Source organism: Lissotriton vulgaris, chromosome 7 (genome assembly GCF_964263255.1).
Source record: "Lissotriton vulgaris chromosome 7, aLisVul1.2, whole genome shotgun sequence".
Taxonomy (NCBI): Eukaryota; Metazoa; Chordata; class Amphibia; order Caudata; family Salamandridae; genus Lissotriton; species Lissotriton vulgaris.
Window position 1 is genome coordinate 884,474,872 of NC_141695.1, and position 288,358 is coordinate 884,763,229.

At 45.2% G+C, this 288,358-nt stretch overlaps 1 protein-coding gene across 1 annotated transcript; it reads right to left on the reverse strand.

Moving 5' to 3' along the window:
- Positions 1–42,185: 42,185 nt before the first annotated feature.
- LOC147702618 (cationic amino acid transporter 2-like) lies at positions 42,186–210,707 on the reverse strand. The gene is made up of 12 exons (XM_086928813.1): positions 210,582–210,707; positions 197,345–197,720; positions 186,597–186,752; positions 146,544–146,709; positions 144,977–145,113; positions 103,648–103,870; positions 101,697–101,833; positions 55,798–55,900; positions 55,056–55,192; positions 50,110–50,276; positions 42,886–42,994; positions 42,186–42,796 (listed from the first exon to the last, which is right to left on the reverse strand). Exons 2-12 carry the CDS (start codon positions 197,718–197,720, stop codon positions 42,645–42,647), a joined length of 1,863 nt encoding a protein of 620 aa, XP_086784939.1. The 5' UTR covers positions 210,582–210,707; the 3' UTR covers positions 42,186–42,644.
- Between the last annotated feature and the right edge of the window lie 77,651 nt (positions 210,708–288,358).

Sequence of the window (288,358 nt, forward strand, 5' to 3'; positions counted from 1 at the left end):
GCTTTGGCCGTGGCGGGGTTGTTGGTGAGGGAGAGGATCAGCTGGGTGTCGTCGGCGTAGGAGATGATGTTGAGGTTGTGTTGGCAAGTGATGGCTGTGAGAGGGCTCATAGACGTTGAAAAGGGTGGGGCTGAGAGAGGATCCTTGCGGAACGCCGCAGATGACTTTGGTGGCTGCGGATCTGAACGGGGGGAGGTGGACTCTCTGGGAACGAGATGATCCACTCCAGTGCCGCTCCTTGGATTCTGATGTTGCTGAGGCGCTGTATCAGGGTGCGGTGGCATACGGTGTCGAAGGCTGCTGAGAGGTCCAGGAGGATGAGGGCAGCAGTTTCCCCGTTGTCGAGCAGGGACCTGATGTAGTCTGTGGCTACGATGAGGGCAGTCTCGGTGCTGGGATTGCTCGGAAACTGGACTGTAAGGGGTTGAGGGATTTGTTGGTCTCGAGAAAGGCGGAGAGTTGCCTGTTGACGGTCTTCTCGATGACTTTGGCTGGAAAGGGGAGGAGCGAGATGAGGCGGAAGTTCTTGAGGTCCAAGGGGTCAGCGGTGGGTTTCTTCAGGAGGGCGCTCAGCTCGGCATGTTTCCAGCTCTCCGGGAAGGTGGCGGATGCAAATGAGCTGTTGATGATGCTCCGGAGTTGGGGTGCGATGTCGGAGACGGCTTTGTTGAAGATGTGGTGTGGGCAGGGGTCGGTGGGGAGCCGGAGTGGATGGTGTTCATCAGGCGGGTGGTGTCTTCGGTGCTGACGGGGGTCCAGGTGCAGAGGGTGGTGGTGGTGCTGGTTCGGTGGTTGGGTGCGTGGTCGGGTGCGTGGTCTGTGCGCCGAAGCTGTTGTGTATGTCGGCGATCTTGTCTTGCGGTGGAAGAACAAGGTGAGTGAGTCGCAGAGGTCCTGCGAGGGTGTGATGTCATTGTTGCAGGCGCTGGGGTTGGAGAGCTCTTTAACGATGCTGAAGAGTTCCTTGCTGTTGTGGGTGTTGTTGTCCAGTCGTTCTTTAAATGTTGTCGTCTTGGTGGTGCGGATCAGCTGGTGGTGTTTGTGGGTGGCGCTCTTGAGGGCTGTCATGTGTTCTGCTGTCTGGTCATGGCGCCAGGCTTTCTCGAGGGTGCGGCAGGTTTTCTTGGAGTGTTTGAGGTCGTTGGTGAACCACGAGACTTTCCTGCTGCCGGGTCTGCTGGGAGGGTTCTTCAGTAGTGCAAGTTCGTCGGCGCAGTTGGTGAGCCACTGTGTGAGGTTGCGGGCTGCTTCGTTGGGGTCTGTCGTGTTGGTGGGCGGGTTGTGGCTGAGGGTGGCGGTGAGTTGGTCGGCGGTGATCTTGCTCCAGCTTCTGCGGGGAACCTGTTGAGGGTGGTGGTGGGTCATGGTTCTTCTGAAGTTGAAGTGGACGCAGCTGTGATCTGTCCAGTGTAGTCCGGTAGAGTGGCTGAAGGAGATGTGCTTGCTGGAGGGGAAGATTGGGTCAAGCGTGTGGCCGGCGTAGTGGGTGGGGGTGTTTACCAGTTGCTTGAGTCCGAGATTGTCCAGCAGTGCGGCGGTGTTGCCATCCTTGTTGTTCTCCAGGTGGAAGTTGAGGTCCCCTAGGAGGATGTAGCCTGTGGAGGGGAGGGCGTGCGGACTGACGAAGTCCGCGATGGCTTCTCTGAATTGTGTGCATGGTCCCGGGGGTCTGTAAATGAGGGTGCCTCTGAGAGTAGTCTTGGGGTCGGTGTGTATCTGGAAGTGAAGGTGCTTGGCGGAGGTGAGGGTGTCGTCGGAGCTGGTTGTGATGCGGATGGTGTTTCTGTGGACGATGGCGATGCCTCCTCCGGTTTGGTTGATGCGGTCCCTCCGGGTGATCTTGTAGCCATCCAGGATGGCTATGGCGATGTCGGGGGTTGAGGAGGCGTTCATCCAAGTTTCTGTGAGGAAGACGACGTCTGGTGATGGTGTCGAGGAGGTTCCAGAGTTCGACGCGTACCTGTGGACGGAGCGGGTGTTTAGCAGGATGCACTTGAGGTGGTTGTTATTGGTGCTGGGCTTGGTGGATGCGGTGCAGGTTAGGAGGCAGGTGAATCCGCAGGCTTTGCAGGCGAAGGGTCTGTGGGAGTGTTTCGGGGTGGCTCGGTAGCAGGCGGGGTTCCGGCCGGCGTTGAGTGCGTGGAGGGTGGCGTCATTGTAAGTTCGTCGGGTGCGCTGGCATCGTCTAGGACCAGTGGTCCTGGCACTGGGCGTGGTCCAGGCATGGACGGGCGTAGACGGGCTTGCCTTTGGTGCACCTTCGGCGGACAATCGGTGCTGAATACGCTGGGCATATTCTGGTATATAGGTACGCCCGAAATTCAAAAATCCCAGTAAGGACTGTAATTTTTTCAGAGTTGTGGGAGCGCGCAGTTGTGCAATTGTGCGCATTTCTCCAAGAAATGAGGGGCCAATCCTCGACCTTCATTGTTGAGCTCATAGCCCAGGAACAACACTGTCTACTCTGCAATGTGGGACTTAGCAAAGTTGAACTTGTAACCAAAGTCCGCAAAGTTACAAATTATACGGTCAACGCGACACAGATGCTCCCAAAGGCAATCGCTTGTGAGATCCACATATGAACACGCATCAGTGTCGACTCTCTCCAAGAGAGAGACTATAGGGGCAGCAAACATGCCTGGACTATTCTTATAGCCCATTGCTAGGCGTTTAAATTGGCGTTATTGCCGCTATAGGTAAAACTGGTACATTGGGAACTTAGACCATCCAAATTGTGGGCAAAAATAACGTTGGAAATGTCAAGTGTGGTTTTAAACCGTTTTCGCACAAGACAATCCAGTAAAGCAGAACCACCATGGGTATTCTGTACTGCACAGGTACGGCAATGCGAGTTCAAATGCCGGTAATCCAATACCAAGTGGTATGAGCTGTCTGGCTTGGTCACAGTAAAAAGTGGGTTATTCATTGGTGACACAAGTTTCAATTACGCCCTGATATTCCAATTGTTCAAGAATTTCCGCAACGGAAGCCTTAGCTTCACGTCGGATGGGATATTGAGGTTGAGGCTGTGGCAGAGACTGCAAGGGAATCTCGTGGTTTGGGGAAAATTTGTCCCAACCACCATGTGTACGGTACAGAGCCGGCGCAAGGGCCTTAGCCCACTCTTCTGCAAAATTCAGCGCATGCTCCTTCGAGACTGTGTGCGCGAAACTAGGGAGGATCACCTCCTTCCCTCTCGGAGCCACAAGAATAAAAGGTGGGGGCCAGTCAGCCTCCGCTAACAAAATGTCATTGGTAGTTTTGACATTTTCCCAAAATACCCCTTTTATGGTCCGTTGTATGTCACCTTCAATTAAAAGGACTATTTATAAAGTCCACCTTGGGAGCTACTCTGGCACCAGCTGTCCCCACAACAACATATTGGTCAGTCGCTGTCACCTTCAGTAGTGGGCGCAGGGCCTCTCGCACTATGGTAATCTCTGCCTCGCTGTCCAGCAAGGTCAGACCTCATGTCTGATTCCGAAGCTGTGTTCTCACTATCTGTGGCAGATCTCGCTGTTAAAGCGGCAACTTTCTTCTTCTGAAACTGGGGTCTTTTCGGTGTTGAAGCGTCCTGCTTGCCTTTACTGTCTTTCGGGCGGGGCTGGTAGCATCCCTGCTGGCCACCCTGACATCTGCCGCCTCCTCCACCACCGGTCGATGAGGCCGATGAGTCTTGAAAAGAACGAGGAGAGCGTTGTTCAGAAACCTGAAAACCATCAGGTGATTTTTTTTTTATCATTGCGCAAGTCATAAACACGTTCTGAAAATGCAGGCACTGGAGATGCAGGACGTGACTCCTGTTTCTGCTGTTGTTGTTGACCCTGTTTTTTATTTTTTGGCCAATTTTGTTTTTTTAGCCTTGGGCTGTTCGTCAGTTTCTGACTTCGGCCCTTGGGGTTGCTTTTTCTCTTGAACAGAGAAAGGCTTGACACCTGAACTATTGCGGCCCACGGTTTTTATAAGGCGCCACAAGAATTCTTGGTAACTGTCTGGGTTTATCGGCATCTGTAACCGCCAGCAAAGCATTAGACACCTGAAAGCTCACCGCATCTACCTTGACATTAGCAAATACGAGATCAGAAACTACTTCAAAACTGTCGCATCGGCGCATACCCAATTCAACCTCTGCCTCTGGTCCGTGCTCATCTTGAACACACTTAATGACCGAGGGAAGGACAATCGTTGATGGAGTGTGGCAGCACCTCGTATATACTGCCGCAAAAGTCTTACCCCAACATTCACAGTCACCAGCTTCTAGGATCAATTCTTTTGGCATACTAATTGTCAGAATCCTGTGTTTTTCACCAGGAGTCGTGTTAGGAAATACTGCTTCCAGCTGGTCAAACTTCTTGGCAAGCCAGAAAGGAAAGTCCTCCTTATTCAGGGGGCGCTTGCCCAGCACTGCGTTTACCATCACAGGGCTAAGCTTCATTCTGCCCTGTCTGGCTGGAAGCGCTGCAACACCTGGGGCCCTGCCTGGGAGTTTGTGGGTAATGTACTGTACTAACGACCTAATAACGCTAACTGCGACTGTATGTAGTCATCTTATATCTACAAAGGGAAATGCTCCCGCTTGAGGATGCAGAGTAAATCCAGGCAAAACAGGCCAAGTTGTGCCTGGAATGGACAAAGGACCTAATGTCGGAGTCAACAAAGTGTGGGGTAGGGCACCATTAAACCAAACTCGGTGCTGCCAAGCATTAATGGGAACTTCCTGTGTCCTATACAGAACATATTCCTGCAGCACGGCAGTGGGAGTGTACGCGTCAAAACATTAGTATTTGCGTTCACTGCTGGGAAGGTCACCCATGGGTAGAAAATCTCAAAAGGGTAAGCTACTTCCGTACTCACAACCAAGATTACTGCCATGCCATCCACGGGGACGTTAGAAGTCTGCAAATGATTGCTTACCGCAATGCGACTATGCTGCAGTATGTCAACGCCAGCCATAACGACACAGAAAGAAAGCGGTACAATAAGAACCTACGTAGCACAACTGGGTAGTAATTCAAAAGGAAACTGTTTGAATAGACTCCAGCTTGAAAAGACCTATGTAACTATAGGTAGGTTTAACCAACACCACTTTAATCTGGAAACAATTAAGCATGGGCGGAAAATCCGCTCCGCTCGCGGATTTTCAGTAAATTCGCAGTCCGCGAGATTCGCGAATTTCCCGCAAAATCCGCGAGCAGCGGATTTTATGGCTTGCTCGCACTGTTCGCGTGAGTTCGCGGCTTCCCAGTTCAACTTCGCGCCCCGCGAATAAGCGCTAAATTGCAGAAATACGATCTTAGCAAAACTGAAACTACTTACCAGGTTCAAAAGTTCAAGCTCATCATTAGTAGCCATTTCCTGTAGTGCTTCCTGAGGGGCCCCTCCAGAGTTCAGTTGCCTACTTGCAACTATTAAGTGACCCTGCTCTGACCCTCAGAATAGTTACACAAAGGTCCTGAATTACAGCTAAGGCAGACAAGCAGGAGCCAGGCTGGAAGTTCAAATCCAGTGACACATTAATCAGCCCCTAATTCATTATTGTCAGTTGGGGCAGGGCAGGTGTTGTAACTAATTTTGCAACAATGAAAGTACTCAGCAAGTGCAAAAGATCACTAATCAGGAAGCACTAAGGAAGCAGGTGCCAGCTAAAAAAATATTCTGTGACACATTAATCAGCCCCAAATTAATTCAGGTCACTTGAGGCAGGGAAGGTGTGCTTTGCTTTGCCACAATAATGTACACCAGAGGGTGCTGTGATGAAACAGAGGGTGGCATGGGTGGGCCAGAGGGTGGCATGAGTAGTCAGAGAGTGGCAGTGATGAAGAAGAGTGTCCCAAACAGGCTGGACACGTAGAAACAACAAGTTCGCAAAACTTGCGACCCGACAGGTAAGTTCACGTTTGCGAAATTGTACAAAACCCTCGCGAACTGGCAGAAACCCGCGCGAACACAAAAAAAAAACATCTGCAAATTCGCGAGAATTCGTGGATTTTGCGGATTGCGAGTTCGCAAATCCGCGAACGCGAGATTCGCAAAATTCGCCCATGCTTAGAAACAATAGCGAAGGGTGTTAAGGACTGATATAAGCACTACTCAAGTGTCCTGTAATAAGACCACCAACGATTGGGCGCCATGTTGCAGGGATTCTGCTCCTACACAGAACTGGAACATCAGTGAATTAGTGTGTGCCAAAACTCACCTTAGTATCCAAAATCCCCTACCAGACTAGTAATCGGTGTCTCAATGGTTCTTACACACCCCCAATGATTAGACCACCCAGAACATGAACTTAGAACACCTCCGGTCACGTGGAACACATGAACACTCTTTCGTTATACTAACATACCAGTCCAGAACGAGGACTAAAGGAAGACATGTGCAAGTTTGAAATATTTATTTCTAATGCAGTGTTCTCAGGCACAGTATCTTAGCTAATACAAGCAAACATATTATGAGCAACAAGGTTATCCGCATAATTACTATTCCATAAAATAAAAATTGGCTTTGATAAAGATGAGACGAACCAGCGCTTGGATACTCAAAAGATGTGAGACTCCTCTGCTGAACCCTGTGTGAAGTCTTGCCAGAAACTTAACGTGTTTTGTATAGTTAACAAAATATTTGTTTTTACATAAGGAAGAGGTTGTCCCCACAATGGGTTTTGTGGGACACAAACCGAGCATGTTACCTTTAATTACAGCTCAGACCTTCCATTATAGTGAATCCTTTTCTCCATGACCTTGGAAGTGCCTTCCCAGTGTGTTCTGCCATTTATTCTAGTATTATCCTTCTGCCTGTGTTTGGTACTCTGGTTGTATTGAGCTGTTATGTTTGTTCTGATTCAATGCCCTTTAGATTCCCAATGTTAGACTAATGTTCTGATTTGTTACCTTTGCCTCAAAATGTAAAGCGCTCTGATATCCTTTGGGATCAAGTTTGCGCTATATAAAACTTTATAAATAAAATAAATAATAAATACAAAGGGAGAAAGCATGTTAAAATGCTAAAGGGAAGAAGGCTAAATTACACTTAAATCTTACCCTTCCTTGCTAGTATATTATATCCTAAACTAAAGAAGGTCTCTTTGGGTTTGAGCAGGGCGGCCCCATACCTCTGGTCTTAATAGAAAGGGATCACATCATCTTCTACACCAGCTCTCTGCATGTGAATAGTCATCAAGTGTGTGTGTGCATGCTCTGCGTTATTAAACGCGCCAAAAGCCAGAGTTGGCCACAACTGCATATCTGTTATGTCGAGGACGTGCGCTGATCAGACCGAACAACCACTGTGTTGAAATAACCTTGAAGGCCTCGGCACTCACTGTACAGACATAGCTTAACAAGCAAAGCTGATACTATAGGAAAAACATATTATTCTCGTGTGAAGCAAAGTAGTCTACAAGGCTCAAAGCACTAATAACAATATGTGCTGTGTGCAGAAGCAGCAGAAAGGAAAGATGACGTTTAAACTTCTAATAAGCTAATGCTAACTTAGCACAGTGTGAAGGTAAAGCCTATCTCCATGACACCCTCCCTTGATCCGAGCACGGATAAGATAAGATAGGGGGCAAATTTAGGAATGCAGAGTTCAAGGACAATAGTCCGAACACAAGTCTCCAATTTGTTCTTAGAAGGATAGAGATAAAAAATCTAGAAGCAAAAATCTCATATTTTGTCAACAGTTCAATCCGTCAAAAAATTAAACGTAACCTTCGGACATAGTAAAAACCAATAGGTCTGGGCCCCAAAAAATTTATGAAAAATTAAAAAAAAAATCTGATGTCCAATAAGTGGCTTCGGTCATGGAAAAGAGGCAAAAGATATATATGATCCCAACAATGAATATGCAAAATATGTAGCAACAGCCTCTAACAGGAACTGTTCTCATCTGAAAATAACTTGGCCATCCAATTTAACAAAAGGAAAGAACATACATGTTCCTCAATTACCGGAGCCTCTAGCACCATCTCCATGACATGCCATAGGTGGCGAGTCAAAGCTGTGATACTAGCCAAGATTGATACCCTGAAGTGCAAGGGTGAGACACAAAGTGCATGGTGAGTTGTAGATCTGACAATTTCTGTGATATTATCAGTAGATCCAGGGGGGGGGGGGGGGGGGGAATGGGGTGAGTGGCCTGTGTAATTCTGGAAAATTCACATAAACGGGAACCATGCAAATGACCGGAACACAAACAGATATTGTTTGCAGAACTTCAATTTTTTCACTTCTAATAAGCAAAAGAAGTGTCCTTGTGTCCAAAATCAAGATCTAGCATGAAGTGCATATCTGCATTTACCCCGTATTTTTGTGTACATTTATCAGAAAATGTGTGTAATCGTACAAAAGCAAATTATGCTACTTTCGCACACTTCTAGGGTTGATGACATTTCAACTACCATAATGATTTTAATGAAATGAAGCTTGTGCTTTTGTGACCTGGGTCTCGTCATCTTTATCAATAACTCACTTAGAAGTCTCAGCTGCATTCTTTTCTTTATTCACTTACACTGTTATGTCCAATCAAAATCTTGTTCATCTGTCTATCCAGCACCACCAGTGTATCTATTTTATGTCTTGATGAGGGCTGCAAAACTCTGTGCCACTTTAGGACCACTTAAAATCTCTGGATAGTATCTAGGGTGGGTGATTTTTTAGCTTTTAAACCCAGGACCAGTTTTGATAATCCATCCGAATGTAAGGATAGTCTCCTACCCAGTATTTCTCCACTGTAACCTCTGCACTTCCTGCGTACGCAGGGCAGCAGTGGGAAGTCTCGTATGAACTGGCCCTTTAAGAGTTTCCAGAAATGCAGGTGGTTGCAGTGGCGGCTCATCCACTAATGACTCTGCTATAAAAAATAAATCAAGATCCTCAGCTGATCTGTTGAAACACGATCAGCTTATACAATTCCTAACCCAACTCCTACCCACGCTAGGCGAACTGAAAAACGTATCCCTAGCAACAGCCTCATAGAAGAATGCCAAGGTTATTAGTTTGCTTAAAATCCTACCTTGGATACCTCCAAACCAGAAAGCTTCTGCCCGATCTCACTCCTTCCTTTTGTGGCTAAAGTCAGAGTCTCACATCAACCCAATTCTGATCAGATTTATAGAATCCAACAATATTCTGAACCCTGCACAAAATTGTTTTCAACACGGCCGCAGCACTGAATCTGCTCTGCTGGCAGTGACTGAACATCTGCAGAGTTCATTAGATGAGGGCCATACCACTGCCTTGATTCTTCTCGACCTTAGTGCCATATTTGACACTTTCTCTTAAAATCCTTGTCCAACGTTTATAAGAGATTGGCTTAGATGGCACCGCTCTCAACTGGTTTGTATCCTTTATATCGGGCAGATCCTTTCAAGTGATCTCACCTCCTTATTGCTCCCAGAAGCAGCTCGTACAGCATGTGATTCCACAGGGCTCAGCCCTGAGCCCAACATTATTTAATATCTACGCTCAACCCCTGGCGGGAGTTGCAAAAACCAGGGGCCTCTCCATGGTCACACACGCTGATGATACTCGGCTAGTGATTTCTTTATCCAACTCCTCTGACCAACGCATTGCCAAGTTCCGAAACTACATGATGGCCATTGTGGAATGGATGGCAGCCAACTGTCTTCAGCTGAATGCAAGAAAATTTGAGATTGTTCTCATAGGATGGGACACGCATCTTTGGAGGGGTCAATGGTGGCCTGCCGTGATGGGAGCTACCCCACACCCAAGTAAACCGTAAAAAGCCTGTGCGTTTGGTTAGACTGTGCACTTACTTTTCAGGCCCAGACAAAATCAGTGGCTGGCAGCTGCTTTGGACTCCTACGCGGACTGAAGCTTCTTCGATGATCAAACATGCCAGACCATTATCCAGACTACTATCCTTTCTAGAATGCATTATTACAAATCTCTGTACCTGGGTGCTAATAAAGCAGACATCAATAGTCTTCAGGGGGTGCAGGACTTCACGGCACGTACCCTCTTCACCCTTCCTATTCTTCCCTTCCTTTCCTATCCTATTCCTATTCTTGCCATACTTCCAAAATCATATGTAGGCTGCACTGGCTTCTGGTAGAAAGGTGAATTCAATTCAAGTCCTTGTGTATCTCAGAATTTTCTATGCCCAAGCTCCTCTCTCGTTTTCGGCAATCTTCTCATCCCCAATGGACTAGTACGTACCCTCGGCAACTCTAATTAACATCTGCTATGTGTTTCCCCTTTTAGATGAGCTCGAGCAGGAGGCTGGTTATTCTGGGTTTTAGGTTCCTCACTCTGGAATGCTCTCCCAAGCACTATCAGAAGCATATGGGATCGTGGGGTTTTCAGTAGGGCATGGCTCTTCCCTGAATAATCCTCTGCTTCACTCCCTTTCTTTGTTTGGTGTCTGCAGATCTAGTGCAGGGACGCCCAGCCGATGGGGGAGCCATTCGCTCTGCTAATCTGATAACATAATGCGGAGGAGCGTTTCCCCACTGCTCAGCAAGCAGCTAAAAAAAAAAAAAAGGAAAGTTATTATCATTGTCTTTTTCTTTGTGGGTCTCGGAGCCGGGTGGGACTAGGCTCCCTGCTGTCGGAGCAGAGTGAGGAGTGGTTTGCACTCTTAAGTCTGCATGATGGTTTGGCCAGTCCTCTTGGGCAGGGCAGACCATCATGTGCACTTAGCATGTTCTCCTCTGGGCTGTGTTGCACAGCCCAGTGGTGAACATGCCCAGGCTACTAGGCACTGCCTGAGTGGCCAGTTTGGCCACTTGGACCAATCACGACGCTGCTGATGCAGTGTTTTGATTGGCTGGGAGAGGCAGGGAGCCTGGGTGATTCAAGGCTGTGATTATTTCATCCCCTGCCTCACCAACCCCGTTCCAAGGCAGCCACCACTTGGTAGTCCGCGTTTTACCCGCATGGTTTGGGTTTGAATTCCTAAGTCTCAGACATTGATTCCCTAATGCACCGGCCTACATAAAGGCAAAATGACACATCATAGAGTTTATCTGGGCAGAAGGCTTCTCAAATCTTTTCGTTTTTTCTAATAAGTCTTAAGAAGGGATCCGATTTTTTTTTTTTTGTGACTGTACCTGAAGGCAGCTGCATTTCTAAACACAAACTCTGCGCATAGGAGTTTTTAGTAAAAAAAATTGACAATATTCTTGAATTACACAAATTTATATATTCTAAAAACAAAAGCCCATTCTGCTAAACCAGGTAGAGAACCCAAAAACACACACACTCACAACATACATTCTAAACATGCATCACTTCAAAGCATCCACTAAACATCCTGTCGCACTACATCTGTCGTCCAGTATACAACCATGGGTCAATGGGCTTTTGTTTTTAGAATATGTAAATTTGTGTAATTAATGTATGAAATGTATATTTATGGTCTGAATTCAAAAAGTTTTGTATAATGCATATGAAATTTCTTTCTGTATTTAGTAAAATAGGTTTAAAGAAATATGAAAGAATTTTTTTTTCAAAAACACAATAAATGAGTGAATCCAAAAAAAGTGAAGATATGTTTTGTGTATGCCAATGTCATTAGAGGCATCTCCTGTGGTAAAAGTACATATGGTTCATGAGGGAGTTTCTTGGCTGTTTTGGTTTATATCTGGTTTTCCAAGTTAGATGGGTGGGAGGGTCAGCCAGTGTCAATCATTTCTTCAGGATACAACATAATCTAGTTAGTGAGGCGTCGTGCTTCAAGAGCCTGGTGGGGGGCGGGGGACCCAGCGAGTGGGAGGGAGGGAAGGAGCATATAGGGATGGGGTGTGAGTGAGGGGGAGCAGAAGCCTTTGATATCGTGTGCGAGGCCAAGCGCGCGCTGGAGAAGCGTCACGCTTCAAGAGTTAACATGTGAACCCAAGAGTTAACCCAAGTGAGCAGCACATCACTGATCTAGTTCTGTCAACCTTTGAAAAACGCCTGTCTGAGGCCCGTCAGAAGTGTAAGAAACTGAAGGCATGTACGAGAGTAAACACACAATGTAGATCACTCTGAGGACGATTGTTTAAACCTCAGAGGTCATATAAATGCCAACATGGTTGACATGGAAAGAGGAGTTGAAAGGATCGGCCGTCAATAGTGGCCATATTGTGATTTGCTGCAAGTATACATGTATAGGGATATGGCTCGTGCTGCCTACTTTGGGCGTAGGAAACAGTGTTTGAGTCCCGCCGGCTCTATTTTAAAAATGCAGAAGTAATAATTAAATTTAAAGGCATCCAGGATCCGGTAAACATATATTCTGGAGCAAAATAAAATAAGGGTTGGGGGCAATGCACTGAGCAGGCGCCCTCAAACCGCCCTGATCAAAGACATTCAAATGCTTCTCGAAAGCCAAAGCTGGAGGGGGAAGTGCAGGAATGCATGGATAAAAGCCCTGGAACAACGTTAGATTAGAAATGCCCTCTGACTGAGTCGGGTTAGCAGGAAACCTAGAAATGCAAATGCTGTGTGTGAGCTCCAAAAGCGAAGAGTCAACCAAAACAAGCTGGGCCTGAAGAGCAGAGAAGGGCAGAAGTGAGCTGCCGACTTTGGGCGTAGGAAACAGTGTTCGAGTCCCAAAAACAAGTCGGATGGGAGTGGGGGGCGGGGGAGTAGACGAGTGAGCGAGTGGGAGGGAAGCGCTGGTGAAGCATTGCGCTTCAAGAGCCTGGTTTGGGGGGGGGGGGGGGGGGAACCAGTGAGTGGGAGGGAACAAAGGAGCATATGGGGATAAGATGTGAGTGAGGGGGAGCAGAAGCCTTTGGTGGGGTGCAAGGCCACGCGTGCGCTAGAGAAGCGTCACGCTTCAAGAGTTAACCTGCATTGTGAGAAATCCGCATGGAATCTGCTTGGTCAGAGAGTTTGTTTCAACTACATTACTCTCGTCTATTTATCCCTGCGGGATATAATAGTCGAGACCTAAAAATGGTCTCCGTCCTACAGGCAGTTGAGAAACTGGCAGCCTCATTAGCACTGATGCACACCTCCCTCGAGGGGTGCAAAGACAAGATCACCTCAGATTTTATGCTACTGCATGCGGACCACCAGAGGTTAGTGGAGAGGGTGCAGGAAACAAACTTGAAGCAGTTGAAATTTGCCCCGCCACTAAAACTGCAGTAAAAGAAATGCAAACATTAACAGTACACATGGAAGAAATAGAGTGTAGAGTGGAAGATGCAGAGGGGCATTCCTGCCGCAACAACTTCTATGTTTTGGGCTTGCCTGAGGACACAGAAGGGTCTGATGCAGTGTCCTACACTGAGCATTGTCTGAAATCTCTTTCCTACTAAAACACTCTCCTTTCTTGGTTGAGAGAGCCCACCGAGTACCAGCGGGCTGACATCTTCCGGGAGCTCAACCTTGTCCCATCCTCTTCAGTCTCCTCAACTTCAAGGACCGAGACGCTGTGCTCTGCAAGACTCAAAAATTGGGGGAGATAAAGGTAGACAAGATCCAAAGTGCTCTTCTTCCCAGATTATGCCCTGGTAGTACAAAACAGAAGGGGAAAATTCCTGATGGTCAAACAGTTACGTAAACTCTGTATGCAATACTCCCTCCTAATCCTGGACCGCCTCAGGATGATCTCTGGAGGATCCACTCACTTTATCAAATCACTGGAGAAGGCCTGGACCTGGCAGGGCACAAATACAATATTGTCACGCTCAATAGAACACACGCAGGCCATTACTGGTCACCCGGGGCCCGCAGGGGGAAGCATAAACTAAACGAGCATCAGCCTCCATGCCTGCGGGCAGGCCCCTACCTAAAACAGGTCCTACAGGAGAGGCGAGAGGTCACACAGCTGCTATGTATTTGTTAGGGGTTGTCTTGATGAGAAACCGTTGTTTCTGGGAAAAATGTATACCCTTAATACAGATCAATCAATTTATTGGCACACACTTTCCAGGGTGTTGCAGAATCCCATGGTTGACGGGGAGACTTCGATGCAGTGCTAGACAACACGCTGGATAGGTTGTTCCAGCTGCTCCTGCAAACAGCAGCCACAACTAATGCCAGGGCATTGAGGGGATGGCTACACCACTGGCGTTTGGCTGATATTTGGAGGGCAAAGCATCCACAGGATCAGATCAACTCCCCTCCGCGCAAACTAGATGTACGCTTTGTGGGGTCAGCGGACATGATCTCGTAGTGTCACCAGATGGATTACTTTGGAAGGACACATTCTGATCACAATCCCCATCTGTTGCATTGAGTAGGCAAGAGACAGGGCAAACCACATAACTCTGGCACCTACAACCAACAGTGCTCCAAGAGCCACCATTTCGCACATCATTGGGCACGGCCATCGCCACCTACATCAAGACCAATAACGGCTTGGTTGCTGAAAAGAGAACAGAATGGGAGGCGATCAAGGTGGAGATGAGAGGGTAATGTCTGGGCACAGAGTTGTGCATCCATAAACAATTAGACCAAGAGGTGACGCATCTTAAACTCACTCCTACAATTGGAATCAAATGCAACTCAGGACCCAGAGAATGTTCATAAACTTTCTGAAACTTGTCGTGAACATGTGGTGGTAAATGGGGCTGTTACGATGCCTGAACTATGCTGCGTACTTAGTTCATACCCATGCCACGACGGACAAGGCAGGATGCCTACTGGCATGGCTCATTTGGCAAGAGCAGGTGCAGCACCATGTCTAGGTGCTGTGCTCGATGACATGCGATCTATTGACCACTCAACAAGACATACATTGGGAGTTTGTCGCACATTATATTATGCTGTATGAATATATAATGCACAGGGATTAGGAGGTGATTAAAAGTCTTCTTTACCCCTCTGTAACTACCACCACTATCCCTGTCACAGCGAGCAGAACTAGAAGAACCAATCACTCTCTTAGATGTCCAAGCAACCATTAAGACATTAGCCTAAGGTATAGCACCTGGCCCAGATGGCCTACCAGCTGAGTATTATAAAGCATATACACCGCTGCTGGCCCCACATCTATTAGCAGCATATGACAAGTCCCTAGAGATGTCTGCCCTACCGGCAACGCTCCCGGAATCCTTATTCGTGTTGCTTCCCAAACCAGACAGAAACCCTGACGTGTTGGGCTCATACCGCACTAGTGCTCCTAAATAAGGATTACAAGATCCTGGCTAAAATATTTTTGGAGTGCTTGACTCCACTGATGCTCCACTTAGTGCATGTCAACCAAAACTGTTTCATACTGGCCTGCAACACATCCCTAAACATAAGTCATCTCTTACGAGTAGTGGAGTACTCTAGGACGTGCTGTCCGCACTCTGGATTCTTAGTGTTGGTTCTAGAAAAGGCGTTCCACACCCTAGAATAGGAATATCTATTTACCGTTCTCTCCAGATTTGGTCTGGGAGCCCACTTCATTAGCCTAATCAAACTACTCTACGCTCTCCTCACAGCCAGTGTAAAAACCGGGCCTTATGTATCAGACCCTATACCTATTGGTCGCGGCACTAGACAAGGGGGCCCGCTGTGAGAAGTTGGCCTGGCATATGCTGTCCACTAGTTATAGTGGGCACCCTGTACCAGTCCAAACAACCCTTATTGATGATAGGTTTACAGACAACCTTTAGTGAAAGCTATCCTAGTGGTAGCTATGGAGAGCAGCCTTCAGGCAAAGTCCTGAAGGAGATAAAGCAGCTTGGTTTACCATATTATAACCTCTTGAATTACTAAATGAAAGGAGAACCACACAAGGTATATATAAAATATATGTATTTATTTCTAAACACACCACTAATCTCTTTATGAGATTAGTGTCCAAGATGCACAGTAACACAGTTCTCAAACAGTAAATACCACAATATACAATGGGCCCCAGGGGGGACCAAACCATATATTAAGAAAGTGGTATAAGAACCACAACTTGACTAGACACAGGGCCAAGAGCCTGTAGAATAGCTGGGACGCCAAGGAACCACCCAAGGTAGTGACACAGGGGACCCACGGGGAATGTGTGCAGTGTGAGAACACAGCTCTGAGCTCTGTTGACTTTTATGGGGGGAAGTCGCGGTTGGAATTTTAGAAGTTAAGGGACACTTAGGAGAGGACTTTGAACAAACCCCTTTAGACTTCAGGGGTTGTAGGGCCAACACCCACAGGAGCAGCGTAGTACTAGTTACCTCACCCAGGGAAGCCGGGTGCGTAGGTGTCAAATAGTGTCGGGAATCGTTGTTGATTTCAATGGCGATCTGCTGCAAAGTGCTGCTACCGTGAAGAAGGGAAGTGTCCGGTGTGATCCAAGCCTGGATCAAAGATCAGAAGAACCTGAAAGCAGAGGGGAGAGAGTCTGGGTCACTTTCAAGTGACCTGGGGCAAGATAGACAAATGCCCACCGATGTCGGGTGCTCAAGGTTCAAAGAGGTGAAGCTTGACTCTGCAGCCACGAGGACCAGGAGGCATCAACGATGACCAAGAGCTGGATATGAGCTGTACCACAAAGCATGTTGAGTGCTGCGTGTCGGTGCTCGGATTAAACACAACAAGTCTTGAAAACAGCAATCCATCCAGGAAGAGAAAAGATGCTTCGGTGCGGACCAGCAAGGTCCGAAGGACTCCCCAAGTGGTGGAGAGTCAGGGCACGTCTGGAGCATCCAGGGAAGCCCAATCAGAGTTAAAGTTTCCTTCACAGGGACCCACCAGTCGACGGACTAGGGATCGTGAAGGGACCTCAAGAGAAAACACAAAGGGCCAGCTCACGGAACGCTTGTGGTGTGTAGGCTGGCAATCTTCTGCGCAAATGCAGCTCGGGGTCAGGGCTACAAGTAACCCAAACTTCAACTTCAGAGGTTGCCTCAAAGCTGATGCTTCTGCAAATGGTTGTGGTGTCCAGGGGTTTGGGTTGCACGGTCTTCCACGAGGGATATGGGCCTCAGAATTGCTGCGTGCACAGACCAACCTTAGGGACCACGGAAACCCACCTCTTGTGTTGCAGAATTCTTCACAGTCTGGGGGGCGCTTCGGAGATGCAAACAAGTCAGATGCATCTTGGGTGCCTGCCTTGCAATGGAGTAACTCTTTTAGTCCGAGGGATATTCTTCAGTCATCATGCGCCTTGTAGAGCGTCGAAGTTCAAGGATTCTGTATCAGAGTTTCGTCCAGGTAAATCTAGAGTCCTATCTTCTACCCAAGGAAGGGGTGGGACAAACTCTGGGAACCCAGATATGGGAGGGTCAGGAAAGAGGGGTGGCTACACCCATTTCCTTTGTCCAGTTTCACACCAGAGCAGGGGATAATAGCCCCTGCAACCGCTTTGAGCTGGACTATTCACAGGGACATCAAATGTGCCCCCAGTGCACACTTCAAAGCACTCTTGGAGTGCACCCACCCAGCCCCAATGCACTTAAGCCTGTCTGGGAGGTGGTTACACCTCCCTGTAACAGGAAACCTATTGTCCCGGCCTCCCCTGCTGGAGATTTATCCAGCAGCAGGAGGGAAGAAGCGTGTCTGTGGCTGGCAACATCCATTTTGTAATGCCAGGGCTCTGTTAGCTGGTGCCGGGTATACCGGTGCTGTCATGTCTCTCCCTCTAGAAGGGTAGGATCATACTCCCACACCAGTTACTGCTGTTGGGGTATGATTCCAAAGTGTTTGACAGCAAACACAACATGTTTCCATGCAGCCATCCCAAAGTTAGCATTTACCGCGAGGTAATAATGCACTTAAGAGTATATGGTTTGGCTGCATCACAAACAACGCCGGAATAAAGGTTTCTGAAAGATGCAGAGGGGCACTGCTCGTGCATGGTCACCCTCTCATATGAAACACAGCACCCTGCCTTCAGGATTGTTAAGGTATGCCATAGGGGTGACTTCTAGGTTTACATGTGCAGTGATATAGGGCGATATAGTGAAGCTATATGTCAGTAAGGGATGCTTACACCACCTTACCCAGGCTGCAGTAGCAGACCTGTGGTGTCATTTTGGAAGGCTTCCCAGGGGTGGCACAATACTTGCTTCAGCCCCTGGTAGGCCTCTGGGGTACCTACAACCTAGGTGCATAGTATACCATATACTTGGGACTAACTGGGGTTCCCCAGAATCCAATCGGGAGTGTACCTAAAGTACTGGTAATACATTTAGAGAGGAAGCAGCTAGGCTGGGCTCCTGGTTAGCAGGGCCCCAGCCAGACTAAAGTCGAAAAACAGTGAAACATCAGCAAAAAGTTGGGGTAACTTTAAGAAGCAGATCCTACTCTCCTACACCTGCTGTCCCCATTACTATTCTCCCTGGCCAATGAACCATTGGCAGAAGCGCTTTGCTGTGGAGGTGAGGACTGGGGAATTCCACTGGTTGATACAACACATGTGGTTTCATTATATGCATACAACCTACTACTCCATCTACGAGATATGAGGCCCCTGTGATAAAATAGCGAAGTCACTATCTGACTGAAAGTGGAGGTAACTATACGAAGCAGATCCTACTCTCCTACACCCCCCTCCCCCAAACGTAAGGACATTAAACTAACCTTGACAAGTTGAGTCTTCATATTCTAAGTGGAAATATCTGGAGAGTCCATCTGCATCGGCATGGTTACCCCAGGTCTATGTTCTACAGTATAGCCCATCCCCTGTAGGGAAATGGACCACCTCAAAAGTTTGAGGTTTTCACCCTTCATCTGTTTTAGCCATTAGAGGGGCTTATGGTCTGCCTGAACAGTGAAGTGAGTGCCAAACAAGAATGGCCTCAGCTTCTTCAGAGCCCAAACCACAGCAAAGGCCTCCCTTTCCATAGCTGACCAATGTTTCTCCCTGGGGGTCAGCCTTCTGATAATAAAAGCTACTGGCTGATCCTGACCTTCATCATTCAATTGTGATAACACAGCTCCAACCCCCATCTCAGATGCATCTATTTGGACAATGAATTGCTTGGAGTAGTCATGACTTTGCAGAATGGGAGCAGTGCACATGGCCTGCCCTAAGTCATCAAATGCCTTTTGACATCTCACTGTCCACTGAACTTTCTTTGCCATTCTTTTAGAAGTTGTCATTCAAAGGGGTCACTATGGATCCATAACCTTTGACAAGTCTTCTATAGTACCCAGTCAGGCCCAAGAAAGCTCTGACTTGAGTCTGAGTGGTTGGAGCAACCCATTCCATTATGGTCTGGATTTTGCTCTGCAATGGTTGAACCTGGCCTCCACCCACAAGGTGGCCCAGGTACACATATCTGGCACTTAGTGGCCTTGATAGGCCTGCTCTCTGAGGGGCCTCCAAAACATTTCTCAGGTGAACCAGGTGATCTTCCCCGGTGGAGCTAAAGACAGCAGTATCCTCTAGATATGCTGCACTATAGGCTTTCAAGCCTGTAAGGGCTTTGTTCACCAACCTTTGATAAGTGGCAGGTGCATTCTTCAAACCAAAGAACATCACCACAAATTGGTAGTGCCCACTAGGGGTAGAAAATGCTGTCTTGATGCAAGCGTTGGATGCTGCCGACCGCCGAGTCCAGGGGGATCAAACATGGAGCTTGGCGGATTGATCGCCGCCTCACAATCACTTTGAGCAGAGCCCATTACTACAATTTCCTTGAATCTAATGGGACAAGCCGTAAATAGTGAAATTTGTCCATGCAGAGACAGTAAGCCTACTTCCTGAGGATAACATTGTTCTACATCTTCAGCCGCCCGATTAAGGACAAGCTGTCAAATACCGAAAATTACCTATGCAGCAATTGCAAGCCTGCCACATGAAGATGATATAGTTCTACATCTTCGTCCCCTGGACAAAGGTATCACTCGATTACCTTGGGACTCCGAGTAAAGAATCCCACTTGGTTCTCCATCTCTATTGGGGCTCACACTACTCTCCGGGTTGCCCAATGTTATAGTCCTGATGAAGACTCGCATAGCCACGGTTCAACTTACCTCTAGGCTCTAAGACGAGTCGAAATGTCGACGCTCTTTTCTGATTACCTGGATTGTGTCACATAATTTTCTGGTGCAATATGATTTTTGGAAACAATGTCTCCATTTAAAGAAAATTGTGTATAGAACGTATTATACAGACCAGGCCACACAAACAAAATTATATTGTGACAACTGATGTATTTTGCAAAAGAATTTGTAAATAGATTTGTATATCTCTCCATTTTCTATCCTCTTCACTAAGCACTTCACACTCTTTATTCTATGCACGCTCGCCTTGGGCAACCTATACACTTTTTTTTATAGAGATAGTGATGTAGTCAATGAATTAAAATTGCTCCTGAATTGGTAATTATTGCTGTTGCTTTTCTTCTTCTTTGATGTGAATTAATACATTGATTGTATAGGGTTGATCTATGAGACATATCCCATAATTGAAGGAACTTTGTGATGTTTTGATTTAATCGTTTTTTGTGAAAATATTAGTTGAAGACCATTGTATTTGAATATTGTTGAAAACCCAGGTCTTTCGATCCTTTGGGTCACCCCATTTTTGATAATGGTTGTCTTGGGATTTGCATCATCAGCTAGTCTGATCTGCCAGTAGACAGCTGTCAAGTCAAATGTGCTCAGAAACTTGGCTGAGGCCAAAGTACCTATAAACTAACCTGCCCTGGGAATTGGATGAGTCAACACAAAACCTAATTTCTCTCTTACCACCATGAGTGTGAGGTTTGGTGAATAAGAATACTGGACTAGCCCAAGGGCTGTCTGAGAGTTCAATAACTCCCAATTCTAACATCTTCTGGACTGCAGTCCTGATACAGTCCCTGACCTGATCAGGTTGCCTGTATATTTTACTTTTTAACAGGCAGACTGTCCCCAGTGTCCACTTCATGAGTGCACCAGGTAGTCTGACTTGGAGTCAGTGAGAACATATGTTTGAACTGGTTGAGAACTATTCTGCAGTCAGTTTGTTGCTGGACAGTGAGGCTATTTGCCAAGGCTACACCATCTATTGATCCATCATCGGGGTTCTGAGAGAGCAGGCCAGGGAGTAGGTCACTCTCTTCCTCCTGTCCCTCATCAGTAGCCATGAGCAAGCCCATGTCAGCCCGGTCAAATTATGGTTATAGTCTATTGACATGGAGCACCATGTGGGGGCTCCTGGGAGTTCCAATGTCCACCAAGTAGGTAGCCTCTCTCTTTTGTTCAATTATGGTATGGGGGCCACTCCACTTATCTTGGAGGGCTGCTGGGGCCACAGGCTCCAACACCCATACTTTCTGCCCTGGCTAGTAAACAGTCAGCACAGCCTTTTGGTCAAGCCAGGCCTTTTACAATTCCTGGCTAGCCTCAAGGTTTTTAGTTTCCTTCTTCATGTACTCCGCCATCCTGGAGCGGAGACCAAGCACAACGTCCACAATATCCTGTTTAGGGGGTTTGAGAAGTAACTCCCATCCCTCCTTCACCAGACACAATGGACCCCTAACTGGATGTCCAAACAGAAGCTCAAATGGGCTGTAACCAACCCCCTTCTGTGGAACCTCTCTGTAGGCAAAGAGAAGGCAGGGCAAAAGTATGTACCATCTGTGCCTAAGCATTTCTGAGCGACCTTTAATCATGCCCTTTAGGGTTTTGTTGAATCTTTCAACTAACCCATTGCATTGTGGGTGATAAGGGGTGGAAACTTTGTAATTTACTCCACACTCCTGCCCATAACAGTTAAGTAACTAGACATAAAGTTGCATCTCTGTCTGATATACTACCTCCTATAGGAAACCCACTCTGGAAAAAAAAGCGAAGTAGGGCCCTTGCCAAAACAGGCGCTGTAGTGGTCCTAAGGGGAATGGCTTCCGGGTACCTAGTGGCATGATCCACCACCACCAGTATAAATCTGTTCCCAGATGCTGTCGGAGGATCCATGGGACCAACTATGTCAATCCCAACCGACTCAAAGGGAACCCCCACCACAGTTAGTGGTATCAGGGGGGCCTTTGTTGTACCACCTGACTTACCACTGGCTTGACAGGTGACACAGGAGCGACAAAACTCCTTGGTGTCTTCAGACATATGTGCCAATGAAAGTGAGGGACAATTCTGTCCCAAGTCTTGTTTTGGCCTAGGTGTCCTGCTAAGGAAATATCATGGGCCAGTGTTAATAAGAAGCCCCTGAACTTCAGAGGTATAACCAACCTCCTGGAGGCACCAGGTTTGGGGTCTTTACTCTCCGAGTACAGGAGTTCATCATCCCAATATATCTTATGGGCTCCACTAGCATTCCCAGCAGACTCATCAGCATCTTACTTTCTGAGGCTTCAAGAGAAGGGCAGGTCAGCTGCTCCTGGCTCGGATCTGCCCTGGAAGGGCCCCCTGTCCGCAAGATCTCAACCTGATCAGGTTCAAGCTCATCTGGGACAGTTCCTTCTTCAGGCCTGAGATCATCTCCCTCAAGAGACTGATCTGCTTTCTGAGTCAGGGGAGAAGACACTGCCTTACCCCTGCTGCTCCTTTTCTTGGGAGGCACCTGGTCCATTCTTCCAGGATCCAGGGCCTGTTCAGTTTTTGACATTTTTGACTGTGACCTGGTCACAGCAAACACATGTACAGGGATGCCCAGCATTTCAGCATGAGTCCTGAACTCCACTCCAGCCCAAGCTGAAGTTTCCAAATCATTAAGCAAGCATTCAACAGGAAGGTCTGCACTTAGCACAACCTTCTTAAGGCCAGTTACCCCTCCCCAGGAGAAATTAGCAATGTCAGGACAGACCATTCCTTGGCAGTTGTTAACATTGGTCACTTGGTACATTTGCATTTTCCCAAGTATGATCTGCTCAGGAGCCACAAGATCTGTTGTCACCATTGTGACACTTGCTCCTGTGTGCCTGAATGCCAAAGCCTATTTTCCATTAATTAAAGGCTGCTGTCTGTATTTGCCCAGATTACTGGGGCTCACAAAGGAGGTCATATCCATGCCTCCATCACCAATCAGTACAGCCCGAGTTGGAACTCTGACTAGGCCAGAGTTCACCTCAGAACCCATGGTTAACCCTACTACACCCTTATTCTGAGTACCACTACTTGGAGCTGAACTAGGGGGAACAGTTGCCTTAGAGGCAATGGTGGTTGGAGTTGAGTCTTTGGACTTGGTACAATCACTAGTCAAATGGGTTTTCTGTTTACAGATTTTACACCATAGTTTATTTTGGCCTTTTCCTTTATTAGATTGGGACTCCCCACCAGATGCAGATTGTTGGAGGCCTTGAGAAGACTTTTGGTCTTTACCCTTGTCCCCATCCTTATCAGAGTTCTTAGAATCTTGCTTCTTGGAGTCACCTTGGTTCTGAACCTTCTGCCTCACCTTTGTTCTGATTGAACAGCTGATTTTAACAATTATTAAGGATCTGCTCCCTCATAATTAAGCTGTACAATCCTTTAAAATCACACATCTTACTGCCAAGTAACCAGCCCTCCAGAGCCTTAGTAGCACAATCTACAAAGTCATCCCAGTCTTGAGTCTGTGCCTTTTGGCACAGAACCTCATCCTGTATTATATTTGGCACTGAACCTCATCCTGTATTGCTCAGTGGTTAAGCCAAACCCATCAATCAGGGCACTCTTCAAGACTTTGTAATAATCAGCATCCTCTTCTCTTAGAGTGAGGAGTGTGTCTCTGCCTTAGTCTGAAAAGGAGAGCCACAAGATTGCTGCCCACTGCTCCTGAGGGACCCTCTGTACTTTACAGGCCCTCTCAAGTTCAGTTATCCATTTGTGGATGTCATCCCTACTCTGGTAGGGAGGGACAACCTTGTTCAGGCTCCTATGGTCATGAGTATGATCTTTACCTCTAGGGACACTGTAGCTGTCACCATGGGGCTCTAGTCCCTCTCTTCTAGAAGCTCTCTTGAACCCCAGGGATTCCCTGTCTAAGGCCAGCTGCTCTCTTTTGATCCTAAGCTTCGCTTCTTCAAATCAGAGCAGTTTGCGCTTTCTATCATAGGAGGTCTCTTTCCTGTAGGAAGCCGAGGACATAGGAGAGACAGATGTCCCTGTAGATGTACCAGAATGATTAGACTCCTGAGAAGGAGATCTAAACCTTCTAGGTACAGTGTTAACTCATCCCTGAGGGGTGAAGAGAGGGCCACTTGGGTTCTCTTCTTCATCCACAGGGAGAATTTGATTGTCCAGGTTACAATAATTCTGATTCTCCTGGTCAGCATCAAGGTCTAGGTCTTGGACGTTTTCACCTCCTTACCTTTCCTCTTCTGCTGCCCCACCCATCTTGCCGGTCTCATCAGACTCTGGGATCTTTCTGAGGTCATCTGCCAGCAACAACTGTATATGATGTTGTGTGGTTGAGCTTTTCTCTGTCTTCAATTTCCTAGAGGAACACATGGTCCTCAATTCTTGGTATGATACATGGTTATACTTAGATGGGAGAGCCCCACTGGCTTCTGTCCTTGAAGACATAACTAGTGTGGTGTGTGCACCTACCTACTCTAGTGGGACTACTAAACTCTCCTAAGTTGTAGAAAGGGTGTGCTAAGCCCTTTACACACAACTCTAAGTTCAGTAGAACTTACTGTAGTCGAAACTTGATTTATATGTACCAATAGTGGTTTTGAGTTAGTAACTTGGAGATTTGGTAAAGCAATAGCAAGCTTGAATCCAACCGCTGCACACCAATGTGAGAAGTTGGCCTGGTATATGCTGTCAACTAGTTATAGTGGGCACCCTGTACCAATCCAAACAACCCTTATTGATGCTAGGTTTAAAGACAACCTTTATTGAAAACTATCCTAGTGGTGGCAATGGAGCACAGCCTTCAGGCTAAGTCGTGAAGGAATATAAAGCAGCTTGGTTTACCAGATTATAACCTCTTGAATTACTAAATGAAAGGAGAACCACACAAGGTGTGTGTGTGTGTGTGTGTGTATATATATATATTATGTATTTATTTCTAAACACTCACTACTAATCTTTTTATGAGATTAGGGTCTAATATGCTCAAAAACACAGTTCTAAACCGACAGTAAATAGCACAATATACAATGGGCCCGGGGTGGGGGGGTGGGGCAAACCCTATATTAAGAAAGTGGTATAAGAACCACAAATAGACTAGACACAGGGCCTAGAGCACTTAGAATTGCTGGGACTCCAAGGTAGTGACACACGAGACCCACTGGCGACGTGTGCAGTGTGAGAACACAGTCGTGAGCTCCGTTAGCTTCTATGGGGGAAGTCGCGGTTGGAATTTTAGAAGTTAAGGACACTTAGGAGGGGGACTTTGAGCAAACCCCTTTAGACTTAAGGGGTTCTAGGGCCAACACCCACGGGAGCACCGTAGTACTCGAATTACCTCACCCAGGGAAGCCTGGTGCATAGGTGTCAAATGGTGTTAGGAATCGTCGTTGATTTCAATGGCGATCTGCTGCAAAGTGAGGCTGCTGTGAAGAAGGAAAGTGTCTGGTGTGATCCAAGCCTGGAACGAAGATCCGAAGAACCTGAAAGCAGAGGGGACAGAGTATGAGTCACTTGCCAGTGACCAGGGGCATGATAGACGAATGCCCACTGATATCAGGTGCTTCAGGTGCGAAGAGGTGAAGTTTGACTCTTCAGCCACGAGGACTAGGAGGTGTCCATGACAACCAGTAGCTGGATTTGAGCTGTCCCACAATGGATGTCAAGTGCAGCCGTATCAGTGCTTAAATTGAACACAACAACCCTTGGCAAGAGCAACCCAAGCAGGAAGAGAAAAGATGCTTCGGTGCGGACTAGCAAGGTCCGGGGGACTCCCTAAGTGGTGGAGAGTCAGGGCATGTCTGGAGCAACCAGGGAAGCCCAATCAGAGTTAAAGTTGCCCTCACAGGGACCCACCAGTTGACGGACTAGGGATCGCGAAGGAACCTCGATAGAAAACACAAAGGACCAGCTCACGGAACACCTGTGGAGTGTAGGCTGGCAATCTTTGGTGCAAATGCTGCTCGGGGTCAGGGCTACAAATAACCCAAAGCTCAGCTTGAGGTTGCCTCAATGCTGATGCTTCTGCAAATGGTCACAGTGTCCAGGGGTTCAGGTTGCATGGTCTTTCCACAAGGGATACGGGCCTCAGAATTGCTGAGTGCACAGATCAACCTCAGAAACTCACCTCCTTAGTTGCAGAATTCTTTGGAGTCCGGTGGGAGCTTCGGAGATGCAAACCGGTCAAATGAGTCTTAGGTGCCTGCCTTGCAGAGGAGTAACGCCTTTACTCCAAGGGAGATTCTTCAGTCATCTAGCTCCTTGTAGAACCTTGAATTTCCAGGATTCTGTATCAGAGTTTCGTCCAGGTAAATCTAAAGTCCTGTAGCCAGGGGTTCTTATCTTATCCCCAAGGAAGGGGTGGGACAAACTCTATGGACCCACCTATGGGCTGGTAGCCCCTGTAACCGGTTAGAGCTGGACTATGCACAGGGACACCAAATGTTCCCCCAGTGCAGACTTCAAAGCACTCTTGGAGTGCACCCACCCAGCCCCAATACACTTAAGCCTGTCTGGGAGATGGTTACACCTCCCTATAACAGGAAACCTATTGTCTAGGCCTCCCCTGCTGGAGTTTTATCCAGCAGCAGGAGAGCAGACGAGTGTCTGTGGCTGGCAGCATCCATTTTGTGATGCCAGTGCTCCGTTAGCTGGTACCGGGTATGCCAGTGTGGTCATGTCTCTCCCTCTAGAAGGGTGGGATCAAACTCCCACACCAGTTACTGGTGTGGAGGTATGATTCCAAAGTTTTTGACAGCAAACACGACATGTTTCCATACAGCCATCCCAAAGTTAGCATTTACAGCGAGGTTATAATGCACTTAAGAGTATATGGTTTGGCTGCATCACAAACTACCCCGGAATAAAGGTTTCTGAAAGCTGCAGAGGGGCTCTGATTATGCATGGCAACCCTCCCACATGAAACCCAGCAGCCAGCCTTCAGAATTGTTAAGCCTGCCATAGGGGTGACTACTAGGTTTACATGTGCAGTCCTCTAGGGAGATATAGTGAACCTATATCTCAGTAATGGGTGTATACACCACCTTACCCAGACAGCAGTAGCAGACCTGTGGTGTCATTTTGGAAAGCTTCCCAGGGGTTGCACAATACATGCTTCAGCCACTGGTAGTCCTCTGGTGTACCTATGCCTTGGGTACATAGTATACCATATACTAGGGACTCACAAGGGTACCCCAGAATCCAATCTTAAGGGTACCCCAGAATCCAATCTGGAGGGTACCGAATGTACTGGTAATCAATTTCGAGAGGAAGTATCCAGGCTGGGATCCTGGTTCGCAGGGCCCCAGCCAGACTAAAGTAGAAAAACAGTGAAACATCAGCAAAATGTTGGGATAACTTTAAGAAGCAGATCCTACTCTTCTACACCTGCTGTCCCCATTACTATTCTCCCTGGCCAATGAGCCATTGGCAGAAGCGCTTTGCAGTGGAGGTGAGGACTGGGGAATTCCACTGGTTGATACAACACATGTGGTTTCATTATATGCAGACAACCTACTACTCCATCTACGAGATATGAGGCCCCTGTGATAAAATAGCGAAGTCACTATCTGACTTTGCGTCGCACTCTGGCCTACAAGTAAATTGGACGAAGTCCTTCTTATGCCCTTTCTATGAAACCATTGACAACCAACATTGGTGGTCAATGACATACAGGTGCACTGGCAACCGACTGTGTTCCGATACTTAGGGGTCCGGATTTATCACCAGCCAGGCAACCTTACTGGATGGTAACCTCATGCGCGCTATCCGCACAAAATCGAAAATGCCTTTCTATGGCACTCCCCTTCCTCCCCCTAACTGTAATGGGTTGTATAGCACTCCTTAAGATGTCGGTGCTCCCACACCTTTTATATTATTTAACCAATATGACACTTTATGTTGGACTTCTAGTCTTCCGTTTGCTTGAGCGTGCCATGTGAGACTTTATCTAGCAGGGAACGCGCTGCAGAGTAGCACGATCTTAGCTGTATTTGTGCCCAGAACAGGGGACTGGCTGTGCCCAACATGGAGCATTACCTGGCAGCGCAACTCCAATGGGTCGGAGGAACATGCCTGACATGCCTCGTCCGCCATATGACTGTTCCACCCAGGACAGAAGGGGACAATCTTTACTCAATTGCTGCTAGGAGTGGCTTACAGATGCTTCTGCCTATTTTTAAATAAATAAATGATAATTACGCACTTTTATAGTGCACCACTACCCGGAGGCATCTTGGCGCTTGTACAAATACCGCCGAGGAACCCTTCCTTGCCTTTCCCTGTGAGGAGCCCACTCCTGGACACCCCCAAGGTGAAGTCCGGCATCCTCAACGTTGTTGGGGCCGTTGTAGAGATTAAGCAAGCTATTGCCCAGAGGTGCAGAGTGGGGCTCATGATAGAATAGGCACTGAGGCGAGAATTATCAGGTCCAAGGAAATTGAGCCCAAGACCCGCCGTGGCGGGAATTGAACCCTGGTCCCGGCCAGACTACTGCATCAGGGTCTTCTGCTCTAACCATTGAGCCACACTTCTCTACACTTGAGCATCACGCGACACACAATTCAGGGCATGCCTAAAGGAGCGTGGGCCGTCACTGCGGGAGAGTTAGCTACCTGGGGGGAGGCAAGAATACAAATTATGGGAGACTTGTACTGTGATGGTCAACACATTAGCCGACGAGGATGGTCTGCCGAGGGGCCAATTCCTACTGTAAAGCTCGCTAACCTTAGTGATGAGGTCGCTATGGGAAGACATAGCATATGAGCATACAACACGCCTCCGCATCCAAAAGCTGCACGAACTAGGAATGGGGAGACATCTCACCAAATGGTTTGCAGACTAATTAAGGGCACATACAACACAACCACTAACATCTCTTAGACAATGTTGGGACATTGATCTACTAGGACCATGCTATGATCAGTCATATTGGAGAGACCTATGTGCATCCCTATAAATGCTAGGTTTCCTTCTTGTGCAATACTATAAGTCCAAAGAGCGTACCTGACACCAGCCAAAATTAATAAATACTTTCGGGTGCAGACTTTGGTTGCCCCAGATGTACTCATGTAGACGCAGACCTGTTGCACATGCTGTGGAACTAAAGGACTCTCACCACCTACTGGGACATTTTAATTAACTACCTGTTGAACTGCACTGAACGAGAGTTGGATGCTTCCTGGAAGGTATGCCTCCTAGGCCTCTACCGCAGATCTAAGAAACATAAAACAGCGTCTAGGGCGATAGACTTTGGGTTAATCACGGCTATACGCCTGCTCACCAAACGCTGGAAAAACCCCGACCCCCCTGCCCCCGATAGCCTGGTTTCACTCACTCACTACCTGGGTGCAGGTGGAGAGAGTGGCTCTCCGAGGGGACACCTTGGTGATCCGTAAGAACCTGATGGTGGCTGCATAGGATGCAATTCTCTTAGACTTCCGAAAGGCTGGACAGGCAGTAATTGAGCCCCAGGCATCTTCCATAAGCGATGCTGACACATCCGCTAATCGCAATCAGGAAGCACATGCGCGACTCCATACATAGCCCATCACAGTGCGCAGCACATTGGCATTACCCTCATGCACAAAGGAGACATATCATAAGAGGTAATGAGCTGGGACAAATGACTGATCTAATCACCAAAGTGCCCTGTAAGTGCTGGGGAGCGACAGAATAGTAAAGTTGGGCAAAAGTTAATAGAGGTTACCCCACTTACCCCCCCCCCCCCCCCCACCACCACCACCACCACACAGCATACAGCAAACACAACACTATTAACACCCTAAAATAATGTCAAACAGGATGGATTTGTCAAGCAAATATATTTGTCGAGGTGGAAATAGTGTGTGGCCAAATGCCACAAATAACGCTTATGATGCTTTTGATTTTTCATGACAGTCCAATTTATTATGCAAATGTGATGGAACTATGTAATCTGTCGGAATGTAAACATGCGTGTTGCTCAACTCCGCTTCATTGTTTAAGTCAACATTCAATAAACAAATTTAAACAAAAAAAAATGTGATGCTGGACTTGCAGGGGATATGCTGTGCCAGTGATGCTTATTGAGGTGTGGATATGTGCCGTGAGTGCTCGCACTGTCACTCAGTACTGTTACTTGAGTGGCTGCAGAAAATATGGGGCATTCGACATTCCGCTGTGAGGCTTGAGTGCAACAAGCTGTCTCTTTAAAAACGATGGCTTTGAGTGACCACGTGAGATAGTGTTTTTGTTGTCAGCCTGGATTTGTGACTGCTTCAATGACCTGTCCGTTTCCTTGGAAGAACTGCACTGGTGTGTGTAGTGTTATCTAATTGAGCGGCCGTGAGGTGGGGGATATAAGAGGATGCGATATGGATGTGTTTTTTTGCTTTCCCAAACCACGCGTGAGACGCCATGCTGTATTATCGGCATGCATTTGACACCGATTCAGGGGAGGCTGTAGACGCAATGCGGGAAGCTAGACTGAATTGGAACATGTGTGGTAGTGTATGTGGGAATTATTAACTTTCAGCGGAGTGTTTTAGTGAGTTCAATAGTTGTAAAGCTAGATGTGGGATTGGCACATATGGGGTGTTTTTCTTGCGTACCCATCAGTGGCAGAATGACGTTTTAAGGCTCGCAATCTTGATATCTAGCGGAATCACAATGGATTGGAGCATGCATTGTATGCGTTTGGCACATTATGAAGGAAATACGCTGAGTTGCTTTATAGTGGAACATGCGGGAGAGGTACCCATCACCGTGGCTATATAAAGGTAGCCTGACTTTATTGTATGATGCACCAATTTTCAAAAACAAGTCCCTAGTGTGGCATGATATAACATGCTTTTCATCAAAGTGCTCTGACATGTTCCCTTACTTTGTATGAAAAGACAACTGTCCCGGGACACTAGTTAATTCCAGCAGTGGAAGTGTTTCGGCTGAAGAGTCGGGCAGGGAGTCTCCTGTGCTCTGATACTGAGGGAGGCTCAGACAGCTAAACACGCCTTCTTTCCAGGGTGCCTGCTTCCGTAAAAGAAATGTAAACGTGCACTACTGGTCAACCTGCAGCAGGTCTAAGGGGTACTCTGAAGCCGGTATTCGCTTCAATTGATGGAATCACTTCCTGATCACACGTTTATACTTTTTAGGTCTCGTCCTATTAATCGCGCAAGCGATAATAGGACGAGAGTATAGAGGCTTAACCAAGCTCTGAAACCATCGCGGATTACGTCGAGTGCATGTGCTCGTGCACGCGCTTTTTACCAATTGCTCCCCGAGCCGCCTGCCTCCGAGAGCTTCACTTCAAAGGAATCCGCTCCCCCGCCCACTGCTTCACACTTTTCACGGCCGCCAGGCCGTGTCTCGCATTTCTCCTCCCCACAGCAATGCCAAGAGCATGTTTTAAACTTGTTTCTCTTGTTACACATGAGAACCAGCAACAATATCAACCGGAGCTTTAAGTGGTAGTCGTTACTGCTTTTTCAGTTTCTGCAACGTACAGCCATTTATAAGTCCATAGTGCTGACTTGTTGTAGGTACGATGTTACGTGTAGCATATATCTGGATGCAATGACAGAAACTGCATTATACATGTCGGCCTGCTCACCATGCTAGGCACAGTCCCGAGCTTAGGGCCAAATTGGGTATTTGAGGCGCTACCATTATCAGTACATCCCGCAGCCACTTGTGATGTGAAGTGCTGTTGCTGCTCGAACCTTTGGCGACTCTAAGGCCATTTGAACTCCTTGAGACTTGTGCTTTTGCCCACCCGCCTCCCGCCGCCGGACTCCTATTTCATCTCGGGGTCGGGCCGCTGAGCGGAGCGCGGTGCGGGGTGAAAAAACTACAGTTCCCAGCAGCCTCTGCGGCGCTAGCCGCGTCATTCGCGTGCCAGGAGGCGCTTAAGTCTGCAGTCACCCCGGTCGAGGGGGGGAGCCACTTGTGATGTGAAGTGCTGTTGCTGCTCGAACCTTTGGCGACTCTAAGGCCATTTGAACTCCTTGAGACTTGTGCTTTTGCCCACCCGCCGCCGGACTCCTATTTCATCTCGGGGTCGGGCCGCTGAGCGGAGCGCGGTGCGGGGTGAAAAAACTACAGTTCCCAGCAGCCTCTGCGGCGCTAGCTGCGTCATTCGCGCGCCAGGAGGCGCTTAAGTCTGCAGTCACCCCCGTCTCGCGGGACGCCGGGCGAAGCCCGGGCAAAGGGCGGGCCGTCTGAGGTTGGACAAGGTTGGGTTGGGCCAGGGACCCTGCCCGACAATTCCCTTGCATACTTCTGGATACAGCCCTTCCTGGTCTACCATACATCAGGTAAACAAACTTTTTGCTGACCCTTGTGAGTAAACATCTTGCACCGAGTTTATTAGCTATCTCAATAATGCCCGGAAAAAAGCAAACTCCAGTTCATAACACCATGGAGAATTATCTTGTTCAAGTCGTGGCTAAAATAAATAGCGACAGGAGGTCCTCATTGGGTCTTGATTCATCCACTCAATCTCCTCCGGCAGATAAAGTGACAGAGGACTCTTTTGCACTACTAAATAGCAGCATCTCTGGTGTGGTACATGACTCTCTCCAGGATACAACTACCATCCAGCCTAGTGGCATAGTTGCTAATACTGAAGCTAATAGTGATAGCGAAGTAGTGGCTGAGACATCTACTAATAATGAGTCCACTATCCCTACTGCCGTCCCTATTCCAGCCCCGAGGGTTACCTGGGGTAAAAGAAAGGCCATACAGAAACGGGGGGGTTTAAGGTCTGCTAGAAACAAAGTTGCAACACCACCAAGGAAAACATTTGAAGATGAAGAGGATGATCTGATTGGGGAAGCATATGTGACCCTTTCCAACGCCCAATTTAATAAACTTTGGAGCATGATGGACACAAAAATTAAAGGTATAGTTAAACCCCTGATCAGTAAAATAGACAAACTAACTGCTGAGGTCAGCAAACTGGAAGGTTTACTTGAAAAAACCCTGGGGGAGGTAGGAAACCTCCCTGAAGTCATCGTGTCCAGTGTACAGCCATTGGTGAGTGAAATACAATCATGTAAAATCAATGGATCTATTCCTATTGCTGTACCAACTCCTCCAATAGCACCACTGATTAATCCACTTGGAGGTACCTCTGGTGTTGCACCCACCGTTTCTTCAATTGATGACCCCAATACTTTGAAAGGGTCTTTCGAGCTAGTAGTGGAAGCCTCGCCACTAGTTCTCGTACTTGCAAATGTACCTCCACTAGCATCTGGCGAGGTTGAATCAACATCATCACTACTAAATAAATCTTTATTATGGCTCACTAACAATATGGCAATTTCTCCCTGGGGGAAGCAGCAATTATCCGAAGAACTTGTAAATGCCAGAAGGGTAGAGTGGATTGGGAACAGGGTAAAAAAATTCAAGGGGGATTGTGTTGTGCTCAACTTTTCCGACCCTGAGGTCTTGTCAAACATCTTGCCTCATATCTTCCCTCCACAGCGAAGATCCACTTCAATTGTTCCACTGACTTTGGACTTTTTCTATCCTCGGAAAGGTAGAGGCCCGAATTCAAGTACCTTAAGAACTAAATGGAACGTTGTGACCAAAAGGGGCAGTAAGAATGTTGGTTTCACTGAGTGGGGTCCAGGTTTGGAAAACAGATTCTCTGCCCTCTCAAACTTAGTTGCATGTGATTGACAACCATTTAACCCCACGCCCATGTTGCTAATTCTTTTCGACGCATGTACAATTATGGAGTCCAGCCACTTAACAGGTGCTCAAAATGTGACACACAACCCTGAGGCCACAGCAGGACCAACTATTGTAAATATAAATGATAATGGTACTGACGTTACGATGTTGAACGGGTTAGATCCCAGTTCTAAACCAACCATGATAAATTTCACGGGGAATCTATTGTCTTGGAATGTGGCAGGTCTATGCTCCAAACTGGATTGTGGAGAATGGTTTGGGTTTGTCAGCCAGTACGACGTTTGTATTTTCCAAGAGACATGGGCTTGTGATCCTGTTTTTGCTCTGGGGTATTTGAATTTCAACGTTCCGGCCATTAAGGGCCCCAAAGGGCGTCCGATGGGGGGACTCACCATATGGGTCAGTCAGTCTCTAAAGGTTGTAGTGAAAAACGTGGAGCTCCATCAAAAAGACATACAGCTCATCAGACTTACGAGTGTTTCATCCATCTCCATTGACATTTATAATATATATGCCAGAGGTGGAAGTGCAGGAAAATCAGAGGTCCTCTTGAATTTGTATAATCTTCTAGAGACACATTCTTCTGGGAAGAACATAATAATTGCAGGCGACTTAAACCGCACATTTGAACCGCTAGATACTGGTGAGGCTTTCTTGGGTGCGGAGGAAGATAAGCATTTGGATATTCCCGCACTTGATATAACTCCAGTAACTCGCTGGACTGAGGATATTTTAGGTTTAAATGCAATGTGCCTTGAACAAGGTTTAAGAGCTCTGAACGGTCGGACAAAGTCAGATAGAGTACCAGCTATGACTTTCAACAATGGGAGAAACAAAAGCCGCATTGATTATGTCATTTGTAGCATGTCTCTTTGATCATTTGTTATTGATATGGTTGTAAAGGAAAGGCTTGAGAGTGATCATAACCCTTTATGTGTTCTCCACAAATGGTGGCTGTCTGATGATATTGTTCCTAGTCTCTGTGTCGAACCCTCACCTCCGATGGATGATCGTACCATCTAATGACATGCGCAGGCTGAGGTGGACAAGTGTTAGGACAGATCAGCTGGTTTTAGAAAAAATAGGAGTGGCGACTGATAAGGCTATTATGGCCCTAGAGGGAGTGGCTGGCTATTCCCCGAGCCAAGATAATACTACTAAGGTTCATGAGGATCTCTTTTATGAAATCAAATGCCATTTCTTAAAACCGGTAAACAGAAAGAGGGTTTGTGCTTATAGAGCTGCTAAATGGTATAATCATGACTGCAAGGTGGCACGAACCTCTCTGGGAGCCGCAATCAAGAATAAAAATCTGGGGGTTATTAGATCAGCCAGGAAACATTACAAAAACTGTATTTCCAAAGCGAAAAGAGACTGGGATGAAGCCCATTGGAACAAGTTGAAATGTGCAAGTGACCGAAAACACTCTAGATTATTTTGGCACATAGTTAAATGGGGTCAAGAAAGGATTGAAGAGGCAAGTACTAACAATGTCCCCCAGGATGCCTGGGTTCAATTCTTTAGTGAACAGTATGCTTCCAGGGACCAGACTGCAAATAGTAGGTGCCTGACCATTTTATTGGCAGAAGACAATATTATCACGCAGAGTGAAATACTGTCTGCCCTTAAAACTGTTCAAAGTGGCCGTGCTCCTGGCATTGACGGAGTTCCAGCGGACGTTTTTCTAAACGACACTGGAAGGTGGTGCAAATACATTTACCTGCTAATAAACAATATTGCCAGAGGTGCAGATATCCCGGTAACATGGAGGGGTGCTGTTATTATTCCGGTATATAAAAAGGGAGATCGCGCCCAGCCTTGTAACTACCGCCCAATCAGTTTAATAGATACTATTAAAAAAATTGTGGGGCGTGTGATTGTCAACAGGTTGCTCGATTGGGCGGAGGACCACAACATTTTATCTCCCTTCCAGGCTGGATTTCGCAGGGCAACCAGGACTGTGGATCAAGTCTTTCATTTTCAAGTGATCCAGTGGAGGACCGTGGTGCTAGGCGGAGGCAGCCTTTACGCGGCATTTGTTGATCTGCGGGCTGCCTTCGACCTGGTACCAAGGGCAAAACTGTGGGAAGTGCTTGCGACTTTAGGGGTCCCAGGGGACTTGTTGTCTTTGATCATGCAATTGCACGAAGGTAACTATGCCAAAATCCGATGGGGTGGATACGGTAATGACACAGCCGAATTTCCTGTTGAGCGCGGGGTACGGCAAGGGTGCTCAATGGCCCCAACTCTACTCACCCTTTTTATCAATGGTATTGTTTCCCGCATGCAATCTAAGGTAGTGGATGCTCCCTTTCTTGCAGGTGTAAAAGTTCCTATTTTAATGTTCGCCGATGATACGTTAATTTTATCTAAAACCCCAAGTGGTCTGCAAAAAGCTTTGGCAATATTTGACGAGTTCTGCGTAGATCACGGCCTGGAGGTGAATGCTTCCAAAACAAAACTCATGGTTTTTAATCCGCATAGAAATTTTAAACCCAAAATTTTCATGAGTGGACGCATTCTTGAGGTCGTAAAATCATTTACCTACCTGGGGATCCTCATCTCAAATGATAATAGGTGGCACCAACAACTTAACATTGCTACATTAAGGCACAAGCAACTAGCTGGCACTATTATAAAGGAACATCGGACATCGCTGACTAAACCGATTAAACCACCTTTGATAATATACGAGGCTAAAGCAATTGGGTCAGCTTTGTATGGTGCTGAGCTATGGGGGCATGAAAATCTGCAGGAACTACAAATTTCAGAGAATAAATTTTTAAGGACACTCACAGGTACCCCTCAGAGCAGTCCGTTATTGCCCCTGCGTTATGAGCTTGGCAGGAGAGAAATTTCGGAAATGGCCAAACTACGGCCGATTCTATACTGGCGTAGGCTCTGGACCACGCCAGAGCTCTCCCACTACGCGGATGGGTTCATTGACGTTATTAAAGCTGACCGCTTTAATAAAATCAAATGGTTCAAAGCACTAAAGATTGCATTGTTCGAACTAGGACTAAATGCTCTATGGTCCGATCCAGCTGGGGCATCATTTCCCTCCAAGTCTATCCTAAAAAACATTTTCTGGGAACAGGTTGCTCAAAGGAGTTTGCTTAGTACCAACAGTGGGTCCATGACCACTAGTTTTCTTGAAGTTAAAATGTACCCTATTTATGAAATGTATTGGGACTGTATATTGAAGCCCATGGACAGGAAACTGCTTTTTCAACTAAGGGTTGGTTCCCTCCCTCTCCGTAATTTAACATCTAAGTGGAAATCAGGAGGTGTAGCTACATGCCCGGTTTGTGGGGAAGGAAATGAAACCCTTGGTCACTTTTTGTTTTCCTGCCCAGTATATTCTGCCCCAAGGCGAGCCTGGTTGGCACCTATGTGCAGGAACTTAGGTACAAAAAGTAGCATGGTAGCGCTCCGTATTGTTAGATCTACTTCTGTGACTTGGATCACAATTGCCACCGCAAAGTACTTGGGGTGGGCGTGGGTAATAAGGCAGAGATTGCTAGTAGGGTAACTACTCTCTGCCTAGTTGTCCAGAGGTTGCTAGGCTAATGTCTATTCTCTGTAACTGTTTATTTAGTTGTTCAGAGACTGCTGGGCTACTGTCTATTCTCTGTAACTGTTTATTTTGTCGTTCAGAGACTGCTAGACTATCGTCTATTCTCAGTAACGGTTTATCTAATGTATCATTCGGAATGAAATTTTAATGATTTTAGCTCAATGTTACCGTAATCATTTTTGTATTTTTAAATAGTAATGAACTTTACACCTGTGATTATGATGTGCAATAACTTTTTATATGTGATACGTGCTTATGTCTAAATGACTTTTGTAATTTAATTGACTTTTTAGTATATGTTTGTTTGTCTGCTTTTATGAGTAATACTCGAATAAAGCACTTTTGAATTGAATTGCATGTGCTCGTGCACGCGCTTTTTACCAATTGCTCCCCGAGCCGCCTGCCTCCGAGAGCTTCACTTCAAAGGAATCCGCTCCCCCGCCCACTGCTTCACACTTTTCACGGCCGCCAGGCCGTGTCTCGCATTTCTCCTCCCCCCCCCTCCCCACAGCAATGCCAAGAGCATGTTTTAAACTTGTTTCTCTTGTTACACATGAGAACCAGCAACAATATCAACCGGAGCTTTAAGTGGTAGCTTCTCTATCTATATACAAGCCATCGTTACTGCTTTTTCAGTTTCTGCAACGTACAGCCATTTATAAGTCAATAGTGCTGACTTGTTGTAGGTACGATGTTATGTGTAGCATATATCTGGATGCAATGACAGAAACTGCATTATACATGTCGGCCTGCTCACCATGCTAGGCACAGTCCCGAGCTTAGGGCCAAATTGGGTATTTGAGGCGCTACCATTATCAGTACGTCCCCGCAGCCTCCAATCCCTTAAAAAGCTTCTAGAATGGGGGCGAGCACGACAAAAAAAAAAATATTGGGGCTCGTAACACCTCAAAGCTTCCCTTTCTATATACAAGCCATAGTTACTGCATTTTCAGCTTCTGCAACGTACAGCCATTTATAAGTCAATAGTGCTGACTTGTTGTAGGTACGATGTTACGTGTAGCATATATCTGGATGCAATGACAGAAACAGCATTATACATGTCGGCCTGCTCACCATGCTAGGCACAGTCCCGAGCTTAGGGCCAAATTGGGTATTTGAGGCGCTACCATTATCAGTAAGTCCCCGCCGCCTCCAATCCCTTAATAAGGTTCTAGAATGCGGGTGAGCATGACAAAAAAAAAATATCGAGGCTCGTAACACCTCAAAGCTTCTCTATCTATATACAAGCCATCGTTACTGCTTTTTCAGCTTCGGCAACGTACAGCCATTTATAAGTCAATAGTGCTGACTTGTTGTAGGTACGATGTTACGTGTCGCATATATCTGGATGCAATGACAGAAACGGCATTATACATGTCGGCCTGCTCACCATGCTAGGCACAGTCCCGAGCTTAGGGCCAAATTGGGTATTTGAGGCGCTACCATTATCAGTACGTCCCCGCCGCCTCCAATCCCTTAACAAGCTTCTAGAATGCGGGTGAGCACGACAAAAAAAATATATCGTGGCTCGTAACTCCTCAAAGCTTCTCTATCTATATGCAAGCCATTGTTACTGTTTTTTCAGCTTCTGCAACGTACAGCCATTTATAAGTCAATAGTGCTGACTTGTTGTAGGTACGATGTTACGTGTAGCATATATCTGGATGCAATGACAGAAACGGCATTATACATGTCAGCCTGCTCACCATGCTAGGCACAGTCCCGAGCTTAGGGCCAAATTGGGTATTTGAGGCGCTACCATTATCAGTACGTCCCCGCAGCCTCCAATCCCTTAAAAAGCTTCTAGAATGGGGGCGAGCACGACAAAAAAAAAATATTGGGGCTCGTAACACCTCAAAGCTTCCCTTTCTATATACAAGCCATAGTTACTGCTTTTTCAGCTTCTGCAACGTACAGCCATTTATAAGTCAATAGTGCTGACTTGTTGTAGGTACGATGTTACGTGTAGCATATATCTGGATGCAATGACAGAAACAGCATTATACATGTCGGCCTGCTCACCATGCTAGGCACAGTCCCGAGCTTAGGGCCAAATTGGGTATTTGAGGCGCTACCATTATCAGTAAGTCCCCGCCGCCTCCAATCCCTTAATAAGGTTCTAGAATGCGGGTGAGCATGACAAAAAAAAAATATCGAGGCTCGTAACACCTCAAAGCTTCTCTATCTATATACAAGCCATCGTTACTGCTTTTTCAGCTTCGGCAACGTACAGCCATTTATAAGTCAATAGTGCTGACTTGTTGTAGGTACGATGTTACGTGTCGCATATATCTGGATGCAATGACAGAAACGGCATTATACATGTCGGCCTGCTCACCATGCTAGGCACAGTCCCGAGCTTAGGGCCAAATTGGGTATTTGAGGCGCTACCATTATCAGTACGTCCCCGCCGCCTCCAATCCCTTAACAAGCTTCTAGAATGCGGGTGAGCACGACAAAAAAAATATATCGTGGCTCGTAACTCCTCAAAGCTTCTCTATCTATATGCAAGCCATTGTTACTGTTTTTTCAGCTTCTGCAACGTACAGCCATTTATAAGTCAATAGTGCTGACTTGTAGGTACGATGTTACGTGTAGCATATATCTGGATGCAATGACAGAAACGGCATTATACATGTCAGCCTGCTCACCATGCTAGGCACAGTCCCGAGCTTAGGGCCAAATTGGGTATTTGAGGCGCTACCATTATCAGTACGTCCCCGCCGCCTCCAATCTCTTAACAAGCTTGTAGAATGCGGGCGAGCACGACAAAAAAAACAAGCATTTGCAATGCAATAGGTCTCGCATTTGCGAGAGTTTGAGCTATTGGCATTGTAAATGACAATGCCTTTTATTTATACGTTTGAAAACCTGCAAGCTGTGCCTAAACAAGCACTTTGTACTTGTAGTCCTTGCTTATGAGAAGCAAGGCTGGTAGTCTCCTTTACTGCAAGCCTTGCTTCTCGTAAGCAAGTAGTATACGTACAAAGTGTGTGTTTATGCACCACTTGTACGTTTTCAAAACAAATTAATAAAAGGCAGTGTCATTTACAATGCCAATAGCTCCAACTCTCGCAAATGCGAGACATATTGCATTGCAAATGCTTGTTTTTAGAGCTATTGTAAGGAGCTACCAGCTAAGGTGTGAAGAGTGTGCTTTTCAAATACAGTAAAAAAAATTGTCAAACTATACACAATCTGTGTATTACTAAATATTTTGAATTTTTTTTTTTAATCCTAAATCAGTTTGTGTATTTTGCAGCAGTCTATTTTATATTGTGAGTAATGTAAGTTCAAAATGACGACTTGCATGTTACCAGTTCTTTCTGTCACAGGCAACACTGGGACGTTGTAGCACTAAACCTACTCAAGTCACTATTCTCCACGAACTAGGCTTTAATTTGGTGACTCTTGTGCAGTGCATTAACTCCTTTGCTGCGGTGGCTATTCTGCCGCAGAGCTAGTGGGGAGAGGGAGCTGCGCGGCGCTCCCATACTGGTGACGGAACCGCTCCGTCACGAGCCTCGGGCGCGCTGTGCTTGTGACGGAGCGGTTCCGTCACGGCCCCACCCGCTCAATAGAACGCGCCGCGCAGGCGCGAAATCAGCGCCGCGCAGGCGGGCCGAGCGGGCTGTGATGGAACCGCTCCGTCACCAGCACAGCGCGACCGAGGCTGGTGACGGAGCGGTTCCGTCTCCAGCGCCGAAGGGGTTAACTAACAATGTCTGATGGTGCAATTCCTAGTGACTAATAGGACTTTCATTTAATTTTCATTAAAGCTGTGTGTTATATATGTAGTTACCTAAAGATGAAGGACCGCAGAAAATTACTGCATATTTAGTTTTTTTAGCTACTCCTTTGACCCCTACCTTCATAGATTTTCTTTAAGAATGCATGGCCCTTGCCTGCTGCATTTTTGTATACATATATTTGAAGTAGTCTAACTCGTGGTAAATTTTGGAGCAACCCTTTCAGCTCATTTGTCAGAAGTGTTGCTTCTTACATATTGAGATATCGAAAGTCCACTTGAGGAAGAGAAAATCCTTCATTTCTCCTACGTCAGATCCTGCCCTTGGACTCAAAGAGCTGCCATCTTCCCTCTCCAGAGTCCACGTCCATTACAGCAGGTTCACACAGAGTTCTTAGTAAAATATGTGGCTGTTTTGTACACCATAGAGCAGAACTCTTGTGAGGCTTCGCATTGAAAGGTGCCTAATTTAAGATCTGGGTGAGTAAAATAAAACCTGCGAAAAGTGACATTGCTTGCTTTTAACTCGTCACTAGTTCCCTTTTGAACAGTCACTCTGCGTTGATCAGCCGATTCGAAGGGGACACGCTGCCACATTGTTTAGGCTCAGAGTGGAAAGAGCGCCCTTTACTTTTATATCTTCCTCGTTAGTGATGCGCTCACTGTCTTCCTTTAAAAAAAATATAATCATTTATTACAGAAGGACCATAAAGGTTTAGTAAAAAAGTGGCACCAGCCCTGTCGAAGGACTTTAATGAATGCCTGGGAGCAATAGGGCAGTACATTCTGGATGATTTTCCACAAACTTTGTCTTTAATATGTAATGGATAACGTGCTGCATGGCTAAACACCTAGTAGGTCCCATGGGCGAGACCTATTGGCTATACCAATGCTTGTTAACTATTTTATTGATCCTACTTGCTGTGTGTACGTGTAAAAATTTAAATCACAAGATTGAGCACAACAACCTAGATTGAAATCCTCTCTGTGCTTGGCGGCCTTTGAAACAGTCATGCATACCCTATAAAGCATAACTGGAACAGATGAGGACCGCTGTTCACAATGCACAATAGTCCAGTGATGCAGGGTTGTGTGTGCGCTCCTATGCAATGACTAACTCTGCTGGCTCGTTGGAGTAATGCCTGCACACCAGGGGGTCTGCATTTGACACATGGTGCTGGTTAAAAAAACAGCAGGCTCACACTGATGTTTCTCCTTCCAAAGTCGACAAAATGAGTACCTTTGTGTTTGGTAACAATAAACGTCATCTGTCATCGAGTGCCGAGATGCCCCCAAATGCGGCTGCGCGCTTTACAAATGCACATGTTGTATTTATTAGGAGAAAGAAACTTGCCTCAGGCTCAAAGTGGAATGCAGCTATGCTGTCTTAGAAGACATAAGATATCGATCTGCCTCCCAGGACCAAGGTGCTTCAGCTGGGAAGTGTGTGGACGATGCACAAGGCTTTTTGATCAACCTACTCATATGAAACCACTGGAATCCATGTGGTACACATAGGTGGAGGGGACCTCTCTTGGCATTCTTTAGAATGCGGAGTCATGGCTTAGGCAGCCCTGTTGCTGCTTCCCAGGCAATAAGTGCTGCTAAACGAGTCTCTCTCTTGTACTTTGATGTGGAAGGTGAATTATGCCGGGTTTGTCGCTCTTCTATACAGGTTAGGCAGAATTCGCGCATCACTGTAGCCTGGGTTGGGTGAAATATATGGGTTGGTGCTGTGCGTTGATCTGGTTAAAGAGTTCTCACAGCTCTTCTACGGTTTTATCTTTTTTTCCAGTAGTTCGGCATTGGTTGTCTTTCCATTGGTTTCTTCTGTTGTCTTGTCCATTTTTTCTAAGGGATTTTCTAGAAGGCAGTGCCCCTCTGAGCTGTGATGGATGCCGTAGCCAAAGTAAATAAGGAAACCTGGAAAAAAAATAGTATTTTATAATGGCATTTTTAATGTGTCTTTAGACATGCAATGATGTGGTTATACATTTTTGCATTAAACTCACCAATGACCATCCAGACAGCATAGCGGACCCATGTGTCAGCGCTGAGCTGTACCATCAAATAGATGTTGACGAGAATGCTCAAGATTGGCAACACGGGCAGGCAGGGTACCTGTGGTGGCAAGATATAAAGAACATTCTTGTATTAATAATCATTCTTCAGCAGGTTGCTTAAGAATTCACAAAATCTCATGAGAGTTCAGAGACGCTTGCAAGAAACTACAACGAGGTTGATGTCACATCCTCAACAGCCTACCACTGCAAGACTTCAGAGCTGGTGTGTTGTCTCGGAGATTCATATGCTCACCATCATTCAATACTGTGTTCTGACTAGCACAGAAGAAATTGCGAGAAAATCTCTTCTTTTCATCCACAGTTCTATCTACCTTGTTTCTTATATGGCTAGTTAGCAGATCTTCTGACCGTCTTGGCCCATATGGTTTGCTTGCGTTTGTAAAACATCTTCTATGATGATCTCTGGTAGCTGCCTACTAGGGCTATATGTATTCATTAACCAGGAGTTTTCAATGTCAGGTTCCTCACTGAAGGCCTTGTAGCTACCTTGGAGTTGCACTATGGTTCTATTATGCTTATTAATGAGCACACCTGGCTATCATTGCAGTCCCTAACCTCATGATCCACTTACCCACGGGAGTATCATTAGGACCTGATCAACCAATTGACACTAAATTATATTCACCCTGCTGGGTGACATGAAAATTGATAATCTAAACGGAGTGGGTTTTTATTTGTTGGACCTTAAAGGTTTTCAGTACTGCAATTTGTTTTGAGTAGCTATGTGGTGGGAGCTTCACTGCACGCCCCAGGAGCAGCACAGACTGTACAGGGAAACATTTGCTACCCTGCTGGAGTTTCAACCTACCCCTTGCTGGTCTTAAAATGCTTTGATTTCAGAAAAAAAGTCACATACACAGGCCTACTTCATAGAATAAACTTGAGAATTACAGAGAATGGAAAACCAGGTGGCCAAGAGTTTCTTAATCACTCCACCTGCCACCCACCTCCAGCCACTGACCAAGCCCTTAAATTATGGCGCATTGGCAGGGCAAAGGAACAGCTCACTGGTATGTGTGCCACTGAAGACTATTTCAGGCAGCTATCCGTGCAAGCACCAGAGGAAAGATTATCACTTTCATCAACCATCAATGGCGACGTCCACAATTCTGCATCAAATTTAAGACTCCTCTTCAAGGGAATTGATACCAATAAACCAAACTACCTAGCGAAGAAACTCTCCCCATTGGCTGACTCCAGACCACGTGGATTATCACCCCTGCCAGACAATAGATCCAGAAAATAAAAATGTAAAAATCCAGAGACATTTTCTGCTATGTCCAGAGGATCTGGAACAAGCTCTCCTGACTCTGAGCTTCTTTTAACCTGAATCTCCCTAGATGACTCTGGCCTCCATCTTTTTGCTATCTGTACCCTAGTGGGCTTTGAGCTGTGGATGACAGTCGTTCCTCTTTGACCTAAGTAAGTGACCCCGCCTCCCTTCTGTTACAGCCCCGCTCAGCCAGTCACTGTATTTATTAAAAAAAAGTGCTGGCCTTTTATCCCTCATAAAGCTATTTACATTGCAAACCCCCAGAATATGCTCTTTCCACCCATCCTTTTTGAAAGTCCAACTTTTAATCCTGAAATGACTTGCTGAACCTTAGAGTTTTCTGGAGATCGTGCTTTCGCAGTCTTTTCAGTCTCTCTATGGAACCACTCTGGGATCTAGAGCTGGGATTTTGGACATTTTTCTAGCCTAGGATACCTAACCTTACAGCATCTCAACCTACCTACCACTATAATCTCGAAAAATGGTTGGAGGTAGCCCAATGCTCCTGCCTCAGACAACTGTTCAACCTTCCTTCTAGTACTATTTGTCCAGAAGCTAGGTTGGAATGTGGCCTAGTCATACAGGAGATGACTAGAGGGTTATTTTACTAATCTACGGCAGAATATGCATTACCCTCCGGTGTGCTCATTAAGCACATTATTATAGGTTCAACTCGTAGATATGGCTGCCACGTGCCCCCCAAGCTCACCCGTTCTTGGTGGCTTTGGCTTGCAGTGCAACCGTGAGAGACGGGTAGTGTTACCAAGTTGTTTAACATGTACATAGAAAGGTTATTGGTTCCACCCCGAGGACTATTATGCTCTCACTTACTCCTTAGGCTATTTGGTGTTTCATTTGTTTACCATATTCATTTTCTACCTTCCCCGGGATTGGCAAGCCCTTAGAACAGGCTTTAATGTGATGAAACACATGTGTGCGTGCAAACAGCTGAGCGTCTGTGCCATCGATTTATATGCATATGTAGTCTTTTTTTTCTAATCAGCACTGCTGTTTCATGTTGTAATGTTCTTCAGCGTTTTGCTATTTGAATATTTTTATTACAAGTAAATAAAAACATTTAAACATTCATGGAGCGTGGTGCACAGACATAAGGGTTCCATCATTTCCTGAGACTGCACCCTCCGGTATCAGAGAATGGCCACTTTTTATCAATAACTTTACTATGTGTTGTACAAAAGAGACAAAAACAGCTGCAGCCTCTTCTGTAATACAGCATTGCTCTGGGACATTCGTAAACGAGCACAAAGAGCAGTTGCACTCCCGGGACACCTTTGGTAATCTGGCGGCAGCGTGTTGGCTTTAAAGTCCAGGCAAACGGTAACTCTTACCGAGGGCTTTCAGTGCGCCGGGTCCTGCGCAGCTCGGCACCGACAGTTCTTGAAAGAAGGTGCCGAGACGGGTCCCTATCAGGCTCCTCATTTTCACCCTCACTTTCTGAATGGAAACAAAAATCTTAACTGCAGCAGTTCACTGTTTTTAATGTAACCGTCGCCCCCCCTCCCCCCCAGTTCCATATTGCAAAACTTGAAGTGTATTATATGAGCACCAACAAGGACATCTCAATTTATTTTTTGATAGGCAGGGACGGTTAAGTGAAACACAGGATGTGGAGGACGCTGTGACTCAAACCAACTTCCTCAGCTCCAAATGTGGCAGCTCCAGCCATTACGCCACAACCTCTCGCACAAGAACTTTATCTTATGCAACTAACAACCTTTGACAAAGCCAATAATCCTGGTTATGGAAGGTATAATGTTACTCGATGTATTATGTATGTGGAGCTAAGAACAAAAGCAGCAAAATACCAGTTGGGCGGCACATTATGCAGAGCACAGATTTTTAGCATAAATGTTTTAAACCACGCCATTAATTAATATCGGCTTTGCCCCTATGAGACACCCCCTTCCCCCCAAGTTTTTCCATCCCCCTTAAAGCCCTGCTCTTAGTCTTACGCCCTATTTCGAATACAGCTATGGGGGCCGGGGAAGGTTGTTTCCAGACAGCACATTTCCAAATGTGCTACATTCAGCCTTTTGTTTTATTAAGTGACCGAGTTGGCAATAGGCACAACCGAGAACTCCACATTAGGCAATGCCAGTGCCCTGGGCGTAGCTTACCGCTGGTTCTGTTAATACATCTGCGGGAACTGCACACCACGATTGTCTCTGAAAACAACGCCATATATATTGAGGTACTAGAAGCCGACCTTCTCTCACTGTGGAAGGACACCTATCCTTAAGATTGCCTCCTTTGCTCCCATGTGCTTCTTGGTTGTGACCCTTAACCTGCTAAAGATTCCACCTGGCTGCAACCCTCTGTTTAGACGAGGACTACATGTAGGTGGCCCCCACCTCACTTGTTGGCGCCCTTATTACTTGGACACGAGAATCTCTGCCAGACTGTTTACAAGCTCAGTTTTGTCATCTGCCATTCAGATAACACTTTAAGATGAACAAACTTCAGTCTTCCTTTTTAGGTCAGGCCTAGCGTAGCGCACATGCGCTGCTCTGCGAAGCTTCTTGTAATTACTCTGTGTGGGTCTGACTCCTCCCACGCATTGGGTTGGCTTTTGCGTGCGTCTTTTTGGAATCAAAGCCTGCAAATGGCTAAAGATGTCCATGTCCCAACTCTTCTGAAAGGTTCACTCCCACAGCGTTTTGCTGCGGGAGAGAGCAGCGGCGCGCAGGGCAGAAGCTGCAGTGCCTCCTTGTCTCTCCTGAACCACTCCCCCTTGTCTGTGTGTGCCCGCCCCCACCACTCCTCTTGAGCTGCTTGTTTTTATTTAATGAATGTGTTCAGGCACCGCGCTGCCTCGCACGGCTCCTGGTGTCATGTATTTATTTTATTTTTTTACTAATGTGTATTGGCGCCTAGTTTCATAACCCAATCGTTGTGCTTACGTGGATCTTCTCACGCCGTGACAACATGCCTGCTGCCATGTAGCATTTAGGTTTTCTTTTACATAATCAGACGCTACTTGTTCTTTTTTTTTTACAAGCGCCTTGTTCCGCGCTTTCAGGTAATGGCGGCTGCACAACTTTCTTTGGAGCCGGGTCGTCGAAAGAAAGGTGGGTGGGTGGGCGCTATTAAAATGAAAGAGCAGAAGGAGGTGCTTGTAAAAATAAATATATACATGTTTTTAATTTCCACCTGGTCTGCACATGTGCAACAAACTCTGACCCCTCAAAGAGTTCCTGCTCTCTGCTGGAGCATGATCCGTCCAGCGCCTTGTAGCGCCTGTGGAATGTGAGTCTTCCTCAGAATATGTATATTCACTTTAGCATAAGGCTCATACATTTATGCAGGTATGTAAATGCATCCCACACAGAGGAAGGCACTTCAGCTCTAGGAAAGCTGGCACAGGTGCACGGAGGCCGGTAGAGCCAAAGAAGAGTCAGTTGCATGTCTGTGCCTCTGCGAGAACAGAAGGGCTGAGGAATCCAGAAGCATGTCCGGACCTTGGCTGGTCGGTCAGTCAGTTACATGTTGTGGCAGGTTGGTGGCTCTTTGAAGCCGGCAGGGCTGGGACATCCAGTGCCAATACAGCACTTGGTCGGAGAGTCAGTCCCATGTTGTGTCATGTCAGGCCTCTGTAAGGCTCGCATGCCTCGTATGTCCAGGACGGTGAATACGCTGCTATGCCTGTACATACCTGGAAAGGGGGCTATGAAGATCTGGGAGGGCTGAGACAAAGTCAATCTGTGACAGATCGATATGGCTGGAGTAGATTCATTAACCTGACCTGCCTCCTGGCTGATAACACCTGGAAGGGCTGGAAGACAGTGATATGTTAAGTTGCTGGTCTGTGATAGGTCAATAGGGCTGGGTAAGAATCAGGCACTTGACCTGCCTCCTGTCTGATCAGATCTGTGAGAGTGAGGGTCACCGGTGTAGTATACAGTATGGGTGAGAGAACTTTGCACATTAATGGAAATGAATATCTGCCTGCTGGACCCACCCCCTGATTTTAGAGACAATAATATGGCCTTTAGCAGTGTGCCCTCCCTCACCTCCAGGAAGTGTCAGGTCAGTATGCATTACTCTGTCCCTGCTCTGACCGTTCACAGTGTGACCTCCTTCTGTACAAGATCGCGTGGAATGTTGCTGTAGAGAGGAACGCTTTGAGGCTTATTTTCATATTCCACTGCTGAAGGTTGACAAGTCTCCTACAGTAATGGTATTTTCTTTTTTTTTTTTTATATATTTCCTTGTTTTATATCGCGCCTGTAGTCGGCTTACACCAGCCTCATGGTGCTATAGAGCTGGGCACGGTGGAGGCTGAAACCCACTTTCCTGGTTGAATAGGCCGGGAGGTTCCGATGTTGCATTAAGTGATCTGTGGTATGTGCTGGGATCTGGACAGGTTCACTGGCAAAGGTCACTGTTAAACTACAGGGGCAGGTAGGTTGCAAAGGGTTTCCGAAGCTGGGGCCCAGGCGTCTGGTTACTCAGCGCTCCTGTTGTTCCAGCGCACTGTGTGCACAGTGCAGTGCACTTCCAGCGTGATCCTAGACCGCGTGTAGTTTCTGCATGTGCCCTCTTGTACCAGCATGCTGTGTGCACGGTACAGTGCAATTCCAGTGTGCATCTTTCTGCACATGTCATGCAGTGTGCATGTGTAGTATTTGCAGGAATCCTCATGTTCCAGTATGCTGTGTGCACGGTGCAGTGCACTTCCAGTGTGCCTCTTTCTGCACATGTCATGCAGTGTGCATGTGTAGTGTTTGCTGGAATCCTGATGTTCCAGCACACAGTGTGCACAGTGCAGGGTAGTTTCTGAATCTGCCCATGGCTGCTCCAGTTACCAGTGTACTACCCTTCTCGTTACCCTCAAATAACTCTGTATAGCGCCTTATGGATAATAGTTGTAGGGTTACTTACACCCTGTTGTTGGCATCTTTAGTTGTGTGTGTTTTTGGTTAGTTTTTCTCTATTTTAGTACTGAAAAATAGAACATTGTTTACCTATTCTGGAGCTTCTTTGCTAAAAGTGACATTAGGTTTTAGTTCTGCAATGCTTCTTAGGATGAGTGAATGTGTTTTGCACACTGCATCTCTGGATAAAACGCACAAGTCTTAAAGTACAGATGTACTAATAATATATGTGCCACTTGTGTGCCTTTTATTGTTCAGTCAAGTTCTTCATTATCGGGGACGGAAGCACTTCCAGATACGTGAGTTCAGACTACCAGTTATACAAAATAACACTTTAAATAAGTACTTCTGAATGCCGTGTTATAATGTGTCTATTAGTGTCAAAGCTTACACGATAAAGAACAGTAAATGTTCTGACACCCAGGGTAATGTGCTGCATGGCTAAATACTTATAAGGTCCCAAAGGCGAGACCTATTGGCTATGCCAATGCTTGATTGTCCTGTCTTTGAATTGACTACCAACCAAGAGGAAGTTTCGTTTTTGTTGAGATCCCGTATAAATGTGCATCTCATTGCCTAGAAGAGAGAAACCGCGCTGTGTCAATGCCCCCACACGTGCACACCGCTGCACTTAGGAAAGCTGATGCAGACCTGTCATACATGTTCACATCTGGTCCAACATCTCCCCAAAGGAGGTATCTTTTAGGTGTGACTTCCATACATAAATCAAATTGGCTAGAGTTTCTATCATCCATTATAGGTGCTCACTAACCACTGCCACTTGCTCCGACCAACATAGTGCATCACACGCTCCATGGCAATCACTCCTATGTTCCCAGGTACTGCAATTGACCTAATCCATAAATGTGACTCAAGTTTGTAAAGAAGTTAAACAGAATTCCTGTGATGCTAGTTATCCACGGTTGAAACACTGTGACCAACACTCACCAATTGTGATGGAACATGCTTGGGTTTTACACTGACCATGAAAGATGCTTTGCTCTGATTCTGTGGCTGCCTCCAGATGATGAGTGTTGACCCCAGGATACCCAGGAGCAGCAGGATAATGATGGTGATGCACCAGGCTCCAGCAGAGATCAAGCAATCCAGTCCCACTGTGGCCACCACACTTGTGACGCATACCAGGATAGCTAGGAATGAAACGACGGGCAGACAATGAGGGGAGTGCCTTTACGCTGAGTGAAAGTAACTGGCAACAAGCATTTACAATGCAATGGTCTCAGCATTATTAAAGGTAGAGCTATTGGCATTGCTCATGACTTTTGTTTTTGTTTTTTAGATCATAAATAAATGGCATTGTCATTTACATTGCCAATAGCTTAATCGTTATTGCTTAATAGCTCGCAAATGCATGACCTATTGCACTTACACCCACACAGAGCCACACCACATACAGAGCCACCCACACAGAGCCACAGACACACACACAGAGCCACAGACACACACACATACAGAGCCACAGCCAAACACACAGCCCCACACACACACAGCCCCACACACACACAAAGCCCCACACACAGAGCCCCCCCCCACACACAGAGCCCCCCCACACACACAGAGCCCCCCCCCACACACACAGATCCCCCCACACACACACAGATCCCCCCCCCACACACACAGATCCCCCCCCACACACACAGGGACCCCACACACACACACACAGAGCCCCCCCCCACACACAGCCACACACACACATACACAGCCACACACACATACACAGCCACACACACACCCAGAGCCACACACACCCCCAGAGCCACATACACACACAGGAGAGCCAGCACGGCCAGGGGGCAGGGAAGCAAGTACATAGGTAAAGGAAAGAGAGAAGACCCCACTAGTTCCAGGGAACAGGGTGCTGTAGACAATCAAAGTCAAAGAAATATCCCTGGACTCCCTCCTAGGTATATACATTCACTCTACTCTAACGTGATCACACTTCATTCACTCAGCGTGTCCCATGGGGTACTCATTAGATATAGTTTGGGAACTATATACCTAGGAGGGAGTCCAGGGATATTTCTTTGACTTTGATTGGCAGGGAAGCAAGCACAGCCAGGGGGCAGGGAAGCAAGCACAGCCAGGGGGCAGGGAAGCAAGCACAGCCAGGGGGCAGGGAAGCAAGCACAGCCAGCCATAATATTTTGAAATAGCTGGAGTGCAGAAGTTCCTTTATTTGCAGTCACGGGTATTCCGCAGTCCATGAGTCAACGTCGACAAAATGAAACACGCCAGAGTGTTACATAAACTGAAGGATCGAAGGTTGGGAGACCAGATGTCGTTTCTAAGAGGGATTTCAGGGCAGGACACGCCTGAATCATCCCCATGTCTACTGAGACTCCATAGTGATGGAAAAAAAACAATCCTATCTCCAAGAGCAACACTTGATTCACAAATACATCCGTAGATCTGCTCAGCACTTGCCTATAAATGTCCCAACTATGGATTTAAAACAAACGGGGCACCACGGACTCCTAAGGTGACAGACGGTCCCTGAAAATGTTATCACAGACACCATTTGCTTCCCCTCGACTTCCGCATGCTGCAGTCGCGACCGTGCGCATGACAAGCCTCGGATCCATTATTTCTTTTATCTCTAATAATAAACACACGGAATGGATAAGGATAGCAAGCGTGGAAAATAAACTCCTCCCCGGAAAACGAATACTGAAGACGGAGAGACTGACATGCAGGGAGAAGAAACTAAACATCATCTTTTTTTCCTACCTGCAAAAGTTGCCGTTTGCTGCAGAGATAAAGAACTCCCCCACCCCCTCCCCCAAATGTATATGTCAGCTTTCAGAGAGGGCTATAGGCAAATCTGTTTACAGTCTGGAGCACAATATTCCTAATCTCTGGATTTATTCCAAAAAGAGAAAAATCATGTTTTTCTGCGCTTTGGCTCAGGTGAACATGTTTACGTGCAGGGGGAAGTTCAGGCTCACATCTCACATGCATACTGTCAGCAGCAGGAAAAGCCTCCTTTTCTCCGACACTCAACATTTGGAATACAGAAGCTGACTTGTATATTAAACAACTTACCTTTCACAAAACTGAACAAAACCTCAACGCGATATCTACCGATGGCAATTCAAAACGCCTTGTTGTAAGATCCCTTGCAGCGCGGGCTGAAGTTTCTAAATGCACAGGAGTGCATTCCAAATGTATGTAGAAAATCTGCATTAGGGGCGAGAGCGGGACGAAGGAGAGCTGCGGGCGGAGGGAATGGGGGGCGAGAGCGGGACGAAGGAGAGCTGCGGGCGGAGGGAAGGGGGGCGAGAGCGGGAAGGAGGAGAGCTGCGGGCAGAGGGAAGGGGGGGACGCCAGAGGAGCCGAGCAGCTCCGTAAACCCTCACCATGTTTCTCCGAGGCAAAGCAGAAATGCCTCGGAGAAAACACGGTCATTTTCGCATTCGGGGCGTGTTTTTAGGTTTGAGTGACGGATGACGTCACAGATAGAAACAACCTAGTTGTGTGCACGTGCACTCTAGCCTTCCTGCAGAGTCCGGTGTAAATAAACATCAGTGTGTGTTTCTCTAACCCGCGCACACTGGGATGTGACCACTGTGACAAAGAATGCCCCGCTGCCCCTTGGTGGTAGATTTGCACCATAGATACCCCCAGTAATAAGGTGTCTGTAAACCCCGACGGCCTAAACACGGGCGGTAGTCATGTTTGCAGAGCCACGCCGACGCAAGAAATCAGTATGGGGATGCCCTTCGACTATGGCATACCCCGACCCAGGGGCACTGCCACGCATATCAGTACCAGATACAAAATGTAGAAGGCATGGCCAGCCTTTAAATGGATGCCTCGGATCGGGCGCGCCCAGATGTGCGGTGCCATGGCGACACACCCAACCTTGGGGTGCCACTCAGCCAGGCAGGTGCTGACTTCTCCCGAGCGAGCGCACGCAGTCTGCGAGTGTAGGTGGGCACCCCTCCCCCACGCCCCATCCAGAAGCATCACATCAGCATGCTCTTTTGGCCTCTTCCAAGAGCGAGGAAGGATGCGCAGAGTGACACCAGCCGCCCTACCATCCCCCTGCACAGCCTATGGACATGTGTACGGACATAAACAGGATATACATAATAAGCATATAACACATAAAATACTAATATATACATACACAAACGAATGCAACCTTAGTGCTGTGGACCTCGGGTTGTATAATGGAATATTTAAGCTGAACATAAGCTCCCAAACTGAAGAGACGTGCACACAGCGACCCTTCCCTGCGCCCCTGTGAAATCACGGCTAAGAAGACGAGCCAGCGATGCACCACGCCCCCTCCCTTTGGCCCGCTCCGGTTTTATATATCAGTCCCCCTCTAGCACCCACAACATGGCGCCCTCTACAAGGGCGCATAAATGTTGCCAGTCCAACATTGCGCGTGTCACGGATGCAGCCTCATTCCACCCACCATGAAGGACATGTCAGGGATGTGTACCTGGTGCCGGGCTCGCTCCCAGCCAGCCGCCGCCTCCTTCCGTGCCTCCTTCGCTACTACAGCTGCCGGGAAGCCCAGCCGTAGCATTGGAGCACACGTCACTGGGCCCGCCTCCTGCCGCCGATGTAACCAATGGGGGACGCCGAGGGGTCGGCAGACCCCACCTGCAGGAAAATGATGCCCAATCCCAGCACAGAGAGCGGCACGATAGAGGTGGTGACCTTTCCACCGCTTGGATATGCTCAGAGTACCCGGGGTCGCCTCTTGCCCACATACATATCTGGCACATCATACACCCCGGGTAGGATATACAAGTGCCTTAAACATCACCTCCTGCACAAACATATACCTGTCTAAGAATAAGTCGCCGGTTACGACATTCCAGCGCATCAAATGTCAACCCAGTCCTATTTAGGGTCATGCCAGCATCAAACGCGTCTACCATGATCCATGATCAGAGAGACAGATTTCAATTGGCCATTAAGGAGCCTTGTAGTTTGGCAGAGGCAAGTAAAACATATAACGTTATTTGGCTCAGTCTAGGTTTTAATAATCCCTCAAGAAAAATAAACACATATAAACATTAAGAGGAGCATTTGGGGCTTTGTGTAGTTTTTCCAACTTATGCACTGCAGTGCATAGAATAAAAACGAGAGGGAGGGTCCGGGGGCAGGACTTAAAAAAAGAGACAGAAACGCCCACGGATCGCAACAAGCCGGGGGAAAAAAGAGTAATTGGCACACATCTCTTCCAATGGCTAGCCTCCATTTACGAAGCTAGCCAATGGAAGAGAGAGGCGGGTTAAAGCCCCACACTGTTGAAGTCATGAAATCTTCGGCTCCTCGACCTAAAAAGCTGTTTAGACCTGGTTTCATAAGGGAGCAGTGATGGCATCAGTCTGTCTACAGAAAAGCTTTCCAAGCCTGAGAAATGGATTGGGTGGGATGAAGATGTTTTGGGACCCAATTTTTTTTTAATTGTTCAGGTTTCTGGTTCACTAACCACAACTTGTTTCTTTGCTGTTCCTAATTGGCCCCTATCTAAAGAAAGGTGCAATGGAAGAGGACATGGAAGGTTTAAGGGGATTGGGGTGCTGTCTCCACCTCGCCACTTGATGCCACCCATAGCTCTCTTCAGATAAGCTCTCTTCTGGCATACTGAACTACATCTCGATCTGTTCTCCTAGCACGTTCAGAATTGTGTCAAAACATGTCTACACCTAACAAAACAAGTTATCATTCTGATGGAACCATGTTCATAAAGAGAAAATTGTTTTACAACTATACAGGGTATTAGAGATTTGGTCTGCTTCAGTGATGGGTTAGTAGACTAACTCAGTCTGAAATGGTTCTATACATCGAGAAACCCCTATAAGTGACATTTTCGTTTGTGCCTTGACTACTTCAGAGACATAATAACAGTGTTAATTTTCCGTGTTACAGATACTTTGCTAACTTACCTATGAGGGTGACAAAGTAGGTCACCAAAGTGGATGTGTGCATCGTTGGAACCAGGGCTGGATGGAGGAACGAGTCCAGACGTATTCTCTTGTCTGAGACCGCTATGCTGGGGCTGTTTTCTGCATCTGGCTGGTACCTACAGAAAAAAAGGTTCCTGAGTTGAGGCAGGCAATCTACACTCGTTGGGTGGCAAGGCCACAGCAGGTCCAGGAACATGGCATAGACCTTCGGTGATATACTCTGCCTCTTCTTAGAGCCAAGAGGTGACTGTGGGTGGGCCGAGGCTTCAGGGAAAATGTCTGGAAACAGATCACATAATTTTATAAAAGAGTCCCTGGAGGAGCGGCAGGAGTGGGCAAGTGTCGTTCCCATCAAATATCATATCACACAGAACCGATTCCCATGTTGCTGCATCTTGTTTGACCAACGGTACGTAATGTTTATTCTGGAGTTAGTTGAAAGTTAGTTTTTTCCACGGTACACACAGCAGATTTGCTACAATATGTTAGGAATTATTCCTTTGCTACACACACTCCATTTTGTAGATTCCTTCAAGGCAATTGATGGGTTTGAGAAGCGGAATACCTGCCTCTCTTTAAGGTCACCGCGTCATCATTCCATTGATGATCTGCATTATACACTCTTGCGTAGATTAATTGAAACAGCAGCTTCCCACAAACCCCGGATACCCCATGTAACTATCCCCCATTCATCCTTATGGGGATTCCCCGTCTAGCTTACCTGAGCAGGAGAATGCAGGCAGCTACCAAGGTGTAAGCTAGGAGTGTGCCGATGGACATCATGTCAACAAGGGCCTTGAGGTCAAACAGAAAGGCCATCAGTGCTGCAGAGGAGATAAAATGATTCTTTTCAGATGACCTCTTCTTGCTTTTCTATAATAACATTGTTGCATAATTAATCTTTGAAGTAGATGTAAAATCCACTGGTTGAAAAACCTGGAGATGTGATTCTGTCTTAGGAGCTGAAGATAAGATTCCCGCATGCTTAGGGTGTTGTTGTGACTTTGTTGGATGCTTGTTATGTTTTTAGTTTTTATTTGAAACAAACTACTCTGTTGGGCGGAAAGCAGATGGAGTGAGAGGAAGAGAAAGAGTGGCCATGTGCGGTTGTGAAGGGGCAGAACAGGCATTGCTGGGCATGGATGATTGTGTCCTGCAGGCCAGGAGAACCGCACGTTGGTTGGAATTGGGCCGGCACGTTATCACGTTTCTCACTGAGTAGGTCTGAATTGTGGTTCTTTCATCATATTTACAATGTTCAGTTGTAATTTGCTGCCAAGTACACCTAGTGCTTCTGAATTGGATACTTGGGTTGTTAGTCATAATATCGATTGGAAGGATGAAAGTTAAGGAAGCCTCGGTTGGAATGCCCAAGCTGCATACATTCTGTTAATGGAAGAGCACAACTCCATGGTTGCCGGGGGTCAAAAGGGATGGTGAAACGTTTTTCTGGGCTCTTGGATGTGATCTGGGGTTTTGCAGTATTTTGGCAGACCCATCAGTGGCACATCCAACATCACCCCCAAAATACAGTTAGTGGTTTGAACTTTTGTCTCCTTTACCAGTTTTTGGTAGATCTGGTGGTCACTGCACACACTTCATAGGCAGCCAACACTTGTCTAAGATTCTCGCAGGTTCAGTGAGGGAGGAATGACTCATGATTGGAGACATGGCTGAGTATGGTGGCACTCCTCAATAGATCACTCCACATGCTAAGGAGGTCCGTTTGGCCTGGCGAGTGCAAATAGCAAGAAAAGATGCCATCTGCTGTATCCATTTCCAAGTGATGTGGGAGAATATTATGGTTGATGCTCTCAAAGACTGAAGAGGTCGATTAGGATCAGGGCTCCTTTATGACCTTAAGGACCTTAATGATGGGCAGTTCTTTTCTGATCTTTCAAGTCATTGATTAGATTATTGAGCTCAACTAGGGAAGTCAGTAGAGTAGTAACTACCATGCAGATATTTTTACAGGGGAGGGTTCTGGATAAAAGTGCCTCCATCTCCAGTGTTCCTCTTACTACAGGGATGTGTGATGTAAAGTATTTTAAGCAGAAGGTAGTGTATAATTGTTTGTAATGTAGGGTTACAGAGTATAGTAGGTTCATGAATGGTGTTTTGGTCAACCTAGAGTTGGTGTCTAGGCACTGGTCGGTTTAGGTTTGGTTGACACAGTGTGAATTACAACAGGTCTTTCCTGGATTTGCATAACAGATGCATAATTAGACATAACTGCTAACTGAAGTTTTTGTAAATTGGTTTGATATTGATGATCTTGATCTTGATCTTGAAGAGTGGACGTGTGTTACTGCCTGGTGGCTAAGACCTCTTCAAAGGATTGTGTTTTGGACCAAGTGTGGTTGGTTAAATGTGTGTTTTTGTTTCGAGAGAGCATCTTATTTTCACCAGAAAGATGTTGGATTTGAGGCAGAGCATGATAGTGGACGGTTGTGCACATGGCTATTTTCCTGATGGGCAAGAATTTTTACAATGTATCAACAAATTGCCTTTCGTTGGGTAGTAGCGCCTGATTGGGTTCTCAGATTTTATTTTTAATGTTCTTGAGTTCATAAGTAACTCATTAGTTGTCATAGCTTTGCCAACTTTACTCTTGGTATCTCTTTGTGTATGTTCTTAATTTTAGTCTTTTATTACTAATAAAAGACAAACATAAACAAATAAACATTGATTATTAGGCGAGTAAATTCATTTGCTTAGTGCCAGTGGATATTATTGGGCATTGGAGTCTCAAGAAGGGTAGGGGGATAATAGGATTTAGGGTGGGCACGCTGTTCGACAACAGTGCTTGCTTTATATAGCCCCAAGTCCTTACCAGCTAACAAAGTACTGAATCTTTCATATGAAATAGTTCTCAATAGACACATTAGTCTGTAGCCTAGTGATGTAATTCTTGTAGAATCCTGCATTTAGACTCCTCCATGCAAGTTCATGGTGTTTATAGAGCCACCCACCACGGAACCTGCTGTGGAATGTAGAATAGTCTTGCTCAAAGCAGGGCACACATTCTGGGACTTTTGTTGCCTTCAGGTGTGAGCCCTCTTTCACAATGGGAAACAGTCTCACAGTTGGCACTTGTCCTAACCGAACTGATCACCTCCCTTCTGGCCCCTTTGGAAACTAGACTAAAAGGCATTGAAGACCAATTGAAGGCCTTCAATCTAGAACTAAAAGGCAAACCAAAATCCATCGCTAAAAAGACAAACGGTGGGCTAGCACCGGTTGGTGATACACCATCACTGTCTAACACACAAATAGTAGGGAAAAACTCTGCCCCAAATGTACGTTCTTCCAAAACACCCTCATCCGAGGTTACTAAAAATAGCTGTAACACACCGCCCCCCACTGTGACTAGCTCTCTTCAAAACCTGAATGGACCCATCATTGTTGCTCCCAATCCTCCCACCACCACTGATCCCAAACCGCCTCCAGCCCATCCAGCAAGCATTAAAACACGCCGGAATATTAACCTGCCCCCGTTCCAGAGCTCCACCCTTCATCATCAGAACCATTTTGGGCTCTTAAAAACACAGTATGTTATTGGCTAGATAGAAACTATCCACTTCCACCAAACATTCGTAGTAATATGCTTATGCTGGAGAGAGCACCTTGGGTGGGTGAGAAGCCAAAAAACCTTCAGGGTGATTGTATTGTTGTGACATTTGAGGATCCATGCACAGCGGAGTATATCTGTGCCGGATCCCCATGTGACAACAGCTCCTCTATTCTAGTCAAACCCCTCTCCTATTTTTACATGCTATCAGATCTTCGCAGTAATAGATGGAATTGGTTAAGGGCTCCAAACAACCCAAGAAGGGGGATGAGAGAAGAGTTTTTCCATGATCACAAAGTTAACCATTGGGATGGGGCGAAGATAGAGGGTGGAGTACAGTGCGAAGGAGAGTAGGCAGGCACCCATTTGGGGTTACTCAGTTTCAGGGGGATTGGATGGGTCATCAGTATTACCCCCCCTTTACCTTGTTTCAATCGCTTTAGTACTCTAGAGGCAGTTGATAGACATCCAACCTATATTTCCGGATATAAGGTTTCTAAAGAGGAGGTTGGGTTATTACAGACAATCCCCACATGTGGAGAAAATAATGAGGAGTTTGTGGACAATGTGGTTACTAGAACGATAGAATTGGTCTGCACTCCCTCGTCGTCAACCTTTGTAACAGCCACAGTTTCTTCTTCCATTAATATTATTTCTTGGAATATTGCTAGATTAAGGAAAAATCTTGAAAATCCAGAATGGAATGATTTTGTGGATACTTTCCATATTTGTATGTTTCAGGAAACGTGGTGCCTGACTCTTCAATATAAAAATGGGTACTCCTCATACTTTGTCCCAGCAGTTTCCATAGGAAAAGGCCGCCCCTCTGGCGGCCTGCTCATCTGGGTAAAGGTGAATTTGAATTATACTGTTACCATACATAATACACAGTCAAATGATATCCTGCATATTTCCTTGAAAAGCCCAAATGGGAGTACTGTTCATTTGTTTTGGTATATGTAAGAGGGTCCCCGGGCGGTTCAACCTCTCAAACGATTGAGCTACTAGATGCTAAATTGACTGAGCTGCCACCTAAATCTAAAATTCTGCTTGGGGGTGATTTCAATTGTACGTTCGAACCCTTAGATGATGAGGACGTTTTGGGTTTAAATTCTGAAGATTGGAGACAGGCCATTCCACCTTTAACGCTGCCCCCTATTAAGAAGTGGACCGCCAGAGCATTACAGCTGAATGCATTAGCCCTGGACCACAATTTACGGGCACTAAACGGTCGGACTACCTCTGATCGTGAAGGGGTAATGACCTATAATAGGATAAGTTGCCCATCACGTATTGATTATATTTTTTTAGATGTTCACTCTTGGGCTAGTTTAAAAGATATGGAAGTCAAGCAGTCCTCCGATAGTGATCATAATCCACTATGTATGGAAATCAACTGGGGACATGGGCACAGCAACAAGGGGGGTCCTGTGATGGTCACAAAGGATGTCCTCCCTTCAAATTGTAATCGGAAATTGAGGTGGGACGTGGTAAAACTCGAAGAGGGAAAAATAGACAATATTAGGGAATTAGTTAAAGCAGAAACCTCCAGCCTTGCAGCGGTGGAAAGGGGAGAGATTCTCTCTATGGGGCAAAAACTATTGGGTCAGTATAAAACCTTTACTGATAAAATAGGAGCAAATTTCCTTAAAACCCCCAAAAGGAACATCGCAGGGGCTAATAGATTGCCAAAAGAGAATCCGTGGTTCACAGCTGAGTGTAGAGCCAAGAGAAAAGCCATTGGCCTAGCAATAAAATTAAAGGATCCAGCGGCAGTAAAATTAGCTAGAAAAGAATATCGTGGCTCCATTGCCTTAGCAAAGAAAAATTGGGAGGAAGAGCATTGGCAGCAGCTTAAAATTGCTGCCAAGGGAAAAAACTCCATTACATTTTGGAAACTGATCAACATGCGAAACCGGAGGGGTGTTGATCCTATTTTAAATCATATAACTGATCAGCAATGGTATGCGCATTTTTTAAAATTATATTGTAATGCTGATGTTTTAACTTCCATCCCTCCACTAATAGAGAGTAGTAAAATTATTTCTGGCCAGGAATTGATCGATGATGGAATGATATTCTCCCAGCAATCATAAAGATACTGCCAGGCAAAGCGGCCGGTCCGGACGGCTTGCCCGGAGATCTTTCATTACGTGACCCCTTAATCTGGGCAAAGTATATAGCTAGTTTAATGACTCTTATTCAGCTAGGCCACCCCGTTCCGGAATCATGGAAAGGGGCAGAGGTGATTACAATCTTCAAGACAGGAGACAGAGAGGACCCTGCCAACTACAGACCAATTAGTTTGATCGACACCATCCAAAAGGTAGTTGGCAGGGTCATTATAAACAGAGTGGAGAATTGGCTAATGGACAACGACATTCTTACCCATTTCCAGGCTGGTTTTAGGCGGAATGTTGGTGCTATGGATCAAGTCTTCCGGTTTTGTGCCATTTATTGGAAGTCAGTATCGATCATTAAGGGCTGTTTGTATCTGGCTTTCATAGATTTGAAAACGGCATTTGATGTCATCCCTCGTGCCAAGCTTTGTGAGATTTTGCAAGCCATGGGGTTCCCTTGTCTCCTACTTCAATTTGTTATTAAATTACATGAGGACGATTATGCAAGAATACGTTGGGGTGGACAGGGTCAACTGACATAGAGGGTACCAGTCAGCAGGGGGGTACGGCAAAGATGTGTGATGGGGCCGACACTGTTCTCCCTCTTTATAAATGGGGTGGTGGACCATTTGAGGGAGGACCCGGCAGATGCCCCCGTCCTTGCCGGGGAGAAAACTCCAACACTCCTTTTTGCTGACGATACCCTCTTGATGTCCAAAACCCCCAAGGGTCTTCAAAAGTTGCTTGACCGTTTTACCCTATTTTGTGATGACCGTGGGTTAACGGTCAACACTTTGAAGACAAAGCTAATGGTCCTAACCTCCAGCAGAAAGATCAGGAAGGTTCATGTTACTTTACGTGGATCCCCCCTTGAGGTTGTGTATGAGTTTGACTACCTCGGGGTGAGATTGTCCAATCGTATGACCTGGGATTCCCACATTTCCAAAATGGTATTAAATTTAAAAAGGGTGTCTGGTGCAATAATAAAGAACCAGCGTCTGTCTCTAAGTAGACCGGTAGCTCCAGCCTTAATAGTTTATGAGGGGAAGGCTTTATCTTCGGCAGTTTATGGCGCCGAATTATGGGGTGCAGAAAATACTAGGCCACTGGTAACTGCTGAAAATAAGTTTATCAGAGATTTAGTCTCACTTCCTGTTTCTACCCCCCTGATACCCCTATTTTTCGATATGGGCAAAAAATCAATCTCGGATAAAGTTCGACTAAGGCCGCTGTTATTTTGGGTGCGCCTTAGAAGAACCAAGGAACTAGCTGGGTACGCTCGAGTGCTGGATGAGCTAATAACTCTAAATGTCTCTAGTCAAATAAAATGGCTTAACAACCTCTAGAATTTAGTAGTGTCAATAGGTCTGGGGGAGTTGTGGGCGACACAAGACCCTCCCCCAAAACAAACTGTAAAGAAATTATATTGGGACTGGGTTGAGGCCAAGATTAATAACAGCTCAAACTTGGGTACTTTAACGATGAATTTCCTTGCTCACAAACCATCCATGAAGATGGAACCGTTTTTGGATTTTATCCAAGTAGCCAGTCACAGATCTCTATTCCTGAAATTAAGGTATGGCACCCTGCCCCTTAAAAGTTTTTTGGAACGATGGAAATCCAAGGGGGGGATTGAATTAAAATGCCCAGGTTGTCAATGTCCTGAGGAAACTCTTCCCCATTTTTTATTTGCCTGCTCAGCTTACAAATCTATTAGGGCTAAATGGCTAAAACCTGTATGTAGGGAGTTGGGTGTAAAAGATCATAGGTCAGCCCTACGTATTATTACAACTAATACGGTCTCTATGTGCATTGTTTGTGGGGTGGCCAAATACCTGGAGGGTGCTTGGTTAATACGCTCTAGACTGTTGGGCGATGTATAAATTCGGGAAGGGGGAAGACATTGTTTTAAACATTGCTTTTACTTTCTTGTTCCATGAGATGTAACTGTAGTACTTTGGATTAATTGTGTTTTATATATTTGTACGTTTGTACTTTTATGATGAATTTCCATCGAATAAAGTTTTAGAATACCTAAGGGGAAACACAAAAATGTTCTTAAACATTTGAACCAGCAGAGTAAGAGTAGTGCACATTCAGCATGAAAGGTCAAGAATCTTAAAGTAAAGGGATTTATGACCAAAACCCACTATCCTTTAAGCAGCCACTAGTGGGGGTGCTCCCGTCATTCTACCAACCTGCCCGCCACAGTCTGAATCCACAGGAAAACATAGCTGCAAACCAGCAGAGCTGCAGCCACCGGGAAAAATGTGGGGTGAAATGCAGTGGCATATCGTTAAATGATGCCCCAAGACGTGGGCCAGGGGGGCAAAGCCAGACCTAATAGGGACCCGCAGGAAACCCCCACAGCAGAGGGAACACTGGAACTACTGCGGGTAAAAGCCCCACGAAAAAAGATGCCCCAAGATTGGGTACACCTTTTGAAATCATGAACCACCCAATAGAGGAAGGAGGGCGTGGAGGCCAAGGAGGTCAAAAGAGGGCTGAGGCAGGTGACAGCATACAATGACAGTCAGAATAGATGAGGAGTTTAGACATTGTCCTTGGGATGCCACAGGTCAGGGACATGGGGAGCAGTGAGGTTTTGTAATTCTCGAGCCTGACTCCATTTTGTTCTGTGCCACCATTTTGTGTTGCTCTCACGTAGGCCTGTGAAGGTAGCCTGGCGAACTAAGTGGCCTGGCCTTCTTAGTTCATGTATACATTAACTAGGTTTCTTTTTGACTCTGAAATGAACTGTAAGAAACTGACCTCTTCACCTGAAACTGACCTCGCAAAGCCAATTTCCTGGATCGATCTTTGTCTGAGATTGCCAATCAATGTTCAGGACATCGTTAACTTTTAGTTTCCTTGCACATGCCTTATCTTGTTCAGCATCTGTTACTGTTTCTTTTTTATGTTTCTTCATTACATGGGTTATGCTCTCAAATATAGATTTGTCAGGCTTGTGGAGATTGAATTTGGGACATTCCTAATAATTAACTTTTGGGTTGGGATACTGTAAATTGAGTTTTTGTTATGTGATACTTTGTTTGAAAATGTACCTTAATGGCTAGAATTTTGTGCAGTGGGTGTACATTTATAATGTGAATATTGGGTATAAAAGGAGACGTCTTGCCTTAGTAAAATGAGCAGTCTTCTGAGAATTTACACTGTGATGTATTTCTAGGATCACTGTTACTAGCTGCAGCTAATAAACTTGGTCTCTGATGCCATCGAGAAGTATTCCGTGTCTCTGTATACCAAGACAGGTGAACTCGAAGATCTTAGGCGTGCCCCTGACGCCGCTGGGTTAAACCCCGGTTCTTCAACTGGCACCCAACGTGGGGCGACTTCAGCGGTACTGGTCCAAGCCCGAAGATTGTGAGGAGCCCCGTGAGGAAATTCTGGAGGACGGCCGCCACTTTATCGAACCCTGCATGGCGATGTGGACCGAAGGTTTTTTCTGCGAGGCTTCCCCTTTCCGACGGCTGCGAAGGACTGCTGCCCTGACTGTCGCCCTGTCTTGGACCCTCTAGTGATGATTTGTAAGGCAAGACGTTAGACGGTCTTCTGGTGGCGTGACAGACATTTTGGTTAAGTATAAGTGGGTCGCTCCCACAACTTTGTTTTGTTTCTTGGTTTTGATTCGGCCATTGCAATAGTCGAAGCCGAGGGGTTCGTATATTTGCGAGTGTATCATTTTTGATAACCCCTTGAAGTTTGAAGCAAGACTAGTGAGCTAAAAGATGCCTGGTTTTAGCAAATTTAGGAAATGGTTTTGTTGTAGTTGTAATAGGGATTCCCGATTGGAGGACTCGTGTCCGATACCTCCGGTTGGAACTCCAACTTATGAGCTCTATTCAAAGCATGGTGTAGGTCCCATTACCTTTAATGAAGTATGGGTCCGTTATACAAGGAAAGATGGTGTTTTACGATGGCCCCAACATGGTAGTTTTGAATCAGAAGTTTTAGATAACCTAGAAGTTGTGCTATTTAAGAAGAAAGCCCGGCCGGCGATGTTTGACTCTTTCCGCCTTTGGCGTAAGGAAGCCAAACAGCGAGAAATTAAGCAAGCTAAGAGAGATAGGAAGGAAAGGAATATATCGGTAATGCAAGCTGCTAGGCAGTTTAAGGAAGATGAATAAGATCGTGCTATTGAAGTGTCAGATAGAGAACATTGCATGGCCATTGACAAATGTTACCCGGCTTTGCCACCCCCCCTTTCAAATGCGACTGAAGACCCTGAAAAGGATCCTTTGATGTCACATTTACTGAGATTACCACCCCCTTATCTGCAGGGTGCTACTGCACCTCCGTTACCTCCAGTTGTTGCACCCCTTGTTGTCGTTCAACCCCCTGTTGTTCAGCCACCCGTTGCTTCACAGGTGGTTCTTCCTCCCCCAGCGCAGCCCCCTCCAGGGCCGCCAGCCTTGCCTCAAACTCCTTTGCCTTACACTCCTTTATCTTCGACTTCTCTTATTTCTGTCCCTACGTCTCTGTCGCCTCAAAACACTTTGTCTCCTGTCCTCAAGTCAACTTCTTCTCCTTCTGCTCGGCAACAAATGACTGAGACTGTCACTAGTCTTTTGTCTCCTTTCTTTGGGTCACTGAATATGACAACACACAACGGATGCTAAGGGTCTCTGGAAAGACTATGAAAATACTAACCACTTAGTTATAGTGTGTAGAAAAAGTTATTCAAAGGAGAGAAACATGAGTAAAGAGTACCCATCAGCCCACCCGTTGGCGGAACTTCATCATCTGGGTTATAGTTAGAAACTGGTATCCACTAGACACCTCTTCAGGTCTCTTCCGAGGAGTACTAGTATTGGATCCGCCAGTGAGATGGACAGCCAGCAGGTAGTATTGATAGGTTGAAGGGAAAAGATAGTTGCAGTGCTCAAATAAGTGTGAAAAGTGAATGTGATAATGTTAAAAATGCCTGTTATGATGCCAAGGAACTACTTTATTGGGAGTGATCAACATAACGGCATGATTAAAAGCAGAGTGAAGATAGTATGGAAAATTATTACTATCAATTATAGATATTAGTTGGTCAACATCTTTCAGCCTCACAGGGCTTTCATCAGGACCTATAATGTACACTACTGCAACAAAGAAAAAAAAGTGGTAGTGATGTAGACCTACCAGTAAATTGTTACTCTATGGTGTTCTCATATCATTGTGACAAGAACTCTCGTAAGGGAAAAGAAAAAGAAAAATACACACAAAACAAAGCAGACGTAAACATTTTAGGAGACATCAATGCATGTGTAAATCAATATACCACACTTTGGCAGAAATAACTCACCCATAATTGTTATGGAGACGGCCTCACCTCGCCTGGCGCTCGCTCAGGTCAAAGAGGCCCCGCTCTAAACATGGGGAGAAAAAGAATAAATTGTATGTATAAATCTAGCCATAACGTGCGTAGTGAGATTCCTTTGGTCATAATATTTGGATCTTAAAAACCAAATGGATTCAATAGGTCATGACTTTAGGCAAAATTGCAAGGGAAAACACGTGGATGGAGTCAAGGACAGAGCGCCTCTAGAATAAAGTTTAGCGCTTAGATTTAGTGAGAAAATTCTTATATAACTCTCTTCACGAATGTGGGTATCTATAGCTAAACTCGTGTAAAAGAGAGGAACACATATGCAGCCATCCTAAGCATGTGTCTAAGAATGCATGTCCCGTGAGGTGGAAGTTAAATGTAATCGGTATTAGCACTCTTTAGAGATGACAAAAAGTGATTCCATAGCTGTTAATGCAGGAAATCCAGAGTGGCACGGCTCAACGGAAGGCAATCCTAAGCCGAGAAATATGGCGGCAAAGAGGGTGGAAGAGCCCGGATTGTGTTCACCAACCTGTCCGTCGTTGCCTCGGTCTATCATCTGAGCCGAGGGGAAGGTGGCGATCGTATCTGCTTGATCGGAACAAAAACGCCATATGCGGACCAGAAAGGAGCCGCTATTTTGAGCATCACCGGATATACTTAGTGATGATTGGTTCAATGTAAGAGCCCACAGTACCGGAAACACAAGGGCAGACATTTCAATCACGTCTATTCAGAGTGGAACGGTGGCAGACCGGAGTGAAAACCCATAACAACACCTGGCCCTGTATACTTCATATTGATTGGTCCATAATGGAGACCGGAAACCAGAAGAGAAACTATGGCAACCGATCTGTATATGCTTACGAACATACAGGTTTGTAGAGATGAGGCGGCGAAGCCTAGAGCAACGGTCGGCCATATCTCGATGGTAAGAAATAGAAATTTTGAGCTTCTAAGCTTTGAGTGAACCCAAGGTCCAGCGTAATAATTATCACGCGGTCCATGAAAAGAAGGACGGCCCGGGATCTCGTCATGCTTAAAGGTTAGGTCCAACAATAAGGCTGGCCATGAAAAAACTCGTCCTAAGGTTTAAAAAGGGTAGACGTTTTTTTAAAACAGAATTACTAACCACATACAGATCTGTTCAGATTGGTCAGAATCTGTAGAGTATTAGAAAGTTAGTTTTCAAGAAGTGATGAAATAGTTCCACCAGGCTATGGCATCCCTGTTTGGAATATCAGTCTGCCTTACGTGGGGGCATTCGTTGTTGAAAGTAGGGGGATGTATAGGGCATATAAAGAGCATATAAAGATCCGCCCTAACACTAAGAGTCCAGAAAGTAAATTTAAACTCTGTGTGGGCCCCGATTTTTTAAGGTGTATGTTGTTATTGGTGTATGTTGTTATTCATCGATCAACACCTAGATGTCTAGTATGAGACTGAATCGTATGTGTTGAGTGACATCAGAGCTGGATCCATGATATTTCATCATTCAACCCCTCGGTGTCGCACGTAAGCTTAAAAATCAATTTCTGTTCTTTAACGAACAGGAAATGAGAGATGTCACGGACATGTAAGCGTCAGCAGAGTGTTTCATCGTGAGGAAGTGGTTAGTCATGCGGGTGCCTGTTTGTTGCGCCTGATAGTGCTTTTATGTTCTTGTATTCTTAGTTTGACCTTCCTGGTCGTCATGTCTATATAGCGAAGGGCACATGGGCAGGTGATTTGATAGATGACCCTTTCACTATTGCAATTCGTGTGCCGTTTCAACACCCATGGGCGTGGTGTGCCAATATTCACTGTTAGCGTTTTTTTTGGTTTGTGTGCATACAGAACAATTTCCACATGGGTGGTGGCCTTGCACAGGAGGAAGGTTCCACAATGTCACTGTGGATTCATTTGAGATAGAACGTGGTCTAGTGTGCACTAGTTCATCTCTCAGGTTCGAACTTCTCTTAAAGGAAAAAAGTCGCAGTGGAATGTTCTCTCCCGCTGTGTTCAATATTCGCCAGTTGTGCCGGATGATTTTTTGGACCGATGATGGGGCCGTACTGAAAGTGGTAACACAGGTAAGTCTCTCAAGAGACGGTTTTTCCACAGGAATTGTTAGCAAGGCTTCACGATGATTGTTAGAAGCCCTTTTACATGATTTTCTAATCAGCGCATTTGGGTATAGTCGTTGTTTCAACTTGGTGGATAGATCACCGGCTTGTTCTTGGAAGTCAGATTTCTCAGAGCAGTTTCTTCGGACCCTGAGAAATTGTCCGAAAGGCAAGTTCTCTCTGAGGGAGCGTGGGTGGTGACTGTCAAACCTAAGCAAAGAGTTCCTAGACATTGGCTTCCGGTATAGACTGCTAGTTAGGTGACCTTCCCTGGGAATGATCAGTAAATCCAGGAATGGGAGTTCTGTGTTGCTATATTCCACTGTGAATCTTAAATATTGGTTCTGATTGTTGAGCCAATTCTGGAATGCAAGTACAGACTGACTATCTCCACGCCACACTACAAGAACGTCATCAATGTACCTCTTCCACAACACCGTTTGGTGGTAGTACGGATTGTTGTGGTTGAGGACATGCTGAGTTTCAAAAAGATGGACGTATAAATTTGCCAAGCTCGGGGCAAATGTACTGCCCATAAAAGTCCCCGATATCTGAAGATAAATTGAGTCTTCGAATTGAAAAAAGTTCTCCGTCATTGCGAGCCTTGCCAATTCCATGATAAAATGGATAGGAGTAATACTTTCATGATTGCTAGTTTCTAGGAGCCCTTGCATGGCCTGCAAAGTTTCTTCTTGCGGTATGCAAGTATATAAAGATTCTCCATCGAAACTGACAAGGATGTCAGTCTCGGTGTTGAACTCAACTTCAGGTAAAAGACGAAAAATGTATTTTGTGTCTTGGAGGTAAGTGGGCATGGTCTTCACTAGAGGTCTTAGGAAAACGTCCACAAAGGATGAAAGAGGCTCAAGGAGTGATCCAATCCCAGAAATGATGGGTCGTCCTGGGGGTGGCCTGGCTGCTTTGTGGATTTTAGGCAGTGCATAAAAGTATGGAGTGACTGGATGTAATGTAACCAAGAACTTGGCTTCTTGAGATGTTATCCAGCCCTCCGCACTCGCCTCTTCCACCAGATTCTTAATTTCAGTCAGAAGCCTTGGGGTAGGATCAACAGACAGCAATGTGTAGGAGTTGGTGTCACCTAACTGTCTCAGACATTCGGCCCGATAGGTGGTGGTGTCCTGAATGACTATTGCACCACCTTTGTCGGCCGGCTTGATGATAATGTTTGTATCTTTAGATAAAGTTTCCAGTGCTAGTCTCTCTGCTCTAGACAGATTATGGAAAGTGTCTGTTTTGGACAGGCTTAGAGAGTTAATCTCATGTACCACCGCTTTTTCAAATGTGCCCACCTTAGATGGCACCTGTTGAAGAAGGGGAACAAAGGTTGACTTTGTCTTGAGGCCTGTATTAATTTCTGTGACAGGTTGTTCCTGTTCCCTTTTGCTGTCGGCAAAAAATAAATAAAGCCGAACCTTGCGAAATAATTTTTCAACTTCACTCCGAAGCTTGAAGGCATCGCCGTTATTAGTTGGTACAAACCCAAGACCTTTGTTTAGCACTTGGTGTTCAATGGAGGTCAGAGTGCGTGAACTCAAATTGACTACAAGGTCTTCGTTGCTTCCTGGGGTGATAGTTATTGGCCTCGCTTGCTGCGGGTTTTTGGAGGATCTTGTTCATCTGCCCATTGCACTTGGGGTTGACCCCTCCGTCTGCCCCTGTTCCAGCCACGGCCTTGTCCTAAAAAAGCTTGGCTATCGTAAAATTGGGGCTGTGGATGATAAAGTTCTCCCATGAGAGAATTTATCCCTACACTGGTGAAAACTATACACCCTCAGATACTAATAAACAAGGAAAAGGTTATGGGTCTAACTTCTCAACCACCTCCTCCGATCCTGACTCTAGTGATTCAGACACCTGTGGAACATCACAATGGAGAGGAAGAGGTTGATATAATCGTCCAAATCATAGGCGCACTGGACAAGGTAACATGTACCAACAAGGCCCCTGGTGGCCACCAGCCCCATGGGGATATCCACAATGTCCACCGCCCATGTCCCATTACCATCCACAACCCCAATTTTACGATAGCCAAGCTTTATTAAGACAAGGCCGTGGCTGGAACAGGGGCAGACGGAGGGGTCAACCCCAAGTGCAATGGGCAGACGAGCAAGATCCTTTGTGGACGTTTTCCTAAGACCTCTAGTGAAAACCATAAACCCACTTACCTCCAAGACACAAAAGACGTTCTTCGTCTTTTACCTGAAGTTGAGTTCAACACCGAGACTGACATCCTTGTCAGTTTCGATGTAGAATCTTTATATACTTGGATATGCAATAAGAATCTTTGCAGGCCGTGCGAGGGCTCCTAGAAACTAGCAATCATGAAAGTATTACTCCTATCCATTTTATCATGGAATTGGCAAGGCTCGCAATGACGGAGAACTTTTTTCAATTCGAAGACTCGATTTATCTTCAGATATCGTTGACTTCCATGGGCAGTACATTTGCCCCGAGCTTGGCAAATTTATACGTCCATCTTGCATGTCCTCAACCACAACAATCCGTACTACCACCAAACGGTGTTGTGGAAGAAGTACATTGATGACGTTCTTGTAGTGTGGCGTGGAGATAGTCAGTCTGTACTTGCATTCCAGAATTGGCTCAACAATCAGAACCAATATTTAAGATTCACAGTGAAATATAGCAACACAGAACTCCCATTCCTGGATTTACTGATCATTCCCAAGGAAGGTCACCTAACTAGCAGTCTATACCGGAAGCCAATGTCTAGAAACTCTTTGCTTAGGTTTGACAGTCACCAGCAACGCTCCCTCAGAGAGAACTTGCCTTTCGGACAATTTCTCAGGGTCTGAAGAAACTGCTCTGAGAAATCTGACTTCCAAGAACAAGCCGGTGATCTATCCACCAAGTTGAAACAACGACTATATCCAAGTGCGCTGATTAGAAAATCATGTAAAAGGGCTTCTAACAATCATGGTGAAGCCTTGCTAACAATTCCTGTGGAAAAACAGTCTCTTGAGAGACTTACCTGTGTTACCACTTTCAGTAAGGCCTCATCATCGGTCCAAAAAATCATCCTGCACAACTGGCGAATATTGAACACAGCGGGAGATAACATTCCACTGCGACTTTTTTCCTTTAAGAGAACTTCGAACCTGAGAGATGAACTAGTGCACACTAGACCACGGTCTATCTCGAATGAACCCACAGTGACATAGTGGAACCTTCCTGCTGTGCAAGGCCACAACCCATGTGGAAATTGTTCTGTATGCCCACAAACCAAAAAAACGCTAACAGTGAATATTGGCACACCACGCCCATGGGTGTTGAAACGGCACACGAATTGCAATAGTGAAAGGGTCATCTATCAAATCACCTGCCCATGTGCCCTTCGCTATATAGCCATGACGACCAGGAAGGTCAAACTAAGAATACAAGAACATAAAAGCACTATCAGGCGCAACAAACAGGCCACCCGCATGACTAACCACTTCCTCAGGATGAAACACTCTGCTGACGATATGGAATGGCTAGTACTTGAACAGCCGTTCATACCCTTACATGTCAGCGACATCTCGCATTTCCTGTTCGTTAAAGAACAGAAATGGATTTTTAAGCTTAAGTGCGACACCGAGGGGTTGAATGATGAAATATCATGGATCCAGCTCTGATGTCACTCAACACATACGATTCAGTCTCATATTAGACATCTAGGTGTTGATCGATGAATAACAACATACACCAATAACAACATACACCTTAAAAAATCGGGGCCCACACAGAGTTTAAATTTACTTTCTGGACTCTTAGTGTTAGGGCGGATCTTTATATGCTCTTTATATGCCCTATACATCCCCCTAACGAATGCCCCCACGTAAGGCAGACTGATATTCCAAACAGGGATGCCATAGCCTGGTGGAACTATTTCATCACTTCTTGAAAACTAACTTTCTAATACTCTACAGATTCTGACCAATCTGAACAGATCTGTGTGTTGTTAGTAATTCTGTTTTTAAAAAAACGTCTACCCTTTTTAAACCTTAGGACGATTTTTTCATGGCCAGCCTTATTGTTGGACTTAACCTTTAAGCATGACGAGATCCCGGGCCGTCCTTCTTTTCCTGGACCGCGTGATCATTATTACGCTGGACCTTAGGTTCACTCAAAGCTTAGAAGCTCAAAATTTCTATTTCTTACTATCGAGATATGGCCGACCGTTGGTCTAGGCTTCGCCGCCTCATCTCTACAAACCTGTATGTTCATAAGCATATACAGATCGGTTGAGATAGTTTCTCTTCCGGTTTCCGGTCTCCATTATGGACCAATCAATATGAAGTATAAAGGGCCAGGTGTTGTTATGGGTTTCCACTCCGGTCCGCCACCGTTCCACTCTGAATAGACTTGGTTGAGATGTCTGCCCTTGTGTTTCCGGTACTGTGGGCTCTTACATTGAACCAATCATCACTAAGTATATCCGGTGATGCTCAAAATAGCGGCTCCTTTCTGGTCCGCATATGGCATTTTTGTTCCGATCAAGCAGATATGATCGCCACCTTCCCCTCGGCTCAGATGATAGACCGAAGCAACGACGGACAGGTTGGTGAACACAATCCGGGCTCTTCCACCCTCTTTGCCGCCATATTTCTCGGCTTAGGATTGCCTCCCGTTGAGCTGTAACACTCTGGATTTCCTGCATTAACAGCTATGGAATCACTTTTTGTCATCTCTAAAGAGTGCTAATACCGATTACATTTAACCTCCACCTCACGGGACATGCATTCTTAGACACATGCTTAGGATGGCTGCATATGTGTTCCTCTTTTACACGAGTTTGGCTATAGATACCCACATTTGTGAAGAGAGTTATATAAGAATTTTCTCACTAAATCTGAGCGCTAAACTTTATTCTAGAGGCGCTCTGTTCTTGACTCCATCCACGTGTTTTCCCTCGCAATTTTGCCTAAAGTCATGACCTATTGAACCCATTTGGTTTTTAAGATCCAAATATTATGACTAAAGGAATCTCACTACGCACTTTATGGCTAGATTTATACATACAATTTATTTCTTTCTCCCCATGTTTAGAGCGGGCCTCTTTGACCTGAGTGAGCGCGAGGTGAGGCAGTCTCCATAACAATTATGGGTGAGTTATTTCTACCAAAGTGTGGTATATTGATTTACACATGCATTGATGTCTCCTAAAATGTTTACATCTGCTTTGTTTTGTGTGTATTTTTCTTTTTTTTTTCCCTTAGGAGAGTTCTTGTCGCAATGATATGAGACCACCATAGAGTAACAATTTACTGGTAGGTCTACATCACTACCACTGTTTTTTCTTTGTTGCAGTAGTGTACATTATAGGTCCTGACGAAAACCCTGTGAGGCTGAAACATGTTGACCAACTAATATCTATAATTGATAGTAATAATTTTCCACACTATCTTCACTCTGCTTTTAATCATGCCGTTATGTTGATCACTCCCAATAAAGTAGTTCCAACATAACAGGCATTTTTAACATTATCACATTCACTTTTCACACTTATTTGAGCACTGCAACTATCTTTTCCCTTCAACCTACCAATACTACATGCTGGCTGTTCATCTCACTGGCGGATCCAATACTAGTACTCCTCGAAAGAGACCTGAAGAGGTGTCTAGTGGATACCAGTTTCTAACTATAACCCAGATGATGAAGTTCCACCATCGGGTGGGCTGATGGGTACTCTTTACTCATGTTTCTCTCCTTTGAATAACTTTTTCTACACACTATAACTAAATGTTTACTATTTTCATAGTCTTTCCAGAGACCCTTAGCATCCTTTGTGTGTTGTTAAACTGTTAAGTTTGGGGGACAGGATGTAAGCTGGTCTTTAAATATATTTTCCCCTCAGACCCCCCTCATATATTTTGTTTTTTGTTCACTGAATATGACCCCTGTTTCTGAACGTAAGCAGAGACGTAGTCAGCGCACTGGTCACGAAGAGCGGGCAGTGTTAGATCTCCTTGCTCGTAGATGGGTTTCGAATACCTCCAAGTACAGTCCACAAGTGGTTATGGATATCTTCCTACAGTGGGAGGCACCAAAACAAAGGTATGTTTTTGAAGTCATGTGACCTTCCTTCGCCAGGAGTGGGAAGATAATAAGTTGGGTTCAATTTCACTGGAATTGCTTAATGTTCAGTCTGAATTTGCTAAAGGGACGATAGTGGGTTCCGATGTTGAGGAAGCAGTAGAGACACTACTCACTTTTAGGTCTAGACTTCCACCTCAGTCATTAATCGAACCAGACCCTTCTGTTAGGAGAAAAGTGAAGCAGTATCCTATGAGAGAGGTTCCCCTGTATGAAGAGAGGCAGTTGTGGCTGATGCCGCTCATGGTATTGCGGCTGCACCGGCTCATTTTCAGAGAGTGTAGGTGCATGTCCCTTCGAAGAGAGCTGAGGTCCTGGCTCTTAAGCAGACCTTGCCTGACCCCCGTAAAGATCCTGCTGGTTATTACAAGGATTTGTATCAGACAGTTGATGCGTGTGTTATGAATTTAGCTGACAAAGATATGTTGATGGGTAATGTAGTTCCTCAACCCTTGTGGGCGAAGATCCGTCACGAGGATCACGTGCCAGAGTTAGGAGATAAGTTGGTTAATATTACTGCTGCAGATGGTCAGCAGGTAGGAGGTGCCAAACCTGATTCCTTAGTTGCAGAACTACCTGGTAGGATTATTAATTTAATGAGAACTATGATGCCTCCTCTGCGGATGAATTGGGACAAGTTAGCAGCATGCAAACAAAAGAAAGACGAGAGTGTGTCTGATTTCTTCACTAGGTTTGAGGAAACATTCACTGATCATAGTGGTCAGGACATGAGTACAGAAAGTGGTCAGAGGTTGTTTGTAGATAAGTTTGTTTTTAATTTACTTCCTGAACTTTCTAATAAGTTAAAGGACTCTGAGAGTTCATGGGCTGTTTCTTCTTTGGCCCAGATATTGGCTACTGCACAATACTATGAGAATAGAGATAAAGATGAGAAGGATAAAGTAGAGAAGAAGACTAGAGAATTTAAAACGAAAGTTCTTCTGCAGCAGGCTTATCCGCTTCGCCCTAATCAGCGTCAGTTTCAGCAACCTTCCCAGTTTGAGCAACCCCCACAGTTTCAGAAACTGTTGCAGAAGTATGAGTCTTTTACTTTGCGACTCCCGCTAGGCCCTAATCAGTGTGCTTATTGTAAAGAAGAAGGTCACTTCAAGAATAGTTGCCCGATCTTGCTACAGAGTGCAAATGGTATGTCTGGTCTGAGAGGTCGTGATGGTTTCCAACAAGTACCTAGGGGTAGGGGACGTGGTAAGTTTCCCTAGAATGAACGTTCCTTTTCCCCTCAGAATTCTATTAATTATTTTGACCAACAGAATGTTCCGACCGTCCAGTCTGCTCAGTCCTACACTGATGATTATTATGTTGGAAGTGAGAGTGCTGGTTTTAATGATAGTTAGGACAGCCATGGACAAAGGGAGGGAGTAGTGTCAGTTCCAGTAGACCAGAGTGGACCTTATGTTGAAGTGATTACATCAGGTGTGGCAGAACCTTTTCTTTTGGATACTGGTGCAGCAAAGAGTTCTATCATGCACTCTAAACTCCCTGGCGCACCTTTGTCTGGCTTGACCAATGACTTAGTAGGATTTTCTGGTGCCCCAGTTCGTAACCCGGTTTCTTGTCCTTTGCCCCTTTCTATTGGTCCCTGTGAATTGTAGGCTTCCCTTATTCTAAAGACTGGCTGTGGCGAGAATCTGTTGGGTTTGGACTTGTTGAAAAGATTGCATGCGACATTACATTGTTCTCCTTCGGGAGTACATCTTACGGTGGGTAAGAAAGTGATTTCCCCGATGTATCTGTCTAAGGATCGCCTTCCACTGGAACTGCGTTCTATCCCTGATACACTTTGGGCTACAGGTCCCAATGATGTTGGTCTCTTGCAGATTCCACCCTACGTTGTTACCCTTAAGTCGAATGCTAAATTACCTCGCATTCCTCAGTACAAAATTTCCAGTGATGGCGAAAGAGCTCTTTTAGCGATTATCTATGATTTGGTTGAGAAAGGTGTGGTTGAAGAAACGAGAGGTAATGTGTGTAACAGTCCTGTTCTGCCTGTCCTTAAGCGTACTGACTCTTCTCAGCCACCTGCGTATCGGTTTGTGATCGACCTTCGAGAGGTCAATAAGATCGGTGTGCCACAGTTTCCGGTTGTCCCGGACATTACTGCTTTATTGACTATGATCCCTGCCTCAGCTGCTTGGTTTTCTGTTATTGATCAGAAGAACACTTTCTTCAGTATTCCGATTGCTGAGGAAAGTAGGGATATTTTTGGCTTCTCTTTAGGAGGCCGCAGCTTGCGGTTTAAGCGCGCTCCTCAAGGTTATTGTGAGAGTCCCTCCATTTATAGTCAGGCTTTGAAAACTCAGCTTGATACTCTTGCATTGCCTTCTGGTGCTACTCTTATCCAGTATGTTGATGGTCTGTTGGTTGCTGCTGATGATGAATAGATTTGTAAAGAAGTTACTCTTTCTTTGTTGCAACACCTGTCTGACCTTCATCATAAAGTGTCACCTTCGAAGTTGCAGTATTGCCGCCAAGAAGTGACCTACTTAGGTCATCTCTTGTCGAAGGAGGGAAGACGATTGACCGCAGAGCGTATTCAAGCGATTGCCCAAATGACTGTGCCATGCACACAGAGAGAGGTGCGTGCCTTCTTAGGTATCACCTCGTATTGTAGACAGTGGATTCTGAATTTTTCTTTGCTAGCAAAACCTCTGTTGGCACTTACTCTTAAGAACACACCACACCCTCTTCCTTGGTCTGACGAATGTCAGAAGAGTTTTTCTGAATTGCGTGATGCATTGTGTTCTGCTCCGGTGTTGGGTACCCCTGACTACAGTAAACCTTTTACACTTTATGTACACGAGAGAGAAGGTTGTGCGTTGTCAGTGTTGACGCAACAATTTGGAGACAAGCAGCGCCCATGTGCGTATTTTTCAGCTACTTTAGATCCGGTAGCTAGGGCGTTGTCTAAGAGCTACAGCGGCAGTGGCTGTTTCTATCCGACAGTCTGCTGGTTTGGTATTGGATAATACATTGATTGTGATGGTCCCACATGCAGTGGATACCCTATTGAATAGAACGAAGACTCAACATCTTACCAGTGTGCGTTTGTCAGGTTATGAGTTGACACTTTTGGCTAGCCATGTGCACATCAAGAGGTGCAACACATTGAATCCAGCTACATTGTTGCCGATTTTTGTAGAGACAGAGGCTCAGGAACTGCATGATTGTTTTCTCCGGACAGAGGAGGAAATGAAGGGTAGAGTTGATCTGAAAGATACTCCTCTTTTGAATCCTGATGGTACCCTATGGGTAGATGGTTCCTGCTTTAAGCTTCCGAATGGAGAGACGACTGCAGCATATGCTGTCACAACTTTGCACACGATTGTTGAAACAGCACGTATTGCACAGAATTCAGCGCAAGCAGCGGAGTTGATAGCATTGACTAGAGTGTGTTGTCAAAAGGAAAGAGAGTGAATGTTTATACTGATAGCCAATACGCATTTGGCGTGGCTCACAGTTTTGGTCGCTTGTGGAAAGAGAGAGGATTTCTTACTTCCCATGGTACGAAAATTCAGCATGGACAATTAGTGAATGAACTTCTTGAATCACTTACTTTGCCAACACAAATTGCGATAGTGAAGTGTAGTGCGCATAAGAAGGTTACGGATGATGTGGGTCGAGGGAATGCGTTTGCAGATGAAGTAGCGAGAGAAAAGGCGAAAGATGTGACGAGTCGGATGTATGTTGCAGGTCCTGCCAGATGGGTTGTGGAAGGAGGAATGTGTGAAGATACAACAGAAAGTGTGAAGATGATTTAGGCAGAAGCTACTGAGAAAGAATTGAGTATGTGGAGAGAGAGTACTGGAATCTTGGATTCAACAGGCTGTTGGGTTGAGTTGTCAGAGCACCAGCGATTGTTGTTGCCCGATGCATATGTGCTTCCGGTGGTTACTATGGCTCATGGGTTAGCTCACATTAGTTCAAAAGGGATTTGTAAGTTGTTGGCTCAGTTATGGCAAAATGGTGGAATTCCTGGGTGTGCTGGGAATTTGGTTATACACTGCATGATTTGCTTGATGCATAATCCTGGAAAGGGAACCCCAAATCCAGCGGGTCATTTTGCTCCTCCAACGAATCCGTTTGAGGTGCTGCAGATAGACTACATTCATATGGAAAGATGCAATAACTTGAAGTATGTCCTTGTGGTAGTTTGTGCCTTTTCCAGATGGATAGAGGCCTGCCCCCTAAAGGATAATACTGCCTTGTCTACAGCCAAGGTTTTGCTCAAAGAATTCTTTCTTTCCCAGATATGGCTTGCCAAGGATGGTATGGAGTGATAATGGAAGTGAATTTGTGGGTCAGATTATGAAGAAAGTATGTGCGGGTCTGGGTATCAAACAGAAATTTCACGCTGCGAATCACCCCCAGTCAGCAGGCCTGGTCGAGTGCTATAATGGCACTCTGAAGCTGAAGTTGGCCAAGGTGCAACGAGCTCTGGTCTTACACGGCCCGATGCCTTACCTTTGGCACTTTTGTCCACGAGAACGACAGTACATTCTTGCGTGGGACTTAGCCCATACGAGATTGTTTTTGGACGTCCGGCGAATGTCTGGGGTGCGCCGAGGCCTAAGAAGTACAGTGATATCGAGTACCCTATGTTGGTTGACTACTTACATGATTTGACTGCTAAATTGCGTGCTCTTGACCAACAGGTCCATGACACTTTGCCTTGAGTTTCTGTAGACGCAGGCCACACGATTCAACCTGGCGACTGGATTCTAACCAGGAATTTCCAGAGGTCAAAGAACTTGGAACCAAGATGGACCGGTCCACACCAAGTCCTGTTATCAACTCGGACTGCTATTAAGGAGTTTGGCAAGAAAAACTGGGTACATGGTACCCATTGCAAGAGGATACCTTTGCCCTTACCGTACGATAAGTGGGTCCGGGAAGGTGTTGCCGATTCCGAGAGTGAAAGGGTTCCGAGATTTGTACCTTTTAGCGATGCACATCTGGAATGGACTCAGTCAGAACGTGCGGATGATGAAGTCCTGCAAGAAGCTGTGCCGCCGTGTTTGAGACTTGATACTACGCACCCAGACACACTCTTTCAGGATCAAACTGTGCCTGGTAAAGAACGTTACAACTTAAGGTCTAAAAAGGACAAATAAAATCTGATTTTTTTTGTGAATTACACTCTTTCAGACAAGAGACTATTTTTCTTTTTTTGAACCACCATCCGGGTTCAGCTGCAGGGTCGCGGTATAAGACTTAAGGGGTGGCCCGCGTATTGACAAAAGGTCTGGGGTTCTAGAGATGTCTAGGATGCCTGGCCGCACACTTGAGTGAAGAAGGAAAATTGCCGTGAGCAGCATGTTAGAGGATGGAGTCTGTTGTAACTGAAAGAGATGTTGAGAGAATAGATCTTAAGACAAGATTTTGTACATTGATACATAGCAAATGTTTTATAATATTGTGCTTTTTGACGTTTTTAAGTATCACGTTAGCTTGTGTGGGTTGGACTGTCCATGCTACACAATAGACATCTGCACCCACCTCCCAACCTATGCTTTCTTTCACTACTGTTTCTTTGCACCAGTTTTATACGTTGCCTGAACATTAACAGACAAGGAGATCAGAATTTGTCAACAACTCGTTCATACAGTTGTTGCATCAGAATCAGTTAGTAGTACATACCACTAATTGTTGGGTTTGTGGTCTTAAGCCTCATACGACAGATAAAGGTATGCCATATTTGGTTTTGCCTTTTTCTTTTAATGGGTCTGTGTGGGCTTTTCAGACCATGTTTATCTATGCAAATGAGGTACGCCCCTTACGTTCATTTAAAGATAACTCGAGGAATAGTGCCTTGATCAGCGGAATAGTAGCTATGATCCGAGATATTGATGAATATAATGCTATCCGTAAGGATGAGGTGCAGGCTTACGTTGGTTGGAACGTGACTGGATATAGTACCAGCTTGACAGAGAAGGGGAGACGAAAAAGGTCTCCCCCTATTTGGTTTGTACCCTACTGAGGCCATTTTTGTTTGCACGGTAATGGTCGGAATCCGAAAGCTCAGGTAGGTAAGAGTGTGTGTGCTCAAACCTATGTCTATTCATCTCGGACTTCTCCACCGTTTGTGCCAGCAAAAGACACATCTTTTTTTTGTCATGACAGAGCCTACACATGGTTGCCACCTGATTTTTCAGGAACGTGTTATGTGGCGTTTCTGCTTCCCTCTACATACACTACTGCTTCAGACTATCATAGAATGAGATATGGTAGAGGTGTCTTCAATCAGGAAGATACTGCAGCACACAAAGTAGGAGATTTCTTCAAGGGCTTCCTGCCCTTTTGGGGTCCTATGATCAATAGTAGGCATATTCGACAGCTTGTCCGCGTTGTTGAAGCTACTATTAATGAGACAGCAGGTGCTCTTAGTAATGTACAACTAAACAACAAAATAACTGTGGGTCAACAAAGTTGTGTCTATTATACACAACTTTGTATACTTATACGCTAGGTTGTGGTGTTTTTTGACACCTACATAACAATGGGTACTACTCCCAATAAGTACTTTATCTTTTCTACAGTGCTTTATTTTGCCTAACTGTGTCTTGGTTAATATAGATTGACAGGTATATCTCGTTTAGTCTAGCTGTTGCGCCCATATGTAAGGCTCTTGCAGCGGTCCATTAGCTTTACATCTCATTTCCTCTACATTTTTTAGAGCGGTGCACTATCTTCCTGAGCTGTGGCCAGGTGAGGAGAGGCACGTTCCTCTTACCCTATAGGTGAGCAAGAGGATAAAGTTTTGATTAGTAACAGGCAACTGACTTATTAGTGATGCCACATCATGAGTCGTGAAAGCACTTTGACTTATGCTAATCATGTGAATGTCATTTTTATCTTTGTATGTGTCTATCTTTGTGTTGTCTGTGTCTTGATGACGCCTACCCTGGACTTCCCACAATTTCCCAGGAGGATTACCAGGTTTGATCAGGTGACATCTCTATCGAATACCTTTTTATCGCACATTGAGCAGTAGCAAACACTATAGGTCCTGATGAAGCGGATGATACTTTTTTGATCTAAAAACCGCAGAAACATGTCGAACACCATTACAGACCAGTGACTATTAGGGTTACTCACTGGTTGTTTTGCACTAATCTACTACTATTTTTTAACCTTGGAAGTAAACGGCACCAGAATAAAGCTCTTTAGCGTTTACTATCCAATTTTAATATAGAGCACCTCTTTCTCTTTTTTTCACTCACTCTTTCTTGAACTGCTCCTCAGTTATCAAAAAAATCCACTTCACCGCGCATCTCCCTTTCCTTGTTGAAGTGGCAACAACTCAGCTTCCTTGTTATGGGAAAGGTTTCAAATGATGACAGGTCGGAAAAGAATGATCAACTGATGGACATCTTCCCATCTAGTGCGATACTCTGTTGTGTGCTGCTTTAACAACTTGCTTAACACTCACGCAGCCACTAAGACACACTCTATGCTAGACACAACTTTGTTGACCCACAGTTATTTTGTTGTTTAGTTGTACTTGTGTTAAGGAGACTATAACTGTGTGGTCTTTAAATATTCCCTGGGATCCTCTACTCACTAGTTTGTTGTTTTTGCTTTAGAGCAGCCTTGGCTGCGGGTCCGATCTATAGTGAGTTCCATTGGGACTTCACCTTCATAGAGGCATTTTCTCTGTGAATCAGTGAGATCCATGTCAGGCCTTTGGAGCCTCGCTTGAGGGCCTGCCTCTGTTGGCGCTACTCGAGATATACCTTATCTTAATTGTTCCACCAGCTCAGGAGTTGGGCATTACTTTACACAATCTTACCATGGCAACAAAGCTAGGACTAGCCTATGATGAGGTGGAGATACAGTCAATTCTAGATGATAATCCTAGCATGTTAGATCTGATGCCGAAACCACAGGAGACGGGTGATGAAGGATGGTCTAAAATCCTTATCTTAAAAAAGAGTCACTCCCGTATCTGTATCCATGGCATTACGATGGCTGAATATCTAAGGGGCAATGGTGCCCCGACGGGCTTAATAGTCAACAATGCCCCAAGATTATTTCTAGACGATAAAGACTTCATCAGGGATTGGTATCTAATTGCTTGGAAGTGTACACGAGACTGGCTTGTTTTAATCATCAAAACTGCCAAAAAAGGTGCTGACAAAATTATGATTGAGATCCAGATCCTAGAAGGCCAAATTAAAACGACGCTTTCATCAAAAAAATTTACAAAACAACAGGATGAGAATAACAAGGCTAATAAAGGCTTTAAAGATTCTGTCCTGTTCTCTAAACTAGAGAAGTGTAAAAAAGACTTAGCCAAATTTTCAAAAGAAAAAATGTATCCCTACACCAGTGCAACATACATACCAGCACCATATAACAAAAATGGGAGAAGAGGAGGTTCAACCTATGGAACTTCCACATCAGAGGACATCTCGAGTGACTCTGATTCTTCTAACCATGGCCCTCACATGAATGCGAATCGTGGGAGAGGAAATAGGAGACAGAGAAGGGGAAACAACTTCAACCAAGGACAATTCAATCCTTGGTGGACCCCCAATCCATGGGCACCAGGCCAATTCCCTTTTGCACACCAATTAGGGCCCTTTGGCCCAGCCCAATTCCAACAGGGACAAAACATGGCTCCTTTTTTAGGTTTTGGCCAAGGGAGACCCCGAGGGAGGAGACGAGCCGCGCAGAATCAAGTACAGTGGAATCTGCCCCCACAGTCGATGGATCTACGGAGTGGGAAGAAAGTCCCACAGGAACAGGCGAGCACGAGCATGGAGAAGGGCTCGTAGTTAACCTGAGCTCACGAACATTGACACCCATAGAAGAAAAATTGCTCAACCGTGGGCTTGGATTTGTAGCAACCACTCCTGGAGATGCCTTTCAAACCCAGGTAGAAATGTCAAAAAATTTTCGGAAAATACGGCTCCACTTTTTCTTTGAAAAGAATACGATGGAAGACCACGCAGAGAACATTGCTAATGTACAGAATACAGGCCTGAGGAATGCATCCACGTTTACTCCTCTAAGTTCTACGGTCCCAGCGAAAGTTATAACTTTCGAAGAAGCAGTAACACATGATGTACAAAACCTGTTCAGAGAAAGACAGAAACCATTTGTCAATATCACCAAAGTAGAGCAGCAGGCATTACAAGAACTTTCGAAAGACCCCCTTGTCACCATAAAACCAGCTGACAAGGGTGGAGCGACAGTCCTTCTGGATACGACTACCTATAGAGCAGAGTGTTCTAAACACTTAAGCGTAGATCGGTCTTACCGCCTTCTATCGGAAGATCCAACACCTAGATTGACAACTATGATAAGTCACCTGGTAGAAGAAGCTCTCTCAGAGGGATGGATAACCCCTAATGAGGGTAGTTATCTGCGCAAATCACATCCTATTATGCCATACTTTTATATCTTACCAAAGATACATAAGCAACAGAGACCTCCGCCCGGCCGGCCTATAATATCTGGTATCGGCTCATTGATGGAACCACTGTCATCTTTTGTGGATTTTTTCTTGAGGCCACTGGTGCGAAGTATGCCGACTTACTTACAAGATACTAAAGACGTGCTGAGGCTTTTGCCCGACATCCACTTTGATTCCAGCTCAGACATACTGGTGTCTTTCGATGTGGAATCGCTGTACACCTCGATACCACAGGACGAGACCTTGGAGGTGATAGAACAGCTTCTGAATACGAGTGATCACGACTCATCACACCAGTTTCTTTCATCATGGATCTCGCTTCAATAGCAATGAAAGAAAATTTCTTTCAATATGAGGATAACTATTACCTACAGACGTCAGGTACAAGTATGGGCAGCATTTTTGCGCCGAGCCTGGCGAACCTATACATGCACAAATTTGAACAGGACTATGCCCTTAGTACCACAAACCCGTATCTACCATCAGTACGGGTTTGGAAAAGATATATAGATGACATCCTAATGGTATGGCGTGGCAGTGTGCATGAACTGAAGGATTTCCACAACTGGTTGAATAATTGTAACAACTTCTTGAAGTTCACTATGGAGTATGATCACCATTCATTGGCCTTCCTGGACTCATTAATAACTGCATGTCCAGAGGGACTAAGATCAGAGTATATAAGAAACCCATGGCTCGGAACTCCCTCCTAGAGTACGGTAGTTGCCATCCTAAATCCCTTCGGGATAACCTCCCATTTGGACAATTTTTACGGATCCAACGCAACTGCTCTACCAAGGAGACTTTTAACAAGCATGCCAAGGAACTTGAAGTTAAGCTGCTTGAAAGAAAATATCCTAAGAAGATGATCCGCACTTCAAAAAAGAGGGCTGCCAACAACAACCAGGAGGCCTTGTTGGAACTGGCTCCCCCAAAAGAACAGGTTGACAGGATAACATGTGTGAACACATTCAGTACAAGATCTAATGCCATCCAACAGATCATCCGTAAATATTGGAAGATCCTGAATACAGGCCGCGACAAACTCGAACAGCCGTTGTTTGCATTTAAGAGAGGCACCAGCATTAGAGATCAGCTGGTCCACACTAGGCCGAGGACAGACAACATCCGGCAAATTGGGACACTTTGGGATATGCCTGCAGTGACAGGACACCACCCGTGTGGTAATTGTGCTGCATGCCCCAAAACAAAAAAGTCCACGAGTATTGACATTGGAACAAGCAGAGCGTGGGAACAGAGGCGTTTCACGAACTGCAATAGCAGTAATCTAATATATCTTATCACCTGCCCCTGTTCCCTGCGATAAGTAGGTATGACTACGAGGAAGATAAGAACGAGGATTTCTGAACACAAAAGCACCATCCGTTGCAGAAAACAGGCAACTCGCCTCACCAATCACTTCCTGGAAGTCAACCACAAACCTACTGATTTTCAATGGACAGTAGTGGAGCAACCGCAGATCCCGTCTCATATCACAGATGTCTCCAAATACCTCTTTAAGATCGAACAGAAATGGGTGTATAAACTTAACACAGACAAGGCCGGCCTGAACGAAGACATCCCTTGGATGTCCCTTTAATATCGTTCACTTAGATATACTGAATGAATAAGGATGCCCCTGTAATACCGTTCATTTTCATATATCTTATGAGTAAGGTACAACCTTTAACATCTCCGGCTCTCTGATGAATAACACGTCATTATAACCCCATTATAACCCCGTCTGAGTATAAGTCCTTCGATACCCTGTTTGCCAGGTTATATTGTTTTTGTCTCAATTTCATTACAGCTAGCCTAACTATATACTCACATGGTGTTTTAGGAGTCATAACATGCCTAAGTCCCTACCCATCGACACCCTGTTTGTAATGGGAATTCAGGAGTTTTAACTGCCCTTCTCAGTGCACATTCCTAAAATCTACATAGCAGGTGATATTGCACATACACGCTGGCAACTGCCTTACATACCTTACAAACTCCAGCTCACGTCGTTGCAAAGAGTAGTGACATGTTTGGAATCCTATATAAATTAATTATTTTGTCCATTATCAATCTATCATTCGATATGTGCTTATAACTATTACTCGCGGTAAGACAACTACATTTCCCGACCTACCCAGTCGCCGAGATGTGTCATCACTGTTTGACGCGTGTTACCTTCGTGAGGGATTTTACTCAATCTAATCGAAATCCTCCACATACATACATTTCCGTTGATGCACTATAGATATATACACTACATTTTAGATCAGTGGGTTTAGAGCTCTACAATATCGTTCGCCTACACTTTTTAAGATTTTACATCTTTTTGCCATGATCGGCGAGCAACCGGAACTACATATACCGGCATGCTCCGCCGCCGATTGATGACGTGTCCTATGTCGATTACCAAAACAAACAAGTAATGGTATCTCACTGTCCTTCGGCACCTCCCCGAGCAGCACAGATGGCTGCCGAGTGTACCGACGGGCAGGTAAGCCCTCAATCGCCAGTTTGCACATGTTGGTAATGAGTCGCGCTGGATATGCGCGGTGAGAGCGAGCTCTTTGCCCTGATGCAATGTTTGTTACGAGTCGAGCTGGTGATGCGGGGTACGTGGGGGCTGGCATTGTTTTCTGGCATAGCGAGTTGAGGCTTCCTTTTACGCGTGGTAACAATACAGGCTACTCCCTTATTGTGTATAATCTTACAAGGTAGCATATCTCTAATATGGGATCGCGTCTATTTTTCATGTTACTTAGATCGCGAAAAGCATAGGAATCCTACTGAGCTTGCAGAGTCCTTACTCGTGAGAGGAGACGATAGCATTACCACAGTGCTGTTAGAAGGTGCATAGCTTGCCAGTTGTTATTTACATGGTTTTTACAAGTATTAATTGTTAGATATCATAATGTCAAGTCAAGTCAGATAATTTATATAGCGCACTACATACCCAGAGGGTCTCAAGGCGCTTGAGGTTGTGGTGTTTTTTGACACATACATAACAATGGGTACTACTTCCAATAAGTACTTTATCTTTTCTACAGTGCTTTATTTTGCCTAACTGTGTCTTGGTTAATATAGATTGACAGGTATATCTCGTTTAGTCTAGCTGTTGCGCCCATATGTAAGGCTCTCGCAGAGGTCCATTGGCTTTACAGCTCATTTCCTCTACATTTTTTAGAGCGGTGCACTATCTTCCTGAGCTGTGGCCAGGTGAGGAGAGGCACGTTCCTCTTACCCTACAGGTGAGCAAGAGGATAAAGTTTTGATAGTAACAGGCAACTGACTTATTAGTGATGCCACATCATGAGTCGTGAAGGCACTTTGACTTATGCTAATCATGTGAATGTCGTTTTTATCTTTGTATGTGTCTATCTTTGTGTTGTCTGTGTCTTGATGACGCCTACCCTGGACTTCCCACAATTTTCCAGGAGGATTACCAGGTTTGATCAGGTGACATCTGTATCAAATACCTTTTTATCGCACATTGAGCAGTAGCAAACACTATAGGTCCTGATAAAGCGGATGATACTTTTTTGATCTAAAAACCGCAGAAACATTTCGACCACCATTACAGACCAGTGACTATTAGGGTTACTCACTGGTTGTTTTGCACTAATCTACTACTATTTTTTAACCTTGGAAGTAAACGGCACCAGAATAAAGCTCTTTAGCGTTTACTATCCAATTTTAATATAGAGCACCTCTTTCTCTTTTTTTCACTCACTCTTTCTTGCACTGCTCCTCAGTTATCAAAAAAATCCACTTCACCGCGCATCTCCCTTTCCTTGTTGAAGTGGCAACAACTCAGCTTCCTTCTTATGGGAAAGGTTTCAAATGATGACAGGGCGGAAAAGAATGATCAACTGATGGACATCTTCCCATCTAGTGCGATACTCTGTTGTGTGCTGCTTTAACAACTTGCTTAACACTCACGCAGCCACTCAGACACACTCTATGCTAGACACAACTTTGTTGACCCACAGGTATTTTGTTGTTTAGTTGTACTTGTGTTAAGGGGACTATAACTGTGTGGTCTTTAAATATTCCCTGGGATCCTCTACTCACTAGTTTGTTGTTTTTGCTCTTAGTAATGTTACAGCTGAGCTTCAAGCGGACCGCCTCATGACTTCTCAGAACTGTATGGTATTAGACATTATACTTGCAGATCGAGGAGGAGTATGTAAATTGATTGGATCCAGTTGCTGTGTTTACATGTCAGATAATGCCCCTACAGTGTACCAAGCCATCTCTAGGTTGTATAAAATCTCTGAGTCTATCCATGTAGACGAAGGAGACATTGACGGGATGGTTTTGGGGACTGCTGTCCAAATGGGGATGGAAGACTCTGACATTCCTTGGTATGGTTTTAACCATCCTTTTCTCTTGTTGTCTTTGCATCCGGTGTGGTCCCGCCATTTGAAGTCTTTGTGCTACTGTGTGTGTTCGGAGACCTGTCCCGAGAGAAGTAGAGAATAATAAGATGATGCTACAGCAACACCTTGATGACCTAATGAATATCGACATAGACCTAGATTCAGATTAACATGAGTCTTAGGTTATTGCCTACGTAATGGTAAAAGGAGGGTCTGAGGTTTTGTAATGCTCGAGTCTGACTCCATTTTGTTCTGTGCCACCATTTTGTGTTGCCCTCACGTAGGCCTGTGAAGGTAGCCTGGCGAACAAAGTGTCCTGGCCTTCTTAGTTCATGTATACATTAACTAGGTTTCTTTTTGACTCTGAAATGAACTGTAAGAAACTGACCTCTTCACCTGAAACTGACCTCGCAAAGCCAATTTCCCTGATCGATCTTTGTCTGAGATTGCCAATCAATGTTCAGGACATTGTTAACTTTTAGTTTCCTTGCACATGCCTTATCTTGTTCAGCATCTGTTACTGTTTCTTTTTATGTTTCTTCATTACATGGGTTATGCTTTCAATTCTAGATTTGTCCGGCTTGTGGAGATTGAATTTGGGACATTCCTAATAATTAACTTTTGGGTTGGGATACTGTAAATTGAGTTTTTGTTATATGATACTTTGTTTGAAAATGTACCTTATTGGCTAGAATTTGTGTGCAGTGGGTGTACATTTATAATGTGAATATTGGGTATAAAAGGAGACGTCTCGCCTTAGTAAAATGAGCAGTCTCCTGAGAATTTACACTGTTACTAGCTGCAGCTAATAAACTTGGTCTCTGATGCCATCCAGAAGTATTCCGTGTCTCTGTATACCAAGACAGGCGTGCCCCTGACGCCGCTGGGTTAAACCCTGGTTCTTCAGCAGGCGAGTGGTCAGCAAGGGTCCAGGGAATCGGAACGGCACCTGGAGCCCGGGCCGGCTCTGACAGCCGCCCCAAAAGGTCAGTAGCAAGGGAAGCCAAGAACCAGCAGAATCCTGCAAAAGGGGCCATCGCGCAAGATCAGTGCTGTCCGCCAGAAATGGAGATAGAGTCATTGGAACAATGTTTGGACAGATAAGTGTGAGATGTAACACACAAACATGGGTCTGGAATGACCACCCCTCAAGTTGCCAAATGTATGATCCATGTTTCGAAAAAAACTGCAGCCTTATATGCACCGCAAACTGTTGTCCCTGAATGATTGGAAGCGGGGATGGGGGGCATGGCAAGGTCATGGAGAAAGGGGTGAACTCTAATGCCTAGGAGGGGTTATGTGGAACGTGCAGAGAGACCTTAACCACCCATAACTCACAGCTGCTCATTGGTCTTGGGCGAAACGGGGTCCCTCGGAAGGGGTTGGTCCCACTCTGCTCCATGTCCTGGAGAAAAGATCATACTGACTCTGGTGACCCCATCAAATAAACAAACAGCAGTCACAACATGGCACAGATTTTTGAGGTGAAAAACATCTGCTGGCCACTAAAATAATCTGAGTGGCGCAAAATAGCTGCAGATTGACAACAGAACCTGGGCCCTATCTTCCTCGGCAGATGAAACGCACCCATGGCGATGAGCCACAAACCCGCACCGCAGTGACGGGTCTCCTCCGTAGAACCATTTGTGTGGTGTTGCAGATGAGAAGTTTGTACTGCTTAGGCCCTTGTTCACACCATAAGCTCATGGTTACTAGGCATATGCATTATTACCATGTTGTCATGTTTTACACTTGTACTAAAAGCACGTGTTTAGGTGTACACAAACAAGAGGTGTTTGCACTTCATCTATATGGGGGCAGCCCTTAAAACAGGCACAAGGACCTTTGCTCTGACTGGTAGCAGGTGTGAGATGTTGCTTTTAACTTGACAACATCAGCCGGCCTCTCAAACATGCGAACTACTTGAACGAATCTGTAGACCCTTGAGAGGTGCTTATTAGGTCTACATTCAGTTGTGTGTTGTTTGCGAAGATTTAATTAATCTTGTCTGACAAAGGGTTACGATTTAACATACTTTTTCTGCCTCCATTGAACGTCACTCTCAAAACATTACATGTAACAGAAAATCCAATAACTTTCCCCATCACTTCCTGAATTGAATTAAGGGATTTCTTTAATAATGTTTCCAGAGATCACTTTACAAAGAATAACAGGTATAGAATATTATAGGAAGCAACTGTGAATCCATAAGCAAGACCGGGCGATGATATCTCCTTCACTTCCTTCCAAAGCATTGCATTTTATGGAGCAGGGGAAGTATTTCACACAGCTTTCACCAGCTTGATGCAACACTGACTTTTATATTCAGAAATGTACTACTGTTTTTTAAATGTTTTTACTATGTTTGAACTTAAAAGAGAAACCAGTCTCCGTAGAATTTAGATATATTATTCCCTTTTCATAGAACAAAGAGAAGTTAGATAAGGATTCGTTGTAAACTGAGCGAGGACCCCACATACTTATTTTTTGCTTGAATGTTTTTAGGGCTCGGCCTACGTCACCACTGCGTCAGCAGTGGGGCGGAGCTCCGAGCCATATTGTTAAGGGGCTCAGAATAGTGTAGCAAAAATTCCTCAGTGCGCGAGATTTTCAGTAGTTATTTTTGCCATCTGCGTGGTATTTGGTCCTCACGGTGCCGTGTTTGTAGTAGCCTTGACGCAATAGGCCATATATATTTTATGTTTGGCACTTCCTGCATTTTCTGTGCGGTTATGCGCAAGGGAGTCAATAAATTTCAATTAGGAGCTGTCAGGGTGCAGCGGTAATGGAATCCAGATGGTCGGGGCGCGTTCACCATTCTGCAGTGAGTTTGGCCTGATGCAAGAATCCATTCCTTGTTTTTTCAGCCGTGTGCGCGCGCTTGCTGGCCCCCTGCCAAAGCTTGTGGGCCTGTGGTAATTGAAGCCAGATGCCGGTTCGCAGAGGCCTCTGACATCGCCCCCACCACTGGAAACGACAGGCTGGGAGCTCACAGAAGCCTCTGACATCGCCTCTCCCAGCCTGCTCGTCCTTTCATCCCCCACCGCTGGAATTCATATTAAAAGCATGCTTTGATATACATAGATATGCTCACACATCAATGACCATTATTGTGAAGAGACGTACTTAATAGACCCATTTCACTCCTCGATTGGAGACGAAAGTATATGTGGGCCACTGGTGCCCATGGTCCTTATATAATCACAAGCAATACTGCACTGTAGATACCAAATACATCATAACAGTGTATAGGAATTGGTTTGATTTATGGTGGATGATCCGTCCAGCCAGCAGAGCCTCACTAGGTGGTGGCCATCTTGCACCTAGTGACAAGATGCCCCCAACCCCGCCCCTCCGTCAATGACATCCTTAATGACATCACTAATGACATATCAACATATCAAGTGACATCCTTGATGATATCAATGATGGCATCATCCGGAGAATGTGAGTGCAGAGTTCAGAGTGCAGAGTTCAGAGTGCGGAGTGCAGATTGTGAGTGCGGAGTGCAGATTGAGAGTGCAGAGTGCAGAGTGCAGAGTGCAGAGTGAGAGTGCAGATTGAGAGTGCAGAGTGCAGATTGAGAATGCAGAGTGCAGATTCAGAGTGCAGATTGTGAGTGCAGAGTGCAGATTGTGAGTGCAGATTGGTAATGCAGAGTGCAGATTGTGAGTTCAGATTGGTAGTGCAGATTGTGAGTGCAGAGTGCAGATTGTGAGTGCAGAGTGCAGATTGTGAGTGCTGTTTGTGAGTTCAGAGTGCAGAGTGCAGAGTGTGAGTGCAGAGTGCAGATTCAGAGTGCAGAGTGTGAGTGAAGAGTGCATTTGTGAGTGCAGAGTGCAGGGTGCAGATTCAGAGTGACTGAGTGCAGAGTGAGTGTAAAGTGACAGTGAGTGCAGAGTGACTGCAGAGACAGTGTGTAAGGGTGCAGGGTGCACATTGTGTTAGTGTGCAGAATGAGTGTGCAGGATAAACCGTGTGTGACTATGCAGGGTGACATTGGGAGTGTGCGGGTGAGCAGTGTGTGAATGTGTAGGGGCAGTGTGTGAGAGTGCAGAAAACACCACATACACCACACACACATACCACACACACACACACACACACCATACACACACCACACACACACATACACCACACACACAAACCACACACCTCACTCTCTCAACACCACACACTCGTCACCACAACACACTCACCACCACACACTCACCCCCTCCAGGCTCACCCCCACAGACTCACCACCACACACTCACCACTACACAGAAAACAACACACACAACAACACACCCCCAGCCGTCAATGAATGCTTTCACCAGGCACAAACACCAATAACCATCAATGTACGCTTTCACCAAAAACAAACACGACCATGCATCAGTGCCGCTAAACACTCACGCACACAACAAACAATGTCAGTGCAACTTTCACTAAACACACACACACACCAACAGCTGACAGTGCACCAGCCACTCTTTCAATTGGCAATATCATCAACAGCTGTCAGTGCACCCTTTCACCAACCACACGCATTACCATCCAGCTCTGTACGCTTGACAGCCACACTCACTAACAGCTCTTACTGCACGCTACCACCAGTCATACACACCTCAAGCCACCACTACACGCTTCCACCAAACACACACACCAACAGCCATCACTGCACAATTCCTACAGGCACACACATCAATGCACACACCACTTGATAATGCATCCACCAATTAATATTGTACCTATCGCACTATGCTGCACTTTACCTTTTAAAGATATTGCGTTAAAGTGCAGCATGCCACCATTGATAACATTCCAATCCAACACACATATCTCCAACACACACCACATGTTTCCACTCCAAAACACATGCCTAAAACACATTGCCATTTACAATGCCATTATCTCTATCTCAAACAAACCCGAGCCCTAATGCATTCCTAATGCTTGTTATCTATGGTTGTGCTCACCCACACAGGCCCCCCTAATTTAAATCAAGTGGAGATTGAAGTAGTCACCCACATTTTGCCTCAAAGGTCTTCTAAGCTATTGCTTGTCACTGCTGGATGACATGCTCAGGAATGGAAACGGCCAAAACAAGCTTTGGCAAAGCCAATAGGTCTCGTCTACTAGAGAGCTATTGGCTTTGTCAATGTCTTTTAGTAATGTTGTATAGCAGCGTGGCTACTGTGCAGCGTGGCTGAAAGTAAAAAAGCAAAAAAACGAATTCTTGTTGATGGGATGGAAGGCAACATGAAGGAAAGGAGGGCCAGTCAGGGCCAAAAATGAATAACAGTGGGTGGGAGCAAGCATATGGAGCACTGATGGACATGGAGGGTGAAACGGCTGAGGGCAAGCAATAACACAGACAACAATGGAAGGAGGTAAGGTGGGTGGGGGCAAGCAACAATATAGACCACAACAGACGGCAGGCGGGTGGGACAAACACAGATGATGGAAGGTAAGTGGGGGCAAGCAACATACAGGAGGGATGGTGGACTGGTGGGGGCAAGAAACGCAGATGAGGGAAATTAGGAGGACATGGATGGAGGAGAAGTACAGAAGGCAGCCAGCTGAAAAAGATACACTTTTGTAAATTGCTTAAATACAAAGAAAAATGTAGTGTTGTTAAATGAGATGTCGAAGGGCACACGTAATGCCTTCATGCTCCTGGGGACAGACAAAGAGGAATGAAGATTACGGCAGCTGACCAATAAGAAGCAAGCAAATTAGAGTTACAATGACGCCAACCAATAATAAGCAATTTGCTATCTCTATGCCTATTTTTAGAAAACAAAAGGTCTAGAAGAGACAGCACATGAGCTATTGAGGTGTGACTTAAAAATGACGAGGAAGCGAGCTAGAAACGCACAGTATAAAACTGGTCAACAATGTAGTTGACACTGTTAGGAATTAGTCGAAGTTAGGTACTTTTCTATCATTCTGTGCCTTCTTTGCACATTGTAATCTCGGTGTCCTCTCTCTGTTTCCTCTGTATTGGTAGCCTCCTCCCCTTTTTTCCTCTCGCCCCTCCTTCCTCTTCTGCCTTATCTGTGAGCCAGCACCAGTACTCGATGCTTGGTTTCTAGCCTGGTTGTGTTTTCAAACCCAGGTTGTGTTTTGGGAGTTAGCATTTCTCCCTGTGATTGTGTTTCCCCGTTAATGGTGAAAGGAGACGCTTTGGAGCTTTGCCAAGCAGAACGAGGCTTCGTTCTGCTTCCTGGAGCTGGGACTCGTCGGACGCCTTACACGCTGCATTACCCGGTCGGGGTTGGAATTTGAACTATTTGCAGATTTTTGGTACCTGAGGAAATTGGGAAATCTACCTCCATGACAAGACTGCTGTGGGCTGAGTCGGGGTGTGGGGTTCGTTATATACGGTCGAGCCGATTTCCGGGTTTTGTGTAACTCGTTTCACATCGTTGTGTGAAACTTTGGACGATTTCATGAAGCCTTGAGCTTCTAGCGTTTAGCGAGGAACGCGAAGTAGTTTGTGGCCACAAGTTAGATTAAACGCTATGCATACACAGCGGTTTTGCTGTTAATAGCTATCAGAGGGTTTTTTTTGTCAGATTTATGACTTTTTTCCCCTGTACATGAAACGCATGATAAAAAAAGGTGTTTTGGTACCCTTTTCATTTGGATTTACAACAAGTCTCTTTCCAGAAGAATCTTCTGTGTTACCCAAGTAAGGAGGGGAATTGGGGTGTGTTAGGCATTAAATGTGTGTACTGTGGAAACTTCAGGTGAGAGGACACTGAGGACTGTGTTATAAGTCTGTTTTCTTTGTTTCTTCTCTTTCCCTGCTGCAGGTTAGAAGACCTATATCCCCAACAAGAACAGGGTCTGCCTAGCTGAAACATAGAGTGAGTCTTGGCGTTTCTCTTTCTTTTTGTTTTTCCCGCCTTCTCCCTTTGTTCGGTCCGCTGTCACGCTGTGGTATAAATGGGCGTGTAGCGTTCCTAATAGGGGCAGAGGATTGGGACCATCCTCGCTTCCGTGGTGTGGGTTGAGCTGGGTGAAAATCCAACAGAAAACCAAGCCCACAAAATGTACACTTCCCGAGCGAGAATGGATGAGGATGGGAATAGTCTAGAGGATAGGGTCCCTACTATGCTGGACCTAATGGGGGCAATTAATTCCCTTCAGACAAAAGTCCAGGAATTGCAACAAGAGAATCAAGGGTTAAGACAGGAAATGAGTGCAGTAAGGACTAAGGATCCCGGCTGGGGTATGGGCAAACCGCCTTTGGTCCAGCCTGCCACTTTCCAGTATGACAGGAGTACAAGTGCGAGTAATCCCCCTTTAACGGTGAACGTTACTACCCCTACCCCAGTACCCTTGGCAGTTCCAGAAAGGTTCACTGGAGATTCAAGTAAATACAATGTGTTTATGAATCAGTGTCATCTCCACTTTATGTGTCGTCCCACTTCGTTCCCTAACGACTCCTCTAAAGTGGCATTTGTAATCTCTTATTTGGCTGGAACAGCTGCTGCTTGGGCGGTACCTTTGGTGGACAATGATGATCCTGTCTTGTATAATTACAGGGCATTTAAAGAACAGATGCGTTGTCTTTTCGCAAAACATGCCTTTATGCAAGCCAGTGATGCCGAGGTATTAAAGTTGAGACAAGGGAAACAGGATTTACTGACCTATGTGTCCACTTTTAATCGTTTAGTCTCTGAAACCCATTGGCCCACCGATAAGAGAACTTCTTTATTCTATCAGGGGTTATCCGAAGAATTGAAGGATGTTGTTTCACAGGTGGTGAATCCACCTGAGGATTGTGTAGAATTCATTGATCTAGTGGTGAAATTAAATCATAGATTGATGGAAAGGCGGGGTGAGAAAACTCGATTTCAGGTATCTCGAGTGGTCCCTGCTAGAAGTGAAGCAAGGAACACAGGAGAAGGTCGAACAACTCCTGAACCTATGGAGATAGGTGGTGTGAGGGGTCCCCTGTCTGCCGAAGAAAAGAGTAGAAGACGTACCCAGAACTTGTGTCTCTATTGCGGGCAAGGTGGTCATTATGCCAGAGAATGTTCAGTAAAGCCGTCTTCGATTCCTTCTAGAAAAGTGGTAGCATGTGTACAGCCATCCGAGGATTTGATAGTGGAAGATAAGTGTAATCCTTCCTATCAGATTTCCGGTATAGTCAAGAGAGTTCCTAAACATTTCATGATCACCGTGTGTTTGGTTATTTCAAACAGTCATAGGGCTCCTGTGTCTGCATTACTAGATTCTGGTGCCACAGGTAATTTTATGGATATCAAGTTGGCAGAACAATTAAAGGTGCCATGGATTATGAAAGACCAACCTGAACAAGTGAGAGCCATAGATGGAACCGAGTTGTCTTCTGGTACTATTACTAAACAAACAGAACCATTGTGTATGATATGTGATAACGGACACTCAGAATACCTCGTGTTTGATTTGATTGATGCACCCTCTTTTGGTATTGTGTTAGGGGTGCCTTGGTTAAAATCACACAATCTCAGGATTGATTGGATCAGACGAACTGTTACTCTTGATTCAGTCTATTGTCTGCAGAGTTGTTATAAGGTCGCCACGGATTGGATTACCCCTTTGACTTGTGCTGTAGGTGATGGGTTGAGTAGTGAATCGCGGAAGGTTCCTGATTCCTATGTAGAGTTTGCCGAGGTGTTCGGCAAAGGAAGAGCGAAGGATTTGCCTCCACATCATTCTTTCGATTGTAGAATTGATCTGGCACCCGGAGCTACACTGCCCTGTTGTCGCATCTATGCCTTATCCGGACCTGAAGAACAGCATTTGAAGGAGTATGTAGATGAGATGTTGGCTAAGGGGTTTATTCGTCCCTCCTCCTCTCCTGCTTCCTCAGCTATCTTTTTCATTCCTAAAAGGGAAGGTGGCCTCCGCGCCTGTGTAGACTATAGGGCACTCAATAAGGGTACTATTAAGAACAAGTATCCTCTTCCCTTAATACCTGTGTTGCTCGATCAACTGAAGCATGCGACGGTTTTTACCAAGTTGGATCTCCGAGGGGCATACCATCTCATACGAGTCCGTGAAGGCGACGAATGGAAAACCGCCTTCCGGACTAAATTCGGTCTGTATGAGTATTGTGTTATGCCCTTCGGGCTGTGTAATGCTCCGGCTGCTTTTCAGTTCTTCATCAACGAAGTATTAAGGGAATATTTGGATCTGAGCGTCATTGTCTATATAGACGATATTCTGATTTTCTCCAACACTGTGGCAGAACATGAAACCCACGTTCGCCAAGTCTTACAGAAATTGAAAGACCATCAGCTATTTGTGAGACTGGAGAAATGCAATTTCCATACTGACAGAGTGGAGTTTTTGGGATTCCTTGTGTCTGCTGAGGGCATTAGAATGGATCCCCGTAAGATCGAGGCTATAACATCTTGGCCCTCTCCCAAATGTGTAAAGGAGGTGCAGGTACTACTTGGATTCACTAATTTCTATAGGTGGTTTATCTCACATTTCTCGGAGATTGTTGCCCCCATGACTATTTTGTTAAGAAAAGGAGTTCCTTTTGTGTGGTCAGATCTGGCACAAATGTCGTTAGATCAATTGATAGAACGGTTCACCTCGGCCCCTGTTCTTGTTCATCCTGACCCTGCTTTACCCTTCTTTGTTGAAGCGGATGCTTCTTTGGGTGCAGTGGGGGAAGTATTGTCTCAGAGAGATGTAGATACTGGGTTTATGCATCCTATAGCTTTCTTTTCGAAAACATTATTACCAGCTGAAAGAAACTATACGGTAGCAGAACGGGAATTACTGGCTATCAAGCTATCTTTTGAAGAATGGAGACATCAGTTTTGGGGAGCTCGCCATTCCATTACCATCTTTACTGATCATAAGAATCTTGAATTCTTTAGGTCCGCTCGTGCCTTGACCCCTAGACAGATGAGGTGGGTCTCTTTCTTCAATGAATATGATTTCATAATTACCTATAGGCCTGCTGCACAGCAATTGAAATCAGATGCCTTGTCCCGAATATATGTGAAATCGAATGAGTGGGGGGCTGAAAAGGATTTGGGGTCTTTCATATCACCAGACAAGATTGTAGGTAGTATCTCTATGGATGGATTTTTGGTATCAGTGAAGGAAAAGTTGAGGGACATAGATCTGAACCCTTGGGAATCCCAGCCTTTGTTCTCTGTGAAAGACGGGTTATTGTATCATGAAACTCAACTGTTCATTCCTCCTGCTTTGCGGGAAACAGTGTTGGAGTGGTGTCATTCATCACCCCTAGTCGGTCATCCAGGAATGAATAAAACAAGGGAATTCTGTTTACGTTGGTTTTGGTGGGAGTCATTGTCACATGACGTCCAACAGTTTGTGGCTTCATGTCCAGTATGTGCTGTGAGTAAGCCGTCCCATTCCAGTCCGTCTGGCCTGTTGCAGCCTTTACCTATCCCTCCTGCTCCATGGCACACGATTAGTATGGACTTTGTTACGGATTTACCGTTAGAGTCAGGATGCACGGTGATCCTTGTTGTGGTTGATTCATTCACAAAGATGGCTCACTTTGTCCCCTGGTCTAAACTGCCAACTGCTAAAGAAATGGCCTTAATTTTTGTAACATCTATAGTGAGACTTCATGGTTTACCATCTGCCATTGTAACTGATAGGTGGGCTCAGTTTGTTTCCCATTTTTGGACTGAGTTGTGTGAGGCATTACAAATGAAGATCTGCCTATCTTCTGCTTATCATCCTCAGTCCGACGGTCAGACTGAGAGGATTAACCAAACGATGGAGCAATATCTACGGTGTTTGTTGACTTCCTTGACTTGTGATTGGGTGTTAGCTCTCCCTCTTGCGGAATTCGCATATAATAACAGCGTTCATTCCGCAGTTGGAATGTCCCCCTTTTACTGTTCCATGGGATTTCATTCAAAGGCTATTCCTATTCAACCCTCGGGTCATGTGCCAGCTGTTGATTCATTGGGAGTCGCCTTGGGGAAGATCTGGTGTATAGCTCAGGAACATCTGGTGAAGGCTAAAGAAGACATGAAAAAGCAGGCTGATAGACACAGGGTTCCAGCTCCCCTATATGTTGTCGGAGATCGTGTCTGGTTGTCCACGAAAAACTTGAGAATGGAAGGCTCTAGGAAATTGCAACCACGTTTCGTGGGTCCATTTCCTATAATAAAAGTGATTAACCCTGTGGCAATGAGGTTGGAGTTGCCTGATGAATATCGCATTCATCCGGTGTTTCATACCTCATTATTGAAGCCTTATAAGGATACCGATCAGACATTGCCCCCTCCTCCTTCTTTGTTGATTGATGGAGTGGAAGAATTCGAAGTCAATTCCATCCTTGACTCGAAGAGGAGAAGAGGGAGGTAATTGTATTTGATTGATTGGAAAGGGAATCCTCCTGAGGAACGCATGTGGGAACCAGCTACTGGGGTGCATGCTCCTCGTTTGACTAGATTGTTTCACCTACGACATCCGACTAAACCCCGTCCAGTTGGGAGGCCTTTGAGGGGAGGTACTGTTAGGAATTAGTCGAAGTTAGCTGCTTTTCTATCATTCTGTGCCTTCTTTGCACATTGTAATCTCGGTGTCCTCTCTCTGTTTCCTCTGTATTGGTAGCCTCCTCCCCTTTTTTCCTCTCGCCCCTCCTTCCTCTTCTGCCTTATCTGTGAGCCAGCACCAGTACTCGATGCTTGGTTTCTAGCCTGGTTGTGTTTTCAAACCCAGGTTGTGTTTTGGGAGTTAGCGTTTCTCCCTGTGATTGTGTTTCCCCGTTAATGGTGAAAAGGAGACGCTTTGGAGCTTTGCCGAGCAGAACGAGGCTTCGTTCTGCTTCCTGGAGCTGGGACTCGTCGGACGCCTTACACGCTGCATTACCCGGTCGGGGTTGGAATTTGAACTATTTGCAGATTTTTGGTACCTGAGGAAATTGGGAAATCTACCTCCATGACAAGACTGCTGTGGGCTGAGTCGGGGTGTGGGATTCGTTATATACGGTCGAGCCGATTTCCGGGTTTTGTGTAACTCGTTTCACATCGTTGTGTGAAACTTTGGACGATTTCACGAAGCCTTGAGCTTCTAGCGTTTAGAGAGGAACGCGAAGTAGTTTGTGGCCACAACTTAGATTAAACGCTATGCATACACAGCGGTTTTGCTGTTAATAGCTATCAGAGGGTTTTTTTTGTCAGATTTATGACTTTTTTCCCCTGTACACGAAACGCATGATAAAAAGGGTGTTTTGGTACCCTTTTCATTTGGATTTACAACAACAAGTCTCTTTCCAGAAGAATCTTCTGTGTTACCCAAGTAAGGAGGGAAATTGGGGTGTGTTGGGCATTAAATGTGTGTACTGTGGAAACTTCAGGTGAGAGGACACTGAGGACTGTGTTATAAGTCTGTTTTCTTTGTTTCTTCTCTTTCCCTGCTGCAGGTTAGAAGACCTATATCCCCAACAAGAACATGGTCTGCCTAGCTGAAACATAGAGAGAGTCTTGGCGTTTCTCTTTCTTTTTGTTTTTCCCGCCTTCTCCCTTTGTTCGGTCCGCTGTCACGCTGTGGTATAAATGGGCGTGTAGCGTTCCTAATAGGGGCAGAGGATTGGGACCATCCTCGCTTCCGTGGTGTGGGTTGAGCTGGGTGAAAATCCAACAGACACAACAAAGTGATCGGTTTAGGGCAGTATCTTAACAGTGTGGGGTTCAGTGCACCTGAAATTTGGGCTGGCTTTAGAGCTGTTGACACCCAGTGTGACAATCATTTATTCCGCCCCACCACCTGACCACCTCTTTGGGTTCCATAACAACCTCCTGGCAAAAGAGCCTCTCGTCTCTCCATAGCCCCTCTCTCGCATACATTTAATTTGTTTTAAAGTAAACGTTGACTTTACTAATAAGAATGTATATCTACCCAAACAAACACTTTTCAGCAACATTAGGAATAGATAATGAAAGACTGGGAGAAAAAAATGCAGTACGTCCTAACCTATTTTATGCAGTTTGCATTCAGCTCTTTGATGACAATTCGTAACAGTCACTGTTCTATATCAGGGTTGTATCTTATGAACTGCTGTAACAAAAGGATCTCTGTGACAAAAGCAGTAATTGACTCAGCTATCAACATAAAATACAGATCTGTGATCTGCATGGTAGGTGTTCATCGCAGCAGGCATATTAACCGTCTAAGCTATTTTATGGAGAGTCAAAACTGCCCCTAGACAAAACTCTGATCTCTCTTTCTCTCTCTCTCTCTCTCTCTCTCTCTCTAGCAGGAACATTGATCACAAGAGTTATCTTGACATTTTTAATGCTGCCTGAAAACTGGATGCTCAAGGTATTCTGCTGAAGGTGTTTTAAAATTGTAAGTTATTGCTAAACACAGCTCCCCCTCCACAGATCAGCACTCCCTCCCCAGGGCAGCGCCCAGTGCGGCTGCACCAGTTGTACTGCCCTAAAGCCGGTCCTGCCTGACATTTGACTGACTGTGTAAGATATCCCAGCATTAAGCTGGCATTGTCTCACATGAAGAAACAAATCCGCCCCTACTGCTTCAGTGCTGTCAGGTGCAGTCTTTATGCCTTACCTGCTACAGCTCCCGACACCAAGGTAGCAATAGCGGGGCTCTGGCGACTGTTCACTTTGGCCAGGGGAGTGAAGAGGAGCCCGTCTCTAGCCATGGCGAAGAGAATCCGCGGCATTGGGAACATTGACCCAAGCAGGCTGTAGAGAGACCAAGATGGAGGTCAGAATTGTGCAAAAACATAAAGGCAAAAAATAAACTACAACAAGCTCTAGAAATTCAGACACATACTGAGAATTACGATTATGTTGCATTTGTTCGAGCTGTGTGGGCCCAAGACATCACTATGATGGAAAATGTATGCACACAATGGTGCCTTAGTGAATTTCGGTCGTGGGTGGGTGTTGGCTGAAAGGGACAAATCTATGCACAGTGATGCGAAATCCTAACAGGAAAAAAAATCAATTTTGCCGATAATATACCTCTGTGAACGCACTTGTGCCTGTCCCATATTTTCAGATATTTTTGTTTTGCATTTCGATCGGGCCTTCATTGTATCTCTTAAAGCAAAATTGCTGAGTCAAAATTTTCTTGAGAACAATACAGATAAAATGGAGGTAGTGGAGTTCGGCAAGGGTCAATTCCTGTGGAATGAAACCTGGTGGCCGATTGAGGCTGGTGAATGTCCCCGTCCAACAGCTAAGGCCAAGAACCTAAGAGTGATCTTTGATGATCAGCTTAATTTTGCAGCCCAGATCAATCATTTAACTTCTTCCTGCTTCTTTCTACTGAAGACTTCATGGAAGATTTTCCTCTTTGTTCCTCAGGAACTCAGGAAATAGGTAGTAGTAGCTCTTATTCTTTCTAAAATGGACTACTGCAATGCACTTTTTACAGGCATTGACAAGGGACAGAGGATGACATTACAATTGTTACAAAATGCTGCTGCATGATTGGTATTAAACATTCCGAAAGGCCATTCCACCTCGGCTGGCATAAGGTCACTACGTTGGCTCCCTAGCCAGCAACGAGTAGAATTTAAGTCCCTCTGTTTGGTGCACAAGGCATATATGGAGGTGGTTTGGTTGATATCCAGAAACTGTTCTCATGGCATACTCCTACCAGAAATCTTAGATTCACAAATGTGAGACTCATTCTTATCTTCAAAATTCGCAGAGCAAGATGGGGATGTAGGAGTCTATCGCACTGTGCAGCCAAACTGTGGAATCAGATGCCTATCACTATGAGATTACAATTCAATAGGCAGCTTTTTAGGAAATTACTAAAATCTTGACTGTTTCCCTCTAACTAAGGCGCCGGTCTCATCGGTACAGTACCTCTTTACACTTTCAGCCCAAAGACGGCGTGGCATTCAAGCGCTTTACAAAATTTGATCTTATCTTAAGTGAAGACCAAGTTCTACATTTTAGAAATGTAAATGCAAATGTGTGGATTCTAGTGTGTGTCTTTTGGAAACAAAGTTAGTTAAGACATATTTGCCAGAATATGGGATTCGTGCTTTATAGATGATTTTTAAAACAGTTCAAAATTGGAAAACTGATTTCAAATCGGACATGAAACACAAAGTGTGGCCCTGTAAGTCAATCCAATCACGTTGTCCTCACTGTATTACATGTTAGGGAAATTTGGGGTAATAAACAAATGCATTTTGGCCCAAATGTGCTGAACACTAGTATTTGGGAGATAAGTAGTCTACCACGAAAACCCTTGAGCAGCAGAGGGATGACTAGAGTCATCTCTCCCTCTCTCCCCCATGGCACAAGGTGGTTGCTTGAGCCTGATGAGCTTTTGGGATTGTGATATTGCTTGGGTTTCCATATAGTGCATGAAGGTCAGCTCTTGTCCTTTTAGTGCGTACACTGAAATGACTATGGTTTGTGGTTGTAGATGAGGAGAGGAAGAGGTTATGTGGACCAGCCCTGCCCGAGTGCCGTATGGTTCATTGTGAGATGTGTTAAGTCCCTTCTTCATATTCTCCACCCCAAGTGCTCACCTGGTCGTGAGGGCACAGAGTGACCCCACAGCCACAACGTACTTCGCCACGCTCCAACCCACATACTCAAAGGCGGCAGGCAATGGGCTCTTTGTGTCCAGGAGGTGGTAGGGCATCATGAGGGTGAGGGCAGCTGAGACACCAAAGTATGCCAGGAAGCAGACGGAAAGTGAAACTACAATGCCCACTGGAATGGACTTCTGTGGGTCCTTGACTTCTTCCCCTGAAATAAACACCACAAGCATCAGTTCAGAAGGCTCGAGTTTACTTTCTACATACTGTTAACCACTAACTTTTGAGTTACAGAGTAACCTTCAACCCACCATAAAACGCTTCAACACTTTGTCAGGGGTAATAAGTGCTATATAAATGCAATAACAATGCTATATAATTAGGAATGTAGGAAATAAAAGAAGTGGTGCAAACAGATACAGGTTTCATTCTTAGTGTCCACAATGACCCAGTCATGCAATCCATCACAATACTTTCCGATCCTACTGCTTTGCTATTGGTCATTGTGACTATTACTTGCCTATGTTTGTCATATCTCAACTGTGAACTGAGGAGACCTAGGAATATGTACATTGGCCTCTCCTCAAGATTTGCATATGCGTATTTCATCATGAGAAGTTGAGTGGTTTTGCCTAAACAATTTGTTTTGACTTGTCAAACGTCTGTGTGAGTATCCTGTAACATGGCTCAGCTCGAAGTTTCTATTGAAATTAATTAAATGAGACACATGCTGCAAAAGTGGTCAGCTGATGCTGAACAGTGTATGTGAGATGAGGATCAGATCTCTACTCAGGACCAACTGAGACACAAGATACAACAAACAATATGCGTTTTACAAACCCCTTCACTTCACAGAACACTTCTGTTGCTTTTAAGCACCATGATAACATGCTTCAGACAATATTTGAGCAATTTCCTTGGTGGAGGCATCTTACATTTACATTTTTAGACGTTAGCCTTACATTTTGAAGGTATCCAAGCACAAGTTCATTGTTTGGTGATATATTCTTACAGGAAAGTCTCACATTTCGGTTGACAAATCTCATATATCTCAGCTATGGATATCTTTACTCAATAGGGTGACCACTTAACTCCAGGTCATTACAAAAATGGTCTTGAGTCGTAAATGTTTCATCTATAAACTGTTGATTTATGGTGTTGTAATCTTATTAGTTCAATGGAAGTAAAACAATGCTACAATATCCAGCGCTCATTAGAATGGCACACAAGTCCAGGACTGAAAACAGTATCTGTAATGACCTAGATGGACTTGGTCACCATCTTACCCAATGTTCTGCCAATCTTTAGTTTCAACGGTGCTATTCTCATAGTATTTTAAACTTTAGTTTTTTAGCAGGGTACTGTATTGTATTGGCAGCATCTAATTTTGGAAAAACAAAATGTGTCCACTCTGAGTTACAAAATAAAGTGCTAACCTTCCAAACAGGTGACTAAGGCTAAGCAAACCGTTTGCTTACTAGTATGGGGGAAACAATACGTTTTCTTAAAATAACCCGCACCTACCAAAAGGTCCTTTAGTGGCATGCTTCATCATCAGGTTCTTCCCGCCCTGCTGCGGGACGGGAAGTGCTATGACCGATGGATATGTGTGTCTACTTTTAAGTGAAGTGAACTTATGTGTTTGGTGTGAGAGTGGAAGGGTCAGGAATTACTGAATTAAAACACTCCCTGGCTATATGGAGAAACTAAACTTTAAAGTTTATTGACCTGTGTGGGTTAAATATCGGTTTGAGTCTGTGGTAAATCTGAGTTTGTTTTTTTCACTTCACTTGCTGTTGCTGGCAGAGCAGTTATTTGGTACACATTGTTGTAGCTTGGCAGTTGTTCCATTGTCTGCAGGTCATGACCTCAGTTTTTGCAGAGTTGAGTTTTAAATAACTGTTTGTCATCAATTCATCAGTAGGACCTTCAATTGCTACTTCTAATTGTCTGTTACACGCTGTTACACTCTCTCCTGTTCGCACCCCCTCTATGTAAAGCGCTCTGATATCTGCAAACATCTTGTTCGCGCTATATAAAACTTTCAAAATAAAATAAATAAATGTTCCTGTTAGATTTGGGGGTTTCTAGTTGGCAGAGGTTGGTACCTTTGTCCAAATAGGGAACCTTGCGTCTAGTCAGTGTAAGGGGGTACACTCCTAAAATAACCCCTGCTCACCCTCTTGGTAGCTTGGCATGAGTAGGCAGGCTTATCTTAGAGGCAGTGTGTAAAGCATTTGTGAACACATACAGTAATAAAGTGTCAACACTACAGATGGACACCACACAAGTTGTATATTAAAAATAAGTATATTCAATATAGATTTAAAACAAGACAACAAAAGACAAAAATCCACAATACTGTACTTAAAATGGAAGAATTAGCTTCGTTCTCTTAAGATGGTAAATGCAACACTTTGAGATCAATGTACCTTAACATGCGTAACGCTTCTACAACAAAAGTGTTGCAGGGAAGGTGATGTGGTAGGTCCTTACACGCAAGGACAGTGATGCGTTGAAGATCTGGTGCAAAGAAACAAAGATAGCGCTTTCTTCTTGATACTACACGCTTCTCCGATGTTGCGCGACGTCTCGAATCGATGTGACAGCTGCAGTGGCGACACCCTTGTTCAGTGATACGATGACAGCGGCTTTGGCGGCGACACTCTCCTCCGATGATCAGAGGCGCTTCGGCTTGATGCGACAGCTGCAGCGGCAACACCCTTGTTCAGTGATGCAACGGCTGCGGCAGCGGCACGCGTCTCCGTGGATGCAAGGTGCTTCTTGTGATGCAGTGCAATGCGACAGCTACAGCGGCGACACCGTTGTTCAGTGATGCAGCGGCCGCGATGGTGACACGCTTCTTCGGTGTTGCAAGATGTTTCTTGTGATGCAGTGCAATGCAACAGCTACAGAGGCGACACCCTTGTTCAGTGATACGACGGCAGCGGCTGCAATGGCAACACTCTTCTTCGGTGTTGCAAGACGTTTCTTGTGATGCAGTGCAATGCGACAGCGGCGACACCCTTGTTCAGTGATGCGTCGGCAGCGGCCGAGATGGCGACACGCTTCTTCGTAAGATGCTCTTCCAGCTCCTTGCGACACGCAGTCCCTCAGAAGGCCCAAATACAGCTGCAGGCACTTCCAAAGAACTCTTGGGGATCTGGTGGATGTAGTCTATTGTCTCTGAAACTTCAGCAGTAGGCAAGCTCTTTTCTCAAGCCCTTGGACATCCTTCACAAGTTGAATAAAAGTCCACACAAAGTTTCTTTCTACTTTCTTTGGCAGTCAGGCAACCACTGCAGGCCGATCCCCCAAGCAGCACTTCAGCTTAGGGATTGCCTCTCCTCAGTTTCTTCTGGTTCCTCTCCTCAGCAACGGGTTCTTCTTGTTTCCTAAAGTGAACTAAAGTTCTGGGGTCTGGGCCCCCTTTTTATACACAGTTTCTCTTTGTTCTCTGAAGGCAGAGAGGCCTTTGCCTAGTCCAAACCAGTTCAGGTCAGTCCTGGAGCACTTTGTTGACATGACTCCTTCTTTCCTTTCACAGTGCAGGGCAGAGACATCAGACGCACCACAGGAGGTGGAGCCAGCATTGTGGAGGGAAAGCACAGCCCTATTCAGGTCCCATGTGCAACTTCTCTCACCTATCAATAAGGAGATCTCTCTATTCAACCCTGTTCTGACTTACCCTGTCTCTGTGAACTTCCCAGTCCCCTGGAATTCCCCAGCCCCTGTCACTCAAACTCCAGACAAGGAATACACAACCTAGCAGAGGCAGGCTTGGATGGTTAGACAAGAAATTACCTACTTTCTAAAAGTGGTATTTTCAAACACAGATTGTTAAATCCAACTTCACTAAACAATGTATTTTATCATTCTGAGTTAAGGCATACTAAACTCGAATTTTTACCATGTTCCCTGAGTCAGTTAGGATTATAGGATGTAATATTCAAACTGCCCATTCTGGCCTATGGGGAACAGGTAGCCGTGCAACAGTGAAACATGAAAATGGCTGTAATTCACTATTAGGAAATGCCACTCACATCAGGGCTTTTCCTACCTTAAACTTACAATGCATCCTGCCCTTGGGCCTACCACAGGGGTGTCTAATATGAAGAAAATGGAAGGTTTAGGGACTGGCAAGTGGGTGCACTTGCCCAGTAAGCATGGCAGTACCAGACTGCACACAGGCTCTGTAATAGCAAGCCTTGGACACACTTTTACAGGCTGCTATTGTGGGTGGCACAACCAGTGCTGCAAGCCAACCAGCAGCATATTGAGTACCAGCCCTGGGCACTCCTGGTGCACTGTACTGGGGTCTGACAGGTAAACCAAACTAGCCAATCATGGAATCACTAATACATACTTCAATGTACAATAGGGAGAGCATATACATTTAGCACTGATCAGTAGTGGTAAAGTGCCCAGAGTCATAATACAGCCAACAACAGGTCTGGAAAAATATAGGAGGAAGGCAAAAAGTTCAGGGATGACCCTGCAAAAAGGGCCAAGTCCAACAGTTCCCTATGGCTGGCATTAATAAAATGTGGGGAAAGAGGAGGGAAAAGTGCTTCAATGAGCAGTTCCCTCACGGGTTGAAATGTTTCGAAGACTGCTCCTAAGCTTTTCTTCTGGATCTATTGTATTGTTCCCTGTTACCACTCTGACTAATGCCTAGTGCCGTTAGCCTGTTAGGTGTTCTCCATTAATATACATCCGATGTGCAATACATTTGTTCTTTAACTACTTGGTAATTTTCTTAACAGAACAAATTTGCTATTTCTTAATTAACAATCTGGAAGGATAGTTGAAAAAGAATTAGTAGTCCTGATGTATTTCGATACTTTCATGACATTCTTTCAACGCGATCATGTAAGGATAAAAGATGTGATATATTTTTCACTTCATGCACGATATTGCATCCAAAATCATACATGTGATTTGTGCTGCCCTCTGTTTTCAAATAAACGACATACAAGACAAAACAATACATGTAACATTAAACAATCACACTCTCTAATAGCATTTTTAGGTTTGCAGAGATTGGTGCCTTTTCATAGTGCCCAACTGCTGAGTGCCCATAGTTATCTGCGTGGGAGAGTGTAGAGAGTGGTATTTCATTGTTCTATGGTGTGTACCTTTAATTGTGGTGATAAGAATGTAAAAGTTCACTGTATTCTGTAATCTAGAATTTTGGTAATGCATTTTTCATTCTGTGCCTGATTTCAACTGGATCTGTCGTTGGTCTCTGCAATGGTAACAAACCTTTCAGTTCTTTATTACTAAACTTGAAGTCTCTGCTTCCTCATTTCTATCAGACACTTCCTAAATGTATTGGCAACAATTTGATTTGTCTGAAGACCCACCGACCTAATGGATTTTATTACGTCCAACCAGACATTTTCACTTCTATACTAAGGATTATTCTGCTGCACTGTGAAAAGCTCTTCGCCCTGCGTCTCAAGATACCATCTTTCCCAGGATTTACAATTGGTTTTGAGTTTTTTTTGGATTTGTATTCAATTCCTTCTTTACTACGATCACTCCGGATGTGTATCTACCACTGATGCTGACTTTGTGCTCCTACTGCAAGGTACGTTTGAGTGTACAGAGTCTCTATGCTTTATTTGGTGCTTGGGCGAGTGTTTGTGTACAATCTATCTGTTTCCTGACCATAAGGGTTGGTGTTTACCTTTGACTGTTGCATCCAACTGTTACTCTCTTGCTTTGCTTTTATAGTGCCTTCGTTCCTTGGCTCCCGTTCCCAGCTCCGTCTCCATTCTTCACCGTTTATCCTGACGTCATCTTGGTTTCCTCTACAGAGATTCCTAAAGCCACTGGATAAACACGTTGAAGACGCTTTCCACGTGATTAGGTCATCGCGTCAGTCACGTTATGGCAGCCATCTTTTCTCGACTATTTCATCTGTGATAAGCACGTTACCACAAGGATTTCACTGGTGCTTATCTTCCTCCGTGATAAGCACACAAACTGGGAACTTCTGCTGTTTATTTCTTTCACTGCTCATCGTTCTGAGCACTGCTGTTGTTTATCCCTCGTCCCATCGTTATCATTATTTCGGTAACAATATTTTTCTATTTCTAATTATTAATTTGCTATTACAGCTTGTGATTTAATAATTTTACTTGGTGTTTGTTTCTCATATTACGATATTACTTATACGTGATTACTGCTACGTATATACATTATGTCTTCTTCATCTAACAATATAACAATGAAGAGGGGTGAAACCCCGAAACCGGTCTTAGGATGCTTGTTTACAGTTCAGGTAGGACCTGGCCTGGCAGTTCGGGCTGGACGGTTCCCATGGGGCACAGGGTCAAGACTGATTTGCATACGGCTGGATTCAAACTGGAATGGCGTTGTGAGCAAAAAATGATGGATTTAGGCCCATATCTCTGTACTGGGGTGAATGTATGACATTTTTCTGCATTCTATCCATCAATTGTTTTTTTTGCATGATGCATGATAATGGTCATGACTAGTACCTATATATCTTAAGATATGGTAAGGTTCACCACCAGGTAACCTATCTGCTGGTTCCTGGTTGGTTGCCTGTCGCCCGTCATGCTCCTGGTCAATACCCTGGCTGCTTCTTCCTCTGTTGGCCAATGGACCTGATTCCTCTTCCGATTCCGTCCTCTCCTGGGGCCTGTACGTAACCCTAAAAAATGGGGAGGGTTTGTTTAATAGTACTGATATTCTTGGGGGCCATTCCAGTGTTTGAAGGGTGCAATTGGACCCTGTGGTAGTGGCGGACCTTAGGAATGGAGTGGATACGGTGAGGGTCCTTGATAGATGCTCCATTCTCGTGTTCCTCTGTAGTTCATCCTTCTGCCTTGGTTCCTTCTTCTTTGGTAGTTGGGACCACTGTGTATGCTCGATCCCGAGCTATTGGAGCCTGAGTCGGAAGTGTCAGCATCAATGCTAAAGTCCTGATGGTTTGATAATGTTACGTAATCATCCCCTTAAATTATTTTATTTATATCATCGCTTGCACATGCGATCTCCATTACATTGGAATGACCAAGCGCCCTGTGTAAGTACGCATCTGCGAACACAGTTGCAATGTTAAATGCAGAAAAGCCACAACCAAAATGTCCACGCGTTATATGGAAACCAACCAAATCATACTAGATTTACGATGGAAAGTTATCAAGCAAATGGATTCAGAAGGCACTCTGTTCGAGAAGGAACAGCAATGGGTTTTCAGTCTTGGCACCCACACAGGGGGCCTGAATGATGACATCCCATAGGGTCAAATCTAATAACTTTCCAATTTTTTCCTCATGGTCGTCCCTGGTCATTTGACTCATGACCAGTAGGAGATGCACACACATTAACCAGATGGTTTCAATATGTACAAGTTAGTTCACTGCACCTCAAAACAGACATATAGGTACTAGTCATGACCATTATCCTGCATTAGCTTCACCACGTTCAACCATTTCCCCATAATACATCTGGGAATATGGATATAACCTTGAACAGAGTACCATCTTTTACCACTCGGTGCACCCATAAAACTTACATGTACCCCCATAGATTCACAGATTATCTTGCAACCTTATCATCACTTACAAATGTTTCCCCGTTATGCACCTGGGAGCGTGGGCACAGCAGTGAACAAAGTACTATCCAGTATGATGCGTGCACACATAAACTCACATGTTAATGTTAATGTTAGGTGGTGTTTTATATAGCGCTCGGCTACTCCGGGGAGTGTCCGGTCGCTTTATGACCTACAACAGAAGCAAAAGGGGCAGGCGAAAAAGGAACATGGCCTACTGAATAAATAGCCAGGATTTCAGGTCCTTTCTAAAAGCCAACAGATTGGAGTTCCTGCGAAGCAGAATTGGCAGGGTATTCCAGAGCTGAGGCGCCAGGCGCTTGAAAGACCGGCCCCCAGTCCGTGCTCTTCTTATGACTGGGACCCCAGCAAGAGACTGCGACGCTGATCTCAGAGATCTGACAGGAAGATAGAGAGCCAGCCGTTTTTGAATATATTTGGCCCCGGAAGCATGAAAGGCCTTGTGGGCCAGAGTGAGTGCCTTAAAGATTATCCGTTTTCAGATAGGCAGCCAATGTAGAGACTGCAAGAGGTCAGATGCTTTGGCTCAGCTATATAGGCCAAAGATGGCCCGCGCAGCCGAGTTCTGGACCACCTGCAGACGTTGAAGAAGGTACTCCTGCAAGCCCAAGTACAGGACATTGGCATAGTCAAGCCGCCACCCAATGGGGGCCTGCACCGATGTTTTCCTATGCGCTAATGGGAGCAGAGGAAGAAACTTACAGAGCATCTTAAGGAGGCCGAAGCAAGTTCCTGCTAAGCCAAGAATCTGGGACTTCAGCGTCAAGCCGTTATCGATTTTAACACCGAGGTTCTTGGCTATCGTAGATGCAGCCGCTGGAGGAAACATATCTACAGGCCACCAGTCCTGCCAGCTCGGATCAGACCGACAGCCGAAGAAGAGCACCTCAGATTTATCTGAGTTGCACTAGAGGCTGTTTAGCTGGAACCATTAGAAAACAGCCCCAAGACCTAGGATAACGGTGACAGGACAAATACACAACTCACTAATGGAGTGGGTTGCGATTGGCGACGACAACCACACAGCTTCTGACCAACACTCTTTTCTTTCCTTTAAATTATTCCTTTAAATAATTTCTCTTGCAAGAAGTTATTAGTGCATTATAGTTGATTATGATAACAAAATATCCCTTCCCAAAGCCAGGACACCTTGACACTGATTCTTGATAAAAGTAGGATAAACACCTCTGATCCAATAGCAGCCACGAACACACGTTCAAGCATTTTTCCAACCAGGAAATTATGCCAAGTAAGGGAGGCCATTTTGGGTGTTTTACTTTCTGGTCTTTCCATTTGAGTCTATGGCCCCAGAAGTAAAACATTTCCCAAGGCAGCCGCTTTTGGACTCAGCTGTTCAGTGTTTCGAGACACTGAATGTAGTTCACACCGGATACAAATACCGGTACTCTGTAAGCATTCAGCGTTCGACGGAGCCACGGGCAGGCAGTGTTTTTCTGGGGTGAGTGAGCTGCTTTGACGAAGTAAGTACAGCGTAGCCCGATATCCCTTAGTACTATCCTGGAGGAATAACCACCATACCACCAGCATATACGGTACATATGTATAGATATAAACATTGCGTGTTATAGATATAAATATTGCTTTTAATTGAATCTTTCATTTAACCAACACTGTGTGACTACAAGCGCTCCTCAGCTCCCGTGTTGAAGCAACCTAAAATTAGGCAACCTAAAATGTACGTTTTTCTGTCCGTTTTTTCAACATACTGAGGAGTGTGTTATGAAGGAAGAACTTAGTCGATTTGATGAATAATCCTTTAATCAGGAAAGCATGACCCCAATGATAGATGAATGACGGACGCAGCCGCCGGTCAGCTCTCACCACCCGATCTGCCCCAACAATCCACATGCATGAAGAACGTTAAGAAGCCTGTTTCAATTCATAACAATAGCGCATGAAGACTGTGTAGTGCTCGAGCCAGAGGAGGCAGAATGCTGGCTGGCACGAGACACAACACAGTGCTACAGACATAACAGAGTGGATATACCATTTTCTCTCCCACACAGGAAACTACGGGCACTCTGCACTTGGGCACTATGAGAAGGCACCGATCTCTGCAAACCTAAAAATGCTATTAGAGAGTGTGATTGTTTAATGTTGAATTTATTGTTTTGTCTTGTATGTCGTTTATTTTAAAACAGAGGGCAGCCCGAATCACATGTATGATTTTGGATGCAATATCGTGAATGAAGTGAAAAATATATCACATCTTTTATCTTTACACGATTGTGGTGAAGGAATGTCATGTAAGTATCGAAGTACATTAGGACTACTAATTCTTTTTCCTCTATCCTTCCAAATTGTTAATTAAGAAATTGCTAATTTGTTCTGTTAAGAAAATAACCAAGTAGGTATAGAACAGATGTATTGCACATTGGGTGTTTTATTTATTTATTTATTTGAGTTTTTTATTGCGCGAACCAGACCCGTAAATGTATCAGAGCACTTTACAGGATTGACAGGTGAAATACATGAGCTTGGGAAGGATGGATACAGTTGGGGTAAAACAGGTAGTTGCAATAAGTAATAGGAAAGGGAAGGATGGCAGAAACAAATCATGAAAACAGTTGAGATAAGAGCCTACAGTAACATTGTACAAGTGAGGTAGTGTCAAGACCAGGTAAGGATGCCCCGAAGAGCCTGGTGGGTACCATCCAGATAGCCATGGTTGAAGCATAATAGTATGAAAAAACAGTCACTAGGGTGACTAACATGCGAACGTTAGGAGAGGAATTTGTATGAAACAAGTAAAAGAGACAGCAATAACATATTTTGGTAACAGTTGGGATAAAAACAAATAGCACATTATACAAATCATAGAAGTATAGCAATCTCAGGTCCAAGGAATGCTGCCCAGAGGTCCCGGGCGGGTATAATCCGGGAGACCGTAGGTAAGGCCGTAATGGTATGAGACACCAAAGTCACTGGGGTTATTGAATACGAGCGGAAGGTGAGGAATTTGCCCATTAGGAAAGTTTTGGCCTCCTTTTTAAAGTGTGCCAAGGACGAAAGTCTTCTGATGGCGGGCGGGAATGAATTCCAAATTCTTGGGGCGGCCCCGGAGAAGGCCAGAATGTACGCTTTTTTTTCCACAGGCATGCTGGTTGGAGCAACATGTATCTGGCAGACCGTGAGTTTCTAGCTCCTCCGAAAATCACACGTTTTTGGGTGAGATAACCTGGGGATTTGGTGTATAGGGCCTTATGTGTGATGCAGGCCAGCTTCAGGTTGATTCTGGCCTCGAGAGGGAGCCAATTTAGAGCTTTGAGGTGGGGAGAGATGTGGTTGAATTTCTTCGGGCCTGTTAGGAGTCTAGCAGCGGCATTAAGACAGGCTTTCAGGGGAGCTAGAGAGTATTTGGGTAGACCTGTGAGGGTACAGCATCCATATTCCAGTCTGGAGATGACTAGTACCTGGGTTGCCATTTTTAGGTCAGGAGTGTTGAAGAAAGGTTTCATGTGTCTTAGGTAGTTCAGGTGAAATCTGGCGGTTTTGGCCATAGAGTTAACATGGGCATGAATGTTCAGGTTGCCGTCTGGAGTTATTCCAAGGGATTTAGCAAAGTCTACAATGGTAGGAGGGCAGTGATTGCATTGATCCATTGATGAATTCTGGGTTGGTTTTGGGTGGGGAGATAAGAAGGAATTCTGTTTTTTTGCATTTAGTTTGAGCTGGTTAGAGGTGAGCCAGTAAACGGTCAGTTTCAAGGGCTCATTTAGGGAGCGTATGTCCTCAGCTGAAGAGATTTTAATGTAGAATTGTGCGTCATCTGCGTACATGTGGTAGGCGATGTTGGAGGTGCGTAGTACCTCTGTGAGCGGTTCAAGGTAACGGTTGAAGACGGTAGGGGGCCAGGTTGAACCTTGGAGGACTCCAACCATGATCGTCGAGAGTGCGATAGGTTACCATTGATTAGGGTTCTCTGTGAACAATTCTGGAGGAAGGACCTGAACCACTCTGGGACTGTGCCATCAAGTCCCATCCTAAGTTGGAGGCGATCAAGGAGAGTTTTGTGGTTGACCGTGCTGAGGATAGGTCTAGGGGATTAGGAGACAGGTTTTGCCTTGGTCAAGGACTTGGAGGGCATCATCCACGATGTGGAGAAGGGTGGTTTCCGTGCTGTGTCCAGGTCTGAACCTGGATTAGAAGTCATCCAGTAGGTGGAAGTTGGAGATGTTTTGGCTCAGCTGTTGTTGCACACATTTCTCCAGAAATTTCGCTTGAAGTGGGATGTTAGATATCAGTCTATAGTTGTCAGGGAGGGCCGGATCTAGCACAGGTTTTTTTTAAGATGGGGACAACTTGGCCCTCTTTAAGGGAGTCAGGAATCGATCCCTGTAGGAGGGATGCGTTTTTTATAGCAGTCCAAGAGGGGATGATAGCTTGAGAGACGGCAGTTAGAGGGGAGGGGATCATTGTAGTGATTGTCGGGTTTAAGGAGGATAGGATTTTCGAGACATTGTTCATCATAGACTTTAAAGTTGGACCAGTGTGCTAGATTTTTAGTTTAAGTCTGGGAGGGCAGCGAGGCGAGAGGAGGTATAGCCTGCGTAGTAGTTTGGGAGGGCATTGCAGAGTTAAGTTTGTTTCCTAAGGCCGTTTCTTTGTCAATAAAGGAGGAGGAAAATTCCTTGCATGAAATTGGCGATATCAGGGTTTCTTTGGATGTTTTAGCCAGTTTGTTAGATGGTTGTTTAACCAACTTGAATAGCTTGCAAGGTCTGTTTTTGGCATTCTCCAGCTCAGTTCTGAAGAAATCTTTTTTTGAGTTGAGGATTTTTTGAGATGGGCTGCTGACGGGTGCTTTTTCCAATTACGTTCTGCCTGCCGGATGGATCTCCTCTCACTGTTGAGGGATCCATTGAACCATGGGTTTCTGTCTTTGATCTGGGTTCTTTTTAGTTTTAGCGGGGCAAGGTCACCGAGAATGTTGTTGGAGATAGTTGTGGAATAATGATCAGTGAGTTTGTTGACCGTAGAGATATAAGGTGGGGGGGGGGCTTAGTCTCACAGCGGGCAGCCAGTTTCCCATGATCAAGGTTCTTGGTGTCTCTAACCCAACGCTTGGGAATCACGGGTTGTGGTGTCCAAATTTTGTTGGAGCCTGGTAGAAGGATGGTGATGGCATGGTGGTCAGACCAATCACAGGGGTCTATAGATATGAGTTTGACTGCGGATTCCTTCCCTATGATCCAGTCAAGAGTGGCGCCTTTCGTGTGAGTTGGGAGTGAGCAGGCTTGGGTAAGGGCTAGGTCGGCCAAGAAGTCTCTGATGGTGGTGACCTGAGGGTCCTTGGGATCGTTCCAGTGCAAGTTGAAGTTGTCAAGGAAAATGCCATTGGAGCTGGGGGAGGTATTGGCTGTGATGATTTCCATGAAGAGGTCAGTGAAGGTTTCATTTATGCTTGGGGGTGGTAAAAGATGTGCAGTCTGCACAGTTGGGTGGAGTTGTTGCATATGGAAAGTGCCAGGTATTCGCAGGAGTCTGTAGGATCAGACGAAAGTTCAGTAACAAGGAGGTTAGATCGGTAGATGCAGGCAATGCCGCCCCCTTTTTTCTGGATTGCCTGTCCAATCTTACGATATTGTAATTTGGCGGTACTAAGAGGTCTAGACAGGGCAAAGTAGACTCATTGAGCCAAGATTCGGTCAGGATCGCCAGGTCCGAATTTAGGCTCAGAATAAGCGCTGCAACATCAGAGGCATGCTTAACTGCAGAGCGGCAGTTGATTAGGAGGCCCGATAGAGGGGGGTCTGAGTGTGTGTTAGTGTAGGGGCAGAGATGGGAACTAGCGCTAGATTGCTCTGGATCGCTCCCTGTCGCAGAGGGTGGCTGATCTGTAGGGGTTGGTTCCAACCGTGCGGATAGGGTGTTTGTCACTCAGATCTGAGGGTCATGGGGTTATCAATGCTGACATATCTAATGAGGAGGTGTGCAATTTCTTCCTCCGTGAGGTCTAGAGGGATAGGCGTAGCAGGGGCAGGTGTGTAGGAAAGGAGGAGGGCCCAAGTTTCCTCCTCTGAGAGGTGGCAAGGCAGCTTACGAGGGCGCAGGTGTCTCAGGGAAAGCAGAAGATGGTGAAGGAGGGGCTCACAGGAGGGCGGGGGATTGAAGTTCTGGGAGTGTTTGAGATTTGAGAAGGAAAGTTCGGTGAGGCAAAAGAGGTTCTTTAGATCCAGAATGGAGTTGTGGATGCTAATGGTTAATTCGGTGGCTCTGCGTTGGTGCATGTCCATATAGCTGTAAGAGTGATGCTCTTGTGTGCAGTGGTCTGAAGGAGAGGGAGCGATACTGACGGGAGGTGATGGTGGCATGCTGGTGAAGCTAAGGTAGCAGTGTCTTATGACCCTGCAGGAGTTTCACTATCCCTTTGGGAGGCGGGATTTGGCGGTCAGAGGATTGGAGGTTTGGGAACGCTTCTGTTGGCATGAGCTGGTAACATGGTGGAGGGGCTAGATCGGGAAGAGTTGAAAGCCCTGGGGGGAATTTCACTAACATTGAGAGAGGGAAGAGCAAGCCGGCATGAGGTCGAGGAGATCAGTGGTTTAGGCACATTATGGTTGGCATGTGCTGGAGGCTCGGATGTGGGGCTAAGTCGACCTGTGTTGCGCGCCCTGGGAAGGGTGGTTTGTGAAAGGTTATGCACCCATGTAGGAGTTGGCCAGTGATGGTGCGAGGGGAGCATGGACAGAGGAGGGTCAGGCACAAGGCTTTTTAGGAGGGTGAAGTGGTCCGCGAACTTTTTAAGACCATTGGGTGGCCCTTGTATCAGGATGGTGCCGTTTTTGTAAATGGTGATGGTGAGGTTGGCACGCAGTTTAGCGGAGGGTGCGATCCTGAGCTTTTGGCTGTGAGGAATGTTCCTAGTTTCGTGTACTTTGAGGTGGGACGAGAAGGCTTTGCACCACATGGAAGTTTTCCTGGAATAGAAGATGAGGTCATTAATGACTGCGCCCTTGTCAGTGCTGAAACGCAGGTCGGAGACCAGGGTCTCAGGATGACTTTTCAGGGTGGAGTGTTTGAAGGATTTAGTGGAGGTTTTGGAGATAGGTTTTGGATGTATATTAATACCGAACACTTAACAGGATAACGGCACTAGGTATTAGTCAGAGTGGTAACAGGGATCAATTCACTAGGTCCTGAAGAGAAGCTTAGGGGTAGGCTTCAAAACATGTCGACCCGTGAGGGAACTGCTCATTAAAGCACTTTTCCCTCCTCTTTCCCCACATTTTATTAATACCAGCTATAGGGAGCATAATTAAAAGTTCTCCCACGTATCCGTTGGTCGTAGCACGCCCTTTCCCGCAGCGGGCTTGAAGATGAAGCATGCCATGGAGTTGGTTGGGGATGACTGAGTTGGGGCTGGGATGGGGGTTGGGGGGCAGGTGAGAATGGATACTAGCACGGCAACCACTCACAAACTGTGCCAGGACTGGAAGATCGGGACGGCTGCAGACAAAGCAATAGACTTTACTGTTTAAATGTTTCTGTTTCTTACTAAGTACACTGGGGAATGCCGATATATAAGATTGCTATGACACTTACTAGTACTGCATTGTAAGTTGGCAACAAAACAATAAAAATGATGAAGCATGCCACCAAGGGGCCTTTTGGTGGGTAAGGGTTATTTTAAGAAAAAGTATTGTTTCCCCCATGTTAGTAACCAAACTGTTCACTTGGGCTTGGTCACCTTTTAGGAAAGTTAGCACTTTATTTTGTAACTCAGATTGGACTCTTTGTTTTTCCATAGCTTACCAAGGAGGTTGAATCCATGACTGATCATACCTCTTCACTCCCTTTCTTGTTTCTTAGCATCTAATATTGACCACATTACGGAGCTGCAAAGCGCACAGCAGCATTACCAAGTGAACCAGGACTATCAAACAAGAGAGTAAAAAGTGCAGAAAATGCTAGATGGCCTTGAATCAGTAAAAGTAGATAAAGAATGGAGAACTCCTCCTTTCAGGGTTGGGTTAGTGCTCATTTGAATGTAATTACCTCTGTGACACGTGGGTGAATACTTAGATCGATGTATACACAAGTAGGTTAGTTTTCCTGTAGGCATATCTGCATTTAACTTATTAAATTAACAAAGCATCACAAATTTTCTTGTTCATTATGCACTCGTTGATAGCATCATCTTCTTAACTGGACATTTTAAAATATCTTTCAAAATCTAGGTTTCTTTGTGGTTCAAATGTCACATTTAGACAATTCATGAGTTCTTTCATGTGCGCTTCCTTCTTTTTTTGGAAACATCTAAAAGTTCTACTTTGTCACCTGCTAAAATAAGCAACACAACCTTCTCTTGTTCATTTATGCACTTTTTTTACTAGTAGTCTTTAAGAAGTGCTCAAATCTCCTCCTTTTTTTTAGGTTTCGCCTGGCGTTGGAGCGCGCATGCGCTCATCACCTGCGAGACCTATAGTCAACAATATATTTCAGAAGGGGGCTTTAAGCCCCGCCCCTGTTTGCAATTCGTTCGTATCAGATTTTATAGTAATCACTGGCTCGCGATTAGCTTTTGCTCATTTCGGTTACCGCCCTGTGGACTTTTAAGACGACCCATCCGCACAAACGCACCCATCTTTGTTTTGGCCTGACGTCAGTTCCACCACTTCTCAGGCTCGTGTTCGCTGCGTGCTCGTGCATCGCGCTTCTGTAATTGGCTGCGGCTTGTTCTGTCCCCTGAACGCAGTGAGAAAGGGAGCCGGCAGAGTGCTCGCTCTTCCCTGTGAATCTCCTCCCCTACCAGGCTAAGTGCAGCAGCCTCTCCACAAAGGCACAGCCAAATGCGGTAGAGTTGCTGGTTTTAACATTTGCTGCCTATTCAGACTCCTGGCACTGTAGTCAGAAACATGCAGTAGAATTACATTTCCCGTGAAGCTGTATTAAAGCATAGAGAAACACAGAAATTTGTCCTTCTCCGCTCTCTCTCGCATTATGTCAATTACAGTTAAAAATATTCCATTAATTATACAGACTGCATGCGCCTAAGTGTGGCTCCAGTGCACTTCAGCTCCCAGCAGGCTGAGAGCTTGCAGACCCGGTCGTGCCCGAGTATCTGGTGCTGTTACTGCTGAGAGTCACAAGTGTAGCTGTGTCCTTTGCTCACTGCTGCGCTCTGGTGCTCCTGCTCATCTTCTGGTCTCCTCTGCTATGTGGTCGGGTCACTATACAACAAGTAAATAGTTTTGTGTCCGCTGGACTGGAGTCTATCGGCAATAAAGGTTGTCTGTTGGCAGTGTGACCCGTCTCTCCTTGCAGTGTTCAAGAGACAGTTGTCCCGGGCTGCCCTCCGGTAGGACAATCATACGAAGTCATGTGAATGAACACATATTGAATTAAAAGAGCTTCCGGAAGTTGGCAGAGCACGCCCAGCTTAATTAATGTTTTAAGGAGGAAGCCAGTCCCATGAGGGAGTTGCAGACTCTGTCAGAGTTCGGGACTTGGGACCCGGCTGGGCGAGCTTGCCGAAAACAGCTTAGTGTGGCCGACATCGAGAGCGCCTAAACACTAGATATACAGGTGAAAGAACTCTAGCCCCTTCTTTAGGTCTCGCCTATTCTATCCCGAAGGGAAAATAGGACGAGAGTAATGTGGTTGAAACAAACTCTCTTGAACAAGCATTTCTCGGCGGATTTCTCACAATGCATGTTAATTCTTTAAGCGTGATGCTTCTCGAGCGCGCGCTTGGCCTCGCACACCACATCAAAGGCTTCTGCTCCCACTCAATCACACACCATCCCCATATGCTCCTTCCCTCCCTCCCACTCGCTGGCTCCCCCCCCCCCCCCCCCCGCCCCCCACCAGGCTCTTAATACTTGGTATTCGTGGAAGCGCCCGAGGACCGGTTTTGGTTTACATCTGTGTGAAAGTTGTGTGTTTGAGGCACGCGACCCGTGGCATTTGCCTTCAAAGGCTTCAAGTTAATCTGCTTTCTTGCCCCCATGTTTCTGGCCTTTGTCTGCTCTGCCCTGTCGCCCCTCCCCGGTGTTTCTGGCTATCTCTGCTGTTCCCTTAGGCTCTTTGCACCCCCTTCCTCTGTTTCACTGCGCTTACTGCGTATTTTGTTGTTCGTTTCGATTTGCTTTCTCGCCCCTTGTTGTTTATGGGTTTTGTTTGCTCTGCCCTGTTTTGCTTTTAGTTGTATACATACGTATACACAGACACTAATATGCACTGAGTATCATTTAAACACACTAGAATGTCTCTGTGGTCACAGTTACCCACAGCCTCTGATCCCCCTCATTTTCATCATGTCTTCCGCCTCTTACAAATTAATCTATATTTCTCCCGGGGGTTAACGTCTCGAATAGGGCATGTTTTTGCATACGCTGACGACAATGAACCTCATTCACGAGTCAGGGCTTTTAGGCTAATGATGGAGTTTAAGAAAATTCCACAGCACACAACGGGATCTCTTGGGTCTATGTTCCAATTCGTGATAGAACATAACGTGATATCACATGCGCATGCAGCACTTTGACATGCACGTACTAACAAAATGCAGAGATATCTGTATGATAAACAAACAGAATAACATGGCTTGCATCACAGATGCTCTCCTCAAACTGCCGTTATTTGAGCTTTACAGTCACACTAGAGGTATTATAAGTATAAGAAACTTACATAACGAATATGAACTTTAATATCCTTTCCCTTTCACAAAATTAACGTTCCCTGGTTGTTTGCGCTCTAGCAGAGACTTCACAGAGCGAACATCCACTAAATTATAGTACAGCATTATTAAAGACGAAAGGGGGCAACTCGGGCACAATTTGCATTCAGGCATTTAAATTTGCAACCTTCCGGGACCAGTGGATTATACCACAATGTGATAATGTACATAAAAACGTTAGACAATAAACACAGAAATCGTACATTTGGGGGTTGCATGTTGTTTAAAGACAAACAGTTTAAAAATCTGCACTTGCATTTATATTATTTTTAAAGGAAACTTAACACGAAATGCAAATGTGCCCAGACAGTGTGTGATTTTTTTTTTTAAACAAAATCCAGAGACAATTTTGGAACGCGTGTCTGTAGGCAACTTTGTAACACATCACATGTTTGGTTTTTACACTGCGCTCAACGCAACATACACTCCAACTACCACTCAGTGCCACATAATTACACTGCACTCAATGCAACATACACTCAAAAATCCAATCAGTGCCACATAATTACATGCCACATAATTACACTGCACTCAATGCAACATACACTCCAAACCACACTCAGTGCCACATAATTACACGCAACATAATTGCACTGCACTCAATGGAACATACACTGAAATACCACTCAGTGCCACATAATTACACGCCACACAATTACACTCTACTGAATACAACATACCCTACACACAATACCACTCAGTGCCACATAATTATATGCTACATAATTGCACTGCGATCAACGCAACTTACACTCCAAATACCACTCAGTGCCACATAATTACACTCCACATAATTACACTGCACTCAATGCAATATACACTCCAAATACCACTCAGTGCCACATAATTACACACCACATAATTACACTGCACTCAAGGCAACATACACTCCAAATCCCACTCAGTGCCACATAATTACACGCCACATAATTACACTGCACTCAATAGAACATACACCTCAAATACCACTCATGCCACATAATTACATGCCACATACTTACACTGCTCTCAATGCAACATACACTCCAAATACCACTCAGTGCCACATAATTACACTCCACATAATTACACTGCACTCAATGCAACATACACTCCAAATACCACTCTCTGCCACATAATTACACGCCACATATTTACACTACACTCAATGCAACATAAGCTCCAAATCCCACTCCGTGCCACATAATTACACGCCATATAATTACACTGCACTCAATGCAGCATACACGCCAAATCCCACTCAGTGCCACATAATTACACGTCACATAATTACACTGCACTCAATGAAACATACACTCCAAATACCACTCAGGGCCACATATTTACACGCCACATATTTACACTGCACTCAATGCAACATACGCTCCAAATACCACTCAGTGCCACATAATTACACGGCACATAATTACACTGCACTCAATGGAACATACACTTCAAATACCACTCAGTGCCACATAATTACACGCCACACAATTACACTCTACTGAATACAACATAAACTACACACAATATCACTCAGGGCCACATAATTATATGCTACATAATTGCTTTGCGCTCAACGCAACATACACTCCAAATACCAATCAGTGCCACATAATTACACGCCACATAATTACACTGCGCTCAATGCAACATACACTCCAAATACCACTCAGTGCCACATAATTACACTGCACTCAATGCAACATACACTCCAAATCCCACTCAGTGCCACATAATAACACGCCACATATTTACACTGCACTCAATGCAACATACGCTCCAAATCCCACTCAGTGTCATATAATTACACGCCACATAATTACACAGCACTCAATGCAACATACACTCCAAATACCACTCAGTGACACATAATTACACACCACATAATTACACTCTACTGATTGTAACACACACTCCACACAATACCACTCAGTGCCACATAATTATATGCTACATAATTACACTGCACTCAATGCAACATACACTCCAAACAATACCACTCAGTGCCACATAATTAAACTCCACTTAAATACACTCTTCTCAATCCAACGTAAATACACTCTACATAATACCACTCAGTGCCACATAATTATATGTTACATAATTACACTGCACTCAAAGCAACATACACTCCAAATACCACTCAGTGCCACATAATTACACGCTACATAATTACACGCTACTGAATACAACATACACTCCCCATATTACCACATAATTACACTCCACCTAATTACACTCTTCTCAATCCAACGTAAATACACTCCACATAATACCACTCACTGCCATATAATTACACACCTCGTACTTACACTCTACTCAATGCAACATAAATACACTCTATTTATCTGTCTAGCTATCTATCACCCTCGCTCTATATGTCGAACTATCACCATCACTCTAGCTGCCTATCGCCCTCACTCTATCTATCTATCTATCTATCTATCTATCTATCTATCTATCTATCTATCTATCTATCTATCTATCTATCTATCTATCTATCTATCTATCTATCTATCTATCTATCGCCCTCCCTCTATCTATCTATTGCCCTCCCTCTATCTATCTATCTATCTATCTATCTATCTATCTATCTATCTATCTATCTATCTATCTATCTATCTATCTATCTATCGCACTCACTCTATCTATCGCATCACCACAGCATCACTCAGCACCACCACAGCATCACTCAGGGGCACTAGAACATCACTATTCGCTACCACAGCATCACTCGTCGCCACTACAACATCACTCAGCGCCACCACAGCATCAATCTTTGCAACCATTCAACAACAACTGGTTCAAATATGTTCTCTCAATGTTTCAAGCTTTATTACAAATGTCACAAAAAGATGGTAATATTTCACTTCTGTTCTTGGATTTTCGTCACAATAAAATACAATGAACATAATCATCACAAAAGTTATTTACAAAGGTTTAAGCTATTGCCATTATAAATTACAAAAACTTTTATTTAAGTATTAATTATTTAAAAAATGAAAAGCCGTTGTTATTTGTAATATCAATACATCTAAGTCACGTAAATACAACACATATTGCATTACAAATGCTATAGGTGTCTGTTAGACCTGTCTGCTTCTGGGGATGTTCTAACCATCATTATTTATTTTTGTCCCCCTTAGCCTCCCAGAGTTTCTATTTTTATTTTTATATAACCACCAGGAATTTTTCAGTGCTGTCAGGGGGCTAGGTGTTCCTTGACTATGACGCCATTTTCTCCTCATATTTTGTGAGGCCTAGTTATGCTCCTGGAAAATCTAGGGACACTCAGGAATCTAAAATGGTGTCCACCAACTGCCATAACGGACATTCCAGGGTAACTGGCCCATAGGCTAATATGAGGAAGGTTCCAGAAACATCTAGTGGCTTCCAGAGGTCTCAGGCCACTCTATAAAAGGCCAGTGACCAGCAGCCATTTTGTGCTGACCAGAGAGTGGAGGAGTGAGGCAGTGGTGAGAGGAGGTGGACGCACTGGGAGCAGCTAGTTTGTCCTTGTGACAGACAGTCACTACAGGGAGACGTTCCCCCTTCAGCCTCTGACCAATCCCTCCCCAATCATCTTCTGCTGATAAGGAAATCGATCTACTTGTGAAGGAAGTCCCTTCTAAATCTGAGCCCAGTAAACCCTGTCAGGACGCTCTTATTAGAGGGTATCCCTAACTTCCAATTCCCAGCGCTGCACCGCAGCTGTGAGCCCCGTGACTTGGCCGAAGTTCCCTTGATGTGCTCTGGTGAAGACGTGTGTCTGTGGAGCCATATCGACCTGGGGAGCGAGTGCGCCGCTCGAGAGTATACTTCCCCTGGAGCCAGGTGAGGGAAGTGACTGAGTGAGAGGAGCGGCGCTGTTCTGGCCGTCTGCAGGACCACGGGGGCACCGGCCGCGTCAGCGTCAAAACGCCAAGGCTTGGAAAGTAAGGAAGCGCTTCCGCGCATGTCCTGAGCGCGTCCGCTTCTGAAGACAGGAGGGGCCTAGGATCGGGCAGGCCCAGGAGTGTAGCGTCGGTCCTGTGAGGCGGGGTGTCTGGCAAGGGCCTCGCGCAGGCTCCGAGGATCAGCGCGACTCATGGGAGCGGAGGCGGAGTTGTAAAAGAGCTCCGCGCATGCCCGGGAGATCAGTGCGACCATCGGCGATTGCGTGAAGAGACGCCGGGAGTTTCCCTGGCCGCTGAGGAGAGCTCCGCGCATGCCCGGGAGATCAGCGCGACCATCGGCGATTGCGTGAAGAGACGCCGGGAGTTTCCCTGGCCGCTGAGGCAGCGCTAAATCCTCTAGTCGGCTCAAGCGCTCCACAGTAAGGCGAGTGCGTGTGAGAGGGGATACAGAGGAGCCCAGCCGCCAATCTTTTGTTGTGATCTCTCTCCCCGCTTGAGCGCTATCAGTAAATACAGCGCGAGCGGGAGAGGAGAGGAAAGTGTACCGAGTGGCTGGTGTTCGACATCAGTGCTGAGTCCTCCTCTGCCCCTGTGAAGCAGGTTCTTCCCCTTGACATCGCAGATAACTCTGCCACAAGTAAGGAGTGTCACCTGAAGGGGAGGGGAACAATTCTTCACGAAGGAGGGAGTGGAGAGTTCCTTCTAGAGTTGGAGCTACCTCAATGCCAGAGAAGTGTCAGCTATAATCTCACAGTGGAGGTGGAGGAAATCTACAGAGGGAAATTGTGGAGCCTGGTTTAGATCATTTGGATGGTAGTCTGAGCAAATAAGTCAACTGCCAGGAGTTAACACTGAGGGAGGTTGGTGCTGTGGGTGACCAGTATTGGGCACTGTGTAGTAACCTATTGTAGCTAATTTTAGAGCCTGATGAGATGGTTAATTAATGCTGAACCTTGAGTTTAGATAACCAATTGAAAGTGTAATTATTACTCTACTGAAAAGTGTACTGTATTGTTGGTCATCTTTGGAAGTGGATTTTTCTGATTTTTAGACAACTGAATGAGATGTAATTGGGAGTCAAACTGATAAATTGCTAGAAGTTACGAGGTTTAATTGCTGAAACTACTATAACCTGAAATGTCATAAACTGTACATTTTGACCACAAAGAATATGTTATTTTTATAAAACAGTACGTATTTTCCCACATTTTTGGTGTAGCGTTTTCTTTTTGAGTGTTATTGCGTGGCTTTACTTTTGGGTGGTCTGCAACCTTTACACTGTGCCTCTGTATGCTAGTCTTGCCCTAGGCCAGGCTACCCCAGTTCCAACATATTGGTGCCTAGCGGTGGGATACTGACTTGGTTGCAGCTACTCACTAGTAATTCGACGCAATACACTAAACCTACACCAGGAGTTTCTCCTTGCGGCCCTCCTAATCTGAATTTTGCTTTTTCTAAATTAACTTCTGGTGGTGGGTGGAGGTTGACCCCAGGTCACTTTTTGGATTTCTCCTGTGTAAAAGTTTATACTCTAAGTGGAAATGGAGATAAATGTGGAAGAGCTGGAAAACTATACTGTGACCCAACTAAAGGAATGGTGTCAGCAGCAAGGGGTGTTTTTTAAGAAAGGCGCCAGGAAAGGTGAGCTGCTGACCAGTATCCGGGCATGGGTGGAGGCTCATTCTGGGGAGGAAATAGATCCAGAGGGGAGTGACAGGGACACTGTCCTGGAGACCGCAACACTGTACCAGGCGGGAGGGGGGAACCTTTTAACAGGTCCTAGGACACCTTCCAGAGTGGGCAGTAGCGTCTCGGAGAGGGGTTTGACCGACGCTGAGCTAGAAGATAGGAGGGAGGAGAGGAAGATGAGATTAGAACTAGCAAGGATGGACATGGAAAGGGAGGACAAGAGGTTGGCACATGAGCGGACCATCAAAGAGATGGATCTACAAGCCCTAAACCTAAGGACCCCCAAATCTGAGAATGGTGGCAGCGATACCCAGACAAACATCAGAGAACCCAGACCTTACTTACCTAAAGATGTCATGGCTAGCTATGTACCCAGTGATGATATCGCAAAATGGCTAGCCGCCTATGAGGTCTCACTGAGGGCCCATGGGATCTTGGAGGCCCACTGGGGGGGTGGGTTATATAAGTACATGCCACCTGCTGGCAGGGATACCTTGTTGGCCCTGGAGCAAAGTGAGCAGACCTACTACCCTGCTATGAAGGTGGCGCTGATAAGAAAGTTTGGGTTGACCCCTGAGAAGTATAGGCAAAAGTTCCGGGGCAGCCACAAACTAGGCACGCAGAACTGGGTTGACTTTTTGGATTACGCCAGGAAGGCCCTGGAGGGTTGGGTGAAAGGCAGCGAGGTAGGGGACTATGAAGGTTTATATGACCTCATACTCAAGGAACACCTACTCGAGAAATGTCTTCCCGAGCTACGACAGCATCTGGTGGACAGCAAGCTGACCAGCCCCAGGAAGCTTGCTGAGGAGGCGGACATCTGGGTTAGTACCCGGGTGTCATCTAAGGGGCCTGAAGGGGATTCCCAGAAGTCTGGACAGGGCGCCCCCCAGAAGAAAGAGGGAGGGGATAATAAGAGGGAGTTCTCAAAAGGTCCACAAAATACTTCGCAAGGAAGGGGCAGAGGATTCATCCCTAAGAGTAACCCCCCTCGCAACCCTAACCCTGGCCAAAGCCAGCAGCCAAGGGTTGTTCATTGTTTTGAGTGTGGTGGTGTGGGACACTATGAAGGAGATGTGAGATGCCCAAAAAGACCACCCCCTCCCACTGGAGGAAAAACCCCGGCAATAACTAGTGTAGTGCTCGGGGAGGAGATGCCTTTGGGTAACGGAGGGGAGCGGGCGGGTGTCACTTTAGTGTCCCTGGGTGATAAGGAGATGGTGCCAAAGACCCAACTGCCCTCTAATACTATCAAGTATGAGCAGTGGGTCACCATCAACGGCCGTAGAGGGGAGGCTCTGAGAGAAACAGGAGCCAGTATGACTATGGTAAGGAGTCAGCTGGTGTCTCCAGAGCAGGTCATCCCAGATGTACTCCATCCCGCCGTGATGGCTGACGGCAGATTGGGCCACTACCCTGTGGCCGAGGTTCCCTTTGAGTGGGGAGGGGTTGCAGGTCCACTTCGAGTTGCCGTAAGCCCTGCCGTGCCTGTTGACTGCCTGTTAGGGAATGATATGGAGCACAATGCTTGGAGGAGGGTGGAGTACCAGACTCACTCTGAGATGCTGGGACCCCCTGACTGGACTTGTGTCAGCACAAGGTCCGCGACTGCCCGAAGGGGGAGTTCACTTACGCTGGAGCCTGGAACAATGGCCCAGCCGGCTGCCAGAGAGGAGAAGGACAGGAGGCCGGAGGACCCTGCCTCGGCATCTCCACCTCGTGAGACAGACGGGCCACCTGCAGAGGTGGAACTGGAGTCCACAGGGGAGAATGTTGCTTCCCTGGAGAACCTACCCATCCCTACTGAATGGCATGTGGAGGGAGGTCCTTCCCGGGAAGAGTTCTGCAAAGCTCAGAAGGAGTGTCCTACTCTTGAGGGGCTGCGGCAACAGGCCAAAGCCCAGGCAGCAGGAAACATTGTAGGGAGCTACCAGATTTACTGGGAGGATGGACTCCTCTACAGTGAGCCAAAGGCACCTGGACATGGTTCATCCAGGGCCTTGGTGGTCCCTCAATGCTTTAGAGCCTTTCTTTTGGAACTGGCTCATGAGATACCATTGGCAGGACACCTAGGACAGGACAAGACCTTTGCCCGGCTTGTCCCCCACTTCTACTGGCCTCGAATGAAAGTGGCGTCTGATACATATTGTCGGACGTGTGTGTCTTGCCAAGCCAGTGGGAAAACAGGGGTGAAGCTAAAAGCTCCCCTGGAACCACTACCTGTCGTTAGCACCCCCTTTGAGAGGGTGGGCATCGACATTGTAGGGCCATTGGATCCACCAACTTCAGCTGGTCACCGGTTCATCCTGGTTTTAGTGGATCATGCCACACGGTACCCAGAGGCAATTCCTCTGAGGACCATCACTGCACCCGCAGTGGCAAGGGCCCTGATGGGGATCTTCACCCGAGTGGGTTTCCCCAAGGAGGTTGTGTCCGACAGGGGGACTAACGTCCTTTTAGCATACATGCGGGCTATGTGGAAGGAGTGCGGTGTTACCTATCGGTTAACCACTCCTTACCACCCACAAACCAATGGTCTTGTGGAAAGGTTTAATAAAACCTTGAAAGGTATGATAAGGAGTCTACCTGAGAGCCTGCGGAGGAAATGGGACGTCCTCCTACCCTGTCTCTTGTTTTCCTATAGGGAAGTGCCACAGAAGGGAGTGGGCTTCAGCCCCTTCGAACTTTTGTATGGGCACCCTGTACGGGGACCTCTCAGCCTGGTGAAAGACGGATGGGAACAGACTCCCAGGAAGCTTCCCCAGGACGTGGTGAGCTACATGCTGCCTTCCGGAGCCAAATGGCTAAGTTGTGGAAGCAAGCTTCAGACAACTTGGAGGCCAGCCAAGCAGTTATGAAGGAGTGGTATGACCACAACGCTCACCCAGTGGAACTGGAGCCTGGACAAAAAGTGTGGGTGATGGAACCTGGAGAGCTAAATGCCCTCCAAGACCGTTGGACAGGCCCCTTTGAGGTATTGGAGAAAAAGGGTAAATCCACCTACTTGGTGGATCTTAAGACCCCGAGGCAGCCCCACAGGGTGCTGCATGCCAATCGCCTCAAACCACATCATGAGAGGCCCGAGATTGTCTTAATGATGGTGACCGATGGAGCAGAGGAAGAGGAAAGCGAACCTCTCCCTGATCTTCTCTCGTCCCAAGAAAAGGATGGGTCGGTGGAGGGAGTGATTCTCTCACCATCCCTGACTCCTGAACAGCAGAGAGATTGCCGCCAGATCCTGGAGCGATTTTCTTCTCTGTTCTCCCTTGTTCCGGGTAGGACCCACCTGTGTACCCATGATGTGGACACAGGAGACAGCCCACCTGTGAAGTCTAAGATCTACCGGCTGTCGGACAAGGTGAAGGCCAGCATCAAGAGTGAAGTCGCCAAGATGCTGGAGCTAGGAGTGATTGAACCTTCTAGTAGCCCTTGGTCTAGCCCGGTGGTTTTGGTACCAAAAGCTGCCCCACCAGGCACCACACCTGAATTGAGATTCTGTGTGGACTACCGAGGCTTAAATTCAGTAACCAAGACTGATGCACATCCCATCCCACGGGCGGATGAACTTATCGACCGGCTGGGAGCTGCCCAATACTTAAGTACCTTTGACCTAACTTCAGGGTACTGGCAGATTTTCCTTACCGAGGGGGCGAAGGAAAGGTCAGCCTTCTCTACACCTCAGGGACATTACCAGTTCTGTGTGATGCCCTTTGGGCTCAAGAACGCCCCTGCCACTTTTCAGCGGCTAGTGAACAAGGCCCTTTCTGGTATGGAAACTTTTTCTGCTGCTTACCTGGATGACATTGCTGTCTTCAGTAGCAGCTGGGAGGACCATCTACAGCACTTGCAAGCTGTTCTTCATGCCCTACAACAGGCTGGCTTGACAATCAAGGCCAGCAAGTGTCAGATTGGGCAGGGGTCGGTGGTGTACCTAGGCCACTTGGTGGGCAGAGGGTCGGTGCAGCCCCTCCAGGCAAAGATTGAGGCTATCATAGCCTGGGAGCCCCCCAAGATTCAAACTGAGGTCCGAGCCTTCCTGGGCCTCACTGGATACTACCGTCGCTTCGTGAAGGGGTATGGTACCATTGTGGCACCCCTCACTGAACTTACTTCCAAGAAACAACCCCGACGGGTAGTCTGGACGGAGGCTTGCCAGCGAGCCTTCATGACCTTGAAGCAAGCATTGTGTTCCGCTCCAATTCTCAAGGCCCCTGATTTTGCTAGAGAATTCATTGTCCAAACAGATGCGTCAGAACATGGCATTGGGGCAGTGTTATCGCAGCTAAATGATGAGGGCCTGGATCAACCCGTGGTTTTCCTGTCCAGGAGACTACTCCCCAGGGAACGGAGGTGGAGTACCATTGAGCGAGAAGCCTTTGCGGTGGTTTGGGCTCTGAAGAAGCTGCGGCCATACCTCTTTGGCTCACACTTCCTGGTTCAGACTGACCACCGACCCCTTCGTTGGCTGATGCAAATGAAGGGGGAAAATCCCAAGTTGTTAAGGTGGTCCATCTCCCTACAGGGAATGGACTTTAGGGTGGAACACCGGCCTGGATCGGGCCATGCCAATGCAGACGGTCTATCCAGGTATTTCCGCCTTAGTGATGAGGACTCCCAAGGGGTTGGGTAGTTCTCCCCACTTTCAGCTGGGGGGGACGCGTGTTAGACCTGTCTGCTTCTGGGGATGTTCTAACCATCATTATTTATTTTTGTCCCCCTTAGCCTCCCAGAGTTTCTATTTTTATTTTTATATAACCACCAGGAATTTTTCAGTGCTGTCAGGGGGCTAGGTGTAACCTTGACTATGACGCCATTTTCTCCTCATATTTTGTGAGGCCTAGTTATGCTCCTGGAAAATCTAGGGACACTCAGGAATCTAAAACGGTGTCCACCAACTGCCATAACGGACATTCCAGGGGAACTGGCCCATAGGCTAATATGAGGAAGGTTCCAGAAACATCTAGTGGCTTCCAGAGGTCTCAGGCCACTCTATAAAAGGCCAGTGACCAGCAGCCATTTTGTGCTGACCAGAGAGTGGAGGAGTGAGGCAGTGGTGAGAGGAGGTGGACGCACTGGGAGCAGCTAGTTTGTCCTTGTGACAGACAGTCACTACAGGGAAACGTTCCCCCTTCAGCCTCTGACCAATCCCTCCCCAATCATCTTCTGCTGATAAGGAAATCGATCTACTTGTGAAGGAAGTCCCTTCTAAATCTGAGCCCAGTGAACCCTGTCAGGACGCTCTTATTAGAGGGTATCCCTAACTTCCAATTCCCAGCGCTGCACCTACCAGCGTTGAAGAGCAGCTGTGAGCCCCGTGACTTGGCCGAAGTTCCCTTGATGTGCTCTGGTGAAGACGTGTGTCTGTGGAGCCATATCGACCTGGGGAGCGAGTGCGCCGCTCGAGAGTATACTTCCCCTGGAGCCAGGTGAGGGAAGTGACTGAGTGAGAGGAGCGGCGCTGTTCTGGCCGTCTGCAGGACCCCGGGGGCACCGGCCGCGTCAGCGTCAAAACCCCAAGGCTTGGAAAGTAAGGAAGCGCTTCCGCGCATGTCCTGAGCGCGTCCGCTTCTGAAGACAGGAGGGGCCTAGGATCGAGCAGGCCCAGGAGTGTAGCGTCGGTCCTGTGAGGCGGGGTGTCTGGCAAGGGCCTCGCGCAGGCTCCGAGGATCAGCGCGACTCATGGGAGCGGAGGCGGAGTTGTAAAAGAGCTCCGCGCATGCCCGGGAGATCAGCGCGACCATCGGCGATTGCGTGAAGAGACGCCGGGAGTTTCCCTGGCCGCTGAGGCAGCGCTAAATCCTCTAGTCGGCTCAAGCGCTCCACAGTAAGGCGAGTGCGAGTGAGAGGGGATACAGAGGAGCCCAGCCGCCAATCTTTTGTTGTGATCTCTCTCCCCGCTTGAGCGCTATCAGTAAATACAGCGCGAGCGGGAGAGGAGAGGAAAGTGTACCGAGTGGCTGGTGTTCGACATCAGTGCTGAGTCCTCCTCTGCCCCTGTGAAGCAGGTTCTTCCCCTTGACATCGCAGATAACTCTGCCACAAGTAAGGAGTGTCACCTGAAGGGGCGGGGAACAATTCTTCACGAAGGAGGGAGTGGAGAGTTCCTTCTAGAGTTGGAGCTACCTCAATGCCAGAGAAGTGTCAGCTATAATCTCACAGTGGAGGTGGAGGAAATCTACAGAGGGAAATTGTGGAGCCTGGTTTAGATCATTTGGATGGTAGTCTGAGCAAATAAGTCAACTGCCAGGAGTTAACACTGAGGGAGGTTGGTGCTGTGGGTGACCAGTATTGGGCACTGTGTAGTAACCTATTGAAGCTAATTTTAGAGCCTGATGAGATGGTTAATTAATGCTGAACCTTGAGTTTAGATAACCAATTGAAAGTGTAATTATTACTCTACTGAAAAGTGTACTGTATTGTTGGTCATCTTTGGAAGTGGATTTTTCTGATTTTTAGACAACTGAATGAGATGTAATTGGGAGTCAAACTGATAAATTGCTAGAAGTTACGAGGTTTAATTGCTGAAACTACTATAACCTGAAATGTCATAAACTGTAAATTTTGACCACAAAGAATATGTTATTTTTATAAAACAGTACGTATTTTCCCACATTTTTGGTGTAGCGTTTTCTTTTTGAGTGTTATTGCGTGGCTTTACTTTTGGGTGGTCTGCAACCTTTACACTGTGCCTCTGTATGCTAGTCTTGCCCTAGGCCAGGCTACCCCAGTTCCAACAGTGTCACATTTGCGAAAGTTGAAACTATTGGCATTGTAAATGACAAAGCTATTAATTTAGCTATTTTTAAAACCAACACATACATAAAAAAATTGTCATTTACAATTCCAATAGCTCAAAATTTCCTAATGCGAGACCTATTGCATTGCAAATGCTTGTTTTAACTTTTTTCACCGTCTTCCATCTGACATTCTACCCTGCCCTAGACCGGGGCTGAGGGAGGCCCACCACAGGCTGAGGCCGCCCCATCAGGGAGTTGAAGCTTCAGGCCATTTAAATGCAACATATGCTTGTGAAGAAGAATTTTGTCAGCTTTATTTTGATTACCTTATGCCGCCGCTTGTTTTTCTTTCCTTTTTTTAACTTTAATAAGCGTGGCGCCGTCTTTACAGACACCGTGCTCTGCAATGCAATTGGTTTTGCTTGTGGTATTGTAAAAGGCATTGCCATTTACAATGCCAATAGCTCCAAAACTCGCAGTTGCGAGACCTATTGCATTGTAAATGCTTGTTTCTCATCTTTGCACAAGGATCTGCTGGTCTGTTACGGTATAGGCCTCAATAAATCATGCTTGAACTATTTTCTTCATTATCCATATATAGTTTATACATGTGCATATTTGTTGCAATTAAATTGTTACCTTCAATCTCTCTATTTGACATATTTAAAAGAAATTGCATACATTTATTATTTGGTTTCTAGACATATTTCTTGTCTTATGATAACATTCCAATTGCTCTGGTATATATTTGATACCTAACTGTATTTAAAATGGATTCTTCCATAGATGGAAATCTGCCTGACCTAAAGATGAACATCATGATTTTGTTGGTCTTACATTATTTGGTCCCTGATTTTAATATTGCCTTCACTGGAGGTTTTATTAATCTCTGCACAATAAGAAAAATTAAAAGCAGCATGCCAAAAATGCATTCATTTCAGTTTTGAAGTGGTTTTACTTTAACGCTTAGCTTCATCTTAATATTGCTGTTTACCTGGGTGGCACCTGGGATTCCCTGTGCTGTTCAATATGTTGAAGCAGACGTTGAAGGCAGGTACCTGCTGTTGCGGATCAGGCTAGATGACAGGGAATTCTTACTCTTGAACTCCTATGCACCGAATATCGATGACCCGAACTTTTTCTCCCGCCTTCAGGATCTCGTTGTTTCGGACCTAGATGCTCCTTTCCTCTGGTTTGGGGATTTCAATTGCGTATTGGACCCTGATATGGACCGGCATCCCCCTCGCTCTGGCACGAAGCCGCGTATGACGGCACGCCTTCAGGAATTCATGCATAACTTAGGGGCTGTGGATGTGTGGCGAACTGCCACCCCACTCAGAGGCTATATACTTGTTATACCCCGACGCACGGAACCCATAGTAGAATGGACCGCGTCCTTGCGGCCAATCTTGCTCCGTCTCTTACTTTGACGGTTACACACTAGGCCCGATATCTGTTGGATCATGCCCCGGTGACATGCATGGCACAGTGGGCTGATCAGGCTACCCGTCCCCGTACCTGGCGGATGCCGATGGACATCCTCCAGGACCAGGTGGGAAGAGACCATGTGACGACTGCCCTATCAGACTACATAGATTTGAACTGGGGAGTGGTGATTTACCCTACTCCACGAGATGGGAGGCCCTGAAGGCGGTGGTACGCGGAGCCTGTATGGTCCTCACATATGGGGTCCGGAAACAGCTACTATCTGACTTACAGGATGCAGAGGACGTGCTCCGGCACTGTCAGACTCGACCAGATCCCGACACTCGGATCAGGAGGCGGAGAAGGCGGCCCAGGTGTCTGCGCATGACATTCTCACCGCCTCGATAAATACACTTTGGGTCAGTACAGACAGCGTCTTCACCGCGAGGGTGACAAATCTGGCCGACTACTGGCCTGGATCCTTCGACGGGAGTTCGCACCTGAGAGGATAGTTGCCCTACAGGCCCCAAATGGTAATATGGTGCACTCGGAGTCTGCTATTCTTGAGGTCCTCCGATCCCACCTGCAGACTGTATATGCAGCTGACCCCTCGATCACGGAGGCTTCTTATCAGCCCTATCTTCAGGACTTGGGTCTCCAGACCCTATCGAGGGAAGCGGCGGAGGAACTAGATGCGGGGTTGACGCTCCGTGAGATCAGCGCTGCGTTAGCTGCCTTGCCACAGGCTAAGACCCCAGGCGGGGACGGTTTCCCCGCTGAATTTTACCACTTGTTCGGGGATTTCCTGGCCCCCCTCTTGGTGCAGGTTTATAATGAAGCCCTGGAGTCTGGCGTTCTTCCGCCTACTATAAACCAGGGAGTGGTCTGCATGATCTTGAAACCGGGTGGGGACGGGTGTGACCCCGCAGCGTTCCGGCCTATCACCCTGATTAATACGGACGCAAAGATCCTCACTAAACTATTGGCCACTCGCCTAGCCCCGCATATGGCCCACTTGATCCACCCGGACCAATGTGGGTTTATCCCTGGCCGTAATACGGCGATGAACTTGCGTCGCCTGAATCATATCCTCCACGAGGTACGTGGGAGAGAGGGTTCTGATGTACTGGTGTCAATTGACCTGGCTATGGCTTTTGACACGCTTGACTGGGGGTATCTACTGGAGATGCTCCAGAGGACGGGGTTCGGGCCGGTGTTCTGTAATTGGATCCGAGTGCCCTATGGGGCACCCCGAGCGAGAGTTCGGCTTGGGTCGGCCCGCTCTGAGGAATGGGCCTGGGGAGGGGCATTCATCAGGGGTGCCCCCTCTCCCTGCTCCTGTTTGCTCTGGCGATAGAACCCTTGGCGGTTTCCGTTCGCGCCGAGTTGGAACTGTGGGGCATCAGGGTGGGCAATACCGTAAACGTGATCTCCCTCTATGCCGACGATGCTTGAATTTGAATTTGACGTCCCCCGGTGACTCGCTTCCCGCATTGATGCGGATTTTGGACCGCGTTGGCGCAGCCTCTGGATTGCGTGTCAACCTTAGTAAATCTTTGATTTTCCCGCTGGCGGACTGTGCTGCCGACCCGGGCGTGGATCCCCCGTGTCTGGGGTTGAGATAGGAATGCGAGGCGTTCCGCTATCTCGGCATTCAGGTGGCCTCAACCGATGAGCACCTGCTGGCTCGCAACGCCAACCGAGTGCTCAGGACTCTTCACCACTCAGTGTCCTTCTGGAACACGCTTCTTCTCTCCCTTATGGGACGATTGGCGGTCGCCAAGATGGTGATGCTCCCCAGGATGTTGTATATTTTGAAAAATACGCTCTGCCCGCTTCCTTCTCGAATATTTTGCACGCTCGATTTGCTCCTCACATCTCTGCTCTGGGCAGGCAGGCGTAGCAGAGTTGCTCTGCGCACGGCGGTCCGGAGTTGGGAGGAGGCCTGGAGGCCCCGAGGTTTGACCTCTATTATTATGTGGCACAGCTCCTCCCAGCTGCACGGTGGTTCGCTGATGAGAATAACTAGGAGCTGCAACTACTGATGGGCAGAGCAAACAAGAAGGCTCTGAGAGAGGCTTTGATGCAGGGAATGGGAGCAGATGAGGCCTTGTCCTATGTAGTACGACACACAGCGGAAATTTGGCAGCGATTTGTCGAGAAGGTATTGAGACGGGCCCCCGTCCATAGGGAGCTGCCGGGGTGGATTTTAGCCCCGGTGCTCCGGATGGAGGAGAATATGTCCTACCGGGAGTGGCGGAACGGCGGATGTGAGACCTTGGCGGACCTCTACCCGGATGATTCCTTTGTGTCCTTTGAACGCTCCGCAGAGTCCTTTGAATTGAGCAGGGGGCATTACCTGCACTACAGAGGGCTCCAGGAAATAGCTAGAACAACGTGGCCTCAGTTCCCGGAGGCTCCTCCGCTGACTCACCCCCTCAACATCCTCTTATCGTGTGGTAGAGGAAGGAGGCTGATCTCCCTGTTGTACTCGGCCATGCGACGGGATTCGACCCCACCGACCGCGCCGTCCTGGGCGGCCTGGGAGGCATACTTGGGGATGGCTCTGGAGCCGGGACAACGCAAGTGGATTGGGCTCCTGACCCGGAAAGTCTTGTGTAATGCACGGTTCAAGCTGATACACTTTAACTTTGTCCACCACACATATATGACCCCGGTCTCTCTGAATCGCATTTCTGCAGATAGGCGGCACAACTGCCCTAGATGTGGGGCGGAGAGGGCGGGATTCTTCCATCTAGCCTGGGAGTGCCCGCAGGTCGGTACCTTTTGGAGGGAGGTGGTGGACCATATCGGTCGTGCTACAAAACTCAGGATCACTCTGGATCCGCCTCATTGTCTCTTGGCCCTGGTACCCAAGCCCAAAAAGAGGAACCTGTCCTACAAGTTTTTACAATTATTACTGGTGCTGGCAAGGCGGCGTGTGGCTATAACTTGGATGGGGCAGAGGGCTCCTGAGATATCCCTCTGGCTGAGGGATGCTAGAGAGTGGTCCCTGGCTGAGGAGAAGCATATGCAGCGCACTCGCCGTGATGGGAAACTTCAGGATGACCTGCTCGCCTGGAGGTTGATGTGTCTAGAGGGGTTGACGGATGATGATTCTGATGCCACCAGTGCCGAGTTGTTCACCCCTGGGGGGTCTGGTTCCGAGAGTGACGGGGAGGGAGACGGGTTGGGGGGCCCTGGTCCGGGGTAGTGCCCTGCTAGACGCACACCAATGTTCCCTGTTGTATATAGCTGTGATTTGCTTTGATTCCCGAAGGTCTACTTCTAGATGTGATGTCTGCATCTTTTCGGGCCTCACATGGATAGCCTGACTTCTTCACGCACTTTATCACTGATGCCACGCACGGGGGTTTGTTCCTTGTTCTATGTTAAAACTGTGTTTTATTGAAAAGTGTAGCTATCCAGAGGGATAGGAGTGGGATTGCATAAAGGACATGGGAGAGAGTGTATGTATATAAAAACCAGGGATACAATGATGTATACATAATATTCATGTACGGCTATGATTACTTGAGACATGCTCTGAACCTACGCCGCCCAACCTCCGGGATGTGGGCCCATATGGCTGTGTTTTACCCTGAACATTGCATGTAGATAATCTTTGCCCTCGATCGGCCTGAGAGGCTATGAGGACCTGTGCCTTCTATGTTTTCGCAATAAAAATATTTTTCAAAAAAATATATATATATTGCTGTTTACGCTTTATTTGTGACTTAATCTGTTCCTCAAGTGGTGTAGGTTAATTGTTTTTTTTTTACCAATTTGTAAAAATGATCTCTGGATTCACCAGAGCTTGGCAGGCGGTGTGGATTGATTGGCGCATATTGCCAATTTGTAAAGATGATCCCTGGCATAGCCAAAGTATAATTCAAGTCGTAGTATTTATTTCTCGCAGGCACAAGCATAATTCCTTAACCTCTATCCCATTCCTTCTATCTCCAGATCTTAACTGCTGTTGATTTAAAAAAATAACATTCTACAATCTACCTATGACTTAACTTCACATTCTAACTTTAACAATACCATTACATTGCTACAGTCATGCACATGGATGAAGAAAATAATGCATATACAAGCACGTTAGCTGTGCTGTAGGCATGTGCAAGTGGGTATGCAATGATTTGTGCAATTGAGACAGGTGTTGTGCCCAGCAGAGCGGAAAGCAAAACAAGCATTGGAAGGTGACATTGTAGCTCCATCAGGAAATAAAGAGGGTCAAACAGTGGAAATCAAACTAAGGCTGTCTGACTGTGTACCTTCCACATACCAAAGTGTATGAGCGAGTGGGGAATTCCAGAGTTATCAATTGCAGAATGGTAGAAGTGGTGCTAGTGGGATCTGCTTGCAGGGTTTATTGCTGCCAATTGTGGCATGGGTGACAGGACTGTTATCACGCGTCGTAGTCAGGAGTCTGAACTCATGAAGTACACCAAGTCCCATTGAATGGAGTTACTTCTGGACCACCGGGCTACCGGGCGTTTTGGCATGCTGCCGAGCTGGAGGTTGATTTCACTGCGGTGGGGGCTGATTTTGTTGAGGAAGACCTGCGTGTGCTTTGAAATAAACAAAGCAAAACGAATTTTGTTCAGCACACACAGGACCCTATTAACGAAATCATCCCCCAGCTCAGCAGCATTGCAAAATAGTAGCCAGTCCGGCCGTGGCGCTAGCTTATTGTATGAGTACCCAGTAAGTGTGCAACATGCAGTGAGTCACCACTACGGGCTACCAGTCCCGTTGGTAAAATAAGGGCTCTGAGTTAGTCCATAATTCTCTTTGGTTTAGACAGAATGGGACTTGATCAAATACCCTAAGCCAATACCACTGATCCTGGTCTTTCCTGAAGAAACTGAGCCCCCCCATGTAGGTGAAAAAGAAAGGGATATTAGTTGAAATAATCTCACTCCTGCCCACACAATGTATCAGCTGTCTCATCATTTACTGAGCAAACAGAGCACTTCTGGGTATACCCAGATGGAAGTAGAGAAAGGATGCTACTTCAACAGTATGTGTGCGGGCCACTAGGGCCTAAGAAAGTGACACATGTCATAACTGTTTACATATTTTCAATGTTGGAGCATTTTACTTGGATTTTCAGTATGTTGTGATTGCTCTTACTTTTGATTGCATTGATGCAACATTGATGTGACAAAGGCTTTTAAATAAACTTTCTAACAAGCTTTGTATGTGAGATACTATACTGAGTGAGAATCATGCACTATGATTCTTTTTCATGATTAAACCGTGTGTACATAAAGCACATTTTTTCCAAGAGGTCCAAGACCCGCTCAGCACAGTTAAAATAATTGATTTTCAATCAGATTGAAACCATACCTAAGATTTACCTCTGACCCTTACATGGTGCCAGGGGCCCTGCTGTTACAGAATATGTGTCGGTGTTCGCAGGACATTAGACACATGTTGTTACCTACACAATCCATTACGAACTTGGGCTTCTGGCTGTAGCAAGAGCTCTTACTGAATAAAAAAAAAACAAACGAATAACTATGTTAAATGTGTTAGATTCTTGCAAGTGATATTTTGCTATTCCTACACTGCAATTGTATGTCCTCACTGGTGAAGATCACCATGCTTTGCTTTCTAGGCTGACCATGAAATGAGCTCAGGTAAATACAAAAAATGCTGAGTATAACAGAATCTCAGCTGGTTCATGGTGGAGGGCTGTGTAAAATGTAAGGCACTAACTGTAGAGCACGGAGCCTTACTTTGACGGGGCTCAATGTATCTGTGGCAAATATTCAAAAGATTTCAGCAGCCCATACTCTTCTCTCCAGCTCCCTTTACTATTTATCCACTGAACTTAATGAAATCTCTAGAAAATGGATCACAGATCACAGTACTCTGAGCCAAGCTATCAAAGTGGTACACGGGTACTCAAAGGGAGTGTGCAATTAAAAGAGGTCCAAGAAAGGCTTTAAAACACACTTATCAGATTATGACTCGCTGGGGTAGGTCCCTTATGTACCAGAGTGTTTTACAGACTGTTGACTAATATCCTGTATGGGCACCTGCTGACTCGCCCATCTGTTCTGCTGACCCACACTCTTTCAGACATATGTAGAGCTGTATCAAATTTTGATATAGACAAAGGATGACATAAATATTGCTAATAAGTGGAGAAATAATATTGACAAAAACGAATGCTGTGTGTGAGCGCTGCCTAAGACCAGATGCAGAAAACTGCATTCCTTTATCAACATACCACAGTGGAGATCTGCCCAGGCCCTGTGACAGGACAATTTACTTCAGGAACAACTAACTAATGGAATCAACGGAGAAATGTGATGAAAAACACTATAAACTGTGGAACCACTTTCAAAGCAACTTACTCGGGTAATATAGCGGGGCCTTGTCCTGCCCCCTTCTACACCAAAGGAGCCACTTCCCTCTATTAGTCCATTTGCCATATCTCAGGCCAGATGTATGTAATGTAACGGTCCTTTATAAAACGCTTTAATACTCCGGGGAGTGCCCTGGTGTTATGCATCCAAGGTGACCAGCAACTGAAGGACCTCCATATTAATTTTGATTAAAAAAGCTAAGTTTACAATTTCACCCGCAGCTGGGAGGTGGCTGAGGTGCTACATAACTCAAGAAAGAGTTTGTTCCAAGCTGAGGGTCCTAAGAATAGAAAAGGACCTGCCTCCCGTCCTGGACCGCTGGATCCTTGGAGTTGTGGCTGAAAAAGATTGACAGAGCACAAACGTCTGAGTAGAACATAAAAGCCGATTCTTGCTGCAAGATAGACAGCCCCAGACTTATGGAGAGCCCTATGTACAGCAGGGTCTTAAAAAGGATCTTCTTCCTTATCGGAAGCCAGTGCAGTTCCCTTAGATAGGGGGAAGTGAGTGTTCTCAAAGGCAGATGGAGATGAGTCTGGGCTGCTGTGTTTTGACCACCTGCAATGTCCAAATCAGGAAGTCAGGCAGGCCCAAGTACAGTACAATAGATGTTATTAAGGTCTGAACTAGCTGTTTCCTTGCTGAAAGATAGAGAAAGCGCAGTAACTTTAAGACACACAGCAGACCAAAACAAGTTCCAACCACAGCATTGACCTGAGGTAAAAAGGATAGCTCGCCATCAACCTTAATGCCTAAGCTCTTCACCGCACTCGCCTGGGAAAGTGGAGGAGGAGCATCCACAGGCCAAAACGACTGCCAGGGCTCTTGTGCCCTAACACCAAAAGAGAGTATTTCTGTTTTTTCTGCATTACATTTAAGCTGATGGTGTGTCAGCCATCGAAAAACCGTTGTTAAGCAGATTCTATTCTTTTTCATCTGGAAACATCTCATACCTGCCTCAGGAAAATAGTATCTGGGTGCCTTCAGCATAAGAAATATTTTTTGCTTCCAGGGCCTACGTCAAAAAAGCAATGGGGGTGAGATAAATGTTAAAGAGAGTCGTGCAGCTCACTACACCCAGATGAACACGGGGCACCTTACCTCCTGACCTCTTCCCTCTAGGAATGGGGTGCCGGACTTAAGGACCTTTGCAGATTGCTGCGAAAGTGTCTTCCATGGAAATCGAGTTAAACCTGCCGAGCGTCCTAGAGAAATCAAGGTGTGGACTTGGGTGTGCCATGTTTCCCCTAGTCTCCACCTGCTACTTGCCAAGAAGGAGGCTGGCTTCAATATTCTCGATCTTGGTCTAAAGATAGTGAGCCAGTTGTTCACACCATTCCACTGTGGGCACTAGGCATCCTCCTGATGCACAGGGCTGAACACAGATTGAGACAGTGCCAAGGAAGAAATGCTTTCATTTAGCGAGGTCACTTCCTTCTCCTCTGTGTTATCCAAATAGAGATTACAATTTCCCAGTAGAGGAACGTGGGCGTACCTACGGGCCAATTGTGTTAGTGCATCGCACAATGAATTGAGGAAAGGGCCTGCTGGCCCTGGGGGTCGATAAACTAAGGCCCCGGCCACAGATTGCTGGGGTGAGAGGGTGGTGGCAATAAACGAGTGCATCTGGCCCATCCAGACCCACTTTTTGGAGTGTTATACAGCCAATCTTATCTCAAAAAATCATCTCAACCCCCTACTCTGCCCCTCAGATGATCAACTTTACATATGTTGTAACCTTTAGGTATTGCGAGAACATTGTAGGGCAGGAGGATTCAGATAGCCAAGCTTCTTACGAACAGTACATAGTGATCCCAACCCACTCCCTGCCGGATTCAGGGAGACAGACAGACAAAAACAGTCCTCTATCTTCTCTCACATCTCCCTCCCTCCTGTCTCCCCTCTCTTTCTCCTGTCAAAGATTGCGCTTGGGGAACTCGAAGTAATAGTGGGATTGAAAAAGGGTGTCTGTTGTGGTAACTAAGCACTATTAACACAACTAGCTTTGAAAATATGTGTGTGCCAGATATGTCTATACAAGGCAGTGGGGTCCCCAGTTGAACACCATCATAAAAAAAATTTCTCCAATAAGTACTTCTGTATTTGTTAAACATACTGTGCATACACAGACCTATTTTTTCAACCTCTCTCTTTCTAGAAATCCTGTACATAAATCATAACTCTATAACCTCTCCACCATTGAACAAAACCTTCCAATTTCTGTCAATTACCTTGGGTTTTGCATTTTTTTTAATTCTTGTCAGGCGATGAACCAAAGCCATTGTGTTCCTTGCATTATGTTGATTTAGAGTCAGATGTATGACCGAGAAGGTGAAATATAAGACACGTTCTGTTATATTCTCTTGACTTATTTATTTTCAGTTTCCTGTAATATAGATTTCTGTTTACATTTAACTTCATCTTCATTTCCCATTGCATACATGTTGGTGGGTGTTCTTTTCCCTTGTACTTTCCCTTGTTCCACCCTCCCTCTCTTACCCGGTTGGTATTTCCCTACAGTTGATTCAGAAGCTGCATTAGAATGTTGCGACAGGAGCGTGAGAGAACTTGCAGAGAAAATGAGAGGCAGTGCTGTACTTGTGATGAGAAGAGGAGATCCAATAAATACCAGAACTGGACTTACCTTCGTGTAGAGTCTTCTTCACAACACTTACCTTGGGAAAATGAGCTTACAGTACTTCACCTGCTGGAATGACCAGGCACAGTGAATTTCCTGCAAGTGACAGTGTGAACATTTCACCCCTCAATCTGGATTCCCCCTTTTCAGGTGCTTTCAGAGCAGAACATATGCAGAAGCAATATGTAGTACACTGAGTTCTTGACATTCAGAAGCTCTTTGCATGTGCCCCTCTGCATTTCTCCCTCACCTGTTGTTGCAATGCAGTCAAAACCGACAAAGGCATAGAAGCAAGTTGCAGCGCCAGCCAAAGTGCCCGTGAAGCCAAAAGGCATGAACCCTCCAACTCCAAAGTGTTCTGTCTCATTGGCAGCCAATGACCGGTTACTGCAAGTAAGACAGGCAGTGGGATTAGAAGCGAGAAGCCTTAAACATCTCACATAGAAGTGCAGAAAATTACAGTCTCACTGAAACACAGGGTGCCTTTCTAATGGACAATCCTTCCACAAGTCATAATGTATCACCAATATCTCACAAACAGCAGAACCAGCTCCATATCACCCACTAATAGAAAGGCACTTCTTTTGTAAGCCTGTGATGGATAATAGTGTATCACACCGCCCTTGGATGTGATGATATTAGCGTCAAACCACCCTTAAAGAGAAATGTGTCCCAAATTATGAAATAGATGTAGCTAAACTACATCTTCAGTTAGCCTGATATCTATTATTGTCGATAAGCTCCTGATATCCCTTAAGTGTTGGCCAATCAAAAAATCTCGCAATTTCTTTGTAGTAAAGATGTTTCTTAACTCTCCAAAAATCCTAACATTTTTGCTCTACTGTAATGTGATTTGGCATTTATAAATGGAGAACTAATGGTTAATTTAAAACACGTTCACATCTTCAATACAACCTGGGGTGGATGCCTCAAGCTTGTTCCTACTGCTGTACAATATCTCTGATGCACAATTCTTACTTCTGCATTATGACAACTGGTCTGGTAACCCACAAATAAATCTCCAGAACATCTGCCATAGGCTTCAACATGGACAACATCATTCAATTCTTCTTGAGCCAGAAGACCTTTTAACCCTCTTATCACTGATGCCCGATGGACTATCTTGAATGGATAGTAGACCACAAACTCCACCCCCTTTATACCACATGTAGACACCCCTGTGACTGACTAAAGTCCCACTTACACAACAAGATTTCCTTGTCTTGCTCTGGGAATAACTCATCTAATCCTTCAACTATGTCTCCCGATGCAGGCGGAATTTGGTACCTTTTAATTCAGGAGAAATATCTTTTTGTTGGGTATAAGTTAACATGCAGCACCCAGTATCTATTTCTGCAGGAGAGATTATGTTTTATTCTGTTGATGACATAGAAGAAGTTGCTTAAAGTGGTAAGCTTTATTTCTTCAGTCTGGTACTGGTATCTATTTAGAAAACTCAATCAACTACTTTCAGTATCCCTTCTGAATTCTGGCTGCTTAGCTTTTATGAATGGCTAAATATGTATCTCACTTATGACATCTTGAACTAACTGTGCATACTTTTACTACAACATTAAAAACTTCACATCTGACGACTGTTGGATGGACTTTACCTTTTTAAGAAATGTACTACTCAGCTGAAGAAACAACACTTCTAACTGGAATATATTTGGATTTCAATTATCATAACATTACCTTTTACCCTTGGCTTCCACGGGAGCAGAAGGAACTCCAAGCAGAGAGTTTTTATGTGATGGGGAAGTGGTTTCTTCTTTAAATGACTTGATCATTAAGCAAGAGCTCTGGTGCTTTTTTACCTCATTTTTTCAGCATCAGTCCTCAAATTCTCTTCAGTTAGGCTCCAATTCCTGAGGTCGCCTTTGATGAATCCGGTGATGATAACAAACATCAGGACCAGCATGTTCACAGCCGTGAACACCTTATTCACCATCGTGGACTCTTTCACTCCAAAGGAGAGGAGGCCTGGTGACCAAGATAAAATGAAGTGACAGTTACATTCATGGCGCAAACAAATTGGCACAATCCACAAAGTGTGATCCAGTCGTGAGTAATTTATTCTTCATTACGTGCGAAGATGGAACCCATCCTCTAGCGACCTCCACTTCCGTGGTTCAACAACTAACTGACTAACAGCCACAACAGATCAGCAACTAGAACCGCAGAAAATGGAATGTCACTCTTAAAATGTGTGATTACATTTAAACACAAAGTAGAATTGGTGGAGAAGTGTGGCTCAGGGGTTAGAGGCGGCAAACCTGGAGCTTGAGTTCGGCCCTGGACCAGGGTTCAATTCCCCGCCTCGGCGGGTCTTGGGCTCAATAATTCCACGGACTCGTTAATTCTCGCTCCGGTGCCTTCTCGACTCACAGGTTCACACTCTGCGACTCTGGGCAATAGCTTGCTTAATCTCCACATCGGCCCCTCGCGGTGGGATGCCTGGATTTCACCTTGTGGATACCCTGCCAGGGTTATCTCACAGGGGAATACCAGGACGGGTTCCCTAAGCAAGCGCGGAGATGCCCCAGGGTAAGTCATGCGCTATATAAGCTTCATACACATTTACAATTAATGGCACTAGCAAACCATGGCAGCCGCATTACTAAGCATGGCGACACGCGCGTGAACTATCACTACAACTACATATCCGATACAACAGTGACATCATCGCAGTATGGCAACACAATGCCTATTCCTACCATGTCCCACCAGCACATGCTGCACATAGATGGAAGGCTCTCAAGTCAGCATTCCATCACCTGTAAAGCTGAGGGACTCTGTGTGTTGCTCTGATATCTCAAGACAGTAGTATTTCCTGATTGTTTCAGTAAGTCAGCCATACAGTAAAAACTGTGGAGTTACTTTGACAGCTTCCACTGCTTATCATCGGATGCATCTCAATTGTGGAAACCCCCATATAAAACCATCATACCTCCATTCTCACCTTTCATTCTCATCAAACATACTATCAACCATACCACACAAAAACTGACAAAAAAATACACATCTGTAGGTGGGATCCTACACGCTGTTACTGTTCAACATGATTGTAAGAGTCAAAATTAGCATTCAAAAGTCTGTTCAATTATTACTGATTAGTTCCTCTTTTGCCTGGTTCTTAGGTAGGATTCCCAGATGAGTAATAACTGGTCTGGGCACGTTTCTGTGAAAAAACTATTGTATATCACCTTCTTCAGGGCCAAAAAAACATTTCTTTACGTCTGTATAGTGGCCAGGGGGTTGTATGCATTGTTTAATGTGGAATTATTTCAAGGTCAAAAAGGTATACTTAATTGTTCAGATAGAGGTCATCAATTAGGTATACTGTCAGGAAGTCAAATTTCCCTAATGGTATATTCTTATCTGGGTGAGAGATTCTCTAATTGATCAAGGTCCAGTCTAATCATGTACTCAGATTGTTATATGTCCTCCATCTCTGTGGAGATGTTATAGTTCCACCTATATAGTGGTAATGCACGTGGTTTCCCAATGTCTCAAAGTAGGCCCTTTATCCTGTACTTCAAGGAATTATGTTTACTTGGTGGTTAGTTCACAAAGTTTCAATCTGTATTATTTCACACGTGCAACCGTCTACGTGTGTTCGAGTCGAATCTTGAGATGAAACCTGGTTAATATTTAGCCGCCTGATTTAGAGTTGAGTGGTAACAGACAATTCCCCAACTTTTAAGACATTGCTAAATTTGGAAGAGAATCCACTGGATGAATTAACTCTGCCAATAAAATAGTATATACGTAGGTAAACTAATTAGTGGACTTTTCAGATTTAATATTTTCTCCAAATAGTGGGGCATTAACATCTAACCAAAATTCACTCTTTCCTTCAGAAAGTGGAGGATTTTACATTACCATCTAACTGTTAATGTCGTGTGTGAATCTAAGGACATTAACGTTTATTGCATGGCATTGCATTGATTGGAGTAAACACTGATGTATTCATATTGAGAACTTGACTTTGTAGTCGCTCAAACACGGTTGTGTAAATTTCTTCTCTTTCTAAAACTGTTTACTCCTATCTGACTAGCTGCCATGCTGAGAGGCCACTTGTGACATTTTCACCAATATTTCTACCTAATTGTTTTCCCTCCATGGGAAGTGCGCAATGGCACCCCTGCCCAGGCCAACGTCGTCACAAAAACTTCCAACTAGTATGCCCCTTTCGATATCTGGTCAGCTTCCAACTGACTGGCATTGTATTGATATTTATTTTTGCCTTTCCCTTAGCTTTGTCCCTCCTAGGTCCCCTTCCCCACTCCCCTCGCACCAGCATTGTGATGTAATCAACTGGCATTTTAGAATGACAGCTGATTCTAATGACAGCTCATTCTACTGACAGTTTCTGCCTAGCTGCTGACTGCGACGCACTGCGCCTGCATTTCTGGTGTGTTGTCTACTTATCCTTTCTACAAATAAAGGAATTTCATCAATAACATGTCGGAAGCATCCTTACAATTATGGCAACGAGATGAAGTAATAAACAACACACTGAATAATCCACGTGTGACAAGATGATTTGGTAGTGCTTCACACCAACGTATTCAACTCTTGTGGCAATTAAAACTCAACGGAGAATAGTGCGGTGTTCGCTCCACATCGACTCTGAAATTTTGAGTGGCTTACTAAGGTTGCAACTTTCCCTTGGGTGCATCCTCCACAAAGAACTATCTCTACAGCCTTTCTTTGAGGTATTTGGTGCCTGTGTCATTTACTCAGAGCGCGCTTGTTATTTGGTTACTATTCGCACTGCACGCTCACCATTCAAATCATGTGGTGACCGTGCGTGACTCCTTCGACATTGCCTGAGGTAACTGACGACTAGTGTGCCGCATCTCTAATCCTGCGTGTCATCGCCATGCCTCGCACGCCATCTTTGAAATGTTATTCTCTTGAGAAGGTTGGCATTCCACACAATCAGTGTGATGCACGTCTTCTGTGTGTGCGTTCGGCCATTGTGGAGGTACTTGTCAAGCCCACACACCACAATTGTACAAGTGGGCAGTGCATTCTCTTGAGTGCCATTCGCCGCAATTGTACATTCAAACAGTACTATTTTAAATGCTGTCTGTTTAACCCATTTTCCAGCTCTCGTGTGGCCGAACCCTCAAGCATCTTTTTTTTTATTTTTTATTTTCCAGTATTTATAAAGCGCAACACTCATCCCATGGGATATCACGGCGCTATGAAACGAGGGAGACTGCTGATGGCTATGCTGGGGGATTTAGTTTTTTGGGAAGAGGTGAGTTTTTAATTTTTGCCGGAATTGAAGGTAGGTAGTGGTATGTCTGAGATCTACAGGTAATTCATTCCACCTTTTGGCTGCCAGGTATGAGAAGGCGCGTCCACCTGTTCTTGTCTTGTGTATGCGTTTAGGTTTAGCAAGGGCTAAGTGATTCGATCTTAAGTTCCTGTTGGGGATGTAGAAGTCAATTTTCCCTTGCAGGATGGTGGGGCCAGTCTTGTAGAGAGCTCTGTGTGCATGACAGAGTATTTTGAAGGTGGCCCTCTGGCGCATCTGTAGCCAATGAAGTTTCCGGAGACAAGCGGATGCTGAATCTCGCTTGCCTTTATTGCAGACCAGCTTGGCCGCCTGATTTTGTAAAACCTGTAGGCGGGCGAAAAGTTGCTCATTCATTCCTTCGAAAAGAGCATTGCCGTAATCAAGGCGGCTGACCAAGAGGGCTTGGGTGACTGTGCGTCGGCAATCCAGGGGTATCCAGGGAAAGATTTTTGCCAGAAGTTTGAGAATTGCAAAGCCCTTACCCCAGAGTGATCGTATGTGGTCCTTCATGGACAATGCATCGTCCATGATGATACCTAGATTTCTGGCGTGTTGTTTTGGGGTCGGGGCTGATCCCAATGTGGGTGGCCACCATGTGGCGTTCCATGTCAGTTTTGCTCCTCCAAACAGTAGTATCTCCGATTTGCCGGTGTTTAATTTTAAGCAATGGTTATGCATCCATGATGCCATTTCGATGAGACAGCTGTGTAGCTTTTTCTTTGTCGTCTCCGATCTGTCATCCATTGTCACCATCAGCTGTGTGTCGTCGGCATAGGAACATATGCCGATGCCCCACTTTCTACCAATGTCAGCCAGAGATGAAACATAGACATTGAAGAGAGTGGGGCTCAGCGAGGCCCCTTGTGGGACCCCACGGCTGATGGGACAGGGTTTCGAGTGAAACTGGCCCATGTGCACTGCCTGGGTACGGTTGCTAAGAAACGATCTAATCCAGTTTAGTGCTGTGGATTGCACTCCTTTACTCAATAGAGTGTTTAGTTGACAGTCGTGGGATACGGTGTCAAACGCCGCTGACAGATCAAGCAGTATCAGAGCCACCGATCCACCTTGATCTGTAATGTATCTGATACTGTCCGATACTGCCAGCAGCGTTGCCTCAGTGCTATTATTGGCTCTGAAGCCGGTCTGTGAGGGGTCCAGGAGTGAGTTGTTTTCCAGATATCGGGATAGTTGTATATTGACTAGTTTCTCCAAGGCTTTGGAGAGATACGGGAGCTGAGAAATTGGCCTGTAGTTCTCCGGGTTGGAGATGTCAGATCCGGCTTTTTTCAGAAGGGGAGTCACGGATGCGTGTTTCCAGGTTTCTGGGAAAGATGCGGTGATGAGCGATTTATTGAAGAGTTTGGTGATAAGAGGGCAGAGTGTCGGTAAGATTTTGGAGAACACGAAATGGGGACAGGGATCTGCGGGAGAGCCGGATTTAACTGTTTCCAGAACTGCTGATACCTCATCTTCCGAGAATGGTTGGAAGGAGGTTAGGCAAGGAGTGTTGCCTGGGTCTGGTTGGTTGTTGCAATTGTCTGTTGTCGGGGTGAGTTCATCATGGTTATCAGGCAGGGTAGGAGTGTTTAGAGGGGTGAAGGTAGTGTAGATTTTGTTAATGTTATCGACAAAGAAGGTGCTGATGCGTTCACAGGCCTCTGTTGATGGGGTAAGGGTTTGTGAGATGCTTGACGGGTTGCTGAACTCCTTCACTATTTTAAACAATTCTTTAGCGGAATTGTGGTTTTCATGAATTCGTTGAGTGAAGTATGCTTTTTTTGCGTCTCTAATGGCCAAAAAATATTGTTTTCGTTTGGTGACATAGGCTGCTCTAGTTTCCGAGTCTTTTGTTTGTCTCCATCGGTGTTCGTCTTTTTGACATTCCTTTTTGAGGCTTTTTAGGAGAGGGGTATACCATTTCTCCGTGATGGTCGTTTTTTTCCTTGATTCCCGCATAGGGGCTAGTTTGTCTAGCGCTTGGCGAATTCCAGAATCTAAAAGGGTGATGTTGTTAGTGATAGAGGGGTCTTCCAGTAGTGTGACATCTGTCTCAAGGAAGTGGGTTTGAAAATTAGAGTCGTTAATTAGTCTCCAGGCTCTATTGGTGACGAGAGGGGTGGATCTAAGCTTCAGGGGTTTGCCAGGAAGTTTAAATAAAAAGGATAGTATGGAGTGGTCGGACCAGGACAGGGGGAGGATTTCTTTTATGGTAGTTGATTCAATATTGGTAAAAAGAAGATCCAGGGTGTGTCCGGCTACATGCGTGGGGCCCTCGACCCACTGTTTGAGTTGTAGGATTTCCATATCGAATTTCAGCTGGGCGGATCCGGGGCGTCTGTTTTTTCGTAATGGACATTGAAGTCGCCGATGACCATATAGTTTTCCAGTTTTAAACATAATGGTAGCAGTTGGTTCAATAGTTTGGCGCTTATACTGGCTTGTTGCCCTGGAGGGTTGTAGACAACTGCACCCGCAAGAATGATGAGGCCCTGGGATAAGATTTTGAATGGTAATATCTCATGTTCAGGGTACACAATGGTGTTTTCCGCAAGGCATGTCAGGTGATCTCTAAAGATCACGGCAACTCTGCCTCCTTTTTTCTTGCCTTGTCTGTTTTGTGTAATTATTTTGTATTCGGGGGGAAGGGCATTAGCGAGGTCTGGGGTATTAGAGTCCGATAACCATGTCTCAGTAATAAAAACTAGGTCCGGGGTCCTGGATGTCAGCGTGTCCCAGATCTCTAGGGCATGTTTAGGTAGGGATCTGGCATTAAGGTATAGGCATTTCAGTTCTAGCTGGTTTTTGGTAGAGTTTGTGCGGAGGTCAGTTGGGGGTTGGCCCATACTCGACCAACGACAGGCGAGACAAGAGAAAGGTCCATACGATAATCCAGGGCCGGTTTGATTACAACGGTGAGATCTAACACCCGTGTTGAGGGCTAGTAAATCGCTACGTGTATACTGGATAAGTATCGGCGCAGATGGATTAAGGCCTGTAGGGGGTATAGCCCCTAGTCCCGGTCGGTCGCGGACGGGCGCAGACGGGCTTGCCTTAGGCGCGCCTTCGGCGCGCAAACGTCGTGCCCGCTGCGCGACCGAGAAATGCACATATTTTATACTACTCTGGGGTTGAGGGACGAGGGGGTGTGGCCTGAAAGGGGCGTGGCCTCCGCTCGTAGCGCGAGGGGAAGTATGCGTGCAACGTCAGCGCTGGCTCCGCTGCGTGCACGGCTGTATCCCAGTAAGTGAAATTAAAACACACTTTAAATCTGTGACAATAATTTCTTAAAACAAATGGTAAACTGTGACACAAAGTTTTAAAAATACGAAGCTGCCTTACTCCCGGCTTCCGCCTCAGGAGTCACTCTCAAGCATCGACTGGGACCATCTGTGCTAGTTCACAAGTGAGACTTAAATGATTGTTTTCCAGTTTTAGCCTAAGTGCCTTAGCATCTGTTCATTGTTTTACTAAACATTTCAAGTATTGGGTGCAGCATGTCTTCAAATAGTGGGTGCAGCATGTCTCTTACTTGTCTGTAAGAACCTTTCATTCTTGCTGCTGAAGCCACCCCCATTTCTTAATCGTTTTTGGCCACTATAGGTGTGGCAGGGTATACTCAGACATGAGTCCCTTTCTCACTGCACCATCAGGATTCAAGCAAGCCGGGCCGAAGACGGCTGAAATGCCAGAAACCGGTCCCCGGTAGCTTGTTTCCTTTCTGGTGAAGAATTGGCTTGGTAGTTTAGTCTGCCCTGTTCCCATGATGCACTGGGCCAGGGACGGACTGATTTGCATATAGCCAGGTTCTGAACTGGGATGGTGCAGTGAGATAAATAACGGTGATGGATCAAGCCCTGATCTTTGGACTGGGTAAGAGTGGTCTGCTTTATTCAGACACTCTGTTCATCACCACCCCCATTTCTTAATCGTTTTTGGCCACTATAGGTGTGGCAGGGTATACTCAGACATGAGTCCCTTTCTCACTGCACCATCAGGATTCAAGCAAGCCGGGCCGAAGACGGCTGAAATGCCAGAAACCGGTCCCCGGTAGCTTGTTTCCTTTCTGGTGAAGAATTGGCTTGGTAGTTTAGTCTGCCCTGTTCCCATGATGCACTGGGCCAGGGACAGACTGATTTGCATATAGCCAGGTTCTGAACTGGGATGGTGCAGTGAGATAAATAACGGTGATGGATCAAGCCCTGATCTTTGGACTGGGTAAGAGTGGTCTGCTTTATTCAGACACTCTGTTCATCACCACCCCCATTTCTTAATCGTTTTTGGCCACTATAGGTGTGGCAGGGTATACTCAGACATGAGTCCCTTTCTCACTGCACCATCAGGATTCAAGCAAGCCGGGCCGAAGACGGCTGAAATGCCAGAAACCGGTCCCCGGTAGCTTGTTTCCTTTCTGGTGAAGAATTGGCTTGGTAGTTTAGTCTGCCCTGTTCCCATGATGCACTGGGCCAGGGACAGACTGATTTGCATATAGCCAGGTTCTGAACTGGGATGGTGCAGTGAGATAAATAACGGTGATGGATCAAGCCCTGATCTTTGGACTGGGTAAGAGTGGTCTGCTTTATTCAGACACTCTGTTCATCACTACCCCCATTTCTTAATCGTTTTTGGCCACTATAGGTGTGGCAAGGTATACTCAGACATGAGTCCCTTTCTCACTGCACCATCAGGATTCAAGCAAGCCGGGCCGAAGACGGCTGAAATGCCAGAAACCGGTCCCCGGTAGCTTGTTTCCTTTCTGGTGAAGAATTGGCTTGGTAGTTTAGTCTGCCCTGTTCCCATGATGCACTGGGCCAGGGACAGACTGATTTGCATATAGCCAGGTTCTGAACTGGGATGGTGCAGTGAGATAAATAACGGTGATGGATCAAGCCCTGATCTGTGGACTGGGTAAGAGTGGTCTGCTTTATTCAGACACTCTGTTCATCACCACCCCCATTTCTTAATCGTTTTTGGCCACTATAGGTGTGGCAGGGTATACCCAGACATGAGTCCCTTTCTCACTGCACCATCAGGATTCAAGCAAGCCGGGCCGAAGACGGCTGAAATGCCAGAAACCGGTCCCCGGTAGCTTGTTTCCTTTCTGGTGAAGAATTGGCTTGGTAGTTTAGTCTGCCCTGTTCCCATGATGCACTGGGCCAGGGACAGACTGATTTGCATATAGCCAGGTTCTGAACTGGGATGGTGCAGTGAGATAAATAACGGTGATGGATCAAGCCCTGATCTTTGGACTGGGTAAGAGTGGTCTGCTTTATTCAGACACTCTGTTCATCACCACCCCCATTTCTTAATCGTTTTTGGCCACTATAGGTGTGGCAGGGTATACTCAGACATGAGTCCCTTTCTCACTGCACCATCAGGATTCAAGCAAGCCGGGCCGAAGACGGCTGAAATGCCAGAAACCGGTCCCCGGTAGCTTGTTTCCTTTCTGGTGAAGAATTGGCTTGGTAGTTTAGTCTGCCTGTTCCCATGATGCACTGGGCCAGGGACAGACTGATTTGCATATAGCCAGGTTCTGAACTGGGATGGTGCAGTGAGATAAATAACGGTGATGGATCAAGCCCTGATCTTTGGACTGGGTAAGAGTGGTCTGCTTTATTCAGACACTCTGTTCATCACCACCCCCATTTCTTAATCGTTTTTGGCCATTATAGGTGTGGCAGGGTATACTCAGACATGAGTCCCTTTCTCACTGCACCATCAGGATTCAAGCAAGCCGGGCCGAAGACGGCTGAAATGCCAGAAACCGGTCCCCGGTAGCTTGTTTCCTACTGGTGAAGAATTGGCTTGGTAGTTTAGTCTGCCCTGTTCCCATGATGCACTGGGCCAGGGACAGACTGATTTGCATATAGCCAGGTTCTGAACTGGGATGGTGCAGTGAGATAAATAACGGTGATGGATCAAGCCCTGATCTTTGGACTGGGTAAGAGTGGTCTGCTTTATTCAGACACTCTGTTCATCACCACCCCCATTTCTTAATCGTTTTTGGCCACTATAGGTGTGGCAGGGTATACTCAGACATGAGTCCCTTTCTCACTGCACCATCAGGATTCAAGCAAGCCGGGCCGAAGACGGCTGAAATGCCAGAAACCGGTCCCCGGTAGCTTGGTTCCTTTCTGGTGAAGAATTGGCTTGGTAGTTTAGTCTGCCATGTTCCCATGATGCACTGGGCCAGGGACAGACTGATTTGCATATAGCCAGGTTCTGAACTGGGATGGTGCAGTGAGATAAATAACGGTGATGGATCAAGCCCTGATCTTTGGACTGGGTAAGAGTGGTCTGCTTTATTCAGACACTCTGTTCATCACCACCCCCATTTCTTAATCGACTGTCTTAACACAGCGCTTTTTATGCGCGGGTGTTTGGGGGCGTGGCCTGAAAGGGGCGTGGCGCGAGGGGGAGTATGCGTGCAACGTCAGCGCTGGCTCCGCTGCGTGCACGGCTGTATCCCAGTAAGTAAAATTAAAACACACTTTAAATCTGTGACAATAATTTCTTAAAACAAATGGTAAACTGTGACACAAAGTTTTAAAAATACGAAGCTGCCTTACTCCCGGCTTCCGCCTCAGGAGTCACTCTCAAGCATCGACTGGGACCATCTGTGCTAGTTCACAAGTGAGACTTAAATAATTGTTTTCCATTTTTAGCCTAAGTGCCTTAGCATCTGTTCATTGTTTTACTAAACATTTCAAGTATTGGGTGCAGCATGTCTTCAAATAGTGGGTGCAGCATGTCTCTTACTTGTCTGTAAGAACCTTTCATTCTTGCTGCTGAAGCCCTGCTTTTTTACTACTTTTAGTTGCTTGTTTTTCTAGTTTACTATGGCATCTGGCAATGTATACAATTTCACTCGGCGGCGGGCAGGGCAAAATACACAGGTACTCCAGAAGTGACTGTATTTTGACGAATGTGTAACTAAAAGACAGCACCAACCGCCTGTTCCGCATGGTGCAAAATAGCAAAACCCAGTAAAAAACTACTGAGAAACAGAAAACACAGGTGAGCGTTCTAAGCCTCATTTTTTGCATGGAATGTGTGCTTTTTCCCAGAGCAGGGATACTAAGGAGTAGATATTCAAGCCCTGAAGAAGACCCCAGACCCATACAGGCTCACGGTGCAGGCCGAAAACTGTTGGCACTCTGAAGAGGGTATAACTGAACCAATAAATTTAGATAAAACCCAGTTTGTTTCACACTTTTATCTCATACCAAAGGTACCCACCGAATAAACGTATTGTTTGGGCATACCTGTAGATATTTTTGACATCACTCATCTGGTTCCCTGAATGGCCAGTTTATGCTTCATATAAGAACTCCCTTAACAACTTTGGTTGAGTCCCCCAGGTAGTATCATCTTACCTGGATGTGGAAAGATGCCTATGATGAAGCATATCACGATACGTGAGTGAGGCGCCTTTTCCAATATCTTTGGATCCCCCATCACCCAAAGATTTATTGAAGGAAAAGCCATTAACCCCTGCCGGACCGCTTTTACTCTTTTTCTTCCTTTTTCTGGTAGTCTGGACATCCTTAGGGATATACGGACCAAAGTAGTTGCTTATATGTGATGCGATTGTACCCGGGAGATTGCAACTGAACTGCTTCTATCAATCTCTATTGTGAATAAAAATGTATACAATTTATCACCTCCACAAGCCTTTTAACCAGCATGAGGGGAACCCACATTGAAATGGGAGGAATGGTGTGAGTACTTCTCAAATTATATTTCTACCTTTGATGATTAGGAGGATGAACTTCCGCTTGAAAATAAAAATAATAAATTGATACATTGTTTGGGGGCTGGAGAGCTTTTAGTATACAACAGCATCAACAACAAAGTACATGATAGCGGACAGGAGGATGTTTTTGTTCATGCTCAGGAAGACTTGGACAATTACTACAAACCTACCGGCTGTGTTGCTGTGGATCGTTTAAATTTTTTCACAGCAAACAAGGGAAAGATGAAGGCATTGAGGATTTTGTATCTGCATTTAAAAACTTGGCGTTAATGTGTCATTTTGGTAACATGCACAACAAATTTATAAGGGACCAAATTGTAATGTGTGCAGCTAATCCTAATATACAAGAGGCCTTGTGGGCTAAAGGGGAAGAAACCCTGCAAGACGCTATAGACATTGTAAAGAGAGCTGAGATGACTGGTAGGTGTGCAAAAGCAGCTCTCTCCAAAAACAAAACTAAACATGAAGCCTCTATTGTAGTGGCTATGATAAGTGGAACCAAGATGAAGTACCAGGCGCCTTCCAGGAATAAGAATAGTGCAGATATGGAACTTAAAAGCGGAAGTAATGATTTATCCCAGAGAAAGTGTTATCGTTGCGGTAGAAAAAGACACTTGGCCAATGACTAGAAATGTCCGGCACGAAATCAAACGTGTACAAAGTGTGGCATTATTGGACACTTCCAGAAAGCATGTCAGAGAAAAATGAGATCTAGGGTTAAGATTGTTGAGCAGAACGTTAAACACAAGTCTAGTTCATCTGATGAATCTGGATGTAATTTGGGTGTACTTAATTTGATAGAACAAGACGAAACCCATGTGCACAGTAGCCATAGGAGGGGTGAGCATTACTATTTTAGCTTATTCAGGCTCACCCTACACTATTATCAACAGAGACATGTGGACTGTAAAAATTCGAATACGCTCTAGGTCCCAATATGGAATCATGTGATATCACTTTAAAAACCTTTACAGGTAAACCCATAGAGTTGTTTGGGTACAGAGAACTTAACTTTGTATTTAAGACCACGGAAACCACCAGCAAACTTTACATCTCTGCCACGGGACTCTCAGTATTGGGATGAAAAGAGCAAGGCAAATTGGGCATAACACTCAATCCCAACACTCCTGAACCTGTGCTATTGACCCAACCGGAAAATTATTTAGGACCAGCCATCTCTAATAAGTTCCACAAAGTATTCAGTGGGACCATTGGTAAATTGAAAGGGTTCCAAAACAAAATATAGCTTAAAGCCAATGCTGTACCAAGCATACATAAATTCAGACATATCCCTTTCTCCCTAAGAGAAAAAGTCAAAGCACAACTGGGCATACTACTTAAAGCTGGTATTACAGAACCCACTAAATCAAACCGAGTGGGTTGCGTCCTCAGTTGTAGCTCGCAACCCCAATGGCAAATTGAGGTTATGTATTGACTTACGCATCCTCAACAAAAGTATCCTGGGAGATCAATACCCCCTCCCCAAAATTAACAAGAGTTAGCCCTTACTAAAGACGTGAAAGTATTTTCCACCATTGACCTCACCGCTGCTTACCATCAGGTATCACTACATCCTGACAGTAGGTGCCTCACCACCTATATCTCACCAGTGGGTGTTATAGGTTCAAAAGGGTCCCATTTGGGTTTGGCATCAGCGGCAGCCTTATTCCAAAGACTGATGCACAACATTTTCAAGGGGGTCAGAAATGTACTCCTATTCCAAGATGACATCTTAGTAATGGGCAAGGACAAGTATGGGACTCACAAAGATTAGGAAGGAGGTGTTTGCACAGCTGAGGGTAATCTGAGTTATAACAGGTAACGGTGTAAGGCGTGCAACCAGGGGTGAACGCTGTCTGAACCGATCAACGTATTTGCAAAGACTAATACAAGGCTACCCCCAATGAGAGGTAGACTCCCCAGTGCACTGCAGTGCAAACGACACAGAGGTCTAAAGGTTTGAAGCACACTTCATATATAAATTCAATCTACAAGGTTCAATGAATCTTCATCTTTTAATGAATATACATTATGCTCCATGTATAAATCATCATGATCCCGACATTGGTGATGTGTATCATCAACAAAATTATAATCCAATATTCAATGATCCCAATGCATTTCGGGCTGAAACGTAGCCCTTCCTCAGGGGATAGCTCTACAAACAAAAGAAATGCCATCATAAGGTCTAATTCAAACGTAAATGAAAATTACTGCATGTACAAAAATGCTGGGTTCTCAGAGTGAGTCAAAAACAAGCATTAAAATGCAACACGAGTGGTAATAGCATAGCAGAACCAAACTTCCCAAAGTGCGTGTACCAAGTTAGAAAACTTATAGAGAATAAAAGAAATCCAAGTGAACGAGATATTGTGCGTCTACTACACGAAAGGCAATGGTGCAACAACGCGGCAAGAAACCGCCAGTACCCCAAACTCCCAAATAGCGGTGAGATCAAATGTGTGTACGAAACTTGAAAAGGTCACGTTACAGTGAAGCCCGAACAGGGCGAAGTTACACCCCAAGCCTTAAGGTGCGCGGTTCAGAAAAAACGGACAGACAAGTTGCCCACAACAGGATAACAAACAGTCCCCACTAAGAGGTACTTACAGGGAACGCTGTCAGCGCAAACGCAAATTCCACAACGGTGACCACGATACAAACACGCTAAGTGCAGAGCCAGTTAAGACAACACTAGTAGATATAGAAGAAGGACAGTGAGGCGTCCAACTGTGGGCGCCATCTTAGAACGGTAAATGACATATAATAACATTCAAAGGACCCCATAACAAGAAATTAAAATAACATTAAAGACAGAAGAAGGTGAGGAAAAACACAAACAGAACACAGTGTAAACGAAGAAAATAGACAGGGGAAAAAAAACAGGAGAAAAAGACAACAAGATAATAGACTCAGATTGATGAACAAAAGAACATATCCAGATGATTCAAAGATAACACAGAAATTCCATGCGATCATTGAGCCCGTGCGGCTGCATGGTCGCCATAAACCGGATCCAAAAGTTCTCCCTCTTGAGTAAAGTTTTTTTGTTGTCATGTGTCACAGGTACTTGTTCCAGAATTAGATATTTCAACTGGGCAACTGTATGATTATGATCCACGAAGTGAGCGGCAACAGTAGATCTAACATTGCCAGTCCTTATATTGCTCTTGTGTTCCAACAGGCGTGTCCTGACTTTCCGTTCAGTGTGTCCAATATAACACTTGCCACAAGGACACTTCAATAGATAAATGACGTTCGCAGAGTTGCACGTGGCATTAACACGCAGTTTAATTGGGTAACTCTTCATGGGATGGTTCACAATGTTCCCCAATATGCAAATGTGACAGTTACTACAGTTATAACAAGGACGGAGGCCCTTGTAGGTCACTGGTTGACATTCAGATTTGGGTTTGCATAGCATCTCTTTCAAGTTTCTCCCCCTTGTGTAAGCAAACAAAGGCTGTTGTGCAAAGGCTCCCTGAAAATCAGGTTCCAAACTCAGTAGTGCCCAGTGTTTGGAGATGATGTTTTTGAATTGTTTGCTCAATACAGTGTACTTGGATACTACTACCATCCGGGTGTTTTCAGTTCTGGTACGAGTCTGTAGTAGTTCATCACGAGTCAAGCTCCCACAACGGGTGACTGCCTTTTGAAGAGTTTGTGGCGGGTAGCCACGAGCCTTGAACCTCTCAACCATATTTTTCATTTCCAGTTGGCAAGTCTCATCAGATGTATCGATGCGTTTGACAAGCATCAACTGGGAAAGCGGTAAGTTCTGTTTCAACCCAAATCGATGAAAACTTGGGTAGTGTAACATTGAGTTACGATCGGTAGGTTTACGAAAAATGGTGGTGGTCACTGTGCCTGCATGTCTTTCTACCTTCACATCAAGGAAATGAATGCTTGATCTATCAAAGTTCCAGGTGAACTGCATGCGATCGTTGATTTGATTCCATGTGGTCAGAAAATCCAAGAGAGCTTGTTCGGTACCGGACCATAACACAAAAATATCATCAATGAATCTTAAATAAAGTTTCCCACAATTGATCCAGGCAGTCTGATTCAATATGTGAGATTCCTCAAAAGATTTCATAAAGGTATTAGCGTACGACGGCGCTGTACAATTGCCCATGGCCGTCCCGCAGAGCTGATGAAACCATTTGTCAGATACTGTAAAGTAACTATGGTACAGGGTGAAGACCAATAGTTCCATCAACAGTACCTGCAAGTCCGAGTCAAGATTAGAATGAGAAAGTTCATGTTCAACAGCCATTAAACCCAAGTCATGAGGTATCGAGGTGTATAGTGAACATACGTCCACCGTACACAGTATCAGATCTTGATCTTCTAGCATGCCAACGGCTTGTTGAAGCTTGATCAAAAAGTCAGTTGTGTCTTTGACATGAGATCTAGTGTTCAACACAAAAGGCTGGAGATATTTATCTAAAAACTTTCCAGTATTCTCGTGAATCTCCCTCTGGTTGAGACAATCGGTCTCATGGGTGGCCTGGTAGGGTGCTTGTGCACTTTAGGCAGCATATATAACACAGGTGGTCTCGGGTTGCTAGGTGTCAAATAACGCCTCGCTCTATCATTGATGGTGCCGTTATCAAATGCCTGATCGATGATTTTCACAAGAATTGAAGCAAACTCGTTGGTCGGATCAGAAGGTAAAGGAGCATATGTGTTGAGATCTGAGGTATGAATTTCAATTTGTTCAGCATAGTATGTCGTGTCCATGATCACCAGGGCTCCGCCCTTGTCAGCAGTTTGACAAACTATCGAGGAATTGTTAGCAATCTTCTGAATGATGTTTTTTTCAGATTTCGTCAAGTTCTCACGTTTCACCTTGGATTGAAAGGGCAGTTTGGCAATGTCGCATTTCACTAAATTTTCGAACGTGTCTATTATTTTGTGACTCACGGGAGCCATTCTTACCTTCTGATCCGACCAACGAGTTTGCTTCAATTCTTGTGAAAATCATCGATCAGGCATTTGATAACGGCACCATCAATGATAGAGCGAGGCGTTATTTGACACCTAGCAACCCGAGACCACCTGTGTTATATATGCTGCCTAAAGTGCACAAGCACCCTACCAGGCCACCCATGAGACCGATTGTCTCAACCAGAGGGAGCATTCACGAGAATACTGGAAAGTTTTTAGATAAATATCTCCAGCCTTTTGTGTTGAACACTAGATCTCATGTCAAAGACACAACTGACTTTTTGATCAAGCTTCAACAAGCCGTTGGCATGCTAGAAGATCAAGATCTGATACTGTGTACGGTGGACGTATGTTCACTATACACCTCGATACCTCATGACTTGGGTTTAATGGCTGTTGAACATGAACTTTCTCATTCTAATCTTGACTCGGACTTGCAGGTACTGTTGATGGAACTATTGGTCTTCACCCTGTACCATAGTTACTTCACAGTATCTGACAAATGGTTTCATCAGCTCTGCGGGACGGCCATGGGCAATTGTACAGCGCCGTCGTACGCTAATACCTTCATGAAATCTTTTGAGGAATCTCACATATTGAATCAGACTGCCTGGATCAATTGTGGGAAACTTTATTTAAGATTCATTGATGATATTTTTGTGTTATGGTCCGGTACCGAACAAGCTCTCTTGGATTTTCTGACCACATGGAATCAAATCAACGATCGCATACAGTTCACCTGGAACTTTGATAGATCAAGCATTCATTTCCTTGATGTGAAGGTAGAAAGACATGCAGGCACAGTGACCACCACCATTTTTCGTAAACCTACCGATCGTAACTCAATGTTACACTACCAAAGTTTTCATCGATTTGGGTTGAAACAGAACTTACCGCTTTCCCAGTTGATGCGTGTCAAACGCATCGTTACATCTGATGAGACTTGCCAACTGGAAATGAAAAATATGGTTGAGAGGTTCAAGGCTCGTGGCTACCCGCCACAAACTCTTCAAAAGGCAGTCACCCGTTGTGGGAGCTTGACTCGTGATGAACTACTACAGACTCGTACCAGAACTGAAAACACCCGGATGGTAGTAGTATCCAAGTACACTGTATTGAGCAAACAATTCATAAACATCATCTCCAAACACTGGGCACTACTGAGTTTGGAACCTGATTTTCAGGGAGCCTTTGCACAACAGCCTTTGTTTGCTTACACAAGGGGGAGAAACTTGAAAGAGATGCTATGCAAACCCAAATCTGAATGTCAACCAGTGACCTACAAGGGCCTCCGTCCTTGTTATAACTGTAGTAACTGTCACAATTGCATATTGGGGAACATTGTGAACCATCCCATGAAGCGTTACCCAATTAAACTGCGTGTTAATGCCACGTGCAACTCTGCGAACGTCATTTATCTATTGAAGTGTCCTTGTGGCAAGTGTTATATTGGACACACTGAACGGAAAGTCAGGACACGCCTGTTGGAACACAAGAGCAATATAAGGACTGCCAATGTTAGATATACTGTTGCCGCTCACTTCGTGGATCATAATCATACAGTTGCCCAGTTGAAATATCTAATTCTGGAACAAGTACCTGTGACACATGACAACAAAAAAACTTTACTCAAGAGGGAGAACTTTTGGATCCGGTTTATGGCGACCATGCAGCCGCACGGGCTCAATGATCGCATGGAATTTCTGTGTTATCTTTGAATCATCTGGATATGTTCTTTTGTTCATCAATCTGAGTCTATTATCTTGTTGTCTTTTTCTCCTGTTTTTTTTCCCCTGTCTATTTTCTTCGTTTACACTGTGTTCTGTTTGTGTTTTTCTTCACCTTCTTCTGTCTTTAATGTTATTTTAATTTCTTGTTATGGGGTCCTTTGAATGTTATTATATGTCGTTTACCGTTCTAAGATGGCGCCCACAGTTGGACGCCTCACTGTCCTTCTTCTATATCTACTAGTGTTGTCTTAACTGGCTCTGCACTTAGCGCGTTTGTATCGTGGTCACCGTTGTGGAATTTGCGTTTGCGCTGACAGCGTTCCCTGTAAGTACCTCTTAGTGGGGACTGTTTGTTATCCTGTTGTGGGCAACTTGTCTGTCCGTTTTTTCTGAACCGCGCACCTTAAGGCTTGGGGTGTATCTTCGCCCTGTTCGGGCTTCACTGTAACGTGACCTTTTCAAGTTTCGTACACACATTTGATCTCACCGCTATTTGGGAGTTTGGGGTACTGGCGGTTTCTTGCCGCGTTGTTGCACCATTGCCTTTCGTGTAGTAGACTCACAATATCTCGTTCACTTGGATTTCTTTTATTCTCTATACGTTTTCTAACTTGGTACACGCACTTTGGGAAGTTTGGTTCTGCTATGCTATTACCACTCGTGTTGCATTTTAATGCTTGTTTTTGACTCACTCTGAGAACCCAGCATTTTTGTACATGCAGTAATTTTCATTTACGTTTGAATTAGACCTTATGATGGCATTTCTTTTGTTTGTAGAGCTATCCCCTGAGGAAGGGCTACGTTTCAGCCCGAAATGCATTGGGATCATTGAATATTGGATTATAATTTTGTTGATGATACACATCACCAATGTCTGGATCATGATGATTTATACATGGAGCATAATGTATATTCATTAAAAGATGAAGATTCATTGAACCTTGTGGATTGAACTTATATATGAAGTGTGCTTCAAACCTTTAGACCTCTGTGTCGTTTGCACTGCAGTGCACTGGGGAGTCTACCTCTCATTGGGGGTAGCCTTGTATTAGTCAAGGACAAGTATGACCATGACCAGAGGTTATCCCAAGTGCTCAATACACTACATGACTGTGGTATGACCACTGAGTATGATAAATGCAGGTTTGCTGAGAGGAAGGTCACATATCTTGGGCATTAAATCACTCCAAAAGGCATTACGCCTAAAAGGGAGCTACTGAACGCCATTCGTGATGCCCCGGTGCCACAGAACAAAGAGGAATTGAGAGCCTTCTTGGGCCTGGTGGAATTTGACTCCAAGTTTGTGAGGAATTTTCCATCAAAAACATATGACATCAGGCAATTATTAAAGTCAAAGTAGAAGTTTGAGTGGTCACCATGTTGTGAAAAAACATTCAGGGCACTCAAAGAGGAAATTTACGATGACCCTCCGCTGCAGGGGATTTACCAGCATAGTCACTACAGATGCCAGCGGGAGGGGTATAGGAGCTGTTCTTAAACAAACTAGTGAGGCAGGAGTTGAGGTAACCATAGCGTTTGCTTCACGCTCACTCACCCCCACCGAAGAGAGGTACTCCGTCATTGAGCGCAAGGCACTATCATGTGTATGGGGCATAGAACACTTTCGCCAGTACATTTGGGGCACGAGAGTCATTCTAGGGAGTGACCACAAACCCCTCACCAGAGTACTTACTACAAAAGGGTTGTATGCTGCATCACCCAGACTAGCACAAATGTCAGTAAGATTGTTAGACTTCAATTATGATGTACAGTATCTGCCTGGAGCCAAGAATGTGGTTGCTGGGGGAGGAGCTACAACACCAACCAAGATGGCCGCATAGTCTCCCGGCTCCGCTGACCTCCGTCCTATGCTCGCTTATCCTGTCGAATATCCTGATCTCCTGCCCCGGATTCGTGTGGGTGAACTAGTCGGCAACCCGACGGTGTGACCACGGAATTTTTCGGATGTTCTGGGGTGAAGTAACATCGAAAATGGTTTGAGGCCTAACTCAGACTGGAAGCCGGGGTCTCGATTGCTGGTCTACCCGGGTCCAAAGTGAACAACAACGGACGGAGGAGAGTGGTTGGGTCCGGTCCTTGGAACTTTTGAAAATTTCACTGGACTATTTCGCAACCATCTGCTGCCTGGTGCTGTACCTGAGGTGAGGTGACGGGTGGCGCGCGGTGCTGCGTCGTGGGGGGCCCCGGCCCGGAGGCCCGGCACTAGCACCCCTGGTGCCCCGGGGTGGGGGTCCCGCCGCGCGTTGCTGCGTACTGCTGGCCCGTCCCTCACGGCTTGATTCTGCTCCGGCGTATCCTGCCCCGGAGGAGGTGCCTCTCCGTGGGGATCGTTATGCCTGCGGACGTGTTGAACTTGGCGGAACGGGCTCAATGTGGCCCTTCCTTGCGGATGGTAATGGCGGAACTTGCGGCGCTTCGCGCGACGATGAGGGCCCAGGTCAACCGTTTGCTGTCGGCAGCAGATGGGATCATAGGACCGGGAGCAAGCACTGATTTGATTTTTGAGACCCGGCAGCCGATTTGCCTCCTGTTGGGCGCCCTAGTGGCGCGTCTGGACCCGGTGCTGGAAGCTGTGCCTGCCCCCGAAGAAATGGAACTCATCGTGTGTGCTGAGATTGATGACTCTCTTAAGTTCTCGGACACATCGGTCCTACAGTTATCGGAACATTTCACTGCTTCCCCCATCCTGGACACTGTTGACCTACACTACCATCTGTATCGGAACTAGTCGCACCCCCTCCCCAATCGGTCTCCCAAAATGGCGGATGTAACGATGCTTGGCGTCGGAGACGGGGAGAGACACCGTTTGTGCAAGCCGTGTGCGTTGGGATCTGCTATTCCTCTCCCATTTGCTGGCCCAAGCTTTGACTGCTACTGTGTGACTCTTGACTTTCCGGAGATGGGGCTTTACTTATCCGAGGGACTCTGCAACTTTGATAGACGGGGCCAAGGCTGAAAATGTGGGTTGAATTGTTTACGATGGATCTATTGGTAACGAGACTGCTTCATTAACAGACGGATTCCGGGGCGGGGGGTTTGTGGTTCCCCCCGGGGTCTTTTCGTAGGGTGGTCAACTTTATTCGTGCTGGCTTAGGGGGGGGCCCTTTGTTAGGGCAGGGGGGGGAGACCGGGAGTGCAGAGACTATCGCCCTCCTCCACTTCCCCGTTGGGTGGGGTTTTCTTTCTTTCTTCTTTTTCTCTGTTTCTTCTATATTTCGGGTTTGGTTCTCGGGCGACAGGCGCACAGCTGGGGGGGGGGGGGGCGTAGTCCTATGCAGGGGTGCAGGGTGGGGGGTTGGGGGAGGGGATTTTTCATTTTTATTTTGTTTCTATGGCCTTTGTTCTCTTCCCTTATCTTTCTTTGTCTTTTTCTTTTTCTGGGTCAGTGCAGTGGGTTTCCTTTGGTATCCATCACTGCTTTTTCATCTGTGCCTCAATTTTCGTGGTGTTCTCTGGGTCTTAGGGCAGGTGACTAGCAGGCGCGAATTGACTGCAATACTCCTTCATATCCTGAACCGTTTGTTTCAGCGCCATTGATTTGACCGATTGCAGTTTACTGTTGACATGTTTACTACTCTGCCTGCCATTTTTCGCTGCTGGGAAATTGTTCGGCACCTGATCCTTCCATCTTATATTATAAAATGAAAACCTTTTATATCCTGTTTTTCTAATTGTGCTGTTCAGTGACCAAGAGCACGGTAGCATGGTGATTCTGCTTCCCGAGGTGCGGCATGTGATTTAAAATTTGTTCTCTGCCAATCTAACTGATTAGCGGCCAGCCCCGGGGGTTGTAGGCCCATGCTTGTATTTGGTTGAAATGTCAATAAAGGTTTTCAAAAAAAAAAAAATGTGGTTGCTGATTTTCTCAGCCTTTTACCTCTCCCGACTGTGGTGATGTTGAATGAAAGGAGGATGAATTCTGTGTGGCTAGCATCAATGAGGAATTTTCCAGCATTTCCAGAGAAAAGTGGTTAAGAGCATGTGAACAAGACAACATTTTACAAGAAGTTAACAAATTCATTCTTCACAGTTGGCCCAACAAGAAAACCATCAAAAATGAACTGAGGACATACTAGGAACTTAGAAATGAGTTGTCAGTGGAGGGTTGACTCATTGTACGGCAAGGGAAGGTTATACCTCCCAAAGCACTAAGGGACAGCATTATAGAAATTTGCCATGAAGCCCACCTTGGTGTCAGTAAAACCAAACACAGAATTAGATATTGGTACTGGTGGCCAGGTTGTGACATAGAATTAGAGAGGAAGGTCAGGAACTGGGTGCAGTGTGAAAACTCAGACAAATCACAGGTCACTCTTAGACCCCTGTTGCAACCCCTCACTTTTCCTGGCATGCCCTGGGAAAGAGTTGGCATTGACATCATGGGACCCATAAAGGACCGGGGAGAGCAGATGCATGTGGTAGTACTGGTTGATAATTTTTCTAAGTGGCCAGAGATAGATATACTCCACAAGACTACATTGTCAAATTTCTTGACAGGGAACGGAGTTGTGGTACGGTTTAACCGGGTGGTTAAAGGTACCATACAATTATACAACAATAATGAGTTGAGTTGGAGGAATGAATTGAACAAAATGATATCGGCATACAGGATCACCCCCAGTGTAAGTATGTTCTTTAACTCCTTTGAATTGATGAGAGGCAGGACACTCATGTCCAAAGACAATGTAGGTTGGCTTAAAGCACCTAGGAAAGCTGAGTGGTTTACAGATGTGGTAAGGAGGAATGTTTAAGACGCCCAGAGAAAGTGCAAGAAGCGATTTGACTCCAAGCATAAGTGCAAACCACATAGTCTCAGGGTAGGAGACAGAGTGAGAAGGAGCGTATTCATGGAAAAAGGGCAAAATCGATATTCACAGCCCCTGGTTGTCGAAAACATCTTCTGCAATTCTGCTCAACTTTGTGATGGCAAGGTGTGGCATGCTTCCGTGCTCTCCTTGTGTGGGAAAACCGCTAATGGCAGGGGTGAGTGTGGCACATCTCAGGACATTGCCATTCGTGAGCAGAACACTGCATGTTTCACAGATTTCGTCCCACATAACTCCAATTGGTTTCTAGATGATATGTCAGACTCTGAGGAAGATAGCAATAAGTCCACGGTGCATTCCCAATCTACCGATGTTTGTGTCCACTCCACTCAGGGGCGCAATGAAACTTTGGGTAAACACCTTACCCTGGATGAAGATGATCCTCAGGTGATTCTGTAACGAGGGTGGTGGCACTGGCAGGTTTGGATGTGTTATTGTTAAACCCGGGAAGTTTGAGACTTTGTATGTGATTAATATCTGTGCACTTTACGGGTCAGTCTATTTTCATTCCTTGTGCATCTTTTTTCGAATGACCTAATGCTCCTATCAACATTTTCCGGTTGGGAAGGAGATGTGTTGTGTTGATATTTATCTTTGCCTTTCCCTTAGCTTTGTCCCCCCTTGGTCCCCATCCCTTCTCCCCTCGCGCCAGCAGTGTGATGTAATCAGCTGGCATTCTAGAATGCCAGGTGATTCTAATGACAGTTGGGTTGACCGTTGTCAGTTTCTGCCTAGCTGCTGACTGCGACGCACTGCTCCTGCATTTCTGGTGTGTTGTCTACCTATCCTTTCTACAAATAAAGGAATGTCATCAACATCGTGTCTGAAGCATGCTTACAACTGATCAGGACTTCTGTTTTGAATTAAAAAGTAAGCGAGATTCTCATTAATAAATAACGTTTGTTTAGTGTCATGAGTGTTTTGCATTGAAACCTACACCACTGCCCTTTACAGAACGGTGTTTTCCTGGCTGTAGTAGGTAGACTCTTAACTTCACATGGTTTTTTAGATAAGCATGGCCTCACAAGGTGTTGCAGTTCATTCACAATGCTTTGTTGACATTTGATATGTATTCCATGCTCGGGAAGTGAAACGGCATTTGTGAGGGTCTCGGCAATGTTAATCAGTTGTAGGAGAGGCTTATAGGTGTCAGATGCTCCCGGTCATGGGTGTGCTTCTATTTGGAATAATGCACCTTCACTTGCTACACATGGGCAACGGGTTGTACTTTGCACACACCCACCGACCTGATTTTGGTTCTTTTCCAGTCTGGACCACGCTTGCTATTTAAACTGCCCATTGTCAGCAATGGGAAAGCCTGAGCGTCAGTGGCTTTGCACATGCTGAGACCTCATTGGCTACGTTCTGGGTCCCTAGGCAAGTTGGTTGCACAAGACTCTGTTTTGAGAGAAACACATTTATTCCTGAGAAACACATTTACTTGGTGTACAAAAGATTTGGTTATACACCGCTTTCCTCTTTGTCTGAGTAGTGGTTTGGCATCAGTCTCAGTCAGTATTTTGGGTAGTTTCCCGCCGTGCTCTGGCTACATTCAATTCTCTCTATTTGTTTTTAGGTCTCGCTTAGGCAGCGCGCATGCGTTGCTCTAGGAGATGACCTTTAGTAATTGGTCAGCTCTTTTCAAGCACTCGTGCTTGTGATGGCATCCACCTTGCGGGAACGAGCAGCAGCACACACGCTAATTGAAAACAGATGTCCCGCGTGCAGCTGCTCACTGTTACATTTGCCTGCTTTTTTTTCCACTGCTTGTCTCGCCATTGCATTGCCGTCGCCTTCTCTTCTGAATGTGTTTTATTAAAACTTCCCACGAGCTGTGTCCGCCTTCCCATGCATGCACATGCATAGAGCAACTCTCTGCTCACAAAACACAAACCCTGCATTGCTGTATCTGCCTGGCCTTTGAAATGGCCCAAACCCAACTGTGCTCATTTCCGTTTATGCTTTGCACCTCAGCGGGTGTTAGAGTTCCCGTTTTCTGCAGGCTCCATGTCGTGTGCGCTGCTGCAGCAGTTGGGGTGGGTTTCCAGCTGTCCTGAATGTGCTTTGTTTATGTCCTATCTGTGGGAAGCTTTTCAATATCAAATTGTGAACAACTCTGTTTGTAATCAGAGTGATTCGTCAATGTTACAGAACAGAAACGCGGCTTGAAGCTGCGCAGGTTTGGACTCTGGGAGTCCAGGCCTGCAAGCAGAGCGCTTCTTTCTGCTGACATCACCCGACAGCGCTTTTATGGGGTTTCCTGTTGTCCCGTTAGGATGAAAAGGCCCAGCCAGCGCCATGACACTTCTGCACACTCTGGCTCTTTGACGCATGGCTTGGAACAGGAAGAGGGCCTTGCGGTCGCCACGTCAGAAGCTAGAGACACCTACAGAGGGAGCCAGAGGATGCTGGACTGTGCTGAAGTCAGAGGACTTTCTGGCAGCACTGGGTCAGAGTCAGTCATGTGTCAGGCTGGTATGTGGGGTCAGTGTAACAGCTGCTGGTGCATCTGTGTCCTTCGATTAACCCTCTTGTGCCATGTGACATGGTAGCAACCAGTGCAAACATACCTCGGAGACAATAATATGTTCCTTAGTCTTTTTTTGGAGCCTCCACTTTATACCGCTGTGTTACATCATGGGCGGCAAGCAGTTATTCTTACTTCTTTTTGACATGCGTTATTGCTGCATTATTCACATTTACTCCATGCAATTACCTAGTAATAACTGCCTATGCTACAATTACATGTAGGACAAAGGGCCCTCGCATTGAACACATATGGGGCCCTTGCATTAAACACATATGGGGCCCTCACATTGAACACACTAGGAGCCTTCGCATTGAACTCATAAGGGGCCCTCTCATTGAACTCATAAGGGGCCCTCGCATTGAACTCATAAGGGGCCCTAGCATGAAACCCATACGGGGCCATAGCATTGAACTCACAAGGGGCCCTAGCATTGAAACCAGTGAACAGAGCAAAATCAGCTACTCTGAACACGAGCAGGAGTGTAAGTGACACCAGCGAAATCACAAGTAATTAAGGTAGGGTTGGGCGAAATTTTAATTAAGCTGGTATCATTTACATTAATTTCCTGTAATTACAGACAATTTGTGATAAAAATTTACCACAAATGGTGCAATTCATATTTTTCAGTAACATTTCTCTACGAATACAAGGGAACAAGAGAATGCGAGCAGCTGTTGTTACTGATGCTCCTGTTTAAATGCGACCTTGTGACAAAAAGTCAAATGTTTCTAAGCGCTATTTAAATTCTAGTAACATAATCAAGACTACAACTCCCAGAATGCATTAGGTAGTTCAGGAACACGCCTCTTTTCTGTCCTACAATTATCTTATGAAAACACACTGGTTGTGGAACTCTTGGGTGCAGGAGCATAACATCCTTTCTGTCGGCACAGGAGTGTCTGTCAATAATATCTATGAAGCTTGTCTTACGTGAGCTTACATGTACCATTGCTCCACAAGTACGCAGCTTCCCATGCCTGATGCTTTATGTGTACTTTTGCCTCAACTGCAACCATCCTCCACATGTGCCAACAGCTATGGCTAAACACTTATAAGGTCCCAAAGGTGAGACCTATTGGCTATGTTTTTGCTTGTTACTCTTTGATGCTCTTGCTACAGGCTCTGCGCTGTGCAGTGCTCTTTTTTCATTTCTGAGGCTTTACATTTTGCAGTAGCATGGCTACAGCGCATTTCTCAACCACCACCTTTCTTGCAGTTACCTGGCAAACCTAACATCAAGTGGCGGCAGTGGCTAAGAATTTTTGAAAATTAGCTTTTGGCTATTGTTGATGAGAAGTTTGCAGCAGCGCGTAAAGCATCAATTTTGTACAGCTGTATTGGTTTGCCAGGGGAACAGGTGATTGATAAACTGCCAGAGTTTTCTCCACTGGGTGCTCAGTAGATGATTGGGATCAATATAAAGAGGCATTAGTGCGTATGGACAAGCAATATGCTTAGGAACCGAGCATTATGCTTAAACGGCACAACTTTTTCAAGAGAAATTAAATCTCGAATAAAGGTGATGAAGCATGATTTTTGCGAAATAATCTTGCTTGATCAAATCTGCTCATAAGTGTGTTATTAACAAAACAAATGACTAACATTTTAACATTTACGTACACAGTTATTTGAAAGTACTACGTGAAATTAAGCAAAGATGGCACAACATTGTTTAATAAAAATAGTTTGTTTAGCTGTAAAACTTAACATGCTGAAAGCTGAGAGCTGAAAGCATGAACATTTTATGAAGTCTTTTCTTTGCAAAATCATGGAAGAGATATATGAATAAGTATGCATTTAGAATCATGTATGTAGAAATATGAAACAGTAAATAATAGAAAGCGCTTATTGAAATGTTTGTGAAAATGTTTATCCTACTTCATAACAAGGGGAAAAAATCCTATTAATAATTTGATTATTAAGAAATAGATTATACTTATGAATTAATTAGGATAATGGATCTTTATTTTCTTATTTCTTTATGTGTTACTCTCTCTTGCTAAAGTATTAATGCTTGTGTTTATTTTCTATGTTTTCTCTACATAGACCTAGTCTAGTCATAGTGTAGTCTGAAGTAGTGTGGCTCACTGGTTAGAGGCGGCAGACCCGAGAGCAGAGGACGGCCCGGGACCAGGGTTTGATTCCCGGCGCAGCAGGTTTCTGGACCAGGGTCAGCGGACTCGATAATTCTCTCGCCTCGGTGCCCACTCTGATCAGCGATCACACTCGGCAACTCTGGGCACTAGCTTGCCTCATCTTCACTAACGGCCCCACCAGACCGCCGGGGATGCCTGGTCTCACCCTGGAGATACCCATTAAGGGACCATCTCTCAGGGAAGCCAGGAAGGGTTTCGCAGCGGTCGAAGCGCCTTGGGACCCTACGGGTAAGTAGTGCGCTATATAAATGCCTATACATACCTCAAAAACCTGCTAGAGTAATTTTCCTTTGCTAAATCAAAGGCTTAGGCCACGGAAGAATGTTTTTTGTCCTTGAATATTTCCATAAAACTGATTCATAGCATATCACTAGGTTTTTTTCTTCCTACGATTATAGTATTTCTTTCTATGAATAATTGTGTCAACTAATGTTGCAAGGTGACGTGAAGTGCACCCGAGGACATGGAAAAGAATAACATTGTCTTCCTGCTTACGAAGAGCTATGATGACATATTTCCTAATAATGAGCTTTACAGAGAAAAACCGGATGAGCTGACTCAGACGATGATCTCTTCATAAATTGGTCCAATCGAATTGCATGAAATTATAAAATTGTAACATTAGGCTGATGGAACTTTTTAGCATTTGGGTATAACTATTACCGTGAGAAAATAACTTAACAGTAACTATTTCTATGAGAAGAGAGCCTTTGCTGCCCTACTCTAGCTGGCTATTATCCTTGCAAAATCTCTGCTGGTCTATATGACTTACTTGCACTTCATCGGCTGGTGATTTGCTTAAGATATACCTTTATCGGCTAAAGGGTTGGCTATTTCTGACTATTGAACACTATGTATTAGATTCCCTTTGATCTAGGTTCGTATAAAATCAGAATTGCATATGGTTTTTGCAATCATTATATCTTTATTTCTCTCTCTCCTCTTAATGCTGTTATTGATTATATGATGTATTTGTTGAAGGACTGTATTTCTTTATTGTGACTTACCTGTAACATTGAAAGAACACAGAATTGATGATTCTTATGTATTTGTGCATTGACCATTCATATTTTGAAACAAATAGATAAAAGAGACTTTAAAGTAGTCAGAGTTTGTCTTCATTAGTGAGTATTGGACATAATGTATATTGTGATTACTGTGGTTGGACAGGCGTTTCCTTCATGAGAGATATATGTCTTGTAAGAAGATACATCTTGTACAAAAGATGTATGTCTTGCACGAAGGTAAGCCACTTTGAAGCAGTCTGTAGAGGTGGTAAGACATTCACAGCATTGATGGCCTTCACAATACTGATACTTGCACTGAAAAACTCAGTAACCTGGTACTATCCATTGAATGTAGCACTGTGTTGGGTGTGGGCAGTGTCAAGGGCTCATGGTGTCATGTGGTGACTGGCAATGTGGTGTGTGGTAAAGGAAGATTCACAGTCCAGCTGTATAGTTAAGTAATCCTTTATTGTAACTTGGTTCCAGGATAGGAGAGTAGGAGAAGATAGATAGTAGAAACACAGCCCCACCAGGAGCAAGCTCCTAGCAGCTCAGCCTGAGATGACCAACCGGCACTCTAGACACAGACAGACACTCAGGCATTCTATGATGTCATGTACATTCTAACAGGGCAGGACAGTGAGGAATAATAGATAAGTAGTTTACCACACATCCTCCTTCCTTGGGGAACGACAGCAGAAATAAAGAGAAAGACAAGTACGATACCTGAGAAAAAACATTAGCATGAAAGGCAAAACATTGAGATGCAAACATCAGATGGTGTACTGCATGAGGTATCAGAAATACTACTGTCATAAACAGAAATGCATTAAAATACAAAAATAATTGAAAACATTAAAATTGCAAATATCATAACTTCACGCCCCCTCCCTTCTAGAAAAACAAGGTAAGAGAAGGGTGGTCACTCCCATAACCTCCCCGTATGCGGGTACACCACAGGGTAGAGACCCTGGCAAACAAAGGTGGGTGTTGACACAAAGCGGCAAACCCTTGGGACTTAAAGAAAACAACATCCACAAGACCCAAAGAGTATAAGTCACTCTAGATAACAGGAAGAGTGCAACCTCCCTAAGAAGGATACACCAGAGAGTAAGCACACTGGAAAATGACAAAAGTTCCCCAGGTTAGGGTAGAAGGCAATCTGACACCGAAATTTAGGCTAAAGGTCCGAAAAGGGTAATGGAAGAGGTCTAAACACTAGAGAGAAGCTTCTCACTCAAAGTCCTACGTACCTGAAACCCTTGGTCAAGAACTCCATGCAGGTGGACTTTAACCAGAGCATAGTGTCAAGATAAAAGGAAACTCCATAGGTAGTAACCTTTTGAACTGACAAAACACCTTCCCCCAAACAAGAGAACAACACAGGGTACTCACCCTGGGAAAAAACACAACCTCCCCTAAATAGGGTACACCACAGGATACTCACCATGGAAAACTACTCAACCTCCCCTTAGTAAGGTACACCACATGGTAGCCAACCTGGGAACTGATATGGGGCATTGACTACCCACAAACAACACAACCTTACCTAAGTAGGGTACAACACAGGTTAGTCACCCTGGGAACTGATATGGGGCATTGACTACCCACAAACAACACAACCTCCCCTAAGTAGGGCAAACCACAGGGTACTCACCCTGGGAGCTGATATGGGGCATTGACTACCCACAAACAACACAACCTCTATTACGTGGGGTGAACCTAGAAGGGTACACTGCAGGGTGCTCACCCTGGAAACTGACACGGGTCATTGACTACCCACAAACGACAGAACCTTCCCTAAATAGGGTACACACTAGATAAACAGCAAAACTGGGAACCTAACTGTCCGCTCAAGACACTATGTTAAACACTGAGCGCCCCCCACAAAATGAAAGCACAGTGCTATACAGAACATGCATAATGAGTACAGAATTTATAATCACAAAGCACTTGTTAAGCACCAATGCGCGGTTTCTCACCTGTGATCGTCATCACAAAGTTCCATGTGACTGTTCCCACATAGCGTCCCACAAAGCTGGTGAGGGGTGACTCAAGACGTGCCGTGGCATCCAGTACATCACATAACTGTAATGCAAAGTCCAAAGTCCTCCATGTGGTGAAAGGCTTGATCTCGCAAGCCAAATATTGTAGACCTGCAGGCGAACAAAGTTCAACTGTAGGAATGTTGCGCTTAAAAGGAGAGCGAATCCACGGCCCTTGTCAAAATACAGCAGTTTAGATGATGGTGATTCTAAATAAGTTTGTTGCAACCCCGCGTGGTTGGCCATCTAGAACTTCACCAAAGGACACCAAGAGACCCTTTATGTGCTATTTCCAAGCACAAGATGGCAGCACGTTTCCAACGCTGAGCCGGGTGGCTCAAGGCGCTTTGCTGTATGTGGGCGTCACTAAGCAGCTGAATTGAACGACGGAGGAATGTCAATGTGGCTCTATGGAAACCCCACTCGACAGAAAGTAGAGGTAAGAGCGCATGCTGGGACAGACGTGGGAACACTTTTGAAAAGGGCAGCTCGTGCGTATTTGAAAACAATAAACTGCCCAAAGGGCTTCGCAGTAACGGGGCTCTCCGTGACCACAGCAATGCACACAATTGCACAACCAAGTTACCACAAGACAGTTACCTCACTTGGTGTTGCAGTACAACCACAGAAACTCTCCTCTTGTCCTGTCAGTGGTTCTTCTCAAAGCGCCCTGCTAAGCACAGACCCAAAAAGTGCTGTCAGAGAAAGGTCGGCATACCTCCTTCGCCGGGCCTGCGAGAGAACCGACACATGTGGTTCCTGTTAAACACTCTTGGATACTCCAAACACCCTTGGTTCCTCTAGAGCATGCCCCAACCTCCACAGCAGGTTGACACGTAGTCATGACGCGATGTTGGAAGGTTTCCCTCAACATGCCATGCTGCCCAGAGTGTAGAAAGTACTCACTGTGTCCATAGGGGATGCAGACTCAAGCTGCTGTCAGAGCACAACACTTCCCACGCAGGTTGATGGTCTAAAAAAAACAGGGAAAGACAGCAGGGTGTGGAAACCTGTTGCGCCTATGGGAAGCTTGTTGCTGGAGAGACCGGGTCAGAAGTCCTCCAGGTGATAGCATAGTCTTCAGTGATGAGATGACAAACACCCTGGCTGCAGGCTGTCCAGGTAGTACAGAACACTGATGGGGCTGTCAATGGCGTTTCTCTGAGTTTCAATTGACGTTTTGATAGTCCTTAATGTCTTTGGTTCCTTGTACTTTAGTTCTTTAGTTGTCCTTAGTCCAAGCGTAGTGTTGTAACTTGACACTTGGTATCTTCCATACTCCCTTGTTCCCCCCTTCCCTTCTCCTGCCCACTTGGTATGACCTGTAGCTGTCCCTGAAGGCAGCATTAGAATGTTGTGGTTTTCGGTCCTGTCAAGCTGGGAGCACCTTATGGTGATTGTTACTGAATAAACGCACTAGAAATAAATCCACGTGTGGACATTCTTCACTACATTTGTGGCGACGAAGGAAACGGAGCTGAGCCAGGGTCAGTGGGGTGCTCTCCCCTGGAATGAGTTGAGCTTGGACAAGGAAAATAAAATGAAGAAATAAGTTGATAAGCTGCTTCGGGCGTTCCAAGTAGATTGAGAAGCTGAAGAGGAGTAAGACCCGAGTGGATGAACTTTGAACGGAGAGAAAGTTCGTCAGGTGAGCAGCTGAAGCTAATGAGGAAAGCTGAGCGGAGCGGGAGACGAAATTGCTGTTAATCGTTCCCACCGTGTTTTGAAGTGAAATTATGAGCCTTGGTGATGAAGTTGAAAAAAGAGCTCTGTAGGAGAAAGTCCGTGAAATGAGCAACTGAGGCATGTGAAGTGATAATCTATGTCGGGCGTTCTAATGAAATTGAGTTGGTGAAGAGGAGTAAGACCCGAGTTGAAGAGCATTGAAATTGGCGAAATATCGTGAGGAGAGCAGTTTAAACTAATGATAAGAGCTGAGCGGAGCTCAGGATAAGGTGAAAGTTCGTGTGTAATGGGAAGGAGTGAGACCCAAGTACATGGCGATAGTTAGTGAGGTGAGCTGCTGAAGCGCATGAGAAGAGCTGGGCTGAGCGGGGGACGACATTGGTGTTAATCGTTCTCGCCGCGTCTTGAAGTTAAGAATAAAAGCCTTGGCAATGAAGTTGGAAAAGGAGCAAAAGTCCGTGTGAAAAGGGGACGTGTGAGAAAGTGATCGAGGCTGGAGTGCCCTGCGTACTCTTATTCCGAAGGTGATACTGAGGGGAATCAGAAATATTAGTGTGTGAAAATAAATCCTCCTCAGCCTTTCTGTGTGCAGCCAAGGTTCAGTCACGTCCATTATCATTCTCTTTCAATACCGCCGATAATAACCAACACAGGGAAGACACTGCCACCGTGTGGACACTTTAAGCAATAAAGAGTGAATATAATCCCTGTTCAGCGCATGACAGTTGAGTCGATGAAGAAGAAGTGACAACGGAAAACATCCCTGAGGGTGCCCTAGGCGCAGTCGGACCTGGTGTAGGAGCGGGGCATTCCGAGTGTGTGAGCAGAACAAAAGGAAAGGGAGGTCCGCCTTCGCGGGATAAAGCACCAAGAGGTGGAGAGAGGCGATATGCGGGGAGGTGCTAAAGGCAAGTTGTCACACGGCCCCTGCCGGGAGCTGCACTGAGGAGACCGAGGGTTCAGCGCTTCACTTAGAGGTACACTCGGACAGTAAACGTCCCAAGTTTAGATCCGGTCGGCTGACTAACTCTCCCCTGAAGGAGTCAAGGTACGACATCGGGGGAAGGGGGAGGGGGTCTGGCTTGCTCATGAGGAGATTATGAAATAAGTAAATGAGCTTTTCCGATCCTTAAAGGAGAAATTTGAGTGAGTCATTACCGAACTTCCTTGATTTAGAATTAGATAAAGTATTCAAGGGTTTCCTGCGCAACGTGGAGGGTGCGCGCAAGTGAAGTATTGTATAAGGGTACAACCTAATCGATAGTAATGTGACTGGTCCCTGAATTCCCAAAAGGCACACCTAAGATTTTGATCGTGAGGAGAAGAGGAAAGTGGGTTGTAGATTTATAGTCCTCCTACACAGCAGAGCAAAGTTTTGAAGTGTGACAGGCACCCGAGTCGCCCCCTACAGCTCGTAGTCGAACAAGCGCCAGATTGCACTGCCACCCTGTGGGCCATTCTTTCCATCGCACTCTCGTCACAATCCCTGATTAAAAAAAAATATATATATATATAAGGACGGTGAAGACGTGTGGGGTATATGAAAAAATGATAAAGGTGTACAAATATGCACATTGGCTCGTTAAGGGAGAATATTAGCCTCTGAAGAAGATTGGTGGGACTGGAAGTGTCAGTTGTACGGGTCAGGGTAGACTTCGTTCCTGTTTCAGGGTCATTGGGAGCATTTGAAGAGGAGGAATCCCCTACACTCGCAGGCCTTAAGATGCAAATTTAACGAGTGTAGAGCATATGCTGCAGCTGTGAATACACCCATACATCTTTTCACTCCGTAGTTTGGAATCAGACCCACCCTCCTAGACCAGAGCTTCAGATTCAGTATAACTCTCGTTTTCCCCCTCTACTTTGCCTACCATAACGGCGCATCACTGTCAGTCAGGTGGGGCGTAAGAGAGTACAACGAGGCACACTCGTTCCGCTATCTTGAGGTAGGAGGCGAACTTTACATTTTCACGGTTACCCCTTAAGACAACAGCGTGTTCAACATGGAGTGGGGCCAGAAGTATAATTTTCCGCCACCAGTGCCGTTTATGGAGGGGGATGATCAAAACGTTGCAGAATGGAGGGTATGGAAAGTATATTTTGAGAATTACATATCAGTTGTGGAGGAAGAAGCAGTGCCCTTTGTACCTAAAGAAAAAGCTGAAATATTACTATACAGTTTAGGAACTGGGGGACGGAAAAAGTACCGCGAAATGGAAAAGGCATTCATGAAAGGAACGATCAGGAATATCTATGAGGACATCTTGTGGGTGTTGGATGAATATTATGTACAGGTCTCGTTGGAAAAAGTACAAAGGGATGAAGTGAAAAAGGAAAGGATGGGTGGCCACGAGGAAGTCAATCTAAGTAAAATAAACCCGGTATGTACTATCTGTATAGGCGGAGTGAAGACAGATATGATAACAGATTCAGGTTCACGTCATAGTATGGTAAGCAAGAGTGAATGGAACTGTAAGTTAGAAAAAAAATATGGAAACGTTTTGAAAGAGGCAAACATATCCCCAAAGTCGTATACAGGGGAGGACATTAGAGTAATAGGATACCAAGTCATGGACTTAATGTACAAGGGAAATCATACCAGGAGTACCATATATGTAACAGAAAGTGGACCCACCATGCTAGGGTGGAAGGATCAAATGAAACTGAGAATATCACTCAAGGGAAGAAGAAGAGAACAAATGAGGGAGCAGGCACTGAAACAAAGCATGAGTGTAACAAAGGGTGGTGCATCGAAGATCCCCACGCCTCCCTCCAAGAGTGCAGAAGTTTTTGAAGGGGCTGCCAGTATTAAAGAACAAGGGGAAATTACAGCCAAAGGCAACCTGAAAGAAAAACGAGAATCTTACCAATGTTTGGTGGATGAGAGAGAAATACGTAAGAAACAAGAGAATAAAAACAGAGAAGGTTTAATTGGAGAAGAAGAAGAATTCGAAAGGAAGGGAGAACGCATAAGTGCAACAGCAAATGAGCAGAAAAAGATAAAATGTAGGGGTAATCTATTCAATTGCAAAGAGACGGGGCAAATGACCACGCCGTCGGAGTTCAAGACTAAAGTGAGGGAGGAGTATGAGGTCAATAGTCAAAAGGAAAGAGAAGTGGACTTAAGTTTGAAGAGTGAGAAGAAAGGTAAATATCTTCAAAGGCCCTACAGTGGGAAGGTGGAGAGAGAGAGCAAGGAAACGCAAAGAATAATACTAAAAGATTTCCTACCAAATGTCCAGTCAGGTCTGAAGAGTTCACGCTATGATTATAGGAGCAAGCATAAGTTTCAGGATCCAGAAAACACCTCTGAGTCCTCCAAGGGAACATGCGGGATGAAACAGGAGAACGGAATTAGGGCAGTAGTGGATCAGGTCGTTAAGCGCGAGCTATTTGATAAGGAAGTCAAGAAAGTATTGGTTGCTGGTAATGGCCAAGGGAGGAAGGACAAAAGATGGCCCAGACCAGTCACCGTTGATGACACTGAAATAGAGACATAGTGTGCCAGAAGGAGCTGCCGGGCATTGTCCTGGCCCATGTTTCTGCATAAAGAAGTAAATATGAGCGCTACCTCCAGGATCATCCCTCCAGAGGGGGATGGAAGGACTAGTAGGAGAATTGAAGTACTCTAGTTCATGATGTCCATCAATTAGACTGCAGAAGAGTAGGTGGGGTGGCTGAGGTCGCGCTTTAGGGATGGGAAGTTCCTGCAACTCCTACTGTGACACTTAGCTGCTCATCCCTTTGCGACACAAGCCAGTATATAGTGTGGGACCTAGCGGAACAGTACCACCTGCTCCTGCCTTGCCCCCCCCCCCACTTCTGTTAGTTCCTCATAGAGGATGGTTATAAGTTTTCCTTTACAGTTACCTTGATACAGTTCCACCCCGTTGGTACAGCCTTCGCAGGCTTTGGGGTTTGGGGTGCCACCCCTTTCCCTCCTTCTCTTTTTCCTGCTTCTTCTCTTTTGCTGTTCCTCTTATCGAGCTCTTTCCCTCTCCATTTCTGTTTCCTCGCTCCCTCTGGTCTCACTATCCTTTCTCACCCACTCTGACTCTCTCTCTCTCTCACATCTTCCTCTGTTTCATCTTTGCCTCACTCTTCACCCTTCTCTCCTTTTCACCCACTCGCTCTTTCATCTGTCCTATGTTTCCCCTTTCCCCCCTTGTCTCCTTAGGGAGGATGATGTGTTGTAACTTGACACTTGGTATCTTCCATACTCCCTTGTTCCCCCCTTCCCTTCTCCTGCCCACTTGGTAAGACCTGTAGCTGTCCCTGAAGGCAGCATTAGAATGTTGTGGTTTTCGGTCCTGTCAAGCTGGGAGCACCTTATGGTGATTGTTACTGAATAAACGCACTAGAAATAAATCCACGTGTGGACATTCTTCACTACACGTAGGTTCAAGATCGTCGCCAAAAAGTGGTAAAGGAATATGCACAGTCCAGCTGTATAGTTAAGTAATCCTTTATTGTAACTTGGTTCCAGGATAGTAGAGTAGGAGAAGATAGATAGTAGAAACACAGCCCCACCAGGAGCAAGCTCCTAGAAGCTCAGCCTGAGATGACCAACTGACTCTCTAGACACAGATAGGCACTCAGGCATTCTATTATGTCATGAACATTCTAACAGGGCTGTACAGTGAGGAATGATAGAGAAGTAGTTTACCACATGGTGCTTCAAGTCATGGCCGACTCTGGTTCATAATCACCATCATGGCTGATGTCACATTTTATGAAAATTGGAAAGGTGGTGTAGTACTCATAGAGTCAGACCTAAAGCTCAACGGGTTTGATAAAACTGAAATTGAAATGCTTGGGTATTTTATGTCCAGATTAGAGTGCTGAGGAAGCTGCACAGTCACTAAGGTGTATGTGTCCGTTAGAGGCAGGAGCATCATAGGTTGACAGGATTTGGCCAAAATGGGTCTCTCTTTGAAACCAGCAATGGAGTTTCATGTGCTGGTAGGTGAACTTCCTAAAGCTTACATAGAAAATTACGTATGATGTAAATGTTGAAAGCAATCCTTCTATCACAGACATTAGCAATATTTTGAATCAGTTTCCCAGAGTATCTTCCGATAAGGTGGAAACCATCAAGGGCTTTGGGCCCGACATCTGGCTCAAGCCAGGGGCTCAACCAGTGGTATACAACATCTGCCCTTTGCCATTGAGTGCAGAGATTAATTGAAAGGCATTCTAAAGAACCTGTAGTCTGAGGGGATCATTTAGCCATGTGATTCATTGCAATGGGTTTCTCCCATTATTGTGGCCAGGAGGAAATCTGGGGCAGTCAGGTTCTATGCTGACTAATGCGCATTAAACAGGAATATACGTGTTGACTGTCATCATAGATCTGAGGTCAGCGTTCCATCAAATACCACTCTCAGCTGATTTGCAGGAACTAACCACCTTTGTAACCCAATTTGATCCGTACAAGTACCCGAAGTTTTGGCCTCCACTGCTGGTGTTTTCCAGAAGCTAATGGACAGTCTTTTGGGTGACATTACTGTGGTCCGGGCTTACCAAGATGATATACTGGATATTGCAACAACTGTATCTATTGTATTGTAATGTCTATTGCTAATTGAAAGTATTTAACTGTAGCACTTTATTCTGAGAAAGTATTTTTATACCTACTTGTGGTTCTAAAATAAAACAACCATATATTTTTATATACAACACAATTGGCCTAGAGGTCGGTTCCTGAGTGTGTGAGACCATTTGCAGACTGAGTGTGTACAACAAATGCTTTACACTGTCCTCTGATACTGCCTTACTGCTCAACCAAGCACCCACTTTAGAGAGTACGGTTATATCTAACTTTAACCTCTGCCAAACCTCTGTGGACTCTGTGCACACAGTACCTTACCTGGGTGCAGTATATACAGAGCCACTTTCTTACAGCTACCCAGAGGTCCATTGCAAGAAATAGCCATCAACTTAGTGGGTCCGTTGAGAGAGGAGAGTACTACGCCTTTTTTTGTAGTAGTTGATTTGTTTCTGAGATGGCCTAAAGTGGTGTGTCAGCAACTCAGGAGCTGTTTTTTGTTTTTGGAAGGTCTTTTCATAAGGGAAGGGGTTCTGAACAGCTTAATAGCAGATTATGGAGTGCAGTTTTGCTCCAGAGAAATAGACCTATTTCTGGCATTATGTGGGGTGGCACACAAGAGCTCAGCCTTATATCATCCCTAAACCAACTGAATGGTTGAAAGATTTAATAGGACACTTAAAGAAGGGTATACGTTGGATAAGAACAGTGGATTAGATTGGAAAAGGGAGTTTCAGAATTGTCTAGTATCATATATTTCCCCTCAAATGATGACTGATAAGTCTCCATTTAAACTGTTTAGAGGAAGGAAGCCCAAATCTAAGTTGGTACCAGGATGGGTGAGCTGAAATAAGGGATGGGTGGAAGTCTCGGTAAATGATAACTGGAGAATCAAAAAAGTGTGCCAAAATGGTTCAACAAGAGGGGGATTTTGATGGGAGGTATGTGGTAAGAGAGACACATGTAGTTGTAGGTGACTGAGTGTAGATAAATGTCCCAGTGGTATCTCACCCTGGTTCAATATATACTGAGCCAAGAAAAGTGATAAAAATATTCAGAAATGCCTTCAAATTGGAGGAGGCTAGGATATGGATTCTTAGTAGGGTGGTACGGTTGAAAGAGCGTATTACTTAACACACACTTTTTGACAATTAACCTACATATTGCGAAGGTTCTAAAGAATATCATGGGAAATCATCCAACGAGACAAATGATCATCATATTAGTAGTGGCAAGTTGTTGCCAGGATATGGTAAGCTAAAGAGGTTCTGTAGAATTCCTTCCTATCTCAAACATTATGTAAGACTGTAAAAATTCATCCTTCTATAAATATTTATAATGTCATTGTAACAGTATTGGTTATATATTGGTGTTAATACATTTTCTCACCTTTATTCTGTTAATGTGCTCTTTGTCTGTTAGGTAGTGAATAATGCTTTGTTAATTCTGTATACATTGTATTTCATTTGTATAAAGGGAACATGTGTGGTATTTTCTATGGCTCACATGGAAATCCACAGTGAGTCATGGTGTGTTTTAAGTTCCATATGCTGGAATGGAGCGGGGAAATTGAAGGTAGAGACAATTGCTCTGAGGCTGTGTATAGGGCAGCAATAGACTGCGGTTTCTTACATGATCGATGCGTGCGCCACACCTTCTTGATAGCAAAGTGTAATTCATAAGGAAAAGCGTGTGTTGCAGGTGGTAAGATCCAGAGAGTCGTTCTTCCCCTGGAAAGTTAATACAATTTGTACGGTGTTGCCTTTTAGGGTTTTTTTTTTTTGCTCTTTCTCAATTTACTATTTTTTCATATTACTCGTTGGGATGGTCACTGTTGACTTACAAATATATATCAATGTTTATATTGAGATTCTGTACTATGGAATAGCAGCTATGATGTTCTGTATTCGTTATTAAACTTAAAGTTAAAAAAAATAGTACAACTTCTGAAAAAAAGAGTAAAGTAACTGCTATAACAGCTGTAAAAGTAATCGCTTGTCCACGTTGAAAAGGGGTCCCGTTCCAGTCCGGAAGCACTATGTGCTGGATCAGAGTTAGAGTGCCTTAAAAGTTAGAGATCCCAGAAAGTACAGTTAAAAGGATCAAAAAGTTGTACAAGTAAACAATGGAGACGAATAGAGGCTGTGGGTTTTCTAATCCTGAGGCATCGTTTTTAATTCATTTCCACATTACTATAGTCTTTTTTTTTTTTTAAAGGAAAGATGTGTTATTGTTAAATATTGTTTCATTCTATTGTATTGTTAGATACTTTGAGATAAACGAGAGATCCGAAAGACCCACCTGCAAGCAGTAAGATTAGAAAAACAGCGAAGAAGTCAGGATACTCTGCCAGGCCAGGCAAGTTCATGCGCACGTTTGAACTCAGGTAAGTCCCAATTCTTTTGCCGAGTAATTCATCAAAGGTGGCACTCCAAGCTCGAGCAACGCTAGAGGTTCCTGAATGAGAGATCAGAGGAGGTGTTGTTAGTCATATTGGGAAGTCAGACCCACAATACCTTGACTGCAGTCCTCCTCTAGCTGTGAACCTTCCCCGATTCCAGTGTCTTCCACCTGTTCCATGGCCCTGATTTCTTATCTCCGTCTTTGCTCCTAACTTTGTTTTCTCTCTCCCCTCTGTCTCTCTCTTTCTCTCCCTCTCTCTCATCATCTCTTTCTCTCACCATTTCTCTCTCTCTCTCTCTCTCTCTCTCTCCCTCGCTCTTTTTTTCTCTCTCCCTCTCTCATCATCTCTCTCTCTCGCTCTCATCAACTCTCTCTCTCTCATCATCTCTCATTGTGTTCAGCTCAGGGATTGCTAGATCAAAGGTGGAGAGGTTGGGAGCCCAAGAATGTGATGTGCTTGAATTCTAAGATGAAAGATACCGAGAAGCCTGGTTTAGTACAGTAAAACTCAGAAAAGGCAAGTTCAAAAGTGCTGGGCAGCCCCACTATGTGGTCTACAGGGAGAACTGTATTGGAGCAGATGGATTTTGAAGACCATTTGTGGTGAAGGGTAATGACTGAGAGGGAATTATGTAGTATGCTGTGGACTAGGGATCGATGGTTGGGATGCAGCATCCTACTCGACACATGATGGAGGGGGGTTAGAGTCCCATGGGTTCCTTGGCAATTTGTCCAGGCAGCTTGAGATTTCCCTGAGCACTGGACAAGGAAGGAGATTGTTGGAGGTCTTCCCTAGTCTTTTGGAGTTGTGCTGCAGGTGGCTGGAGACCTCATAGCGCCTGCAGATAACTGTGGGGGTGGTTGGCAATCTCACATGACAGGCCCGCTGAAAGTATGAGGACAGGAAGGGCCACATTATTCATCAGGCTTGACCAAATTATGCAGCAAGGAAATACAAATAATGTGGTGTATTGCTCCACATGTTGTGATAGTTTAACTTCATTATGTTGCGATTGATACTCATTGTAATACTGTCTGGCTTAAGATTTCACCCCATTAGTGCCAGTTTAACAACTAAATACAGCACTAAGCAACTGAAAAATGACAAACCAACTTTTGCGACAGACCTTCCACTGAGTGGGAACATGTTAAAACTTTTTAGTACATTTTTATTAATTTGAACTAGAATTTATTTTGTTAAAATCGCTGCAGATTATGAAGCAGATGATGATTTGTGTAGCTAATGAGGCAAATCCATAATTATGCGGAAATAGCCATGGTCACAGAATCTCATAATTCCAGTGGTCCTGTCTATAGGTGATGAATGTGCTTGAGAATGGGAAGACGCCTTTGTGTTTGGCCAGCATTTTATGGAGGTTGTAGTTTTAATCATGATTTGCCTGACTTGTGATTTTGATGGTTGACCTTTAAGATTTGGTAGGCATGTGGTCAGGCCCGGCCCGTGCAGGGCGTTATACCGGGGCAGTGACGTCAGGTGGGGGAGGGCCAGGGTGGGGGTTTTTAAAATGCGGAATATGGACCATTACAGGTAAGTAACAAAAAAACCAAAAACGAATTTCGTTGCCTACGCTGCATCACATTTGGCGATGCAGCACGGGCAACAAAATTCGTTTTATTCGTTACTTACCTGTAATGGTCCATATCCCGCATTTTAAAAACCCCCACCCTGCCCCTCCCCCGCCTGACGTCACCGCCCCGGTATAACGCCCTGCACGGGCCGGGCATGCATGTGGTGAAAGTGTAAGGGATCCCTCAATCTGATCAGAATAAGCATTGTGTTGTCCATTCTTCAATATGATGGTCTAATGGTGGAAGTAGAAGATATTGGGCACTTTCTAGACATTTGTCCAAGCCTTCAATTTTCATGAAATGTTTGGGCAGTAGGTTGCTTTTCCTTTTTTTATGGACATGTGAAGATGATTCAATTTGTTGGCCAAATAGTGAATGTGGTTGGTAATGCAGCCTTTTACTGTGCATATGGTAGAGGTAGTGTAGCATTCAAAAGTTTGTTGGATATATGATAGAGATGGGCAAGTAGTGGAGGATGATTTTTGGGGGGAGGTGGTCAGGGACCTTGTAGGCACTTGGACACCTACCCTTCCACTTACTTGTGGCCTCCAGTTCCTGCTTGTTCCAGCCTGATCCAGTGACACCACTGCTGTCCAGGTTTTCCTGCACAGGTTTTCCCGCTGACCATTCTTCCTGCCAACATAAGCCCTGCCCATCCCAGGTCCTACTTAATGCAGCCCGCGTTGCAGTCGCACTACTGGTGCACCAATGGCAAGCCCGCCTACACCTGCACCGTGCCCAATATCATGACGCCTGGTTCCTCCTGCCCCCGAAAATACACAATTGGCAAGCTCTACACCCTCATAGCCATGAGCCACAGCAAACACTGTCACTTTGCTGACCCATCAGTGGCGGTTTCCCCATGGGGGCGTTTGGGCGCCGCCCCCCCTGTTTTCTCGCCGTGCGAGAAGAAGGCAGAAACAAATGGTAGTTATTTATTTATAACTACCATTTGTTTCTGCCTGCCCTTCTCGCACGGCGAGAAAACACTACAGTCAGCAGAACAGAACTTCCTTCCTGGTTACTAACCCGACTCGAGTCTCAGGGAAGGGGGGAGTGGCTTGGGGGAGTGGCTTGCCCAATGTTGTTAATACGGACTGTTTGGACAGCCTGAGAGGCAGTCCAAACAGACAGTATTAGCAACAGAGGGCAAGCCGCTCCCCCAAGCCTCCTCCCACTTTCTGTTCTGCAGGATGCAGACTAAGTGGAATGACGTTTTTAGGGCAGCCGGCCGAACCAATCAGCGCCGGCTGCCATGGAGGGGAGGGAGGCTGCCTGCAGCCTTCCGTGACGAGAGCGGCGGCATTCGAATTTCAGGATGGCGGGAGCAGTCTCGGGACTCAAGAGTCAGAGCGGGAACTCGGGAAGCCATTGCCAAGGTAAGTTTTTTATATTTATTTATAGAGTTTTATTCTCTGTGGGCGCTGAATGAGCTTGGAACATGCTTAATCCTGTTCTCAGTGTCCGGTCATGGAGCCACGATTGCCTCTTTAGAACTACTTCACTTTCCTTCAGGGATTGAAAGGTGGAGGGAGATGTTACCAATGGATCAGTGACTACTGTTTTTGCTGGGAATACTAGTTCCTCCATCCTAGAATTTTAACGCTATAATTGTTGGTATAAACGCTAGGTTAGTACAATCATTAAGGCGGGGAAACAACTTTTTTTTAAAATAGGCCAAAGAGCAAGAGAAGTAACGAAGTAAAAAGCATGACAAAATGTCCAAGAGCTATTAATGCGAATGTAAAGGCTCCCGCGTCCAATATGGAGGACATAGAAGGACGCTACAGGCAAGTATCTCTGCCTAATATTCATCATTGTTATAGAACCTGTCTGTTAAAGTTTGACTTTCTCCTCAGTTTGTTACTTGTACAACTGCAAGGCACGAGTACCGAGAATGCCCAGACAAAACGGGCAAGAGGCCATCTTGAATGTACATAAATTAGTGTTGTCTGGGACCGTTGCAGACTATCAATTGAGTGCATTGTTGACGTCAGTTGTGCAAAGAGTGTTGTGAAACAGAGCAGCCGGAAAGAATCCTACCTACCGGTTCTGTTTCACACGTTCACAATTATACGGCAAAGGAGCGATTCCTTGCATGTCTGTTAAAAAATGCGCCTCCGATGGGAACGCTTCGCTGGGATAAACAGCGAGAACAATATCAACAGGCAGCCCAGTGGGGCTGTAAAATCAATACCGGGGCCTGCTGTTTTTAAAATAAATTGAAGTATCCGATAAGAGCAGACAAACAGCCTGCTCACTGTGGTAGTTTGTTCTGCAGCAGCAGAACAAATAAGAGGGTATGGTAAACGTTTTTTTAATGACAAAGTGCTGAGCTAGAAGGTGGCAGGCGCATTACGGCCATCAGGCTGAAAGGGCTTTATTTATTTTTATTCAATTTACAATCTGAAAATCAATTTCTGCATTGACTGACATTTTACGCCCCACTACTTTCAAATGTCACCAGCCGCCACTGTGACCCATACTCCCAGGTACGACATTTCACCTGCACCCACTGCCACTTAATCTGCCACAGCACACACACCAGCCCATTAACAAGCCCCACCCCAAAAACACCACAGGCACCACCTGAACAAAAACACTAATTCTCACACTCCATTCTCAGCACACACTCGCTATGCAAACACACCACTGAGATTTGGGACCACATCTTCACCCTCACACTCAACATCCTCTTCCTCACTGAGACCTGGCTCAACCACATTTCCGTGCCCAACATTGCCAGCACAATACCGGAAGGATACAAGATCACACAAGGCAACTGCATCTACGAGCTTGGCAGAGGGATCACCATCATACAGAAGGCATCTATTGAATGCACTAAATTCTACAAATGATGACATCACCACAGCCAGGGAACACCTAAACATACGACTCCAAACAGACAGCAAAACTGCCATCAGGCCACACGCTAGATCCCATCTTCACCTCGAGTTACCGCATCCAGAACAGCCAAAACACAGAACACATGTGGATCGACCACTCCATCGTCCACTTCAACATCAACAGCTCACAGACCTCCATACCGAGTCTGCCCAGTGTCCCACACCATAGCTGGAGCAAAGTCTCAAAGGCCACATGGATCAACACCCTCAACACCACCCACCCCATCTCCTCCAACAACCCAGACCAGAATGTCAGAAACTTCAGCAATTGGATCCCCAACTGCCCCCTCAGCATGGCTCCCTTTGACAACAACTAGTACACTGAAGACCTCCAAACGACTAAATAACACTGTAAACAACTGGAAGGGAGATGTCGTGCCATCAAAGACAAACCCAACAAGACCACCTTCAAGACAGTTCTCAACCTCTACCGCAGACAGTTGAGAGAATCGAAGAAAAAGGCCTTAGTCTCTTGCATCGAATCAAGCTCCAATAACAGCAAAGAACTCTTCAATATCATGAAAGAATTCTCCATCCCCTCAGCTACAACACACAACATTACCCCCTCACAGGAAATCTGCAACAACCTTTCAGACTTCTTCCGTGACAAGATCCACAACATCTACAGAAACTTCAAACCCAGCCCAAGGCCATTGACTTCTCCAAGCAACACAATGACCCGGCTAACACCACAGACATACGGCTAACTGAATGGAGCCTATTTTCCCCACAGGACACTCAGGGGCCCCAACTGACCCATACCCTCACATCATCTTCAACCTAGGTGAAGCCAAAATCAGCCACGGACTCACCACCTTCTTCATCACCTCAATTGTCACAGCCGCCTTCCCTGAGGACTGGAAAGACTCAGAAGTCAATGCCCTACTAAAGAAACCATCAGCAGACCCCAGCAAATCCAACAACTACTGACCGATCTCCCTGCTCCTGTCCTGTTCCCAGCCAAAGTATTAGAAAAAGCCATCAGCCAACAACTCTCCTCAAATCTGGAATGGAACCTCCAGCTTAACTCCTCCCAGTCTGGATTCCTCAGCAACCATAGCACTGAGACAACCCTCATTGCGGCTACCGTTAACATCTGAACCCTACTTGACCGAGGAGAGACTGCTACTCAGATTCCCCTAGACCTTTCAACAGCCTTTGATATACTCTCCCACCACACACCCATCACAAGCCTACACAACATAGGAATCCAAGGAGCATATCTCAGATGGATCATCTCCTTGCTCACCGAAAGAATGCAAAAGTCTGCCTTTCCCCTTGAATTCCGAACCCAAGTAAATCAACTGTTGAATACCCCAAAGATCCTCACTCAACCCCACCCTCTTCAACACTTACTTGACACCTTTGGCCAGCATCACCAAAACTCGAAGACTCAACAGCATATCCTACGCCAACAACACACAACTCATCTTCTCCCTCTCTGAAGACACCACAAACTCCAAGACCAACTTCCACAACTGCCAGCCAGACGTTGCCAACTGGATTAAGGACAACTCCCTAAAGCTTAACATGGACAAGACAGAGGCACTGGTTTTCAGAAACAAAAACTCCCCATGGGATGCATCCTGGTGGCCCTCAGAACTCAGATCTACTCCTACCCACACTGATTGCACTAGGAACCTAGACATCATTCTGGACAAGCTAACCATGATGACTCAGGTCCACTCTGTCTCATCCTCCTCCTTTTTCATCCTCTGCATGCTACATAAGATATTCAAATGGCTATCCCAAAGCTCAAGAAGCACCATCATGTAGGCCTTCATCTCCAACCAACTGGACTACGACAACGCTCTCTACGCAGGGATCGCACTACATCTTCACCTCCGACTGAAGACCATACAAAATTCTGCAGCCAGACTCATCCTGGATCTTTCTAAACAAAGCCACATCACCCACTACGTCAGCGAACAACTCTGGCTCCCTGTACAGAAAATCTGCTAGTTCAAGCTCAAGCTCATGACCCATGCATACAAGGCCCTACACAACTGTGGACCCTCCTAATTGAACCACTGCTTGAAGTGCCCTCATCCCACCAGATACCTCCACTCCGCATACCTTTCTTTAACCCTCCCCCTGCATCAGATAATGCAGATGTTGAGATCGCTCCTTCTCCTACCTAGCAGCGAAGACACAAAACAAACTACCCTCTCATCTACAGACCTCCCCATCTCTTCCAGAGTTTTGTAAGTCCCTTGAGACCTGGCTATTTGGCTAAGCAACTGGACCATGACAGCACCTAGATACACTCAAGGTTGATAAGTAGCACTCTACAAATTTGCTGATTGATCTTGTGGCTTATAGGACACTGTTGGGGAGGTGCTTGGGAATCTTGTGCTTTGTGAGACAGGTGAGAAATGTGGTTGATGCCCTCAAAGTGTGACAGGCACTATGATTTTTGGGAATGTGGAAGAGATTTCAGGCCTGCCAACTTACACGGTGCCAAAGTGTGTCTTGCAATATATTCTCCCTTCACAAGGTAACCCGATGAGAAGCCGATATGATACAGTGGGAGGAAACACGACTTGGGAACCCATGCACTGAGTGGGTTCCCAGCTCCTCTTTGGAGGCTGTACCCAGCTGATGCCTATTAAAGGACAAAAAGCTTTTGTTTTCTTTGGAGGGGCTGAAGTATCATTGGGGAACGAGGCAGAAGTGCATCTCTGGCAGTTCACTGCATGTAGCTCCGTTGCATCCAAGGACCTGCCAGCACTCTATACTTTGACAATTATTTTAAGTTGTCAGATCTCATTAGTTTATTGGGCATGTTTAGTATTCATATGTTGTGTTCATGCTTAGTGCTGGAAGCACCGAGTCATCTTTGTGGTTGTCTCCCTTGGTGATAACATGCAAGAGGTGTGGAAAATTACGTGTGTGCGTTGATTTGAGGTCTCTTAATAAAGAAATCTGGGTGGAGTCACATCCCCTTCCCGAGATTTGTGACTTGTTTGTGTTTATCAGAGGTTCTAAGTATTTCTCCAAGCTGAATCTCGCTAGCGTTTATCACCAGATTTAATTACATTCTGATTTACAGCCTTTGTCTCCCCTTTAGTAACTTTGCAGTACAAAAGACTGTCGTTTGGTTTGGCATCCACTGCCTCTGTATTTCAGAGAGTAATTCAACATTTTTTAGGCTCTGTGGAAGGTGTGTTAGTCTTGAGTAATGGATATTTTTGAGAAGCATGGTGTTGTGTGTAAGCCTAAAAAATTTAAGTTGTTATGTGAAGAGGTGGAATATCTGAGTCATCTCATTTCTAAAGAAGGCATTAGACCTCGGAAAGGTCTTTTAGTTGTCATTGGTGGCATCACTACTCCTGTTGACAAGACAGGTGTGAAGTCACTGTTGGGTCTCTTTGAATATTACCCATGCTTTATTCCAGATTTTACTACCATTGTACGCTCTATTAGCAATCTACCTAGGAAAGGAGTCAAATTTGAGTGGTCCAATGAGTGTGCTTTGGCCTTCCAGCAAGTCAAGCTGTGTTTGAGCAAGAGTAAAGCTCTTAAGCCTTATGACCTTGATTTTCCATGTTGCATAATAGTCCATGCTAGCGAAGTTGTATTAGGTGTGGTTTTGACACAAACTTTTCAAAATGAAAAAGGCACTGTAGCATTTGCTTCCAGAGTTTTGAAGGATGCAGAGTTACAGTATTCTGTCATTAAAAGGGAGCTGTGGGCTTGTCTGTGGGCAGTGGAGAAGTTTCTCCCCTATGTATGGGGTAGACGTTTTCTGCTGCGGACAGATCACAAACCATTGGTCAGTATTCTGGGCACAGCTACTAAAGTGTTGTACACCAAGGATATTGAGAATGGTTTCTCGCTTAATGCAATATTAATTTGATGTAATTCATATCTCTGGTGGTAGGAATGGAAGGACTGATTTTTTGTCCCGGTTCCCTTTGAGCAGTGATGAAGGTGATGGACAGGAATTTCATGAACTATGTGAGGAATACTCTGGGATTGTTTCGTAGCTGCCCTGGAATTATCAGAACTTAATCTTTGCTTGGAGGAGAATTGGATGAGTGCACTAAGGGAGGATGTGGTTTTACAGCAGATTTGTGATCTAGTCAAAAGTGGTTTGCCCAGGGAGAAAGCCTTATCTCCGCGTCTACAACCTTATTGGAAGGTAGCAGTGGAAATATCCTTTGAAGATGGACTTTTGCTGCGCTAAGATAAACTTATTTCTCCTCATGGTATTAGGAGGGAGATCAGCAGCAAAGCCCATGAAGGCCATCTGGTGGCAACCCTCACCAAACGTCACATCTGCTAGACCTTTTGGTGGCCTAGCATGGATGCAGTGAGGAATTGTGTTGTGTGTGGTTCAGCAGACAAAATTTTGAAAGTGGCAACACTACCCCTCCCTCCCATTGATTGTCCTTCAGGGCGGTGGGACAAGGTTGGGTTAGATATTATGGGTCCTTTCGAGTCATTACCTGGAGGTTCCCGCTGTATTTTTGTTCTGGTTGATTTTTCATCCAAGTGGCCAGAAGTCAAGATGGCAAGGATCCTAGTGCATCCAGCCTAGTGCTGTTTATCATGGAGGTTTGCATGAGAGAGGGGTTTCCTGAGGTGCTGGTTTCGGATAATGGTACACAATTTGTGAGTGGTGAATTTAAATCTTTTCTTGACTCTTGCAATATCAAGCAAGTGAAGAGTTCCCTTCATCACCCACAAAGCAATGGTCTTGTTCAGCGTATGAACAGAGTGGTGGGTGAGTGTGTCAAGTGGGTAAAGTTGAGTAACCATGATGTGGGAAAGGCTTTGGACAACATATTGTGGTTCTACAGAACCACTCCTCACTCAACCACCAATATTTATCCATTTGAAGTATTGAGGGGGAGCAGGGCCAACACAAGTTTTTAAACCAGGATGAATGAACAAGTGGATCAAGTCAGAGTCTGTGTGGAGATTCTTATGGATACTGTGAAAGAGAATGTGTTGAAATCGCAGACTAAACATTGGTGTTGGTGTGATCAAAAGAAAGGAGCCACAACTGTTCCTGTGGTTATGGATGATTTGGTGCGGGTTAAGTCACCTGTCCATGTGAAAAAGGGCTTGTACAATCTTGGCTCACTGTGGTGAAGTTTGGGAGAAATGCTGTCCAGGTTGAGGGTGGAAAATGGTGGAATGTGGGCAGAATTGTTAAGATAAAGAGGAAGGTTAATCAAGCGAGTGCAGGCGAAACCGGATGTGTGGGTGACTCGTGAGGGGTTTCCGTTAGAAGAAGCTCCAGAACCAGATTCATCCCAATAGGTTTTGTGTGTAAACTTGGGTTGGTGTTTTGCACTGCATTTTTGTGTTTTGTGTTGTTTATGAGGAAGTAGGATATGTAGTATTCATATGTTGTGTCCATATGTTGTGTTCATGCTTAGTGCTGGAAGCAGAGAGTTCTTAGCTCTCTCTGTCCATTCTCTCCCTGAAGTTCTATTGTTGCCAGGTAGCATTACTGTTAGGAATGTTTTGTTTAAAGACTGTGGGCGGTTGGAGCTGGAAGGGAAGCTGGCTGTGAAGTCTTGTCTACTGTGTAGCCTTTACAATAATTCAATTTACACTTACCTTTGTCCGGCATGATTACTACAGCATGTGTTACAGGTAGTTGGGATTCCAGTGGTGGAAGAGGTTTAAAAATCTTTGATTTGAGGGACATTTAGCTGGGGTGGCTTACGATTCGGCTGGGAATCCCATATGTAAATGGTTATCAGATGAAGGTAATATGGAACCTCAAGGATGTTGCTTATCTGGTAGATGTAGTTGGTAATCCTTTGGTTTGATAGTCATGTAGTAAAGATGGTCAGATATGCCTTGGCTTGATGGGCTTGTGGTATCAATGTATTGAGATCTATTTGTTTGATGTGTGTGTGATGGTTGCCAATCCCAAGGTTTAATAGGAAGCGGTAAAGAAGGTTGCCTATCCTATGGTTTGAAGAGCATGTAGTAACAGTTGGTTGGTATCCCGGTTTAATGGACATGTGTTAGAGAGGGGCTCTGTGGTTTGAGGGTAATCTGGTAGAGGAGGATGTTTCTTCCCCGTGGCTTTAGCAGCAAATACTAGAGATGTCTGGGGTCGTCTTGTTTGTTGATTGTTTTCTCTAAGCAGAAGCCCTACTACTGTGAACAAAGACAGCCACTTGCCGATTACATAGGACAATATTAGATTCCATCCTGTGATGAACGCCCACAGCTCCCCCACAGTCACATAGCTATACAGGTATGCAGAGCCCGTCAGGGGGACTCTGGCTCCAAATTCGGCGTAGCATAGCCCCGCCAGGATGGATGCCAGTGCTGCAATCATGAAGGAGATGATGATGCTGGGCCCAGAGTCTGCCTTCGCCACCTCTCCTGCCAGGATGTACACTCCAGCTCCCAAGGTACTGCCGACCCCCAAAGCCACCAAATCCAGGGTGGACAAACAGCGACATAAGTTTGATCCTTCAGGGTTAACTGTGGACACCTTCTTGCGCCTAGAAATGCTGCGGCAGACGGACAGGAGAGCATCATAGCCTGGCATCTGAAAAATATAGAACCAGCTTTTCAGAATTGTAATAAAGTATGATCATTGTTGGCATTATATTTAAAAGGGCATCTATATACTCCTCTGGTTTAATTTTCTAAGGGAGACGCCATATATCTATAATTTGATTAAAAAGAAAAGTAAACTGTCTACTAACCGCTATGCATTTCATATTCAAACCCACAGAAACTTATAAGAAAGTGCTGATAGTCTTACTTTAGAAAGTAATAAACTAGCTGTCAGAATCACACACCTTCACGACAGTGATAGAGCAGCTTCTCCATGCACCTTTCACACAGGTACAGTGCATGATGCCAAACAGTCTGGCCGCCCAGAAACGCTCAAATGAATGATGGTGCAGTACCTTGCAAAATTTAAAGAAGCCACCTAAAATGTTGCTTGGACCAGGGACCTCACACATTTACTAGGGCCTGGGGCGAACAGCGGGTGGGGCTCCAGTAGTGTGGGGGTTCGCTTCGATATTGGAGCGTCTTACACCAAGGTGTTCTTAGGATCATAGTTATATCGACTCTACCTATTGTACCAGTTCAGAAGGTATTGGACATCCAGGCTGCTTGACCCCTTTGCCTTTGATGCAGGCGCGGGCCCTGCCCACGGCTACCTTGGGGAGGTGCACAGCCACACAGGTGCTTAAGAGTTTCCTCTCATACAGTGCAGTGTGGGCTGCCAGACCCAATGTCCGAACACTAGGGAACAGTGGGCTGCTCTTCTATCACAGGCCCACACTTGATTCTTGCGTGCCAAGTAGACTTGATACCAGGGGTTTTTCAAACTTTGGGGTGGGCTCCCTGGGCGCATGAGCTTTATAGGAGTGGGAAAGCCGTGGCCAAAAGGAGCATTTGGTATGCACCTGCAGAACACGAGCAAGTCTCATGCTGGAAACAGTGCTGTGATTTTACTGAAAGAAAAACAGAGTGGCCATCTGGCTGGAGGAGTAGTGCATTACGTGGATACACATGCCAAACTGGTACGCTAATGTGACAAAATAAAAGAGACACCCTTGCCCATTTTGACCCCTTTGCTTGCTATATTTTTTTTCAAAGTCTCATATGGAATTTATTGCGAGATACAAGTAAAATGCAACATTGTTTTTTAACATTTTTAAAGTCACTACTCCGTGACCCTATATGAAATGTTTTATCTTGCTAGCTATGTTCTACCCTGCATACAAAAGCACAACTCCAAATCAGTTTTGTTTTATATCTGTTAGCGGGTGTACCCTCAAGCCTCATAAAGATTTCCAGCTCTCTTAATGTTTTTAGCATTACATAGAATTATTGTTGGAAAATATATAGAAGATGGTCAAATTTATTTACATGAAGCACGGCACATCATTTTAAAGACCATTGCTGCACACCCTTCCTTTGGTTGTCATAGGCTAGACCTTTAATCACTTTAATCTTTCATACCTGCACTGCTGCCAGTCCTTCTCACTCCCCTGCGGTGAAGAGCGTGCTGCCAGTGGCAGATATACATAACCTCGTCTTTCAAACAGGTGCCTGGACGGATATCGGCATTGTTCTCCCTCAAAGAACAGGCTAGCTGGACCCCATAACCTCTCTCTCGTGGCTTTGGCAGGACCCTCTGGGCCTGAGTCCTGGCATTAACTAAAAACTGAAGGCCACATTTACAACAACATGTCGGAGTGCAGAGCTGTGCCAACTTTTCAAAGCACAGGGATGCATCGTGTTTACTACAATTCAACGCACCCCTTTGTCTTCCCTACTGTTGGCGCTAAAATTAGCTGCCCAGTGTCAATGCATGCGCACCTGCACCATAGTGCAAGGGTGCCTGCATTGAAGGAATGATTGTTTATGTGCAGGAAGTGGAGGGATAGAAGTGGGTAAAAAGTTTGCATTTATATAGCGCTTGCTACCCCTGATAAGGTGTTGAATTTCTTTTTTGGTCAGTTATTTGGATTGAGAAGGATAGCGGAGGGAAAAAGGTTTGTATTTATATAGCGCTTGCTACAATTGATTAGGTGTTGAAGCTCTTTTTTGGTGAGTAGCACGCTACTCTGGAACCCATAAAGGATTAGTGGTGAATTAGTACAGTGAAATGCTAAATTAATTTGAGAGGTGAACATGTTACTCTGTTATTTGGATTGAAAAGGAAAGTGGAGGGATAGAGGAAGCAGGAATTAGGGGTGGGTGTAGTGTGCGTAGTGGGGCTACGCAGAGTGCCACGGAGGGGGGACAATCTCTGCACACTCCGCTTAGCCCCACTACATGCCACCCGCCTCCCTCCCACCCTATTATAACAATTAAATTAGGTGTAAAAACCAGTTAAGAGCAAAGGAAACGTCTTACCTGAGATGCAGCATCCTGGGGCTCCCTCTTCTTCTTTCATCGCCAACTTCTTCATCAAAACTGCGCAAGTGCGGGCCCGCATATGCGCAGTTTTGATGAAGGAGGAAGATGGAGCATCAACACTGCGCATGCGCGGTGCTTGCCCATGCGCAGTTTTGATGCTGAAGTCGCGATGAAGGCGGAAGAGGGAACTCCGGGATGCCGCATCTCAGGTAAGACGTTTCCTTTACTTTTAAATTGTTTTTACACCTAATTTAATTGTTATAAGAGGGTGGGAGGGAGGCGGGACTGGTGCCAACTCCGCTCAGCCGCAGTGTGTGTGGGGTGCTGCCTACTCCGCCTACTCCGCAAAATGTGGAGTAGGCAACATTCCGCAAATTCCGTGGGCGGAGTGGACCTCTCCGCCCACCCCTAATTTAGACTTTTCTGGGTTTTTTTTAAATTTTGGAGGTCATACCAGTAGAAGGAGGCTTGGGATGAGTAAAAGGGTTGTGGAGGGGGAAGAGTAAGAGGGAAGGGTTTAGAAAGGCTTGTTTTTGGGGATTGGAATAGTAAAAGAGGTATGAGAGGATGCCAGGGGGGGCGTGGCTTGGATTCCGAGGGGACAGGCGGCGTGAGCGGGAGCTCCGCACCCGATCCCTGCTTATATCCTGAGAAACTGTACAGATTCCGTCGAAACAGGCATTATCCGACAGGTGAAGAACACCGGACCGGCGGCAGACCCCAGGCACGGGGTTTTGGGCTTCTCCGGGGCCCGTTGGCTCGAAAAGAGAGAGAACAAAGCGCTGCCGGGAGCGCAGAAACAATATGGCGGCCGGAGCTCAGAGCCGGTCTCGATAATGGCTGGGTGAGGGCGTCGCTCCTCTCCTGACGGCCCAAGACAGCGGCGGTATCGCCTGGAATTGCCGGAGCCCCCTACATGCTGTGGACACTGACGCTTATCGGTCCCGTGGCGGGGGAGGACCGGACCCGCCACGGACAAAAGGCGCGCTGAACAAGGTGGCGGCCGCCATTGCAGGCATCGGCCGAGAGCAGCTCGCTGTGTGAGAGCGAAGCGGAAGAGCAGCGGCAGTACTGGGCGAGTGAGCCTGGCATTGGGCACTACTGAGGGCTGAGCGGAGAGTGGAAGCTCCGGGAAGCACGTCCTCCGAAGTCGAGAACCAATAATAGCCCAGCCGGCCGTGAGCAGTGAAGCGGAGAATAGCGGGTGGAGGCTGCTGGCGCGGGGGTCCCCCTGGTGAGCTGCGAGGGTCGGAGCCTGGGCTCAGATCGGCGCTGGGTTTGGCTGCGGGTCTGGCAGCGCTGGGCCCCCGGTGTAGGCACGCGAGAGCTACAAGGCTGATCACAGTGCCCAGCCCACAGGGAGCGACTAGACCTCAGGATACACAGAGCGCCCTGCCTTGATGTGACTGGACAGCATGGGGAAACGGCAGGTGGTCCCCTGCGGGAGCGAGCCCGGCCTTGGGATAAGCTGCTGGTCGTGAGGCGGTTGAGGAGCCCGGCAGTAACTCGGGATCGGGCCGAGGCCCCCGGAACCGATTGTCACCCGGTACTGAGCAGTGGATGTTCTGGAGACTTGGGAGGTGGCGGCACGCTGGGAGGCGAACTGGGGCGAGGGCCTGACTGCTGCGAAGGCTCTGGTGGGAACAGACAGCGCTCGGAGAGCCGAGTAAATCCAGAGGCTGCACTTGCTGGCGGAAGACCGAGGAGGCGATACCAGCTAATCAGAGCTGACTGACTCCGGAGGGGCTTAATGGGTTTGCAGTTACATTGACCCATCCATGCTGGCGGCCCGAAAACGTATAGCGCAACCAAACTAGTGGCATAAAAGCGCTACCTGAAGCGACTGGACGCTGGTGAGCCGTTGCTGGAGGGGAGTTGAAAGCGCCCGGAGATCGAGCATGCACCTCCCACGACACCTGCGGAGCGGACCCGCCTGCCCTTCTTGTCCAGAAGACAGAGGAGACGAGGTTCCCCCCCTCCCCCCCCCTCCAAGCAGTTCAAATGGGGAAGCCTAAGGGGAGAGTGGAGGAGGCCGCGGGCTCGGGGGCGGCGGATGGACCACCACAGGCCCCAGCTGACCTGCAGCAGCTACAAACTTGCATCTTGGAAGCAATCCAGGCCACGAAAGAGGCGCTGCAGCAAGATATCTCCCAGGTGGCAACAGGGCTGGGGCTTCTACGGGCCGACCATGACAAACTAAAGGACAGAGTCAAAAGCACAGAACACACCCTTCAGGAGATATTGCCCGAGCACAAATCTATGGAAGGGCGGCTAGTGGATGCGCTTGACCGCATACAAACCCTGAAGAGAAGAGCGGAGGATGCAGAAAGTCGCGGCAGACGCAACAACGTGCACTTGGTGGGCCTTCCGGAGCAAAAGGAAGGGGATGACATGGTGGGATTCCTGGAGCAATGGCTGAAGACGGAAGTGACGCTGGAGGGTCTCTCACCTTTCTTTACGCTGGAGCGGGCGCACAGGGTCCCGGCCCGACCCACAAAGCCGGGTCAGCAACCCCGTCCGGTGGTGATAAAACTGCTGCACTACAAGGATCGAGACTGGCTGCTGCAGAGGGCCAGGGAGGTGGGCCCCTTCCAGGTGGATAATAGTAGGGTGACGCTCTTCCCGGATTACACATTTGAGACTCAGAAGCTGCGAGCCTCTTATTTGTCACTTAAGAGAGAACTCCGGGCGGAAGGCATAAAATATTCGCTCCTCTTCCCGGCCAAGCTTAGAGTGGTGGTGGATGACAAAACGCTGTTCTTCCCTACCTGGGCGGACGCCTGGGCGTGGTGGGACACGTACAAGGCTGGAACGGACGGAGCGAGGTATAGGGCTGAAGAAGAGCGGACCCAACAACCAACCCGGAAATCGCAACGACTCCGGAAGCGCCGGCAAAGGCCACAAAAACCGACGGAATCACAGACAGAAGGAGAGAGGAAAGCGGCGTTGCAAGCAGTAATTGATCTATCGGGCACTGTGAGAAGTAGATCGTGTGGGAGCTCGGACGTGGAGGGCCATATCACTGGATCGGAAACGGACCAATCAGATCTAAATGGTGCCAAGGACCCTGAAGTAACGCCACAGACGTCGGGAGGGCTAATGGACGAATTATACTTGATGCGATTGATGCTGACTTCGAAAGGTGCCTGGAGAGGGCCGGAGCCGACGGATGGTGAAGGACACACTACAGTAGGATGGATGTCTAGCATTGCATAGAGGGGATTGCGGGGAGGGGGATGAGACTGAGTTAACCACCTCCGGTACCGAGCTACGCCTTTTCGGCCCCTAAGGCCACCGTAGTGCAGACTGCGGAATAGTTGGGTTGGTGGGGGGGTACCATAGCCCTCATTAGGTTTGGATGGGAGCTGCTCTCGCAAAGCTGGGCCCTGTTCTGGGGGGAGGGAGCCGAGAGTAGCTGAGGGTGCTCGAGGCGGGATGGGTGGGGAGGGGAAGTTTGCTGTGTTGGGTCTAGGGGGGGAGAGTGCGACCCTATGTGCCTGGATAGGCACCACTACCGGATTTCGCTGTACAACATGGGACTATGGCTAACATTGGAACTGTGAAATGTGTAACCTGGAATGTGAGGGGCTTGCACACGATGTCAAGGAGGCACAAAGTACATGCATACTTAGTTAGAAGAGGGGTGCAGATTGTGCTGCTGCAGGAAACGCACTTAACAAGGCAGGAGGGAATTGCGCTGCAAAGGAGATGGAGGGGGCAATTGTTTAATACTACATACTCTGCGTTTGCTAGGGGCGGGCTAGTTTGGATACGGGCGGGAACCCCTTTCGAGGTGATCAGGCACACAATAGACCCAGAAGGCAGGTTTGTGGCGGTGGAAGGAAAATTAATGGGCAGGGATATAGTGCTATGCAGCGTGTATGCGCCTAACACCGACCAATCGTCATTCTTCACAAGACTGTCCGGAGCACTAGCGGGGTTTTTAGCGGGCCCTGTCGTAATGGAGGGAGACTATAACTCAGTGACGGACACTGCATTGGACAGATCCCACCCACCTCTGGGGATGTCCCCAGTGCACCGTCTGGCAAAGCGAAGATTCGAATGGCAAGAGAGCTGGGGGTTGCAGAACCCCTGGCGGGTGCAACACCCGATGGCGAGAGATTACTCCTATTACTCTAGCCTGCATGGCCTTCATGTTCGATTAGACACCTTTTTGTGCTCCCCATCGGTGCTACAGATGGTGGCAAACTCGGAATACTTATCTTGCACCCTATCAGACCACAATCCCTTACTGCTCACCCTTAATTGGATGACTGAGACCTCGCAGGTCCCGATGTGGCAACTGAGACCAGAGACACTGGATGACTTGTTATTTCGGGATGCGTTGGGGAATACGATAACACATTATTTTGAAGCGAACGAGGGCACTGCAACATCCAGAGCGAAGGAATGGGACGCCTTTAAGATAGTTATTAGAGGCCACTGTATTGGAAAATTCACTGGAGCGCGTAAGTCCTTGCTGGATGATCTAGAGAAAGCGGAGAGTACTCTGCGAGAAGCTGAAATAGCGCGCCCTACTCACCCAGAGCTGCAGGGGACGGTATGCGCAGCTAAGGAAGCGGTGGCTGTGGAAATGGAAAGGCTCCGCTGTTTTGACCATAAGAATTACTTGACAAAGGCGCATGCGGAGGAGGACAAGGCGGGGACACTACTTGCCTGGCTGGTTAACCCCACGAGACGCAGTCACCCGATCTTAGCCATTGAGGGGGGGGATGGTCTTGTGCACCACACGCAGACGGAGATACTAGAATGCTTCCGCTCGTACTACGAAACGCTCTACGAGAGCGCGCTAGAAGGGCGGGAAGAGGTGATAGATGCCTTCCTGGAGGGTTTGCAGTTGCCACAATTAGAGCGGGAGCAGGCAGAGGCCCTGGGCGGGAATATAGAACTGGGAGAGATTAGGAGCGCAGTGAAGAAGATGGCTCGTAATAAGACACCAGGTTTGGATGGGTTGCCCATAGAATTTTACAGTAAATACATAGACCAATTGGCTCAGCGGCTCCAGGTGGTGTACAACGAGGCTAAGTCTCGGGGTGGACTGCCTGGATCCATGTGTGAAGCTTTAATGATACCATTGTTGAAACAAGGCAGAGAGAGTAAATACCCAGCATCCTACAGGCCGCTGTCCATGCTGACGACGGACTACAAAATTCTGAGCACCATACTGGCGACCAGGCTACTGCAACATATGTCGGGACTGGTCCACAGTGACCAATCTGGATTTATTCCCACCCGTAACACGACTATCAACATACGCCGACTGCTACGCCTTCTGGAACGGCCGTGGCCTGACACACAAACGCCTGTAGCCCTGTTCATTGATATAGAAAAAGCATTTGACAGCTTAGAGTGGGAATACCTGTACAGGGTTATGCAGCATTTCGGCCTTGGAGATGGTTATATACGCTGGACGAGAGTGTTATATGCTTCTGCGATGGGGAGAGTACGGGTAGGCTCCCTAGTATCGCACCAGTAACCGGTGGGCCGCGGCACAAGACAGGGCTGTTCATTGTCCCCCTTGTTATTTGCACTGGCGATTGAACCGTTCGCGGCGGAAGCCAGGAAAGGACATTTCTTTAAAGGCTTAACTTATCGGGGAAGCCCACAAATTATTTCATTGTATGCGGATGACCTCTTGTTATATCTAGAGGATGCAAAGGAGGCGTTGGAGGGAGCAGAGAGACTCTTAGTGTTGTTCGGCAGGCTATCCGGGCTACGGGTTAATTGGTCTAAGTCGTGCTTGTTTCCACTACGCCATGGAGAATCGAGACCTGCTACTCGACCGTTGCTGGCCTGGGAGCCTGACTGCTTAAAGTATCTGGGGTTGTACATCTATCATAAAGCTGCGGACCTGCTCGAGGGTAACATGGGCCACTGTATACGAGCGCTGCGGGGCAATATGACCTTCTGGGCTACTCTCCCGCTATCGGTGATGGGACGTATATCCCTAGTAAAAATGATAGCCTTGCCGCGTCTTCTTTACTATTTCCGCACGTTGCCTATCTGGATACCTAGGTCGGTCTTCCAACAATTGAAGTCTTTACTGATCTCTTTCCTCTGAGGCCCGGGCAGGCGCAGAATAGCTTTGACCACGCTGCTCCGACCGAAGGACGAGGGAGGTCTCGCGGTCTCTGATTTCGAGTTATACTATTTGGCCGCTCAACTGCAGACCTTCACGCAAGAGGTGGCGCAAGTTTACCGAGGGCCGGAGCACGAGAGAGAGTGCGGTACACCTCGGCATGTGTTGGCATTTATAACCCTGCAACAGAAGATGATCATTAGGGATCTATTGCTGGAGGAGCAGATGTACAGACTCTGCTGGAACCGAGCACAGAAGCGGGCGGGGGTGCGACGCATGTATGCTCCTGAAATACCTCTGGGCATGGTGACGGCACTCCCGCATGGCGGGGATTGGTCGAGGTTACAGGAATGGGAAGATGCGGGGCTGCAAATGTTGGGGGATCTGTATGAGAATGGAGAACTACTCCCCTACCAGACTCTGCAGGATCGCTTTGACCTCCCGAGGGGGGACTTCTTAATGCATGCGGCTGTAACACGGGCAATGCATGTACACTGGGGGGAAGGGATCCAGGAGCCCACTACATCCATGGCTTGCCAATATGCAATGATGGCAGCCGGCAGGTATAAAGCGGTGACATGCCTCTACTCACGGATGTCGCGCGAGACCCTGCAGCCCCTGGTAAAACTTAAGGATGCCTGGGAGCTAGACTTGCAGGTGGAGATCCCCGATACTACATGGACACAGATAGTGAGGCGAGCGAGGAAAAGCACAAGGAACGCACGTTTTCAGCTCATACATTTCTATATATTGCATAGAGCTTATCTCACACCAAGAAAGATTGGGAAGTACTTTGGGGTGGAGAGCGCGGCATGCCCCAGGTGCAATATGATAGGAGCGGACCTGGGTCATATGCTTTGGGACTGCACACACCTACGAGATTATTGGAGGGAGATTATTGAAACATTGAACACTGTGACTGAGCGGGAGTTACAATTCACCAAGGCGGTGGGCGTGCTGCATTGGTTTCCGCATACAACAAAAACAGGATCTCGAGCAAATTTGTAGATATGGGCTTACTCTTAGCTAAAAGGGAACTTACTAGACACTGGAAATCGAAAAACTGCCCGACGCTCAGGAGATGGACCAACGAGATGCTTAAGTGGGCAGTGAGTGAAAGCACACTCAGATACCAATTAGCCCGCCACAGGTCAGATGACAAAGCACTAGAGGCGGCCATGGAATGGGAGATGCTGGTGCAATCCTTGCGAGATGGCACGGTGGAGGAGAAGGACAGCCTCTCGGAATCGAATGATGCAGCCCCGCGACACACACTGGGAGCACATCTCCAATAGGATGTTAATCACTCCTGATAGCACACACTACAGCAGAAGTTCAGGCGCAGGGGAAGGCACTCGGGGAGGTGGGTGGGGAGATTAGGGGAGAGAGGGGGAAGTTGGGAAAGTTGGGGGGGAGGGGAGTTGAGGGATAGTTGACAACAGGGGTGGGAAGGGTGAAAATATAAAAGCGGGATGTGTAATTCTACGTATACGGAAGTCCACATAAGAATGATCTCAAGAAAAGGGACCCACTGACTGACGCCGCCCGACCTCCGGGTTGTGGGCTAAATGGCTGTGTACGCAAAACGTGGGATGTGCGGGAGGCGCATTGGCGTCAGGGGACGTTACATATTGTACATATGTGAAGTGGACTGTATTTCCTGCAATAAAAACGGTTTTAAAAAAAAAAAATGAGAGGATGCCAGGCATACCGCCACCGGACCGTCAAAAAACAGTGATGTTCCGTTGGTACTAGGGGCTTGTACATATGCCCCTGAAATTTAAATGGGTCCCTATTGGGTCTTTATGATATGCTTTATAGGGGAAATCACTGATCAATTTATCAAAATCAATATTTCAACAATAAATATACAAACCATTAGGATAATAAATGTTAGTGAGGTAGCTCCTGTTTTCATTTCAAGTTTTATTTATCTTTCTTCCCTGAGTGAATTTGCTTTTATCAGGGTGTTGTTTTCATGCAGTTTTCTTTCCTGGAGCATATTAACCTTGCATTACGCATACTGTTAACTGAGACGCCTGTGAGTTGTGTTTGTGAGTGGGTGTTTATAATGGCCAGGATGGAGCTCTGTATAATTGATCATCCAGGCCATGGCCCATCCTTAGAGCGCAATGTTGACACAATGCGATTATATTCAAAAGTATTTGAAGGAGGCACAAAACTATTGAACTGTAGACTAGGTGCAAGTAAAATAAAATGCAGACCTTGCAGGTGAGTGTAGTTGAGTTATGTGTGTTTGGGGGGATGGTGAAGTGAAAGACAAGGACTCACTTATAGGAAAGAGTGAAAAGAGGGTGAGACCAAGAAAAGGGTGAGGTGTGAAATATGCAGATGGAGGATTTTAGAAAGCTTTGGAAAGAAAAGGGGTGTATGTGTGTCACAGAGAGGCTGCAGAGGAAAGTCATGTACACTGGAGAACATGAGTGACTGTGATAATCTCAAGGACACTATCTATCTCTTCCACAGACCTCAAATGTTTAATTCACAGTCTCATATTTTCAGAAAAAGTATTTTTAAACTCTAATTACACCCAACAATATCATTATTATTACTACTTTTACTGATTGTGCTATCAAATATTGGCAAATGTAATAGGCCTAGCTTGTTTTAAGCAGATAATCACTATTATGTAATCTGTCTGAATTCAACAACAAAAAGCTCACAGAGAAGCAGTCGCATACTAGTCAGGTGACACGCTGTGTAATTCACAGGATTTTAGTTTAATAGTTGTAAGCCGTGCACATAATTACAAAGGCCACACTTCTTGGAAAGTATTCTGGTATGCTTATTTTGGCAGGCTCCTTTTAGAGAAACCCAGTCCTCACACCTTTTTCATCTCACTTAAAGCCCTGCTCCTTTACAGTTAAATCCAGGCTGTCGGGCACCAGCAACTGTCCCATTGGAGCAGCTAAACTGCGAATCATGGATGCAATTCAGAGCAGGCAGTGGGACACCTCAGCTCTCAGAACAAGAATTGGCAAAGCCAATAGGTCTTGCCTACGAGAGCTATTGGATTTCGCAGTGTTTTGTAGCCTTGTTGTACAGCAACACGGCTACTATGCAGTGTGGCTATAACTAATTAAAAAAGTCCAATTACGCAGCCAAGGCTGATGTGCTTTTTCCTATTTAAAGTGCATTAACGCTAGCTGTGTCATAGTCCATTTCTTTTGCCATGTGGCACAACAGCAAAGCTATTAAACAGCATGGCTGCAAACCATTGTTAAAGATGGAAATGCTCATGCTGTGTAGCAGGAACAAAAGACACTGGCAGAGCCAATAGCCCCAAAGGTGAGACCTACTGGCTTTGCCAATCCTTCTTAGGTCTCAGCACAATACCCCTGTGATTCTGAGCAAATCATAAAAGTTATACCTATATAACATTTTGCAAAAAATCCTGTCGCATCAAAGAAGAAACTGCACCTATATCTTAGTAAAAATACATTTGAAAGCAGATAAAATTTGTTGACACAATAAAAGCAGATAACATCTTTTTGCCAGAAAAACATCCATTTCAAAAGAGAAACAGGCTTTTTGAAGTGTGTGTGGCATAGTAAAACTTTCCTACAAATGGCTAGTGGTTCAACAAGGCTAGAAAAAGTAATACCTCAGTTACGGTAGATTAGTGGAAGGGTAGCAATCAAACCGAAGCTATCAGTACTTGATCCATGCTCCAGCTTAAAGAAGAGGAAGTGAAGCCAGCAAATGCTGGCCAATTGCAGGGTAGCAATCAAGAGTGACAACGAAGCCAAAGAAAGTTAGGCAACGGGCAGGCAGAAAGTCATTTTGTGTATGCAATATCTTTTGCAAGTGAGAGTGCATTTATCGCACGCACTCTCGGAGGCGTAGACCCAAAAATGGCATTATGTCAGACATTCTCACTTTTCAGAATTATATAGAATATGTTGCTGGAAGTCCTCACCTCTCAAATCCACACATTAAGCTCTTAAGCACATCTGTGAGCTCTCAGACAATAGCAGGCTGTATAACAGTCACAACTCAGACCCTCCCTTGAGCTCTCAGGCAGGTGCAGAGCGATGCCTGGCACCCTCACATATCAGAACCCCCTTTGATCTTTCATGCAGGTGCAGAACATGTTAGCGAGCCCTTACCCCTCAGACCCCCCTTCGAGCTCTCAGGCAGGAGCAGAGCAGGCAGCCTGACACCCTCACACCTCAGAGTGGTGCTCAGCAGCCTGCTGGAGACCTTCAATCACAGGAGTGTGAGGCGCACTTTATCCTCTCAGGCAAGTACAGTGCTCCCCGCCTTGACCCCTCTAATTTCGAGGAGAGCAAGATATACAGGACCATACAGTCCCCCCAGCAGGACCACCCCCGCCAACAACTCTAAAGAAAGGGCTGCCAGATCTTTCGTATCCCGAACATGTAAAAAGAGCGGACATCTTACCTCTCAAACCCGAGCAAGACTGGCTGTCAGGCTCCTTCTTCTGTCGGTGGCAAAGCTAAATTTACCTTGTCTCTCAAACAAACAATCTGGAAATCTATTGCACGAGGCGTTACTCTATCCCCTCCTCTGGACTCTACTATATTCAGTATTCTCAGAGTTCCCTCGTTCTCTCTCCTTCTCCTTGCATTTTGTGGCTGACTTTAAATTCCGTTCAGGGGATAAATACATGGAATATTTTCACAGCACTTTGCTACATTTCAAATGCCTGTGTTAGTTAAAGGCATTCAGACCTTCCCATTTCTGTTTAAAATCCCATAATCTCCTGCTTAAGAGCCTTTTGTTCGGAATCTTGATCAATGGCAAAGAACAGCAAGCCTTCAAAAATGTGCACAATATTTATGGAGCAAAATGGTTGTAAGCAGTTTTTGGGTTACCTTGAAAGACCACTTACAAATCATGAAACTATGTGAAAATCCTCACAAGACCATTGTAGAATATTTACTCGGCAGGATACCGTGGTCACGAGTCAGTCATGCTTGTAGCTATGCAGATAACAATACCTAACTCTACTCTACAAGGTATTGCAGAGCATTTGCGATGAATTTTGGCACTGAGAAAAGAGGCACATTTTTTTATACCACATCAAAAAACGCTATGTTTTGGCTCACTGAAAACACGAGGTATTCTAAATACAAAATAACACGTTGAGGTGTTTGGCACTACCATTGTTACACCATTGCACTTCAAGGGACTCCACTGTATCACCATTAGGGTAAACGCCCAGTTTTATTAATCTCATTAAACACAAGGGTCTGTTGATTTTGAAGCAGCCACTTTTTGCACGTTAGGTGTGAAGCGAGGTGTTTGCCGGTTGTGTGACAATACAAAGCATGCCTTTACCACACATGCCTTTTCTACACAGTCTTTTACCACACAGATGCCTTTAGTATGGGTGCCTTTAGCACATGTTTTTTACCGTGCTTACATATATATGTGTTTGTGTCTGTGAGCTGTGAGTGGATATATATATATATATTTTACCTACTGGCGGTCGCCAGTAGGTAGTTATAGTTAGGATTATTTTGTATAGGGAATTTGCAACATTCTATTGGGAATAACTTTAGCGCCGGTTGAGGAATCTGCCTGAAATTTTCCTCAAATTTGCCTCGCGGCGCTCCGCTCCTTCCCTGAAAGTTTGGGGGGGATTCGTCAAGCGGGGGCCGAGATAAAAGGGGGTCCCCATGTTAATTTCCATAGGGCGGTTGAACTCACTTTTAGCCCGAAAGGCTGAATGGATTTCCACCAAACTTAGCAAAATTGTAGGGACTGGTAGCCCGATGTGCCTTTGCTATGTCTCAAGATATGCGCTCCAGTTGATTTTGAGTAATTTAGGTTAAAAAAATATATATATCTATTGGCGCCCCGGTACGCACACCGGGGCGCGTACCAGCGCGCTACGCGAGTTCGCACGCGGAAAGCTGATTGGCTCTCGGGTGTCTGTCAACATTCCAAACAGTCCGGAGCGGCCGCCCTCTTGTGTCTCGATAGGATCGAGACACAAGAGGTGGCAACAACAAAGGGGGAAATGACCAAAAGGGGGTAGAGTAGACCCCCCCTGACCCCCTAGGTTTGATGTGGGGGCCATAAAAGGGCCCCGCGGGAGCGTACCATGGGAAAAGAAAATGACAGAGTTTTTAAAAAATGTAACCTTTTTTTATAAATTGGAGGTAGTTCTAAAATGAACTGTTTTTTTTCTTCTTTTTGTTGTTTTATATTTTTTATAGTTTTTTTGAACATTTTGCACTTTTTTTGGCTTTTATGAACAGTTTTATATTTTTTTGTTATTTTTATGGGGAGAAACAAAAAACAGGGAATTGTAAACGGCTCAACTGTAGCAAAAAAAAATCAGGAAAAACGTAAGGTTTTTTTGGGCAATTGTGGTTGTCACCAGCACGGTTGATGAGTTTAATGCTTTGCTCACCATAGGTAATTGTTTTACCACAAAATATACAAACGATTTTGTATTGTCCAAACTGGGGTTGTATGTTTGGGACCATCTCCCTTTTCTCTGGACCCGATGGAGTGGGTTGCTTACTTTTGGAGGTGCTGGAAGAAGATTGGGCAGGGTTTCTGGTCAGGTCTCTGACCTCTGCTGCAGCATAGTTGTTAGGGTGCCGGCGTTGCATGTGGTGAATCATGGTGTTATTGCCAAAAGAGTACTTTTTGTTAGGGTTCCCCCTTGAAAGATCAGTGCCACAGATTAGACAAGTAACCCTTGGCGCATTTAATTTCTTGAGGTCCTTTGGGATTGAAAAAAGCTCCCAGATAATGTGCTGCTTTGGCCTATAAGGGTAGTATCTTCAGGCAGGAACCTCCTCCTCTCCTCCTCCTCCTACTTTTCTTCATCTCCACCACTGTGGTGTTGTGGTGGTCCTCTTGGTGGTGGTGGTGGTGGCTGAGATGCTCCTACTGCTGCTGCTACTGAAGCCATTTCTGAGTACAAATTAGTAATAGCTCTGGAAACAGGTCTTCCTCACTCAAAGTACAAAGTGAGAATGAGGAAAAAAGGTGGGGGCTTTCATCATTAGGAAAAAAAACTGTCCTGAACCAATGAAAAGTGTTATTTTCAGGTCACATGACCAGGGCTTTCATCATTTGGAAACCAAAACTGTCCTGAACCAATAAAAAGTGTTATTTTTAGGTCACATGACCCGACACGCTTACGCTACGCGCCCCGGGGCGCGTCACGTAAGCGCGTCGGATGGTTACGTAGCGCGATCGTATGCGCTCAAGTGCTTCCGGGTGCGCTTACGCCGTGCGTATCACGTGGATGCGGCTACGAGATACTTCACAATGATGTTTTCGTTTGCGGCAATAGCACTAACGGGACGCTCACCCGTACGTGCCCCAAGACTGCGCTTACCGGTGCGCTCACCGGGACGCACACCAGGAGCGCTCCAGGGCAAAAAAAAAAAAAACCATGAACAATATACATAAAAAAATAGTATTACATAAATATACAATATAGGATTCAATATAAAAAATATTACATTTCATAGCTATAGAAATTTGCTATTAAAAAACCTTTAAAATTCACTGAAAAAAACATAGGTTTGAAGCCCTTTATATAGTTAGGAATTAGTATTTAAAAAACCTATGAAATTCACTGAAAAAACCATAGGTTTCACACCAGTTATAGTTAGGAATTAGCATTTAAAAAACCTATGAAATTCACTGAAAAAACCATAGGTTTCACACCAGTTATAGTTAGGAATTAGCATTTAAAAAATCTATTAAATTCACTGAAAAAACCATAGCTTTGACACCAGTTATAGTTAGCTGGAAATTTTACTGACATAAAACCATTGAAATTCCCTCGTTATAGTTAGTTGGACTCACTATAACTTGCGCGCCTGCAATGCACTGCTGATGACGTCACATATTACATCACTCATGACATGGTCAGTGACATCACTCATGACATCACTGATGACACCATCCAGTGAATGTGTGTCTTTCAGTAAAATAAATATGTTTTGCATATGTATTTGTAAAGGTCGATGGAAGAATACATTTTTAAATAAATGTCTAAATGGATGTTTAAAAAAAAAAAATTGATTGGTTAACTGGCTTATTAAGTGTATCTTACTGAATACATATATTAGCGAGTAATTTTTAAATATTTAAATATAAGTATCAGTGTTTCACTTTGTGTATAATTGGCTGCATGGGTTGGTGAGTGTGTGTGTAGGGGTTATTAGATTTTTTTAGTATCAGTATGAGTGTCTGTATGGTTTGGTGGGGGTATTACTTAGCACATAGATGCATTAATGACTGACTCACTGTTTGTATGTGTTTTGAAGACAGCATATGTGTTGGATTGTAAGGGTGGATGAGTGTGTATATGTGTGTGTTAGTGAGTGAATAACTGTCTCACTAGTGTCTTTAACAGTAACTAAATATGTTTTATTCTAGTATATGTGAGTATTGATGTATATAAGTGAGTATATGTGAGAGTTAGAGATTGTAAGAGTTCCTATTTAAATAAGTATGTGTTTCTGTAAGTGATTGTTTAAGAGAGTAAGTATGTGTAAGTTTCCTTAGAAATAATGTGTGAGTGTGTGTATAGCTGTAAATGCAAATAAATGGATGTTCAATAGTTTATTTGCATGTGTGAGTATGTGTGTGAGTAACTTTTGGATGACTGTCAGTGTATAACAGGATGTATGGGTCTATCACTACATATGATGAGTGAGTATATGTATGAGTGACTATATAGAACTGTTGGTGAATGAGTGGATGTGTATATTAATGGTGGAATTACTGAATTGGTTGTTGTAACTGGTATGGGTATCTCCATTTTTTGGAAAATGTTAGTTTCTATTTTTGAATATGTGTTTCAAGGGTTACATTACACTGAAAGGAGGTCTGTCAGTCTGTCACAAGGATGGTGTCATCAGTGATGTCATGAGTGATGTCACTGACCATGTCATGAGTGATGTAATATGTGACGTCATCAGCAGTGCATTGCAGGACATATTTCAATGTAAGATTATGAACTATCACTGCAAACCTTATGAAATTACCTTTGATATTTTTATCGCATCTGCTATATGTGTCACATTAGATATATTTGATTTGTGATTCCCCTTTGCACATATGTTGTTTGTTGTTCATATTTTAATGCACAAAGCACTTTACTGAACGACCTCCTTTACAACTATGTATTGAACGAAACATGTTATAGATGGCCGCGGCATTTTTAGTCTCTGCTGAGGTCCTTCTTTTATGTTCATGTAGTCTATGTGATGTTTCACGACTAGAAATGGCCGCATGTTTTGCACAACAAACCGACACTGACGAAGCTGTGAGGCAAAACGCGTCTGTCCAGGGGGTGAGGGGTTTGCAATAAAGCATTTTTATAAGGATACCTGCGTGCTGTCTGTCTTCAGTACCGATCAAGCTAACAGTGTTGGAATAGTTAAGCGGCTCACCACCGCTGGATCAGCCCCGAGGCGCGTTAAACTCATAGCGAGTTGGAGCCCGGATATCGGATTCCAAGAAGGACAAAAATGGAGACACCGACTGCCTGCCCGTCGATCGTGAATGGACGTGGAGCTGACGTCGGAGGACGCGACTACACCTCCAGACTCCGACCAGTGAATGAAGCTTGTTCTGTGTCCCGTGATATTAAAAGTTCAGCCTCTGTCCTGTAAGATACCGAAAAGCTTGCAGACCCCGAGCAAGAGAGAACAAACCCCCTCTCGAACTGTGCACATTTAAAACCTTATAACGATCATGTCCAGTATCGAGGAGAGGGAGTCTGCGGCGGCTGACATGTTTAAATACGTCAGCCTTGTCCCTGTGAGAGTCGAGAGCGCAGCAGCGCTTCAAACACCCTCCAGTAACCTTAAAATTCTATACCAACTACTAGAGAAAATGCAGGAGAGAGAAATTAGAAAGTGGTGGGAAGCCACTTCACTACAACGCTATTATTTTTTATTATGAAGCTTATAAAGCGCACGGCTACCCCAGGCGGGGGTGTCCCGGCGCGACAGACTGCAAGCAAGAGAGAAATGAGCTGGTTATGAGATGGTAAACAGCCAGGTTTTCAGTTTGCTTCGGAACAAAGGCTCCGAGTCAATGAACCTAAGATCAAGAGGGAGGCTGTTCCAAAGTTTAGCTGTTACTACACTGAACGCTCTGCCACCACTCCTGGCACGATGGAATCTGGGTACCACCAGGAGGCGCAGGCTGTTCGATCTCAGAGATCTGACAGAATGGGACAGTTTGAGTCTCTTTCTCAAGTATCCAGGGCCTAGCCCATTGAGGGCACGGAAGGCAAGGATCAAAGCTTTGAACTGGATGCGACGGGCAATGGGGAGCCAATGCAGCTTCTTCCGGTATGAAGCAACCGAGTGGTGAAAAGGGATATTGCCAATCAGTCTCGCCGCGGCATTTTGAACTATTTGCAGACGGTCAATTTGGTACAGGGGGGCGCCCGCATAGAGACTGTTGGCATAATCTAAATGCGATGTAATTAGGGCATGAACAATGGTTTTGCGGGAGTCCAAAGGGAGGTAAGGGACGATCTTCCTGATCATACGTAATTTGCCGAAGCAAGCTGCTGTGACCTTGTTGATTTGCAGGACAGTGCATTATCACATTGAAAGCCCAAATTTTGGGCTGTCTGGACTGGGACCGGAGGAGGATTCAGTACAGTTGGCCACCATTGGATAGCGGGCAGCACGGTTTTCTGATTAAAAAACAAAACCTCAGTTTTGTCGGTATTCAATTTAAGGTGGTTAGAGGTCATCCAGGAACAGATGTTGCTGAGGCAGTGGCGAAAATTGATGAAATTGGCGTCAGAGTGATCTCTAAATGAAAACACAAGCTGAGTATCATCAGCGTAAGAGATCACTCTGACCCCCCAAGATTCCACCACATTTGCCAGCGGAGCCAGATAGACATTAAAAAATAGGGGGCTCAAGGCAGAGCCCTGAGGCACTCCGCAGAAAAGAGGATTACCCTCTGATTCAAAAGGTCGGAGAAAGACCTTCTGGATCCGACCTGTAAGGAAAGATCTAATCCAAGTCAGCACAGTACCTCCGATTCCCGCCTGCCCCAGCCGGTTCAGCAGTATCTCATGAGATACTGTATCGAAAGCGGCGGATAGGTCTAGGAGGACCAACATGGCCTCCTCGCCCCTATCCACACACTCATGAATAGTCTCCGATACCTCTAAAAGAGCGGTTTCGGTACTATAGCCTGTTCTAAAACCAGACTGTGAGTCATGAAGCAATTGGTTGGATTCTAGGTAGTCTGCCAATTGTTTCTGGGCAGCCTTTTCCAGGATTTTTTCTGGCTTTGGAAGGAGAGAAATCAGACGGTAGTTGCAGAATTGCAAGGGATCTGCATCCATTTTCTTCAAAATCGGAACTAGCATTGCCTGTTTCCATGCCAAGGGGAATTGACCAGTGCGTAGCGATGAATTCCAAATGGAAAGGAGAGGGCTAATCAGTACCAGGGGCAAGCTTGCCCATCACCTTAGCAGGAACCGGATCAAGCGGCGACCCGGATTTGCATTGGACAAGTAGATTTATGGCAGTCTCGGAAGTGAGCTCCTTAAAAGAATTCAACCGGATTCCCAGAGGTCTACGCATCTTCACAGTACCGTCATATGAGAACCCTGACCCTGCCCTCTTGAAAGAATTGGCTGACTACACAGCTGATTCGGCAAAAGGGATGGTACTGATTTTAATAAAATATGCGTGCAGCGATTGGGAAATCGTGTCTGTCAGAAATACGCAATTTGGAGGAATTAATCAAAAAAGAGAAAGACACGAAATCCAGTGAAGAACTTAAAAATGCCATGGTGAAGAGATTAAAAGATTACGAAGAAGGCATAAGAAAAAGGAAACAAACTAAATTTCAGCGAGATGAGCAGGATTACAGAACAGGCCGAATCCTAACTTTTGCCCGTAAATTTGATGCCACAAGGAAACGGTTGGCACAAGGCACCCCAAGTATCAGCAACAGAGATACCTCCGAATCAGAAGTTGAGATCTCTGAAGGGGAGCAAACAACGAATTTGAGGGCAAATTACAGACCGTATGAGCCTCCTTTTTTACATGAATACCAAGTAATCAAGGAAACCGGGCAGAGACCCCAACAAAGAACACACCCCCCACAACAAGATCCAAAAGGAAAACAAGGAAGGGTAAGAGGGGGAGACATGCCTACAGCATCGCCGAGAGTAACACGGGGCAGGGCCAGGAGGAACAAATGGTAACAAGAGCTGATGGCAATCATCAACTTGTCAAATCTGGTACTGACGGAAGAGGAAATCAAAGTACTCAAAAGAGGTTTAACCATTTGTCCAACTACGGAATTCGATCTAGTACAAACGCCGATAGACTTGTTCAAATATATACGGAAATTGTAGTTTCAAAAAATCTTTCTCCTACACCCCAGAGCAAACAACATGGGGGGAAGAACACAACGATGGAGGTGGGGACTAGAGACCTTATTAGCAATGCAATCTATGGGCCAAACACAAACGGAAACTAGCAGTGACTTAATAACAAATATGGAAGACACAGGGGTCACACAAATAAGAGACCCCAGTAACTTTGAAAATAAATCAGAAAGACTTCCAAACACACTGCATGATGCCATAGATGTATTCAATGAGGCAATTCTCATGGACCTAGAAAAACTAGCTAAAACAAAAAAAGAAGTCAATAATAAATGGTTCCGACTTTACACGCAAAGAATGGGAGGCGATAAAATCTTTAAGAAATTATCAAAGCATTGAAATCAAGCCCTCTGATAAAGGGGGAAACATTGTGGTTTTCAAAAGGGATACTTATGTACAAGGACCATTACATCAACTAACAGATATTGATTTTACACAATAATTAAAAAATCTGAGTATGTACAACGCACCATTGATTACCAAACAATGCTGGAAGGCTGGAAAAATAAAGGGATGCTGAACACAGAGGAATTTCTATTTCTGCAATGTGAGGCACCTACTATACCAACTTTTTATCACCTCCCTAAGGTCCATAAGAACGCCAGAAGTCCACCAGGGAGACCAATCGTGTCCTCTATCGGCAGCGTATTGGAGAACACTTCAAGATTTATTGACTCGTATGCCAGAGATACGCAGGACTTCCTTAGACTTATGGGCAATATAGTGTGGGAACCAGATATGCTTCTCATCACACTAGATGTAACCAACCTCTATACGTACATAGGCCACGAAGATGGCATTGCAGCAGTGAAATGGTTTTTAGATATAAAGCCTTTAAAATATTATAAACATTACAAGATGCTGCTTAGCATGTTAAGATTCTGCTTATACTATAACATCTTTCTTTTTGCAGGCAAGCTTTACAAACAAACAAGGGGGACCGCAATGGGCATGTGCTTTGCCCCCAGCTACGCACAATTATTAGTAGGCTAGTGGGAGAAGCACGTGGCCTGGGGTGACGCCCATGATCACTTGACTGACAAAATAATGCTGTGGACTAGATATATTGAGGATCTCTTTGTCGTTTGGCGCGGTGACCGATCCTCGGCTGAGGAGTACGTCGCCTCGCTGAACAACAATGAGTGAAACCTGAAATTTACCAGCACCATGAGCACGACTTCCGTGAATTTCCTGGATCTGGACGTCTTTGTGGACAACAACGTCCCTCATACTTGATTATCTAGGAAGCCCAAGGCGGGTAACACCATGCTGCATGCAGCCAGCCATCACCCTAGGAGCTGGGTACGTAACATCCCCTTTGGTGAATTCCTAAGCCTGAAGCGTAACTGCTCGGCTGAGGTAGATTACCAAAGAGCCAAGAAGGAAGCCAGCACCAGATTTAAGATCAGGGGATATTCAGACAACATTTTGAGGGAGGCTGCAGATAAGGTGGCGAAGGTTGACAGGAAAGATCTTTTGGTAGTGAAACCCGTAATTAAGAGAGAGGAACCTGCCAGAATGATAACAGATTTTAACATCAAATCAGGAGAGATGGTGCATATTTTTAATAAAAACTGATATTTCTTGAAAACAGACAATGTCCTAAAAAACATCTCCCTGATCGTCCATCAATAACCTACAAACGCTGCCAATCTCTTAGGGACCATCTGGTCCACAGCCATTTCTCAACTCCGCCACAGTCCCAAAAGACATTAACTGTAAAGGGATTTTATCCATGCTTGTGCTGTAAGGCCTGCAAACATAGTAAAAAGGTATTGCACTATCCAGGGAGACCTGATGATGCTAAACCCACCGGAGAGATCAGAAGACTTCTGAATTGTAATTCGGAATACACGATATACTGTTTGGAATGTCCATGCGCCAAACGCTATATCGGTAGTACGATTCACTCTGCGAAGAAGTGAATACTTGAGCACATGCGTGCTATAACTAACAAGGATAAGACTTGTCCTGTAGCACGCCATTTTGCCCAATACCACCAGAGCAATAGGGACCTATTGGGCTTCTACTGCCTAGATCAGGTAGATCGAAGGGAAAGGGGAGGAGATAGAGTGAAAGCACTCAGAATTTTGGAGTCCAAATATATCATCGACCTCCAGACCAGGGTCCCTTTGGGATTAAATAATGATGAAGAGATGTGGGTACATCTATGAGTATACTGGAAATTAGAAAATAGGGTGACATACAAGGTTGAACACTCTAAAAAAAGAACCCTTTAAAAAAAAAAAAATTAAGTAAGTGGGCCATTGCTTCATTTGAACCCTGACTAGATTATAAAATCACGCTCACACTTAATGGTCTAAAATGATACTGAGACAGCAGCCCATACAGGGCTAGATACTGACATAGGGGTGCAATTTACATATAAATTCAATATATGAGAATGTATTTATTGACACTGATTGGTCTTTCAGACATATTTCAATGTAAGGTTATGAACTATCATTGCGAACCTTATGAAATGACCTTTGATATTTTTATCACATCTGCTATATGTGTCACATTAGATATATTTGATTTGTGATTCCCCTTTGCGCATATGTTGTTTGTTGTTTATATTTTAATGCACAAAGCACTTTACTGAACGGCCTCCTTTACAACTATGTATTGAACGAAACATGTTATAAGATGCCCGCTGCATTTTTAGCCTCTGCTGAGGTCCTTCTTTTATGTTCATGTAGTCTACGTGATGTTTCACGACTAGAAATGGCCGCACGTTTTGCACAACAAACCAACACTGACGAAGCCGTGAGGCAAAACGCGTCTGCGGGGGGGGGGGGGGGGGGGAGGTTTTTCCAATAAAGCATTTTTGTAAGGATACCTGCGTGCTCTCTGTCTTCAGTGCCGATCAAGCTGATAGTGTTGCAATGTGTGTGTATATATATATATATATATATATATATATATATACATATATATATATATAAACAAGTCCACTTCCTTCGTTTCACCGGGACCTGTGACTGCGGTGCAAACCAGGGGCAGAGGTCGCCCTGTAAACAATGTCTTCCACCAAGCACAGCAGCCGCTGTGCGAATGCACTTCCAATCCAGGTTTTCACAAAGTTTTCAACGAGATAGCGTGTGTGCTCAAATTAAATTTATTTCTTCATTTCGGTTCCAGCATGTAATACACGGAAAATATGGAACAAAAAACCAATTTTTGTTCCATATTTTCCATGTATTACATGCTGGAACCGAAATGAAGAAATAAATTTAATTTGAGCACACACGCTATCTCGTTGAAAACTTTGTGAAAACCTGGATTGCAAGTGCATTCGCACAGCGGCTGCTGTGCTTGGTGGAAGACATATATATATATATATATATATATATATATATATATATATATATATATATATATATATATATATATATATATATATATATATATTCACTTAAAAGACCATAGGTTTCAGGTCATATATAGTTAGGAGTCAGCATTTAAAAAACCTTTGAAATTCACTGAAAAAACCATAGGTTTCAGGCCTTATGTAGTTAGGAATTAGCATTTAAAAAAACATTGAAATTGCTCCTATATAGTTAGTTGTACTAACTATATTTCGCGCACCCGCAATCCACTGCTGATGATGTCACATATTACATCATTCATGACATGGTCAGTGACATCACTGATGACATCTCAAATGACATCAATGATGACATCACTGATGACATCATCCAGTGAATGTGGTTTGCTTCGTTATTTAAATATGCATTATATATATAGCAATTTGCATTGAAGTATGAGTGGATATATAAAAATAAATATTTGGATGGAGGGCTTTAACAATTTATAGTGTCTCACTAAATATAGTGGATAGTGACTAAACTGTGTGAATAGCTGTATCACTTTGTCAGTTGTTGTGTAAACTGGTTCTCCAGTTGGTTACTAGCTGTGTGAAAGTCTATATTAGTTATTGATTAGTTAACTGGGTATTTGTATGGGAGAGTGAATGTGTTTGTGGTTCGGTGGAGGGTGTGTGACTGCCCAAAGATGTGTGAATAGTTGATTCAGTAGATAAACTAGAAAAATAAAAGGCAGTGTATGTGTCAATTGTTGTATGTAAATAAGTATACATAAGACTCAATGATTGTGTGTGTGACTGTATGGATAACTGTATACTTGTAATAAGGATTTTATTCTACACTAAATTTGACTTACTATCTAAATAAATAGATGAAGTGGTGTTTGTATAAGTGTGTAGCTAAGTAAGTATGTACGTATGATCCATTGTTTGCATAAGTGAGTAGGATAACTGCATATGTGAACAGGTTGTGTTTTGGTGTGTAATGTCGATATAGGTGTATAAGTATTTTTGATAGTGTTCTATTGATCATTGACAGCATGTATGAGTGAATCTACAGGTAAGTGATTAGATGTGTGTATACATCTAGGAATCAATGAGTGGGTTTTTAGATACTTGTATTGCTGTGTCAATGGATTCAAATATGATACTCTGTATTTTACAAAGAGTGATGAAAGATTTTACTAGTGTATGAAAAGGTGTATGTGATTGTCACGTGGATGATGTCATCAGTGATGTCATCATTGATGTCATTTGAGATGTCATCAGTGATGTCACTGATCATGTCATGAATGATGTAATATGTGACATCATCAGCAGTGGGTTGCGGGTGCGCGAAATATAGTTAGTACAACTAACTATATAGGAGCAATTTCAATGGTTTTTTAAATGCTAATTCCTAACTATGTAAGGCCTGAAACCTGTTTTTTTCAGTGAATTTCGAAGGTTTTTTAAATGCTAACTCCTAACTATATATGACCTGAAACCTATGGTTTTTAAGTGAATTTGCAAGGTTTTTTAAATGCTAATTCCTAACTATATATGACCTGAAACCTATGTTTTTTTAAGTGAATTTGCAAGGTTTTTTAAATGCTAATTCTATTAGCGGATAACGTTTAAATATGTAAATATCCTTCTGGGACCACCTGAGCAGCCCTAGGGGGTCAGGTTGTTTCTACCCTGCCCCCTTTTTGCGTTCTACACTTTTGTGCCTCGGTTTACCTAGCACAAGATGAATGCCAACACTTCCTGGTTAGAAGTGTTGACAGCCAATGAGCATGCTGCTTTCCTGTGAAAGGCATGCTGATTGGCTGCCACTGTCTGTCAACACTCCAAACCAGGAAGTGTTGGCAGCCCCCCCAAATTTATTTTTTTGTTGAAAAGAAAGTTTTTTTTTTAAAATCCCCCCCCCCCCCAAATTATTTTTGGGGGCCTTGGGGGTCCTTGTGGGACCCCCTGAGCAGGCCTAGGGGGTCAGGGTACTTCTACCCTGCCCCCTTTTTGAGTTCTACACGTTTGTTTTTCTGCTTTCCTGTGCCTCAGTCTACCGAGGCACAAGATGGCTGCCAACAATTTCTGCTTTGTAGTGTTGACAGACATTGGCAGCCAATCAGCATGCAGCTCGCGCACGCTAAGGTCCGCGCACGTGAAAGGACAGTGCACGCACGGGCGCACACCGTGTCCCGCCTATAGATATATAATTTGAAAAAAGTCGATTTTCTCAACAATTACTGAAGGGATTTTCACCAAATATACAAAAGGCACTTCTGCATACCAGGCTCTACCATTTTGTCACGTTTGCAGTAATTCCATTCAGCCGTTTGGGCTGTAGCTGTGTCTGAAGGTCCTATAGAAAATTGCATTGGACTCAATTTCACATTCAATTTTCTCATAAACTACTGGAGGGATTTACACCAAACATACAAAAGGCACTGCTCCATACCAGTACCATTGACTCATATAAAACCAGAGAAATACGCCTGTTATAGTTAGTTGAGCTAACTATAACATGCACTCCCGCAATGCACTGCTAATGATGTCAAAAATTACATCACTTATGAGATAGTCAGTGACATCACTGATGACATCTCAAATGACATCACTCTTGACATCATCCAGTGAATGTGTGTTTCTGTAAACCTTAAATATGTTTTATATATATATATGAAATGGTGTCTTGAAGAATGAATGTATTTACAAGTGCCTAAAGGAATTATTTCGTATGTACGAGACTGACTGCTTAAGTAAGTAATTGAACGTGTCTTACTGAATGCATGGGTTAGTGATTAAACTGTGTAAAAGTCTGTATTAGTCTCTCCGTTGGTGTGTAAACAACTGCATGGATTGCTGAACAGCTACATGAGTGTCTATCTAGGTTATTGATTTGTGGTCTGAGTATCTCTATGGGTCCCTTAGTGTCTGTGTGGGTGGGTGTGTGGGGGTGTATGAGTCTGTGCATAGATGTCTGAGTGGGTGATTCAGTGGTTGTATGGATTAAAAAGTGGATCTGCAAAGGGCTTAATGGGTGAGGTATTGTGTCTATGGGTGTGTTGGTGAGTGAATAAATGTCTTAGTGGTATATCTGTGACTAACTACATATGTTTTAAGGCTGTAGATGTGAGAGTTGGAGTATATTAACGACTATACATGAGAGTAAGTTATTTAAGAGTGGGTGTATAAATAAGTGACTGCTTCTATCAGTGATTGTATAAGACCGTAAATATGTGTTAGTATCTGTATAAATAAGAGATGTGGTATGTCTAAAAATAACAAAGTTGGTGTGTTTAACTGTATACATGACTAAATGGGTATGTGATTGATTCTTTGCATGACTGACTAGGTGTGTGAGTAACTCTATGGATGAGTGGCAGAGTGTGACTGTATGTATAGATGTATGAGTGCATAGTATGGTCCTGTACTGATGAGCAACTACAAGTATAAGTGACTGGATGTGTGTGTAGACCTAGGAAATAGAGAGTGCTGCATAGTATATGGCATTCTTCTGTGTATGGTTTCAAAAATAGTAGTCAGCATTTTAGAATGGGTGTATCAAAGTTTACATTAGAGCATCAGTATGTGCATCAGATTGTCACGTGCATGAAGTCATGAGTGATGTCATTTGAGATGTCATCAGTGATGTAATCAGTGATGTCACTGGCCATATCATGAGTGATGTAATATGTAACATCATCAGCAGTGCATTGCGGGCGCGCAAGTTATAGCTAGCTCAACTAACTATAACAGGCGAATTTCTCTGGTTTTATATGAGTCAAATGTTCAAATAAATATAAAGTCCCTGAAACCTATGTTTTTTTTGTGAAATTCTAAGGTTTTTTAAATGCTAATTCCTAACTATAATGTGCCTAAAACCTATGGGTTTTCAGTGATTTTCTAAGGTTTTTTAAATGTTAATTTCATATTTTAATGTTTCTAAAACCTATATTTTTTGCAAATATTTTGCAACTCTATTATACTTTTTTTAACTTTAAAAATGATGTAATGTTTGATATCTTCCCCGAAAAAATGTATATATTTTTTTTTAGAGAAAACTGCATTCCCATACCGGTAGCGTACTAAGCACCATCACCAAGCGAATCCTATCCGCCATATTGCTAAACTCGTAAATGATGCGTATTTTGTATCCGACGACTTCATGGCACAGCATCCCGCCTAACATCACATACGCATGAAGTCACCTCAGCTGCTACTTTGGTATCCGACGGGTACACAATACCAAGCCACCCGTTACGTCAGGTACGTATGGGGTCACGCCCGCTGCACGTTGCGTATGCGACAAGTACAGGTTGCCAGGCTCTGTGTTACGATTCAGAAAAAGGGGTGGTGATGGACAGAGTATCTGAATTAAGCAGAACACTCGTACCCAGTCAACAGATCAGGGTTTGATCCATCACCGTTTTTTAGCTCACTGCACCGTCCCAGCTCAGAACCTGGCTAGATGCAAATTAGTCTGTCCCTGGCCCAGTGCATCATTGGAACAGGGCAGACCAAAGTACCAAGCCAATTCTTTTAATGGAAAGGAAACAAGCTTCCAGGGACCGGTTTCTGGCATTACAGCCGTCTTCGGCCCGGCTTGCTTGAATCCTGATGGTGCAGTGAGCAAGGGACTCATGTCTGAGCATACCCTTCCACGCTTATGGTGGACAAAACGATTCAGAAAAGGGGGTGGTGATGGACAGAGTATCTGAATTAAGCAGAACACTCGTACCCAGTCAACAGATCAGGGCTTGATCCATCACCGTTTTTTAGCTCACTGCACCATCCCAGCTCAGAACCTGGCTACATGCAAATTAGTCTGTCCCTAGCCCAGTGCATCATGGGAACAGGGCAGACCAAACTACCAAGCCAATTCTTTTACTGGAAAGGAAACAAGCTTCCGGGGACCGGTTTCTGGCATTACAGCCGTCTTCGGCCCGGCTTGCTTGAATCCTGATGGTGCAGTGAGCAAGGGACTCATGTCTGAGCATACCCTTCCACGCTTATGGTGGACAAAACGATTCAGAAAAGGGGGTGGTGATGGACAGAGTATCTGAATTAAGCAGAACACTCGTACCCAGTCAACAGATCAGGGCTTGATCCAGCACCGTTTTTTAGCTCACTGCACCATACTGGCTACATGCAAATTAGTCTGTCCCTGGCCCAGTGCATCATGGGAACAGGGCAGACCAAACTACCAAGCCAATTCTTTTACTGGAAAGGAAACAAGCTTCCGGGGACCGGTTTCTGGCATTACAGCCGTCTTCGGCTCGGCTTGCTAGAATCCTGATGGTGCAGTGAGCAAGGGACTCATGTCTGAGCATACCCTTCCACGCTTATGGTGGACAAAACGATTCAGAAAAGGGGGCGGTGATGGACAGAGTATCTGAATTAAGCAGAACACTCGTACCCAGTCAACAGATCAGGGCTTGATCCATCACCGTTTTTTAGCTCACTGCACCATCCCAGCTCAGAACCTGGCTACATGCAAATTAGTCTGTCCCTGGCCCAGTGCATCATGGGAACAGGGCAGACCAAGCTACCAAGCCAATTCTTTTACTGGAAAGGAAACAAGCTTCCGGGGACCGGTTTCTGGCATTACAGCCGTCTTCGGCCCGGCTTGTTTGAATCCTGATGGTGCAGTGAGCAAGGGACTCATGTCTGAGCATACCCTTCCACGCTTATGGCGGACAAAACGATTCAGAAAAGGGGGTGGTGATGGACAGAGTATCTGAATTAAGCAGAGCACTCGTACCCAGTCAACAGATCAGGGCTTGATCCATCACCGTTTTTTAGCTCACTGCACCATCCCAGCTCAGAACCTGGCTACATGCAAATTAGTCTGTCCCTGGCCCAGTGCATCATGGGAACAGGGCAGACCAAACTTCCAAGCCAATTCTTTTACTGGAAAGGAAACAAGCTTCCGGGGACCGGTTTCTGGCATTACAGCCATCTTCGGCCCGGCTTGCTTGAATCCTGATGGTGCAGTGAGCAAGGGACTCATGTCTGAGCATACCCTTCCACGCTTATGGTGGACAAAACGATTCAGAAAAGGGGGTGGTGATGGACAGAGTATCTGAATTAAGCAGAACACTCCTACCCAGTCAACAGATCAGGGCTTGATCCATCACCGTTTTTTAGCTCACTGCACCATCCAAGCTCAGAACCTGGCTACATGCAAATTAGTCTGTCCCTGGCCCAGTGCATCATGGGAACAGGGCAGACCAAACTACCAAGGCAATTCTTTTACTGGAAAGGAAACAAGCTTCCGGGGAATGGTTTCTGGCATTACAGCCGTCTTCGGCCCGGCTTGCTTGAATCCTGATGGTGCAGTGAGCAAGAAACCGGTCCCCGGAAGCTTGTTTCCTTTCCAGTAAAAGAATTGGCTTGGTAGTTTGGTTTGCCCTGTTCCCATGATGCACTGGGCTAGGGACAGACTAATTTGCATGTAGCCAGGTTCTGAGCTGGGATGGTGCAGTGAGCTAAAAAACGGTGATGGATCAAGCCCTGATCTGTTGACTGGATAGGAGTGTTCTGCTTAATTTAGATACTCTGTCCATCACCACCCCCTTTTCTGAATCGTTTTGTCCACCATAAGCGTGGAAGGGTATGCTCAGATGTGAGTCCCTTGCTCACTGCACCATCAGGATTCAAGCAAGCCGGGCCAAAGATGGCTGTAATGCCAGAAACCGGTCCCCGGAAGCTTGTTTCCTTTCCAGTAAAAGAATTGGCTTGGTAGTTTGGTCTGCCCTGTTCCCATGATGCACTGGGCCAGGGACAGACTAATTTGCATGTAGCCAGGTTTTGAGCTGGAATGGTGCAGTGAGCTAAAAAACGGTGATGGATCAAGCCCTGTTGACTGGGTAGGAGTGTTCTGCTTAATTCAGATACTCTGTCCATCACCACCCCCTTTTCTGAATCGTTTTGTCCACCATAAGCGTGGAAGGGTATGCTCAGATGTGAGTCCCTTGCTCACTGCACCATCAGGATTCAAGCACGCCGGGCCGAAGACGGCTGTAATGCCAAAATCCGGTCCCCGGAAACTTGTTTCCTTTCCAGTAAAAGAATTGGCTTGGTAGTTTGGTCTGCCCTGTTCCCATGATGCACTGGGCCAGGGACAGACTAATTTGCATGTAGCCAGGTTCTGAGCTGGGATGGTGCAGTGAGCTAAAAAACGATGATGGATCAAGCCCTGATCTGTTGACTGGGTAGGAGTGTTCTCCTTAATTCAGATACTCTGTCCATCACCATCCCCTTTTCTGAATCGTTTTGTCCACCATAAGCGTGGAAGGGTATGCTCAGATGTGAGTCCCTTGCTCACTGCACCATCAAGATTCAAGCAAGCCGGGCCGAAGACGGCTGTAATGCCAGAAACCGGTCCCCGGAAGCTTATTTCCTTTACAGTAAAAGAATTGGCTTGGTAGTTTGGTCTGCCCTGTTCCCATGATGCACTGGGCCAGGGACAGACTAATTTGCATGTAGCCAGGTTCTGAGCTGGGATGGTGCAGTGAGCTAAAAAACGGTGATGGATCAAGCCCTGATCTGTTGACTGGGTAGGAGTGTTCTGCTTAATTCAGATACTCTGTCCATCACCACCCCCTTTTCTGAAGGCTCTGTGTTACGTCACAGAAGTATGGTGTCGCGCCAGGTACGCCATTCCCTCGTTTTTTTTTCTCTCAAAAGTATATCTAAATAAATTTAAACAGTATATGAGAGCAAGCAATAATCTAAAATATTGCAAACATTTATATATTTCTAACTGTAATAAAATTATATAAAGATAAATATATTTTGTCAAAATCGTGTCGGGGCAGCCTCCTTGCGCGCTCGGTGAGCAATTGCCATGTGACCTTAGAAAAAAGTATTTGATTGCTTCATAACATTTCCCATTGTAATAGTTGGACGCCACCCATTTCAATCATTCTCTCTACTGCGTTTAATGAGAGACACCTGTTCTGCTTATAGAGCTTTTTTGAAAGGTTTTTTTGCTGTGTACACATATCTTATACTACACACTCAACGATCACCTTGATCAATATTCATGGGGCCTTATTTATGAAGGCCTTGCGTCAGTTTTGCGCCGCCGGTGCGTCACTTTTTGTGACGCACCAGCGGTGTAAAAAATGCGCCTTGTTGCGCCATATTTAAAAAGTGACGCATCTAGGTAGATGCGTCACTTTTTAAACCCCTGCGCCACATTATACCTGCGTCAGGTATAATGTATGCAGAGGGGGCGTTCCCCCGCAAAAAGCCTCGTAATAGTGACGCAGTGAAATCTATGAGATTTCACTGCGTCACTTTTAGGACGCTGTTGCGTCAAAATCTTGCGCCTGCCTCACAGCAGGCGTAAGACTGACGCAAGCCCTTTCACATGGGGCTTTCCCCATGTGAAAGGACGCATTGCTGGAGTTGCTTCACTTTTGTGACGCACTCCAGCAATGCGTCACTTTTGCGCTTACAGATACGTCAGAAATACTGACGTATCTGTAACTCCTTGCGACATGATGCGCCATACATTAAATATGACGCATCAGGAATGTCGCAAGGAGTGCGCAGTGAAAAGTGACGCATCGCTGTTTTTACGCAGCGATGCGTCACTTTTCATAAATGAGGCCCATGGTCTGTACATTAGCCTTCCACGTGTGATTGCCATGCCTCTCAAAAGTTCCAATAAACAAGCAATTGCAATGCAATAGGTTTGCATTAGAAAAGTGTGAGCTATTGGTATTGTAAATGACAATTTCTTTTAATATGGGTTGGTTTTGAAAATATATAAATTAATAGCATTGTTATTCACAAAGCCAATAGCTTACACTTTCCTAATGCGAGTCCTATTAGCTTTGGGAATGCTTGTTGGTAGCAAGCAAGGACAGTGCTGTTGTGGTGCTGAGTGATGCTGTTGTGGTGCTGAGCGATGATGTGGTTGGGCTGAGTAATATGGTGGTGTATTAGAGTGATGTGGTGGTGTATTTGAGTGATGTGGTGGTGTCCCAGAGTGATGTGGTGGTGTCCCAGAGAGATGTGGTGGTGTCCCAGAGAGATGTGGTGGTGTCCCAGAGTGATGTGGTGGTGTCCCAGAGTGATGTGCTGGTGTCCCAGAGTGAAGTGGTGGTGTCCTAGAGTTATATGGTGGTGATGGAGGTGTCCTAGAGTGATATGGTGATGTCCTAGAGTGATATGGTGGTGTCCTTGAGTGATGTGGTGGTGGTTTGAGGTGTGCAGCAGTGTGAGGCGTGCAGCAGTGTGAGGAGCGCAGCAGTGTGAGGAGCGCAGCAGTGTGAGGCGTGCAGCAGTGTGCTGCACGCAGCAGTGTGTGGCATGCAGCAGTGTGTGGTCTGCAGCAGTGTGTGGCATGCAGCAGTGTGTGGTGTGCAGCAGTGTGTGGCGTGCAGCAGTGTGAGTAATGCAGCAGTGTGCAGCAGTGTGAGGCGTGCAGCAGTGTGAGGCGTGCAGCAGTGTGAGGCGTGCAGCAGTGTGTGGCGTGCAGCAGTGTGTGGCGTGCAGCAGTGTGTGGTGTGCAGTGTGTGGCATGCAGCAGTGTATGGCATGCAGCAGTGTGTGGCGTGCAGCAGTGTGTGGCGTGCAGCAGTGTGCAGCATGCAGCAGTGTGAGTAATGCAGCAGTGTGCAGCAGTGTGAGGCGTGCAACAGTGTGAGGTGTGCAGCAGTGTGAGGCGTGCAGCAGTGTGTGGCGTGCAGCAGTGTGTGGCGTGCAGCAGTGTGTGGCGTCCAGCAGTGTGTCGTGCAGCAGCGTGAGGTATGCAGCAGTGAGGCGTGCAGCAGTGTGTGGCGTGCAGCAGTGTGTGGCGTGCAGCAGTGCGTGGCATGCAGCTGTGTGTTTTGTTCAGCAGTGTGTCGTGCAGCAGTGTGCAGCATGCAGCAGTGTGAGTAATGCAGCAGTGTGCAGCAGTGTGGCGTGCAGCAGTGTGAGGCATGCAGCAGTGTGTGGCATGCAGCAGTGTGTGGCGTGCAGCAGTGTGAGGCATGCAGCAGTGTGAGGCATGCAGTAGTGTGCAGCGTGCAGCAGTGTGAGGCGTGCAGTAGTGTGCAGCGTGCAGCAGTGTGCCGCGTGCAGCAGTGTGAGAGAGAGTGAGTGTGTTTGAGAGAGAGTGAGTGTGTGTGAGAGAGAGAGTGTGTGTGTGAGAGAGTGAGTGTGTGTGAGAGAGTGAGAAAGAGTGTGAGAGAGTGTGTGTGTGTGTGAGAGAGTGTGTGTGTGAGAGAGAGTGTGTGTGTGAGAGAGAGTGCGTGTGTGAGAGAGAGAGTGCGTGTGTGAGAGAGAGAGTGCGTGTGTGAGAGAGAGAGTGTGTGTGAGAGAGAGAGTGTGTGTGTGAGAGTGTGTGTCAGAGAGAGAGTGTGTGAGAAAGAGAGTGTGTGTTTGTGCGTGTGAGAGAGTGTGTGTGTGATATAGAGTGTGTGTGTGAGATAGAGAGTGTGTGAGAGAGAGAGAGTGTGTGTGTGAGAGAGAGTGTGTGTGTGTGTGAGAGAGATTGTGTGTGTGTGAGAGAGAGAGAGTGTGAGCTAGTGCCAGTGGTTTATACATGCTCATAGATAAAGTATTTAAAATAAAAAATAAAAAATAAACTATAACGTGGCCGCCAGCACCTCACATGTGCACTTCTTCAAAATGACGTGTGTGTGTGGGGGGGGGGGGGGGGGGGGGAGGGGTAGAAGAGGCAACGTGCGAAAAAGCAGCGTGGAGCAGGCGAGGAGAAGCACTCACACTGGCAAGAAAGATGAGGCGTATACACAAAAGCAACATGGAAAGGTGTTGAGAGAAGCACACGACCAAGAGCAACACAGTGCACACAATAATGGAGGCCATGGGTCGCGCGGACACACACTGTGAGGAACCGGATGCACACGGGTAGGCACTGAGGGGCCGCATGGACACGAGGAGCCGGGTGTGAGGAGCTGGGGGGCACACGGATAGCGTGAGGTGCACAGGACATATTGAAAGGCAGTGTGAGGCGCTGAGGACATATGGCACTGTGAGGAGCTGGGGAGACACACGTAGACGCTAAGTGAGTGTCTGAGGAACTAAGGACACCTAGCAGGGGCAGGGAGCGGAAGGGTTTCGACCTTCAATGACAGACTGTGGCATTCGAACGCAGCTGCTAAACTGTGATTCAAGAAGTCTGGTCAGGAGACTTCATTACATTGCACTGTTGAGATATAAAGAAGGCTAGCGTGGTCACTGTAGAGGCTGAAGGTATATATATTATGTCAAGGCCCACATTCATTTTCTACAAAGCACACAGTTACTTTCATCTACTGATTTTTCATTTACAAAATATATTGACGCGAGGAGGCTCATTGGGCGTTAGGTAAATTCACGATGTTCAGCGCATCTAAGCTACCAACGAAATGAAAAATACAACAAAGCAGTTTTCTCAATCCAATGATCAACAGTCAAATCTTTATTCTCTTTGAAGCAATTGTCACTTTTAGTTCTTTTCCTAGTGCTGTAACTTATTAATCTACTAATGCTGCTAATATAACTTTCCCCAACATTTACAACCGTACTACAGTGCATATGCAACTATTACTGCCTTTAACAGTGGTAGCGCTACAGTTATTACTTCTGCTAATAAAAGCACGATTGCCGGCACTGCCAAGAGGCAATTGAAATGGCAACTATAGAGCTATACCAAACTCACAGCTCAATAATATATTATTACTATCCGAACACTAATCCATGGCCTAGTACTATTAATATTGCACAAAATATTAGTCAAATTGCTAATAGAATTTGATCGTTTCTTTTTTTTTTATTTTAACCTTTTTTTATTTCCAGGGTTGTTTTCAGATGACACAACAAATTAGATTTATACACTTGGCATAATCGATTCATAAATAACATTATTGCTGACTACTTATTTTTTTCCCTTTCCTTCTTTCTTTTCTTCCCCCTTTAAAACATTTGCTTCCAGCAAAGAGCAAGACCATAAAGAAAATAGTAAGAGGACAGAGAAGAATATAAAGCGACTAAAAAAAACACATTGATCTAAGTTATCTCATAGTATTTGCGCTAGGACTCAACCAGTCTCTAGAAAATCTGTTAAAGCTCCCCAAATTGATGAGCCGATACGCTTTTACCTTACCCCCTTCACTGCATATAAACTCCATTCTAGTTCATAAATATTATAAAGTTTAGCCCTCCAGAATTCGAACGTAGGGGCCTCTGGCTGTAGCCATTCCGTGGCGATACATAGCCTAGCGACAGTCATGGCTAAGAATAAGAAGAATTTGTGTTTGCCTAATACTGAATCGTCATCCACATTTGGATCAGTTACCAATAACATAAGCATTGAGGATATCTTAATCGGGCTATGCAATACAATGGAAATGAATTTCTCCAAACCGTAAAATGGGGACAACTTAATGCAATGATAGAATATATGCGACATATCAGCATCGAGATCCCCACATCGAAAACACTTCCCATCATATTTACTGCCCCAGGTGGCCATTCGCTTAGGGGTATAATATAGCCTAAATACCGTTTTATATATTTGAGCTTTTAAGTTAGCTGCCATACAAATCTCCTTGGCCATACATAGAGTATCATGAATATTGACTTCTGGGACAGCTAACTGATTTTGCCACTAATGATTAAATGTATACATATCCTCATCTCTGCCCTCCAACATTAACGAATATAATGATCCGATCTTTTTCCTGAGACGGATCCCTTCAACTAGTGCGTTTGGTGCTAGTTTAATTTGTTTTTTTAAACAAAAATCGCGAATTTGTAAATATTTAAAAAAAGATGCCTGAGATAAATCATATTTTTTTTACCAATATTCCAAAAGTAGCAAATGTAGAGTTCTCATCATATAAATCTCCAATTTTTCTTAACCCTTTATTTGACCATCCATTTGTGACATTATCCCAGAAAATAGAAGGTAATATTTTGTCCGCAGTGAAGGGGGTGTAATAAGAGATTCTTCCTAAATTAACTAATTTCCGAACACTTCTCCAAACTTTAAAGGCTGAAACTAACACCTTAAAACGAGTAAGCTTGTAATAGTTACCCTCTAGTTCTTTTAAAAAACTCCCTTTCGCTTGTTCTCCTAATAGCAGATAAAATATTGAGGGTGAATATGCTACATCCTCTGTAGGTTCTCCTGTCAGCATAAAGCGCATCCTTTGCAAAAAACAAACATAATAATAAAACAGAAAATCGGGTTAGCCACGCCCGCCCCTTTCTTCCAGAAGCGTTAGCCATTTCATGGCCCGCCGAGTTTTACCCGGGAACCAGAAAAATTTCAGACACACAGTCTGAAGCTGATGTAAGTATTTTACTGGGAATTCCAGTGGAATGCTACGAAATAAATATAATACCTTTGGTAGAATATTCATTTTGATTATATTCCCTCTCCCTATGATAGAAATTTGCAGACGCCCCCATCTTACCAAAGATTGCTTAGTTTGATTTGTTGTTTCTTCCCAGTTGCTATCTACTATTCCTTGCATTTGAGCTCTGATTTTTATACCCAAGTATGTGACCTCAGTAGTAACTCTTGAATCGTTAAATTGTATAGTCTCTGTACATAAGATTTGAGTTTTTTCTGAATTTAATTTATAACCAGACCTGGCGCCGAACTCTTCTGCTAGTTGCTCTATCTCTCTTAATGCCTTAATTTGATAGTTTCTTATGCTGTTATTACTACTGGTAATACTACTGTTACAAACAGTAATGAAATTGGTGTACTATTAGAGGAACTTTCACTGTAACAACTACAGACTGTACTATGGGCTCCACATCGATCCTTACCTTTCAAAAAGGATGCAGGTTATATGTTATTATTAACTGGACATTTACTTTCTGCTATGTCCATTCACAAGTAGTCACTTGGCATCATACCTAATCATGTCTTCCTATACGCTTGTTTTCATGTAAATCAGTGAGTTCTGAATAAGCAACTCTATTAAAGGGGTAGGCTATGTAACTCGCTTGATGGAAAGTCTAGTTAATGTTTTTGAACTTCTTATGTTAATTAATTTGGAAAGAGCAAGCTAACGCAGCGGTTCTTAGCGCATAACAACCAAAAAGGGATAAGGTCTATTTTACAAACATACAGCATTTGATGGTTTTCCACATCTTGATTCGTGAGGGGTGGGAATGAATAGAAGTGTGGAGAGGATTCCATAGTTTTCTGCAGGGCAAGGAAATGCGCTGTCTCCAAGGAGGCCTTTTCTGGTGCGAGGAACCAACGGCAGAAACGGATTTGCCGAGCCTAGGACTTTGATAGGTTGATACCGCTGGAATTTGAGTATCGGAAATTAAGACCTGTGGAAGGGAAATACTTTACTAACAACAAAGAACTCGGTGAACATCTACGGATCGCCGAACATCTTTTTAACTTTGACAAAGAGTAAAGCTTTCCGTTAGTATTCGAAAGGCATTACAAAGGTTAAACGCAAGATTAACGGTACACAGGTTGCTGAAAATAGTATATTGATGTGTATATAGGCGCATGCTAGTAATCTGGGCCCGGTCGTGAAACTGGGAGGTCAGAACATAACAATGCCAAAGGGTGTAAGTGTGCACCAAAGCGATTACATGCAATAAAAAACCGCAGAGCCAGGCGTATGTTCCAAGTAAGAAAGCGTGCAGAATTCAGTGCAAGTTATCCGCATTTATTTACTTCAACCGGCGCGTGGAAGCATCTAAAGGTGCTGTTGACACTAGTGCCCCAATGAGAAGTGTGGCGTTTTAAAAGCTTGTATAAAGTAAACAGTGAGAAGGGGACTATCGTTAGACAGAAAAGTGCGATGGGCGGCATTTTGTTATGGATAATAAAGTGTAGAAACAAGTTCTACATTTAAAGCAAGTGAGCGTAAGGTAGGTGAAGAAAGGACTGCAAGGGGAGCTTCCTGTGACAATAAACAGGAAGCAATTCACTTTTTTTTTTTTTAACAAATTAACCACTGAATTACTGTCACAAGCAGTCTAAAAGCGAAATCGCTCATAAGATCGAAAAGGCACGAACCCAAAATGAAGCGGTGCGGCTCGGTAAAGGGAAAGCAGTATGAAGGTCTAACAACTGGGACAGAGGAGTTAGAAGACGACAGGGGCACGAGGGGTGAATAGGGAGTGGGTAGTAGAATGGGGAAATGGCGAGGGACGGTACAGACACGGAGATGTAGCATTGCAGCTAGTAAGTTGAGTGTTTGCAAGCTGTGTCCCTTGAGAGATGGCAACACAATGTAATAAACATTGTCGGAAAAATGGGTGGGTGAAAGTGGGGGGTCAGACGGGACTCTCAGGTTGGAAAATGGCCCCTCTGGCCAACAGAGCGAAGTCCTTGATGCAGAGGGTCTTTTTATGGAAAGAGAAAGAGTGATCAGTGACCGCGAGAGAAAAATTGGTGACAGGGAGCGAGTGGTCGCCGATAGGAAAGGCTGGCGAGAGACAGGGAAAAGACGGTCACTGACAGAGAGAAGCTAGTTCCTGCGGGAGAAAGGGTGCTTCCAGAGAAACAACGAGCTGCCAGTGGGAGGGAGAGGTCAGATGCCGAAAGGCAGCGGGGACTTGATGAAAGAAACAAGCTCTTGGCATTGCTGTGGGGGGGGGGGCGCAGGGCGGGAGCGCATTGCTTTGAAGGCTGATGGCGGGGGCGGGGGAGCAGCTTGGGAGGCAATCCATTGAAGTCTGGTGCGAGGCTGTTGGGTTTGACGTGCACGCGCGTCTCACACGACTAGATCACATGAACTGCACGTAATCCGCGCTTAGTCAAGAGTTTGTTTCGCCTACTATATACTAGCCTCTTTATCCCTGCGGGATATAATAGCGAGACCTAAAAACAAATATGTGTTACACCATGCCCCTGGTGTGTGTGCCCGCACATTATTGTGCTCCCTTTCGGCCTGGGTATTCGCAGAGGCATAGCTAGAGCTTGTGGCGCCTGGGGCTATCCTTCAGATTGCCGCCCCCCTGGGTGGGTGCTGGGGGAAAAGTTTAGCGAGCACCTGAAAGAGGTCCGAGAGACATGTAGTATCGCTGCTAATAGTTACCTTGATCATGCAAGTTACATGTACATACATGACACGGCCCAGGGCTAGACAGCCCCCGTCCCAAAAATAGTGCGGCAAGTTGAAGGGCTTTCAAGTGACCCGGCTTGAAAAGGTGCATCACGTGCTGGTCCGCTAGGTCTGATGCGGTTCACAGTACTTCATTTAGAAATAGAACCTGGCTGTAAGAACTCAGACAGGCAGCACTGGATGAAGTTAAACAATATGTCCCACAACCCTCTGAATGCGATGTTCACTCCGACATATCCACCCTAGACAATCTGCTAAATTAAACAGCGATTTCCTTGGACACATACCTCATAAGACTACAAGCCCATGCCCATGTAAAATAGAATGGAATATAATGCATTGTATTTAATATGGAGTAGGCAGGACTTCATATCCCAAAATTGCCCATGCATCCCTCATATAGCGTAAATATGTTCAGAAGCCTGGATTAGTATCATGCACAAGATGGGAAATGACAAGTCATGACCTGACACCAAATACTAGGTGTGTTCCCATGCGGTTTACAACTGTGACTCAATCCTCACCCAGAATTACAAGGTACTACTACTACTAAAATGTGGTGAAGGCATTCCAGCCTAATCCCCTTTGCTCTTGTGCTCTCAGAGCAGCATTGCATCATCCTCAGCCCATCTGTGCCCTTCTAGAAGGCAGCCAACAATTTGGAGACCAGCTAGAACCCTACCTTAATAGAGCATAGACCCATATTTCCAGGGAGCGTCTCTTCTGAGTGAGGGTACCCCAGATGTGACTGCATCATATTCAGCATAAACAATGAAGTGTAGCTAGAGGCTTCAGGTAAGGACACTTAGATCTTGGTGTCTCTCGCCCAGTCCGCGAGCTCCTCTGCCTCCAATTTTAGACACTGTATGGAGGCAGTTGCCCAATGGATGATTGACAATTCATTGAGGCTGAACGGCGAAAAGACAGAGATCCTAGTGTTCGGTGGGAAGGAGGACATCTGGTCCACGGAATGGTGACCTTCATCCCTGGGAGCTTGCCCTGTACCCTCGGCCCTGGCTCGGAACCTGGGAGTCATGATTGATCCGGCCCTTGCCATGGGTCAACAAGTGAATAGGACAATCTCCACTTGTTGGGGTATTATCAAGATCCTGCGGAAGATCAAACACTATCTGTCCCTGCAAGCCCGCAAGCAAATTGTGGTCGCATTAATAGCTTCCCGGCTCGATTACTGTAATGCTTTATACGCAGGAATACACAAGGGCCTGTTACAGCGACTACAAATTGTGCAGAACGCTGCGGCTAAGTTTGTGCTGGACGTGCCCAGGCGCTCGTCAGCCACTGCCGCTAGGAAATCCCTGCATTGGCTTCCGATCGAAGCCAGGATTTCCTTTAAGGTTTTCTGTTTGATCTATGGGGCCTTGACCAGGAATGGGACGGGAGAAATAAGAGACCTGCTGGTTCCATATGCCCCCTCCAGAAACCTTCGTTCCTCCAAAAAGTTCTTGTTATCAGTCCCCCGCGTTCGAAGAGCTAAGTGGGGAGGCAGGGCGTTTTCTAGCCTTGCTCCGAAATTGTGGAACACTCTGCCCTGTGAAATTAAGTCCCTGCCATCAATGCAAGCCTTTAGAAGGGCTCTGAAGACATGGCTCTTTGCCAAAGCCTACCCTTAGTTTGTGGTATCTGCCTTTTCTGTGATTTTTTCTTGATAGGTGCCTTGATGCCTCCGGGCTAAGTAGCGCTATATAAGTTTTCATTCATTCATTAAGGTGACTACGTGGCATAACTTTCAGCTAAAAAAGTCTTGATAGTTATTACTGAAAAGAAATGGAGATTTGTGAGCCAATACATGTACAAAAATTAGAGCTGATCCATGTGTGTCCTCATTGTAGCATTGCCTCATTAATTAGGAGTTTAGTTAGAGTTTGTCACATATGGAGGATCTGGCACAATAATAGGGTGGATTACCAAGATAGCGCCCTGGGCGTGGGCGGAGAAACGTTTGGTGCCCTTGCTGACTAGCGAAATAAAAGTGGTAGCAGGGGGTCCTAATGTATTCACTGGTCAGTACCTGGATGAGCAGGGACTGGTCCTGATTACAAGCATCCATGGACCTCCCCCAGCTCAACTAAATCAGTAATATGTTAGCTGTTGACGCGAGAACTCTCTTTCTCATCGAGCTATATAATTATTAAACCCCCTCTGGCTGTTAGGGACCGCCCTCTATACACCCCAAAAACAGCACGATTTTGCGCTCACAGCAGAGAGGCTACAGATAGAATGGTTGTAATATTTCCACCCCACCTGCCTTCTGCGTCGCAATGTTGCTGAAAGGCTCAGACTCCGGTGCTGTAGTCCAGAGCCATGAATACCAGACCCATGCACACACACACCATTCCCGCGCTGAGCACCTAGAGGTCTCTACCTGTACTTTGTATGCTTTTGTAACCTGCACACATGGCACTTTTTCCTCCTGTAATGCACCTTTTGCTACCTCTTGTATTTTGTTTGCTCACAATTGTGATTTTTGCCTCATGTAACTTAACGTTTGTGTTTGTAATTTGTTCACTTGTAATGTTCTCCTCATGTATTAGTTCAGTTCCTATTATGAATCGCTCTGACACCTTGGGGTAAAGTTTGCGCTATATAAAAACGCATAAAATAAAATAAATAAATAAATTGTATAAGCAGTGTGCGCTGGACAATGCCACTGCACACTTACCTCCCTGGCAGAGACACAGGGCGAGCAGTGAGAGCAGACAGCGGCGCTCCATGACCCTGCACTACCCACTTCCGCACCCAGGATTGGTCACGCTCGCACAACACCACCACCTTTTAAGGAGAAGCATCGTTGACGGGCAAACGGCGGAGCCAATTTCGAGCGCGCAAGAAGAGGCGGCTGATTTAAATCTGAGGCTCATGGCACGCAACAGAAATCCAGGGCCCTCCTGGTAAATTCAGGGTGCCTTACCACCCTGATTGTACAGGAAGTGTTTCTTCACAGGGAAACATATTTTTCATGTGGAGAAACCACATATTCTAGCCTAAATATTATTGTCTGTACCATATTTATGCACGTATACAAGTACACCGCTTACATTTAAACACGTGTAACAGTCTATGCATGTGATGTCTGTAGCCTCTCAAGAAGAACGCATGGAAGTCACTATTGATACTTGCAAAGAAACGTGCAACAGCCGCCCGCCCAAGACTCACTCACTTTAACTTAGGCTCAGCAGCAGGAACATTCAACAGCTCAGCTGCACAGTGCTTTTCTTCAGCGGTCGTCGGGTCCGTGGTTTGGGTTGCGTGGTCATTTTTTTCAATTTACCGCAGAGCAGCACCAGAGCTGCCAACATTTGCCGGCCTCACCTGCCACAAGTTTAACTGCTGCCTGCGGAAGCGCTGCCTCCAAAATAGTGCTGCCTGGGGCGGACAACACCCCTGCCCCTCCCTAGCTACGCCAGTGGGTATTCGTGGCTCTAAGAAGTATCAGGAGCCAGGGGCAGAGTGCACATCCTAGATCATATGTGACAAACAGTAAACAGCAATGTGTAGATTTCATTTGCTGTACACTCTGTTGTCAGGCTTTACCAATATAATAGTGTGTTATATGTGAGACTTTCAGATTCACATTTGACATGCATTGCTTGACTGTAACAAGTGTTATCACTGCTTATGACATAGCCTCACTGCTGATCCTCTCTCCATCCGAGCACATTCACATGTGTACGCTTTGCGATAGCAACACTTTCAATAATACTGCATACCATTGACCTTCATGTCTGTGCATATCCACAACCTTGACAACGACATGTAATGCTCATCATTCAATCTTTTAAAACACCATTTCATTAACTATAGTTTCCGCCCTCCCGACACATGCTACACTAATGTAAATTGCACACTCTGCAAGGTCAAAACTACAAAAGAAACACACATAAGTACACTTCCTGGCCAGACAGGAACTGAATAACGCCCAGGTCCCCGGAATAATTATTCACACCCCTACGCTGGCCTGGCGTACGCAAGCCCAGCCCACTTTGCATACGTATAAATAGGATAACCTCAATGACGCACGTCCCTCTTCTTCCACACTGCCTCAGGTGATATGGCCGCATCCACCGCGCATATCACAATGCACAATTAAAAAAAAGGGATCCATGAGGTGTACACCATCCTGGCAATCAACACAGGCTTTAAATTGTGAACCCTACTACCCGTCGTCTACGAAAGGGATCCATGAGGTGTACACCCCCCTTCAATCATCACTCCACCTGAATTGTGAGCACTGCTGCCAGTAGTGTTTGCTCACACAACAATGAAAGCAGGTAAGTGAAGCGGCCTGGGTCCACAGGGCCTCCAATCGAGCGTGGTGTGGCGGGACAGGTGGGGTGCAACCCCCTGGCTGTGCAGATGTGAACAAACAATGTTGCCGTGCGTAATGATGCGATCTCTGACCTGATTCAGTCTCATCGCTGTCTCATTTTAAAGACCTGCTGGACCTTACTGTAGACCTGAGCCAGCGGGCAGCGCTGCCCTACAGACACCTGTTGAGCGCAGTACTGCAGGACGGGTGGGACGCATCAGTCTGAGTTCGCACATGCAAACAAGCGATGTTGCTGTGTGTAATTATGTGATCTCTGACCTCATTCTGTCACATCTCGGTCTCATTTTAAGTACCTGCTGTACCGTAGTGTAGGCCTGATCCAGTGGGTAGTGCTGCCCTACAGACACCTGTTGAGCACAATGCTGCGGGAGGGGTGGGGTGCATCACCCTGAGGGCGCATGTGCAAAAAAGCAATGTTGCTGTGCGTAATGATGTGATCTCTGACCTCATTCAGTCACATCTGTCTCATTTTAAGGCCCTGCTGTACCATACTGTAGGCCTGAGCCAGCGGGCAGCGCTGCCCTACAGACATGTGGCGTTGGTTTTTAGGGCACTGTAGTGAGCTCCTTACTAAGTGTACATACACACAGGCTTCTACCACTGCATTACACGCGCACATTATGCTTCTAGCATGCACTCTGTTCCTTTCTATATAAACCTTTGTATAAGGTATTAATATTTAACCTTGTGAATTCTAGAGCACTCCAACTCCTCTTTGAACCACAATTACCACTAACAGTTGGTAGAACATACTTCAAAAATGAAGGATGCACTCAACTCCTGTTTTCTATCAAGCTTGAAATAAACCTTCATTTACCTTCAGACGTTTCCACCATAAAATTATTTCTCCCTTTTCAGACATTCAATTGATTGCCTCAAGAAGGGCGGAGCGGGAGTGGACCCCGCAATGATGCCCTGGGCATTCTGACACCTTCCATCGTGGTATCAAGACACCGTCCCCGACCGGAGACCTAGTCTATCGTACAAACGTAACCCGGACTAGGAGCTTGCACCAACACGTCATGGGGCACACCGGTGGTGGCAGGTGAGCAGTGAAGCCTCAGTGTGCAAGACCTAAAATTGAGCACAGTGCAAGGTAAGGAGCTAGGGTGCAGCACCCAGGGTGCACAGGTACATGCAAGTGATTTTCCTGTACCTAATAATGTAGGACTATATTATCAAAGAACGGCAATAACATTATCGCCGCTTTAGTGGCAGGAAACCGCTGCTAAAGCGGCGATAATGGGCTTGATAATTCCCATAGAAGCCCAGATTCACACCAGAACCTGGGCTTCTATGGGAATTCAGAAGGGCATATTATCAACTCCTTATCGCCGCTTTAGTTGCAGTTTCCTGGCGCTAAAGCTGCGATAATGTTATCGCCGTTCCTTGATAATACGGCCCCTAATCTCTGGCCTCATATGTTTCATTTTAAGGACTTGCTCAACCACATTCTTTCTCGAGGACCCCAGCGTCATAGACAAATGGGTGACGAGAGGCTAAACACTAAAGGCTGTGTGCAGTAGGCCGAAGCTCTGTGTCTTCCTCCCTCTCTTCTTTTGACTCTCCCTCCCCTTCTCCCTTCCACCCACTCCCCTCCCTTCCATTCTCACTATCGTCCTTTCATTCGGACTACCTTCCTTTACCTCTTCCACAACGCACACATACTTATGTTTCATTTTTGTCTTGCAGGTTTCCTACGCTGCTTCCACTGGAGTCCAACCCACGTTTTTCATATTATACTGTTTGTTTTATTAATCTTACGTTTCTGTTTATTTGTGTTTTAATAAAGGTTACTTTTTTTTCAAATAGTGTATAAGTCTTCTTTTTCTGACAACACTTGTCTATTATTTATTGTGAAAATCATCTGTTTATAGGACTTTTTAAGGGCAAACTTTTCTACTATTACAGTGCACCTACCAAACATAATCTAACTGGCTATTAGACAAATGAAGCCTGGGTAATTCTACAACTGCAAGAGTTTTATGAATGCATCTCTTTTTAACACCATAAGTACTGCCTGTGTGATTACCGAACAAATAAGGCACTGCCTAGGACCACCGAGGCTTCAGGGACTGCCGAGCCCCACCCTGCATATTTAAATAAAGCCCCGGGGTGTGTCGATCCCCGGACTTCAGTTGGCCTAGAACCCCCCGAACAATTAGTAAACAATAATCGGGAAGATGGCGGTCCTCTAGACTGCAAAATGTCTCTGTGCCCTTTCGCGCCTAATTCACATTTGACATTAAGATCCCCAGTCCTACAGAGACCCCGTAATATAATAATTGGATTGGCCACGGAAGATTACTCACCAGGGGCCTCATTTGAAAGAACGGGTGAGACCCCGCTTTTTTTTTTGTTTCTTTTTTCCCTCCATTTTTACCATACGCATCCCCTCTAATAAAGCGATACAAGGTTTTCCTCCTCTCGCTTCAAGTAGTCAAACAAGTATTCTCTCATGGCAAACACAAATGTCCTGCGAATGCACAGCCCCTGACATTGTATGAGCTGCGCCTGCCATGTCACCCTCCCTAGGACCATGATGCATTTGTTAGTATAAACGCATACTAACACTACTTACACAGATGTAGTACAAGGAACGGAATGTAGTAAAGAAGCAGAGGAAGCACAAAATCTAAAAATATAAATCCTACCAGAAGTCGGATGACATAGTTCAATGAGCCTATGAGCCTGGTATAAGTAGTAGAAACAGCTACATGAAGAAAACAGGTCTTCAGAACAACACAAGCAATTTTGAAATATTGGTAAGTGGTGCTTTCTTTTTACCTTCTCTCGCTCATCACCAAATTTATGTAGTGAAGAGACAGACAGCAGTGGATCCAATAAGTAGATTTATTACAGAAAAACAAGACACCTGAAAAAACACCAACAGGAGCAGACAGCAAGGCAACCGTCTTCTCCGGCACCGTGTACAAACTCCGCAAGGTTCCCCTCATGACAGCCCTACATTCTAACAGCACATACTTAGATTCTAGTAGAATTACATACTAACATTCTACTATTCCTTACATTGGAATACTACACAGAGCACATGACTTTACAGAAATAAGCTTATGGTTTCATCCACGAATCTTGAGACCGGTAGGGCTAAGTATTTTGCTTCCTACTCCCTATCTATATCTATACTAATATAATAAGGAGAGAGCCCAAACCTTTGAGGCGGGTAATCTCAGGAACCACAGCACCAATCACAACACCCAATACAGCATTGGAAAGGACAGTTAATGTAGATGGACATAGGCTATACAGCTGCCCACCATATACATTAGAAACGTAAAAGAACCTTACCGGCAAAGTAGTCCCTTGTGGGCGTGGGTGGGGCACGGCATGACGACAAAAAAAAGCATTCCTTAAACGTGTGCGTTGTGCTGGGCGCGTGTGCTGGGGGCGTGAACAAGGCCAATGGGTGCGGCAATTGCAATTGTGCGGCACCAAGGGGTGTGGCCAATGGGCGCGACAAATGGCAAAAATCGCGCAGCACATCCCCCCCAAAAAAACGTGCCTTGAGGGCGTGTGGAAAACAAACGTGTGCTTTGGGCCAGGGGGGTGGCCAAGGCCAATGGGTGCTGCAATTGCGCGGGAGCAAGGGGCATGGCCAATGGGCGTGGAAATTGCCTGGGCTTAGGCGGGGGCAGACGTGACTGATCGTGCCTGCGGGGACAATAACTGCACAGTATCCTGCACGCTGTCATCCAGTCAACTCTCTGCATAAAGGACAGTACCTGCGGGGACACTAACTGCAGAGTCTCTTGCGCGCTGTCACACACTCAACTCTCTGCATAAACGAATTGACACTAGGCGCACAACATCAACCAGGGCTGGAGCCTGCTGGGTCACTAACCTTCGAACTGACTGCACGTTCCCACACGTGCAGCATCTCCAGCACGCGCTGTCACCCAATCAACTCTCTGCATCAACGACTTTACACCACAAGCACAACATCAAACAAAACTGGAGTCGGGCCTCAAGCGGGGGATGACGCGATTCAGAGTGCCTGCGGGGACACTAAATTTACAACTGAATGCACTTTCACCCACGCTTACCTATGGAAGTGGAGTACATACACACTAGAGACATCTGCTAATGCTTCTTACTCCGAGGTACACACAGTATCTGCACACACATGCCTAACTATTGTGATACTTCATGCTAAAAATGTTGCCTACCGCGAGATTTTAAAATACATTTCCCTTGCCTATTACACACATTGCACACATTCTATTTCATACCCGACAACGTCGGGACGAGCTGCTATTATTGTATAAACGCAAACTAACACTACTTCCACAGGTATGCTACAGCACCCAGAACACATCACTTTATAGCAATGAGCTCACAATTTAGGCTCACGGTTTAATCCCCGATTCTTCACACTAGTACGGGTGAGTAGTTCGCTTCCCACTCTCTATATACTATAAACACATACTGTAAGAAATGGGGGTTACCCAAATCTCCAAGGGGGTAGCATGGCATCAAGCGGGCAGGCCAAACTTCGAGGACATGTGAAGCATTCACGCAGTACCCAGAGACGACACACCAGGCACACTACAAAAGAGACGCAACTCCACCTTTGGTTGGAAAAGAAGAAGTTTAGTGATATCTCCAACCTGTAAGGTAAAAAGGAAAAATACACTGGTAATCATAACATGGCGCCAACTGGCACCCAAGCCAAGTATTTCAGTGGGGGATTATTTACATGGGACAAAAAGGGTTGAGTCCAAAGTCCATAGCTGAAAGGAAAAAGGTTGGTTAAATAAACATAAGACCTGGGGCCAATCTGGCGGGGCCAACTCAGGCTATCATCCTCGGGGAAGCTGTAATCTCAAAATCCCACATTAGCGCACATACATTTTATGCATTATAACGCCACTCCCCACCCCTGTAAGGGAAGAACAACAGAGCATCACAGCACATACTAGACAGGAGCACCTGTAAGAAATCAGTACGGCAGGCTCATTAACAAGGGGCAAAAACAGGGGCCTGGAATAACTCATCAGGCCAGCATAGGGGCACCACTGCACTAAAAGGGCACAAAAGCATACAATCACCCATCAGGTGTAAAACCACAGTATACCTGGGCCTCAATAACCTTAGTGTAGGCATAACATTAGCATAACCACATTAGCAGGGTAATCAGCAGACAATAAACACTAGGCGCAGTGGCGCATCACACCTGGACAGGTAACATGAAACGCTGCGTTACCTTAGGCAACCAGCATCCTGATCAGAAATGAACATGGCAAATAACCATTGCAGGGCTCAGGGATCAACAAGCCATTAACAACCAGGCTGAGTTACCCAGCCCTTCACTCTGCAGGGCCTAACACCTAGCTAGGGGTTAACTTGTCCCTGTACCAATCCTGGGGGGCCTCAGTAATGTCCCGGCCCAGTCTAGAGGCTTAAAAAGGGGATCACTAGGGCCAATGAAACTCAGTACAGTTTCCAGGGGCTAGCACAAGTCCTGGGGCGAGCACCGACCCTGTGCCCCGACCTCCACACAGGTTAATTACAGCCCCACTCACCGGGCTACTCCGGGGGTCCTCTTCCCCTGCAGGACTCTTTTCCGTGGAGGGGGGCAGGCACCGGCAATGTGCCTCGATGCCCCCTCCTCTCTCTCACAATGACAGCCGGGCCCCTCCTTTCTCACGGGGGCCCAGGACTTCACTGTGCCGGTGGGCGGGGCTCTCCTCACTGGCTGGGAGCCCCGCAGGAATACAGACTTCCTCCGGCCGACTCCTGTGCGTGATGGCAGGGCTCCTCCACCACACGGAGCCCTGCAGGCGGCGCGCGGCTCTCGTGGTGCCCTGCCCGGCGGGGCGGTCTTGCCGCAGGCTTCTCGCCTTCACCTGGGCCCCTTCTCCCTCACGGGGCCCCGAAACTTCGCGGCAGCTTCCGCGAGGCTGCAGGCGCCTCGACCGAGCGGGGCTCCCTCCTCCACTCTCCGGCCTCTTCCTGCTGCCTGGCTTTGTTTGGGGAGGCGGGGCTGGCACCGACAATGTGCCCCGGCCCCGCCTATCCTTCCGGCCCCTCACTCAGGGCATAGACCGGCAGGGTAGGCTCCTGCTCCGGTCAATCTCAATCGGGGCTCCCCTCTTGCGATCACGGGGCCCCGCAACGACTCTTCACCCGGGTCCCCCTCCTACCTCACGGGGACCCGGGGCTTGGATTCAGCTTCTCCGGGCCTTCCCGGCCAACAGCCAATCCCTGCGCGGCCTTCAGAGGTCACGGCCGCGCAGGCCAATCGGTGCGCGGCGGGGGCGGGCCGATGACGCGGCCAGGCCCCTGTCACATGACGCGAGTGCCGCGGCCTCAGGGCCTAGCGCGGCACCTTCTTCACTTCGGCGGCCCTCTCCTGGTACCGGGGGCCGCCGCGTCGATCCACACCACAGCGGGGGCCTCCCTGACAGCTACCAGGCAGCGCGAGGCAGCGCGAGGCAGCGCCAACACTCCCCGGGCCGCGACGGTGATAAGGGGTAGGCTCCCTTTATTTAATTATTTATATGGCGGACAGCGCGCCAAAACGAGGGTAGGCTCCTCCAGCGCTATTCCTCCTCACAGCCTCCTCAGCAAACGGCGCAATTCACAGCGCTCTGCTCCTCCCTCTGCCCACAACCTCAGCTCCTTCCTCAGACCACGCAGAGGGGGGCAGGAATTCAGCACTTCTCCAGCGCTTCACCACACAGCGCTATGCAGGGCACAATTCAATTTTCTAACGCTTCACCATTATAGCGCTTCCCCAGCTGTACAGTTCAGTTCAACGCGTAACTTCACCCAGCGCTTTTTCCCAGTTATAGCGCTTGACAGGCAGTGCCTACAAGGGGGTGACAGTTCCTAGGGGCATACTCTTCCCCAGATGGCGCTTTGAAGGGGGCCACAGCCTCACAAGCGGGCGGACAGTCCCACAACAGTTCCTCAGGGGCACACTCCTCACCTCCTGGGCGCTTCTTCACGTAGCGCTGGCGTGTTACCCGGTCCAAACAGTTCCAGTGACCTGGGTAAGGGCCCTCCCTTGTCAGGGGCCCATGGGGACAGCAGAGGGGGGTTTATAGGGGTGCAGGGCCCAGCTCACAGGCCCATGTGGCGGTAGCACCTCACAGCAGGTCCCCTCTCTTCCTTGTCCCAGCGCTGACTGACTCTCTGGTGACACTTCTCCCTATTTATACCCTCCTCCCAGGCAGTGCCAGGACCTTCTAGAATGTTGGCACATCTAGCCTAAACTGGTTCTAGGGGAGGGGGTGAGCACCCTGGGTGCCAGGCTTTCCCTCCAAAAGCTAGGGATAGCTGGGTAATATTAACTAGACCGCCAACCTAACGCAGTCAGGTGGCACTACCCAGGGCCATGGCATCCATTTTAAAATCACAGTACATTTTAGTCAGGTACCTTTTCAAAATGGGGGATATTTACAAGTGCTCACATTATGACATGTAATTTAACATTTTCAACAAGGTGTCTCACACCACTCATGGCCTATACAGGTTTAATCCCATGGGGGAGACATCCTAGGTAAGGGGGTCAAAAGCGAAAAATTTTGGGGGAAAAAGGCCAAGTCCAACACATACTAACACTACTTACACACTTATTCTACACTGGCTGGTATCCTACAGCGCCCTGAGCCCATCACTTTACAGCAATCAGCTCGATATGATACCCGAGTCTTCACACCGGTAGGCGTGAGTACTTCGCTTCCCACTTCCGGTAAAGTATAAACGCACAGTACCGGTCAGTAGTTTGCTTCCCACTCCATGTATGGTATAAACGCCTGCTAACACTACTTGCACACGTATACTATAGTGCCCAGAGCCCATCATCCTTTTACAGCAATCACCTCGGTTTCATCCCCAAGTCTTCATACCGGTAGGCATAACTACTTCGCTTCCCGCTTCCTGTATACAATCAACACACAGTAGCGGTCAGTAGTTTGCTTCCCACTCCCTGTATGGTATGAACGCCTACTAACACTACTTGCACACGTATGCTACAAAGACCAGACCATATGACTTTACAGCAATGAGCTCACGGTTTATGCTCTCGGTTTCATACATGAGTGTAGCAGCATATCATCTCAGCACCATGTCACTCTGAGCTACACCACACTTTCAGACCAGTAACAGTAACTACTTCGCTTCGCACTCCCCCACAAAACTTACAGTGCTCCTACCCTCCTTTCCTACTTTGTTCACCCTTTTTTCCCCTTACTCGCTTCAACGAAATCCCTAAATGGTGGCCAACACTTCCTAGTTGCAACACCTCACAGCCAATAATCAGCAAGCTCCTGCTCGTAATGTTTCAGCCAATCAGATGGCAGAATTTCTAAATTTCGATATGTGTAAATTTCGGTATCTCTCAAAAACTACTGAACAGATTTATACCAAATAAACAAATTTCTACACCAAGACCCTTCTCCCTGTCAAATTTGGGGTAATTCCATTCACCTTTTCGACCTCTAGCCTTGTCTAAACTTTCCTTTGGTAATTAACATGGAGAAAACACATTTTGGGACCCCCCTTTTATCTCGGCCCCCCCTTGACGAATCACCCCCAAACTTTAACATAGGAGCTGATATGAAGAATGAATTCGTTTTTAAAATTTCATGAAGATTGATCAAATGACGCCAAAGTTATAAGCAAAACAAAAAATGCTCTTCCTATGGAAACTCGGTCCTAACTCTATAACTACCTACTGGCGAACGTCAGTAGGTAATAATGAACAAATTAGACTAGTTCCATGATTCTATTAGCTTTCAAAACTTCTCTCTATTACTGTTTGTCTACTTTTCCATATAAATAATTTCATTAATATTCATGTACACATAGAAGTCAGAAATGCAACGTATTCTATCAACACACTTTCTAAAACATTCTACACATCAAGGTTAAAACTTCATCAACGTTTTTAAACCTAACAATATTTTTTGCAACATTTTCTCGAACATTTTACGGCACATGCAGGTTCCAAATGCAAGTAGCAGGTGTGGTTGACTTGAACAAATTTTATCCTGTAATATGTACTCCACGTTCAAACGGCTTTTTCTTAACCAATCACAAAGATACTTTTCCACAAAACAAATGTGCACCCTACTTTTAAAAAACAATGCTTTTCATCTCCCAATCAGGTACCGTTTTGTATGCGAAAAGAAACTAGTTTCCCATCTTTAAACATATCTCTTATTCTAAGAAGGAACTGCATGAGCTACGGACATCTTTCCATACCTTCCAGCCATACCTTCAAAATGCTAGTGTGGATCATAGGACATAGCTATGTTTTCTGGTGCAAGAAATATGCAGAACAGAGACGTATTGACTTAGACCTAGGTTTACAAAATGTGGTCATTAAATGGTTTGGACAGAGAGGATTGAAGTGGCACCAATGGTTGCCTTTTGTTAAAACCTTCTCCAACACCCTGACCTCATGATTGTGCACTGTGATGGAAACAACCTAGGCACATTGACTGGGGTAGGTTTGGAAATGCTTATTAAGGACACCTTTGGACAATTGATGTTACTTTTGCCTCAAACTGTCTTTTTATATATTCCAATATATGCCAAAGACAGAAGTGGAAATGGTCAAACAATTTTGTCCTCAGATTGAAAAATCTCGGAAGAAAGTCAACAAAGCTGTGTCTGCATACCTCAGGGACCACAAAATAGGCTCCATCTACAACAACAACATACGTTTGGATATGGAGGATATATACAGAAGTGATGGAGTACACCACAGATCTAATGAACACAAGGGCTCTTTTTAGAGCCACCTTATAACTTACAACTTAACCCATTATTTTAGTGCCAGATAACTGCAACTCCCAGACCTTCTCCAAAATGGGCTAAGTTGCGCGGTTACAAATTCCATATAATAATAGTAATAATGTATTCTCAACACAGCTATGGCGCAGAGGCCAGACCATATCACTTTGCAGCACAGACCTCTCGCTTTGATCCTCGGCTCTACTCACCCATAAGGGTGATTAGTTTGCACTTTACAAATACTGTATTGATTTACCTTTGCACTCCCTATAAAACACCACCTAAGCACCATATACAAGTGGAACACGTGTGGCATAGCGCCCAGAGCACATGACTTCACAGCATAGCACCCACAGTTTAGGCTCACGGTTTAATCCTTGAGTCCAGCAGCAGCTCAATTTAACAGCATGACACTCTAGGCAATACCTCACTTAATTTCCGTACCCAGCACTTTCAGACCGGTACGGGTCAGTAGTTCAACGGCTTTACCCTGAGTCCATCAGCATCTCAGCTTACGCCCCCAGCACCATCAGACCCGTAGGAGTGAGTAGTTAGTTAGCACTTCACAAATACCGAATTGATTTGATACTCGTGAATTTACCTTCAAACTCCCTCTGTAACACCCCCTAACCACCATACACAAGCTACAATGTTCGAAACAAAAGTTCATCCAAGTAGCTATAACTACATGCTGACACTACTTGGACATATGTGGCACAGCGGCCAGAGCACATGACTTAACGGCATATGACACACAGTTTGGAATCACAGTTTCATCCCTGAGTCCGGCAGCAGCTCAGCTTAGCAGCATGAGACTCTAGACTGTACCACACATATTTCCGTAACCCAGGACTTTCAGACCAGTACGGGGCCGTAGTTCGTCCTAGTAGGTATAAACACATGCTGACACTACTTCTACAATTGTAGTGCAGTGGGCATGGCACATGACTTCACAGCATAAGACACACAATTTGGGCTCACCCTTTATTCCTCGAGTCCCGCACCAGCTCACCTTAGCAGCATCAGACTCTAGGCAATACGTCACTTCACACCCCCTCTAGAGCATACCCTAAACTTCCCACATAGGTTACAGTGCTCCTACTCTTCTCTTTCCCAAATTTTTTCCCTTTTTCCCCGTACTTGCTTCAACGGAATCACAAAATGGCGGCCAACACTTCCTAGTTGCAACCACCCGCACCGCTCTCAGCCAATCAGCAGCAAGCTTGTGCTCGTAACGCCTCAGCCAATAAGATGGCAGAATTCCCAAATATCGATATCTGTAAATATCAATATTTCTTCAAAACTACTGAACTAATTTATACCAAATAAACAAAAGCGTGCTTTCTAGACCAAGACCCTTCTCCCTGCCAAATTTGGGGTAATTCCGTTCACCAGTTCGACCTGTAGCCTTGTCTAAGGTTTCCTGTGGCAATTGACATGGAGAAAACATTGGGACCCAACTTTTTTCTCGGCACCCCCGACGAATCACCACCAAACTTTCAACAAAGGAGCTGATATCAACAAAGAATTAGTTTTGAAAAATTCGCCAAGGTTTGTCAATCGGCGCCAAAGTTATTGGGAATAGAATGTTGCCATTTTCCTATGGTAACTAGGTCCTAACCATAACTACCTATTGGCGACGGCAGTAGGTGATTGATATATATATAGGACTGAAAAAATGAGTTCTGTTTGTCTCAGACAAGTATAATAACCATTTTTTGGTTTTTTAATTCACAGGGTATAAGTTGGAATATATGTGTGGTTAATATAATTTTTGTCTATGTATTTTCATAGATACTAATGAATAATGGAAGAGGAATGAATTGAAGTACATGTCAGCCGAGTAATAAGAGGACGAAAGGAGTGAAAATGGGGACTTGAAATTGACTACGTGGAAATGATAATGTGTTGCCCGGAAGGACAAAATGTATGCCCACTGGGGCAAAATGATTCTCTATGGTTTACCAGAAAATTATACCAATCAAAGAGTTTTGTAAATTGTATACTATATAAATAGCATTACAATTATGAGTATTGATTACAAAAGTACAGGAAGGAACTGTCATATAATTTGATTTGATTTGGAACCATACATCTGATGAAGATATGGATATAAGCCCACTAGGGCAAAATATCTCAGAGACATTTATGAAAATTCAACATAAGGGCAAGTGAAGTAGCAAATATACAGAATATAAGCTATGCTAAACATTTCATCCTAGTGGAGAATAAAGCATAGAATATGTATATATGTATATGCTAATGTTACTATGTAAGTCAAAAAACCCCAAAGAGTAATATGTAATTTAAAAACACTGTCAAGACTACACTCGGCACCACCATTAGTATCTTCACAATTTTTTATTTACTTTTACAGCAATGGTCTGTTGTTTATGTTTATGCACTGCAAAGTCACATGTCTGTTTAAAACCCTATCGTATACACAATAATGTCACTCGTGAGCAAGGGAGGTGAGCTCCTGAAACGCGTAGAGTTTACTGCCAGAAACCTGCAATAAAGCGTTTCTAGAAGATATAAGGTGTTCGTGTGTTTTTTGACGTGGAAAGTGTCAAAAAGTTCGACTTTATGTATATATATATATAGTATGTTTACATCAATGCTGCTAAAAATAATTTGCACTTTATATATTGATTTAACTCCTTGCATAGGCTGTTAAAAGTCGTACCTCAGTCTCTGGAAATATGGGATGATTCTTTATTGTGTATTTTTCAATGTCTTTGCACAAAAACTTTGAGCTTGGCTCCGCTGTGATATGGCCGAACCACTAATCACATGGAATGTAAATAGGTTGTGGCCCTAGTCCTCTTTTTAGTTCAATGTCACTGAATGAGGTTTTTTGGCGCGTTTTGAACAATCAACCAATGTATTTAAACCTTGTATATACCGCTTACCCGCTGACAGTGAGCAAGGGCGTTCACGCCCGAAACGCGTCTGTTTGGCAGTGTGTTGCACCTCTGCACGTTATATGAAATAAAGGACGAAGAAATACCTTGAAAAGTCTGGCTGTGGATTTATCCATCTGTGTCTGCGTACTGGGTTTGTTGTGGAAGCGCCGCATCGACCTTCGGTTGGAATCTATATGTCACAGGACGTGGTCGGCTCCTGTACGCGCAGACCCTTCCTTCAGAATCAAGTAGGCTGGGAAAGACGGACCGTCAAAGGAGTGTGTTGCTGGAAAGCAAAACATACCAGCCCCCTGCATCGTGGCAACTCTCACGGAATTGTTCATTCCAGTGTCCGGGTTTTTGGTGTGCCGAGGGAACCGTCGGAAGTCGGAGCCGTTTGGCACGGAAGCCCAGGCGCGTTGGTGGACTACGGAAGTGAGAACCCGAGGCAGGTCGAGGAAGTATCCGAGCAGCCAGCGGTAAGGAGACGCACGAGGCAAGAGCAGTCTCTTTCATTTTCTATATATCATATGTGCATACCCAGTGAGGAGCAACCATGTCAGAGGAGCGGGATCGGGAGGAGGCTTTCGAGCAACTGTTTTCAAATTTGCCCACAGTTAAACAGAGCGGCAATGCGAGTAAAAACGCCATGGTGGCCAAAGATAGCGATGTGAGGAAACTTTTGCGTGAGCTAGAAAAACGCATGAGAAGCGAACTCACAAAATGGTGGGAGATTCGCTCACTAGAGAAGTACCGAGAAGTGAACCGGGTGCCTAGGGGCCTCAGAATTATGCTGGTTCCCAGCTTCGAAAATCCGAATCCATTACTGCTGAAGGATTGGGCAGAGAGTAACCTGGAAGCATCTATGAGGCTTTTGTGCTTGTTGGTAAAATATGCGAAAATCGATAGGGATAGCGACCTTTTGGAAATAACAAGGATCAATGATGAGTTGGCCAAAGATATGTTTTCCAATGATAGTGCCCTTATCGAGCAAACGCGAAAGGAAATAAAAGAGCGTTTGAGCAAGCACGAAAGCACAATTAAACAGAGAAAAATGTATAAATTTGCAAGAGATGAGCAGGACTACAAACTGGGGCAAATTTATACGTTTGCGAAAAAATATGACCATCTGCGCAAACAAAGAGCTACAGGAAATAAACAGCCCAAACCTGTGATAGCACCCCCTCAAGCCCAATCTATTGAAGCAGGAGCAGGCGGTCTCACTGCCTCAAGCTCAGCAGAGAGCCTTGTACCAAGCAGTGAAGAGTCGGATGGAGGAGCCCAAGGTTCAGAAGAAGGGGATTTGGGGCAACTCACCCTGGAAGAAGAGATGGAGTTCGTGAGGACTCAAAGAAAAGGTACTCTACGCTCGAGAAACGCGAAACCAAACACCGCAGAAACCAAAGACGTAGGGAACGCCGCAAATGCGCAAAAAAGCAAAGGGAGGCCGCAAAGGAAGAAGAACGCTGCGAACAAGTAGCAGCGATCGAGAAATCCATTGTAAATTTGACCGATGTACAACTTGATCAAGCGGAAAAACAACTGTTGGCTTTAGGATTGTCCTTTTGCCCTGAGAGCAATTTTGACTATGGAAATACGCGAGTGGATGTCTTCAAGTTCATTAGAAAACTTAAATTGAGGAAATACTATGCTATCAAGGGGGGCTCTATTCAAAACAAAAAAAACGGCCCTTCTACATCCAACCCGGATAGAAGTGGGTTACAGGCCAGGGATGTACCTCTCCTAAAATCGATGCATGGGTTACGCAATGAACTGACATCCACCCCCTGCACTCAGGAAGTGGCCAGTGAAGAAAACCTTGACATTGGCCAAAGTGAACCCAGTGGCTTTAAACCTGCTTCTACGTTCATTCCTTCTATGCCCAAGGATGCCATAGACACCTATGCAGATTTATTAACGGATGAACTGAAGAAATTACATATCCAAGTCTGTAGACAAAAAAGTGTCACCAATGCCAAGATCAAACCATACAATGACTTGATGAAGAAACTACAATCTGACAATACCATCATAATCAATCAGTCAGACAAAGGTGGGAATGTGGTTCTTTGGAGCAAAGCAGAGTATATGGAAGAAGCGTTTCGCCACCTCAATGATACAGTTTGTTATGAACCTTGTGACTTCAGAACGGTCAAGAACATTCAAACAGCATATTGGAAGCAATTAAATGGATGGAAACGGGATGGTCTTCTTACTAAGGAAGAAATGAAATATCTATATAAAGATCATCCTGTTATACCAAATTTATACTTCATTCCAAAGGTCCACAAGGGGGTAAGACCAGTACCTGGGAGACCAATAGTATCTGCCATCCATAGCTTGTTTGAAAATACATCTAAATACATCGATCATTATTTGCAAGACTTTGTGACCACCTTACCAGCGTATATTAGAGACAGTACAGATTTTTTGAGAAATTTGGAACAATGTGAATGGTCTACTGACTTTTTATTGATCACTATGGACATTGCCAGCCTGTACACAAGCATATCCCATCACGACGGTTTGAAGGCTTTAAGTCATTTCCTCGCCAAAAGACCAGTGGAGCTCCACAAACATAACGCAATGTTATTAACCATGGTTGAATTGTGCCTCAATAACAATGTCTTTTTGTTCGACGACAAATTGTACAGGCAGCTAAGGGGGGTCGCCATGGGGGCATGTTTCTCCCCGACCTACGCGGGGCTCCACGTGGGTTGGTGGGAGGAGCATGTCCTCAGGACACAATTTTCAACCATTTGGCAGGAGAATATCATTAAATACATGTGTTATATTGATGATATTTTCATCATATGGCGAGGGAGCAAAGAAGAGGCTATTAATTTTGTCAATGCCATTAACATCAATGATGCCAACCTGATTTTTAGCGCAGATATAAGTGAGACCAACATTAGCTTTCTGGACGTCCAAGTCAGTATAGTTAATGGTGTTATATCAACAGGCCTGTATAGGAAAAGTACAGCGGGCAATACCATTCTGCACGCGCAGAGTTTCCATCCAGGACACACTATTAGATCTATCCCCTATGGGGAGTTCCTTAGAATACATAGAACTTGTAGTTCATCTGAGCAAAGGAACCTCCATCAATTAGAAGCGATGAAAAGGATGGAAGCGAGGGGTTATAAACCCAGTGCCTTAAAATCGGCAATGGATAAAGCTAATAAATTGGATAGATCGAAACTTTTGCAGGCCCCCAGTAATCCCACTTCTGTTATCGATAATTCAGCTGGCAACAGTAATCCCATCAGATTGATTACAGGTTTCAGTCGACAGGCCAACCAAATTTCCAAAATGGTCAGGAAACAGTGGTCAGTTATTCTTACAGACCCAATTTTAAAACAGATAATGCCCAACAAGCCTGAAATCACCTATAGGCGAGCTTACAGCATGAGGAATGCTTTGGTTTCCAGTTCCCCCGAAACTACTATCAAGGCAGATTGGCTGTCATCACGGAAGGGTTTCTTCCGCTGCATATCCTGCAGGGCGTGCAAATTTGGAACCAACACCAAATCGTATATGACGCCTTTTGATGACAAACCTATCAATATAAGAGCCTATTTCAATTGTAAAACAGAGTTAGCAGTTTATGTTCTCACGTGTACGTGTAATCTGAGGTACGTCGGGAGCACGAAGTTACCAGTGCACCAACGCATCCTCCAGCACCTGAGAGCTATAGTGAATTGTGATAAAAGTTATCCAGTAGCTCGCCATTTTGATCAGTTTCATAACCGAAACCTTTCCCATCTAAGTTATTTTGTAATTGATGCAGTTAAGACCAGCAAGAAAGGTGGCGATTATGAAAAACGTCTAAGGCAGTTGGAGTCCCTATACATAGTTCGCCTCAACACTAAAATCCCGGGAGGTTTGAACATGGGGGAAGATTTGAGCACTTTTCTGTAATTAACGGCAGTCAGTTGCCATGTTGTGAACTCCATGTGGAATCTAGTAACTTGGTTGTCATTTCACATTTCCTGAGCATTGCTTTATTATCAGTATCTGTATGTTAGTGCATTTTCCTACGGGCCATAGTCACCTCGGGCATCATATATGACCACCATGAAAGTTGTCGCTGTGTTTGACTTATGGACAAAGAAGTATCTTTATGTATTTACATATTTTAATTCACTGAAACAGTTTTTTTGGAATTTTTTATTCCCTTCACACCCTGATGTCCTCTCTGTGATATATGTAGGACATCCCAGCACTCCTTCACCATTAAGTTATACTTTTTTGCATCTTTTTAAGTGGTAGATTAATACATTGTATAAATTGGAGATATTATTATACGCGCCGTAATATTGATTAGCCATCACAGCAGGGGTAACCAATTCAAGATTGTGCATTTGTTAAAGTTTGGACATACAATAGAATCATTAAACATTGCCCATAAGTTGTGGACAGTTGGGGGTATGTTACATTTCAATGCAAGGACTCGATTTCAAAAAAATATTTTTTTAGTGTATATATATGAGATGCATAAATTATTTATTGCGTATTTGTACAGTTTAATAACTTTGCGTATTTGCACGTATAATGTTTACATAAGATCAAGCTGCTAAGCATTTGCACTTTATCATGTACATACATTTATTGTTTTATAGTGTAAATTATTGTATTTGTACAATTATTTTGTTGCGTATTTGCACAATTAACAATGTGGCGTATTTGCACGTGTAGTATGTTTACATCAATGCTGCTAAAAATAATTTGCACTTTATATATTGATTTAACTCCTTGCATAGGCTGTTAAAAGTCGTACCTCAGTCTCTGGAAATATGGGATGATTCTTTATTGTGTATTTTTCAATGTCTTTGCACAAAAACTTTGAGCTTGGCTCCGCTGTGATATGGCCGAACCACTAATCACATGGAATGTAAATAGGTTGTGGCCCTAGTCCTCTTTTTAGTTCAATGTCACTGAATGAGGTTTTTTGGCGCGTTTTGAACAATCAACCAATGTATTTAAACCTTGTATATACCGCTTACCCGCTGACAGTGAGCAAGGGCGTTCACGCCCGAAACGCGTCTGTTTGGCAGTGTGTTGCACCTCTGCACGTTATATGAAATAAAGGACGAAGAAATACCTTGAAAAGTCTGGCTGTGGATTTATCCATCTGTGTCTGCGTACTGGGTTTGTTGTGGAAGCGCCGCATCGACCTTCGGTTGGAATCTATATATATATATATATGTATATATATATATATATATATTACCTACTGGCGGTCGCCAGTAGGTATATATAGTTAGGATTTTTTCTCTATGGGATTTTTGAAAATTCTATGTCTAATAACTTTGGCGTTTGTGGACGGAATTGGCTGAAATTTTCAGGAAAATGGAACATTTTGTTTCTGAGCAGCCCCTGACAATTTGGGGGGGTTTCATCAAGGGGGGGCCGAGAAAAAAGGGGGGTCCCAAAACGCGTTTTTCCCATGTTAATTTTTATAGGGCGGTTGGCCTCACTTTTAGCTCGAACGGCTGAATGGATTTGCACGAAACTTGGCAAAATTGTAGGGACTGTTAGCCCGATGTGCCTTTGCTAGGTCTCAATATATGTGCTCCAGTGGATTTTGAGTAATTTAGGTTCAAAAAAAGATATATATCTGGGCGGAGCCTAACCACACATCTGATCTGATTGGCTGTCAACACTTCATCCAAGAAGTGTTGGCAGCCATCTTGGGACCAATATACATGATAGCACCTCATTAAAAAGCATTGTAGTTAATAGAGGGTTTTAGGACTTTAGTTACATTATAAATCATTTGTTGATGGTACCATACTCGTTTTAGGAATTGTGGTGGGTTCTAAGGTGATTTTACCATGTGAAAAAACCTTCTGCTGTGATATCATGAATATTGTTTGAAAGAAAACTAATATCTCATGATTTTCCCACAGTGGTTTGGAAGGGGATCTATAAGCTAAACTGAAAGCATATTTTCTGTAAATTCACATTATCTTTCTCAGTCATGTGAAAATGAAGTCTGACATTCTCAGTAAAACATGTACATCCAACAAGGACAGAGACTGTCAGTTGATTCCTTTGTGTTCTACTGCAGCCTCCTAGAGTGTTCTAAAGAACAACTAGAGCGCTAACAGTCCTACTTATTACAAAGGTATGGCACACCTGAAGCCATCTTGATTGGAATAAAGTGGTAACTCTTAAAACATTTAATTTAAAAAGAAACAACACGAGGGGGTATATTTTGCCATAGAAAGTATGATTAGTGCTGCAGAATGAAAAATTAGGGCACATTTTGAGTGACTTCTCAAATCCTTTTCTATTTCATTAAAACATTCTGACATGCAGGCTCCCAAAATGGCCACCAGAGACAAAAGAGCCCAAATGTAGCCCAAATATCACCCAGATGTAGCCCAAGTATAGCCCAATGACAGAATGCCCCAGAGTGTTCTAAAGAACAACTAGAGCGCTAACAGTCCTACTTATTACAAAGGTATGGCACACCTGAAGCCATCTTGATTGGAATAAAGTGGTAACTCTTAAAACATTTAATTTAAAAAGAAACAACATGAGGGGGTATATTTTGCCATAGAAAGTATGATTAGTGCTGCAGAATGAAAAATTAGGGCACATTTTGAGTGACTTCTCAAATCCTTTTCTATTTCATTAAAACATTCTGACATGCAGTCTCCCAAAATGGCCACCAGAGACAAAGGAGCCCAAATGTAGCCCAAATATCACCCAGATGTAGCCCAAGTATAGCCCAATGACAGAATGTCCCAGAGTGTTCTAAAGAACAACTAGAGCGCTAACAGTCCTACTTATTACAAAGGTATAGCACACCTGGAGCCATCGTGATGGGAATAAAGTGGTAACTCTTAAAACATTTCATTTAAAAAGGAACAAAATGAGGGGGTATATTATGCAATAGAAGGTATTATTAGTGCTGCAGAAAGAAAAATTAGGGCACATTTTGAGTGACTTTTCAAATCCTCTTCTATTTCATTAAAAAATTCTGACATGCAGTCTCCCAAAATGGCCACCAGAGACAAAAGAGCCCAAATGTAGCCCAAATATCACCCAGATGTAGCCCAAGTATAGCCCAATGACAGAATGTCCCAGAGTGTTCTAAAGAACAACTAGAGCGCTAACAGTCCTACTTATTACAAAGGTATGGCACACCTGAAGCCATCTTGATTGGAATAAAGTGGTAACTCTTAAAACATTTAATTTAAAAAGGAACAAAATGAGGGGGTATATTTTACCATATGAATTATGATCAGTGCTGCAGAAAGAAAAATTAGGGCGCATTTTAAGTGACTTCTCAAACCCTCTTCAATTTCATTAAAAAATTCTGACATACAGTCTCCCAAGATGGCCACCAGAGACAAAAGAGTCTAAATGTAGCCCAAATATCACCCAGATGTACCGCAAGTATAGCCCAATGACAGAATGTCCCAGAGTGTTCTAAAGAACAACTAGAGCGCTAACAGTCTTACTTATGACAAAAGTATGGCACACCAGAAGCCATCTTGATTGGAATGAAGTGGAAAGTCTGAAAAGACTCAATTTAAAAAGGAACAACGTGAGGGGGTTAATTTTGCCATAGAAAGTATGATTAGTGCTTCAGAAAGAAAAATTAGGGATCATTTTGAGTGACTTCTCAAATCCTCTTCTATTTCATTAAAAAAATTCTGACATGCAGACTGAAACATGCACTTTGAATACCAGCAGCAGACGTCCCTGGTGAGCAGTAGCTTTACTACAGTGATCTAATGTGCAACTAGAGTGCTAACATTCAGAATTTATGGCAAATGTGTGACACATCTGAATGCCTTCTTGATGGAACCAAAGTAAGCATTGAAAATGCAATAGATCTCGCCCTCGTTTAAGTTAAAGCCATTCTGTTTGTAATGAGGTGGCTTTTTAGCTTTGCTTTTATTAGTGTTTTTTCAACTTTCATGTAAATAACATGCATCTGTATGCATATAAGTATATGTATGCATGCATTTATGTTTGTATTTATATAGATATACATTATATATGTATGTATATATATATATTCACTGAAAAAACCATAGGTTATAGACCATATATAGTTAGGAATTAGCATTTACAAAACCTTGAAAATTCACTGAAAAAACCATAGGTTATAGACCATATATAGTTAGGAATTAGCATTTACAAAACCTTGAAAATTCACTGAAAAAACCATAGGTTATAGACCATATATAGTTAGGAATTCGCATTTACAAAACCTTATTTTACTCACACAAAACCATTGAAATTCCATATATAGTTAGTTGCACTACAGGTAGGAATTAATGCCAGCGCAAGGGCGCGAGCTGCGAACAGAGTCCCTTTCCTGCCAGACGCATTTCGGGCCAACGCCCTCTTCAGTGGCAGCACATGTGACATGACGGCAGCTGCAGGCACCAGTAAATACCCTCAGTGATTATGCACAGGTGTGAAACCTGAAGCAATGCTTTCTGGGACTGGTGGTTCGATAAAGCCCAAGTGGGTCGCCGCCGCCATTCGCATGCAAAACAAGTTTTAAAGGGATTGCCAATGTCCCCGCAAGCACCCCGCAAGTAAAGGCACCTCCTGTACCACAAAAAGCTGCCCAAATGAGCCAGCCGTGGACCCTCAGTTTGTCCGCGGATGTGCAAACCCGCGACCGTGGCCGGCCGCTAACAAATGGAAGAAAAGGTTGCCACCTAGGTGGGAATGCACTTACAGGTAGGAATTAATGCCAGCGCAAAGGCGCGAGCTGCGAACAGAGTCCCTTTCCTGCCAGACGCATTTCGGGCCAACGCCCTCTTCAGTGGCAGCACATGTGACATGACGGCAGCTGCAGGCACCAGTAAATACCCTCAGTGATTATGCACAGGTGTGAAACCTGAAGCAATGCTTTCTGGGACTGGTGGTTCGATAAAGCCCAAGTGGGTCGCCGCCGCCATTCGCATGCAAAAAAAGTTTTAAAGGGATTGCCAATGTCCCCGCAAGCACCCCGCAAGTAAAGGCACCTCCTGTACCACAAAAAGCTGCCCAAATGAGGCAGCCGTGGACCCGCAGTTTGTCCGCGGATGTGCAAACCCGCGACCGTGGCCGGCCGCTAACAAATGGAAGAAAAGGTTGCCACCTAGGTGGGAATGCACTTACAGGTAGGAATTAATGCCAGCGCAAGGGCGCGAGCTGCGAACAGAGTCCCTTTCCTGCCAGACGCGTTTCGGGCCAACGACCTCTTCAGTGGCATTGCTTCAGGTTTCACACCTGTGCATAATCACTGAGGGTATTTACTGGTGCCTGCAGCTGCCGTCATGTCACATGTGCTGCCACTGAAGAGGGCGTTGGCCCGAAACGCGTCTGGCAGGAAAGGGACTCTGTTCGCAGCTCGCGCCCTTGCGCTGGCATTAATTCCTACCTGTAAGTGCATTCCCACCTAGGTGGCAACCTTTTCTTCCATATATATATATATATATATATATATATATATATATATATATATATATATATATATATATATATATATATATATATATATATATATATTCACTGAAAAAACCATGGGTTTCAGACCTTATATAGTTAGGAATTAGCTTTTAAAAAACCTTGAAAATTCACTCAAAAAAGGTTTTAGGGGTGTTATAGTTAGCTGGACATTTCACTCATACAAAAGCATTGAAATTGCTCCTATATAGTTAGTTGTACTAACTATATTTTGTGCACCCGCAATGCACTGCTGATGATGTCACATATTAGATCATTCATGACATGGTCAGTGACATCACTGATGACATCTCAAATTACATCACTGATGACATCACTGATGACATCATCCAGTTTGCTTCGTTATTTAAATATGCATTATATATATAGCAATTTGCATTGAAGAATGAGTGGATATATATAAATAAATATTTGGATAGAGGATTTAGTAGCAGTGTAATTGACTGTTTACTTGACCAATTTATAGTGTCTCACTAAATATAGTGGATAGGGACTAAACTGTGTGAATATATGTATCACTTTGTCAGTTGTTGTGTAAACTGGTTCTACAGTTGGTTACTAGCTATGTGAAAGTCTATATTAGATATTGATTAGATAACTGAGTATTTGTATGGGCGAGTGAAAGTGTGTGTGGTTCGGTGTGGGGGGTGTGACTGACTGTCCAAAGATGTGTGAATAGTTGATTCAGTAGATATATGAAGTTAAAATTACATCTTCTAACAGTTTGGGTGAGTGAATCTCTTTATGGGTGTGGTGATGAGCAAATATATTTGTCAATGGTACATGTCCAACAAACTAGAAAAATAAAAGGCAGTGTATGTGTCAGTTGTGGTATATAAATAAGCATACATAAGACTCAATGATTGTGTGAGTGACTGTATGTATAACTATATACTTGTGATAATGATTTTATAATTCACTAAGTATGACTTACTATCTAAATGAATAGATGAAGTGGTGTTTGTATAAGTGTGTAGTTAAGTAAATATGTAAGTATGATCCATTGTTTGCATAAGTGAGTAGGATGACTTCATATGTGAATAGTATGTGTACTGTTGTTTAATGTCGATATAGGTGTATAAGTATTTTTGATAGTGTTCTATTGTTCATTGACAGCATGTATGAGTGAATCTACAGGTAAGTGATTAGATGTGTGTATACATCTATGAATCACTGAGTGGGTTTTTAGATCCTTGTATTGCTGTGACAATGGATTCAAATATGATACTCTGTATTTTACAAAGAGTGATGAAAGATTTTACTTGTGTATGAAAAGGTGTATGTGATTGTCACATGGATGATGTCATCAGTGATGTCATCAGTGATGTCATTTGAGATGTCATCAGTGATGTCACTACCCATGTCATGAATGATCTAATATGTGACATCATCAGCAGTGCATTGCGGCTGCGCGAAATATAGTTAGTACAACTAACTATATAGGAGCAATTTCAATGGTTTTGTATGAGTGAAATGTCCAGCTAACTATAACACCCCTAAAACTTTTTTTGAGTGAATTTCAAAGGTTTTTTAAAAGCTAATTCCTAACTATATAAGGCCTGAAACCTATGTTTTTTCAGTGAATTTCAAAGGTTTTTTGAATGCTAATTCCTAACTATATAAGGCCTGAAACCTATGGTTTTTTCAGTGAATTTGCAAGGTTTTTTAATGCTAATTCCTAACTATATAAGGCCTGAAACCTATGGTTTTTTAAGTGAATTTGCAAGGTTTTTTAAATGTTAATTCCTAACTATATAAGGCCTGAAACCTATGTTTTTTTCTGTGAATTTCAAAGGTTTTTTATATGCTAATTCCTAACTATATAAGGCCTGAAACCTATGTTTTTTTCAGTGAATTTGCAAGGTTTTTTTAATGCTAATTCCTAACTATATAAGGCCTGAAACCTATGTTTTTTTAGTGAATTCGCAAGGTTTTTTAAATGCTAATTCTATTAGCGGATAACGTTTAAATATGTTAATATCCTTGTGGGACCAACTGAGCAGCCCTAGGGGGTCAGGTTGTTTCTACCCTGCCCCCTTTTTGCTTTCTACACGTTTGTTTTTCTGCTTCTTTTGTGCTTCGGTCTACCTAGCACAAGATGAATGCCAACACTTCCTGGTTAGAAGTGTTGACAGCCAATGAGCATGCTGCTTTCCTGCGAAAGGCATGCTGATTGGCTGCCGCTGTCTGTCAACACTCCAAACCAGGAAGTGTTGACAGCCATCTTGTGCCTCGGTAGAACCAAGGCACAAGAAAGCAGTGAAACAAAGGTGCAAAACACGCAAAGGAGGCAGAGTAGAAGCACCCTGACCCCCTATGCCTGCTCAGGAGGTCCCACAAGGACCCCCCAGGCCCCCCGTGGTAAGTTTAGGGTACGCGTACATGGCATCGCACCCAGCGCGTACTCCGCGAAATTAAAAAAATATATATATTACTTTTTTTACCTTCGGGGTCCTCCTAGGCCCCCCTGATAAAACCTAGGGGGTCAGGGGGTCTCTACCCTGCCCCCTTTTATAGTTTTCCCCTTTTGTTTTCACCTCTTGTGTCTCGGATCTACTGAGACACAAGATGGCGGACTTTCTGGATCGTTTGGAATGTTCACAGACACCCGAGAGCCAATCAGCTTTCCACTCGCGCACTTCCGTGTCGCGCCGGGTGCGCTCCCCGGTACGCGTACCTGTAAGCGCTCGAAGCGCGCATATAGATATATATGTGTTTTTAACCTAATTTTCGTTAAAACCACTGGAGCAATTTTCACCAAATATAGAAAAGGCACTTCTGCGTACCAGTCCCTACAATTTTGCAAAGTTTCGTGTAATTCCGTTCAGCGGTTCGGGCTGTAGCCTTGTCTATTCGTCCTATGGAAATTAACATAGGGAAAACACTTTTTGAGACCCCCCTTTTTTCTCGACCCCCGATTGACGAATCCCCTTGAAACTTCCAGGGAAGGAGCGGAGCCGAGCTGGCCTAAATTTTGGAAAATTACACGCAAATTCCTCAACCGGCGCCAAAGTTATTCCCATGAAATGTTGTGGATTTCCTATGGTAGCTAGGTCCTAACTATATAAACCTACTGGCTATCGCCAGTAGGTTATATATATATATATATATATATATATCAACAGTGACTCCAAGAAACCACCTCCAATCCAGCCTGACCGGCGAAGCAGGAGACAGACCGCAATATTCAGATAAGTGTTTTTATTCTTCCAGTATTTTCCCCAACCAACCAAACATGACCCGTTTCGGGCTTAGCAGCCCTTGTTCACATATATATATATTACCTTCTGGCGGTCGCCAGTAGGTAGTTATGGTTAGGACCTAGTTTCCATAGGAAATCTGCAACATTCTATTGGGAATAACTTTGGCGCCGGTTGATGAATCTTCGCCCTGAAAGTTTTGGGGGGATTTGTGAAGTGGGGTCTGAGAAAAAAGGGGGGTCCCAAAACGTGTTTTCCCCATGTTATTTTCCATAGGATGATTAGACACGGCTACAACCCGAACGGCTGAACGGAATTACAAGAAATTTGGTAAAATGGTAGAGTCTGATTCGCAGATCACCCTTTTGTTTAAATGGTGTAAATACCTCCAGTAGTTGTTGAGAAAATTGAATTTGAAAAAATGTATATATCTATAAACGCGCACCGTGCAAGCACCCCGTGATCTTTCAGAAAAAAAAAATTGGGGCCTTGGGGGTCCTTGTGGGACCCCCTGAGCAGGCATAGAGGGTCAGGGTGCTTCTACCCTGCCCCCTCTTTGAGTTCTACACGTTTGTTTTTCTGCTTTCCTGTGCCTCAATCTACAGAGGCACAAGATGGCTGCCAACAATTTCTGTTTTGGAGTGTTGACAGACAGTGGCAGCCAATCAGCATGCCTTCCCGAGAAAGCTGCAGGCTCATTGGCTGTCAACACTTCAAACCAGGAAGTGTTGGCATCCATCTTGTGCTCGGTAGACCGAGGCACAAGAAAGCAGAAAAACAAATGTGTAGAACACAAAAAGGGGGCAGGGTAGACACACCCTGACCCCCTATGCATGCCCATGTGGTCCCACAAGGACCCCCAAGGCCCCACATTTTTTTTTAAAAACCTGGTCTGTTTTTTTCAAATTACCCCCCTGGGGGAATAAATCGCGGGGGCATAGTGATAAAGAAGTGTGGGGGTTCCCCAACCCCCCCCCCACACTGCCCTAGAGACCGCCGCCCCCAGACAAAGCAACACAGCCCCCTGGCGCATACTGGAGGCTCCTGGTGGGCTGGCTGGCCCCCAGGGACCCCCAGTATGCCAGGAGAATTAGTACCACCCTCTGCAAACGTGCCAGGGGGCTGCATTGCAGAGAGGTGTAAAAAGGGGCATAGCCTCATTACACCTCTCTGCAATGCAGCCCCCTGGCGCATACTGGAGGTTCCAGGTGGGCTAGTTGGCCCCCAGGAACTCCCAGTATGCAAGGTGAATTAGTTCCCCCTCTGCAAACACGCCCGGGGGCTGCGTTGCCGAGAGGTGTAAAAAAGGGTGTGGCCTCATTACACCTCTCTGCAATGCAGCCCCCTGCCGCATACTGGAGGTTCCAGGTGGGCTAGTTGGCCCCCAGGGACCCCCAGTATGCAAGGGGAATTAGATCCCCCTCTGCAAACGCGCCAGGGGGCTGTGTTGCAGAGAGGTGTGAAATTTATTTTTATTTATATTAAAAATATGTAATGTAATTAAAAGAATTAAATATCTAAAAATAGATAATTTAAAATAATCTAGTAAATCAGTATAAAAAACATAACAATTAATACATTTAAAAATTATCATTTACAAAACCATTGAAATTCACTGAAAAAACCATAGGTTTCAGCCACGTTATAGTTAGGAATTACCATTTAAAATGCCTTTGAAATTCACTGAAAAAACCATAGGTTTCACACCAGTTATAGTTAGCTGGTCATTTTAGTCATACAAAACCTTTGAAATTCCCCCGTTATACTTAGTTCAGCTAACTATAACTTGCGCGCCCGCAATGCACTGCTGATGACGTCACATATTACATCACTCATGACATGGTCAGTGACATCACTCATGACATCACTGATGACATCTCAAAGGACATCACTGATGACATCATCCGGGTGAAAGAGTGGCAGACCTCCTCTCACTCTAATATAACCTTTGATACACACATTCAAAAATAGAAACAAAAAGTTTCAAGAAAATGGAGATACCAATACCAATTACAACATCTACTTCCATATCCACTAATTTACCAACAGTTCTATATAGTCACTCATACATGTACTCAATCATCATATGTACTCATACACCTATACATCCTGTTACACACAGATACTCATCCATAGAGTTACTTACACACATACTCACACATGCAAATAAACTATCAAACATCCATTTACTTGCATATACAGCTATACACACAAGCATACACATACTGACTCTCTTAAATGATCACTTATAGAAACACATACTTAGTTATACAGGAACTCTTCAAATCTCTAACTCTCATATATACTCACTTATATACACCAATACTCACATATAGTAGTTTAACACATATGTACTTAGTCATAAAGATAGTATTGAGACAGTCATTCACTCACTAACACACCTATACACACACGCATCCACCCATACAGTCCTGCACACATGCTGTCTTCAAAACACATATAAACAGTGAGTCACTCATTAATGCATCTTTGTGTTAAGTAATATCCCCCACCAAACTATATAAACACTCAGACACTCATACTGATATTCAAAAAACCAACTAATAACCAATATAGACACTCATGTAGTTACTCACCAACCCATGCAGCCACGTATTCAAAAAATGTGTGAGACTGATACAGATATTTACATATTTAAACATTACTCACTAACCCATGTATTCACTAAGATACAATTAATTAGTCAGTTATACAATCAATTTTACAAAAAAGTAATCAATTTAGACACTTACTTACCCATTTATTCTTCCATCGACCTTTAGATATACATATATAAAAAAATATTTATTTTTCAGAAGGACACACATCCACTGGATGATGTCATCAGTGATGTCATCAGTGATGTCATTTGAGATGTCATCAGTGATGTCATAAGTGATGTCACTGACCATGTCATGAGTGATGTAATATGTGACGTCATCAGCAGTGTATTGCGGGCGCACGAGTTATAGTTAGCTGAACTAACTATAACGGGGGAATTTCAAAGGTTTTGTATGAGTAAAATGACCAGCTAACTATAACTGGTGTGAAACCTATGGTTTTTTCAGTGAATTTCAAAGGTTTTTAAAATGCTAATTCCCAACTATAATGTGTGTGAAACCTATGGTTGTTTCAGTGAATATATATATATATATATATATATATATATATATATATATATATATATATATATATATATGTATATATGTTCGTAGCCACAGCCTCCACGCCAACAACAAAAGGGATACGGACCACCAAGTCAGCAATGATCTTGTTTATTTTAAATCCACAGAGCCACATCAGCGACACGTTTTGAGCACAAGTGCCCTTGTTCACGCTGCAGTACTGCGGTAGCCAGTAGGTATATATAGTTAGGACCTAGTTTCCATAGGAAATCACCAACATTCTATTGGGAATAACTTTGGCGCCAGTTAATGAATCTACGTGAATTTCTCAAAGAAGATGGCCCGTTACGCTCCGCTCCTTCCCTGAAAGTTTGAGGGGGGTTCGTCAAGTGGGGGCTGAGATAAAAGGGGGGTCCCAAAACGTGTTTTCCCCATGCAAATTTCCATAGGACCTTTAGACACGGCTACAGCCCGAACGGCTGAGCGGAATTATTTGAAATTTGGCAACGTTGAAGACCGGTTCGCAGATTACGCTTTTCTATAATTGGTGTAAATCCGTCCTGTATTTGCTGTGAAATTTGCATTCTAATTCAATTATATATCTATCGGCGCGCACAGGTGCGCGCACCCTCCCCGCCTGCCTGTCTGAAATCGGGCCGCCGCGCTGCCCGCGGCGACCCGGAAGTGCTGGGGCCGGCCGGCCAATCCCTGCGCGGCCGGCCGGAAATGCCGGAAAAAAAATAGCTACCTTGGAAAAGTGATATTTTTATTCTTAGAAACCGATCTCTCACTTAAAAAGTTGTAAATGTTTAAGATTTCAAGATTAGCCATGGACAAATAAGAAAATTAACGTGTACTAGTTTGTTGAAGTTTAAAATGTCAAATTTCAGAAGAAGAGCATTACAAACAAATCGTCTCGTGTATTTTTTTTTTATACCGACTCGATCCGGGTTCAATTCCCGACGCGGCAGGGTCTTGAGCTTAAATGTCCAAGGACTCGATAATTCTCGCTTTGGTGCCTAATCAAATCAGGGGTTCACACTCTGCAACTCTGGGCAATAGCTTGCTCAATCTCCACTACGCCCCCCGCAGCGGGATGCCTGGCTTTCACCTTGGGGGTGCCCAGTAGGGGCTATCTCACAGGGAAAATCCAGGACGGGTTCACAAAGCAAGCGGCTTGAGACCTCTAGTGGTGATAAGTGCGCTATATAAGAAGCTATACACATGTAATGGTTACAGCTTTAGATATTAGCTTTTTAAAAAACCAATGAAATTCACTGAAAAAACCATAGGTTATAGACCATATATAGTTAGGAATTTGCATTTACAAAACCTAGAAAATTCACTGAAAAAACCATAGGTTAGAGACCATATATAGTTAGCTGCACATTTTATTGATATAAAACCAATGAAATTCCCTATATAGTTAGTTGCACTAACTATATATTTCGCGCATCCGCAATCCAATGCTGATGATGTCACATATTACATCATTCATGACATGGTCAGTGACATCACTGATGACATCACTGATGACATCTCAAATGACATCATTGATGACATCACTGATGACATCCCATTTAGCATAAATGATCACACCACTGATGATATACTTCATGTGATAATACAATGCACCTCCTTACACTCTAATATAACCTCTGTTACACCTAGTGTAAAATACAGAGTATTATTTTTGAAACCATTGACACACGAATAACATTGACTACATACGCAGTCACTGATTCCTACGTGTACCCACACATTCACTCATTCACCCATACAATCACTCGTACATACAGTCACTCATCATTACAACACTATCATATGCACTCATACACCTATGCAGACACTCACACACTGCCACTCATCCATGGAGTTACTCACACACCTAGTCAGTCCTGTAAAGAATCAATCACACTTTAATTTCTTCATCTATACAGTTAAACACAGAACACCTTACATTTTCACACTTATACTAACACATACTTACTCACTGATACAATCAAATCCTTCATCCATACTCTTATACATCCACTCATTCTTCAATATGTAAAACCTATTTAAAATTAAAAAAAACACACAGTCACTGGATTATGTCATCAGTGATGTCATTTGAGATGTCATCAGTGATGTCATCAGTGATGTCACTGACCATGTCATGAATGATGTAATATGTGACATCATCAGCATTGGATTGCGGATGCGCGAAATATATAGTTAGTGCAACTAACTATATAGGGAATTTCATTGGTTGTATATCAATAAAATGTGCAGCTAACTATATATGGTCTCTAACCTATGGTTTTTTCAGTGAATATATATATATATATAAAACCAAAAACGCCCAGAAGCTTGAGGCCGCACAGAACTGCAGGTGAGTAACAACTCTATTTAAACCAAGCAGGCAGCTTAACAGCCCTTTAAAGTCTATGGCCTGACACGTTTCGATGCTGCTGTTAGCATATCCTCAGAGGCCGTGTTATATATATATAAATGGTTCAACAAATGCCCGTGAGCTCTGGGAGCGCACACAACTGGTTACGAGCCATCCGGTTTTCAATGAGGTGGGTATCTCGCTTTCATGCTTCTGGGCCTTAAAATTCAGACCTGGCGCGTTTCGAGGATCAACCTCTTTTTCAAAGGTCATACTGCAGGTGTGCCATGCCGGAAGTTCTTTGCATACATGATTTTATACTCTGCTTGGTGCCTTGTTTTCTTAATACATGCTGGGACAGAGAGTATATATATTTTTTTTTTTTCAAGGGGGCATCGGGGTATGCGAATAAATCATCTTTTAAAAATCGAGCTCAGAGTGCCGTCTACTTTCGTTTGAAGAAACGAGTGTGTGTTACTATATATATATATATATGTGTATGTATGTATATATACATATATATATATATATATATATATATATATATATATATATATATATATATCAAGTACATATTTTTTAAATTTATTTTAAACCATAATGCATAACAAAAATGGTACAGGGTTGTCTACGTGTTTCGGCTCCCAGCCTTCTGCTGGACCATAGAGTCTGGGTGCCTACTATGTCTCTTTTGAAGTGCTCAGTGTATTTAATTTAATTACTTTCTATTAGAAGAAAGACTAGAGATAAAAAAAATCCTGACAAGTAGTGCATGTATTTACAATCAATTCCATTTGCAGGTTGCGATAAAGATATGAAATTCACAGTCAATGTATTAATGTGCAAGTTACGCAGGAGTTTTTAAAAAAAGGATGTTTGTTAAAGTAATTCATGAAACATCATTAGTGAATAATCATTGTTAAAACACATAAATCATTGGATGTAAAGTATATTGTTTTTCATATATGTTTAAAACAAAAACAAGGAGATCCCAACAGTAAAGTGACTAGTGCATATTTTGTGTTTTACCATATATATTTTGTTTTCACTGTAAATTATAATTCGTGCCCTAATGTAACTATACACTGTTTTGTCATATGATGTAATTTCAAGTGTTGCAGTGATGTTATCAATGATGTTATATAACATGGCATGAGTGATGTAATATATGGTGTAATTAGCTGTGCCATGCCTGTGTCCAACCCATTGGTGGAGCTACCTCCACAGAGCCACTCTGCCCTGGGACCCCACCCCCTGGGACCTTTTATTTTTTTTTCCCTCCAAAAAACACTGCCCCCTTCCCAAACCAATATGGGCCCGGGGACCTCATCGCTAGGGGTCTTTGTTTTCTTTTAAGGGACATTTGCCTCCCAAGCCACTAAGGGTCCTGGCAACACCATCCCTGGGGTCTTTTTTTCTCAAATTAAGAGGAGGGAGGCACTTGGCTCCCATCTCTGAGCCAATAGTGGACCTGGTTACCCCATTGCCCTGAGCCAAAGGATACTTGTAAAGGGGAGGGGAGGATGTGGCCCCTTCCAGAGCAACAAGGGGCACCAGAGACCTTATCCCCAGTGCCAAAACATAAATTTTAAGGAAAGGAGGAGTGCAGCCTCCCTCCCAGAGCCACTATGGCCCCCCATTCCTGAGGGTTTAAAGGAAAGGGGCACAATTGTGGGCCCGGTGACTCTATTCCCCAGGGCTAAAACATATATTGTAATTTGTGGCGCAGCTTGGTAGTTATAGTTAAGACCACGTTTCCAGAGGAAAAGCATTTTTCGGTATGCTTATAACTTTGGTGTTGTTTGATCAACAGTCACGAAACTTTACAAAAAGATTCTCTGTTTTGATTAGTTTCTTCATGGAAAGTTTTGCTATGATTCATCAAATCCGGCCAGAAAAAAGGGAGTTTTTAAAACACAAAATCCCCATACTTTTTCATAGACTTTTTTAGGCAGCGCTACCACAGAGGCTGCTGAATGGAATTACACCAAATTTGGCAGGAAGCTGGATCTTGGCCCAGAAAGAATGCTTTTTTGTCATTTGTTGTAAATCTGTCCAGTATTTTTGAGAAATTAAGGATGAAACATATTTGTATATCTGGATCGTGGGTTCGAGGAACTCTCCCGAGTATCCCTTTAAATCAACTTTAAAAAAGAAAGCATTCTGATTGGCATAGGGCCTGTTCCCTTGTGCACTCTGATTGGCTGGCTGCAACATGAGGAAAAAATGTTGCCGCAGTCATTAAATGACTTGGGGGACTTTTATATAGTTATAAAAAAAATAAAGGCTGCAGGGCAGTGATACCCTGCTACCTCGCCCCTGTGTGTTTTGGGAGGGGTCCTCCAGAAGGAAAAAATGTAACATAAACAAGCATTTGCAATGCAAAAGGTCTCGCATTACTGAATGTTTCAGCTGTTGTTGTTGCAAATGATAATGTTTGCTAGATTTTATTTTGTTAAAAAAATATCCCATCAGTAGCATAAGCAATAAAAGAAAATCTACTGGCAAGAAAAGGTTGCAGTACCACAGGCTGTTACTAGGTGTCTTTATGGAGTTGTAAAGGGAACTCTATTAGCCATATAAGGAACTGCACCCTTGCGTATGCTACTGCTGGCATATTTTTTAACAAAAAATGCAATAGGTCTCGCATTAGTTTGAGTGAGAGCTATTGGCATTGTAAATGGCAGCGTCTTTTACCTGTGTGTTATGGAGTGTATGTATATAGTGTGTGTTGGAATTATTTGGGTTGTATTCGATTAGTTAGTTGTGTAATTGTGTGGTGTGGAATTGTGTGGTGTGGATTGAATTGTGTAGTGGAATTATGTGGCATGGTGTACTGTGGAATTATGTGAAAAGTATTTATGTGGTAGTGTACTGGAATCACGTGAAGTGGGATTCTGTGTTGTGGAGTGTACCTATGTGGAATGGTATTGTGGTGTGGTATGTAGTGGAGTTTAATTATGTGGTGTGCTGTTGAATTTTGTGGCATGCTGTGGAATTGTGTGGTGTGGATTGTATATATGTGGTGTGTTGTGTAATTGTGTTGTTGAGCTGTAGTGGAATTGTGTTGTGGAGTGGAAATAATGTGGTTTGGTGTTTATGTGGTGTGGATTGGAAATATGTCGAGTTGAATTGTATGGCGTGGAACTGTGTAGATAGGCTTGCATTTTGGTGACTAAAAAGAACAAATAGGTAGGAGTTAAGCTCCAGATCTGTGTGTTTGGGTGTTTAAAATAAAGAAAGATAGATAGAGGTATTGGTGTTGTAAATGTAAATATCTTACCTAAGTGGTATGGACTGGAGTAGATGCATGTGGTGTGTAGTGGAATTATGTGGGGGATGACTGGAATTGTTAGTTGTGGCAGTGTTGTGTGGTGTGGATTTGTGTAGTGGAATTATGTGGCATGGTGTGCAGTTGTAGTATGTGAATTTTAATTTGGTATTTTTTTACTGTATTGGAATTGTGTGGAATGACATTTTGTGTTGTGGACTGTAATATAGCAAAGTTTAATTCTGTAGTGTGCTGTGTAATGTTGAGGTATAATGTTGAATTCTGTGTTCTGAATGTAATATATGTGGTGTGTAATGATATTGTGTTGCCTAGTGGAATAATGTGCTTTAATGTTGAAGTATGTGGCTTGAAATGGATTTGTGTTGAGTTGAATAGTGTGGCATGGAACAGTGTGGTGTTGAGGGAAATATGTTGAGTGGAATTATGTGGCATGTTGTGGAGTGTATTTGTGTGGATTGCTATTTGGCATAGAGTGGATTTATGTGGAGGTTATTTATGTGGTATTGAATAGCATGCAATTAGGGTGAGTTGAATTATGTGGAGTTGGGTGGTATTATGTGGATTGTAATTATGTTATGTGGTGTGGAATTGTGTGGCTCAGAATTGTGAGTTGTGGAATTGTTTGGCATTGTGTTGATTTATGTGGCACCGAATACTTGTTGTCTGTTTACAGCAGTGCGGATTGAGTACATATAAAGAAGCCTTCCCTTTAAAAACAGTGAAAACATCACATAAAAGATTCAGAAAAGCAATGTTAACATTCCTACAATTTCTTGAAAGAAAGCTGCCCTTTTTATAGTTCCTGCGTGAGCAGAATCTTTTTTTCATTCCAGTAAAGGAGGAGTCCTTCTGTAGAAACCTGTGGGTTATGGTCATTTGCTTATGATAAGTAGCCCAGATGTATTGGTTACATCTAATGTGCCCTGTTTCCAGTCCTTAAGTTTCCTTGGATTTTGAAATATATTGTAGATGCTTTAGAGAATAAAGAGATTAAAAAAAGGAGAATGTTTATAAAAGCAGCACACTATCCCATATTGATGAAAAAAAGCCTTTGAAGATATCAAGAATATTTGTTTTGATAGGCGAGTAGTGTTGGGATATAAATGTTTGTTAAAAAAAAGATTTTAATCGATGATTGACAAAAATGTCAATCTGTGTCATATTATATTAACAAAAAAACAGCACATGTTTCACAAAAACAGAAATAGCCTTTGACACTGATCCTTATCTTATCAGAGCTGTCTCCTTCCAGGAGCACCCATAAAACAGCTTGTGAGTAGTGTGAACACTTAGCATAAACTCTGCTTAAGAATAACAAAAGGCTGCCTTTAACAGAGCAGTGACATTTGCATTTTTAAAAACTTTGTAGTCTAGCAACTGAAATGTGCTCCAAAGAAAAACACTATGGGCCATATGTATCAAGCAAAATTCCATTCGCAAACGCAATTTTTACAGATGGCATGTATTGAGGTAAAAAAAGGAATCGCAAAATTTGTGATTCCTTATTTTGCGATTGCATTTAAGGAATCGCAAATTTTGTGATTCCTTAAATGCAATGTAAGAAGCACCAAAAAAGTGCAATTTGGCCTTAAGGAATTGCAAATTACCACCAACTTCAAGTTGGTGGTAATTTGTGATTTCTTTGAAAAATGCACTTGTTTGCATGTTTCAAAGTGCAATGTGAAGCACATACATGCCCTTAGGGCATGTATGTACGCCACATGTGCACCAATGCTTATTTCAGGGGTGCATCAGAGTGTCCTTTTGACACCCCTGTACCCTTGAAGTTATTCTCAATTTGTGATTCTCAAATTGCGAATCGCAAATTGAGAATAACTTCCCATTCATTCCTATGGGCCTCCTGGCCCTTAGAAATGAATGGGAAAGTATTCCTTAATTGCAATTCGCAATTTGCTAATCGCATTTAAGGAATATTAAGAAATCGCTAAAAAAATTGCGATTTTTTACATACATCCCTTTTTGCAATTCTCAAATAGCGATTTCCAAAAAATCGTTATTTGAAAATCGCAAATCTGGATGTTGATATATATGGCCCTAACTCCCTTTGCATTAAAGCCAGAAAACGACATTAAGAGACAGTAAATGGGTTTTAAAAGGACTCACACTGTTATTAAAAGATGCAAGGGGATGCTTATGTCTATTGGCAGAGGTTAGCAGAGGGCTCCTATATAATATGTGGTAGAAAAAGATGTAAAAATAAAGAAGCTTTCATTAAAGATTGAGTGATATCCGTTGAGGGGCTGCATGTTATTGAAAGATGCAATGGGCTTTTACTACACATAAAAGCATAACAAGATTATTTATAAAGTGCCCGTCATCCTCCTATGTCCGCAGAGACAGTGCAATTTGGACAACATGTGTCTTTAATACATTGTTAAGCAGCCTCTGAGGACATAGGAGGAGGCTGGGCACTTCATACATAATCTTACAACTAACAGGAAAGATTGAGCTGTTTCACTTTTTAAGAACATTTGATAAAGCTTTGTAATAATCCATTTCATGTCGCTCCATGGAATGTATTTTTACGAAGCAAATATGCACGTTAGTCTGCATGCATTTACAACACATGCCATTACAACGCAGTTGTTACAACGACTGCGTTGTTACATCGCATACCTTTACAACGCACATCGGAACAATGACTTGCTGTAGGGGGTGCTGGATGTTGCAATAGTATAATTTACAATTCCAACTCCAGTCTGTGCAACTGTAGGGAAGGTGTTGGATTTTAAACCAACACCTTCTGCCCCCTACAACGAAAGCCGTTGTTCTGACTTGCGTTGTACCGGTATGCGATGTAACAAAGCAGTCGTTGTAATGACTGCATTGTAATGGCATGCTTTGTCTCTCATGCGTGTAAACGCTATTTACCTTACAAAGCTTTTTCATTTGTGCTTAAAAAGCCAAGCAGCAATCCGTCCTGTTAGTTTATGTTTAGAAAAAAAATCCTGTGGGGTAAACATGTGTTCAGAAAGCATGCTGAATGTTGCTTTAAAGAGATTACTTATAAAGTGCTTGCCCTCCTCCCATGTCTACAGAGACAGTACGTTTTGGACACAATGTGTCTTTAATGTCAAGCTGTCTCTGTGGACATAGGAGGAGGAAGGGCACTTCATAAATAATCTTGTTCTTTATAAAGTGCCACACTGCACCTTTGTGGAAGTTGTTTTTAACACCTGAATGGCTGCAAAGCTCTCCATTTTTAGAAAGAAAAGGGGACTGTTGGAAAAACTAGATTTAATGTGGGTTTGCCAAAAAAAGTGCTTTTTCAAAGCTTAATTTTCTCTTCCCTCATGCATTACTAAACCCTCCGTTTACAACTCGCATTTCTGCAGGGCAATTTAAACAAGCAACAGGAGGGAGGGTTGTTGGTGCTAATTAAAGCTGGGTGGGGGTGTCAATGTAAAACTAGCAGCAAATGGCAGAAAACATTGATTTAAGAAGCAGAAGGGAGGAGGCAGCCGAGGAGAGGAGAGGGAGCATGCCAGTAGTGAATTGTAAACAAGCAGTTGCAGACTTCAGGAAAGCATGTCGTGTGTGTTATAGGAGAAAGCCATTGAAGCAACTAGTGCTCACAGACAGTAAATAAAACATACTGCGGAACACCACAGTAAGAGGGTCAGTCCTCATGGGAGGTTACAAATAAAGGCAAGGAGGTAGTAAGGAGGGACTACTAAGTCTATTCACAAATCAAAAGCCATCATTTACAAATGACAGGATGAGGATCCAATTGTAAAGATGTGCGGAACATGGGCGGAGCTTAACGCCCATATACTGAATACTGCATGTCTCGAAGAGACAGCACAAGCTCTGCTCTAAGTGAGACATAAACAAGGCTTTTGCTGCAATCCGGCAGGACTACAGATGGATCAATGCAAAAAAAGAAACCAGCTGTGTAAAACAACCCTACCCGCAAATGTATGATCAGAGAAGACTTGTCTTTTCCCACCTGTTTGGAGCTTTGAAAAGGCTCACACCAAGTGGCAGCAGACATGTTTTCCTGCCTGTGCTCTTGAGGTCAGGGAGACTCAAATTACTATAAAACACAAACAATTGAAGAAGGGTCTGAGGGAAATTTAAAGACCTGCCCTGTTCGTATCCCCCTAACTGTAATCCTAACAACAAAAGAACCGGGGGTCTATAACGGAGCTTCAAGTACTCCGAGCTGCTGCAAAACGCCTACATAAGTGAGTTAGGCGCTAATAGAGCTATATAAGTCTCTATATCAGAATGTGTGCCAGGACAAACCTGTCGAAGGACCTACTGAGATTGTTGGTAAGACCCATACAGAGATGTGTTGGATTCCCATCAAATAGGTATGTAGATCAAGTGTTCTCATTTGGTCATCCAAAAATGGGGTGGTATGTCTCTTGATCAATAAGACCCATCCATCGCCCTTACTCAATTGGGTCGCACCATCAATCGCTAAGGTACCCATGAACAAATGATAAAGATGGGATCGAGTGCAGTGCAAATATCAAAAGATGTGTGAGTTAAAAACAAGGGGTAAAAGGATCAATAGGCGAAAAACTCTAATGTAATTTGTCCTTTCCCTCAAACAAACAAGAACAATGCAGAGGAAGCAGTCTAAACATATAACTGCATTTACAAGGCCAACATGTTTCAGCCGGTAGGGACAAGATCCCATGGCTTTCTTCAGGGCCAGAGTTCTAAGCATTAGCTACTGCATACATAAAGTGAACGTAACGACAATCTGTAAAGGATATACATAAATAGTCCAAAATCGTGTTCCTCTGTACCAAACGGTGTCTCTACATCTCCCACGAAGCTCAGGTCCTGCAATGAGACAACGCCGGACAGAGCGGGGCCTCCTTTTTCCTGAGCTGGGTTCCAGGAGAGGTGAGGTACACTCCCTGTACTATTCAGATGTAAGAGACACTGTTTGGTACAGAGATTTTTGCACTGCACTCGATCCCATCTTTATCATTTGTTCATGGGTACCTTAGCGATTGATGGTGCGACCCAATTGAGTAAGGGCGATGGATGGGTCTCATTGATCAAGAGACATACCACCCCATTTTTGGATGACCAAATGAGAACACTTGATCTACATACCTATTTGATGGGAATCCAACACATCTCTGTATGGGTCTTACCAACAATCTCAGTAGGCCCTTCGACAGGTTTGTCCTGGCACACATTCTGATATAGAGACTTATATAGCTCTATTAGCGCCTAACTCACTTATGTAGGAGTTTTGCAGCAGCTCGGCGTACTTGAAGCTCCGTTATAGACCCCCGGTTCTTTTGTTGTTAAGACTCAAATTACTCCCATCAGGTGGAAACAGTGAAAGATTCCTGCTCCTGACAGGTGGGAACAGGGCCGGACTGGGAACGCAAACTGGCCCTGGCATTTGAGTCAGACCGGCCACTGGGGGTGGAGGAGGGGCATGGAAAACACTGCAGCTGTTCTAGGGGTCCGATACAGTAGCTATGCTGCAAAACGTGCCCCGGTAGCAAAAAACGACCACCAGAGTTCCAAAACCATCACCCACCCTGGCATCCCACCGGTGAAATGACCGGTGCCTGCTACTGCCAGTCCAGTCCAGGGAGGAAACAATGCCGGCTCCCGAAGCACTCACAATGGGCTCATGAGAGGAGCAGAGTGGTATGTGGGGACCTTGGGGCTCCCCCACAGACACAAATACAGTGTCTTGTGGGTGGCCTGGGTGGCTCTACTTGGTCAGGGAGGGGGGCCATGTGCCACCCCTCAAGTTAAAAAAGAAAATTCACCAGAGGATAGGATCCACTGGGCCCATCGTTGCTCTGGGAGGGATGCCGCATGCCCCCCTCCCCTTAATCAAAAAGAGAGGCTGGGGCCGCTGTGGCCGTAAAAGCTCGCGAGGTGGGCCATTCACCCCTATACTGTTTCAAAAAATAAATGTCCCAGAAAATGGGGTCCCTTGCCCAGTGAAAGTTCAGGAAAGGGGACACACCATCCCCATGCCTTTGCACCCAACTCCCCAATAAATGTACATGAAGGGTGTCTACGGGGACCAAGTAGTGTAGCAATCCTCCAGCAACATTAAAATCCATGACCCAAGGAGAACTTCTCATACTTTTTAAAGCTATCCTAGCTGAAGCTACATGCTCTTCAACTGGAGTTTAAGGCCCTCTTGTGATGTTTTTATGACTGCATTTTGTGGTTCAAAAAATTGAAAAGAAAGACTCAAAGGTGTGCTAATATAATAAAAAAAAACTATGTTAAAAGAAAGACTCACAGACATTTTTGTTGTAAAACGTTTTAAACGATTTTATATTAATAAACATTGCCTTGTGTGAATTACTCAAATATACATTAGTTTAAAATGTCGGTGATCTTTGGAGAAAGATGATAGACTTGCTTCATATATGTATTGATATGCTTATTGCTCAACCTTTGAGAAAGCCAATAAGCTCACTTTTTATATTTTGACACTGTTACTCTTTGACAACGTCTACCTGAGTGTGGCCTCGACCTGCGAGACCACATGCATGCTGAGAATCCCAGAAGGTTGTGCTTGGTGTGTGGTTGGTTGCTCACAAGGAGTTGGACACACATGGCATGGCGGGGTTGACTTTACATATAGAAATAAAATATTACTTGATGTTAAAAAAAATCCTAGAAATTTGCTGAAAAAACAAAGGTTAACATGATGTTATAGTAACATGAAATTTTCACCTTGCCATGCATTGCTAATTATCCCACATATTACATCATTTATAACAGCACTGCAACATATGAAATGACATAATTGATGGCAAAACTGTTCACGGCAGGGGTGCGAGTAATAGCACTGGTGCGGGCAGGGAAACCTGTGTTTGCTCTCACTTGGCAGCAGAATTTCAAAGTTACAGCCAAGCGAGATCAAACATGAAGTCCGCTCCCAGCTAGCGGGAACTTAAAAAAATTCTCCAGCCAGCTGGGAGCAGACTTCAGATCTCAATATTGCTCCCTCCCGTGCATTTTTAACTCCTCCCTGTGGACGGGAGCAATGCCCTCTCCCGCTGGATGCTGGGTGCCTGCTAGGGCTGCGGGGCCTTGGGGCTCAGCAGCAACCCCCAGCGAGATGTTGGGTGCCCTGGGTGGACAACAGGGTACCCTGCCTTTATTGGCTTGCCCCGGGAGGTGGGGTCACCTGGGCCGAAACTGACAGGGGAAGGGGGATGCCCTGCCCCCTCCCCCATTAAATATTGGCCGGGCCCCAGGGGTTTCCTGAGCCACATTGTCTGAGTGCCCCCATCCCATTTTAAAAACATGGAGTTCTCTGCAATATTTGGTCCCTGGGGCCCAATTGGTCAGTTTAGGGGCCTGTGGTTCTGTGAAAACAGACCTTGTCTCGTAAGGTTATGGTTCCATTACAATTTTGGTGATGTCGAACCGTATTTAGTGAGTTCGGCTAATATGGAGTGAATTTGTCACGTCAACTAGCGAGTTTATTACGTATTTGGAGATTTCGTCTTGAACATGGGTTCCATTTTGTTTGAGTCTCCATTTTGTATTGCCATCACGCAGGCCGACGAATGTGGTCGAATGAACGAAGCGGCCTGGCCTTCACGTATTGGTATACATTACGATTTTGGTGATGTCGAACCGTATTTAGTGACTTCAACTAATATGGAGTGAATTCGTCACATCAACTAGCGAGTTCATTACGTATTTGGAGATTTCGTCTTGAATATGGGTTCCATTTTGTTTGAGTCTCCATTTTGTATTGCCATCACGCAGGCCGACGAATGTGGTCGAGTGAACGAAGCGGCCTGGCCTTCACGTATTGGTATACATTAACAGGGTCTTTCTTGACTCCGAGGTGAATTGCAAGGATCTGATTCCTTCACCTGAAACTGAGCCTGCTGAGCCAATTTCCCTGGTTTGATCGTTGTCTGAGACTGCCAATCACTGTTCAGGACATCATTAACTTTTAGTCTCCTTACACATGCATTATCTTGCTTACTATCAGTCATTGTTTCCTTTTCTATGCTCTTTATTACATGCATTGTGCCTTTCAGTTATGGGTTTGTCCGGCTTGTGGAGATTGGATTTGGGACATTCCCAATGATTAACTTTGTGTTGGGATATTGCCAACTGAGCTTTTCGTCATGTGATACTTTGTTTGAAAATGCACCCCATTGGTTAGATTTTTGTGCAGTGGGTGTACGTTCTAAATGTGAATATTGTGTATAAAAGGAGATGTCTTGCTCTACAAATTTGAGCAGTCTCCTGAGAATATACCATGCTGTATTTCTAGGATCACTGTTACTGGCTGCAGCTAATAAACTTGGTCTCTGACGCCACCGAGAAGTATTCCGTGTCAATGTATACCAAGACAGGTGAATCCGAAGACTTTGGTCGTGCCCCTGGCGCCGCTGGGTTCTAAAAGCCCGATTCTTCAACTGGCGCCCAACGTAGGGCGACTTCAGCGGTACCGGTCCAAGCCCAAATATTGTGAGGAGCTTCGTGAGGAAATAATGGAAGAGGGCCCCCACTTAATCGATCCCGGCATGTTGAATGTGGACTGAAGGTTTTTGCTGCAAGGCTTCCCCTTTCTGACGGCTACAAAGGACTGCTGCCCTGACTGTCGCCCTGTCTTGGACCCTTTTGTGATGATTTGTAGAGCGAGACCATAGACGGTCTTCTGGTGGCATAACAGACATTTTGGTTAAGTATAAGTGGGTCGCTCCCACGACTTGGTTTTGTTTCTTGGGTTCTTTAATTTGGTTTTTGCAAATACCAAATCCGAGGGGCTCGTATATTTGCGAGTATATCGTTTTTGATAACCCTTTGAAGTTTGGAGCTAGATTAGTGAGCGAAGATGCCTGGTCTTAGCAAACTTAGGAAATTGTTTTGTTGTAGTTGTAACAGGGATTCCCGATTGGAGGACTCGTGTCCGATACCTCCGGTTGGAACTCCGACTTATGAGCTCTATTCAAAGCATGGAGTGGGTCCCATCACGTATAATGCAGTATGGGTCCGCTATACACGGAAAGACGGTGTTTTACGATGGCCACAACATGGTAGTTTCGAATCAGATGTTTTAGATAATTTGGAAGTTGCGCTATTTAGGAAGAAAGCCCGGCCGGCGATGTTTGACTCTTTCCCCCTTTGGCGTAAGGAAGCCAAACAGCGAGAAATTAAGCAAGCTAAAAGAGATAGGAAAGAAAAGAATATATCGATAATGCAAGCTGCTAGGCAGTTTAAAGAAGATGAAGAAGATCGTGCGATTGAGGTGTCGGAGGGACAACATTGCATGGCCATTGATAAATGTTATCCGGCTTTACCACCTTTTCTTCCGATTGTGACTAAGGATCCTGAAAAGGATCCTTTGATGCCGCATTTGTTGAGATTACCACCCCCTTATGTGCAGAGTGCTACGGCACCTCCGCAATCCCCAGTTGTTCAACCCCCTGCTGTTGTTCAGCCACCCGTTCTTCCACAGTTGGTTCTCCCTCCTCAGGCGCAGCCTTCTCTAGGGCCGCCAGCTTTGCTTACAGCTTTGCCTCAAACTCCTTTGCCTTCTTCTCCTTTGCCTTTAACTTCCTTTTCTACTGACCCTATGCCTTTGTCGTCTCAAAACACTTTGTCTCCTGTCCTCAGGTCGACTTCTTCTCCTTCTGCTCGACAACGAATGACTGAGACTGTCATTAGCCTTTTGTCTCCTCTCTTTGGGTCACTAAATATGACTCCAGTTTCTGTACGGAAACAAACGCGTAGTCAGCTCCCTAGTTCCGAGGAGCGGACAGTGTTAGATCTCCTTGCTCGTAGATGGGTTTTGAATGCCTCCAGGTATGATCTACAAACCGTTATGGATGTTTTCCTACAGTGGGAGGCACCAAAACAAAGGTATGTTCTAGATGTTATGTGTACTTTCCTCCGTGAAGAATGGGACAATACTAAATTAGGTCTGATTCCATCGGAGTTACTTAATGTTCCGTCGGACTTTGCTAAAGGGACGATAGTGGGTCCCGATGTTGAGGAAGCGGTAGAGACGCTACTTGCATTTAGGTGTAGACTTCCTTCTCAGTCGTTGTTTGAACCTGATCCTTCTGTTAGGAGAAAAAGGAAGCAGTATCCGACGAGAGAAGTTCCCCCTGTATGGAAAGAGGAAGTTGTGGGTAATCTTAATCAAGGTATTGTGGTTGTACCGGCTCATTTTCAGCGAGTTTGGGTACATGTTCATTGGAAGAGAGCATAAGTCCTGGCTCTTAAGCAGACGTTGCCTGACACCCTTAAAAATCCTGCAGGTTATTATAAAAAGTTGTCCCAGACAGTTTATGTGTGTGTGATGAATTTAGCTGATATAGATATGTTGTTGGGGAATGTAGTTCCTCAACCTTTGTGGGCGAAGATCCATCACGAGGATCATGCGGTAGAGTTGGGAGATACGTGGGATAATATTTTTGCTGCAGATGGTCGACAAGGTGGAGGGGCCAAACCTGAGCCTTTAGTTACAGAACTCCCTGGTAAGATTATTGCTTTGATGAAGACTTTGATGCCTCCTATGCGAGTGAATTGGGATAAGTTAGCAGCATGCAAACAAAAGAAAGACAAGAGTTTGTCTGATTTCTTCACTCGGTTTGAGGAAACATTCATCGATCATAGTGGTCAAGATATGAGTACAGAAGGTGGCCAAAGGTTGTTTGTGGATAGGTTTGTCTATAATTTGCTCCCCGAGCTTTCTAATAAGTTGAAGGACTCTGAGAGTTCATGGGCTGTTTCTTCTTCGGCCCAGATATTGGCTACTGCACAATATTATGAGAACAGAGATAAAGATGAGAAAGATAAAGCAGAGAAGAAGACTAAGGAATTAAAGACGAAGGTTCTTTTACAGCAGGCTTATCCGCCTCGCCCTAATCAGCAAGGGTAAGTATGTGTGAAATTTTTTTACTAGCGGCTGGGCAGCGCTGCAGAATAGACGTGCCTTTACGAAGCACAGGAGGAATAACACATCTGAAGAATTACATATGGATATGAAAATGGACACTCTGGAAAGCTCCTTTTGTCCTAGTCAATTTTAATCACGGAGGAACCAATGATGGTCCAACTCTAACAGGCCACTAGACGGCCCAACATCAAGCGCTCCTGTAGTTCTCTAAGTCCTGAAGAAGACCCCAGAATGAGGCTTCAATCAACCCTTAATTCCGGGGTCGAAACGTAGACCGGATTATATTTTACCCTCTTAGCACAGGAAGCAACCCATGGATACATACAGATCCTATGCTAAAGAGTTTATTGGAACTAATGAACAAAATTAGTCTGTAAAGGTTGCATCGTATTGCACTGTGATTGAACATAGTCACAACACCCTTTACCCAGTCCTCACCTCCACCCAACCACACCCATCCTACCTAAACTGTCCCCCTTTCTGATCACTTTTTGAGCGCATACAAAATGTTTATTGTATTGATAATATATGTTAATTGAATCCACAAGATAATGTTGATACCAAAGCTATGGAGATTTATGCCCGTGTTGGTGTTGCTTGTTCCAATGAATTAATTGGTCGCTAGCTTTATGTATTACTTGTGGCACTTGTTTGCTTTCTTTTCAAATAATTTGATTGCTATAATGTTTGAGTAAATAAATACTCTCCATGTACTACTTTGAAGGAATCCTGTAACAATTCATTTATATATAGGTTCCTAAGATGAATGCTTGTTGGTAATCAATAGACCCTGACCATTTCACACATACTTACCTTTACTGACCCAGGTCAGGGAGTTCTTAGGGTATACCCCATTGTAAACTCATCGCCCTAATCAGCGTCAGTTTCAGCAATCTTCCCAGTTTCAGCAACCTCCACAGTTTCAGAGATTGTTGCAGAAGCCTGAGTCTTTTCCTCAGCGAATTCCGATAGGCCCTAATCAGTGTGCCTATTGTAAGGAAGAAGGCCACTTCAAGCATAGTTGCCCGATTC

Excerpts from the sequence above, each read along its gene's own strand:
- LOC147702618 (XM_086928813.1), bottom strand. The coding sequence starts at position 197,720 with ATGCCAGGCTATGATGCTCTCCTGTCCGTCTGCCGCAGCATTTCTAGG. Across the intron at positions 186,753-197,344 it reads AATATTGTCCTATGTAATCG|GAACCTCTAGCGTTGCTCGA; the intron begins GCAAGTGGCTGT and ends TCTCTCATTCAG. Across the intron at positions 146,710-186,596 it reads TCTAATCTTACTGCTTGCAG|GCCTCCTCTCCTTTGGAGTG; the intron begins GTGGGTCTTTCG and ends CTTGGTCACCAG.